Raw genomic sequence first — 242,748 nt, forward strand, 5'->3', positions numbered from 1 at the left:
CTAAAATTTTATACACTTTGATTAAAAGCCTGTGCCTGTAAAAGATTTTTTTTAAATCTCTGCATTCCTGTACTGAGGTGGCCATTTTAGACTGGACTGGCGTAATTTCCGCCCGAAGCTATCAAAATAATAGCTGTGGAGGATAAGAAACGGGGCTCTGTAGAAAAAAATTTTTAGAACTCAATTACTAATTGTTTGTATTAGAGCATTAATTGCTTAATTAGCCTTTATTAAAAAAACAACCAACAAACTCTGCTGGTGCTTTGTGAATAATTTTTCTAGTCAGTTGATTATTTTTCCTTGTTGCAAAACTATTCTCTGAGATCAGTAATTATGGAAATGAAGGCTAATTAAGGTGACTTTCAAAGTTATTTAACATGGAGGTGACTGGTAGCATTCTGATCTTTTTAAAAGGCAGTACTTCAATTAGAATGGGGACTGTTTACTTTTTCCTAATGAGAGCTTCTAACACAATTTGTATTTTGGTTGAAGAGACATACCAAAGTCCATCTTTACAAGTGATAAGGAATTCTTGTTTACAAGCACCTTGAATACAGTGATCAGGTGTAATCTATCCCAATACATAAGCTCTAACGATGTTAATCCTGGTTTACTCATGGAAAGTATTTAATTACACTTACTTACTGTATTATGCAAACACCGCATCAGTAAAATGGTTTGTAAAACTTTGCAACTGTAAAACTTGAATTTTCAAGCAGCCTGTTCAGCCAAAAGTAGTAATTCCCGATTGCTTACTGCAGGATCCTAACGGAGATTTTCAGTGGTGTTGGATATTCAGTCAGCTGTTAGGATCAACCCAAAACAAACGTGAGTTAAGACGACTGGAACAGACACAGATGGATAATTACACATTTTACCCAGGATATGGATTTCTGGAGATGTTAGTTGGTTAACGTGTGAAACCAAGACCACATCCCTTTGAGAACCTGTTTTTCTCCCTTTCCTCTTACTGGTCCAAGGTCAGGTTACAGCCCATCTTTTCTCCTGCTCAGCTCTTCGCAGATGTGTCACAGCAACAGAACCAAGTCCACAAATGGGTAGAAATGAACGCCTGACAGAGGAGGAACATGTAGGTAGTGGGGTGGCAGGGAACTGGATTTTGAGGAAAGAAAGAAACTGGAATTCCTCAGCAAAACAGAGGACAGAGATTTGCCAGGCAATCTATAAGCAAATTTCCACTACCACAGGTTTTCCCAGGACATCCGTGCTGGGGAGCTGCTGTTGTGGAGTGCTCGCTGTTGTGGTGAGAGCGCACACAAGGCTGCCCAGTGCGGGGCAGACAGAAGTAGGAAAGACTTGTGCTTTGTTACGCTAGCAGGATTTCTTTTACAAGATGCTTAACGCACAGTTTTGTTTAGGAAATGTTTCTTTTTTTGTCCTTCACAGCACTCTGCAAAGAAGACTTCTAGCCAACCAGACATTTCCCTGTGCTTCAGGCTTCAATTAAGGAAATGAACAACTTTCTTAATTTGTTGAGATTATCACTGGTTTAGGGATAAGTCTCACATACTTGAGGCTTTGGCTTGGCACTGTGGTGCAGAAATGGTTAATTGATAAAGCCTGATTTTTTTTTTTTTTTTTTGGTCAAAAAGTATTTTTAAATAACTATTCATGGTGTAAGTAAAGTAAATTCTAATTCTTACCTGTTAACTGGCAGCAGCAAGCAAATTGGTGTCTAACATCTTAAAACTACTAGCATTAATACAGATTTTAAGATTTTTTTTTTTCGTTTCCCTTTAGTTAGTATGGGTTTAAGATAATTCAGACATTAGTTCCTATGAGATATCTGGTTCACTTTTCTAAAGGTAGCTTCCTATTTTTTCATTTTCAGCAGGATATTAGACTTGAAGCATGTTAAAGCCTCTTCACCTGGTATCACTGCTCCCACCTAAGAGGAAAAGTCAAGCAAGGCACACAAGAGGCGTAACTTCTTCGTTTTAAAGTCTCTCTTGTCAAAAACAGTGGGTCTGGAGCCAAAACGTAAAGTGAGAGACTCTGCTGTACGAAACCATAAGCTGCTCTTTGGTTAGGCTGGTGCTTTGGTACTAAGCGTGGCAGCCAGGATGTCAGTGACTCCTCAGCAGTTTGAGTTCTTCCCAGCCGCTCCCTATTACTGCGCTCTCGCTGCGTATGCGTTCGTTAGAGGGACCCGTTTCCGGGAGAGAGCGCCGCTGACATGATAGCCTGTAAAATTAGGTCAAAGTTCAAAGCCCATTTTTCAACGAGAATTTAAACAACTTTTTTCTTGCTTGACACTTTGGCCCCTCCTGCACATATGACATGTACCAGAGGAAGGCAGCAGAGTTAGTTTCACAGCTGGGAGCTGTTTCTTTGTCCTGGTAACAATCTTAAACTATACTCTTTTAACAGCAAGCACAAAACCTGGCAAATTACAGCAGTAACTAGTTGTCTGTGTCCCAAATAATTTCTAAGCTTCACATCTACAATAGAAATGCTGTTATAAAAATATCACTTTTTTCCCCTGCCTTTGTGAACTTAAAAAACTACCACCTACCTTCCCCACACCTTTTTAAGCAATGACATTATGTTCCTTTTTTTTTTAACCTTTTTTTTTTTAAAAAAAAACTTACAGTGTCACAGCCAGTAACTGCATTACCGCAAACAAAACTGCAACTCTGTGAGTCCAAGCCGTCACATCAAAACCACAGAGCAGCTCTACAGAGCCAGGGCAGCATGGTCTAGCAGACAGACAGACCCTGACCACTTCCACTGAAGAAGGAGTAGCTTTTTTGGCTACTATTAACAACTCAACTCCTTCCTCCTGCATAAGCTGGCATGGCAGGAGCTACTGCCCCACCTACCCGAGCAGAGCTGAAGCTCCTGCCTTGCTGCTGTCAGCCAGTTACTCTGACTGGGTAAGGCCAGGGCTTTTTGATGTAAATCCCCCAAGTTTCCCATGCAGCTTGAGTTAAGCAGTATTTTCAAAGGCTTAGTCTTGCTTGGTTGTAGCTTTCCCTTTCCTCTTTCACAAACTGTGGCACAAGTGCTTACTGCAGCTCCTGTTTTAGTGTGTTTGCAGTCACTGGGTGTTCAGTCAGGGCACAAGTACAAAGGATTCAGGTTCACTGCAATCTGTTTACCACCAATGCAGAAATAAAGCAATTTATTTTTGATAAAATTGTCATTAGTGCAATACATCTTAGAAGAATGAAATGAAAGTATTTACACATAACTTAAACAACAAAACCAACTGTGGTCTGAGGTCATTTTAGTACTTTTTTTAAAGTAAAAATAAGGCAAATAAACCCCCCTTCAGTGTTCTTTATCCAAACTAATCAAACTTAAAAATTAACGATTGTCTACACATACTGTTAAAAAGTACATGAGTTTCCAGACAAGCTCAGACATTTCGCAGCAGAAAAAAAAGTTTCCAGAGTTACAGAATTGTTCCTTTCTTAAGTACCACGTAGGTATTTTCAGAAGGCTGACAGATTTCCATTTCTCCTGGCTGAGAGACTCTCAGTGGATTGTATTTCACCTAGACAGGCAGAACTTTCTTCATCATGATTAAAGCAGTCGTAGGTGCTCAGCAAAGTACCATTTGCTGCCCTATCATCTTTCCGCAAAGAGAGGGGCAGATTTGCTAGGGTGAAATTAACATCTTTGAAGGCATGCAATAAAAAGATCCCCACAATAATAGTCAGGAAGCCACTGAAGGTGCCAATGATGTCGTCAGCCGCCATGTGTTGCCATTCCTTGAAAAGGATGGCAGAACAAGTTAAAACAGATGTTGTGAAGATTACATAATATATAGGAGTCACTATCGAAGTGTTGAATATATCCAGAGCCCTGTTTAAATAGTTGATCTGCGTGCTCACACAGACAATAAGGCTTAGCAGCAGAATCCAAAACAAGGGATGTTTCAGCACTGGTTTTCCTGCAAAAAATTCCTTTATGGTGATGCCCAAACCTTTTACACAGGAGACTGATAACGCTCCAATTACAGAGCAAATTGTTATGTACACGAGAATGTTGGTCTGTCCATGGCGAGGTCCCACCACAAATATGAGAATTAAAGACACAATGACAACAAGAGTTGCAAAGACCACAAAACCTGTGGTTGGGGGGAAAAAAAAAAAAAAGAGAATCTTGTTATTTATGTACAGTATCAAAAACATCGTAGAGGTACTGCAAAAACGCTCAATAACATTGCAATCAGCTCAGCCTAAACAGAAGAGTTCAGGATGTTTCTCATTACTCCTCCAACATCAAAGTTAAAACCATTTTATAGTAAGCGAGCTAAAACAAAGAATGAAACTCGGGCACGCTGTATTCCCTTTACCAGTCTATAAGCAAGATGAGTACAGGATTAGATTGCTAGATTGCCTTACACACAGACTCACTGAAGTGTAGATGCCACTGGATACAGGCTTGTGTCCGAATGCTTTTTAGGGAGGTACGTTTTGGCAGGCTGCTACATTCATCAGCAGATTTCCAATAATCAGGTCATTCCTTAAGATCAGCTTTTTGATCTCTGTGCTGGCTACCTCCTCGTGTTTAAAATGGGAATTGTCTTTGCATATATAGTATTTTGCAGATGTGCATTTGCAAGTGCCTCATCTTCCACGTAAGCGTAGCAGCTAGTCTCCAGGATTACGCTTCTCGGCAGACACTTAGCACAGCACCTACTTTTTCATTCAAAGGCTAGCTCAAAGTTGGACTTAGAGACCAACGCCCTTCAATTAATATTTATAGAAGTTGTGTTTATCCAACTGTGTTGCTGCATTTGTTTAAACTGTCATCTCAGTCATTCGTATCAAGACACTTTGTTCAAGGCCAGACAAGTTCAAAGCTCCCTATGGAATTATGTCACAGAATTCAAATCTCTACTTCGCTTTGACAATGTGAAGCAGACACAGGCTGTCTTCCTGGAACTTGAAAGCAGCAGTAAGGAAACCATAATATAGAAATGATGGGCTGCGTACATATCGAGCCAATGTTTTTCTTACCTGGATCACCTAGTTTGTGGGACATTTCATTCAAAGTTTCTACTTCCTCCTCTTGCGGAGCGTGAATTACCATCACAGTTGATCCCAGTATACTTAGCAAACACCCTATTTTTCCATGTAGATTAAGTTTTTCATTTAAAAAGAAGGATGACAGAATGGCACTAAGAAGAAAAAAATGCACCAGCAAACATGGAATTAGTAACATCTCATTCATTTGCTCATCAACTTCCAGGCTTCTTTGATTGTACAGGTCACTTGCATACACAATGTGCAGCTTCAGAATAGCTACATAGTTATCTCCTATCTCAAGAGACTTGCTACGGACAGAACTACCTGTTGATATATGGCATCTCTCCCCAGAACCCCGTTTTTATGCTGCCTCCCAAAAACCTCTGTATCTAAGCACTTGTAAAAATAATTTTAAAAAGACAAAAATCTTAACTCTTAGGAATGAAAATACTACTCTGCTGTATACAACGTGCTTTTGAAATGTGAAGATGATGGCTTTTCACAGGTGGAGGCGTAGATGCATTGCTAGAACCCTTTTATAGCACAGTCACCTCATATTTGGAGAAACTTGAAGTTAATCCTGATGTTTACAAGCACTCTTTATTTATTAAGAACAAACCACATTTATTACAGCATATTTCAGTGACATATTTCTAAATAAATGTATTACTACTTCTCTCTCTCTCAAATCACACTGCTTTCTGTTAGTGTTTCTTACCTTACAAGAACACTGAGAGCTCCTAACGGAGTCACTAACGTAGCTGGTGCAAAAGCATAGGCAGCAAAGTTAGCTACTTCGCCAGCTCCCACTGCAGAGTAATAATAACAATTAAAAAAGGAGTTAGGCTGTCTTACACAACAAACCTGTGAATCAGTGCAAGTGTTCTTGTAGACACAAACATGCAGTAAGGGAACAATGGAAAATGCTAATTACAGCGTTCAGCTAACAGTACTAGCAGAACAACCCCCCCCTGCCCCGACCTTGCTATTATATTTTAAAAACAGGCTGGAGGACTACAACAGGTATTAAAATTAATGCAGCCAAATGAGAAGGTGTTTTATTTTGGTGTCTACGTCGTAGCTCCTCAGCCTGCCAACTTGAGTCATGAACTTCTGTATGGAGAAATCTGCAATAGCAGGATACAAGGCAATGCGTACATTAAGCTGTAGTTACCTGAACACAGCCTGTAAGTAGAGAGTTTAAGCAATGCAAAAAAAAAAAAAAGTTCAGAAAATAGACATCATCCCAAAATATGCTTCCCTCTAAAGAATCCTGTGTATCTAAGCACTTCTCTGCGAAGACAAAAAACCAGAATGCATGTGCTAGCAAAGAGATACAGGAAGACCAACGTCTGCCTACTTCCACTGCCCAAAGAGAGCAGTGGAATTAATGAACAAATTTCTGGTGTGAGGGAAGTTGTATTAAAATCATTAGAGCTGCACCCATCAAATCACCAGATAGCATTACCATACACTGTAGAATCCCCATCTCGCTCCTTTTCTGTAACCATTAAGTTATTTATTTAAATTACATAATGCAGATTATATTTTTGATACTTACTTGAATATATTTTTAATACTTACTGGAAAGAAGTCCAGCCCACCACAGCCACTCCTTAAGGTATGCATGACCGCCTTGACCTAAAATTGAAACAAGGTTTGCTACTCTACTAAAAACATGCACCAACAAACAGTAAGCCCCGTCAGTGATAGCATCACCAAAATAATTTTTGCAGCCCATGCCCTTAAAAACATGGGCGATCTTCTGATACTCAGGCTTTACAGTTAGAGGGGTTGAAATAAAATCTTCAAGTTTCTGATGTGCATATGCCTCCTACAGCCTACTTTGAAAACTAGTTATTTTCTTTCTTTTGTATTAGAAATGGCACTGATGACCATATCTGCGTTAGCCTGAAAAAGTTCTTTCAACTCACTGTTAATGACGTGAAAAGCCAAGTTTTTGTCTCTTATGAGAATGCTACTTTGTGGAAATCGTGTGTGGCTTATGTGGTTAATTACATGTACAAACATGTGAAATGCAGGCACACTTTCCCATTCCAAACCAGGGAGCATGAATTACCTATCTCATCTTTTAGAAGCAGAGATGACAGGTACCGAATTAAAAATATTCAGATTCAACCCTCTGAATCATCTGAGGATGCTGCGACCATCCTATCTAGATCTATCCTCTTTCAGTTTAAAATCATTGCCCCTTGTCCTGTCACTACAGGCCCCAGTAAAAAGTCTCTCTCTGTCTTTTTTTTAAGCCCCCTTTAAGTACTGAAAAGCCAAAATAAGGTGTCCCCAGAGTGGTGTTCCACCCCTCTGATCATTTTTGTGGCCCTCCTCTGGACCCGCTCCAGCAGGTCCATGTCCTTCTTGTGCTGAGGGCCCCAGAGCTGGACGCAGTGCTCCAGGTGAGGTCTCACCAGAGCAGAGCAGAGGGGCAGAATCACCTCCCTCGACCTGCTGGCCACGCTGCTTTTGATGCAGCCCAGAATAGAGTTGGCTTTCTGGGCTGCAAGCGCACATTGCCGGCTCATGTCCAGCTTTTCATCTACCAGTACCCCCAAGTCCTTCTCCGCAGGGCTGCTCTCACTCCCTTCATCCCCCAGCCTGTATTGATACCAGGGATTGCCCCATCCCAGGTGCAGGACCTTGCACTTGGCCTTGTTGAACCTCATGAGGCTCACATGGGTCCACTCCTCAAGCCTGTCAAAGTCCCTCTGGATGGCATCCCTTCCCTCAGGCATGTCAACTGCACCCTTCAGCTTGGTGTCACCTGCAAACTTGCTGAGGGTGCACTTGATCCCACTGTCCATGTCATTGGTGAAGATATTAAATAGTACTGGTTCCAGTATGAACCCTTGAGGGACACTATTAGTTACACATGATCATTATTTGTGATTTTTAAGTTTTCTAAAGCAATCTCCTGACACTCAAACACAGTTAATCTTCTAAATTCACTCATTCAGGAGCACAGATGTAGTTAAGAGTGCTGGTTCCAAGTTAAATTTGCAAGTACAATTCAGATTTAGCTGACATGCGAAGGAATCGTTCAACAAGTGTCCCTAGAGGGCATTACATGCAAATTAAGTAGTATGTATCACACACAGAGTTAGGCGTATCTGACACCAGAGAAAAACCGACATCAGCTGCACATTTTAGGTTTCATATACCTGTAACAAACAAAAAAAAGTCAAACCAATATCATAAATTTAGTAATCTTCCATTAAACAGCACAACTTAAATGTCAGCAAGTTTCTTCCACAGGTATTTACCTGCTCTCATGGAGCCTTTCCTAGCTAACCGGAGAAGGCCTTTCTTTTTCAGGATGAAACTTCCTCCAATGAAAATGCTGGAGCTCATAGCCAACACCAGACCAATACAGAAGTCATATCTCCCACGAGTTTGGCTCATCTCGTAAACTGCTAAAGACTGTCACATTGACCTAGGAACAGCAGAACGTCTGTTACTCAACACAAGGTGATGCAACAGTGAAACCTGAGCAAAACAAACGCATCAGAATTAAATCGGTAGAAATACATAGTGCATAGGAAAACCCTCAACAGCTCATCTGACTGGTTCTCCTGTGAATGATCTCTGCTATGAGTGGTTAAAAAAAAAAAAGGCAATCTTTGAAGCATGTGTAAGCTTGAACCACGGATGAGTGACTAACAAGTCTGACCACACGGAAGGGCTTCTGACCTAGCATATAAAAACCAAAACCCAATCAAATAAAAGTCCTTTGAAAAAAGTTAAGGAAAACTTAATGATGTGTGATTTATTTTTCTTTTCATGATGTCTGGCACACAATGTAACTGACAATACTGATCAAACAATTACTTACATTGAAATCAGTTTGTAAGAGAGTTTGAGAACAGCCACAGCATTTCTTCCATATAAACTCACTAGAAAAACAAAAGAGAAGATTAGAATGAGTGTTTAATCATATTGTCATTTCCCTAACACAAACAAGCTTGTTATGTATGCACATGCACTTTTCCTCTAACGAACTGGGAAATCTGGAACAAGAAATAAGGCATCTCTTTGTTGATACATTTTACAAAGAGTTTCCCATACCTATATGAAGTATCTATTCAGCTTAGCTACAGTAACTATTAAGAGTTTACAGCTTAAAAGCTTTTGCCTAGCCTGCTAAGACTCCAAATTTAGTTAGGTAAGACCTTCAACAACAGCTTAGGAAAATACAGCAATTTGTAGGCTAGAAATACAGATTTTACATATTTGACCTCCAGCTCAACAAGAAAATTTATTTCAGTCTATCTTTTCTCCTGTTACAAGCTGCAGTGAGGATATCCTGGACTCCATCTAACACAGGAGATTTTGAATTTAAGGTATCTTTATAAATAACTTTTAAACTGAAGGAAAAAAAAAAGCCTAAAGTACTTTCAAGATAATTAACCTCTCTATAGTATGAAGGGAAATGAAAACTGTTTTTAGGCTTTGATTTCAAGACAAATGATAATTATGACAATATAGAGAACTGTTCTAAAGGAAGAAAACACCTATAGATAAAACAATTTTTATTTCCTGGGAACACAAATCGCAGACGTGCCAAGACTAGCATTTAGTTCCCTAAGCAATTATTTTCCAGATACTCAGAAGCATGGCATATGACATAAGGTGCATTAACAAGCTTTTGATTTAAAAGTAAAAGGGGGGAAAGAAGAGGATGGAGAAACTGTTTCCATTTCAGTGCTTATTGGAATCTGAATTCCACAGCTTTAATGTTGAGATACAGCAGCAGCTTCCCCAAGCAGGGGGTACAATGCTGGTGTCAAGGCATTGCAATATCAAGCACGCTCTTCCATGCCCAGGGAGAGATGGATGATGCACCCACTGGGAGTCCAGGACTAGATAAAATCATATTCCAGTCTGCCATGCCAGTTCACAGTTCCGATTCCTGCACCTGTTTCTTCAAAACCTGTTTCTTCCAGAACTACCTTTCCCTGTACATTCTTGTTACCGACTGATTAATTTGCTACACCCCTAGGAAAAACCTAGCAGAGAGCTACAGGTAGGTTAACATTAAAAGTGAACACAGATCCTCTTATTTGCATCCAGTTAGGCTGTGAAAAAGTATAGAACAGTCCCATTTAGTAAGCAGTCAACATGGCACTATTCAAAATGCTGCAAGATCCACAGTTCAAAATTCTCAAATTCTCTTCCCTTAATCCCTTAAAATAGTAATTTTTAATATCTTATTTTGTAGGAAAAAATTAAATAAATGAACTGCAAGGGTCTGCTTTCATTTTCTAGCAACTTTTAAAAATAAACTTAAGTAGATTCTTGCATGACACAGAATCACCTATCAAACAAAAACAAAGACGACAAATCATTAGTTCAGGAGACAGACCAGAACAAGCCACCTCACTAACTGCATCAAATATTTCTCTGGTTTTCAATTCAAAGCAAGACTTTCAGTCTCCTGAAGAATAAAGGCATTTTTTAATGCAAGGAAAAGACATCAAGATTGCGACTGTTCTCTCTACCATCTTTTCTATCAGCCATAAGTCACACTGTTCAGGTAATCAAGCTGAGAGTGCTCTCCAGCTCCAGCTGGTATAAAATGTGATACTGGTACAGCATCACCTGGGGCATGGGAGCTTCTTTTGCTGAGCTTTTCTACTCTGCCAGTGTTTTCAACAGTTGCTACTCTAGTTATATTACTAATGGGAGTATTTTTACTAGTGTAGCTTTTTACTAAACCTGAGCTCACCATACTGGTAAAACCACTTCTTTTTTTTTTTCCCCCCTCTCCCTTGCCTGAATAGCTTCATTTACACAAAAACATTTCTGACAGAGGTAAAGAGCATCAGTTAGTCCCATCCTGACATCTTCCACCCACTGCATTTCAGAGATGCAGGAAGAAGCACAGGCTGCTTTTCTTTGGAGTAGAGGAAGAATGTGATTGCAGAAGAATGAGGACAACTTGCAAGCTAACAGGTAATTTTCTGAATTTAGACTTAAAAACACCCTAAGGATGCTACACTTCAAAACTAGTAGTTCTACTCTCCCCCACATCCCAAATACATTAAAGAGTTTTTGATTCCCTGTCAACCACTTTGTTAATCTTGTAAATGACTCAAATCTTAACCACTTCTTCACATAAATTACTGCTAGCTCTTCTTGCTAAGTTTATTTTGTCACAAGACATGGCCAGTCCCATTTCTGCTCAGGCTGGACTGCCATACTTCCATCTAAGATTTATACAGATGTCTACATTTGCTGACCATTTCTGCCGCACAGTCACAGCGAACCCAACTTCTCTCTGAAGAGGTTTGGTTCACGCTGCATGCAGCACAGATGTGATTCGCGTGTGTAGAACTGACACCTATAGATGCAAAGTCAAAGCAATAGCAGGCACAGAAAGTTTCATGCTTCAGGAAATCAGTAGTTTAATTCTAACCTTAAGACTTAGTAAAAGAAGAAGAACTAATGCGTCCTCATAAATATCATCAAGAAAAATTATTATCTTTGGGAATAAGAAAAAAACCCCACAAAATATAAGGGGAAAAAAAAGCCACAAAATGAGCAGTTTCTGGAATAAATACTCCTCTCACGTTTCAGCCTTGGGATATGCCAAAGCTGTCCCATTCCAGCAGCCAGGGCCACTACTAAGTTATAAACAGGAGAGAAGCCAGAAAACGTAGGAGTTAAAGCTGGCAGTGGTTTTATTTATATTTGGTGTAGTTCTGCAAAGGTTCTTTAACCAAATTCACAGCTGATTTTAACACAGAGTATTTCATCCATCCAAGACTAGCAGGTTCATGGAGGAATACTAGTTTTCTGCTCTGATTTCAGAGACGTAATGAGGGGATGAGACTTTCCTGTCCACAGGAGCTACAACATTTACAATGCCTCGAAGAACCACCCATTTATGAACTGCCCGTGGATCATCTAGTATCATGAGTCGGAACTCTCAATGTGCAACAGTACAACAGACAACACAGGGAATGTATACTGAGTTTGAAGGTTATCACACAGGGAGAGATGGAGAAAAAGCTTTCTGAAAAAAACCTGCAGGACATAAGCAAGTCCAGATTAGCCACAAAGTTTGTTTGCTTATTTTTAAGATGTAACTGAGAAGTATCACAAATGCTGACAAGATGCAGACTCTCTGGGCTAAAACACAAAGTAATACTTCTTTGTCTCTTTGTTCAAAAGTCCTTTTCTCCCAAAAGCAGCACATACACAGCACTCAAAAGATGTTATACATTTATTGTAACAAGTAAGTTCTCTAAATATTCAGAAACACTAAAAGTGGTGTCATGAGATGAAATAATATTTTACATTTAAAAGCAGATAAGCATAAGTAAGTACAAGGGAGTTATCAGCCAAAGAAAATTAGTGTCATTTCCACAAGCTGTACATTGTACGGAAGCAATAATTATAGTTGGTAAAAGTAAACATGGTGGATTGTTCCAACTTGCCTAGCTTGGCCACCAGCCCTCAAGAGTTCAGTAGGCAGTCTTTTCTCCTAGAAGTAATCTAAAAATATGCTAAAATATTTAAATGCTAGCATTCACAATTTTCTTGTCTAGAAACTAATCTTCTTAACTGTGAAAAGGATGATGTCACTAAACTAAAAAGGACCTTAACAGGCCATTTACTTCAACCCTTTGCCATGTACAGCATCATTCACTGCTGCTCCTCATTACAGATAATTCAGCCAAGCTTCTCCCAGGAAATACATATGAAGGAAACTTCACAAACACCACAGCCATGCTTTGATGCTGTTAGGAACTCTCATTATCTAATGATCTTCATCTAGATCTTCACTTCGACTACCAAAGCCCATTATGTTTGTCCGCTCTGGACTTGGACAAGATACAACTCCCTTTAACTTTGCACCCACATCTTAACATTACTTTGCAAGTTCGGTGCTTGGCACTTCCTGCTCTGCCACCCTCTGGGTGGCAACAGCACAGTTTGTTGTTTTTCTTTTTTTTTTCCCATGAAGTGCAACTCCCAAAGCCACATACAGTATTTTAGCTGAGTTACTATTACTTCCGCAATGCAGTGGAAGACTACGTTTCTTTTCATACCACCCCAAATGGGTGGCTTGCTTAGCCCTTCCTGAGCAGTCATTGTTGTGGTTTAACCCAGCAGGCAGCTAACCACCACCCAGCTGTTCGCTCACCCTCCCCCTCCCCAGGGGGATGGGGGAGAGAATTGGGGGGAAAAAAAAAGTAAAATTGAGTTGAGATAAAGACAGTTTAATAGGACAGAAAAGGAAGGGAAAATGATAAAAGAATATACAAAACAAGTGAGGCACAATGCAATTGCTCACCACCTGCTGACCAATGCCCAGCCAGTCCCCGAGCAGCAATGGCTGCCCCCCAGCCAAATCTCCCCCCAGTTTATATACTGAGCATGACATCATATGGTATGGAGTATCCCTTTGGCCAGTTTGGGTCAGCTGTCCTGGCTGTGCCCCCTCCCAGCTTCTTGTGCACCTGGCAGAGCATGGGAAGCTGAAAAGTCCTTGACTAATATAAGCAGTACTTAGCAACAACTAAAACACACTGATGTTTATCAACATCATTCCCATACTAAATCCAAAACACAGCACTATGCCCGCTAGTAGGAAGAAAATTAACTCTATTCCAGCTGAAACCAGGACAGTCATCTACTGTCAACTCATCTTCAACATCTCTATTAGTATAACCTCTAAATTCTTTTCTACAGAACTACTGTTCTCTGAACTGTACTTGTATAGCAAATTATTCCTGCCTGGGTGTAATAACTTTCATTTACTCCTATAATAAGCATCTCTCTTTCAGAAACATTTCCTGAAAACATTCATCTGACTTTATACACTGACAAGCCTTCCCTGCTCAATGCCATTAATTATTTCTTTGTCCTTTCAGCAAGATCACCAATACTGAACAGCACAGGATTCAGACATGACTCACATGGAAGGATTTTTAAACAAAGGTCTGTTTTGACAAGACATTAGTAATAGGTACTCCAGGTACAGCCATTCAGCATCTTTTCAACTGTTCCGTGTTTTCAATTCTGCTTATTTACAAGAGCTCTGTGAGAAGTTTCATGTTTCTAACATTGAAACAGAGCACCTATTTAACGCCCTCCTAGCCATAAAACTTTTAATGGAAGAAAAAGGGGTTGAATCAACAAGTTGCTTTTAACACACACACATTGACTATTATGTGTCACATTGACTGTTATGTGTTCCCTTCTTCCTTTCCACAGGCACAAAACCACAGGAAACAGAAACACTCCCTAACAACAAAAATCCAAGTGTTCAGTGATGAGCCTTTTGAAGGCTCATTACACATACCAATTTTGTTCCAAAATGCAGAGGCATTCACTTCTTAAATATTTCAATGTTAGGTTTCCAAAATATAAATTGCAAATAACATTATTTGGCAATTTAAGAATTCAGCTCAAAGAATTATGTCCCTCATTTCAAGTTAATTTCGTTTTCATGCATGACACACAAGACATTGTCTCATCTAGGCTTTAAAAAGGGACAGGATTTTTGTTTTAAAAACACTTGAATAACAAAGTAGTGTGATTTTAAATTTGATCTTCCTTAGGTATGTCTCACCCGAAGCGTTAGTTATTTCACCCCTTTGCTTTTCACTTTACTCATCAAAGAAACTAACTTGTGATCTAAGCTATTCTTTAGAAGGTAACATGCTAAAGTTGAACTGAAATACTATCCTAGTCCTTTCAGTTTTGTTTTGTAACTGAAGTGCTAAGGCACTTTTATTACAAAAGCTAATATAAAGTTTTAATTATTGGCTTTGGCATGGTGAGTTTTCAGAGGATGTTTATATACAGAACTCTGGAGCAGCAGGGAGTATGAACACAGAAATATTCTCAGTAAGGTTACTAAAATCCCCAAAATATACCTAACTCTTTAACCCAAGTCTTCCTCAGTTAGTTATGTTCTGTCCACTCACGAACATATCTTTTAAACACAGGCATAGAGAGAACATTGGAAGGACAGATATAACATATCATTAAGATAAAAGATCTGCTGGTTTGCAACTTAGTCATGTGCACCTTTAAAAGACCAAGATGCACGCATACAGTACCCAAAGATTCTGTACACATTATTTAGGAAAGAGTACCTTCAATTTTGCACTGTAAATCTGCCCCAATACAGACATAGTTTTGGAGCTTTGTCATAGTTAAATGAGTGTGCAAACTTATACGTATAATTATTTACTTATTACATAGGCAAGGTAAAAAAAAAAATGTTTATACAGATAATGTTATATATATGCATATCTACAATATAATGTTAGAGGCACTAGCACAAGTACTCAGAAAGCAAAACATAAGTTAACAGTTCTAAAGTTCCCTATTTTAAAAGTTTTAGTTAAACTGTGGGGAAACTTATCCCTTATAGCCGATTTCTATTAATAAAGCAAAAGCAACAAGCATCCCATTTTAAGAAACTGGGAGAAAAGAAGAAAAATGCCACACTAAAAATTTTTGTACATCCTATTCTTTGTATTTGCTATTTGTAGTTATTCTCTTCTATAAAAAGAATGACCTTCAATTAAAGCATTTTCACATAGAACTAAAAAGTATCTTCACTAAAACAGAGTGCTATTCATTAACTGAAGACAAACTACAGATGGTGGTTTATAGCTGCTACTGTATGGTCTGTATTTCCTAGAAGTCCATCAAAATAAACTCAGGATAAGAGCAGATGAGACGACTTGCTTCATCTTTGCCGTACCTAGTACACTACCTCCACTGCCAGTAGGATGAGTCACCAGTACAGTGAAGTTCCAACTTCAGTATTTAAGATGGGAAGTTTCAAATGCAAGCTAACTCAGTAAGTTAAAGTCGAATCTAGATATTAGTCACTGTTATTCCTTTGACATGACTGATAATCTGTTATATCCTGCTTTCTATTTTGCCGGGATTTTATCCTGAGAATGAATAACTTTAACAAAAGCAGAACCGGCGTGACACAATTCTAAATACAATGATACCGATGAAAACTTACGCAATAATTTCCTATCAACGAACTTGTTACCTTTCGGGGAAAAACCCTAACTGTATACAGTGAGGCACATAGAAAGCATTCAGCAAGAGCCATGATGACTCACATTTATTATGTTTTAATTAAAAATAATGTTAAAGATATTACCGGAAGATGGAGAAAGTTCACTGGTTGAAAAAGATCAGGAAAAAAAAAAAAAAAATCGGGGACTAAAGAGTCAGACCCAGCCTGTGTCTTCACAATACAAGAATGAATAGAAGTCATCATTCCGAACTGCAATGCAAATCTAAACCGCTTTCTTTTCCGCCCCAAAGGAAAGCACTGCCAGGACGCTGAAGTTCTGCTGAAGCCGATCCGGAACCGAGCTGCACAAGCCTCAGCCCAACGCAGCCCCGCACCAAGCCGAAGCGCTGCAGCTCCCTGACGAACACCACGCACCCCCCGTTAAGAAGTACAACAGCTCCGGAGCTCTGGCAGAGCCAGCGCACCGCGACCCGCCAACTCCGTCCAGTTAAAGCACCTAACAAACACCCCGATTTTTTTTTTTTTTTTTTTTTTTAAATCTTGGCCTTCTGAGCCCAAACCACGGCAAGTTTCCCGCTCCACAGCGACCAAGGCGGCGACGGTCTCCCTGGGCCCCTGCAGCCAGGTGCCTCCCCGCCCGGCCCGGCCCGGCCGCCCCTCACCCGCAGCGCCCAACGCCTCGGACCTTGCGCGGCTCAGGCCGAGGGCGCCGGGGCGGGCAGGGAGGCAGCCCGGCGCCGGCGCTCCCGAGGCGGCACGGGGAAGGCAGGCAGCAGCCGGGGACCCTGGGCGGCGGGGCCGACCCGGAGCCCGGAGGCGCCCGGAGGCGCCCGCAGGGACCGCCGCCCCCCCCCCACCGCCGCCGCCACCTCCCCTCCGCACCCCGCCCTCCGAGGGACCGGCCAGCCCGCGGCCGGCTCCCGGTTACCTGCGGTCACGGCCCCTCACATCCCCGCCAGGAGGGGCCCCGCGGCCGCCGCCGCGCGCGGACGAAGAGAAGGAGAGGGGGGAGGGGGAGGCCGGAGCGGGGGGCGGGAGGGGCCGGTGCCTGCGCGCTCCACCGCCATTGGGGGGGGGGGGGGGGGGGGGGGACACGGGAGGGGGACGGGGCCCGGCGGCGGGAGGCGCGGGCAGGCGGCGCGCTGGGCCCGACCGCCCCCTCCCCGCTGACTCCGGCAGCGCCCGCCGGAAGGGGCGCGGCCCGGCCCAGAGCGAGGCAGAGGCGGGGCCGGGCGCCCCGCCCACCCCGCGTCACGCGCTCCTTCCCGTGGCCCCGCCCTCTCCTCTACTGTGGGGGCGCGTGGGCGGCGGCACCGCCGCCGTTAACGGCCGGCGGCAGGCTTCCCGCGGCGCCCCCCAGCGGCTCGCCTGGGCCCCGCCGCCCTTCCCGTCACCGGTGCGCGGCCGGGGGGCGGCAGCCGCGGGGCAAGGGCGGCCGGTGCCTCCCCACGGGACGGAGGAAAAAAAACCTCGCCGTGGAAACGGCTCTGCCTTACCCAGCGGCGGCCTCGGTCCTTGGAGCAGCCTGAAACAGCCGCCGGGCCGGGCCGGGCCCGGCAGCGAGGCGGCAGCGGCGCCTCCTTCACCCCCGCGCCTTACCCCAGGCGCTCCCGCCGAAATCCGTGTTCCCCTTACACCCCCACAGAAAAATAAGCACCTGCCGCTTACAAACCGCGTGCAGCAAGGGCAAGAGACGTTTTACAGGGCTGGGTGAATGGCGTGGTGTATTAATCTCCTTAATTCAGGCCCCACGGTCTTGCCGCGTGCTTTGCAACCGAAAAATGCTTTAATCTCACACAATAATGAGAATCGATACATATGGCTAGACAAATCTTTCTCCCCAGCTTGCAGTGTAGAGCCTTCGAACCAATCGTAACAAGCTCCAGCCTGAGAGGGCCCTTCGATTTCTTCAAAACTATATAAACAGGCTTTACAAAGCTGCCTCACAGCATTGGGTCTCGACAACCGACGCTGGCAAAATACGTGCGATAGCCCCGCGTGGAAGATGTAGCTCTGCCTTTTCAAATCGGACGGGGCTGTTTTGTCGCGTCCCTTAGCGACAACAGTTTCTTCTTCTTCATCCTTCCTTCCTCGGGATTTGTGCTGACATTACCATAGTCGGCGCAAGCTGCTGCTTCATTTTTGCTGGACTTGGAAACAAAACTGGAGAAGTAACCTTGGCTTTCCCTCACAGGATGCCCATAACAAAGCTATTCCTCGTCACGTTACCTGCTGTGTTCTTACTAAAAATGGTCCCTCACTCTGTCACAAAAATAAAATTTCTACACCACTCAAAGCAAATGGATACATTTTAGGCCTATTTTATTCCCTAAGGCAACATTTCATTCCCCAATTTAAAAACCAGCCTAGTATCTATGACATGAACTTTGCACTTCTGAAGTAGTTTTTTATGTATATAAAAATATTTTTTTTATATATAAAACCCACTAAGCGATATGCAGTTAGTACCTATGTAATTACACAGTAGGAGGCTGGCTTTTCTGTGTTTTACAAGATACCAAAACTGTGAAGTCTTTGAAAAACTTCAACACTTAGTGAAAAGGATCCCTCAAATGGATTAAAAAAAAAAATTAGCAACTCTACCACCTAAACCAGTACCGTATAAATGGGACCATGTAAGTACCAATATCCAAGACAGTTTAAAGGAGCTAAAGAAATTAAGGTGCCTGTGATCATGCCAAATTTTTGAAACACATACACATACGTATTTCTGAGTTAAAAGCAAGTGAATTCTGTCTTCACCTTCCACTCTCCTCTGCTTCTACTCTCCTCTCTTGAAGACCACCTCTCAACCAACCTAAAACAATACTGAAGAGAATAAACACCTGAACATATTAACTGGACTCCTTTAGGCATTACAGACTCTTTGTGGGACTTCAGTCGTTATCTGTTAATCCTCCTCCTCGCGTTTCTTCAACTGCTAGTTCTGCTTAACATACTGTCATCTGTTCACACAAAACACAAATTTCTTTTTTAAGTGCTCTCAATTTGGCACAAATCATTAAGTCTTTACTTCAAAGCCAGGGGTTGCGCTCAAAGCATCTCTGAATAATTTACAACGGCGTGGCATGTTTGCAGAGTATCTGGAAAGAACTCCAAATATCCGAAGGGTGGTAACCTGCCTAACCGAACCCGTTCTTGTAGTGTAACTCAGCAGCCCAGTCCATCTTTGTACTCAATGGGCTTCACCAGGGCGGTCAGCTAGCGTAGGTACTTTTGCAAGGCTGTGGGCAGGATTTTTCAGGGCACCGTATCTACTATGTGTATGAACAACTCATAAGATTTTAAAAAGGACAAAGAGCAAAAATGCCACCCACGCGACCTCGGGAAACATTCCCGGGTTAGCAGGTAGCCTAGCTTGTGTTGCGTACCCACTGACCCTTGTGCAGTGATTTCCAACTGCGTGTATGCAGCGACGGGGCTGCGATGAAAGCCCCCGTGCGCCAGCTGCCCAGAGCTGCTCCCTGGTACGCGGTCCCCGGGCAGAACGGAGCCAGCTGGCAGAGATTTAAAGCGTCCCACCAGGCTGGCGAATTCAGCGAGGTCTGTACCTGGCAGAAAACTGATCAGGGAATCGGGCAGCTGTAACAGGGTCTCCGGTGGCCACGTCCCTGCTGCATTGAACGAAGACAGCTGAGCAGAACAAAGAAGCCACGTCTGCGAGTCTGCCTGTACAACAGCTGCGCTGTCGCATATAAGGGACTTAAGGGACTCTGCTTAACACTTAAGCTCTCAGAACAAACCTCAGAAAAACCAGTGGGACTTTTTTTTTTTTTTTTTTTCTTTTGGTGCTATCAGATTTTGGTCTTTAACACTCTTCCCATGTGAACTGTGTGGGCGAGATACATACGCTCAGGACCGGTTACGTGCCAGGCTTTCAACAGTAACAGTGGTGTAAATGGCCCACTTGCCTTTACCACAGTGCTGCCTTAGAGGCCTAACTCCAGAGATGTGCAAGAAGAGAACAGAGAGTTGAAATTTCCTGCTAAAAACGCTTCTCAAAATACATACTCCTTATCCTATTTACTCAAAAATCAGAGACGCTGCATGTAGAAAGGAAAGCCTTTCTAGTTTTCTGCTCTATCTTTGTACATTGCATTAATACCATCAACACCTTTAAAAATAAAATTGCAGTGACATACCCAGTAAAGAATCCATGCCAATCTTTTCCACCGCATACAACGTTTTATATTGGAGAGGAGCTAATTTCCTTGTTTAAAAATAACTTTTGGTATTGACCAGCAGTAATACTGATGCATCCCCTAAACACAAGCGCAAAGACCGAAAACAGTTCTTAATCATAAATCCCACCATCCAAAAAAAAAAAAAAAATCCCAAACCTGAAATGCAAACCCAAACAAAAAAGCCTCATCCCCAAAAGTCACGTATTTGCCAGTACCTGGTATGAGGAGCTAGGAATTTCAGATGAAGGACTAGATGGGCAGCCACCGTAATTCTCCAAGTGATTCTTTCTGCAGGAAGCTCTTGTGACAGTAAATTAGGCTGGTGACACAGACTTCCTTACAGCTGTTGCCACTCAATGCAGACCCAACTGCGGAGTAGTAGATCGCGAAATAAAAGCTCTAGCAAGTAGCCAACGTACAGGAACGCACAAACAGAGCACACGATAACCCTTAAGACACAGTTTGAAGTGACTCAGGCCCCAACAAGCTCTTCTGCCAGAGAAGTGTTCATTTTACCTGTGAGCAAACTTCAGTACAACGAAGACATGAAGACTTGGTAGACACCGCTACACGACAGCTGAGCCCTTCGTGTGGCAACTGATCTGTACACATGAAAGAATCTGTTACTCTCAGTAAAAGCAAGGCAGCTATTTTATTAAAGTGTAATGGAAATAGTTTGGGTTTGGGAATTGAGATTAGGCTGTACAGCAGCTAGATGTGTGGGAAACTGATTCCCCCCCTGCCCCATGTCATAAAGAGGAAGAGTCACAAAACAAGCATTGAGCTAGAAATAAATCATTTATTTTAAAACAATACAGGTTAATAAATAGATTAGTTATCAGAAAACTTAATAAATAGCCTTTTATAATTTACACAAGGCAAATACAACATGCCTATAACTATTTCTTAAAAAGCAAAGAGAGTAAGCTTGACTTGTAAGCCATTAACAAATCTATATACACATTATTTGGAAGCTAATAAAATAAACCATTTTTATGTAATTTGTAGTAACTATATTGCAACAGCGTTGAAGCAACCAAACCTGACACTGTATATTTGTTGCCATCTGCCTTTCTGCCTTTTCCCCATATCCCATTAGAACTATTTTTTTTTTTTTTTACATTCCAGGAAATAAAAATTTTTTTTTTTTAAAAAAAAGAGAAAGTTCCACAGTTGAAAAAGGATTTAACTTAAAAATACCCATTTTGTGTAATATTTTCCACTCTGTAGAGCAACTGTCTGGGGGGATAACCGCAACAAAAAAAAACCCCACTTAAAAACCGCAATTATTTGCAGCTTTTCAAAAAGATTTCTTAATCCGTAACATTTCAACACTGCTGTCTGAAACACTTGGGCACTAGTAATAATAACTGTTGACATCATTGGTGCCTAACATGGTACACGCTAAAATTCTGCATCACTTAAGTCCTTATTGAGTAGCACCAAAGAGTTATTACAAAAACTAATCTCTGTAAAGAAAAGCTAACAGGTAATAGATAAACATTTGACAACATTTGATTTAACAGTAAAATTTCAGCAGTTACACCATCTCAAGACAACTGAGGAAGATCCATAGAATCCTTGATGTTTTATATTTATGAAACAAGAAGGTGAGAGGGGTATAACGTGCAAACGATGGCCCATTTTAAGCACCCCATATTAAATAACCCCAAATCTTTCTTCAGATACAAACCCCTATTTTTTAAATAAAAAGGAAAGCTAAACCTCAGATGCTAGCATTTCAATGAATAAAATCCAGTGTTTTCATTTTTCAGTGCTAGTTACTTCAGAAAAATACGTATGTTCAATATAAACTGAGATTATTAATAGGAAGCCTCACTTGTCAAACTGTGATATGACAGGTTCTTACTAGTGTTAGTTGCAGCTCACTAATAATTAGGCTCTACTTACACACACAGAGTCCTGGAAAGTCAATACAGCAGATAACTTGTTTAGATATTTTTCTTTTTTATGTAAGTATTTAAGATGTAACAAATTTTTTTTTGTTGTATCAAAAAGGTTTCTATTCTCCTACTGAACATTTGAGGGATTTTTGTGTTTGACACCTAATAAAGATCGTGACTGACACATGTAAATCCTCCATACACTGAAGGGATAATGATCAAAGAGCTAGCTTCAAGTGAGTACCAAGTAAATATGTTTGACAAGTATAGTAGAAGCCAGGCATACGGAGTGAAACGCCTTTCATATGGATATGAATTGAATTCAGATGCATCTCACCACTGTAATGAGTCCACTTGTTGCATGTGTAGCCTCTCCCGCTTTTACTTTGGAATCAGAACTGAAGTCATCTGGCTTGTAGCTATTGATAGACGTAATGCAAAAAGAACGTGAAAAGGGCAGACCCCTAAGGGACACCAAAGCTCAGGAGAAAACTATGCACATTTGCCACATTTGCTCCCTGAGATGATGGAACTCTGATACCTGTCTTATTCGAAGTGCTTACTTGTCAAAGGGATGGGGGGTGGGGGGGGAGGAATGGCTAAAATTCAATTTCAGCAGTGCCTCCTTTTAAATCAGAAAAGCGACGGGACTAAAAATGGTAGGACACCTAGAATGAGGTGGGCGTGGAATGGAGGGGAGAAGAATCATGCCAACAATGACAACAGAAAATGCTAATACATCTCTAAAGTTAGAACTGAACCAGATCCAGGTACAGCAAAACTCAAAAGAACACTGCTGCATACTGAATAAAGTAGCAAAAATAAAGGTTTCCATCATTTAGCATTCATGGTGTAAAAGGCTGCAGATATAAATTACGGGCAAGGCCACGAGAATTTCTTTCACCTTATATGCTGGCTTTTGACATCTCTGTTTTAAACAAGGTTAACTAGACATTTCTAGAATGCTCATCACAGATGAGGAGCAGCTGGGAAGAAGAGAGGAAACCTATGCAGACATTTATCAGCTGTAAGGATGGTCACAGGACCACAGAACACGGCTGCTACTTTATTCTTACTCTGCATAGTGAGTGCTTATCAAGTAAACTTGTGTGTGTGGTGCAGAAAACGGCAAGGTTTACTCAGGGCAGTCAAGTTATTTTGGATCTAATATTTACTCGTAATTTGCATATGCACCTAACAAACTAGGATAGGCACTTTCTAAGTAAATAGGAATGAATTTTAAAACAAAACAAGACAAAAAAATATGGCCAAAGGAGGACTAAGATGAGACCACAATCATTTCCATTCTGACCTAAAGATTTTCACAGAAGTCTTCAGAGATTAAAGGCTAGTACAAAACCAACATGCAACTCATGAACTCTGAATTTGAATTTTGAAAAGGCAACTTGACTGCTTCAGAAAACAGCTAACATTGTTTTTAAAAGTAGGTCACTACAGGTCTCATGACCTATGTACAACTCTGGTTTCATTCAGAAAAAAGGGAATTAATGACAAAACATAACTGTCTGCTGAGGACCAAGATACCATCTTCCAATCAGTAATGGACAGAGGTTAGTTTTAAACAGCTTTTGTAGTCCAATTCCCCTCATCTACAATTCTCAAACTTTCTAGAAACCATACACAATATTTGAAAATCCATGAAGGTGGCCTTTTCTCTGCTAGCACTATTTTATTTCAACAGGATACCCAGTTTCCGTGCTGGCCTATAACTGTGTATATTTCTGCCAAGTCAGAGTCATTCCCCCCAGTTTGGCATTATAAAACAAGCTTCCAGATAACATATTGGGGCTCTTACTCCCTCAGAACAGTCCCTTCAGAATACTAAATCTTTAGGATTCACTGTTCACAATTATTGCTGCCATCACAAGGGCTCATAATGTTCCTTTTAAATGAAAATGGAGGCTGAGTTTTAAGGTAACATTAATTCAGGTCAACAAAAAACATCATGAGAGTGGACAATTCTTTGTTTGAAGAGACATTCTGAACTAGAGATGTTGAGTTCCACTGTACCCTTCCATTTTTGTACTTCAATGGAAACCAACATTCATTACTTTTCAAGCTTTCCTTACAAGTTTTTGACTCGTGATGTTTTAACTACCAAATACAAGTAGAACATGAAAATTAACTATTTCTTTCTTTGACATATCAATATTCTCTAAATGGTTTGAAAGGAACAGTTCAGAATCATTCCAATCATAGCTTAAGCTATCTGTACTACGTGTTAAAATATTATGGCTGAACTGTTCACACAGGTCTGTAAATTACTGGATCTGGATGTAGATCCCTGTCGGTCATCTGAAATTCAGCTCTCTGAATGCCTATGCTTTTTCAGTCTTTCACCTCCTTTTCCCACGTTACAAGAGGATCAGACCATCTTTTTTTGAGCTATGAGAAATCTCACGCTCTTCTCTCAAATTTCTTTTTTTGTGGTCCCTGCTTATTAGCTACTTCACAAAGTGGTTTCCTGTATTTAGTCACTTAACTAAAATAAAGGTATGCTGGACTGCTTTAAAAAGTCCTCCCGTAGATTACCTCTTCCCATTAAGACTGAGTTTTTCAGAAGCTGTCAAGGCATCTAAGGGTTTCAGTTCAGGTTTGTAAATTCTTCCAAAAATGTGTGGCTCCTTCTGGATGCTTTATGTGTTTAGAATTTGAATACAGTCCAATATTATAGACAGTGAAATTGAATTATTAAACCAGCATAGGCCATCTGAAAAAAATACATTCACATTTATGCAGTATTTTTGGATTACAAAGGCACTGAAATAGTTCTGAGCTGCTTACAAATAAGCCACCACATAGGCAATGAGTCTGTGCACCCTTTCCACATCCTTCACAGTCTTTCTGTCTCCTCCCAATTAAAAACTCTCAGATGAATGCAGTATGTCTTAATGCACGTAAGTTACAAAGAAAAATGCATACCTGGACACTACCATCAGCTGATAAGTAATTAGTGAAAGATTTTTAAGGGTCCACTGCTCTGTATAAAGAATCCAATTTAAAACTCCCCAGTGTCTTCACCGCATGGCAGACCAAGCTGCCGAGACAGTCACTACAAAGGACAAATCTGCAGTCCATGGTTCAACCAACATTTGTCTCAGAATTCACAGCCTTGACGGTGAACACATTGCTATATTGAGATTAACAAATTGTTCCACTCACTTTTTCCCCCCCCGTATTTTAAGGTATAGATCACTCATGAAAGGTGTCAGATTGAGCGCATTAGAAACTGATGTTCTCTGCCCACAGAAATGGTACCTCAGAAGCCACAATACAAGCTTTCACACACAGGTCTGTCAGAATATCCCCAGATCTTTTCTGATGGATTACCTTTTACAGTAAGGAAATACATCGGTCTCTATGCTCACTCAATCAGTGGTTCCAGTTAAGGTCATTTATTGTGTTGACTGGGGTACATGGACAACTGTTCCTTTGAAACTGGATGGAGGCCTCCAATTCATTTCATGTAGGCCACCAAATCGTCAGAGGGTAACTATCAACCTGAATCATATTTGAATCAGTGACCTAGAAATTAAAGGCTCTGCATCCTTCCCTGAGCCATCCAGTTTCCCCTCAAAAAATATTTTAATCTGTCTTCATGTTAGGTTTATTTAAATCCCCAATATTGAAGTTGAATTCCTTGAAGACTTGTATAAGAACAATTCCAATAGATACTGTGGTGAATCCACAAGCCATTCCCAAGAAATCTACCACCCCTACATTACTCCATTCCCTGAAAAGGATGGCTGAAGCCAGCAGGACTAGGGTGGTAAACACAACATAGTAGATGGCACCAAACACAGAGGAGTCGAAACATTCCAGTGCCTTATTGATGTACCTGAACTGAATGATAATGCTACATCCTAATACTGCCAGAAGTACCAGACAGAGGTACAGAGCCCTTTGACTCGAGGGGTTATTGTGAAAGATGTCTTGAGCAGCCAGCCCAATGCCTTTTGTGCTGGGAACAGTGAAACTGCCCAACAGAGAGCAAATACTGATGTAAACCATGATATTAGTAGGTCCATGAGCTGGAGCTATCCAGAAGATAAGCAGGAGAAGCATTAGCAGCACTATGCAGAGATAACCCACGAAAACTGGAAAACAAAAAGAAAACAAGATAATAGCAAGGTGAGAACTCTTGGTCTTCTAAAGATTTTAGCAGGCAAATCATGTCATACCAGTGAACTTTGGGTATACACCAGGATTAAAATTTGCTATTGAATATAGATCCAAATCACTGAGCTTTTAGAGATGTTATGAGCATCTGCGACTGATGATGTTATGTTCTTTGGGTGAAAGAAATCACCATGTAGTAAAATACACACTGTTGCACATCTGAACTGGATTTAAGATGGCTTTTTTTTTTTTTTCATTCTCTCTTCTATCAGGACTATACTCCTTAAAGCCCCCTATGACAGACAGCAGTGATAACACCTCATTAATAACCAGTTCAATGAAGCATGGTGTGTGGATCTAGCAAAGAGCTTAAACATAAAGTTAGATCCCATTAAGGTGAGTAGGGAGAGTTGGAAGAACTGGGAAGCCATATCATTTACATTATAACATCAGTATACAGATTAGACTGATGAAAAACATTTCATGCCTTACGGTTTTAAAGAAATATATTTCCAATTCATTTTGGTCAGATTGAAACAGTAAATTTAGACCAAGGTATTTGTTTTCTTTTCTTTCTTTGCAATTTTTTTGGATAGCTGATGTCATTAGGTTTGAGTTTCTCTCACCTAAAGCAATTAAAGGAAATAACAATAGTTGGCAGTTGAGCTCTTATGCAAGAAAAATAAAAGTGGGTCTGGCACATATTAGCACTAGTCTGTGTCCTCCAGGAGCAAGTGGGGCTTTACATTCTCTGTGAGAAAGAACAGGCATTTCAGCGTATGTCTCAACAGTGTATTTCTACACACCTTTATTACGCAAAGAAATCTGCTTGGAACATAACTGGTGTCTAGTATAAACTTTTAATTAAAAACAAATGCAGAATTAAAGAACAAAAGACAATCAGTATTTTTTGTTTTGTATAAAACAACTTAAATTGAGATTCTAGAATTATACCTTTCAACTCTAAGTAGCAAGATACACTTTTTCATCATTTTAGAAAATTACAAGTTCAAAAGGCCATTGTTCTGAACTTGCTGTGCAGGATAACGTTTTCAAAAGTATCGACATTTTCCTTTCTGCACATATGTATCAATAAATCTGACAAGTTCCAAGTACAGCAAGGCACAGTTTTCCCACACAAAAGCTGTACTGGTTTGCCTTTGTCACTTCATGGTTTCTTCAGAAGTCAATTTTCCTACCTGATGGAAGTGGTAAGCCTCTTTGTCCTGCGTGATCTTGATCAATCTCACAAAATCATTATGAGTTAATAAAAGAAAAAAGTACCTGGATTTGTAAGCTTCTCTTCAAGCTCAGCCTGAGTTGTTACACTCTCGGACTTTGGGGAATGGATGATGAGAACAACAGACCCAGCGCAGCTCAGCAAACATCCCAGCTTGCCAAGAATGTTCAGTTTTTCTTTCAGTAAGTAAGAGGCTAGAATGGACCTTTCACAAAGAGGAAGAAAATTAAAAGTTTGACTACATCCTCTTAATAGTGCTCCAGCAGTGATACCCCGCATGAATTTCCCTCTTAAAGGAATAATATCAAATGTTGGTGGATCCTCAAAATGCATTTCTGACTTATCTTAGGAAAGATTCGTCCAGTCTCAGTCTTACATCTGAGTGTTTCATCTCAGGGGGGGAGAAAAAAAAACACCCCAAAAAACCACCCAACCACAACACCCCCAAAACCAACACCACATCACCACCTCCAAAAAAACCCAACCCCCCCCAAACCATGCATCTGGCACCCGAGGCAGATAGCTACCCATTAACAATTTGGTGAGCTGTCATGAAGCCCCATTTTATAGGTGCTACACAGTCATGAGATAAAAGCAGCCTTTGCTTACAAAGATCACAGGGCTCAGCTCAGACATGTAGCTGACTGAAATACACAAAATTATGTGGCCTAGGATAAAATAAGAGGTGGTAAGTAGAGCACCAGTGTGCTTCATAGTATATAAAACTAAAGACAGCCACAAAGCCCATACAAAGCAATCTGCACTCTGAAGTAGATGACCAGTGCAGTCAGATACACAATTCAGCAGCCAACAGTAGGCAACAGAAAAATCTCAAGGCAATGCACAGCTTGTTTTTAAAGAGTTGTACTTTTTCACTACAGTAGGTTCACAACTGCGGTGTAGCTATTCACAAAACATTTATTTGCATATTAAACTCCTTTTAGGAACACTCACTGCCTTTTTTGTCCCCTCCCTTCACATGAACATAACATTCAAGAAGGTCCGGGCATGCATATGCAAGGGAATCCCACTTCAAGACACAGGGCCAAATCCAATTAAATGAAAATCGGCACCAATGAACACATGTGGGTTGTGGATAGCAGGGGAGAGAAAGAATGTGAGACAAAAGGACAGCTCTACATAGTAAAGGAACTGTGAAAAAAAGAATAAGTAGAGGAGTCCAGAACAACCACAGTGAAGTGGCGGGGTGGCGGACAGGGGAAGATGTTTATCTGTTCCAGGTCATAGTGATAGTTAAAGCAGAAGATACTCAGGAACCTTTTCTTCATCATTGCCTTCCCCCCGCTGCCACTTTGCAGGGGAAAACCGGAACGGGTGACACTCATAAGCCTGACATCTCAGTGGACTTCCAGTGATCACTGAGTCTATCTGGCATTTTATAAAGTAGCAACAACATTCAGATAAGAATAAGAAAAGCAAACTCTTACCCAAATGGAACGCCAAGAGCTCCCAAGGGCGTCACTAGCACAGTTGGGACTGCAGTGTAGGCCAAGAAATTCCCTATTTGACCCAGAGCCACTGTCAAGAGAAACAGAAATAGCCTTTAAATCCTTTTGTAAAAAGAAGTAATGAAAACTTACCCAATACTGTTTGGGAAAGACTGACCTAACTGGAAAACAGATGTTACAAGTTTGCTTAGCTCTGTTAATTTTGCACTTAAACAAAATGGCTATAATTTCTATATTTTAAAATTATTTTTTAATATAGGATTTATATTTGCCACCCAAGAAGATCCAAGAGGGCACAGTAAATAATCTCATTTGCAACTTCTCTTAGTTGAATATAAATAAGACTATGAATTAGAATCACTCAAATATATCAATATTACATTCAAATATTTATATGAGGAGGGTTGAAAGTATATATAACCCATGATTTCAGCTTTAGAACATGCATATGTGTAACATGAATGCACTTAGTTAGAGTGCCTAACAGCAGTGTTACCTTTTAGTGGAAAATAAACACAGTACTGAGGAAAGGAAGCTACTAATGAAATACTGAGCACATGCATAAGGGCTCTTCAATATACAGTAGACCACATCAAATTATCACAACACTATATAAGAAACCAGGCAAGGAAGGGAAGAGACCAGCATGGCTGAGTTGAGACCTGCTGGTCAAACTAAAGAGCAAGAGGGAACTGCACAGGCAATGGAAGCAGGAACAGGTGTCCTTGGAAGAGTACAGGGAAGCTGCCCAGTTGGGTAGGGATGGGGTCAGGAAGGCCACGGCACAGCTGGAGCTGATTTTGGCAAGGGATGTGAAGAATAACAAGAAGGGCTTCAACAGTTATGTCAACCAGAAAAGGAAGGTTAAAGAATGTGTACACCACCTGCCCCGCCCTGCCCTGAGAATGAACAAGAATGGCAACCTAGTATCAACAGATGAGGAGAAAGTGGAGGTACTCAACAACTTTTTTGCCTCAGTCTTCACCAGCGGCCTCAGTCCTCACTCCTCCTGAGTCGATGGACCAAAAGATGGGGACCAGGGCATTAAAGCCCCTCTCACTGTAAGGGAAGATCAGGTTCGAGACCACCTGAGGAACCTGAATGTACACAAGTCTATGGGACCTGATGAGATGCATCCCAGAGTCCTGAGGGAATTGGCTGATGTAGTTGCCAAGCCACTCTCCATGATATTTGAAAAGCCATGGCAGTCAGGTGAAGTCCCTACTGACTGGAAAAAGGGGAATGTTGTGCCCATTTTTAAAAAGTGAAGAAGGGATGACCCTGGGAACTACCACCCTGTCAGCCTCGCCTCTGTGCCTGGGAAGATCATGGAACAGATCCTCCTAGAAGCCATGCTAAAGCACATGGAGGACAGGGAGGTGATTTGAGACAGCCAGCATGGATTCACCAAGGGCAAGCCCTGCCTGACCAACCTAGTGGCTTTCTATGAAGGAGTGACTGCATCAGTGGACAGAGGAAAAGCAATGGATGTCATCTATTTGGACTTCTGTAAAGCCTTCGACACAGTCCCCCACAACATCCTTCTCTCTAAATTGGGGATATATGGATTTGATAGGTGGACTGTTCGGTGGATAAGGAATTGGTTGGATGGTTGCATCCAGAGGGTAGCGGTCAACGGCTCGATGCCCAAATGGAGACCAGTGACAAGTGGTGTCCCTCATGGGTCTGTACTGGGACCGGTGCTGTTTATCATCGTCAATGCCATAGACAGTGGGATTGAGTGCACCCTCAGCAAGTTTGCAGATGACACCAAGCTGAGTGGTGTGGTTGACACGCCAGAAGGACGAGATGTCATCATCCAAAGGGACCTGGACAAGCTGGAGAGGTGGGCCTGTGTGAACCTTATGGGGTTCAACAAGGCCAAGTGCAGGGTCCTGCTCTAGTGAGACCCCACCTGGAGTACTGCATCCAGCTCTGGGGCCCTCAGCACAAGAAGGACATGGACCTGTTGGAGCGGGTCCAGAGGAGGGCCACGAAAATGATCCAAGGGCTGGAGCACCTCTGCTATGAGGACAGGCTGAGAGAGTTGGGGTTGTTCAGCCTGGAGAAGGCTGCAACGAGACCTTATTGCGGCCTTTCAGTACTTAAAGAGGGCCTATAGGAAGGATGGGGGCAATCTTTTTAGCAAGGCCTGTTGTGACAGGACAAGGAGTAATGGTTTTAAACTAAAGGAGGATAGATATAGATTGGATATAATGAAGACATTTTTTACAATGAGGGTGGTGAAGCACTGGAACAGGTTGCCCAGAGAGGTAGTGGAGGCCCCATCCCTGGCAACATTCCAGGTCAGGTTGGACGGGGCTCTGAGCAACCTGATCTGGTTAAAGCTGTCCCTGCTCGCTGCAGGGGGGTTGGGCTGGATGACCTCTAAAGGTCCCTTCCAACCCAAAGCATTCTATGATTCTATATATCATCAAAAGTAATTCCTAACCACTGTAAAGAGAACAGATCCCTGACAAGTCACAATAACAGCCTCACAATCTTATTTTTTTCTTTCCCCCAATAAAGGCAAATTCCAAGATGCACCACACTATTGCACATCACAGCTGTAATAAGCAGTTCATGTGTTCACGTTTTCAGTTAAAAAAGAAAAGCTGGATGGTTTTGCAAGTGCTGGCAAGTTTATAATAGGTCAACATGACACTTGCATAGTTACAGGGTCTGTGGCAACTGGCAAGAACCTTGAGATTGAACACAAATTACATACTGCTCAAATTTCCAGTTGATGTTCAGAGTCATTATCAGCATTTAAAAACATTTCAAGAATCCAAGCTGTCTTTATGCTTAGGCTGGCATTGCCCTCGACTATCAAATATAGTTGCCATCACCCTGTTCTTTACACCTGCAAAACACTGTGCAAACATTAATGAATTTATCAAATTAGCTGCCATTATCAGTGGAGCTGAAGACCTGTGTAACCTACAGGAAATACGAAGGAGACAAACAAACTTATAAAATGGCAGAGTGTGGCAAAATTATACTAATTCAATTCACTGAGGCTTTCTCTACATGCAGGAGTGAGCCAGAGAAGTTAATGAGCAGCATTTCTAGAGCACAAGAGTCAGTGATGGTCTCCTGAATTCTCCCTGCCCCTGGGAACAGAGTAACTCCACTATCAGCCTCGGGCTTGTTTTTCAGCAGATGTACGTGGCAACTTCGGCATTATCTTCAAGGTATCTGAAGGCACTAGGGCAGATCTTGCATGGAGGACAGGACTCAGCTAGCATGCTGTGTTTCTGCAGATTACATCCATTTCCAAGTGACTCTGACAAAAGGCTGCTTTTTCTGGAGGTCAGCTGCCTTAACTTTCTGTTGGAAGAACCAACACCAGTCCATAAATTAGGTCTCTGAAGCTTCAGTCAAAGTGCACATATTGTAAGGCAACCGAACTTACCAGAAGTTTTCAGTATCACCACGAAGTAATACTAACAGTCTCTTACCACCACGAGTAACAGATCAGGACTAGTTAAGGCCAATTAAGAAAAAGAATCTCAGTAATTGTTACCATCTACCTGATGTTGAGGACATTTGCTGCCAACCTATCCAGTCCTCTCTGGATAGAAATTCCTCTCCAGATATATCAGTGCTGTAAGTCAATTCATGGCTTCAGTTCTTGAAGGTACACCAAGCTTTAAGCTTGCTAAAGGAGTAACAATATCCCTAAAGTTATTGCAACACAAAACTTGATGCACACTGACGTGTCTACCTTAGCAAGGGGACCAGGGGTAGGTCCGTACAGCAAAAGATGTCTGCTGTACACATCAGGGGTTTTATTTCAGACTAACTTCAGCCTGCTCCCGCAGACTGAAAGTCTATTTTATTTGCAGCTGGTGTGTGTTAGGCATGTTCCTAGAGTGCACCTTCCAGCCTAGTTTCATCTTAAAGTCCAGTTCAGGAGCTCCAACACTGCTCCACAACGTGAAAGCAAGCCCAATCCATGGAGGCAAACAGGAGATTCGCTTCACAAGTGCATTCCTCATCTGCAATAAAACACTAAAATAGATGTATCCACTATAAAAACCGACCACATCTATGCTGCTATCAACACCTGCACTGAAACTAATTAATTAGCCAATTAATTAGTTTAATGCTTATTGAAATACCTGTACACATGCTGCAATCACTCTTTTGACTTTAAAAAAAATCCCTTAGCAGAATCTGTAGCCTTTCCTTTGAAGTCTTCAGTAATCCAGTGGATCCCAAGGCCCCGAAATGGTTAGGCAGTGTTATGCTGAGTCAGCATGCCAAGACAGAAATGCTTGTTCACCATCTGAACAAATATTGTGAAAACATGTTGATAGAGTTTATGTGGGTTTTGTTAGTCATCCAAACTCCAAATTCCCTGCTTGAGAAAATGATGTCAGCTGTTATAATTTCGGCCAGATAACTGGGGATATTGCTAACTCCCCAAACATCGCCTTTCTCAGCATCACATAGGTGCCTACCTGGCCCTTGCTATTGCTGTTTGTGACTGTTGCAATTCTGAATCTATAATATCCTTAAGCAATTCTTCCCTTCGTTCCTTTGTAAACTTACTGAGAGGCTTTGTTTTGAAATACCTGCACCTAGTTACTGGACAAAAGCCAACTGATACCATTCCCTTCAGCTATTTTGCCTTCATTCAATTCTGTCAGCTCTTTTTAGCATGAAATTGCTTTCTCTGATTCACCAAGATAGACTCCTGCAATAAAACCTCTCTTATTTTAACTCCTTCTGCTCAGAGATTCAAGATGGGAGCCTCACAAGCGATAAACAGTAGCAATTAATGCACAGATTTATTGCTGCTTAGGCAGCAGTGATCCTGGCAGAGGAGGAAGCTGACAAAGTACTAAAACTTTCCTCTGAAGCTCTGTTAGCTTCTACACTTGCTGTGAACTTTGTCCTTCAAGGGATCTATCAGTTTCCATTCCTTTTGCATACCTTGAAGACAAAGAACAAAACCAGAGACTTACCTTGTTGCCACAAAACAAAGGGCACAACTGGATGCATATACTTCTCAGAAACAGCATCAGAATATTTCCAAATAATTCACAAAAGGTTTGGTTAGAGTCTAAAAGTGGGATATGATTTTAAGCTCATGGGTAGAACTAGGGCTGAACTGCAAGAGGAGAAAGCTAGCTGCTCCCCATGCTCTGGATTCACATCAGAGAGTGAACTTCGCCTGAGCAGAGTTTACGAAGACACTAAGAGTGAAATTACACTGATCTCATATCAGCACCACAGAAGGCTTCACATTAATCTTGTAGATTAAAAGCAAAACTGAAACTGTATCTGTCAAGCTAGAAATCAAAAAGGATTATTTTTTTTTTTTAGCTGAGGCTGGCTAAGTACTTTCTGATCTAAAAAAATAACATGTGCTCAATGAGCCCTTTTGTGCAGAGCAACAATTTCTTATTCAGCTTTGACGTTTATTAAAAACTGAGCGGACCAGTGCAAGGCTGCACCTCGAATACTGTGTTCAGTTTTGGATCCCTCACTACAAGAAAGTCATTGAGGTGCTGGAGCATGTCCAGAGAAGGGCAACAAAGCTGGTGAAGGGTCTGGAGCACAGGCCTTATGAGGAGCGGCTGAGGGAACTTGGATTGTTCAGCCTGGAGAAAAGAAGGCTCGGGGGAGACCTTACCGCACTCTACAACCACCTCAAAGGAGGTTCCAGTGTGGTGGGTATCGGTCTCTTTTCCCAAGTAACAAGCGATAGGACAAGAGTAAATGGCGTCAAGTTGCGCCAGAGGAGGTTTAGATTGGATATTAGGAAAACTTTCTTCACTGAAAGGGTTGTCAAGCATTGGAAGCATTGCCCAGGGAAGTGTTCGAGTTACCATCCCTGTAGGTATTTGAAAGACGTGTTGATGTGGTGCTTAGGGCCATGGTTTAGCGGTGGACTTGGCAGTGTTAAGTTAATGGTTGGACTTGATGATCTTAAAGGTCTTTTCCAACCTAAACGATTCTGTGATTCTATAGTCCAGAGACACAAATCATGCAGGAACCCGGAGTCAGAGCAGCAGGTGGCTGCCAAGGGCTGTGCCGTGGTTAGCCCCAGCCAGCAACTGAGCACCATGCAGCCACTTGCTCACTCCCCCTACCCCAATGGGATGGGGGAGAGAATTGGAGGAGTGAGAGTGAGAAACACTCCTGGGTTGAGATAAGAACAGTTTAATAACTGAAATAAAGTAAAATAGTAATGATAATAACAACAATATAGTAATAATAGTAATAATAATATACAAAGCAAGTGATGCACAATGCAATTGCTCACCACCCGCCAACAAATACCCAGACAGTTCCCGAGCAGCGGTGGCTGCCCCCCCCGGCCAACCCCCCCCCCCCCCCCCCCCCCCCCCCCCCCAGTTATATACTGAGCATGACGTCATATGGTATGGAATAGCCCTTTGGCCAGTTTGGATCCACTATTCTGGCTGTGCCCCCTCCCAGTTTCTTGTGCACCTGGCAGAGCATGGGAAGCTGAAAAGTCCTTGACTAGCATAAGCAGTACTTAGCAACAACTAAAACATCAGTGCGTTATCAACATTCTTCTCATCCTAAATCCAAACCACAGCACTATGCCTGCTACTAGGAAGAAAATTAACTCTATCCCAGCTGAAACGAGGACAGGCTGCAAATACCAAATGATTTGGAAATCTGGACGGATGTCTGACTTGGGATTGTCCCAGCTCTTTGCCTTCTCAAACACTGTCAGACACAGTAGTCAGAGTGAGAGTTTACTGAAGGTGGGATATTTCTGAGGGATGGGAATTTCATGACAAGTGAGCGTGAGATTCAAGACGAGAACCCAGATTTCCTGATGTCTCACTTCACCATCTAAGCACAACTTCTCCCTTCAAATAAAATCAAACCTTTTAAGATACTTACTTGCAATAGTGCCGGACCACCATACTATATCTGTTAAGTACGAAGTACCTGGAAGAGGAAGTATAGGAAGGCACATTAGAAAAATATGAAATTGCAATGATGGAACTACAAACCAGAATAATTTCAACAGTCTCAAATATTAAGGATGTTCGTCTTAAACCTTTTCTTCAAGGCAACTGAGTGGGAGGAAAACAAGAGAGAAGGTGCTTGGATTGGGCCTAAGTGTCCAAGTTGGACCTTCTTAAGACAACATACTAGTCAGATGTTCTGGTTTCTAGTGAAGCACCTACAGAACGCTAACGCAGTATTACTTAGAAGAGCATCCAAAATGTCACCAAATGCTTCTGAGGGTGCCATTTAAACATACATGTCAGAAATACTACTAGGAAAATGGGAAACCTATGGAAACAAAACATGATTTGGAACAATTAGTTTGGTAATATAGCCTCAATTAAATTGTATTGGAGAAATTGTAGCAGAGAAGTTGTTTTGGCACGCAGTTTTGGCACTACCGTAGCGTGGACCAATCCCCCTGTGTTTGAGCATTGGAAAATGCTACAGCTGAAGCCTCTGAATTCCTGACATATTGCCACATTTCAAAGAGAGGAGTAAAAAGTCTGGATTGTCCCTCAGTGTCTCCTAAGGTCAAGGATGATTATTTTCATCATCAGATTACAGGCTCTTGCCTTGGGATGTGCCAGGGGAACCTGTGCACTGCGTTTTATAAGTTCTGCTTCTGTAGAACATCAAGTCTAGTGACCGCTTACTAAACTAAAGCCTGGCCTCCACCAAGCACCGACCTTGGCATCACGCTATGCTCTTACATGCCGCTCCTCTTTCTAGCAATTCAGCTCTGCATTTATTTGGGAAGATGCTCTCTCAACAGCTGCTGGAGCAATAGGCAATATTGTACCTACCCTGAAATCCCAAATGAAAGAAAACCACAGTAATCTATAACTCTGGAGATGTATAAAATATTACGCGCTTGGAAATCACACTATATAATTGAAATGAGATGGAAAATGACTAATGAAAATGGCCAGCTTTAGAGTGGGTGTAATCATTTTTTAGACTTTTGTTATTGCATATAAAATAAAAACACTGTTGGGGGCACAAATTAGAGAAAATATTGACTCAAGTAAGATAACTTTGCAAAACATTTGTCACCTGCTGCTGTTTCTTACTAAGCAAGGATTACTAATTGCATTGATACTGTATTATTGATTCAACAGAGAAGACAGAAAAGACTTGAAGTGCCTCCTTGTTAATTATACAACACCTACTGAAGCCAATGGAAAAAAGACATCATCTGACACTGATGATCTTGGGCTCAACAGCTCCGACTGCTAGATTCAAGGCAGAACCGCACTGCTTCACAACATTAAATAGAGAGAAACCTAGGGTATTTGCCTGGATGTCTCCACACTGAGCATGGCAATAGGAAATACTATGAGTCGCTTGGCAAGAGACAGAAATAAACATCAATAGTATCTTCAAAACAGGATGTGTTACAGCTGCTAGCGCTGAGAAGGCACGCCCACACCCACCATCACCGGCTTAACCCAGTGCTCCACTGAGAGCTCTTCAAGAGTAATTAGACCCAACTATACTGCAAAATGGAAACTTTCCTCCAACTGCCTCGGGATGGAAAGTCATTCCTTTCTGTTGCGCTTTCTCATTGTTTCCCTTACAAAAAAAGATTTTGTATTTATGATGCAAACGTGATCTCTCTATGGACGATAAAAATGGATTACAGCCATCTCGGAGGGAAAGGGAGGCTGCGCTTGCAAAACGGTAGTTTGTCTGAGGCCATTAACCGTAAGGTCACTGCAGAAAAGGCAAGATAAACTTCTTCAGTCAGGCTGCCAGCTGGTAGTAACATAGTTGCAAGCTTGCTCTGCTCCACTGCATCCACCCTGAACACACTAGATGCAGCAGGCACTGGAAATGCACTCCTGCTCCAACGCTAACCACCTCAAATACATAGATGTGTATATATATATTTACATACACACACGTCCTGGTCACTGAAAAAGGATTTTTAATAAGAAAGAGTTCCCAGAACCTACGGACACATGCTCACACACACAGAGACACCATCACCTGCAAAACAAATTGACCACAGAAATACAATTAAAAGGTGTCACGCAACCTGTGTTTACAACTTTCCTCTCACCTAAAAGCGTGATACTAAGAACAAATATATATACTGCCTTTTCCTATATTCAAAGCATCAAGCTGCAACTAGCAAAATGCTATTCAGAGGCTTCATGTTTTGGGGAGCTCCAATTTCAGAATAAAATACAGAAAATCTTCATGCTCTGTGAATTCACAGCTTTGTTTTGGCTAAAGTGTCTGGATAGCAGAGTGAGGTCCTGAATATGTTCATCTCAGAAAACAATAAGGAGGTATGGGATTTCAATATGAAAAAAATAATTAGTGATTTCATGTAATTGGCGTGCCTTCTCTGCAAAAGGATGCAACCACATGACCGATGTAACTTGTGGTGTGCGTGCCCGCGGCAGAGCTAGAATAAACAAGGGACAAGACGCACCGGTGCTATTCGTGGCAAGAAACCCCCTGAGCCAGAGAAATGGGTAGAAAAGTCCCACAAGTACATGAAAATACCGCAGGAGAAACCTAGGTACGCACACGCGTGTACGCACGGGTCCCCAGCGTTGTATGACAGCGTGACGGAAGACCGGCGAGCAGGCCATACCTCGGGGAGCTGTTGCTGAGGGCTACCCTCCGTATCCCCTCGCTGCTCCCCACCTGCCGTCTCTCCGGTAATTTACCACATCCCTCACGCCGCGCTCCAGTCACCGACCTCTGATGTCAAACACCTCTGATGTCAAACACGCTTCAGGTGACAAACTAAGGCCGGCTCCCCCGCTCCGGCCGCCTGGAAGGTGTCCCCCGCTCCGGGCGACGCCGTGACACCCCCCCCCCCCCCCCGAGGCAGAGGGTCTGCCCAGCCCCGGGGGCGCCCGTCCTCCGCGCCCCCCCGGGCTGCGCCCCCGCGGGACGGGGCTGGGCCCCCCGGGCCGGCCGCTGCCGCAGCGCGGGGCAGCCGCGGCCCTTCCGCGGGGGCGAGCGGGGGGAGCGGCCCCGGGGGAGGCCGGGCTGCTGCCGGGGCGGCGGGACCCGTCCCGCGCGGCGCCGGGGGCGACGCTCCGGCCAGCGGGGAGGTTACCGGGGGGGTGGCGGCGCGGAGGGGCGAGGGAGGCTGGGAAGCCCCGGCGGGGGAGCGCTCCCGCCCGCCGGCACCGCAGCGCCGGGGCCCCTACCTCGCCCGCGGGCCCGCACGATGCCTTTCTTCTGCAGCACGAAGGTGGAGCCGTTCACCAGGCTGGAGACCACGGCCACGCTCAGGCCCAGCGACACGGCGGCGGGGCCGGGGCTCTGCGCTGCCCCCTCGCCCGCTGCCGCACCGACCGCCATCCGCATCGCCCCGCCGACAGCTGCAGGCACGGCGGCTGCCCGGGCCCAGCGCTCCCGGCAGCGGCTCTGCGCCGGGACCCGCCCTGCGCTGCGCCGCGCCGCGCCGCGCTGCGCGACCCGCCCCGCCGGGGGCGGCTCCGGGCCGGCAGCGGCGGCAGCCGCGGCTCCTGGCGCCCGTCCCGCGCGGGGACAGCAGCAGGATGACGTCATAACAATGGCATTTCTCTCCCCCCCGCCGCCGCCGCCGCCGCCGCTCTGACGTCACGGCCTTGTGCCGCCCTTCTCCGCGCCGGCACCGCGGGGGGCGAGGCGGCAGCGGGCAGAGAGCCGCCGTGCCGGCCCCAGTGCCGCCGCCTGCGGCTTAGCAGCGTTTTGGGGCGCGGGTTGCGGGGGTCCCCGGCGTGGGGGAATAGGGAGCAGAAGCTGCGGTCCCCGTCGGAGGGAGCTGCGAGCGTCCGTGGGCAGGGGGGCGCGGGAGGACGTGCAGGGGGCTGCGGGAGGACAGGGGCTGCGGGAGGATGTGCAGAGGGGTGCGGGACAGGGGGATGCGAGAGGACGTGCAGGGGGATGCAGGAGGACGTGCAGAGGGGTGCGGGACAGGGGGATGCGAGAGGACGTGCAGGGGGATGCAGGAGGACGTGCAGAGGGGTGCGGGACAGGGGGATGCGGGAGGATGTGCAGAGGGATGCCGGACAGGGGGATGCGAGAGGATGTGCAGAGGGATGCGGGACAGGGGGATGTGAGAGGACATGCAGGGGGATGCGGGAGGATGGGGGCTGCAGGAGGATGCGCAGAGGGGTGCGGGACAGGGGGATGCAAGAGGACATGCAGGGGGATGCGGGAGGACAGGGGCTGTGGGAGGATGTGCAGAGGGGTGCGGGACAGGGGGATGTGAGAGGACGTGCAGGGGGATGCAGGAGGACGTGCAGAGGGGTGCGGGACAGGGCGATGCGAGAGGACATGCAGGGGGATGCGGGAGGATGGGGGCTGCGGGAGGATGTGCAGAGGGGTGTGGGACAGGGGGATGCGAGAGGACGTGCAGAGGGATGCGGGAGGACGTGCAGAGGGGTGCGGGACAGGGGGATGCGGGAGGACGTGCAGAGGGGTGCGGGACAGGGGGCTGCGGGAGGGCATGCAGAGGGATGCCGGACAGGGGGATGCGAGAGGATGTGCAGAGGGATGCGGGACAGGGGGATGCGAGAGGACATGCAGGGGGATGCGGGAGAACATGCAGAGGGATGCGGGAGAACATGCAGGGGGATGTGAGAGGACGTGCAGAGGGATGCGGGACAGGGGGATGCAGGACAGGGGGATGCGAGAGGGCGTGCAGGGGTATGCGGGAGGACGTGCAGAGGGATGCGGGACAGGGGGATGTGGGAGGATGTGCAGAGGGATGTGGGACAGGGGGATGTGAGAGGACATGCAGGGGGATGCGAGAGGATGTGCAGAGGGATGCGGGACAGGGGGATGCGGGACAGGGGGATGCGAGAGGACGTGCAGGGGGATGCGGGAGCATGTCAGCTCCTCAAAATCATGAGTCTCCCAGCCCCTCTCAGCTATCATTGAACAACTTTCAGGCCCTGGGAGAGCAGAACACAAGTCATCCTGCCCTCACGGAGAAGGGCTGGAGGTCTCTGGTAGCAATACCCCTGGGCCATCACGGGGCCACGGGTCTGTCGTTGAGAGAACTCAGGCTCTCAAAGCATGAAGTGCTGAGCTGAAAGCAGTCTTCCTTGCTAGGCAGAAACATTTTCTAGCATGTATTTCATTGCAGTTCTCACCATTCCCAGATACATGTTGAAATAAATCAGTCCATAAATGGATTACTGTGGCGATACCCATCGAAGGAAATGGGATATGGTATCTTGGTTTGGTGTAAATGGAAGTGGACATTTTTGTCATTCCTAAGTATTGGGCATACTTCTTGGCGTAAATTTTAGATTCCAAGGAAATATGAGTTTAGAGAAGAGGCAAGCTCCTGAAAATGTTTCTCTTGCTAGCATGCTTCTCAGTTTGCCTACACTGCTTGAGGCAGCTGTCCTAGGAAGGCACAGGAAGGCTACAATATGCTTTTGTTTAGGTTTAACAGGAAGAAGATGTAATAGTTATTGCAGTATTGCCCATATTTTCACTGAGGTTGCTTCATTGGGTCACTGTATAAATATTTAATGCTATGGAAGAGAAGATTCATCCTTGTGAGACTCACAAGACCTGCAAAATGAGAACACAGGAGATAGAAGTAGTTAACCATAGCAACCCTTGGAAACAAAGATAGAGGTGAAGACAAATACAGGCTAATTATAAATATCCATTTCTGATCTATATACAGCCTAGTAACATGTACAGTGAAAATTATTACAGGAAATAATTTATGCTTGCACAGTGGAAAAATGATATATATTTAACAGCCTTTGCATCTAATTATCGGGCAAGTTTCTAAACAAATCTCAAACCTGAACGATTTTTATACGCAAAATCTTGCTCTGGTGCATTGAACCAAGACAAAAACAGGTACCAGAGATCTCAAGAAAACAGTTTATTTCTCTCTAGCTATGTCATTTTGATCTCCTAATTGTAAAACTTACATATGCCTTTCTAAAGTACATATTTGGACAGGTAATTCTAAATACACTTAATCTGCCTTATTCAGTTAGTTACTATTACACTTGCCATATAATAGTTGTAGTGTTCTTAAGGATTCGTCATAGACTAATAAGCACAGCACTGATAAATATTAAATTTGCAAATATCTTGAAAAACAGAGCCTGACTTCACTAATGTCTTATAAAATCACTTGATGCAAAAAAAATCTGCATTATCTAGTTTACAAACATTTTGGACCAAAACATAAAGGTACCTCAAAGATAACAGCTGTTCTCATTCCTTGAATGGAAATTAGATGATCTTCCTTAAACCATTACATATATACAGTATGTAAACTCCTAAGGCCCATCTAGTCTTCTGAGACTGAGTTTCATTGTGATAGCATCATTCCTGCTGCCAAAGCTGTGGCATCATGTTTGTAGTACTGCAAAACAACATGCTTTGGGTTAGTTTGGTTTGTACATTGCAGTACTGCAGTATTATTAATGTTACAGCGGCGTGATGTCTGATGAACACACAAATTGCATAGGAAGAACCTCAGATTTATGTGGCATTTCCTCCAACAAACTCTGCTCCTCTCCATCTGTCTTATCCAACTCCAGTCTAAGCACTCATAGTACTTCTAGTTCCACACGTGTTGGCCACTTATTGCTTAATTCAAGCGATATGTGAAAGCTGGTATAAAAAGTGTATGGGTTGCTTTATAGAAGTAGCTAACTCTACTCTGGTAGACTATGGGTGTTCAGGATCAGTCAAGAGGTATGGGCAGTATTTACTAGACTTATGTAGGACTCCTAACCAGAGGAAAGGATGAGTGATTGAGGTAGGTCTCTTGGAAGTGAGTGAGCAAGTTGGTAGAGGTTCCACCTTTTTTTTGTGGGGATGATGGGCTTTTTCTGGTTAGGATGACTTTTTCCCTGATCTGAAGGGGAAGAAAAATGATTGTAACTGATCTAAAGGAGTGTATTGTTTCCTCTGTAATGGCTTGGATTCCTCTGTTATGTTTGTTTTATGTAAGTAAAATAAAAATGATTTTTTTTTTTTAATTAAAGCAGTTCTTGGAGTGTTTCAGCTAGGCTAGAGGAAAATCAGATCAGTCTGTATCTGACACAGAATGAGAACACAGTATTATGCCCAGAAGATAATCTGAAGCTCCTCATAAAATAGCTGGGAGTGCAGGGTGGAAGTTTATTAACAGCTGTATCAGACCCTGAGGCAACAGCAGTAATTCTGCTTGGCAGAAGCACTATAGAGATCCACTCTGCCAGCAATTGAAGCAGTATGAACTGAGGCTGCAAAGAAAACAGCAAGAAGATAGTGGCAATCCTTGCTATGTTTTCCGGCTCTTGAGAACCAAAGACCACAGTAAAGGCAGTTATATGAAGACTTGTGTAATGGTCCACTGAACCTGGGCCTGAAGATGACCTAAAAATCCTTTCTAAGGAGTCTTGAGCAGTTGCCTGGAGTACAAACTTTGGAATAAGTGGCTCCTGCTTTGGAAAGGAAGTCACTTGAATCTTGGTTGCAATATAGCTGGATTATATGGGAGGTCGCACAAGCTTCTGTGGTCTCTCTGTCCTATGGGTTACAAGAAGAAAGGCAGCCCTTGGGCTATAGCGGCTCTCTTGCAGGGCAGAACAACAGGCTGTGAATCAGCATAATCCAGTGCGGTCTGAAACTGAGTGGAAAAGTGAGGGCAGGTTAAGTTTCCTTTGTTAAAGGGTCCAAGGTTCATGCACTGGAGCTTGTTATCGATGTGCAATTTTGAAGTCTGGGCTGAATGAGTAATAGAGGCTTGCTGTCACTTTTGCCCATGGAAGACAAACTCTGCTAAATGACAGTGGCTGCATATAATTCTGGAGTTTTGGAGAACTTCAGCATCCTTCCTGAAGAGATGGTGCAAGACTGATGTGAGGTTATTGAAACAGAAACATGGCAGGTGTACTGCAGACAGATCATACCATTTCAGCTGTCCTGCAAGGAAAAAAGATCTCTTCAGAGAGAATCTGTCCTTTGTGCAGCAGGCAGAAGCTAGACAGCTAGTTCTGATGTATGTTCATGATCACACCGCGGAGAATCCACGTTAATTAACATTGTGTCTGTTCACATGTGCTGTGCAGAAATCACTTCTAGATCCCCAGTGACTGTGGGAACACAGCAAAAAGCACAGATTTTGCAGTTAATTTTGTAGCAGATGATATAGTCCACCTACCTTAGTTGCAAACTCTGACCAGGGCATACTCTTCTATGCTCATTTCCAGAAGTTGAATACACCATCTTAATGTGATGAATATAGTATATGTATATCTATGTCTTTGTCTTCATATATTAGAAGGGTGGTGAAAGCCTAGCAGATGCTAGTATTTTAGCATGAACCTTTAGAACAAGTCTTCCAATGAAGGTACGGTCATCACAATTGTCTTAAAAAAAAGCAGGATCTATCACGACGTCGCACACGAAGAATTTGCCTGTCTTTCCCATACCTTGGCTGTTAATTAGCCACATTAATCTTCTGCTTGAGCTAAAGGGAGTTCTGGATCTTGTTTGTCTTATAGATGTTGTCGGTATGTTACTGTAAGCTTTGACATGGTGATTGACATCACTTCATAAGCTGCATACCAAACTACCGTGTAGTAATCACTGAGTCATCTGTGGTGGTAGTCTCTTCCCATTAAGCTGGTCAGCTGCTGAATTCAATGAGTGAAGACCAAGTTTTAGGGTATACCTTGCAGACTTGGACAATTCAAATTCTCTCAAGTGAAGAATATCGGAGGCACTCCTCCTACTAACCATGTAAAGTCTCTCATTAGATTTGCTGGGTAGTTCCAACTATATATATATATGGATTTTCTACTACATTGTTCCTCAGGAAATCATCATTTCTAGCAGACACCTCAGGGAATATAGCAGTCAGCTCCCTGCTCAGAGATCGATATTCGTAAGGTTGAGTGCATCCTGTGCAACTCAGTGCAAAACCTGAGTTTCACTGTAAAGTTTGTTTTTATATGGGTGCTTTTGAATGGGGTTTCAAGGCAATATTGTTGGAAGATGGTAAATGCATTGAGATGTATCCGAACTGGATTTTTTTGTCATCAAACTAAACAATAGGGTACCAATTTCATCATGAGAATGGTCCATATTCAACTGCTTGCCTCTTGAAGCTTCACTTTCAACTGACCATTCATTTGCAAACTTTGACCAAGCCATTGAGCTCCTGGGATCCAGTTATTCAATTCTAGGTGTTTACAATACACCATTGTCCTAGTAATATGTTTTGTCTACTAAATCTGTGCGTTCTCAGCATCTCCAACTTCACTCACCATTGCCCCAGAGGGCACAAAGAAGCAGCCTGTCTGCTCTGGGACAAGAGTACTTGTCAGCACTTGAGAAGCTGGGGCTCCAGCTAATCAGCTTAAACAGAGTCCTAGCAGGAGAAGTGGTGATGGGCTGATGCAAGGGTGATGGGCTGATGTAAACTGTTTCTAGGCAGAGTCTACCAGCCAGTGCATGGAGAAGGAGGCTTTCCATGAGGTGCCTCTCCTCCAAATCAGAGCAGCTGCAGAGCCAGCTACTTTAGTATTTAATATTTAAAACTGAGTTTAATATTTAAAACAGAGCTGGTTTGAGAGTTGTAATGAATGGCAGCTGTGGTAGTTACTTATCTAAGCTGGAAGGAAACCAACTGGCATGAGGTTTTTCTTGCTGTGTTTGGCAGATGTTCAGCATTATCACACAATCATCGCACATGCTGATCTGCACCTTTTAATAAGACAAAGCTGTATTTATATTAAGTGTAACTTTAAGATCTTAGGCAATGTCAGAAAGGCATTGTCACCTTCTAGGGAAATTTATTCATCTTCTATAAATCCTGGCAATGTCTACACATAAAAGTAATTTCTCTTAGTAGTCAAGGTGCCTATTATATGATAGGTCAATATTAATACCCTGTTGTATGTCATGGATCCTAATATAAAGTGGGTTTTAGTGATGACTAAAATGATTGGGTTGAATTTGGTCTGACTTCACACAAAGCAGCCAACAGGAATGCTAACTAACTTAGGTGAAACTGGAAGTAATGTTTCTGGTCCTTAGCAGAGGAGGTACCAGGGATGTGGGACAATTATTAGATTGAATTACTGAGTTTCTTCTTATTGCAGCTATTTCACTTATGCATTTGGGGTCTCTGTGACGTACATCTGTCTTAAAGATTTCTCTGACACTGTTTGCTCCTCAAATACTTACTCCAAAGGGGTCAGTCCCTCTTACAGTTCTACTGCTGTGTTTATCCTGGATATATGAAGATTGTGAGTACTGGTACCCTGACAACAATTGACTTGCACACAAAAGGTATTAGGGGTTGCTAAACTGTCAGAATGAGATATGAGAACAGGAAACCCTGTGCTTAGCTGTCACTAACTTTGAAGTGCCTGAAAACATTTACTGGCTATATGACATGTCCAGCAAATACTGTAGGTAGTGTCAACCTTCAGGGCAAGTCTTCCTGTGTATAGATAAAAAGAGAGGTAAAGTGGTCTTTAATGTACATCATACTATCTCTAGCATTAATGATAAAGAGTATTTTAATGATGGTTTTAATGATAACCATTGCTGAAATGAGATCTTTTGGTTGAGAGTCATGGACAACTGTAACAAATAATAATGTCTCAGGTCTAATGATCTAATCTTAAACTCAATGAAATGATGAGGTTCCTTTGTCAAATAAATGTGACTTTAAAAAAAAAAAGGAGGAGTTTCTTTCTTAAAAAAGAACAAAACAACACTTTTAAAAAGGAACTTGCAAACAAAAGAGTATTTTTAAATCTTTTGTCTCAGGACATTTTTCCTTCAAATGAGGCTGGCTGCATAATAGCACTGTGAAAGGCAGATAATTGCTACTTCAGCAACAGAACAGCAGGAATGTCTGAAGCTCTTTCCTCTCTGTGATTTAGCCAGTAGCTGAAACAGAATAATTTTCTACCTTAATGTTTCTTTTGGACTCTGTTTGGCTGACTTCAGTTTTGCCAACCCCCAAAATTAATATTTGGGAGACTTCCCTCTTTTGGCCCTTAAATAAATAATTGTTTTGTTTGGTTGGTTTTTTTTTTAAATTCTTTTTTTAACTTCTTCTGCCCCATTCTGAGTTCAGGGACAACGATAGGTGGATAGGTGTGGCAACACCTGCCAGGTTAGAGCAGGGAAGGCTTTAAACCAATGTTATCAGAATTCCCTCTCCTTAAAAAGCAAAAAGCCAGCTGGATTTTGAGAAGGGCATTGGCCAGATGTGTAGGGAGAAGGAAATATGCCAGCTGCAGTACCAAGTAGAAAAACAGAGATCTTAGCTCAGGAACCAGAAGTATACTTCACTAATGCTTTGCTGCACCCAGGACTACTGCCTGGATGGGGAGGAAGACACATTTTGGGTAGAGGCTGGTTCTTTCTGCAGGTTCCTATGCCCATGCCAATTCTTCCTGCTGTGGGAATGGCTGAGGAGCACTGCGCATATAAGTTATGCTGCACAAGTTATGGGGGGGCCACCAAGCATTATCCCATTCTTCCTTCTGCCTTTGTGATGAGAGTGTGGCCAAGTGGCTGCTGACAATATAGCGGGATGTAAAAGTGCTCTTCCATGTAGAGCCTGGGCACCTATATTGTAAAACACAAACTCTTAACAAATGATCTAAATAATGAGAAAAACAGTAGTAGCAGAATCAAAGCCATGGCTTGCCTTGCTGCTAGAAGGTAGGCTATGGACATGCAGTAACTTGAGGAAATGACCACCATGATGAGATGCTGAGACAAAGTGGATGGGAATTTTGTTTTCTATCAAGTAAGAAAACAGCTCGCTATTTGCAGTAGTGCTTAAAGCAAATACATGCAAACACTTCCTCATCTGAGCTGTGAAATGAATGCATTACAGTTAGCCTCTGAGATTCAGTACTGAGCTCTTCTCAGTATTTGAGATTAAGCACATGGATCTACTAACACCAGCGTGCTGAGCAGGCAGTGGCACACCTATATGCCACCTGAGTGTCTGGGTCACGATCCTTCCTTTCCACAGGTTCACTAATATTTGTCATCTTTTTCCATGCATAGGGCATTGCAAGCAAGTGTATACAGGTTTTTAAGTACACAGCAATTATTCGTGGTGAAAGCACGCAGAAGATAGCTAGGTCTAACATGCCTAGCATGCAAGCATTGCTACTCTCAGCACCCCAGTGCAGGGTGACATGTTCTCGTTGGCCACAGAGTTGTCAGTCACGTGGGAGAACACCAGGCTTTGTTATTCCTTGGAGCAAGCTAATCGTCTGTCTTGCTGAGTTGCTCTCTTATGACTACCATCTTCTTTTTTCTCAGTTTTGTAACTTTCACATTAGTAGTTTTCTCTTGAGGCCTTGAGTTAATAACCAATATGAGTCAACAATTTCACTTTTTTTTTTTTTTTTTTTTTTTTTGTGGTGCTTTTCTTACCTTGCCCGGCTCTCTCACTGCCTGAAAACAATTTTCTTCAGTAAAGCCACACATCTTAATTAATTAATTGGACCCTGGGCTGTGGGCTACTGTTTATGATCTTTGGAGAGGGCATGGCATTTTAGCATGGCTATTCTCAAACTGATAACAGTTGCTCCATTAGGGACCTGGGGAATACATCTTCTCGTGAGGGAAGGTGGCCTGTCCCTGGGGAGTTGCTGAGAGATGAGTAGGGGAGGGAGAAAAGCAAGAAGATGGCCTGGGAACAGAGCCAGGGGGTGAAGAAGTGCTTAAAAGGTTCCCTCTGGGTGAGGAGACAGGCAGCACCAAGAAGCGTGGCTGAGGCAATCCGGGGACTTTGAGAGCTGTTGGGAAAAGCCGCCTTCTTCTGTTGTCTCTGGTCCTGGTGACCCTGCTGAGGGGTACTGGCTTGGCTCTGTGGCTTGCAGCAGTCACAGACTTCTCCTGCTTCTCTTCTCAGCCTGGCTGTCAGGAGCTCCTTCTCCCCCTTTTTCCTCTGCCCTCTCCTTGCCATGTCCCCTGCAGCACTCTAGCCAGCACTCTCCCTGCACCCATCCAAACCAAAAGCAACTCTTACGTGGGAGAAGCACCCAAAATCTAGAAAGTACTTATGGTGAGGGGGATGCAGAAAAGCAATCTGAGGACTGCTGGCTCAGTGCATCTTCTCCCACACTGCCGAGGAGGAAGTGGCGCTTCTCTGCATCCCCAAATAGCATGACAACATTCAAATGACCAAATGGCACTGTGTGCATATATGACAGGGGTTTCTCCTTTGTCGGAGGAAATATCTCTGTAGGGGCCGTGTCATGCTAGTAGCTGGCTGGCTCCCCGAGGAAGAGCTAGGGAACCTGTGGGGATGGATGCTCACCCTGAAGAAATTTGCTGATAGCATCCATCCATCTTCTCTGGCCCTTCCAGGCAGTTGTCCAGGCTGTCAGCCATGCCTAGCAGTGACTTCGGTGTAGATGTTTCAGTGCATGGTTGGTAAGCTTCAGCCGTCCTTTGGGGTGGTGCTCAGAGGTGCTCCCTCCATCAGAGGGAGCCTTAGGTCTATCTCCTGTCATCACGTGACAAGAACTACAATCTGCATCATTCGTACAAAACCTAACAGCTGGGAAAACTGTCATTTTGGCTGCAGATTTTTACTTGTTATTTGAGCGTTGACACAGTCCCTCTTCTTCTCTGGAGTTCCCTCTCTGCTGTTTTTTTCGTGTGTTTTTGTTCTTGGATTTTTTTCAAACTTCAAACTCTTCTCCTGTTCTACTCTGCTAAGTATTTTCTGTTTGCTTACCTGTGTTCCAATGACTAATGTTTTTGAAGGGGTGAAACTTTGTACAGTCTATCTCCATTTTAGTCAGACACTTAACTGCAATAGGTCTCCTACACTGAAATGAAGTGTAGGAGAACTGGGAAATCAAGATAGTTTCTTGAACATTTATGCAACGGTAATCATTAACTTTGACCCCCTACCTATATGTTAGAATCAAATGAACAAAGTCCTTGCTGTGAAACTATTTTTCTTCAGTGTAACAAATACTTGCAAACTGAATCAGCAACTTCACTGTAGCATATGTATTTTTATAGTCATTTAGTTTGACAGTCTGACTAGTTTAGATGGCCCATGTGGGTTAAACACAAAATATGCTTAAAATTATGGTTCAGACAAGAAATGCCCAAATTCAGCCCTCCCATGCAATTGTAATATGGCCCTCTAGTGAAGGTATATGCTGATATAACAATATTGTACCATAAGCTGTGAATCACTGTACCCATACAAGATGGGTAGAAGTCAGGAAGAAGGCTACTATGAGGCGGAGGTGCTAAGCTTCTCAGAGAAGTTGCAACATGTCAGATGATGTAGGGGCCCACAGGGCGGAGACTCTCATTTTCTTCAACAACTGAATATCATGTGGGACAGCTGGACTGTATTGCTCTCAGTGCCACGAGGGCCGCTGTAGGTATGACGTGCCCTGACCAGCCTCAGCTCTGACCCCCACCCACACTCTCTGCCCATTGATACAGGAGCTCCGCTGAAGCTCAGGCCCAGGTGTAAGCGATGTCATAGCAGTGTGTGCTCCCGGTCAGGTCCCTGACATCCCTGAACGGTTGTTTCCATCTCCAAGACTCGCCTCAGACCTGACTTGTCATCTTGTCTTTGCCTGTCACCACCCTGCCCTGCTTGCCCAGCTCAGGGACTGTGCCATGTTGGTGAAGGCACTGCCTGTGCTCTGGTCACCCTCAGCCCCCGGCTTTCCCTCCCTTCTACAGTAGCTCTGCTCCTGCTGCTCCCTGGCAATTAGCTCAGGTCTTCCAGATCCTGTCCCCCAGGCTGTGCCAGGGTCTGTCCCCAACAGCTTGCCCACTGGCTCCCAGGCTGCACACAGGGCTTGGCCCCCATGGTTCCCCCTGCGGCTCCTGGCTGACCTCCAAAGCCTGCGGGAAGCTGCGGTCAGCATGCAGAGGCAGACAACAGCCTGTCGGCCTTCTTTCACATCCCTTGTACCCCGAGCAATCTCTGTCCCCTGGCTTCTTCAACTGGAGTTAGGCAAGGTGTAGTGGTCCTGACCAGTAGATCATTGTACAGTGAGGAGTTAGTGATGCACAAAACAGTCAACCTCTATAGGCCCAGGTCTCTGCTTTGCTGCACGTACAGGTTGGCCTTCAGGCTTGTACCGTGCTGCACATACCCCTGGGCTGCAGGACAGCCTTGGCCAGCTCACTGCAACAGCTCCCACTTGGTATCAGTGATGACACCACTGCTATGTCCTTGACCAGTGCAGCAAAAAGTCCTCATGTCAGCATCCTTTCTGTTTGACAGTAGAAATGATGAATAGTATTGTTTTCTTTTAAGAAAATCCCATAATAGCTTGAATGATCAAAATGGTATAACCTTTTCTGTGGACAAGATCTGCACAGCGTGCTGTGCATGGATCAGAGGCCCATTTGATGCTGCATGACTCGGGATTCCCATTATCTAAAGGGACATAAGATTATCTATACTATTCTCTCTTTCTTTGCAGTGTTCATCATGGACTTTATCGTATCATCACGGACTGGCATCTCCTGGTGCAAAACATAAGGGTACAGGAGTTTATTAATCAGATGCAGCTAATCTTCACTGCCTACTCAGGGACCCACTAAACAGATACCAGCTGCTCAGCAGTGGGAATCAGTGCACTAGAGAGGAGCATACCTGGACCCTTGGAGGAGCCCTGCCATATCATAAAATCATGGAATCATAGAATCATAGAATGGTTTGGGTTGGAAGGGACCTTAAAGATCATCTAGTTCCAACCCCCCTGTCATGGGCAGGGACACCTTCCATTAGACCAGGTTGCTCAAAGCTCCATCCAACCTGGCCTTGAACACTTGCAGGGATGGGGCATCCACAGCTTCTCTGGGCAACCTGTTCCAGTGCCTCACCACCCTCACAGTGAAGAATTTCTTTCTCATAGCTAATCTAAATCTACCTTCTTTCAGTTTAAAGCCATTACCCCTTGCCCTGTCACTACATGCCCTTGTAAAAAGTGCCTCTCCAGCTTTTCTGTAGGCACCCTTCAGGTACTGGGAGGCTGCCATAAGGTCTCCCCACAGCCTTCTCTTCTCCAGGCTGAACAACCCTGTCTCAGTCTGTCTTCACAGGAGAGGTGCTCCAGCCCTCGGATCATCTTCATGGCCCTCCTCTGGACCCACTCCAACAGGTCCATGTCTTTCTTATGTTGGGGGCCCCAGAGCTTGACGCAGTACTCCAGGTGGGGTCTCACAAGAGTGGAGTAGAGGGGAAGAATCACTTCCCTCGACCTCAAGGACAATCTGGCATGTGGGTTCATCCATCCCCCTGCCTCCCTTGCTGTGGCCCGTATGCTTTTTCTTGTCAAGAAGAAGGATGGGGTCTCCATCCCTCTGTAGATTGTTAGTCTGTAGTATTAGACTAAATTAAATAGCTGTGAAAGTCAACTGATTTGTGGATATTTTTAAAGGTATCAGTCTTTAAGAGTTTGGGGAGAAAACATAATATTTTATTGAATTTGTGGTTTGAGCAGCCTGACTAAGAGGCAAACCTTCCTCATATAAGCCTTTTCTTTCATTAAAGGTTCATCTTATTTGTAAGATGCTGCCTCAGTATCTGTTTTTCACCATCTAAGCACACTATGAAGTGACAAGGAGATGCGCCCAAGCTGCAGTGTCAGAGTGGGAAGGAGGGAGAGGTTTATTGCTCACTAAGTTTTGATGGAGTATAAACATGGAAGATTAAAGGGCAGTGAAAAAGATGATGGGTTACTTGCCAATGGTAAGGAAAGTATTGTGAGCAGGAAAAAGGTGCTTAGATTGGCAACTGCAAAAGAGGTGAGACTCAAAACCAGAGAGAAAATGGGTAAGTCAGCATATGATGGTGAGAGGGGGTGATTCTGAGACTAAAAATTGTGTGCCACTCAGAGGTAGCAGAATTTGGCCTCAAGAGAAAAGATGTCACAGGGCATAGGCTGGCCACTGTCACAGGATGGAAGAAATTAGGTTTGGGTATTTTTAATTGAAGTTTTTTCCAGGTACAAAATTGGCACAACAAAATGTCACCCCACCACCACACACGAACAAATTTCATGGTACTGAGCAACTTCATTTTTAAAGGTCATGGCATTCTGATTCTTATATCCTGCATTTCAGTTAACTAATAGACAATGCCTGCTTTATTACCTTTTCTTAAAAATAAGGGAGGTAAACATGTGCCTTAGAATAAGCCAGTTTAGTTTTTAATGTCTAAAATGGATGGAGGAACTAAACAGGTATGAAATGACAGCATAGAAAATTCTAGCACATGTACTTTCTAAATAAATCATCACTTCAGCAAGATGAAAACATTTACTAGCTTCAAATTTAGTTGTTTCTGGATGCTGATCTGTGCCTATGATTCCAAGACATCTAAACTTACCTTCAGCTTAGCTGGGTATGTATTTAAATAGCTGGTTGATTACTCTGCCTTTCCCCATTTCTGTGCTGTATCTTTCTCTAACAGTGTTGACATGCTTGGGAAGGGTAGAGTAAAACAGTGTTGCTATCATAAGTCTATCCCCTCTGAAAGAGAGATTAGAGTTTTTGTCTGACACTCCCCTCATGAAAAAGTCATTAGTGAAATAGCAGGGTAAATTTTGTGCAATGCTTTCTCTTTTCAGCATCCCTTATTTTTGTTGCTCACCGTGCATGATCCTCCCACAATGTGGAGCCCTCTCACCAGGGAAATGGGAGGATGGGCTGGTAAATCCTGAACTTGCACTGAAGAGCAGCACTATGCTAAATTCTTGGGCAGTAGGCCATCATTTTGGAGGGGAGGATGGTTAGTAAAGAGGGGAACATCAGTGCACCTTGTTCTAATGCCTTAAATGATTTTCTATTCACTCAGTGAAAGAAATCTAATGCTTAAGATAAGCAATCAGCTGCAAACCATCAGGTGAATACTTCCAGCTCTCAGGTTAGCTGCAGCACTTTGTTCCCAGGGTCTCCTTCCCTTCCTTGCCCAGCACTGAACTGGATTTTAATAAATTATGGTGCACTCAAGCACAAGATGTCAGAAAGCTCAGCAGCTCAAAGACACAGGCAGCTCCTGTGAAATATGCAAAGAATAGGTTCTTAAATTCGTATGTGAAAGGAGCACTTTATGTTTCTTTCAGAGAGATAACTCATTTAAAATCCTTCGGAGCTAAGAGCTGACCTCAAACCCTGACAAATTTCCTTTGTAAGCCATTTCAGAATAGCTTACTTAGGCCAGCGGCCATGTCTGTACTACATAGTTTACTGTACCTGTATAGACTGATTCCACCAGCGTGTAGGTTTCCTCCCCTCCTTTATGGTAAAGAAGGGGAAAGGTGTCCAAAAGATTTTCGCTGTCATACAAGTCTTGATATATTTTAATCTTATGCTACATGGCTACAAAAATGGAGAATGCCAGTATGAGTATGAAGTAGTATCCCCGTGACAGAATTATGTTTAACTCGCCTATGCTTCAACATGGGAATATTGCATGCTGTATATCTATGAAAAATTTGTGTCAGTGGGCATCAGGGAGAAAAGCTGCCTGTTTACCTCCTCCCCAGCTGCTGAGCTTCAGTCATGCTGGACCTTGTGGCAAGGAGGCAGGAGGGACCACCGCTCCTGTAGAAGGACTAGCAGAACAGACTCGCTGGCAAAGTGGGGAGGAAAGGAGTCAGCAAGAGGGGAGCAAGTATGAAGAGGGGAGAGAAACTCTGGTCGAAACAGGGAACCTGTCTCTGCAGAAGGCAGGCCCACAACCATGCTTCAAAGGTCATGGAAAAGAGAGTTTCCACATACTCTTCTCTCGGTCCCCCTGTACTTGGTTGGCACAAAACCTGACTGTGAGGTGCTTTTAGACTTCAGAGAAATAGGGGGGACCCCATGGTTCAAAGGACACATTTTCAAGTCTTTTTAATATGGCTCACCCAGCAGATTTGAGGCTGGGTGATCTTGTTCTGCTACAACACACAAGATTCACACCGAAGCCCTTTGGCATGTTTACTTCAGGAGAAAGGGAGGAAGGAGGGAAATCCAGCACCGCTCTTGGCTGACTCATGGTCCTCTGAGCCATGGAGAAAAGTGTGGCCTCCAGATGGACTGTGCATGGTCCTACAGCCATGACATTCAACGTTCCTAATCCTGTAAATCTCCATACCAAAACACAATGCTACTTGTACCTACCCTTTTATTTTAAGGGGTCCCATTTCTATGAAGATAGTGGAGCCTACAGCTTGTTATTTACATTGCATGCAGACTAAGGCCATCATAAGTCAGATATTTTATGTTCAGCTACCCTACTAATGCTTAAATCACTAAGATGTATTCAAAGGATTTCTCATTGACTGGAAGTTGTAACTGGTGAAACTATACTATTGCAAACATTGTTGAAGTTCAGACGGGACATAAACCCTTAGATGTATCTCTGAGAAGGGAAAGGTCTGGAGGAGAACAAAGGACTTGCTTGTTCCTCTACTAAAAGAGCTTCAGGGCTTTACAGTGCCTGCTACCTTCTGGGGCTTTTGCTCTGTTTCAAGGAGCAGCCGGGTAGGCTGTCACTCTTAACTGGTACTTTTTTGAGTAATCTTCATGAAAACAGACACACATGTTCCTAATTCTACCACTCACTGTGTGTAAGTGCTCACTAATGTGCAAGAGGCTTATGGTCTAGTCTGCACTAAAAAAAAAAAAATCAGCTATGCCATCTTTCATACAATTGTTAAGACGTGTGCTAGGCAAACACTTTTCACTTTCTTGTAACTTTGAATGATGCACTTCAGCTCAAACTTTTCATGCTTGGTCTCAACCCAAGGGAGACTGAGTTAAAGTTAGAGGATCATGTTTTTTGGTACAGATTCCTGTACTGAGAATTTAACTGTATGCAATACTACTGTGATGCCATTTCTGCCTTAAAGGAAACTTAACAGAAGACCTGTATTGTTACAGAGTTAAGGCTTAAAATATTAATGCATCAGACACTGAGGCAGAATCAAATATATATGCTTCCTTGTAGTATTAACCTATGTGCAAATATATGTGTAGCCTGTTATTCCTAAAGCCTAAGGGGAAAAGATTTAAGGAAAGGAAGTGTCAAATGGGAATCCCCATTTGTCTAGGTTCCCTTCAGGCCCTTCCCTGAAGCCCAGAGCATAGGTACAGGAAGGAGACCGGAGACTAAAGGCAGGCAGGGTTAGATGACAATTAATTATCCCTTCGTTGCTCAAGGACTCTTTGCTGCCTGTAAATGTTGAAGCTGAATTCTCTTCTGGAGCACTCACTCGCCTATTGAGGAGCAGGATTTGCAGGAGGTTTGCTTTTAGTAAACGAGCGGATGCTGCTGAGGAAAACGGATGTGCCTTTGAGCAGCAAGGTCTATCTATAGCAGAAGCTAAAAACAGCACAGGCAGGTGAGTCTCTGACAGCACTACGTGGGGGAACTGTGCTGCCTAGAAGGGCAGCCACTTACGGCCCTTGCTGCTTCTTACTGGAAGGTAGAGTCAGCACATGTCTCTAATAGCCCCTTCCTCCCCTGGAAAAAATAAAGCTTGAGGATAATCCCTGTTAGCACAGGCAAGAGTCCTTTCCCTGTTCCTCACAAATAGTCTTTCCCCCCCCTAAAATCCAGTTCCTGTGAAATTATTGTATGAGTAGATGACGTGGAAATGAGACATAGCTGGCTCTGAGGCATTAAGTAAAAAGGGAGAATGCTTGTTCCATTTATAGAACTCCTTATTTTTCCTTTTTCCCCCTCAAATTCCAAGTAAAAACAGAAATGGATCCCCCCCCCCCCTAGAATTAGTCTCTTCTTTTTGGACTGGAAGAGGAGCTGGTTGTCTCTGAGAGCACAGAGGTAAAAATGTACTCATCCAACAATTTTAGTAAGACTAATGCCGACAGAGGCACTGAATAATTTGTTTTCCTGCTCACAGTGGTATCCTACATACAAATCAATAATTACATTTCTTGGCTCAAAGTGTGATGAAGTAGGAGCAGTATCTAATGCTGCTGAAAACATGCTACATTACAGCAGCAACTGTAAAGTCAAAGAGCATGAACTGTGAGCGAGAGGTGCCCAGAGCAGCAGCTGGGCTGGGATTAACGCAGGCCACGTGCTGCTCTCTGCTCTGCCCCTTCATAAAAGGCAAGGATAAAGCCTGTTAGCTTCCTCAAGTCAGAGAATGAGGTGCCTTCCCTATCTGAGACCCCTTCTGGGAAAAAAGGTTGGCCAGTCAGCTCCAGAGTGGTTTTGGGGCAAACGTTTGCCAATTATTAGACATCTTACACTGCCAGCCAGCCAGATGAGCAGCAGGCAAGATCTCAAGCTTTTTTTGCCTTTCATACCAAAAGTGGATCCAGTCATCTCCCAGTTCAGAGGCTCAAGATAATTCTGACCGTAATTAAGAATACTTCATCTACTATAAAACATGATTTTAGGCTGAGGCTAACAAACATTAGGACAATGTTCAATGTGAATTTTGCAATTATAAATGGCTGTTCTTTTTTTATTAACTCTTGAAGGCTGTTACAAGAACAGCTGCAGTTATGAGACCGGGAAAAGATGACCAACAGCTAGATTTAAACTCAGAGAGCACTGAGCTATCAAAACAGTCCCAAACAAATACATATTTCTGAAAAGTGTGATAGAGAAATAAAAGCAGGAGGACAAGATGGGATATCACTTAAATTCATTTCCTTAGAGAGACAGCTGATGCTGGCATTGGTCCAGAAATGTAGTTTAAAGACGCTGAAAGAAATATTAAGAAATAAATCAGTCTGAAGCGTAAATGTGTGGGTGTTTTGAAAAAGTGGAAGGGATTCTGGAAGGATGATGGGTGGGGGAAGCAGGCTGAGCTTATGACATTATGAAGAAAAATTTAAACCTATTTTTCATTGTGATTAAGATTGCAAATCTAAGTCATATTGGGCAATAGGTGTGGGTAACTCTATTAGCCCTGTCTCTATCCAGTAGGTAAGGCACTTTCCTGCTATGCCACGGATGAGGGGCTTGTGCAGCAGCACCATTTCCATCTTCTCTGGCACGAAGAAGAAACTCTTATGAGTTACCCCGAGATCTCTTCACCATACTACACAAATGACTTCTCCTCCTGTAGTAAGTTCATAATGTAAGTAGGAAAGGGGGCACATTCTTTGGCAGTCTCCTACCTATAGCTTTTGAAGACTCTGTGCCCAAGCTCTGTGGTGTCAGCCTGTCAGTGGTGTGGACACGAGGTGCATAATGATTATCTGAAGTCATTGTCTTCCAGGCTTCGTACGTTCAGTTCTTTGGGGCTGAAGACTTAAACTCCAGTCCTTCAACTACCTAAGACCTATCTGAGCAGTTCCAGCCAACAGCAGCATGTGTCCCATCGTGCTCTATGCCCTCTCCAGCGCTCCTCTGGCCTCATGGCATCATTACAATCCCTGTTCTTCTCTTTCAGGAGCCAAAGGATGTGGAATTAGGCTGTCTTCGTGATCACCTTTCCATGGACACTTTGGAATCAGCAGGTCTAAGTAACTTCCCACAGAGATATTTGAGATGATTGCTGCATTGCTTATGCTAATACATCTGGGAATACTGTGGAAATTAAAGAAAATGGGTTGTTAATGGTGGTCCAGCCTTAGTACATCTCACCTACCCTTTTTGGATGATTAGGTTTGTTGGATTGACATTGATACTAGGCAAAATAACAGGGGAAAAACTGATATAGCATTACACTACAAAAGAGTAGGAAGGGATTGATGTAAGGAGATTTGGAAAGCTTCTTTATTAAACAAAACAGATCTTTGTCTTTGCTGAGATGACAAATTTGATAAAAGTAATTGTATATATTTAATAGATATAACTTTCTTAAGATGCTAGACTTTGTTTTGACCAGAAATTAGTTTTCTACAACATTAGACAAGTACATATGATATCAGATGAAATAGTTGGGGGGTAACTGAGTGACACCAACATCACGAATATACACTAGTATAGCTGTCATTGTAGAATCACTGAATAGACATGCTCCAGTGGGGCTCTGCACTATTCCCAACATGCAGAAAACAAAACTTGCAGATGACACAGGGACAGGAGGAATGCCCCACTCTCATCATACAGAGAAACCTGCACTGTCACATAATCTGGGTTTCATCAAATTCAGCCAAAGAACAAGGGAGGCAAATTACCACTTGCAGAAGGGGGCTGGGAGCTGAGGAAGAAGAGGAAGGGGAAGCATATCCTCAAAAGCAGTTTGCTGTGAATAGGATTAGGCACATTAGTGGACAAGCACGTGAACATGTAATCTTGATATGACAGAGCAAAGAGGACTTATGGAAGTAGGTAAGGAGAGACAGAATAGAATCTCTGTATGACGTACTGTATATAGCATACTGAAATAGGATGTGTAGCTCTGCTCATAATGTTTTAAAAGCATGTTGAAAAGCTAGTGATGTAGAAAAAGCTTGTAAATTATTTGAGAGAGAGAAGAAAATGTCTGAGAGTGAACAACTTCAAGAATTTGGTTTACATCTCAACAGGCAATCAAAGGGCAATTTGATTGAAACATATAATTCCTTCCTCCGTGGTGAGGGGTATTGATGTTCTTCAGTTCAGTGGGAAAAGCAGTAAGAATGAGTAGTTACTAGTTATAACGGGGTGTATTTCTTTGCTTTTGTTTAGCAGTGGTGATGACCTCCTAGACCAAACTCCCAAGGGAAGTAATGGAAGATCTAGCCAGGGAGCACCAACCATGAGCTGCCCTGAAAAGGAAGGGGAGCCAGGTGTGGCAGCAGGGGCAGTGACCTCACTGACAAGGGCTGCAATCCCATAGTAGGGTGAGTGTAACCAAGTTTGTTCAACAGTCCAGATCACTGGACAAGTCCAAAGTGGTGAATCAGGTCTGAGGTCAAGCCTGGAAGTCAAGACAGCAAGTCAAGGTCCGGATCATTGGTACATGCCAGGCACGGTGGAGCAGCCGTAGGCAGAGCCGAAGGGCAAGAGTGGCATCTTAAAGGCATTTCTTGAGAGAAGAGGGGTGACCCACCACCAAGGCTTCTTACAGTTCTGATTCAAGGCTGAACAGCTGCACTAGAGATCAGCCTGGCGCACAAGCAGCCAAACCCCCAGGAGCTGGGGGAGGTTACACTCGTCCCCTGACAGACCGTTGCCTCTTGATGGCTTCACATCTAGGCTGGGTACATATTTTATGCCATCTGTATTTGATCCCAAAAGCATAAATTTTTACAGCTTCTTCTATACTGAAAAATGGACTGGATGATGTAATAATTCTGAAATTAAGGTCTACAATTGTATGCATGAACAAGTTGTAGAAGTTACGTTCATTTAAGATGTGGAAGGTAATAATGCAACACTGTGGGAGCTGATTTTCTTCAACACATTCACAGTTAGTGAAGAAGAACCCTTGTATCTAGCCAGCTTTTCTTGTTCACCTATGCAAGCAGGTAGTACAGTAATTACAGCCACAGTTTCCTTTTCTTGGTCCTTAATTGCACTGAAGTATTTTAATTCATATCCTGTTGAAATCTGCAATGTTAGGCTTTTCTGGTTCTAAGACAAGTAGTTCATTGCCCTCTCTGGGTTTGTGTTATTCCTTCTTGCTCCACCATTTTCAGTAGCTTTGTTCTCAAGGACTACAGCACCCGAGTCACTTGATCCCACCTCCCAGGATTCTGGCTGCCTCATGGCTGCCCTGAAATGCTGGCAAGTGTCCCCCTTCTGCCTCTGCTGCAGAGAAGCCCACTGCCCCCAGAGCCTGTCCCACCGTGCGAATGAACGCCCACCCCCCCCAGAGCGTGTGTCTTCCAGGCTGCTCTCACGTGGCGTTTATTCAGCCTCTTGGCCGTACTCCAGGCCGTTGGGTCTTTGCTTTTGACAGACTCAGCTGCATCATGCAAGACGGTTTCTGAGCCAAGGCTTGGGCTAGTCCAGCATCCCTTAAATTATACAAATGGCCCTTGGACAGAGAGGCAAAAGTGGCCGTATTTGAATTCCAGGAAACTTATGGCTGCAATCCTTCCTAATAAAAACACACCGAGGTGAGCATTTCAGCTGCTCTTTGTGCATGGAGAGGCAGATGACCTCTTGTACAAGAAAGGCATTGGATGAACCATTTAAATGGGGTCTTCGTCACTATACCTCTTACCTGCTTGAAGCTAGGGAATGCCTTTGTGATTATAGTGGAAACATCCTGGTTTCATCGTGATGGGAGGTCTCTCAGGTATCCTAGAAATTAACAGACCTTTTGCAATGTATATTTATTTAGTGCATTTTTTTTTTAACTGCTGCAGTGTAATTCCACCTCTAAATATACAGGTAGAGTACTGGAAATAAGAATCTAATTATCTGTAAGGCACACAGCCAGTCCTGCAGCTCCTAAAATCTTTCTTCTGTCCAATAATGGTAGGGCAGGTAAAAATCACCCTCTCCTGTCCTTGATCTCCACAATGTCCTGGGTATGGTGAAGTGGACGAGTTCCAAAACACGCAAAGCTGTTAACCCTAATTGATGTACAGTTTTAAATGCAATGGTTGCATAAATCTCTGGCTCTTCTCCCAGGCATTGATCCTGTACTCCAATAAATCTGTTCTAGAACAGGAGAGGGTTTTTTCAAGTTCATTGAGATCATCTGAGATTTTTCTTGTAATATTTTTACACACTGAGATTACAGGGTTTGCTTAAAACTTTTAGCAGTCCAGATGTGGTCTCAGCTTTGGCCATCTGGTTGCTGCAACTCAGAAAGTTTTAACTGATTTTTGTCACAGTACTCTGGAGGTCATTCATCTGCTTATGTAGTGTACTGTAAATCCTGGTGAGTATTTTCAGCAACCTAAGTAATTTATGGGAGGTTTTGTTCAAAATATGCAACGATAAATTTTTTTGAGAGTTAGCCATGACACAGCAGTACAGTAGGACAGAAAATGTTTGCAGAGTTTGAATGGCGGGACTTGTGAAGGCAGAGTCTGTAACATCTCATCCAAGTGGACAGTGGTCAAACAGATGCATACCAACCTGCTTTTCCTTCAGAAGTTTTGGCCTGTGCTGTTTAGTTCTAATATTCAATTTTCCTTTCATGCTGTTCTGATGATCAGGGATGGCTCTTCTGTACTTTTTTTAACCTTGTTGGTGCTCTTTGGAACTACATTGGCTTTTGAATGTATTTCAAAATAGATGTTTACAGTAATGTTCATAACACAAACAGGAGAAGTCTGGGAATACAATTTTAGTTCAGAATCGCACCGAAAACAAAATTGAACAAAAATTGGCTGATATATTGTTATTGAAGTCCACAACAAATTACTATACATTATAGTGATGAAAATAGTAAAGCTTGTGTGGTCTGTATGGCATTTTAATAGTCTTGAGTGAAACAGAAAATCAGGACTACTCAAGAGTTGTAATCTTTAACTTCAAGGACGAGTTCTGTTAAGTACTTAAGATGGCTTTGCAAGATGCTTTCATTATAAACGACACTGATCAGTGAAAAAATGGATCATTTGTTACTTTATTTACCAGTTGGGTTGTTAGTGGAGAGTAACTGTACACCATTTGTCATTTCTCTTCATGTCCAGGATGGGTGTGCCAAGGAAACACATGGGATGCTGCTGAGAGCTAAATTTGAATGTAATATTTGCATAACAGGCAAAAATGTCTTACAGTGCAAAATCATATTTACTCTGTATCACCAGCACAGTTCTGAAACAAGACTCTGAAAAGCTAAACAGCAGAGTTGAGTTAATACATGCAAAGTAATTTTCATTGGCAGAATTACTTGTTTTGTACTTTTTCCATTATTATTATTCTTTATTTTGTCGTAGTAATATTTTGGACATACTAAAATTAGCAACGTGTTAATTTTTATTGCAGTCACATGATGGACACTTAATGCCTTAAGGGTCAAACTCTAACTTAATTTAGCCCAGTAGCAGTCCTTTCCAGCTAAACTAATCTAACAAGATTGTCATGTAGATTTAATATCAGGCACTATATGCCAGTGAAGTAAGGCAAAGCATCTCTTAGCGTCTATCCAAATTGTCTGTCTTTGTGATCACTGTAATCTAAAATACATTAAATGTACCAAAATGTAGTCTAGTAATACAGAAGCAGCTGTAAAAGACCTGGGACTAAAATGATTTCCTTTTTGTATTAGAGCAGTGAAATATTAAAGCTATATTGATGTCCTCATTGCTACTAAAATGCCACTTGACCAAGAGTCAGCAGTCACCAAGCCTTTGTTACATGAATCTGTGTCCTACCGTTACAGGAATCAGTGATGTGTTAGCTACTGAAATGATAGCTGTTTGTATAAACGCAAGTCTGCAGAACTTCTGCCCGTATGTGGTTTTGACCACTCAAAGTATTATCACCTGTAAAGCCACTCACAACAGTTATGTTAGTTGGAGGTCTGTTTGTTGCTGATCTTATAAGGAGCTAAGGGGTTGGCTAATTTTGGCTCCAGTGGCCTCTGTCAGGGAAGCCAACTTACAGCTAAGACAGCATGTGACTCTTCCACAGAACCGCAAAAGATGCTAAAATCAGACGTAAAATATGTTTCTGCAAAATGTTGAATATAATTAAAACTTAAACTAATTTCTGAGTATGTGAAAAATCTGCCAGAATACATACAGCCATGTATGTGCAGCATTTCCTACCTTACTACACTTACAGGTAGGGGGCTGACATAGTGGTGAGGTGTTACCTCAGCATTGTCTCTAATACTCTGGACAATCTGTAAAAAGTGAAAAATTAGGGCATGAGTTGGTTGATGTGCAGCAACATTTGCATGGGCAGCCCTTTTAGGTCTTCCCTTTTGTTTCCATTTAATTTGGCTTCACTCTGTGATAGTCAAGCTTTATCTCATCTACTCTGCTCTGTGGAGTGTTTCTTCTTCTAGTGACATCTCTGCATTAAAGGGTGGAGGAACTCCCTGAACTTTGCAAAAGGACCTAAAACGACCTAAAGGGCTTTTTGGACTATAGTCTGAATAACTCCTGTATTGGTACCCCGAAGGAAAGATAGAAGAAAATTACTATTAATTAACCTACTAATGAATAATAAAAATAGACATTGGACACTTCTGTCTGCAACCTCCTTTTGTAACCAAAGACTGAATGAAGCAACAAAGCAGGAAGATTCCAGAGAGCAATCTGCTCTAACACCCCAATCCAGCATGGTTTCACTCCTGGGTTAAAGTGAGAATGTGCTAATGTAACTTGTAAAATGGAGGTTTCTGGAGCTTCTCCCCAGTACTGGAGAATAAGTGTTAGAGAAGAATCTCACCGTAGAACAGTCTTCAGTAAAAGGTATCTCCTAGTGAAACTCATGTTGGCTGAAGGTCTGAGAAAATAGATGATCTGTAGCTATAGGCTTAAAGGATGGGTTTTTTCCCCAGCAGGTTCCCAAGTGGATTGCATAACCGTTTTGTTACATATATTGTCATCTTCTATTTTGGAATTATTTTTTTCTAACTTGTTTTTTATGTACATGTGAAACACTTTATCCTAGCTTGTTATTTTACTATTGAACAATGAAAACTGAATATGACAAGAAGCATTGCTTTTGTATTGCTATTTTTGCTGGGGTGGCTTAGGTTAATAAAATTTGTTTCAATTTGGGTAGCATAATTCTCTGCTGCAAAACTATTCTGATACTTCATGGAAGTTGTAGTGACAATTTTGAAGTAGCATTTTCTGAACAGAGAATTCTACTGTCAACACATAAAATGCTAACTGAATCCAGTTTGTAATTTCCTGGGAGTAAGCCAGCTCTAACATAACGTAACAGGAGTAACATAACTGGAGTGAGTGGAGTTTACTTATTATTAGAATTGATTTTAGAAATGAGATGGGAGTCCTGTGACCTTCCTTCTAATAAAAAAAAAGTATTGCATATTTTTCTTAAAGATCATTGAAAGAGCCAAGACAAGATTTTACTCTGAGCACCATCAGTGTAAGTCCATTCTTTCAGCCTTATTATCTTGCTGTAGAATTCACTTCACTGTCTGTCTGTCTTCTGTAGTGAGTGGAGAGATGCTTGTACTTCTGAGCGCAATTCCCCTATCCTGCTGTAGGGGACAATGAGTTGCATTTGAGGTACCTATCCCTTGTCACTGGCACTAGAAGTAGTCCAATGGACTAGCCAAAATGAATCCCACCTGTATTATACAGCAGTGTAAGTGGGAGGAGAACTGAGGGTTGCTGATTATAATAAAATTAGTAAGTTTCTAGAGGATTCTAGAGGATATCTGAAATCTAGAGATTTCTGATATTTTGGTATTTTATATGTATAATCCCTGTGACACCCCTCCAATCACATCTAGTTTATACTACTGTAAATCAGTCATATCTGATTTACGCTACATCAAACTTTGTGTCTGCAGTTGTATTTCCCAGGCAAGAAGTAAATACAACTGCAGATTTCAAATGGGATTGCAGCTGTTTGTCCTCAAAACAGGAAGGAAGCTTTTATGAGTTGAGTAACTCATAGAAGCAAAGGGTTCTTTTTACCTATGAAATGTTGTTCATTAATAACATATTAATAAACAACTTCACTAATATCAGCCTCAGAACTAGTTCATTATAAACATGACAGGCTGTAAAGCTAGACTTACCTTTTGGTTCTGCTTTCAAAGGTAGTATATTACCTTCAAAGCCACGTCAGATTTTCTCAGGTCCTCTTGAGGCTATCTTAATAACAATATCAGAGAGAAAACAGAATCAACAAGCAACTGAAAAGACTTTAAAATGCCATCAGTAATTCACAGGTCTGATGGTATGTGTGACAAAGACTAAAAACTTTAAAGAACATTGCTGTCTCAGATGTATTGTGTTGAAAGTTAGAGTCCATCTGGGACAGAAGTAGGAGCAGGAATCAGACTCTCCAGGTGGTGGTGGAGAAGACATGCCTTCAGTGTTTTGAAATGCCTGTGTGTACAGAGCCAAAAGTGCACACAATTACTAAGAGCCACTGTGTGAGTAGCAGGGATCCTGTAGAAGAAGGACCCTGAATTTCTGTGTGATAAAGCTGGAGTCTTACCGCCACAGCACAGACATCACAGCTTTCTGTCATAGTGGAGCAGTCAGTCAACGTTATAGCAAAGGTTTCACAAACGTTTTTTAAAATCTTCTATACTGTCTGTAAATGGAGCACTAATTTGAAATTGGTACGGAAGAGAAGGTTCATAGCAGCTTATCTCACAATGTTGCAATGTGCCAGGCTCTAATTTTCTTCAAAGGATTATGAACGAGATAAGATGAAAAAGACATTCAAGGTCTAATTTTTGAAACATACTGATGACTGGTATGTTGAAATGACATGGCAGAGAGGCAAATCTGTGATCTGGTTGAGAGGTGACACAAAACTATGGCTCTGAAGCCAGCATTAAAAGATGGGTCCAACTTCTATGTAGTATTTAGTGGTGTTAATACTGTGGAATGAAAGCAGAAAGGAATGCTGTTGGTTGCAACAGTTTATTGTGCTTACAGCAAACATACCGCAAAATCAACAGAAGACGAATGCTGGAACAAGCTGAAGCCCACATTGTCTTGGTAGATTGTTTTCCTTCCTGTTTGAACTAATTACTTCATTTTAGATCACTAACATTGTTGGCATCCCCTCCCCAAACTTTAAGGGTGCAATATACATTAGCATGTCTGAAATATCATGCGATTCTCCCTTGAGGATAAAACAGTTTCTGAAATTGTAGTAAGTGGGGTGGGGACTGGCAAAACAGAAGAGATGCAAAAAACTCCCTTTATAAGTGGGCATGTTGGAGAAACACAGCAGAGATTCTCCACAAGTATTTTTACACATCTGTGGAAAGGGAGCTGTGGACAGTTGCCTCATTCATAAGCCAAGTAGACTGATGGTGTTTTGGGCAGGTATTAATTTTACACATTAAGGACAGACCTAACAATTTGTCTTGATTCCCTTGCCTCCGCCCCCACCCCAGCCAATATCCCTGGGCTCATGCTTTGACCAACCTGTCCTTGACCTTTCTATTCCCCTGCTAATGCCTCTCCCAACACCCTGCAGCAAGGACAAAACATGGCATAAGTCCAACATGTTCTAACTTTTTTAAAGTAAGTTTTTTTTCCCTTATGAAGCGTTTTTGTATGAAAGGATACCATATGGCTCTAGGTTAACAAATCCTTTATAGAAATACTGCTTCCTTTCCTGCTTAAATGAGTAAAGATTCCTATCAGCATTCATAAAGTGTTTCCCTATATATTAAGCAATGTATAAAAGCTAAACTGTTTTAGGCCAGTGTTTTTGGCCACCTTCCAGGCATGAGAAGAAACTCAATACTTGGTAGCTTCTAAATGGAAAGAATTACAATTTTTCTTCATGCTTCCGTCTTATATATTAGGAGATTTTTCTCATGCTTTGATTATTGGCTAAAGGATACTGTTCCCATCTCTGTCTAGTAAGGTTTCATCCTACTGCATCCACCCACCCAAACTAAAGGGCATAGACTTTTTTATTTCAGAGATCTAACAGATTTAATGCTTTTCTCATTTTGCCAAAACATTTCCATTTTGTTCTAAGTCTTCTGCAATGAGCTATGCTTTGCATACTAATTTAGGAAAAAAATGCAACATTCTTGTTTATTTGCTTAAACTCAAAATTGGAAATGGTCTTGCTGCTCAAAGTGCCTACTGAACACCCCTCCATCATATGAAGTGATCATGAAGCACGCTGTGTTGCCCGTTGATGGGTTAATTTGTAAATATTAACTAGGCAAGTAGCCTTCTGTCAGATAGAATATATTCAAATACCGACAATCTATTTGCATGGTATTATGATAATATAGAATCATTCTGCCCTCAATATACAGGTTAGTATAAGAGTGAGGATATATTTCAATTTCCAGTGTAATACCATGTTGATTTTTACTACCCTTAGCATTGCCTTGATATTTGGGTGGATTCTTAAATTATATCTTAATCATTTTGCAAATCTAATATTTGTAGGTGAACGGTTTTATGAACATAGCTTAGTACTGTAATATATCTTTAGATGGCATTATTAGCAAATCTGATACAGAATATTCCTGTAATTGAAAAGGCCTTTTAAATGCAAACATTTTCTGCTTGGCTTTAAGTTAATAATTGTATATAATTTGAAAATGGGCTTATGGAGGTTGCTATTTTGTAGTATATAGAATATATTTTTTTTTCCATCTGAATTCATGATATGTCCCTTACTCTATACCAAATACTTCTAATTTCAACAGGTCTATAATGGATATCTGAATATTTATGTAGTGTTTATTTCCAAAGTCTCCTGTCTAGTGAGCATACTCAAGCTGGCATTTCCAAAGCTACTTTGCAAGTCAGAGAACAACCTCCATCTCAAATATTTTATGAAGTGATTATTTTGAATTGATAATTTAAAGAAATAACAGGAACAGCCACAGAGAATTCATTATCGTTGTTGAGTTCACAGATGTAGGATGAAATCAGATCAGACTGGTTTGGGCTGTAAAGCGAGAGACTCCCTGGATAGAAACACTGAGGCTGGCCTGGGGGAAGCAAAACAACCTTTCTTCTCTGTAGTGGAAGACATAACGTGGAAAGCTAGCTTTTGGGACTGTGTTTTTCTGGGAGACTAAAAACTAGCGTGGTTGGCATTGGACGAGTAAAATAAAGGATACATGAGGCTGAATTTCTGAGTTTAATGAAGTCCATGAAAATGTTTCTGCTTGCTTTAACAAGGACAGGATTCACTCTAATTTTAAAAATAATTAACTATGCAAAATGTAATTAACAATGGATTCTAATTAGCTACCTGTGCAAATTGTAGCTTTATTGTGACAGTTTTTAGTTGCTCCATCCTTCCTTTTTTTTCCGTTCTCTGTACTCTGAATTGCTTTTCCAACACCACCTCTGCAACTGAGCTGTGTCAGCTGTACAATATACTGTGATTCACACAAGACTGTTTTTGTAAAGAAAAATTGTCACAGGAGAAGAACTTGTTGAAATTTGGGGTGTAAGCGACATTTGTCATTTAAAATCAGGGTAAAAAAAGGCAGGGAGGGGTTAACCTATTTCCCTTTAATGGAGGAACAATACAGTTTCCAAACTAGAACAGGTATGTATCACTGCCCAGTACAGGTAGGAGTGAAATCATCTTGGAAGTGTGGATGAATGTGAAGGATATGGGTTGGAGTAGAGATATATTAGAGAAAAAGATGAGAAGTAGCAGGGCTGTTACCACTGAAGGTGAGAAAGGAGCAGAAAGCCATGCATGGAGACAGATCTTGTTTCATTGTGCTGAGAAGGCATGAGGAAAGAGGGTTAGGATATTGATTGCAAGAGGCTTGGGTTTTTGAACATGGAAGCTGCTTCCTTTGTTTGGTTGTTGTTCTGCTTACGTAAATAATATTTATTCAGTTATAAAAATGGCTAGTAGAAAGCGCCATTCTGACTATTTGGAAATACTGATGTGTGTGGGAAGGAGAAGAATCCTCTCCTGTCCTTACACAGTCCTGTTCTCCCCCTGTAGGAAGCACTGGTGAGGCGTAATAATATGTACTGACCAATTTGAACTGATGGCATTCTTTGCAAGTAATATAATAGAGGGAAATAATGGGCCTCATCATGAGCTTTTAATTGTATAAAACTGAAATTTTGGCCAACAGCTCAGTTCAGAGAGTATTAAAATAATAAAGGCTAATTGCAGGAGTTTCTCACTTTCTTTGGGAAAGCCTTCATCACTGAGAAGTAAGCCAGGAAATTCTTTGAAACTTGTTTTATGCCCTGAGAGGACTGGGTTTTGCATTTTGTGGACAACAATACACAAAGGCTTCCAAACTCAGTGGGAGAGCTCAACACAAATGGCTCTTGAAAAAAATTACAAACAAAAAAGGCATTGTCTTGCAGAGAACAGTTAGGCATTGCTCTTACAGAGATGGTTTTGTGTCCCATTCGCATGCATAACAATTCTTGATATTCACTAATGAGAGAAAAAAATTCCACTGTTATTATAAGTCGAACGGATTCCCTAGAGCTCACACATTAAAAATAATTATTAATTAGTAAAGATTTCATGCTTATACCTAGAAGGCCTGCAGGTGGGACTAGATACTATTTTTATGTAAACATATACTTGCTTATTTTTGGTATTTTTTTATTAAAAAAAAGGTTCATTCTCACCATTTGTTTGTTGGCTCTTAAGGTTTTTGGATTTAGTTACTTGAGAATGCAATTGCCTTAATTTTTGAGACTGATCTTGTCAATACTTAACAATCCCATTGTTGCAAATGAAATAAAAATATGGTGCTGCCCAGATTGTCGAAAGATACTTCTCTTCCTTCTGCCTGTTCTGCTTGAGATTACTGTGATAGTTTTATTTTATTCAATTAGTGTCTGTTCTTCCCCGTCTCCTTAGGCCTGCCTGACAGCGCTACAAATCGGCACTGCACAGGGGTGAGGGGAGGGCACCGTTCATGCTACCAACCCTACGTTCTTCAGCCTGTCGTGGTTTACACAGATCCCACGTGCAACACCATCCTCCTTTTCCTCTACGTCCTGCACCTCTACAGTGCCTCTTCTCTTGTAGAAACTGGTATGGCTTCTCTGCCACATTTACAACAGAAGAGAGGTCTCCTGCCCAGAGCCAGACATTTTTAGAGCACTTTGTATTGTTTGTAGGTGTTCCAAGAGGTGGACCGGAAAATGTGACCCCTTGGTTTTAGTATGCCTTTCATTCTGATGTATTTACTTTTTGCTTCAATCTATAATAACAGTGATTCGACCATATGCCCAGAAGCAGATTCATGTAAATGACTGACTGTGTCTGTCCACGGAAACTAGATTTTTCCACGTCCAGCCATTTCTCTGGAGGAAACAAGAATGAGGGTTTTGGCAGACTTGCAGTGAAAGCGGAGAGCTGAAGTTACTTCCACCTCACTAGCAGTCTGCCCTGCAGCTGCTGAGGATGTCGGTGTCTCTAAGGCAGGAACACCAGATCCACTTAATGATTTCCTTGGATGTAAGGTAGGTTATTTAGCAAGCTAGGGCACAAAGGATGATGGCTGCAGAACTGATCGCAAGATCATATAACCCTGCTTTAAGATGGAAATATGCATCAGAAGAGTGGAGCACAAGGCTTGGAGCGGTAACACTTCAACTGTTTGGCTGGAACTTGCCTTCCAAAGTCTGTCAGACCCATATATCACCTTTATTGCCTTGGTCAGTCTGAAGTGAAACAACAGGCCATTGTTATTTAAATAACATCAGTATAACAGTTACTGATGGACTTAATACTGCAAATACTGTGTATAGAGACAAACTTCAGGTTCCAGAGTCTTTGAATTTTCTGATTATTTGTAAAAATAAAATTATTTTTAATAATGTCATCAAAGTACTTATTCATGTTGTTCTACCAGACATACTCTTCTCTCTGGAAAATTTGGTGGGTACATAACGAGAATGCCATGTGAGATTGCACCATGCTATTACAGTGCATTTCAAATGCAGGCAAAAATTATTCATCAGAAGTGAAATCTAAATCTGGAAATACAAAATAATCCATAAATTCTTCATAAGTATCTCTAGCTTTGAATTTCCATGGTTACTGCACCCAAATATGTTTTGGTTTTTGTTGAAGCAAGAGCATACCTGCTAATTGGGCCAGTGATTCAAGTCTAACAAGTTAGCTAGTTATGCACTCTTCAAATTATTCACATCAAGAGTTCCAGCAAAAGGCTATTGCCATTTGTTATTTAATAAAAGTAAGAAAACCCTCTGAAATAAAGGCAGATTGTCTAAAGATACTCTTCTTGGAGAGCCAAACAAAAAATGGCAGTGAATGTTGCACATGCAAAGTATCTCATTTAGATCTGACTTGCAAATCACTTAAGCAAGCAGTAGACACAAGCAGTAGGCACTGTGGTTTCAACTGAGTTTTACTAATTTCTTCTGGTTTGGGCTCCGTACATTGCAAAGTGGTCTTTATTCCTACTCAGAATATGACAATATGACTATTTTAACGGAATCATGGAATCATGGAATGGTTTGGGTTGGAAGGGACCTTTAAAGATCATCTAGTTCAACCCCCCTGCAGTGGGCTTTCACTAGATGCTTTCACTAGATGAGGTTGCTCAAAGCCCTGTCCAACCTGACCTTCAACAGCTCCCATGATGGGGCATCCACAACTTCTCTAGGCAAACAGTTCCAATGTTATTTTCTTATATTTCCAGTCTACTAGGTAAGAATAGGCTCCTGGTGTGCTAGCTCTTGCTCAGCCATGGACTAGATAGAATAGACATAACCTGATACACATGACAAAACTTCTAGTCCCCTCATGTTAAAGCTTTTGACGTATAGGCATTTGGGCAGATTTTTCAAGGGAAACTACTTTCGATTTTCAAGGTTTGTATTTTAAAGTTTCAGGGCATAACGAGGAAATTGCGTATGTCTATCTTTTTATATAAATTTCCAGGCACTTCAGAAATTTTGTACAGTGTTTTACTTAAAGTGACTACTTTATCTTGATCCAAGAGAGAGGTCTGTGGCAAGCGATAGGCTAAGTGGTTAGGTCATGGTTGCGCTCGTTACTTTGAAAATGAATCCAGGAGAATCAAATTCACTGTGTTTTATTACAACCCTTCTTAAATAATAATAACTAAATGTTGTGTGCCTTTGCCTAAATGCCAGCAAATGGTCTCAGTTCTGTTAGAATTTCATTGACATTCAGTCTGTGGCTTCGTGTTGCCCAAAGCCAACCATGGTCCCGTCTGCCAAGCCTTGCTCCTACTTTCCTAACTCCTTAGCTGCTGGGGAACTGTAGTCCAAGTACTGCGAGAAACTTTACCTTTGGTTAACTTTGATTTCATAATAGCGGTATATTTCTTCATCCTCAACAAGCTTAGGCTAAAGCACGATTACTTGCTTCAGCGCAGTTTCTCACCTGGGCGCCCAGCTAGCCACAAGGGCCTCCAGGCTGCCCTCATGGCCTGCCGTTAGCCGGTGCCCCATTTCTTCCCCGGCATCCTCCTTCCCTTGCGGGTAGTGGCGTCCTTCTCCCGTTTCCAGCCTCAACCCTTTCAGGCTGTTTCTGCCATTTTGTTTGCCTCTACTCATTATTGCCCTTTCTGCCCTCAAAATATTTAAAAGCGTCTTTTTTCTTTTTTTGGAAATGGACTTAACAGTGTAGTTTGCAGACGGCCCCTAAAGTGACTTCAAAAAAGCCCAAACCCTCTTTTTTTTTTTTTTTTTTTAATCTCTGCATCCTGCCGAAAAGGAGACTTTGGCTTTTGCTGTTATCGGCTTGGTTTCGCACCCCTCTGCCGAGGGGGACCGAGCCCCCCGCCCGCCCCTCAGGCCGGCCGGCCCAGCCCCCGCCCCGCCACTCTCCGCTCCGGGACAGGATGTCCCGCCTCCCCCTCCCCTCCTGATTGGCCGAGAGCTTTGCTGGCGTACGGGGGGCCGAGCCGCGAATTGGCCGAGTTTCCCCTGCCTCCAGTACCGGGGGAGGGAGGGACCGGCGAGCGGCTCTGCCGCCGCAGGGGGGTGGGAGGGAGGGAAGGAAGGAGGGAGGGGCGAGGATTACCCGGGGCCGAGCGGGCGGCGGTAGACCGAGGCAAGGCAAAGGGGCGAGGAGCCGCCGCCGCCGCCGCTGTCACGGCCGCCCGGTGAGTGCGGGGGAGCCTGGCGCGCGCCCCGACCCCTCCATCTGGCTCGGCGGGGAGGGGGTGGGGAGGCCCCCCCCCCCCTCGCCCCGTGGAACTGGCCGCAGTGTTGGGGGGTGGGCGGGAGCGCGCTCGGCCTCGGTCTGGCGGCGCGGGGAGAGGGGCGGGGCGGGGCGGTGCAGCCCCCCGCGCCGTGTGCAGCGACCCCTGTCCGGGCGGGGCCTGCTGCCGCCCCTCCCGCCCGGGCCCTGTCCGCCGCCCGAGCTGCCGGCGGCCCCCGCCTCGCGGCCCGCTCTCCGGACTGGCCGAGGCGGGCTGAACCCGCGGCTGGTGGCCGGAACGGGCGGTGAGAGCGGGCCGTGAGGGCGGGGGGATGGTCCTGGGGGAGGGGGTCGTGCGGCGAGGGGGAGCCCCCCCTCCCTCCCCCCCCGGGCCTGTGCTGCTGCCGGGGGCGACAGGGAGGAGGGGGTGCGGGTGACCCTGATAATCGCTTTATGTTGGGCTGCGGCTTGCGTAATCTGCGATCAATTATTTATTTCATGCACCACTTATGGGTCTGAGGGGCAGCGTTAGGCCTCTGAGGTAGCTCAGTGCGGCAGAAGGGAGGCTTCCTTCCACGAATGTTGTAGGGAAGGAAAGTGGGGTTTTAGGGACTTCAGATAGTGTTCTTAATGTGTGTTCCTCCCCTTATGCAATTCGGGGGGATGTGAACGAGGGAGGTCCTTATTTACGATAGATTTTTAAAGATCGAGTGGAAGCCATCCTGGTCTGAGCAAAAATAACCTTGTGTGGTTTATTTCATGTGCTAGATTGCAATTTTTCTCATTCTGTGGCAGGTTGGGCTGCTCAGCCAGCCTGGAGAGAAGGCTGGAGAAGGAATCATGTCTTCTGAACCTTTTTGTCTGGCTGCTCAAGCTAGGTTTGACTCCAAATGGTTGAAGACAGACTTACAGGTAAGGAGTTAGTTGTGTTGCATCGTGACCTTTCAGGTGCAGATCAAGGATGCTTTTAGTCTTAATAGCTGACAAACAGAAGACTGCAGCATTGCTCTTGAGATAGATGCATAGGATTTTTTGAGCATGCTGATTTAAAACTGATCTTGAAGAAACACTAACCCATTTTGAGCTGCAAATAGACCTGTATTGTCAGTCCAGTCCCTTCTGCTTAGAAACAAGCTGGACTGCATATGCATGTTATCTTTGCAGAGTGTCAGAGCACATAGCTGAGTATGTAGCATTGCTGCTAGAACTATAAATTCTTCATTTAGGCTGTTGGTGAACTTCTTGCCTGCATACGAGCTAGCAGCTTTAATGCACAAGAGAACTGAAGCGAAAGGCGATGGAAATCTTATTTATGTTTTGAAGAATTCAGATTAGCTTTTGCTGTAGTTGTTTGTATAACAAGTGTAGGCTTCCTTTAAATTTTGTCCTTTTTGAAGGGGGTTAATTTTTTGTCAAAGATGTGAGGTTGAAATGGAACTGGTCTTTGGTGAAATGTGCTGGTGTTTGGTGAAAGTTTTCTTTTGTCTTAGAAGATGATCCGTTTATTTATCAAAGTTGTGTGATACAGGGATAAGGATACTATCGTGTTTTCCCAATTCACATTTGAAAATTAAGTGGGAAATACAGAGAAATAGAGTGCTTTGGGTCAGTTACGTTTGTTTCAGGTGAAATGGGTAACTAGAATAGTCCTTGTCTTGTTCGTCTTCTTCCTTCCCCCAGATGTTGCGTATAGATACCTTACTTTGAATAACCTTTTCAGGTTCCTGCTCAAAACTTTGAAATTCCTCTTGAGATGGGCCAGCCGGTGTTATTCCTTTGTTACAGATTAATATTAATAAAAAGTTTTTAAAATTGCATCCTGAGTGACTTTACCCAGCATTACATGCTGATCATCTGAATGGTTGAGTTCAGCTATTGTGGGTACGCAAGGGTTTTTCCCCATGCAGTTGTGATTCAAAAGCAGCTTTTCTCCAATATCTTACATCAAACAAGCTGAAGAGGCATCAGAAGTGACAGATATACACTTAGAGGTTACGTTATTTAGTAGGTCTTTTATGTAAATGCTATCAAATGACAGAACTTGCTCTTGATTTGGCTAGATTAGTTTTATTTTCATCTTTTTTTCTTACCAAAGTAAAAGTTGTGATCCAAAGTTAGAAGTTTTGGCTAATGTGGTAAATAAACATAGTAGAAAACATTTTGAAGGTAAGGATATTGAGAAATACAGAAATATTTTTGTGCTCCCTGGTATCTGGCCTCTAGATTACAAATACGTTGCTTCAATGAATGTGGAATAGAGGAAAATTTTAGCTGGAGAAGTGTCAATCTTTGTAATGGCTGCTGACTGTGCATTGCCTATTTTTCTTCTGTATTATATGGGGTGAAGAGTGTGACTGTTCATGTGATTTGTTAGATTTTTCCTCTCATTTGTAGTGCCTTTTTTTCTACATCCCTTTTTTCTGTTTTTGTAAACTTCTGACAAGAGGGTTTCAGTTGCCCTGCAAACTTTAAGGATTATTTTCAGCTGAGTGTGTATAAATGCAATGAAATATTTGTCTTTTATGAGACTGTTGTGTAGTTAATGTGTTGTAATAATTCCTTTTAATAATAAAAATCTTAATTTGTAACAAATTTCTGTGAATAAGCTCTCTGATAAATAAGAGTTCTTTATGAGTAATAGCAAGTTGGACTCTAATTGCCAGAGTACTCACCTTGTTTTCTTCCAGTCATGCTATAGTCAAAATGGAGATTAATGAAATAAGAGAACAGTAATCATTTGTGATCTGCTGGATGCAAACATCACTTCTCTGGAATCTGAAGACTAGCCAGGCCTCCTGGGTATAATATAATTTTCTTATTAACTGGTTTTGGTATTACACAGGTTCTCATCAGAGAACGCTGCCTGGATGTATGCGTTCAGTATTTTAAAAAACGTGTGTGTGAATCTTGAATTGCTCCTTTTTTATGTGTTAAATGGCAAATGTCTTCTGTCAAGTAAAGGGGTTTTGGGCTTTGGGGAATTTTTCTATTGCAAGGTTGACTATTTTAGCTACTGGTTGACTAGCATGATGTAGCTGTGTGTGAAATGTCTTTATAGATACAAATCCTATCTCTTAATCCTTTAAGTTCTATGCCTACTAAATATGCTGATTTCCTACTGTGTATGTTTTTACCAGCTAACTGTAGAAGGGCCTTATTGGTGTTCAAAAGACAGTCACCAGGAATTGAAAAGATGAGCTTAATACTTAGGAGGGATTTGAAGAAAGACACACTTATTTCAGTTAATTAAGCTGCCTACAAATTATTGTTTGGAATTAGACCCTGAAACTCTTCACTTTGCAGGTAGATTTTTAACTTTTCACTGTACAGCAGTCCAGGAGTGGGTGGGTGAAAGTCCTTGAAGAAACAGAATTATACCAGGGAATTCTTACCTTAAGAGACAGAGATTGCTTAGTCTTTAAAACTAACTTTTTTTGTTTTTAAATGAAGTTCTTAGCTGTTGCAAAATTTGGGGAGTACAGCTAGAATTGGAAGTGAAATGTGTCATTTGGTGGGCTAGTAGTCTCCAAAGTCTGACTTGCCTTTTTTTTTTTTTTTTTGGTCACTGTTGCTAGAGAGTTTGCTGTTTAGACTCGATGGCTGTGGCAGTTATTGTGGATTAAGCCACTGAAATCTCTCTGAAAATCACTGGATTTTTTTTTTGCTTTAGTTCAAGATGATGTTGCGTTAACGTAATATACGATATTGTAATACTATGTGCATTAATAAATCTATAATATAGTGGTATTAATGTAGTAAGAAAAGAATGACATGTGGATTTTAGCATGGATTCTGTTTAATCACCTGTGCACCTCACTGTTCCAGCTGGCATCTACGCCAAATTTAAATGTTCTTACTCAGTTTTGGGATGTTGCTGTTAAAGAGCCAAAGCCAGTGTGATGTAGCATATTATTACTGTTCTTAAGAGAGTATCAAAGACACAAGCCCTTTTGTAATAGCAGTGAGCCTCTAGTCTGCAGGATTAACTGGTGTGAAATGTTAATGGAACTATTATCTTGACAATATATTTTTTGCTTATATTAATTGATATGAAACTAATCAATATTATTATAGGAAGCCAAAATGCTCTACAAAGACCCAAATGCACCCCATAACTATTCCATGTCTTTTTACTAACTTTGTAATTATTGACCTATTATTGTATGATTTACAGCTGCTAGTATCACTTTGAACTGATTAAGAAACATTTGTTTTATTAAAAAAAATCTAAATTTCCCAGTGGAGCAAAATTAAGATACTATATTGTCTGAAAACACACAAACTGTTATAGCAGCTGAAAAACTAGGATAGTTCAGCTTAATATGAGGTAAAATCAGTAGTACAATATGTAATATGTTCTCATATTACATATATCAATAATGTGTGTATAACATCATCATTAATAAAATAATCCTACGAAGTTATAAAACAGGTGGATTTTAATACAGGCCACTTCTTCGTGGGTCATGTTTAAAGTAATTGCCAGAAAGGTTAGCGTATCACTTAAATTTTCAATTTATTTGTTTAGATTTGAACTAATACATTTAAAAACATGTACCTGTTTATTACTAGTAGAAACCATCACATTTACAGCAAATCTGTATTTAATGGGAGATCGTGTTTTGATGGCCATTTCTAAGGAAGACATCCTTTTTTTTTTTTTAAAAAAAAAAAGGAAAGTATAAAAAAATGGTGTTTAAATTAGTCTGCTTATTCTGGATCCTGCAGAGAACTGTTGTGCTTAATAGCAGGGGTTAGAGGTGAAAAACTTGTATTTTCCTGTAGTGTGGAAAAAACCTTTAGGCAACAGTCAAGGTTTAAGAGCTGTCTACAAGAGAAATATGATGCGTTTTCATCAGTTTTCATTGAGTTCATGGTTGGCAGGCTATTTCTGTCATCATCTTTTGCCACAGAGATGAGAGGGAGCTTTCTAAAATGAAAGAGCCACCTGTAAGAGTTGCATTAGTCTGAAATGTTTTTACCTTCCCTTCAAAATTACATTTGGTATTTTGATTTTCATGAAAATCCCAATCTTCTAGCATCTAGGTCAGTGTCTTTGCTTGTAAGAAGATAATGTAAATAAATGATGTCTTGACTATTAAAAGCAAGAACTTAGTGAAAGCTGCTTTCTCTGTTTCGTTGATTTCCTGTTAATTTTCTTCTTAGTTTTGGTTTTCTGATGACAAAATGAAAGGCTTATGTGGAAGTTACTACAGCAAATGGCAAATGAGAACTCCTACATTTTTAAAGGAAGTGAAGTTTACAGTAGGGTTTTTCTAATTATTTACAAAATGGAGTAATGCTGTCCCTCCAAAATAAGTGATTTCCAGAGGGAGGGGTGAGGGCCACATGTGGAGTGACAGGTTAGAGAAATTAAATTTAATGTTTATGCAAATATCTGGGCTCAAACAGAACTACTGTTCTGCAAATGGAGAAAGTTAGAGAATTTCTGTTCTAAGTTTGGGGGAATTGCATAGGTTTTCCTTGCATATGACCATTAACAGTTAATAAATGGAAGACCAGTAAGCTGTTATTATGGGGACATTTCTAGTTTAACCCCAAATCTGGTGAAATAATGTGGGGCTGCTGAACTTTTCTGTCTTTTTTATCAGAGCTCTAGAGCAGTATGTTTAGATCTAATGACGTTTCACTGTGCTTTGCATAGGTGTGATAAGCAGCTATGGTTTCAGGGCATGCTTCAGCAGGGAAGGAAGGAAGCTGGGACAAAATAAGAAGACAACAATGAAAAAGGAAGCACAAATTAAATGGATTCAAAAAAGCAAAACCAACAGAGAGACTTGGGAAAGGATTTACTCTTCTGTGATTTTCTTCACCATTACTGGGCTGAAAAAGTTTGTTTTTTTTTAAATCTATTTCTAAAGAAAAATGTTTATTAGTGTAGTCTTTAAAATACAGCCAATGGCTAATGCAGAAGTAACTGAATGGAAGAACAGATTCTTTTCCCTTCCCCCCTGCTGCCAATTTGGAGGTGAAGATATTTAAGTAGCTTATATTTTAAATCCATGTTGACATTTTGTGATTATGATGTCACTTGCTTGAATTTCCAGTGCAGTTATATAATCAGGAATCCTACCTGAATCAATCCTTGTCCTTTTGTGTCATTTTCTTTTCCTGGTTTCAGTTTTCTTGAGCTCGAGTTAACTTTTATGGAGGCTTCTATGCTTTCTGCAGGAAAGTTTATGAAACCACATCAAGAACATGATCTGCTGTGCCACATGGAGTAAGCTTTGTCTGACTTAAACCAGTTGACTTTAGAACAAAATCACAGCCACTGATTATTCTTAAAATAACTTATTAAAAGCAAAATTGTACTGGTGCTTTGAGAATTCTCAGAAGCTTATCTGGTTGCAAGATTAATTTTCTTGAAATGTAAGGAAATGTTAATGCCAGTGCTTTATTCTCTAGAGTTGATGGGGATGGATGGGAGTTTCACTGCCAGCCCTGTTGGAGGGTGGCAGCAGCATATGCCAGCAACCAAACTAGATATCCCTTTGACTTAATTAAATGTTGTACCGGACAGAATAAATTACAGTTTAACTGCAGAGATAAGCTTAGCAAAAGATTAGAGTGGGGGCTGCCCAGTTTACAGCACAGCAGAAGTTCACTTTGAAGTCTGCTTAGGCCCTTGCTTTTTTGGCTAAGTGAGCAGGGCTGAGACTTAGGTTTATGTGGGAAATACGAATTTGGTGAGATACATGTCTTACAAGTGCAGAGATCAAGACACAGTCTGGGGATGAGAATGTGTGGCAAATGGTGATAAGTGGCTTGGGGTTTGTTAAGGTGAGGTGTGTAAGAGATGAGGGATGTGGCTGTGGTCTTAGATCTGAGAGGAGGTCAGGAGATGCCATGGGAAGAACAAGGGAGATTTTGGGCACGGGGAATGGCACTTGATTTGGTGGAATGAGTAGGAGGATTAAGGACATGGGGCAAGGTTGTAAGGCAGTGGATAGTGGTGATGGAGCATGGAGCTGCTGTTGTCTCAGTCTTGGGAAGGCAATGTGTAGGTGGTGGGGCAAGCAGGGACTTGGGGTCCTTGTGGGGTTTTTACAGAGTGGATATCTCTGACACTGTTGCCAGTTGCAAAAGTTCAGTGAAAATTTAATTATTTGTAATTTGTTACCTTACTGAGTTTGTCAAGTTCATCCCTTTACACATTCACAATGAAGTTACTAAATTATTAGAGGGAAAGATGTCCACGTAAATCAAGCAATCTAGTGAGAGTGTTAGTCTTAACAAAACACAGGTAGGTACTCTTGTACTTGCAACCCCAGTATGTCAGAAACAATGAAGACACGAAATGTGTTTTTCTTCTCTTGCACTGCACCATCAGTTGCCTTGTGAACCTTCTTTAAAGAATTGAGTGGAAGCAGAGCTGTATTTTTGAAGAATGGTTTCTGTTTTCCAAAAAATATGACTCGAGAGATGTTTTCCAAATTTGTTCGGAACAAAAGTTCTGGTTCTCCTGTGTCAGCACTTGGATGTGTTGATAGACTCGTTGCAAATGACTGAATGCAAGAATTGGTGGGAGCAAAGAAGAAAGTAATATGTGCTTGTGCTGGCTAAGATGGTCTTAAAACACTGTAGAAAGAAAGAAAAGCAGGATTGTGTAGTCAAAGCAGATATCTGACTTTTCTACCATACAGTTGACTTACTGTTATCTTCAGCTGCTAGTTTCACAGGATCACAAATGGTTGAGGTTGGAAGGGACCTCTGGACATCATCTGGTCCAACTCCCCTGCTCAAGCAGGGCCACCTGGAGCCAGCTGCCCAGGACCATGTCCAGATGGCTTTCAAGTATCTGCAAGGTTAAAGACCCCACCGCCTCCCTGGGCAACCTGTGCCAGCGTGCTCGGTCACCCTCACACTGAAAAAGTGTTTCCTGATGTTCAGAGGGAACCTCCTGTGTTCCAGTTTGTGCCCATTGCCTCTGGTCCTGTCACTGGGCACCACTGAAAAGAGCCCGGCTCCCTCTTCTTTGCACCCTCCCTTCAGGTATGCAAAAATGTATGTTAATGAGATGCCCCTGGAGCTTTCTCTTCTCCAGGCCAAAGAGTCCCAGCTCTCTCAGCCTTTCCTCACAGGAGAGATGTTCCAGTCCCTTACTCATCTTTGTGGCCCTTTGCTGGACTCTCTCCAGTATGTCCGCATCTCTTGTACTGAGGAGCCCAGAACCTGACCCAGCACTCCAGGTGTGACCTCACCAGTGCTGAGTAGAGGGGAAGGATCACCTCCCTTGACCTGCTGGCAACACTACTCCTAATGCAGCTCACGATACGTGTCAGCCTTCTTTGTGGCAAGGGCACGTTGCTGGCTCATGTTCAACTTGGTGCCCACCAGGACCCCCAGGTTCTTTCCTGCCAAGCTGCTTTCCAGCTGGATTACTCCCAGCATGTACTGGTGCATGGGGCTGTTCCTCCCCAGGTGCAGGACTCTGCACTTCTCCTTGCTGAATTTCATGAGGTTCCTGTCAGCCTGTCAGACAGAAATGTCTCCAGCCTGTCCAGGTCCGTCTGGACAGCAGCATGACCCTCTGGTGTATCAGCCACTCCTTCCCATTTTTGTTGGTTAAGTGAAATATTTCTCTTAAGGGAGTTGTGAAGCTTCTATTATGGCTACAGAATTTTGGGATCATGAAAACAAAATTGCTTGAATAATTTATCTCTTAAAAACTCAGCCTTTTCTTTCACTTTTGGCTATCATAGTGACAGTTCACCATTTTAACGTGTCTGCTCAACGTCGAGTAGATTAATAGTGAACTTGTTACAGTCAAAACTGAGTTGCCCTCAGTTAGGATAGATGAACTGGTTGTAAATACTGTTTCTTAATTGTCCTTTGAGTTGGTTGCTTTGATTATTGCTACAAAAAAAAGGTTCAGTGTTCCCATACTTTCCAACATGTCTCCTTTTCCCCCTCCCCCAACACATATGCCACTGGCAAAATGTTAACTACAACTTGAAGAAAAGCAAAATTGTTTATCTGTAGTCTGCTTGTGGTGTAAGCGTCCGCATGAGGTATTTGGAGAAGGAGGGGGAACTCTCTCTGACCTACAATCTTGGTGGTTCCTCTATCTTTATGCAACACACCAAGAAATTGACTTTGATAAGAATTTGAACACCAAACCCAAGGCAGAAGAAATTTTGTTTACTTTTGCGGTTTTTAGTTGCTTGAAAGGCTTGGGTGAACTTTGTGGCATCTGAAAGGATTAGAGGTTAAAACAGAGAAAACAATTCTTGATTCTACTTAACAGTAATGCTTATAAAAGTAGTAAGTTTTCTGAAAGAAAACAGTACTACATCGTGAAGATCCTGGAATTCAAAGCCTGTAGGCCTTTTGATTGTAAGCTTAAGGGCTGTGAGAATCCTTTTCCATACCAAGGTGATCTGAGAATGTAAAATAAAATGTACAAAAAGACAGTTTACCAGACAAAAATTTTAACTTTGTGAAAACCATAATTTATTGTGCAACCCATCTGGAGGGTTGCCTCACTATTTTTCAAGCTTGTATTTTAGCATAGGTTAGCATTCAACAGGTCTTCTATCACATATGAGCTAAAAATAGTGGAACAGTTGTGTAGCTATTTTTGCAAGAAAAATGTGTGAAAAATAAATTCCTCAAGTGCCCCACTAAAGTATATGACCGTATCTGATGAAGGAGAAGGTGGATGCCATTTTTTTTGAAATATTTATAGACTGAGAACAATGCAAGAAATTCAGTCAATGGTGAATAGTTTGGGTTTTTTTTTTTTTTTTGCATTGGTGAAATGCAACTTTACTTCAGACTATTCCCATTTTTAAAAAAATAAGCCAATGTAAAGCTTTTAGCAAAACACAGAATCTTTGCAAAAGCTCTACATACTGTCTAGCTCTGAACAGGGACTGTACCTTTCAGTAAAGCATGGTCACTGTAATTCTGTTGCTGCACAACTGATAAATTGCAGATAAGTTGAATAATGTCTAGCTCATGCTGTGTGATTATTTTCCCTCTTATCCCCCTGAGATCAGGAAACAGCAAGTGACAAATACCTGCAATGTGTCAGCTCATATTTTGTGCTGAAAGAAAAACGATTGGAATCATTAATATGTGTTGGAGTGAATTTCTGAAGTGCGCAATATGAAGTCAAGAAACTAATATGGTAGTTTAGTGTGTTACAGTGGTGTCAAAACATGCAACTTGTCTTTAATTCTTCACATTAACTGAGATTAGCTAGATCAGCAAATGACTTCCCTGCTGGTGGTTGTGATTCTTAAAACCTGTAATCCTGAATCATTAAAATATCTTTAGGAAATAGATCAAAATAAAGTGCAAGTGGACTGCTGTATATAACGGTAAATATTTTACAGCAGTTGTGTAAGTAACATCTTTGTATTACTCCCCCGTTAAAGCACTTTGGATTTGAGTACTAGTTACGTAACATAAAGATGCTTCTGAATAAGCCTTCAGCAGGTGGTTGTTTCTTTTTTTTTTTTTTTTTTTTTTTAAAATGTCTCCACTGCACCACTTTGGTATGCTAAAGGTATTCTGTTTTTCAATTGCATGTACTCCCCTCCTCCCTTATGCTATATGGTTGCAAGTTATAGCCTGGTTATTAGGGAATTCACTTGGGATGTTGACACCTGTTCTGCAGTGGTTTATAAAGCAGAGAACAACATTAGTAGAAGACAAATTGTCCTGGTCATTAGGATTCTTCAAGGGAGACCCAAATTGATAAATCATTAGGAGACTTGTGTTACAGCCGGTGCTTTCCTGAGCCCTTCCAGCTAGCACAGTCCTCCCATTTGTTCTTTTGCGAGTCTTTGTCCTATTGCACACATAGCATATTGGGAACTGGCCTGGGCAGAGGCGGCCCCTCGCTCTTCCCCCCAGGCGCAGCTGGTTTTGGTCTCAATCAGTTCCATAATCTGGTTCGGCAGATGATCACGCATGTGCGCTAGCCCGCATGCGGGAGGAGGCACTGTAGCAGCTGGAAGGAAGAGGGAGCGCTGTGGGAGATGCTTTGCACAGCAGGACCAGTTTGAACTGGTTAAATACATCTATGAATCTGTGCCTTGATGTCGTGTGTTCTGGTTGAGTGCCCAGCGCTTCAGTTGCTGGTTTGGAGAGCGGGCTGTGTTGGCTTTCTTCATGCTTCCCTCTGCTGTGACTTCATGCGGCTTGACTCCGGATAGCTTTTCCTGAAGGGGTAAAGAACACCTCACCCCATGCCCCTTTCCCCCTCCACCCCCAGTTCTTGCATGATGTCATCTTGAATGTGTGGATGTTCTGAGGTGACCATATCCATACTTCTGATGAGAATTTTTCACCGAAAGAAAGTTCGTCTTGCTGTATTTGAACCTATCTAAAGTTACTGTTGTGCGCTTTTAGCCTGAAAATAGCATAGCTAGAGAATCGGAGATCCTGAAGATCATTTAATTCTCTATCATACACACACACACGCACTGAATATACTAGTGAGGTGATACATGTATGTTCTTTCTTCTGGGACAAAATACAAAATCTGATGTATTTTAGATGTTAGCTTGAGAGCAAATTTTTTTGTGTAACTATATATAATGTATTATTTTTAACAGCTCGCTTTTACACGAGATGGACTATGTGGCTTGTGGAATGAAATGGTAAAAGATGGGGAGATTGTATATCCTGGAACAGAGTTAACACAAAGTGGTGAACTACCTCCAAGAAAAGGTATGGATTTTTAAATTATTTTTTTCCTTTGTTCATTCTTTCTTTCATCGCGATGATTAAAATGGATTTCAAATTTCATACTGTCACGGAACTTTGATTTATTGTCACCTGTCTGTACAATTTGCAGGTGTTCATGTTTTGAATTAAATACAATTGAAACTGGTTTCTTAAAAGCGTACAGAAAGGTAATGTCTAAACCTTCAAATGAAGGCTTAAATCTGTTCCAGCCTTTTGAAATTGAGCTTCATAACTAGGCATGTTATTTTGAGAAAGGCTTGGCAGTATCCTTTTGTTTGGTATGCTTGGTGTGTTTACAGCTGAAGCCTTTGTTTAAAGGAAGTGGACTGAGGAATGGGGTAAAGCTGATACTGCTATTTCTGATTTTGTTTACAGTCTTCATAAAGTAACTAAAAGGTCAGCTAAAAAACTGTCCACAATCTGACTGAGAATGTAGTGCTTTTTTTTTTTTTTTTTTTGGTCTTGTAGTGTACTTGAGAGCAGTTCAAACACTGTGAATCTTGCAAATGGCAGAGTAATGCAGTAAAATCTATTTAGGGAGATTACTTTGGTGGAGGTGGATTTTGTTTCATGATGGGCTATGGTTCTGCTCTTGCCTTTTTTCCTTTTTCTGATTGTGGTGTTCTTCTGACTCCTTACTGAACAGAAAATTAAACTGGTCAGAAAAAGGAAGAGGTTTGTGTTTCCTAACGTGGCTGAAATGGGCTCACCAAATGGTCAGATAAGTTTTGTCAGTAATTTATGTGACCCCCAAATAAATGAGGCTCTGTTTTCTCAAAGGAAATACTGCCTTTTAGCAGTGAACTATTATTTCAGCTTCTGTTACTTCGTGAACTGTATTGTTGGATAGACATGATATTTCAAACCAGTAATGCTCAATTCTGTATGGAGAGAATTTTTTTTCTGTACCTATGGTTTGTTCTTTAAAAATGGGGGGGAGGAGGAAGTCTTTTTGACTAGAGGAAGTTATTTCTACAGGAAAGAAGCTATAATAAATACTTCATGAGTGGAGAGTGAATTATATGTTATTTTTATCAAGAGTATAAGCTTTGTAGGTTGTGAGTGGCTGTGTGCTGTAGTAAGGACTAGAATTATGCTCCTAACTGTTTCAGAGTTAGAAAACTTTTTTTTTTTGTCCTCCTCCTGCTTCTGGCCCTTTTGAATATTATTGTTGACACTGGACAAAAATACAGCTGATCTTATCAGAAAGGCTGCTACAACAGCTGCTCATTAAATCAGTGGAGGGTAATGTAATATTTTTTTCTTAGGATTGGCTGGTTTTATATATATTACTAAGAGGCGTAATAAACTTGATGCAATGAAGGGAAGGGTTATCCCCTAAATGAATTGTGGGAAATGCTTTCCCATTCTCTGACAGCTCATGATAGAGGTGTTGTGATGGTCGTGGTATTCAACACAGTCTGCTCTTAAGTAGCAAAATAATAAAGACAATATATTAAATTCGTGCTTTACAGATGAAATTGATGCAGTTTCCTCTTTTTGTGCCAGATACTTACACATTGTTTTTAGGGTTGTACCTGTGCTGGTCTTTGACAGAAAACTATTCTTCCAATATCTTTATACCTAAGTAGCCAGAGAGAACTGGGATTTTTGTTAGTTATGATGCTGTAGTGCTTTCAATGATTCTGCGAAGCTTATAGAAAGACTCATAGTATAATTTGGTTTTGTTTTCAGGGGAATCATTGAAATATCAACTAGGAAAATGTAAGCTGTCAGTTCTGATCCAAATTGTAGAGAGCAGTATAAAGTAAAAAAAACCAGAAGTGCTAAGCAAGTCAATCATCTGTGACGTCACATGTTCATCCATACTTGGGACACCTATTCTGGATAATGATGTGAAGTTTTTTTTTTTAAATGCTGGATGTATGTATGTACACATAACTTCAAAGGATCAAAAAGGTATAAAGTGTTAAAGGCTGTAGGATACTGTTACTTAAAAACACAGAAATTCTGATGGCGTACTGTAGGAATAAGGCATTACCTTAAAATGTCAGTGGTCCAAACTGAGATGAGGCTTTTGAAAGCCTTCTGATATCTGTGGTGGTTTTTTTTTTGTTTATTTGGTTGTTTTTTTGTGTGTGGGTTTTTTTTTGTTTCATTTTGGGTTTTTTGTTGTTTTTTGTTAAAGCAAGACTGCCACTTGTTGTTTCCAGTACTGTATTGTGGTGTGTTCACCTTAGCCAGCTGCCAGCTGCCCACCCAGCTTCTTGTTCGCTGTACCTCCTCAATAGGACAGAGGGAAAAAATAAAATGGAAAAGCTCATGGGTTGAGATGAAGCCAGGGAGATTACTTACCAGTTGCTGTCATGGGCAAAACAGACTTGACTTGGGGAAAATTAATTTAATTTATTGCCAATTAAGATCGAGTTGGATAAGATTGGTAGAATACAACCATCTTGCTTACTAGACTTGAGCTTTGAGAAGAAAAAGCTAATCAAGGCTATTTTTGTCAATGTTCATCAGATTGTATATTTGACTCCTTTATGCAGTAGTGAATCATGGAACCAGAAAAATTAGTGGTCAGTTTGTACCTCTGAACTTGCATCTCAAATATTAAAATCTAGAGTGTTTCAGTCTGCTTAGTTGGTAGTTACTTTTTTGCATAAATGATCTACAAAAGTAATTCAGGAGGAGAGGGAGAAGTACATATAAATAATGAGATTTATGTAAACCCCAGTGCTTTTATATAAAAACCAATATATTTTAATCTCAATATTCAGATTTTGCTGCTAAATTGACCAATTTGGAGATGAACAAGAGGGGTTTCTGTAAGTAGTCCCTTTTATTTAGTCTGTTTTAAGAAGTTTTGACTTACGCCCATCCATTGTAGCTCCTTTTCTTCACTAGTGTGATAGCTCTCTGTTGATGCTGACTGGGCTGCTCAGAAGAGGCACTTCGTTCTTTCAGTGGATATCTATCAGCAGTGGCAAGAGACAGGCAGAACATGTTATTGATAGCGAAAAGCATTCCTTTTCTCTCTAGGAAGAATATTCAAGCAGTGTATTTTTTTCCCCATGTTAGCAAGAACATTTGGTTAGGACTAGCCTCTTTATTTTTTCTATATGGCACTTTCAGAAGATTATGTTTGATAAATGCATTCAGCAGAATGTGTTTGCATGTTTCCAAGTATCATCTGAGGACACAGCTGTGACAGTAGTGATGTCCAAATACAGCTGCACTTGCAGCATGGCATGTACTTAAAAGATAATCAGGCTGCCCTCAGGAAATTTGGATGAGATTAATGTCTTGTATACTGGAAGCTATGTACTGAAAATAATAAAAAGTATTAAATAATGTTATTCTTACTACATTTTTAAATTAGAGAACCATTACCGTAAATTTTTAAGACTTATCAGTCAACTACACAGGTCTTTTTTCTTTGTTTCTTTTATTTTTGATTCCTCAAACTTCTGTATAGGTGTGAATTTCTGTGTCAATTGGCTATTGTAAGTTCCAGGGCAGAAATATAAAATCGTGAGCTTCCTACCTCTGTCCTGCCTTTGGTAAATACTGTGGGCTTCCTCTTCTGTTCTCCCTTTCCTGAAAGCTGGACCTTTGTCAGCCTAGTGCCTTTGAATTCACAAACCTCATTCATTCAGTGTTGCACCTGCAAGTAGATAATAAATTCCAAACGCCACAAGCGATTACAGAGAGGCTGACAGAAACCAAGTCTTTATGATAAGAATAGCAGTGTGTGTGAATTGGTTATGGTGGCTACTGTTCAGACCACATATGTATCAAACTGTAGTAGTGAGCAGGCATGTACGCTGGCTCCTGCTTTGAGCCTCCTTTCTTGTGTAAGAAAGAACTTGTTAAAAGTGAGAAGTGCCTCTTTTGTTTCCCTCTTTTCTGCTTCCCCCAGCCCAGCTATATTGGCTGTACCCAGTGGCTCAAGTGTTCAGTACTTAGCTGTGGATTATCACGCTCAGCAGGACAGAGGGAAGTCTGTAGTCACCCTGTTGGACAGTTTGACTTCATATGTGTAAAATGCTTTATTGCATATTCAACAGGTAATTTAAAGAATGCATTTTAAAAAATAGTATACAGGGAAGAAAAGAAACTTTATTTCTGATTAGGGGTAGGAGATGAGAATATTCTGTCATCTGGACTTCTCTATCTGGAAGGCTGGGTAAAACATGGTTTGCAAATGGTTAGGCATGCATCCTTCCTTCACAGATAACTATCAATTGAAGTTTGTATATGTATAAAATAAAAGCTTTTTGACGGAAAACAAATTATTATTTTGTATTGCAGCTGAAATACTTCCTGGATCTGGGACTATCAAATACTATTTTAGAGTGGTTGCAAAATACAGCCCTTGCCTAAAGCACACTGCGTAACTTTTTGCTTTGTGAATGGCAATGTCTGTTGGGGAGCAGTTGCAGGCTTTTTGTTTCTGCTGAGGGATTTCTAACTATATCAGTTCGTTGGCATTTAAGAACAGCACAAGATCATACTGTGACAGGTGCCGGTGGTGACTATGCAGTGTCAGTTATTTTCTTTATCGAATGTGAAATGTAAGTTCCATCTTTAGTTGCTTCCTTTTTATCCTCCATTTATACTGGATTAGGCTATTGCTGTGCAAGATAGAGCACACATGGTGAGCTACTGTGCTTCAATTTAGGAGCTGACTTCTAATTGAGGACAGCTAATTTCAGTTGCTCGGTTTTGACTGGCTAAGCATACCTACCTCAGCTTGGAGGCTTAATGTCGTAAACCAAAACATAGCTAAGAGAAAGTTCTTTCAGGGAAATGTTACCCAGTTGTTTTCCTCCACCACAATATTCACACTTCAGTCTGAGAAAAATGAAGTTAAAACAGGTTGTCACACTGCAGAATGTTTTTGCACGCATTGTTTGAAAACTGTCTTGTTACTTGTTATTTTGGCCTATGCTGGCTTCACTCAAGATTTCTTCCTCCCTGTCCCTCCTTCTGAAAAATCTTTGGGGCTTCCATTTTAAAAATCCCTTTCATTAAGCATAACTGAGCTTCCATAATTATGTCTGTGTTGCTGCTTTCAATCTAGACTGATAGCAACTTTGTCCCTTATGGGGCAAGTGGTTTTTTGCGAGTACAGTGAAAAGTCTTTGTGGAACAATTTTACATCGGCTTTTAATGTGATTTTTAGCTCAGCTCCTTCCCACTTCTTCTCTCATTGATCCCTTTTTCTGCTCATAAAGACAAAAAAAAATCCTCCTTGTGGATTTGCGTGTCAAGGTTGTTTTTACACAATACAAAGCTTAAGTTCCCACCTGGATTGGGACCTTCTCTATTTGCAGTGAGGAGTTGGGAAAAATGACTAAGTTCGTAGCCCTTTGTTGTCATCCTTTGGCAAGGATGTGTTAAAAAGTGTAACAAATTCCCTTACTGGTGAAACGTAGTGTCTTGGCACAACACCCTTCTACCTGCTAAAATCCTAGACCCTGCGGAGTGTGTCTTTAGATGTGTGGGTGAGTGGAGAAACAGTGAGATTATGGTGTTACCGTGGGAATATTCTGCACTACTGGGGCTAAACAGGGTCCTCAGTCACTGATTTAACTCTGTAATGGAATCTGTGCCTTTAATATTATTTGCTTATGCCTTGGAATAGAAACAGCTAGATTCAGTCACATTTTGGCCATGTGTTATCATGCTGCTGACTGCTGTACTACTGGCTATTCCTTGGTGTTTGAGAGAAATGGTTATACTCTCTGTGATTGCCACTTACAAGTGGGATATCCAAACTGCTTTTTCCTGTTCTCAAGTGACTTTGCTATCCCTTCCTTAGCCCACAATCTCGGCTGCAGCACACATGTTGCAGTTATGTTGCCCCCCCTGCCCCACCCCTTTTTTTTTCTTCTTTTTTGCCCTGTTCTCCTTCAGTCTTAATCTGCCACCTCCTGAGCACTAGTGTGTGTTATAGGTTAGGAAACATTGGCTTTAATTTAAAACCTGTGTAATCAAAGCACCTTAAAAAAAGTTTATTTTGGGAGGTGCTACTGTCTACAGTCTAACAAATTTTTAATGAAGAGGCAATCACAGATACACTTACAACCAAATTAGGCACTCATTTTTTTTTTTCAGCCAGATGGAAAGAATAGTTGAATGTTTTTGTACATTGTGATAGGTGTATTTTGTGTGTTCTGAGGTAGCGAGATCATCAAGTGGGGTCATGCTGAGTCTGAGTCAGGCTGCAATCGGATGTGCTGTGTCTGGCTACAGCTGTAAACCTCTTGCTTAATATTACTGTATTCTGAAACATGCTGGTACAAATGCATATGTTTTGGGTGTTGGGGGTGAGATAGGAAAAAAGACGAAATTCTAATGCTTGTCTAGTTTGTTGTGGCCAGAACAGACTAGATTGGCAGGTAGGAATGGAGGACCAGTCATTTTTAAGAGCCTGGTGAAAATGGCTGGAACTAAACTCTTTGTGGGTAAGTTGCTAATGCAGGACTTGAGAAATTTTGGGGGATATTTTTAGAAAAGAAGGTCAGGGTGAGGAAAGCAGTTGCCAGTGTGGCCCTTGCAAGGCAATCTTGTGCATTGAACTGGCTGGAGGTATGGATATGGAAATCCATATCCCCAACATGAATAAGGAGAGACTTCAGCTGTCTAGTTCTACTGTGTTTAGAAAATCGGGACTTTCATGCAGCCTTTGATTACAGAGATAAGTAACTAATGTCTTTGTTCTGTCTTTATGAAAGTAATCTCAAAAGGATTGCAAATGCTGTTTTGTTGCTTGGGCAGAAAGTTGTGGTATTATTTTCATTACTTGCTGGTAATTGCTAAGATGCTAGATAAGTTACAGATGTTGAAATACTGCTGCATGAAATTAGTGTAAATGCCAATAGATAGCTCTCCTTGATTTTGAAATTAAGGCAATTGCTATCTTTTTTCTGTGTTGGAAATGGAATATGAAAACAAGTAAATACTACGGAAATGCGGATAGTTGGGAGCAGAATCTGACTTAAAGTGCATCCTTTGCAAGTCTTACATGATCGTATTAATATTAAATGTCCATCCTCCCTAGGAGGTTACAGCAGTGATTTCTGGATTCTAAGGTCACTGTCTTACGAAATGTAACATGAGACCTAGCACCTGTGACAGTCAACATGGCAAACTTCCCCCCACCGTGTACTCTTAATGATAGACAATATTGCTGTAAACTTGTGGACTGGGCATTTCACCTTCACATTTCTAATCTAGAAGTGAATTCAAGGGGAAGTAGCTTAACTGTTTTTCTTTTCTCTCCCCCCCCCCCCCCCCCTTCTTTTTTTCTTTAGATGATAGCACTGAATGCCAAACTGCATCAAAGAAAGAAGAGCAAAATGACAAAGAAAAGAAAGATGAAGAAGAGACTCCGCCGCCCACTTACAGGGCCAAATCAATTGTTGAGAGTTGGGTGTGGGGCAAACAACCAGGTATTACAGCTGTTTTGGTCATTCTCACTGAAGCATTACGTATTCTATATTGATCACTACTTTTGTAGCATCAGGAAGTAATGTACTTGCTGACACATGCATCTGTTAGGTTAGTGGAATAAGTTGGATAAGTGGTTAACTGTGATTAAGTTAAACATTTACTATAATTACCTTCAGATTTAATTAGACTCATGACTTGAAGAGTCAATTTTCACCTTTCATGCTGCTTGAAGGAATGATAAACTGACATGGAACAAATGCAGGTATACAGTGAAATGTTACGATGTCTTCAGAATATTTCTTTTCAGTTGCAGACACTAAAAAGAAATTGCTTAGTTTCTGAAGACTGAATTTTCTGCAGGCAATAAAGGTTTAATAGGTGATTTTTCTTTTTGATTTCATGGTCTGGTAGATAAGTTTGAGTGAATCATGGGAGGAAGGTTGAAATGGTTAGTTCAATTAACTGTCTGTCCTGACCTTTGCTGACAGTAATATCACCTATGATAGCAGTGGAAAAATGGTTTGTGTGTTCACATCTTCATGTATGGCTCTGTAAAACACTGATTTTGTTACTGAAGCCAGTTGAAGTTCATGGCTGTTTATTACTGCAGAGCAGCAATTCATTGTCTAAAATTGTCCATGTTTAAAAATAGCAGATCAGAAGAAGCTTCACTTCAGTGGTTTGTTTTACAGTTCTGGTGCATGATATTGCCTGATTCAGATGTTGGCATGTATGAACTTTGGAGGCATCTGTTGTGCCCCTTTTCCTTTCCCCTCACCCAGAAGCACTTGAAGATCCCTGGGAAAAGCATTGTCTCTTCAGCACCAGAATCTGCATCTGTGTAGCCTTGCTTGCTGGGGAAGCTATTTGTCTCTGCTGAGCCGCAGGTCAGCTGCCAGTCTGCTGTCCTCTGCTCTGTGCCAGCCAGCTTGCTCCCTTTTCTTAAGGACGGGAGGACAGATGGACTTGCTGTCACTCTAGTAGCGTGACAGAATTTTGCAGTGTAGGAGGAATGAAAAGAATTGCCACTACAGTGGAAGGGGGAGTGAGAATTGAATGTGTTGAAGAGATGTAAGCTGAAGGACGCATTATTTTTGTTTTGTATTTTCATTTAGTGTTTGTTGCTGAACAATAAAATAACACTGTTTTACAAAATGGTAATCTAAATGCCAAGTATCTTACCAATACGTGGTAATTGGAGGCCGCACCTCGAATACTGTGTTCAGTGTTGGATCCCTCACTACAATAAAGTCATTGAGGTGCTGGAACATATCCAAAGAAGGGCAACGAAGCTGGTGAAGGATCTAGAGCACAGGCCTTATGAGGAGAGGCTGAGGGAACTTGGATTGTTTAGCCTGCAGAAAAGGAGGCTCGGGGGAGACCTTACTGCTCTCTATAGCTACCTGAAAGGAGGTTGCAGTGTGGTGGGTGTCAGTCTCTTTTCCCAAGTAACAAGCGATAGAACAATAGGAATTGGCCTCAAGTTGCACCAGGGGAGGTTTAGATTGGATATTAGGAAAACTTTCTTCACTGAAAGAGTTGTCAAGCATTGGAAACATTGCCCAGGGAAGTGTTTGAGTCACCATCCCTGTAGGTTTTTGAAAGATGTGTTGGCATGGTGCTTAGGGCCATGGTTTAGTGGTGGACTTGGCAGTGGTGCTAGGTTAATGGTTGGACTTGATGATCTTAAAGGTCTTTTCCAACCTAAACAATTCTGTGATTCTGTGATTCTGTAAATTTCTCCCAGTTGACCAAGGTGTTTGGGACAAGACATGGGCTTTAAGCTCACCCTTCAATTGTTTCTTAAAAGTTGAAAAAAAAAGTTGTTTAGAAAAAAAAGGATGTATGTGTGTTTGGAGTTTTCAGAAAGAAATAACTTACTCTCTTGTATTTACTTTTAGTGCTTATATATAGTATGGTTTATTGGTGCACATATAGATACTTATTCTAGAAATAACTTATGAAGACTTTATCTAATAAATTTGTGTTCCTTGGTCTCTGTTACTATTTGTGCTTGAAGTTTGCATCACCTAGCTGTGACATACAAGTCCTTAAGCAATACTACAAACATGCTTGCAGTTTATTTATAGAAGTGTTATGGGTGGCTTTTGTTCATGATTGTAGGTAACTTTTTGTTGTATTTGTCAGAAATGTAGCTAACAGCTGTGTTTTGAGCCATCCTAGTTTTTGTGGCTTGGTAATTAATTTTGAAAAAAAAAATACAGAGAATCACTTCAATTTTGACACTTTGTATAAGTGTCTCCTAAAATAAGGAAAACTGTTTGAAGCTTTTCTTCTGTCATCCTTCATAAAAATAAATGAACCGTTGAACATTTGCCTGTCAAAAGCATGAAGGAACTTTTGAAAAATAATTGTTTCTTTAATTCTTACTTGATCAACAACAATATATTTAAGACTTACTAGGTTTTCATTTATGTTTTATATTCCTTTACAACTAAGGTATAATTTGGAGATGTGAGCTTGGAGTTATTTTAGAAAAAGAACTGAAGAGGCATTTAAAGTCTGTGTTTCAGGTCAATACCCTGAATTATTTCTACTGAGTTTAATGATTTGCAGTCTTACATTATGAAAATAGTACCTGGACATTAGACAGTGTATGTCTGTGTTTTAGAAGTGCTGTAGTACAATCTTATTTTGCCAAGAAATGTGGAGGATCATGCTGTTGAACTTCAACAGGCTAATCCAGGTCGGTGGGTCTTGTGACATCCTTCCCCCATGAGGTCTGAGAGATTTTGAGAACACACAAAAAAACCTGTTCATAAAATGTGTTGAGAAGCAGTACTTTTTGTCGTCCCCCCCAGCCCCGTGCTTGTTTTGTCATTCTGGCACATGTTCAGAGAGGCAAAATGCTTTCCCTAGTTCTGATTTCTGCAGAGACTACTACTCTACCAGAACAGGGCAAAGAGGTCATAGCTTTTTTTTGGAATGGTCTTATTATGTCAAATACTGTAAAAATGCGTAAGATAGTAATAAATACATGGGTAAGTCATTATTTGAGTTTAAGGTGGTTTTCCTTCTCTCTTGCATCTTAGTGTTCATCCATTTCATATTCAGTTCTTAACTGATGTCAGTGTTGAAATATTCAGGCCTCATTTTTGACGTGAGTGCTTCTTTAAAGCATCTTCCCCCTATCCTGTTCCTACCAGGTTGTGTGTTCATTAGCCAGTTCTTCTGATTCTTCCTAAAAATCTTGGTTTACTACTTTAATCAGTTTTCTTTTCTGAAAATACTGTTTTTTAGTGTCTTAACGTGATCTGGAGAGAAGTCTAGGTGTTCAGCCCTGGATATGGGGAGAAAAAGAGGAAACCCTTTGAAGTGGTTGTTCAAAACCTACAGAAAATAGAGCAGTATTTCATTTTCTTGGGCTTCTTTTTCTTAGTCATGATACGCTTAAGGCTGGCTATATTGAGTCAAGCCAAAGGACAGTCTAGTCCAATGTCCTGACAGCAACAGCATAAATAGCAGTAGCCAACTGAATTATTAGGCCCCATGTTTATGATACGTTATCTGTAGCCTATAGACTTTGAACCAGAGGTGGTGGTATGGGGGGATGTGAATGTGTATTTGGATTGCCCATCCCCCTTTTATTTTGCTGGAGCATATATGTGCGTGGCGTAACTTAATAGGCTTTAATATTTTTGATGTTGATTTTTTCCCATTAATTTGTCTAGTCCCTTTTGAACATTCTGAACTTTTAGCATCCACAGCTATATGTAGCAAAGAGCTGTGTAATTCAGCTGTTTATCGCATGAATATTATCTCCTTCTAGTCCTTGACTTGATTTTGGCATTAGGTTTCCCCTAATGCCCTGTTGTTCTTATACTGGAAGAGGCAGTGTGTGGTTGTTCCTTACTTGTCTTCCCCAACACTGGTGGGGTGGGTTTTTTGTGCTTTAAAAATTTTGTCATAATCACCCCCCAGTTGTATCTTTCCCTCACTGAAGATTGTATCATGCAACTTCTTCGCATGCAGAAGCTATTCTAAACACTTATTTTTTTCCCTCTGTTCCACCACCCGCCCTCCCCATATTTTTACGCCAGGGAAGGTGGGTTGGGAACTGTATGTACTACTTCAGCTGTGGGTACCTCATGGGTTTCATGAAGTGACATCATGATCTCTGGTTTTCGTTCTGTCTGCCTTGATACCCTATTTTCCTAGCTGCTGTTGTACAATGGACCAATTTCTTCTTGGATCTACCTTGCTGTAGGGCTAAGATCTCATTCCTCAGTGGAAGCTTTTTTGGAGCCCCTGGGATTTTGTTTGCCTTTCTCATAACTGTACATCTACTGTTTTATGGCTCACTCACTTAATTGCCTCCATGTTTTTGCAATTGGCTGTCATCTTTACTAATGTAGTACCAACAGACTTAATGACCTAAATTTTTGTCTCAATTTCCACACAATTTATGCATGTATGGAATAGGAGAGGAATCTGCACAGGTTTCTGTGGGACTTGCTGCTGTTGTCGCTCCTAAGTATACACCAGCTATTTATTCATATTCCTTGATGCATTCCATATGTGTCTCTATCAGTGTTAAGGGTTCTAACCTTTAGCATTTTATACGTATCTCTATTGGGTGTTTAGAAATGTCTTCAGCGCACCATGTCTTTGTAGGTACAAAATGTGAGAGATTTGAATATTTTCAACTTCAATCCAAAAGTGCAGTTTTCCCTTGAAATGAATCCTTTTTCTGTTGTTGTATTTTGTTTTTTGTTGTTGTGGGTTTGGGGTTTTTTTTTTTGTGTCTTACGCTGGCTAAATCTTTCTCAAAGCTTAAAATTGTAGAGCCAGCTCACTTTGACTGTGGGTGTAATTAAGTATTTAATACCACTTGAGGTCAGGTAATTTTTATTTCTTGAAAAAAATAGACACAGCTCAACTGGTACAACAGCTATGTGTGTAAAAACTTAACTTGAAAAATGGTTAAATAGATTATGATTCAAATTCACTGTAATCTGATCTTATTTAGTATCTTAAACATACGAAATACTGCATACTTACAGACAAAGATAGTTTAAATTCACCATAATTGCTGTCTGGCAAATGCCGCTTTGTACTTGGAAGTTGCAGTAGGAATGCCACTGTCTGCTTCCCCTGTAGGACAAAAAAGTAAATGAGGAAATAATCTTAATGCAGACATCCTTAAATGAATAAGCAATGTACAGTTGAAGTGGGAATATGGTGTTCTTGAGTAGTCAGATCTGGTTTATATTAGCTGTGAATTAAACTATTATGCTGGTAAATCGGTGTCATGATGTAGCACTTCTGGGGTTTCCTCATGTAGGAGTGAGCGCTTGTTTACAGACAGCGCCGCATCTTGTTTTTCTGATATTGTTACTATAGCTGATTGCACTAAGAAATGCTTTAGAGGCAATACCTAAGGGGGCAGGTTAAAATTACCCATGTGAATTCAGTGAGATGCTGTTGAGATACATGCCACTATGAACAGCAGTCAAGTCTTTCTGTGTTTGCTTTGTGAGAGGAGACATACAGAACTTTCATCCTGTAAGAGCTGTTAGTTACACGATTAAATCTAAATTTGTACTGTGTTCAAAAGTAATTTAAAGCAGTCATGGCATTGAAAAAAACTGTTTTTAACCTCCTTTATAGTGACATTTTCTACTTTAATAGAATTTCTTGATCAGTACTTCTAAGTTTAGATTCAGAAATGCTGATAAAAGAATGGTTCATTCAAAGGATGAAATTTGACCTCCTCTGTTTTACATTACTCTTCTCAGAACTCCTTCATCCATGTTTTTCCTTTTACTTTCTTGCCACTTGGAACAGATTTTAACTCACACCCTTCCCCCCACCCCCCTTGAAAGCTGTTGTCCAGCTCCAAGTATCTGTTCAGTTGCTGTTTGTGCTCTTAAGTGGCATGTACGTGTGCGTGTATATTTTTATACACACACACGAGGCTCAGTTCTTGTTGTTTTTTTTCTGTGCATGAGTATTTGAGCATCAGTGTAAACAAGTTTTGCTCACAATATAAAGCTTTGAAAATTAAGCACCCAGCCACATAATGAGATGCATTCTACTGTTCATTATTTCTCCTGCTGAATACTAATAAGGTGAGGTCTACTGATGGTCATCTTTTGAATAGGGGAGCAGACAGAAGGAAGCTAAAAGCTAAACGCCATTTAGGAATTACATTTTTTTGTTGGTATAAAATAATTTTGGGAGCATATTTAGCTTTGTTTCTGAGGGAAATTATGTGTATGTGATTGCATTTTTGTCTTTCCAAGTCTTGAATCCACTCATTCTGTGGCGGTGGCTTGCAGGGCCATTAGATGCCTGTTAAGCCAAGCCGACTGCATCCTCAATCTGCTCTTTGTCCAGTGGAAATACTATGTAGTGAAAGGGGAAAGAGGAGACAAAATATAAAAACCTCTAGGAAATTAGAGCACATTAGTTCTGCTGCTGACAGGAATGCGTGCTCATTATAACAATAGATTCTTGCCAAATTCTGTTTGAAATGTGTTTTGATTTTTTAGGTCTGAAATCTCTCCACACCGTAACATCTCTATTTGCCTTTACTAAAGCTTGTGACTCAGCTGGAGTCTTTGAAACTTTTCAGTTTGGTATTTTTTATCAAATACCATTTTTATTGATATTGACCATTTTTAAGGTCCTTAATTTACCAGTTAGAAGCCTGTGGTGTTCCTTACAAGAGCTAATGAAATAAGTGTTAAGAAACCATTTAGTATGTTAAATTTTTTCTTTCAGCTGCTAAAACAGGAGCAAACATGCCTTTGGACATGGCTACCTGTCTTAGACTCATGTCAGGTTAGTGTTCTGGCTGTGGTTTAAGATGTTACTGTCTTCAGCTGTTTGTTTTGCCCCCCCCCCCCCCCCCCCCCCCAGTTTTGCTGGCATACCTAAATAGTGTGTCACTTCTTAACTCTGTTCTGTCAGATGATCTGGATTAAAACACTACCCTTATTTTTCCTTCTAATGCAGAGAACTTCTGGCAGGAGAAATTAAGTGAAGACATGTAGTTATACTAGTTGCTGAGGAGAGGGAGAGACGTGGTAAATTTTAATAGAAGACGGTAAAACCCTTACCTGTCTCCACTGCAGCCAGAAATGTATCTGACTGTAGTTGTCAGTTAACAAGTATTCTGCTAATGGTAGCTTGAGAATTTAAACTTGTATGGTATGTCTTCAACTCTTACGTTGTAGGTATGGATTAGGTAAATAATGTCTCCACCCTTCATAAAATAACTGACAAAGCAAAGCATTGCAAGGAATGGTTAGCATCAAGGGCTGGTGTAGTGGCAGATGAACAGTTTTGTTTAAAGAGTTTCCTGTAACCTTCTCAGATGAAATTTGAATTGTTACTATTAATAAACTATTTTCTAATTGGTCTGTTTAGTTCATTGGTAATGTGTTGTTCAGACTTGAGGGTTATTTTAAATCAGTTTCACTGGGTTGATTCCCAGACATATTTAAATCTTTCTAAAGATGAACTGAATTTTTGTAAAGATAAATTTACTTACGGTATAAGAGAAGATTTAAAGTGAGGAAGTGCATAGATATAGCTCACTTAAATAGTGTTACTTTTAATAAAACAACACAGTCTTTGGTTCAGTTTTGAGATGTCTGAGTTACAGGACTACTGTAACCTGTTCCAGCCTTTGCTATACTTTGCATATGAACTTTCTTTTGCATTCTTGAAATACTAAAGAAGTATGTGTAAAATATTGAAGAGTGGAATTATTTACTTTTGGTAGAAGGCCTTCCTAAAATTGTAGGCATTTGAGATGGTGAAGGCAAATTGAGAAGGGGGAAAGAAAGTAATTTTACTATAACTAAATTCAGTAAACTTAAGTTTTTGCTTCATGCAGTTTATTTTTATATGGTTTGAATCTTGGTGAGGCTAAATCATATTTACCATTAGAAAAAATCTCTTTGCATGCAATGTTTAAGTATTTGAAAATCGTATATTGTAACTGAACAGTTGTTCGTATTATTAGTTTCTGAATCTAAAGACTTTGTGATTTTTAGGGCTAATCACTTGAAAATTGAATTCTTCCCAGCCCTTTCTCTTCATAAAAAGTGAAGACAGAATTTTGGTTGATTCCTTTTCTAGCTTTTATATTGTTTAAATTTGACTGTTTTATTTGTTGATTTCATCGACAGGAGAGCAAAAGAACTTGCTTTTAAAATCCTTTTAGAAAGCACTATTGTGAGGTTTTGTTTTGTGAAACACTGCATAGTCCACGGAACTATGGACTGTTTTTGTATTACAACAGAATTGAACCTTTAAATACCTGAGGTATTAAAAATCTATAGTAATGTTAATTTTTTTTGGTCATACGAGCCAGTTGTCCTATCAGATCATTGACTAGGATGTGAAGTATCTTACAGGTTACCCTCAGTATGTACTGCTGAGCCCTTAGGAATTAATTTTGTAGGTGCTGCTATGAAACTTTTTTTTTCCTGCACAGACACAATATTGTGTGCGTATACAATGGTCAGCTTTAAAACTGGTACCGCCTGACGTGCATAAATTGTATGTGCTTCCGTAGGATTCTGGGTTTTGTGCATTCAGAGTTCGTACAGTAGTCTGTGTCACCTGTTGCACTGGAGTGGCTGGGATGCTGGTAACAGCAGTACTATGGTTGATTGAAAGTGGTTTGAAAGGTACGCAGTTGTAGACTTTTAGGGAAACTTCCTTGTAAAGTAGTTGCTGGAGGATTGTAGGTGGTCTCTGCCTGTCCGAAGTGTTTCTTTCCATTACTCCCCATGACCTATGTTTAATAAGTGTGTTATTTTGAAATGAAGGGCTTTCTAGTCTAATTCTTCAACTCTCAGGAATAATTTTAGAGGGTGTCCACATTTAGATAACTTGCCAGCTAGGAAGGAATGGTGAATGCCATTGCTCTGTATTACTTTATAGACTCTGCTGAGTCTGGCACCTAGTGCTTGATTTCTGTAGCACCAAACATAGACTCTCTCTTCCCCAAACATAAGCATTAATTGAAGTGCCTTGTTTTTTCTTCATTGACTATTTCTTCACTTCTCCTATAGATATAGATACATGAGATCATAATGTGGGGAATGAATCTGCAAAATGAAATCAGTTGCCAAAAAGAACAATGTGAAGAAAAGCCTCTTTGTGAAGCGGAGGCTGTGGTCATTTCTTACTTCACTGTTGTATCCTGGTGGTATTTAGAGGTTGATAGGGCTTTAGTTTTCAGGAAAGGAAGAAAAAAACTGTGATTTTTAGCTCTTCTGATTGTTTGTTTTAGAGGGCTAGTGAAACTGGCGTGTCAGTATTGACCATGTTCTGTTATGATACTCTGAAGTGCAGCAGCCATGTGCTGCAAGATGGTTTTTTGTATTTTTACTTACAAAATAAAGTTAAGGCACATCTAAGATAACAGCAGCAGCCTCAGAACTTTATATTTTGTAGAAGTTTTTACTTTGGTGTTCTGAGTAATGCTGACCCTTCACAACTGAGATTCTTCCCTCAAAATTGTGGTATTTAGAAACAAAATTTTAGTTGGGTCAACCTGGAGGTATACTGGAGCTTCAGACTGGGTACCGATACAGTCATCGATTAAACCTTCTGAATAAACTTCTATATGGCCATGATGTTAAGGGACATTATAAAAGCCAAACAAAACAAATCAAACATGCAGGCATCTGTTTTATTTATGTGTTACTTTACATTGTGATCTGAAGTAGCTGTATGTATGTAACTTGTTGATACTTGACTGTGCTATAGAGTTCTTTGGGGAATTTTGTAGGGCTATTATTAAGGACACTGTGGCTTTTTTGTCATATTTCTTGTTGTTTGAGTCAAGGTATGAATGTGTATAATAGCTGCTATTGCTTTTGTCTAATTTTTTTAAGGTCTAGACTACAAGGAACACTTTTTAATCTATTCTTACTTGTTGAAAAAATAAGTTATTCCTCGTAGTCATGTGGAAAGATGTAAATTGCCTCAGGGTAAGGAATCTAACATGTTGTGAAATGGTGAAACGTGAGTAGCAATGTTGAAAACAGGCTGAGGTGATGGCTGACAACAAACCAGAAGTGACTGTGCAATGCGATTAGTGGCAGAGAAGGCAACTTGAATTCTCTGCTGGGTATGTGTTGCAGAATGGGGACAAAACTTTGAAAAACTTGATACAGTTACAGTTGCAAAAAAAGTTATGCCTCACTAGATAAAATTTTCAACTCTAGAGACTACTGTAAGTGTGTCTAAATTTCTATAGCTTGGAGGCAGCTGTTCCAAAAAAGTGTTGGTTTTGTTGTTTTGTTTGTTTGTTTCTAAGGTTGTATTCATCTTCTCACAAACACTGTTACATATATGCACACATATGTTTTCTTTGTATACCTTAGTCAGGTGTCAGTTAAAACAAAGGTACTTCTGTGTAGCAGCCAGGCAAGAAATGTGGTTGGCTTAGGGACAAGTACAGTAATTCAGTGCAAAGCAAGAGTGGGGTGGCCTGGTGATCAGGCTGTTAATAAAGAGACAGAGAAGAACCCTTCTAAGAATGCACTTCATTGATGTTTGTCGTATGAACTAAAGCTACAGAGAATGTAAAAATACACAATTTCCAAATTTTTATTTTAAAGTGTTCTGTGTGTGGTTTTGTTTTTTTGTTGTTGTTGACACTGTTTTTGTTACCATCTGTTATTCGATTACTGGGACTTTGGGCTGTTGACTGCTTTTTCTGGTTAGTGAAGAATTAATTCTCTAGTGTTGGTACATAAGTCAGATCTTTTTTTGCTAATAGTACTTGCAAGCATCTTAAATTTCTGACATTATTTGTTTCAGAAGCTTAGCAGCTCTTGGCAGTGATCCTAGAGCTTCTGAGAGTAGATTTTTAAGTTCTGAGAAACTTAAGATAATGTGTATCAGTGCAAAATGAAAGTATATCCTTGTGAGGACTTGCAAGGTTATTGCCTGCACTTAAGAGAAGTCTGACTCTGAGGTCTGATGATGATAGTTTGCTGTCTGACTTTTTTGAAATGCATAAATATTTCCTATGACGTTTTAATTTCAGACATGAAATACAGAGGTTCAGATGTGTTCACACAAAACCACTTTTGATGATTACCTTTGTCTAAACACCTTAGAAATGTGCACATTAAATATGGAAACAGGGAGGTTCACTGGGTGTTGAGGTTCAGACTTCTGGTCAGTTCACAGTTCTCAATTTGTCTTCATTTTTCTTGATACTGTACATAAAATGATGAACACCCATTAAACGGTATCTTTTTCTGATTCTTAGACGTGAATGAATTGAAGGAGTGCCTTCATGTGCTAGTGAAGGAACAGCAGAGTCTGGCCACACAAACTGCTACAACAGCTCTTTCAGCTATGAGGCTAAAGCAGAGGCTAGTTATCCTGGAACGATATTTTATTGCATTGAACAGAACAGTTCTTCAGGAGAATGTCAAAGTTAAGTGGAAAAGCAGTAGTATTCCTCTGCCTGCTGTGGATAAGAAAAGGTAATGACACGTGCATAAGCAAGTTAATACATTAGGAAAGTCATCGAAAGGTTGTCAACCTGTATATGAGAGTTTAATGTGATTTCTTCCTCCTTGTCAAGCATTAGCAGTAAAGAAACTCTTTTTATTCCTTAAAATGGTTTTATGTGGTGTTATCTGCCATGCAGCTTTTAGCTCCTTGGCTGATGCTTATAGTGTCTCTGTTCATACTGGTGCGTTTTTATTGTAATACATTGCTGTAGATATTATTTTTTGACCTGTAAGTGTACTTCTTTTGAGGTATTCCTTTTGTTCTACTCAGCTAGAAAGTATGGAGAAGCCCGTTTCAGAAATGATGCTGATGGAGGTTACATAGTTCTAATAACACTAATGTGTTTTTTTGTTGGTATTTGCTCAGTTAAGGCACATAACAAATTTATAAATACAAATACATGAAAGTTGAACATAGTTTTCCTTAGCTTGAGTGATAAATGCTGTAGTAGTAAATTTTATATGAAACCGTTTCTAGAAAACTAACTGAATCAGAAATCATCTGATTACTTTCCATGTCTAGATAGCTTATTGACCTAAAAATAGAAAAATCTATCAGATGAGGCATTAAAGAAGCTATTCAGTAGTTGAACAAGGTTCCTGTCTGACAGAACAAGCAATTCAACCGGGGAAATTTTTATATTAGATTATCTCTAGTTTCACAAATGAAAGGAGACAGTAAGTTGATATCATGACTAGTTATTATGAGATTGGAGTTCTGACAGTGATATCTTTCTCTGAATAGTCTATTCTCTGAAATTTTTTTTCAGTTCTGATTAAAAAGAGCATTGGTATATTTAAGTTATCAGACTGCTAAAAATACCAGTTTACATTGTTCTCTCTTGAAAAAGTCCTAAGTAGTTCACATTCTTTTGATGTCAGATGAAAAAGAAAACAGAATTGTTGGTGTCTTTCTGAGTGGAAAGAGTAGGGAATCTCCAGTTGCTAAGTACAAAGGAAAGCTTACTTAAATTGATGTGCTTGTTTGCGTAAAAAGGTTAACAGAAGTGGATGCGAATCCAGTGGGTATTAACAAAAGTTCAAGATATCTCTCTGTCTTACACACACACACCAATACAGAAGCTGCAAAGAGAGATCTGTAACATTGATACTTGAATGGAAAGATAAGAAGTGGATGGAATTAATTATCAGTAACTGAACATTCATTAAAAAAATAGCCTATAAGCATAGTTTATGCAGTCCAAATTAATGAGAAGTATAAACTTCCTGAGTAAATAATGAGTACATGAAGTATCTTACATCTGGGTAGTTTGAATACACCATCATAATTTCACTCTGAGTTAACTATAGGCACCTTTCTGATGGCAGTCAATTATGCCAGTCTAGCTAACTTTTTCTCTGTGAAGCTTTTTGATGTTGGGGGTTGAATTGGTTGTTCTTTGAAGCAGATGAAGTTGAATTTTGGTTTTTGACATTTTGTTGTTGATCACCTTCAATTCTTAAGAGACATTTACAATTCTTTGCAAATAAAAAATGTGTAATTATATATGCATGCGTATAGCTAAATTATAAAATCGCTGAATATACAAATTACACAAATAATTACTAATATAAATATATATTATTATTCTATAAATTATATCGAGACAATGCATATATAATTTTATTTAGCCCAAGACCTGTAGGCAAAGGTGTAGAAGGACTTGCACGAGTTGGATCCCGAGCAGCACTTTCATTTGCATTTGCGTTCCTTCGTAGAGCCTGGAGGTCAGGTAGGTCTACTCTGTAGCGTATTGCATATATTTTTCATTAGAAGACTGATGATTCATTAAAACGTGTGTGTATTAAATATTTGCATAGAACTATACATTTATAAATGTTAGATTTGCATAGTTGTGTTTTATGTTTATGTGGTATTATGCCCAACAATACTGTTGCTGATTGAAGCCATTCAAGCCATCCTTTTATGTTTAGGAAGGCAAATTGGGATTTCATGAAGAGAAAGTATTTTTAATGCCAGGTTTCAGAAAAGTTGGATTTATTCTTCAGACAGGGTTGATCCACTATATTACTACACGATAGTAGCAGCTTAGAAAAGGAGTTTGGAGCAGTAGTGTGAAACTTGCATTTAGTTTGTGTACTTGTCAGCAATTGTCAAATTGTAGAGGTTGGCAGAATTGTCATCTGTGCCACCTTAGCCTACCTGTTTGTCTCAGTCTGCGCTGTTTGTTCAGATGGCAGCTGAGCAGTTTGGCTCGCTCTTTGTCCAGCCAGCCCTAGTTCTTCATCTGATTTCCTTAGTGGATGCATAGTGGGACGAGCTGGTTTAAGAGTTGTCACCTTTCTGAGTGTATATTTTTTGAAGCAGATAGTTCTTCAGAAGTCTTGCAGTCAAAAATGTTCGTGCGAAAATTGAGAAATTTGTACACATTGTTAAGTAACTTGCAAGTTTGAGGTTTAAAAAAAAAAATCCGCAAAACATTGTATACAAAAATTTGGATATATCGTTTCTGTAAAGATGGGAGTGTAACTAGTATTACTGTGTTCCTTAGGTGAAGATGCAGACCTGTGCAGTGAATTATTACAGGAATCACTTGATGCACTACGAGCTTTACCAGAGGCGTCCCTTTTTGATGAAGGGACTGTATCTTCTGTATGGCTGGAAGTGGTGGAAAGAGCTACTAAATTCCTAAGGTCTGTTGTGACTGGGTAAGTTTCTTTTTCTGAGCATTGCTGAAGTAAATGGCAAACTTGTATCTCTTAGCAGCTGACGGTATAAACATAATAGTTTATGGAAAATTAAAAAGATTGCTTTCCTTTTCTAATGTTGTTATACAAGCAAGGAAAAAATGCATGAACTGTTGAAATGATGCTCTTTAATATGATGGAATTCCTTTAACTGTTTAAGAAAAATCTGAATTTGAGTATTTGGAATCACTGCATGTAGAATTAACTGAAAAATAGTGTTTCACTAACGTAAACTGTATCCACATGAAGAGTGCTTTGGTAATGCAATATATGTGTACACTTAATTGTGCCTTTCTAGTATAGTAAAATAATGCAGACTTCTGTGCATATAAGGGAAAATACACTCATATTGGACTTCGAGCACTCCCCTGCTTTTCCCTGTTATTTAAGAAAGCTTAAAGTTACCCTTTTACAATAGTTACCAGAAATTAATTGTCTTTTGAATACTGGAACTACGTTCTTATAGTGAATATTGTAAAGAATATTTGCATTTCACTTGTGAAAAATCTTTTCCATGTTCTTAGTATATTTAATAGAGCTATAGAGTAGATAGTGAAGCTTTGGGCAATTTTAAAGCCTAGCTGCCACTGTAAAAATTGGATCTTGTGTGGAACGTGTCCGCTTTTCTTCTCAGCTGCTTTTCTCACCAATTTTATATTTTTCTGTAAGTTTAGTGGTTCTTGGTGTGTTGTAGATGCTTTTGGTAAGCAAATATGTATTGTTTCTAATTACTTCTTAGTTAATGTATATTGTTTGACTTTTAAATAGAGATGTGCATGGAGCTCCCAGTACCAAAGGGCCAGGAAACATTCCGTTACAAGACCAGCACTTGGCACTTGCCATATTGCTAGAACTGGCAGTGCAAAGGGGTACACTAAGGTGAGAAGCGTGAGCGCTCTGATTTTTAACCATCACTGTCTGTTGGAATGGCCTGAGCAGTGCCTGTCTGCAGTTTTCATGGGTTTGGGTTTTATGTAGTAATTGTGGTTCAAAGCATGTGAACCTTTTCTGTAATGCAGTGGCGATCAAGATCTTGTGTTAGCTAGTGGAAAACCCATTTTTGATATTTTGGTAATCTGTTTAAAACGGAAAGCTGTGACATTGCGAAACTTCAAAATGTAGAAAGTGAACTGTATGGATAACCTAAAAGAATGTTTTTAGGAATGCTTATTAATAGAGATGTAAACTTCCTCTTTCAGCCAAATGTTGTCTGCAGTTATGTTGTTGCTTCAACTTTGGGATAATGGAACAAGGGAAACAGACAACGAGCGATCTGCACAGGGAACAAGTGCACCCCTTCTACCTTTGCTCCAAAGATTTCAGAGTATAATATGTAATAAAGATGTGCCCAATACTGAGGAAGAGATTCAGGTACTTACCCTTAGATTATTTGAAAGGGGCATGATGTTGGTATCAAATTTCATTTGGCTGGCTAAAATAATTACAAAATTATCCAAACAAAATTGGCGGTAGTGTTTTCCATGGAAGATGTATCCACTGCTGTTATTTGGTTTTCATGTGTACATTTGAGTTTCTTAAGGTAGGAGGAGGAATGTCATAGTATGGTTAGAGGTAAGCATTGTGTTTCAGAGATAATGCTTTTATGATAATTAACTTAGAGATGTGACCGGTTAACTTTTCTGCATATTTGGATTGTTTTTATTTAGATGTGTTTGAAGTTAATTGAACTATGACTCTTTGGATATTATTGAGGTTGATAAAACATAATAAACCAGTTTTATTATGCTTGTAACTTTCTATTATATTCACAATCTGACTATATTTTCTCAACACGTGTGTTTGGAATTTTCCTCTGCTGTAAGAAAAAGGATGTGTGGAGTTAATTTGGTTTCTCTTAAACTTGTGCAGATACTCAGTATGTCTAAAATATGTTGTGTATCTGTATGTGTAGTGGCATAGAAATACCTTGAATATTCTTCTGACTGCTCTTTTTTCTTTTCTAGCTCCTGACTTACCCTCTGAGTCCAAATGAAAGTTTTCTAAGGTATCTGACTTTACCACAGGACAATGAGCTAGCGATTGATCTGAGACAAACAGCTGTAGTGATCATGGCCCATTTAGATCGTCTAGCCACCCCATGTATGCCTCCGCAGTGTAGCTCTCCTACATCTCATAAGGTAACTGTTTGCAATGTCAAATTTAGTAAGATATTTTTCCTAAAAGCATTTTCAGTTTGGAAGGAAAACGACTCTGAGATTCTTCAAATTTCCTTTTGATTTTCACAAGGTAACGTTGAGTTGCCTAAAGTTGTCTTACTTGGGGCCTAAAGTTGTCTTACTTGGGTATCTTTTATTACATCAGTGCTCTTTCAGTCAGCCTTGGAGTACAATTCTATGGTTTGTGAACCACTCTTTCTTATCACAGCACTGTGGCTAATTCTGCCATATTGTGAGCTGTTGCTGTGTTTATTAGAGTAAATGTTCAAGACCAGACTTTAAATGTTGGTGGTCTGACATATAAACAAAAAAAAAAAAGGAAGAAAGAAAAAAGTAAATGTTAAACTTCCCAACTTGAAAAATCTCTGAACACTTAGTGTAGATACTTATAGCTTATTTAGTACCAGACTAAACTGAATATGGTGCATGGAAGTCTTTATTTTTGATATCTTCTACTAGGTAAGCTTTATTGACTACTGGCAGTAATGACTGTCATAGATTCGAGTATAATTGGCACATAAAGGTTTAAAAAATAATCTGCTCTATGCATTTTATTAAGTTGCGTGTTTCAAAATTAGTACTTACAGAATTTCTTATTTTCTAGGGATCTCTGCAAGAGGTCATTGCTTGGGGTTTAATAGGTTGGAAGTATTACGCTAATGTGAGTGGTCCAATTCAATGTGAAGGACTTGCCAATCTTGGCGTTGTGCAGGTTGCCTGTGCAGAGAAGCGTTTTCTAATATTATCTAGGAACGGACGAGTTTATACACAAGCATATAACAGTGATACTCTGGTAAGAGTTTTTTTACATACTTTAAAAATGTGTTCTCTTTGTATTACTTCATAGCATAAGTCTGCTCCTTTAACTATTTACAGTGCCTTGGAAGAGTAGATGGAGACATGCTGATTTTTGTGAGCTTCTATGTTGTTTCTGAACTTTCAGAAACAGTGGGCTTGATATCTTGTATCGATTTGAGGAAATGCATCTGGCTTCTGTAATTCCTATTCAGGCTAGAGGTTATGAGTACAACGATAATTGCTTTTGTTGGTATGCTGGCCTCAGTAACAGCTGTAGAAATTGACAGATATGAAATGGGTTTTACTTCAGTCCTGTAACACCGTGCCCAAACTGTGTAGTTTCTCAAACAGAACTATACTGTAACAGAAACATTTGTCACTAAGGTTGCCTGTAAGGTTAAGATAAACACCATTTTCATATATACTGAAGACCTCATGAGGATGGGAACAAAATAACTTCGAAACATTGTTTTTGTCAGACTTGAATAGTTGATTTGACCTTTTTTTTTTTTTTAATTTATACCTTCACCTCATTAATTAGAGTGCACCGGTTTCATAAAGCCCAAAATACCACAAAATTCCACCACAAAACCATACCTAGTTATTCTGTATGTAGGCAAGTGATGGAAAGTATAAGCAGTTTTTGTAAGTGTATTGCTTTTTGTTTTGGTTCACAGGGACCACAGCTGGTGCAGAGTCTAGCTTCCAGAAATATTGTGAAGATAGCAGCACATTCAGATGGGCATCACTATCTCGCTTTGTCAGCAAATGGTGAAGTTTTCTCTTGGGGCTGTGGAGATGGTGGAAGACTAGGCCATGGGGATACAGTGTATGTAATAAAAATAATCATAACATTTATTTGCTAGTGTTCTGAATTCATGGTAAGAACTATTTAGTTGTGTAAATAAGCACATTCTGCATTTGACATTGGTCTCTCTACTGAACAGAAATTGCATTGTCCCACATGTTTTCTCTGCCTGTTATATTCCCAGTTCTGTATTAATGGTACTTTCTGAAATATTTGTAGATAGAGGGTGTGGTAGTGGTTGCACTGTTATTAGGTCTTTTATTCATGGTTTTACGAATCCACAACACATTTTCTCTAGAAACACTGACTCAAATGTTAGAGCAGGGTCATAGTTTCCTATGTAGTCATGTTGCATATTATTCCTTTTTTCCCCTGTGTTAAACAATAACGTTGTTTCTACAGAAAAGCAGGGCAGTAGTCTTCTACAGGGGTATTATGTAGGGGGTGTACATCAATATATTTTAGAGGTTTTAAGAGTCTTCCCCCAGTGCTGAATTCCATGTAAACCAAGGGAGTTACTACACAAACGTTAGCAGTGTCATGAAATTAATTGTTCAGATACGGTAATTAAAGATAATCTTTTTTGTAGTAGACAAATATTTTTTAAAAACACTGCATTAATTTAATTGGAAACAGAAATCACAGTTGTCAGACATTCCTTCAGTGGTTTGTATGTTGCTGAACAATCTGAACTTAATTTTTGGCCTATAGCTCTACTTATATCTTGATATTTCAGACAAGTACTAAGGTTTGCAGGTAGAATTGCAGCAATTGTTTTCTGACGAGTATGTCATGCCTTTTATTATCTACTCATCAGATCACCTTTTGTGAAATATGTCACCTTCTCTTTAAATAGCCCTCTGGAGGAACCGAAGATGATATCTGCTTTATCTGGAAAGCAAGCTGGGAAACATGTTGTTCATATTGCATGTGGAAGCACCTATAGTGCAGCCATTACTGCTGAAGGAGAGCTATATACATGGGGACGAGGAAACTATGGCAGGCTTGGTCATGGTATGTTACTTGATACCTTAAAGTTGTTTGTCAAAGAATTGTCTACTGCCTGTCTCACGTTGTCTTTTACCTAACTTACCTAAAGCTGATTTGAGAACCATATGTGGTTTCACATGAATTGAAATAATTATGGGAGGGATTGTCTTAAAACCACGACATTTCTGAGTTATGTGAAAATAAGCAGTTGGATGGAGAAGAAAAGTCTACACTGTTCTCTGTTCCCTTCCTTGTGAAGCAAAGACTATTTCATGGGTTAAACCCATATTACATACCTAAGAAACCATATGGGAGCTTAGTCATGATGCTCAAATCTGAAAACAAAATCAACACCGCCCCCTCCCCCCTGCCCCCCCCAACACCCAAAAGCACCCACCCCCCAAAAAAAACCCAGATGACCTTCTTGGTTTTGCTTCTCACAGAACTACTTTGTTTTGAAGGTTCCAGTGAAGATCAGACCATCCCAATGCTGGTCACGGGGCTGAAAGGACTCAAAGTTATTGATGTGTCCTGTGGGAGTGGAGATGCTCAGACTCTTGCAGTTACTGAAAATGGTTAGTAGCAAAACGTAACTTAACACTTCAAGTAAGCTTACCTTTTCTTCCTTTCATTCTGAAGATATGTTTATTTCTAGTGGCTTGAATTCTGTAGGAATTTGAAGCTGAAATTCCTTTTGGGGAATATGTGCATTTATACATCTTGTGTATAATGTATGCAGATATATTTCCATGTGTAGATACACAATATATTTGTTATGAATATGCAGATATATATTTCAATTTATGGTATATGTATTTAAATTACCCATGTAAATGTATAATATACACACAAAATATTATAGGCATGTACATACGTGTCTAAATTTTATGCATTATTATGTAAGTGCAAATAACTCACGTTGTCACAACAGGCAGAATTTTGAGTAGGAGAGTTGTCTGTGTTAACCCATGGGAAGTGCCAAAGAGAAGCTGTATTGAAATTCTGCTTCCCAGCATCCCCAGGCGAGGTGCCTAGGGTGAGACAGATTCAAAACCTGAATTTCACTGCATGAGGTTAAGCCCTGAAGTCATCCCTTAGAATGTAGATAGTTCCTGAAAGCTAGTTGTTCTTTTGAAACATAGTTGGTTATGGTGATGTGCAGTATTTAAAAGCAGAAAGATTTGCTCACCCAGGAAATGGAAACCCAGATTTTAATTTTTTTTTTTTTTTTTCTCTCTCGGTCTCCTTGCATGCTTCCATTGCTTATCAGAGTACCTTAGAGACTAGCTTATGCAAGTAGGGAACATAATTGCATCAGAGTGTAAAACAAGACTTTCTTTTTGGACATGCATGGATTTACAATTCTTGAACCATAGTTTTTTTTTAATGCAGATGTGAAATGACTTGACTCTAAGTTCCTACATCAGGGCTTAGATTTAGTAGTGTATTTCAGAAGAACATGATAGACAATGGCAGTTTTAATTTCATTTTGTGAAATGGTTGAATGACAACTGAAAATTAAGAAAACAGGTTTCACAGACAATTTGGCCATTTGGTGCAGAAAAAGATTTTACAAGTTCTTATACGTAATGCCTTATGATAAAAGAAGGCAGTTTTTAACTAAAGATCATACTACAGGCTCGATTTGCAATAAATGCTATACTTCATATGTTTTTAAGAGGGACTTTCTGTACACTGATGAATTTTCCGTGCATGTTGTGTGTTACACTTTTTATGTTTACTTTTATCAACATAAACTCTTCAAGTCTTTTTCTTCCTTCTTATTGTGGTGAACAGTTGGAAGTTAATTCATAACTGCTATTGTTAAATTGCAATTTGAAAATTGTACTTATTACAGAATCTCAGATTTTTAAGAATTTTCTTGTCAAAACAGATAGCTATCATCACATGAAAAAGGAATGCAACAGTTTTTGGTTTTTTTTCTCTTGATTTAAAGGCCAAGTGTGGTCCTGGGGTGATGGAGATTATGGAAAACTGGGAAGAGGAGGCAGTGATGGCTGCAAGACTCCCAAGTTGATAGAAAAACTTCAAGATCTGGACATTGTGAAAGTACGCTGCGGGAGTCAGTTTTCTATTGCTTTAACCAAAGATGGCCAGGTCTACACCTGGGGAAAAGGTGACAATCAGAGACTCGGGCATGGAACGGAAGAGCATGTTCGATATCCCAAACTGCTGGAAGGCTTGAAAGGTAATTATCAGAGCTGGAAATACTCCACAAAGTTCTTTTTGCTGTTGGAATCTTTTACTGGACACTAATGATCTCAACTTTAAGAATGATGGTACCATGTACTCTGTCATATTTTATGCTGGTTGCATTGAAAAAGGTAATAGCGCACATTTTCCATCACTTCTGCATTTATACCTTTAGAATTCTAGCAGACTGAGAGCCGCTATGACTACTTTAAATGCTGCTTGTCTTCTGTTCTCTTTACTCTTACTGCTTTTCTTTTATTAGATTCACAGAAATGCTTGTTTAAAACATGTATTTTTGCATTGTTATGCAAATAAATGTATATAATACATATATGCTTAGATTAAGGCATGTGAATGGAATAAATGAAAACCACAGGCAACACGAAATGTTGTTTAAAGTTGTGTTCGTGCCAGTACTTTTGACTAGTTTGTAACAGAGTGAATATTATTTCTTGCATTTGTGAGAAACCTGAGGTTTTGTAGGGGAAGATGAGGAAGAAACCTCTTTTATTGCTGTCTTTCCTAACATTGTTGTTCATCTATGATGTATGATCTGATTGAAAGTAACTTCTGAACTAACGACTACAATGTAACTTTACAGTCTCTGTTCATAGATGGGGAGATCTTTTAATAAACCTTCCCTGAGAAAGTATATAAGAAGAAGGAGTACAAAATAGAAGATTGTTCTTAAACTTGTAAACTTTTGTACTTATGCTGTCTCTTAAGAATCTTTACATATTTCCTTGGTTTTTCTTTTGCTGTACTCTTCCAATCCACTACTAAAGGCAAAGGTGAGACTCTTGACATCGATAATGTGTTCATAGTTAAGTATGGTTGTAATTAGCAGTTTTCCTTGCCTCTGGTATTTTTCTGTTAATGATTGCAATCTTTAAGTTGTATTTTCAATATTTGACTTTCCTATCAGGAAAAAAAGTGATAGATGTAGCAGCTGGATCTACCCATTGTTTAGCACTGACTGAAGATAGTGAAGTGCATAGCTGGGGAAGCAATGATCAGTGTCAACATTTTGATACTTTGCGGATCACCAAGCCAGAGCCCGCAGCTCTCCCAGGATTAGACACAAAGCATATTGTTGGAATTGCTTGTGGGCCTGCTCAGGTAAGTTTTATTTTTGAACTGTTAATTGCGATTTGTCTTTGTCTCTCACTGAGACTGGTTCGGTACACTAATCCCAGTCCCTCCTTCTGTGCTTGCATGTCTTTTCTTATCCTTATTTCTTATTCTGAATAAATGAAGGCTTGGAAAAAACAAATCTTGTGCAGTTCCCCTGCCAAAAAGGGAACTTTCCCTCTGTTCGGTGTTCTGAGAAGTAGCTCTTTGCCTGTTTTGTCTTTTGTCTGGTACAGCAACTGAAGAGTTGTCAAGCAGAATGTTTCCTGCAGCAAAGATAGTGCGGGGTCTGGACTGGCATAACACCACTTTGGAAAATGTGCTAAGACAGTTCTTCTCTGGGATTGGTAGGGTTCTGTGTATGTTTATGAGGATGCAAGTGGAGGGTTCTCTTCAACAGATGTGCTGATGTTATTTCTGCATCTTCTATTACTGTTTGAAGGCAGATGTTAGCTTTACACTCCTGTCTCTAATCAGTGTCGTCTTATATTTGGGAAATAACTGTGTAACTTTGTATATTATTTCTGTTTATAGAGTTTTGCTTGGTCATCGTGTTCAGAATGGTCAATAGGCTTGCGGGTGCCTTTTGTGGTGGATGTTTGCCCCATGACATTTGAGCAGCTAGATCTTTTACTAAGACAAGTGACAGAGGGAATGGATGGCTCCTCTGACTGGCCCCCTCCTCAGGAAAAGGAGTGTATGGCTGTGGCAACACTAAACCTTCTAAGGCTTCAGGTACCTTCAATTTATTATGCATTGAGCGGTCATTGAACTAAATGTTTCAGTAAATTGCTTGGATGAAAATAGTGGACTTAATGTGCTTTAAAACATTTTTATTGATTTAAAAAGTGAAATAAGTACAGTATCACTTTCTGCTTTGTGAAATTTGGCAGCTAGTGGTTGTTTGTTTTTTTTTCTTCTTGACAGCTTTTGGATCTCATTAAAAATGAACTATAAAAATAAAATGTAAATTGATTAAACCTTGTATACTCGCTCACTAAGCCCATACACTCAGAGATTTTTAGCATTTCTAAGAATTTTAAATAGCATTTCTAAGAGTGAATTTCCTCTTTAGAAGGTATCTGATATTCACTGAAGATGTGCTACTTTTCCTAGCATACTGTAGCAAAGTAGAAACAGTTGAGGTTATTCTTCAGGTTATTATTGTTCAGATTTTTAAATATAATTGTTAAATATTAGATAATATAGTAAATATATAATTAGATTATATAATAAATAATATATAGATTGTTAAATATAGTTCATAATGTTTGAGTATTAGTTTAAATTCAGTATGCGTTTGGTCAAGCCAGTTTTTCCCTTTAATTTTACAAATTTACTGTCGTGGTTTAGCCCCAGCCAGCAACTAAGCACCACGCAGCCGCTCGCTCACTCCCCCTACCCCGATGGGATGGGGGAGAGAATCGGAGGAGTAAGAGTGAGAAACACTCCTGGGTTGAGATAAGAACAGTTTAATAATTGAAATAAAGTAAAATAGTAATGCTAATAGTAACAGTATAATAATGATAATAATAATAATGATACACGAAGCAAGTGATGCACAATGCAATTGCTCACCACCCGCCGACCGATACCCAGACAGTTCCCGAGCAGCGATCGCTGCTCCCTGGCCGCCACCCTCCCCCCCCCCCCCCCCCAGTTTATATACTGAGCATGACGTCATATGGTATGGAATAGCCCTTTGGTCAGTTTGGATCCACTATTCTGGCTGTGCCCCCTCCCAGTTTCTTGTGCGCCTGGCAGAGCATGGGAAGCTGAAAAAGTCCTTGACCAGCATAAGCAGTACTCAGCAACAACTAAAAACATCAGCATGTTATCAACATTCTTCTCCTACTAAATCCAAAACACAGCACTATGCCTGCTGTTAGGAAGAAAATTAACTCTATCCCAGCCGAAACCAGGACAGTATCCACCCCTTATTCTATACCATCTACGTCATGCACAGGCCCTCCCCTTTCCAATGTGTTCTAATTAATCACCACCCCTTTCCCTATCTTGATATACACACAGATATCATTCCCTTCGTCTATGGCCCATCCCTCTAAAATGTCCATTGAGTTCATTTAGCCCATGACTTTGGGTTCCATCTGTCATCACAGTCTTTCAGAGCAGGACAGGTGGTGTGCAGTGTTGGACTGTTGCATGCTGAAGTCAGTTCTCATTCCAACATGGTTTCATCAAAGTTCATTTTCATTAAGCTGGGCAATTCTTACTGCAATACCATTGATGTGGCATATAGCAATCATAATATATAGCATTATATACTTAATATTAACCTACTATATTATTATATTAACATGCAGTTAAGAGATAACATATAGTTAAGAGATAACATACAGTATTATAAAGCAATTAATATTATACAATTCAGTTCATTGGCTATTTTCACCCAAAATCAAATTCCCTTGAGGTACACATTGGGCTTCCCCATCCTTTCGCATCACCCACCAAGTGCACCCAGGTCCTTGAGCAAAAGCAATCCCACGAATGGGTTTGCCTTTGCCAGAGGGGGAAGTAACCCAGACTGTCTTCCCCAGCATATTTTTCATGTGCACTACAGGAACTTTATCTCCTTCTACAGTACGTAGAAGTTTTGATTGGGCAGGGCCAGCTCGATTGGCAGATCCCCTGGTGTTGACTAACCAGGTGGCTTTTGCTAAATGCGTATCCCAATGTTTAAACGTCCCACCACCCATTGCTCTCAGGGTAGTCTTTAACAATCCATTGTATCGCTCAATTTTCCCGGAGGCTGGTGCATGGTAAGGGATGTGATATACCCACTCAATGCCGTGCTCTTTGGCCCAGGTGTCTATGAGGCTGTTTCGGAAATGAGTCCCGTTGTCTGACTCAATTCTTTCTGGGGTGCCATGTCGCCACAGGACTTGCTTTTCAAGGCCCAGGATGGTGTTCCGGGCGGTGGCATGGGGCACGGGATATGTTTCCAGCCATCCAGTGGTTGCTTCCACCATGGTGAGCATGTAGCGCTTGCCTTGGCGGGTCTGTGGGAGCGTGATGTAATCAATCTGCCAGGCCTCCCCATATTTATATTTCAGCCATCGTTCACTATACCCAAGGGGCTTGAACTGCTTGGCTTGTTTGATTGCAGCGCATGTTTCACACCCATGAATAACCTGTGCAATACTGTCCATAGTTAAGTCCACCCCTCGATCATGAGCCCATTTATACGTTGCATCCCTTCCTTGATGGCCTGAGGCGTCATGGGCCCACTGAGCTATAAATAATTCACCCTTATGTTGCCAGTCCAAATCCACCTGAGCCACTTCAATCTTAGCAGCCTGATCTACTTGCTGGTTGTTTTGATGTTCTTCAGTGGCCCGACTCCTGGCTACGTGAGCATCTACATGATGTACTTTTACAACCAGGTTCTCTACCCAGGGAGCAATATCTTGCCACAATGCGGCAGCCCGGATGGGTTTGCCTCTGCGCTGCCCGTTGCTTTGCTTCCATTGCCACAACCACCCCCACAGGTCATTTGCCACCATCCATGAGTCAGTACAGAGATAAAGGACTGGCCACTTTTCTCTTTCAGCAATATCTAAAGCCAGCTGGATGGCTTTCACCTCTGCAAGCTGACTCGACTCCCCTTCTCCTTCAGCAGTTTCTGTGACTTGTTGTATAGGACTCCATACAGCAGCTTTCCACCTCCGATGCTTTCCCACAAGACGACAGGACCCATCAGTGAACAGGGCATATTGCTTTTCATTTTCTGGCAATTTATTATACAGTGGGGCCTCTTCAGCACGTGTCACCTCCTCCTCTGGTGATATTCTAATGTTTTTTCCTTCTGGCCAGTCCATGATCACTTCCAAGATTCCTGGGCGACTGGGGTTTCCTATTCGAGCCCGTTGTGTGATCAATGCAACCCACTTACTCCATGTAGCATCAGTGGCATGATGTGTAGAGGGGACCCTCCCTTTGAACATCCAGCCCAACACCGGCAGTCGGGGTGCCAGCAGGAGCTGTGCTTCAGTAACAACCACTTCTGAAGCAGCTCGAACCCCTTCATATGCTGCCAGTATCTCTTTCTCAGTTGGAGTATAGCGGGCTTCGGATCCTCTGTATCCCCGACTCCAAAACCCTAGGGGTCGACCTCGAGTCTCCCCCGGTGCTTTCTGCCAGAGGCTCCAGGTAGGGCCATTCTCCCCAGCTGCGGTGTAGAGCACATTTTTAATATCCTGCCCTGCCCGGACTGGCCCAAGGGCTACTGCATGAACTATCTCCCCTTTAATTTGTTCAAAGGCTTGTTGTTGCTCAGGGCCCCATTTGAATTCGTTCTTCTTCCGGGTCACTTGATAGAGAGGGCTTACGATCTGGCTGTAATTTGGAATATGCATTCTCCAAAAACCCACAACGCCTAAAAAAGCTTGTGTTTCCTTTTTGCTAGTTGGTGGGGACATAGCTGTTATTTTGTTGATCACATCCATTGGGATCTGATGACGTCCATCTTGCCATTTTATTCCTAAAAACTGGATCTCCTGTGCAGGCCCCTTGACCTTACTCTGTTTTATGGCAAAACCAGCCTTCAGAAGGATTTGGACTATTTTCTTTCCCTTCTCAAAAACTTCTTCTGCTGTGTTGCCCCACACAATGATGTCATCAATGTACTGCAGATGTTCTGGAGCTTCACCCTGTTCCAGTGCTGTCTGGATCAGTCCATGGCAAATGGTGGGGCTGTGCTTCCACCCTGGGGCAGTCGGTTCCAGGTGTACTGAACACCCCTCCAGGTAAAAGCAAACTGGGGCCTGCACTCTGCTGCCAAAGGGATGGAGAAAAATGCATTAGCAATATCCATTGTGGCATACCACTTAGCTGCCTTTGACTCCAGTTCATATTGAAGCTCTAGCACGTCTGGCACGGCAGCACTCAGCGGCGGTGTAACTTCGTTCAGTCCACGATAGTCCACTGTTAGTCTCCACTCCCCATTAGACTTTCGCACTGGCCATATGGGACTGTTAAAGGGTGAGCGAGTCTTGCTGATCACTCCCTGGCTCTCCAGTCGACGAATCAGGTTATGGATGGGAATCAGGGAGTCTCGGTTGGTGCGATATTGCCGCCTGTGCACAGTTGTGGTAGCAATCGGCACCTGTTGTTCCTCAACCTTCAGCAACCCTACAATCGAAGGGTCCTCTGAGAGACCGGGCAAGGTGGACAACTGTTTAATTTCCTCTGTCTCCAAAGCAGCTATACCAAAAGCCCACCGGTACCCTTTTGGGTCCTTGAAATACCCTCTCCTGAGGTAGTCTATGCCAAGGATGCACGGAGCGTCTGGGCCAGTCACAATGGGGTGCTTTTGCCACTCATTCCCAGTTAGGCTCACTTCAGCTTCCAGTACAGTTAGCTGTTGGGATCCCCCTGTCACTCCAGAAATACAAATGGGTTCTGCCCCTCTATAGTTTGATGGCATTAGCGTGCACTGTGCACCAGTGTCCACTAGAGCCTTATACTCCTGTGGGTCTGACGTTCCAGGCCATCGAATCCACACAGTCCAGTAAACCCGGTTGTCCCTTTCCTCCACCTGGCTGGAGGCAGGGCCCCTCTAACACTGGTCACAGTATTCGCTGTTCACTTCCTGTAAATGTGAATCAAAAGTTCCCTGATCAAGGTCGGAAGTAAAATTAGCCCTCTTACTCTGTCTGGGGAACTGCTCACTGGAGACTGGAGCTGCAATTTTCCTGGGAAAACCGCCTTTTCTAATAGTTTTTCCTTGCAACTCACGCACCTGTGCCTCTAAGGTTGAGGTGGGTTTTCCATCCCACTTTCTCATGTCCTCTCCATAATCACGCAGGTAAAACCACAGGGTGCCCCGTGGTGTGTATCCTCTATATCCTCTCTCTTGAGCATAGGGACGTTGACTCCTAATGGCTGAGACACTGGTCCGTGCAGGTGGGGAGTAGGACAGATCCTCTCTGAGTTGTTGGAACTCTTGGCACAGTTTTTCCACAGCCGAGACACAGGCCCGTAGGGAGGAAGAGAGCTTTTTCTTCGTAGTCCCGGAGTTGTCTAGCCACTTCATCCACCGTTGGTGCCTCGTCGTCTTTCCAGGCTAGTATTGCCAACGAGTTGGAATACGATGCTGGTGCGCTCCGTACCACCTTCCACCACATGGATTGTGTGCACCTGACTTCATCTGGGTCTTTGGGTAACTGCTCATCATTCAGGTCACTGTAAATCACCTCCAGCACGCCTAATTCCCTCAGGTACTGGATACCTTTTTCTACGGTGGTCCATTTGCTTGGGCAGTATAAAACATCCTCCTTGAAGGGATACCTTTCCTTCACGCTTGACAGAAGTCGCCTCCAGAGGCTGAGCGGTTTTGCCCCTTTTCCAATTGCTTTGTCAATGCCCCCTTCCCTGGAAAGGGATCCCAGCTGCTTGGCTTCCCTACCCTCTAAATCCAGGCTACTGGCCCCGTTATCCCAGCATCGGAGCAGCCAGGTGATGATGTGCTCGCCTGGATGACGACCAAAATCTTTTCGCATATCTCGCAGCTCACTCAGGGATAGGGATCGGGTGGTCACCATCTCATTTATGGGTTCTTCCTCCTCTGGTTCTCGTGATGGCCCTGGTTCATCTTCATCCCTTACTAAACGAACTGATTTCCTCGTGTATTTTTTCTTCTGTATAGGGGCAACTGATACCGGTGCAGGTTGGTTCTCTGGTTTAGCCGCAGTGCCCATGGCTGTGGTTTGAGTAGCCGCAGTGCTCATGGCTGTGGCTGGAGTAGCCACAGTGCCTGGGGCAGGGGTTTGAGTAGCTGCAAGGCCTGTAGTGGGGGTTGGAGTAGCCGCAGGGCCTGTAGTGGGGGTTTGAGTAGCCACAGTGCTTGTTGTTTTGTCATCAGATCCAGAGACCTTCTCTTTCTTTTGAGGGTACTGATTAGCGTTGACCACGGCTCGATAGGCATGGGCCAGTCCCCAGCATGTTGCAATGATTTGTGTCTCTCTGGAGCTACCAGGGTGACAACATACTTCTTCCAAATACTTTACTAATTCTTCAGGATTCTGCACTTGTTCAGGGGTGAAGTTCCAAAACACTGGAGGTCCCCACTGCCCTAGGTACTTGCGCATACGATCCCACACACCCTGCCACTCATAACTATCCAGCCTTGGGGTAGATCTCTGGATGATATTTTTAAACTGCTTATTGACCTTTATCAAAACGGAAACAACATTCCCAAGAAGTATCAATAGAAGTATCTTAACTGCCCAGGGGTGTTCAAGATACTGGAAAGTTGTTGTAATGAAGGAGGAAACATCATAGAAGAAAGCAGCAAAGGTGCCATTCTGTATTTCCTCCACAACAAGCCTCTCAGAGTAAGAAGTATAATTGCTAACTCTCTCTATGAGGTAGTACCCGAAGTACAGTAGTGACTTCTGTATGAAACCCAAATACCAAAGAATGCTCAAGGTCAGGGTTTTGATAAGGAGCCTCCCAAGCAAAAGATCATGAATCACTGCAGAGCATAGCCTGCTGCTAGGAAGAAAATTAACTCTATCCCAGCCGAAACCAGGACATTTACTTATGAAAGTTTGTATCTTGGTCAGTGAATTTACTCAATTGCTCCAGGATGGGCTTCCTCCCACCCCTTAAGTTCATATCTCCTCTTAATTAAAATTTGTCTTTTTTTTCTTTCTTTGTTTCAGCTTCATGCTGCCATTAGTCATCAGGTGGATCCAGAATGCCTTGGCTTAGGTTTGGGCAGTATACTGCTCAATAGCCTGAAGCAGGCAGTGGTAACATTAGCAAGCAATGCTGGTGTTCTTAATACTGTGCAATCAGCTGCTCAAGCAGTGCTGCAGAGTGGATGGTCTGTGTTACTACCAACAGCAGAAGAGCGGGCTCGGGCTCTCTCGGCGCTCTTACCCAGTGCAGGTTGGTCCTAGGATTTAAACCTATTTGTTTTGTGCTTGCATTTCTAGTTTATTAATGGCTTCTTCCATTCTTAGTTTCAGGAAATGAAATGAATGTAAGTCCAGGCCGTAGATTTATGATTGACCTCTTGGTAGGCAGCTTGATGGCTGATGGAGGCTTAGAGTCTGCACTAAATGCTGCTATTACTGCAGAAATTCAGGTATGTTTCAGCAGCTTTGCAGTTCTGTATAAACAGAATAAGATGATGTATCAAGTATTTTCTGAAGTTTGTGGATTGATATTATCCTCTTTAGACCTGAAACTTGAGCCAGTGTTTGTATGGAAGCATGAATCACATTCACCTTTTTAGTGGAGTGTTTCTTTTTGTTGCGTAGCGTGATGACTTTAACAATGGTAACAAACTTTTTCATAAAGCTCTGTAAGAGGAGCATAAATTTACAAAGCGCTTTGTACCTTTCTGTGGGATTCTTGAGTTCTTCAGTTCCTCGATGTCACCCATATCTCTCCAGAAGAAATTTCAGCCTTATTACTTACGAATTCAGGATGAATGAAATCTTTGCAGCATCCCAAATTTCCATAGGTTTCATTTCAGACTGTTTCGAATGTTTAACAGATGCTGACTAGTTATACAAAGGATGAAAGAAACATTTTGTATGTACCGTTTTCTCCATGAGCCTCTCGGAGATGGGATATCCTCTGCACAGACTGCTTTAAATTGCCATATTTGTGTTTTGAAAACAAAAATGTGCTTTTTCCTTGCCTATTCATTTGTTTAATTCTTCCTAGTATGTTTTCTTCTTGGTTTCTCTCCACTGTTGGTAAATGGGGAGGTTTATGATGCAGAGGAAATGCATGTATTAAGTTTTGCTTTAATGTGTAGGCTAGCATTAACGTTTTCTGTTGTACTGAAAGACATGCAGGACCTCTTGTTTCTTAACCAAGTCTCCTAGGGCACATTTACATTATAGCATAAGTCAGAGATGCCTGAGCCAACTTCAGATATATGCTGAAGGTTATCTAGGTAGCAGCATACAGCACTGCACAGGTTAATTTACGTTGTCTAAAACCTGGGTGAATTCATTTCCATAGAGTTCTGTATGACTATAGCTCAGCAGCAAATCTAACCCAGGTTCTTCTGCAGTGGACTGGATTTGTTACTTTAAAAAAAACAGAGTAAACATGCCTTCAGTTGTGAACTGTGCAGCAGCTACTGGCATGTTTAAACATACTTAGAACAGAAATAAATTGTTAACTTGGTTTGGTGGAAATTGAATTTGGACTTTGTCTACTCTTGTTTACCTTCAGTTCCCCCCTTTCTTTTTATATTATAATTGTTTAAAAAAAGCGTGCCCATGTGTTTGTTATGGAATATACAACACATATTTGTCGGGTAGGAATTGTTTAATTTCTATCATAGCTAAAAGTAACTTGATCTTGTTATCATGAATAGTTAGTAAAATGTTTCATAATCACAGTGGCAGTTTGTGCATTTTCTTTAACTTGATTTATTTTTTTAGGACATTGAAGCAAAAAAAGAAGCACAGAAAGAAAAAGAAATTGATGAACAAGAAGCAAATGCATCAACGCTTCATAGGAGCAGGACTCCATTGGACAAAGACCTTATTAATACTGGAATCTATGAATCTGCAGGAAAACAAAGTTTACCATTAGTTCAGTTAATTCAGCAGTTACTAAGGTAATTGCTTTGAATTTGTCTTTTATTTTTGTACAGAAGTTCTGCTTAGACGTTTTATGAACTAGACAACTAAAGGATGACTAATTTTGGTTAGCAAATAAGTAGCATCCTGCTAGCATTTTAGCTCCTCAGAATTCAAAATATTGAACATTCTCCTAGCTTGTCTATAGTTTTGCTATTTTATGTTTGCTAAGTAGCAAAGTTCTATACTTAATTACCTGATTTTAGAAAGTTCTATTGCCTTACTTTTATGGATTTTGATACTTCTTCCTGTACTCTGGAAGTCTGTAACAAATCTAGGACAAATGTTCAAAAGCCTGTCCTTACAAAGTATGAGAATCAGCACAGATTTATTTAGAACGGAATGTTTTGCCCTGTTCATTTAGAACTGAATGTTTTGCCTCAAGGAGAATGTAGCTGGGGCTGTAAGTAGGGAAGAAACCTGAATTTTAAATTCTTGACACTGAGGAAGAATTGTGAATGCATGGTCAATAGGGTGCTGAGGACAAAGCTTCTTTGTCAGCTACAGCAGTATTTAATATGTAGCATATATAACAGGAAGTAATTATGAGATTACTAAGAAATGTATTGTGCTTTTTCACTTAATTGTGACAGTAACCATGTAATTTAATCAGTACTGACACTGTTTTGAACTACATAGTGTCATGACTTTCATTGCAGACTTTCAGTTAAAATTGTCAGATTATGTTTTTTGTAGTGGGTGATGATAAGAAATACAAAATTGATGTATTTGACGAATCCTGTTAAACAAAATGCCTCCACAAAAACCGTTGACTTCTTGGGTACTGCGGTGCAAACAAGGGAACATTCTACAAAGAAACTTTACACAGGTTTCTTACATATTTGTGTGAAATTCTAGCAAAAGCTTAACCTCTGTTTCTGTGGACTGTCTTCACTGTCAGCTCCCTTTAAGTACTTTACAATACTTTTATACCAATTAGGAACATCGCTTCACAGACGATAGCCAAACTAAAAGATGTCGCTCGTCGCATTTCTTCCTGCATGGACCATGAGCATTATAGCAAAGAAAGATCGGCTTCCCTGGACCTGTTGCTCCGTTTTCAGCGTCTACTTGTTAGTAAACTTTACCCAGGAGATTGTGTTGGGCAGGTCCCTAATGCATACAGTAAGTTATTATAAAAAGAATAAGCCCAACCTCCCCCAAGCATTTCTGCATTACCTCTTCTACAGGATAGCAGTTTCTTATTTTAATTTATCCTCTTGTCTCATTTATTAGCCTAGTTGCTGAGACTGCCTGGAAAGTGTTTGAAAGTAGTTTCTTTAACTTGTTTCCTGTAAAGGAAAATTTCTCTTTGGAAAGCAACAGGATCTAGATAATAAATTTTTTATAAACTTTTAAAAAGTTTTAAAAAGATGTGTTTTCTTAATTCAGTGCTAATACTGAGTGGCTGCATTTCAGAAGAGTTTGTCAGCTTTTGAAATCTGTTTCTTAAATATGACTATGTGATGGTTTTCTGTGCTCTTCCTCCTTTTTATGCAGGTCCTGACCTTTTAGGCGTTGGCTCTTTACTGAAGAAATACACTGCTCTTCTGTGCACGCACATTGGTGATATACTTCCTGTGGCAACCAGCATTGCTTCTACTAGTCATAGGCATTTTGCAGAAGTATCTCGTGTTGTGGATGGAGATTTAACAGGTAGGTTTTTCTCTGCTGTCCTCCTTTCCTCCTCTTCCATGAAATTACAAAGTTATGTTGTAGATGTTCTTGAAAGTTCTAAATGACTAAAAAAGAGTCAATTTAATCTTTTGATTGGTGGGAGAGAAGGAGAGCAAATTTGATGGGGAAGGAAAGAGCTTTGTACTAAAGCAGCAATGGAAGGCAGAACGTACCGCTTGGTGATTTACTTCTGTGATGCTATAAACATAGGTCTTGAATTAAATCTGGGTATCTTCTGTGTTTCTGTGTTTTAGGCATTCTTCTTCCAGAATTGGTGGTTTCTATAGTGCTACTCCTGAGTAAAAATGCTGGATTAATGCAGGAAGCTGGTGCTATCCCTCTGTTGGCTGGCTTGCTAGAACATCTGGATAGATTTAACCATTTAGCCCCTGGAAAAGAAAGGGATGACAGTGAGGATTTAGCATGGCCAGGAATAATGGGTATGTACTAGTAGCATCTGGACTATTTATTTATGTTTTCATAAAGTAGCTATATAAAATGGTGATTGTTCATGAACTACTCTCAGGAAGGGAATTCTACTTTACAGTACAAATTTTTATTAACCAATTCATATGGCAGTCATATGGCAGTATTTATTTCTGTCAATAAATTCTTAAAGAAGTTATGTATAGAGGTAGGATTAAGCAGAGTACAAATGCAACTTTTTAAGGAAGTAGTTCACATCATTTTGCAGTTTGGGTGTGAAAAGTTGAGTGAGAACGAGTAGTGTATCTGCACATTTTGTTACTAAATTCCAGCCATAACATGAAGGGAGAGTAATGTGAAAGCTTTGAAATAAGGAAGTTTTCTTTTCCCAGAGCACTTGATGATATGAGCCATGTCTGGGGTGAAAAGAGAAGCAGAACACGTGCATTTCTGACTGAGCATTTTACTGGTGGAGGGAGGAATGAAACATGGTTGGCATAACCCAAGAGCTAAAAGTCACGCTGCTAGGCAGTAGTGTGTTGGGGAGAGCAAAAATTACGTGAAAATTCAGTCTAATAGAGCAAACTGAGATGAAGGTGTATGTGTGCAAACATTATTCTGATGTTTCTTGCCGAATGAAATTACCTTTAGTTTGAAATAGTTTAGTGACATGTAGATTGGAAGAGTTCTAATGTGTATGTAACCTTCCTTCTTTTATTTTAAAGAAATCTGGATTTAGACTGAAATTAAATACGCAGCCAATGCCTTGCAGGCAAGCATATAATAAAACTGAAGTAATTTTGAGGGAGAACTGACTAGAGTAGTGATTTGCCAGAACACCAGTTTTTCTGCTCCACCTCCAAACAAAACAGCTGTATGGTTGGGCAGTGCTAGGTCTTTGACAGTACGACATTGGAGATTAGTACATAAAAGAATACAGCATACAGACAATTTAATTGCATAATACGTAGACAAGAACATATTAATAGCCATTTTCAGTTTTGAGCATATCAAAAGACAAGCAGCCTTTAAGTGAAGAATTTGGTTAGGCAACTGTTAAGAATTTTCAGAAAAAAAGTTACTTTCTGTTTCTCTGTTGATAAATTCTTTATTCTATTTTATACCTGTAGGTTCATTTTTTACTGGCCAGAGTTGCAGAAATAACGAGGAGGTGACACTTATACGTAAAGCTGATCTAGAGAACCACAACAAAGATGGAGGATTTTGGACAGTGATTGATGGGAAAGTGTATGATATAAAGGACTTCCAAACCCAGTCTTTAACAGGCAGTAGCATACTTGGTGAGAATCAGCATCTGAGTTAAAGACACAAATTACTTCCTGTTTCAAAACTGGATGGCATAAACGGGTTTTTGGATATTATACTGACTACCTCATTCTTTCATTAGCTCAGTTTGCAGGTGAGGACCCAGTTGTTGCTTTGGAAGCTGCTTTGCAATTTGAGGACACACGGGAGTCAATGCATGCCTTCTGTGTTGGCCAGTATATGGAGGTAAAGATGTTAAATACTAGTGGATACGCACTTTCTGAAGTAAAGTATTGCTTTGCTTTCAAAATTCTTGTTGAAGCTCAGTTCTAGCTTTTCAACTTTTTTTTTTTTTTTTTTTTTTTTTTTTAAATTAGCCTGACCAGGAAGTGATTACAACACCAGATCTCAGTACTTTGTCATCACCTCTAATAGACACAGAAAGGAATTTGGGTCTTCTCCTTGGACTGCACGCTTCCTACCTGGCAATGAGCACACCACTTTCTCCTCTGGAAATTGAATGTGCCAGTAAGCAGAACTTCATTTTGAGCTTACATAAGTGATAAATACTTGTCAAAGCATGCAAGAAAAAGACACAGGCCAAATAAATTAACTGGAAGTCTAGCACCTCGTTAGTTTTGCTGTCTTCTGAAGAAGTTCTTTATTCTTACCATTAATTGCCACACTCGTCAAGGTCCAATAATTTAGCAAGATTTAAATGGGGATTAGATAATTTTGAACAGTTAATTATGCAAAATTTGTAATATACAAGATAGAATATTGGAAGAGAAAGGAGACTCTGTATAGCACAGTTATCTCACTAATTTGTGTTGAATTAAGAGTGCCTGAAGCATCTGGTGTTGCATTCTATCTTGTTGGGTATATGAATTTGGTGAATAGAGGGTATAATTCAATATTAATCACAGAAAAATAGCTAAGGCCCTATTATCTCTTAAAGAGGTGATGGCTGCCCTGTTACTTATTCTTAGTTGCAGAACCCTTTTTTTTTTTCCCCTGCGAAAAAGTTTCAGCAAATGGAAGAGCTGCTAAACCATGTTTGAAGCTGTGTATGCATTTTATTTGAGGGAATTGTTGAATTATTGATAGCTTAATCTTTCATCAGAATATAAATTGTGTTTTCTTTTTCTTTCTTTTAGAATGGTTGAAGTCATCTATCTTTTCTGGAGGCTTGCAAACTAGTCAGATTCATTACAGTTACAATGAGGAAAAAGATGAAGACCATTGCAGTTCACCTGGTAACACTACCCCAAATAAATCGAAGCTATATACACATCGATTAACTTTGAGTGACCATTCACAACCTTTTCTCCAAGCTATTGCAGATAATAATATTCAGGATCACACTGTGAAGGTAAGCCCTCAGTAGTTCTGTTAACAAAAAATGTCGCTGAAGGGTGACAGTGGTGGCATGAAACAGTTTTGTTGGTGAAAATTCTTCAAAAGTTGTAACAAAACAATGGAAGAAGTTACTTCAGAATTACTTTTTGTGAAGGGAGTGCTTGAGTACTACTAATGGATAAAATTTGCATATTTCACTTAATATCATAACAATACAGGTTTTTCTTTTCAATTTTTGAGTGGGCGAAATAAAAATTTTAAATGTATTCCTACAAAAAAAATTAATAATGCATGACTTTCCATGTCAAGTTTTCGTAGTATAGACAGACCCTGCTCACCTCCAGTTGAACTAAGGTGGAGTTTTCTTTGTCAAAGTGCAAATGTATTCTGTGTGTCAGGTGCATGTATATCTTTGTCTTAAAGTCCCTTTGTGCCTTGGGTTCAGGTTTCACCTAGTTGGAATCGTGGATATTATGAAGGCCCCTAAGATTTACATTGATCACTGTCTTCAGTAATACTTTCAGATTTTCTAACCCTTTGAGTTCAACTCCTTTATCAAAAAACCCGAAATAAGTCCTTGAGGATAGGATAGCAATAATGATGAGTCAGGAGAAGACAATTAAAAATCTTGTTAGGTGACCTGGTTGTCTCAGGAAGAGATAAAAGCAGTGGTAGCTTTGTTCCTTGAGCCATGTTGCTCTTTACAGAAGAAGAATGATACAGGGTATTCTTTCTAGTATTGGGCTGTAATTGCTGTGTATTAAATAGTGCGTACTGTGGTGTATCTCACTTCTGAACGTTAGTTTGGATTGTGGAGGTTATTCAGTGTTCTTAAATGCTGGCTGCAGTATTTTGGGTCCTTTCATTGTATTTAAAAACAAAGTTAAATAGAAGCTGTTGTGTGGTGTTTTTGGTTTTTTTTTTGTAGGACTTCCTGTGTCAAATAGAGAGATACTGCAAACAGTGTCACTTAACAACACCAATCACATTCCCTCCTGAGCATCCTGTGGAAGAAGTAGGACGTTTGTTATTATGTTGTCTTCTGAAGCATGAAGATTTGGGTAGGTAGGCTTGTGGTATAGCTGTCCCAGAATACATTTTGGACCAGTTTAAACTCTGCTATGGATGATTTTGGAAATGTATATTCAGAGATTGTCTTTTCCCATTAAGGTCACGTAGCATTGTCTCTTGTTCATCCTGGTACCCTTGGAGTTGACCAGGTAAAGCACAAAACCTTACCAAAATCTGTAGTGGATGTGTGTCGTGTTGTCTACCAAGCAAAATGCTCACTGATTAAGGTAAGCCTCTTACCTGCTGAAGTTTAGATTATTTTTCATTTGAAGTGTTTTATTAAAAAATTATATATTGTTCATTTTATTGTATATTAAACAGTAACCTAATCTTTCAATGTCTTTTCTAGACGCATCAAGAACAAGGACGTTCTTACAAGGAAGTTTGTGCTCCTGTCATTGAACGTTTGAGATTCTTATTCAATGAACTACGTCCTGCAGTTTGCAATGATCTCTCTATAATGTCTAAATTTAAACTTCTGAGTTCCTTGCCCCGATGGCGGAGAGTAGCTCAGAAAATAATCAGAGAAAAAAGGAAAAAGAGAGGTAAGGCAACATTAAAGTTGTATTTTCTTTGAAACAACAAAAGTCAATCTCATTCCAAGGTTTTCTGCTCTATACTTGAGACTCTTTTCAGCTAAAGCATCAAAGCCATTTACTTTCTGCTGCATTTTCATGATCTTTTCTAAATCAATGGTTGTACATCATTTCCTGCAGCAAAAAGGCAGACAAGAGAGTCAAGTTTAGGTGAGGCATGCTTCTTTGTGTTCCAGCATATTAAAAATGATCCATCAGTATCCATCCCTCTGAACTGGTTTTAGTAAAGTTTAACTACAAGTGGCATCTTACTAAAAATCATGTTTTATTAAAGCAGTGTAGTCAAAGAACTGGAAATAATTTAATGTGGTGAACAAACACCGAAGTGCTTTTGAAGTTGGTCTTTAAAGATAAAAGCATACTGCAGATATTACCAGAGCTAATTTGATAATGGTTGGACATAGAGTTCACGAAGAGTACATTTCCATTTTATTACAGGCAGATCTTAAGCATTCTGTATGCTTAGGTTATACAAACTGAAAAATGTGACATTTCAAAATGTTATCAGTTTACATAAAAGAATTTTTTTTTTTTTTTTTTTTATTTCTAGTGCCAAAAAAATCTGAATCTGCTGATGTGGAAGAATCCAAAATTGGAAACGAAGAGAGTGATTTAGAGGAATCCTGTGTGGTACCTCACAGTCCTGTACCTATAGACAAAAGGCCCATACCAATCAAATCACCCAAGGTAGGATACCAGGTTTTGAATCAACCTTGTGAATAAAAATAACGAGGAAAAAATACTACCTAAGCATGATTGCTATAACTTGATATTTAATATTCTCATAATGGTGTTTGGGATATATAATTAAGCATGGCGCATTGTTTTAGTGAAACCTGGAATAATTCTTAAAAATAAGCTTATGTACTGCATATTTAGAATACATAAAGATACCTTCTGTAACTTCTAGATTATTGATAATCTTAGAAGTGTTCAGATAAAGCTTAATTTCAAAATGAAAGCTTGTGATGGGTTACTTCCTCCTTTTTGGATATTGAGGCATTTGAAATTTTATGTAGGAAGTAAACAAGATGAGTTACAAATAATACTAAGCTCTTTCCTGGCTTTGAAGAAGTTTCCTTTTTTTTTTTCCCCCTCCTAGTATTTTAAATTTGGACATGGTTTTACATGAAAACTTACATTTTCAGTAATTGAAAATTTGTTTTAACATGGTACCTGTATTTTTTGCAGGATAAGTGGCAGCCACTTTTGACTACAGTTACAGGTGTCCACAAATACAAATGGCTGAAGCAAAATGTCCAAGGCTTGTATCCACAGTCTGCCCTCCTTAACACCATTGTTGAATTTGCACTTAAGGAAGAGCCAGTGGATGTAGAAAAAATGAGAAAGTGTTTATTAAAACAGGTAAAATGGATGAAAATGGGCTTGCATGTATTAGCGGTTTACATAAGTATGACTTTTTTTTTTTTTTTCTTCTCTTTTGCAGTTGGAAAGAGCAGAAGTTCGTCTGGAGGGAATAGATACTATTCTGAAATTGGCAGCAAAAAATTTTTTGCTCCCGTCTGTGCAGTATGCTATGTTCTGTGGATGGCAGAGGCTTATTCCAGAAGGAGCCAATATAGGGTAAAACTTTTTGTTGTTTTTGCTTTCACAGTTCTTCAGTAAGGAAAAAAAAAAAACTTATTTTTGTTGTTGTTTTTCTGTGAAGGGAACCTCTTACCGACTGTTTGAAGGATGTTGATCTGATCCCGCCGTTTAATAGAATGCTGCTAGAAGTAACTTTTGGAAAGCTGTATGCTTGGGCTATTCAGAATGTCCGGAACATCTTGATAGATGCTAATGCAAAATTTAAAGAACTAGGTGAGTCTCATTTTGTTGCTGTTGGCTTGGGAGAAAACTGGTTTATATGAATATAGTTGCATTTTTTTTAAAGCTCCCAGTAATTGACATCCTAAAACCAGTTCCCTTGGTTTGTGCTGAGAAATGCTTTGACTTTCTGTCCATCCATGTGTCATTCCACTCCCCCTTCTTTCCCCCAACACACTTCTCAGTGTTCAAGAGAATGTTGCTGGGACACCAGCAACAGGTCATTGATTACTCATTAGTAACATTTTACCATTAAAATCTAAATTTAAGCAAGTTTCTTGGAACTTCAGCTTGTAAGTTCTTAAAGCGAAGCAGGGAATAAAAAATATTTTAAACCATTAAACAGATTTATAACTTATTTTATTGCAGCTCTCAAATGCCAACTGACTTTGTTATTTGTATGACTTTTGAATTAGGTGTGCAGCCTGTTCCTCTACAAACAATTACTAATGAGAATCCAGCAGGACCAAGTCTTGGGACTATTCCACAAGCACGTTTTCTGTTGGTCATGCTCAATATGTTGACGCTGCAGCATGGTGCTAATACCTTGAGCCTCCTCCTTAATTCTGGCATGCTAGCATTGACGCAAACAACACTGCGGCTGATAGGTATGAGATCTTCTGGTTTCTTGTTTGGAAGAAAGCACGTTATATAAATCTCCTGTATGCTTTACCCTTTGATGTACCCCAACTACGGAATGACTTTGCTGCTTAAAGATGCTATTCACCTTTACCCCTGATACAAAAACCACGTCTGTAAGCATGATTGAAAAGGAAGTTAGTTTGACTGTAGCTGTTATTCATTCATGATTTTTTCCCCTAAACCTTTGCTTTGGCCACCCTTTACTAGACTTTACAAGTGATACTGTATTTTTAGTGGAAACATTACAAATAAATTAAAAATGGAAAATTTAAAATGAAAACATTAAAACTTCCTTACTCATTCAGTTTCATTTGTTCTACCTATTAAAACTGTTCCCAGTCATACTTAAGCTGGAAGCTTCCTTTGTTTGTTTTAAGAAGTTCTGTGGTGGTTTTTGCCATGAGTCAAGTTCTGTTTTTTCTTTCTTGGTTTTCTTAGATAATAGCAAATATTTGTTGTTGTAATATGTACTTAACTGGAGTGCTCGTAAGAAGTTTTTCCAAAAAAATTCTGTTAGTAGAACCATTTAGCTACTGGACTTGTCCTTATAATGTCTCTGTTATTTGTCACTTATTTTTGTTCAAAATTAAGTATTTAAAGCCCTGTGCATTCAAACCCATTATGTCCTAGTTTTCTAAAAGCTTATCTGACTGTATCACCTGTTTAGTCAGCTTTCCTGTTTGTTACTGCTTTTATATTGCAAACCTTATGTGCCTTAAAGCTTAAGTGTGACAAAGGTACGTATAAAAACTGTAGCGGGTTTTAAATTTTTTTTCATGTTTTTTCCTCTTTAGGACCTAGTTCTGACAACATCGAAGAAGATATGATTGCCTCTTCTCATGGAGCTTCTGCCACAGTCCTAGAAGAGTCAAGAAAGGAAACAACACCTGTTCAGCTCCCTGCTTCTGGACCAGAGCTGGCAGCCATGATGAAAATTGGTACCAGAGTGGTGAGAGGGGTGGACTGGAAATGGGGTGATCAGGTACAACTTCTTTCATACAGGTTTGGGTGTGTTGAAGTCTAAAGTGTCTGTTCAGTGGATCTATGAATTTTACGTTCAAACTTTAAAGGTCATTTTACATTTCAAAGACTTGGAGAATTAACATAAAATATATTAATTATTTGTTTAACTTCATTTGTGGAGATGAAAATTCTTTTTTAGTGAGACTGTTCTGATTCACGATTTAACGGGAAATGGGGTCACTTGTTTGCTACAACATTATATACTTCCAGCTAGGTGTGTATGGCACTTATACATAGTAGTACATAGTAAAATAGATCTAAACATGAGTGTTGCTTCAGTTTACTGGGGTCATTTCTTTTGAACATTGTGAAATGCTTTCCAGCTTTATGCTGGCTTTTGAAAGATCATTGAATGTTTACTACCTAACCATTAGGTTGGCAGCAAAAAAGAGCAATTGCATTACTATTTTACGAACTTTGGATAGGAATTAGTGTTGTTGATTGTATAAGTTGAGCCTTTCTCTTCTGTCAGGATGGACCCCCTCCAGGTTTGGGTCGTGTGATTGGAGAATTGGGAGAAGATGGCTGGATTAGAGTGCAGTGGGACACTGGAAGTACAAATTCTTACAGAATGGGCAAGGAGGGAAAATACGATCTCAAACTAGCTGAGCCACCACCAGCAACACAGCCCACAACAGAGGATTCAGACACTGAGGATGATTCTGGTAAAAAAGCAATTTATTTATAAAAGTGGGGGCAGAGGGTTAGTTGAAATCTAAAATTGATGTCTTAGAATATGAAAAAAGCTTCTTTCACAGGAGAAGGTGCTTCATCAAAGAAGATTAATTAAATAGGTGTACATTCCTGACCAGAATCTTAAAGATAGCTTTACCGTGAGAAAGGAGGGATAGAAAGGATGGTATCACATTTGTTTTGTTGCATATTCATGGGCCAAAGAAAACAATATTATCCAACTGAAATAGTTTAAGTTACAGATACCAGGAGGTAGGCATTTTAACAGATGTTAATGCCATTCTAAAGTGTGTTTGTTATATGGCCTAATTATACATCTAGTCACACTGCTTCCTTATTCTTGGCACTTCATTTGAAATTTCTTTGAAGTTGTGTATTGCTAGAGAATAACTTGAAAATACCTGCACAAAATATCTGGTTTATATTTTGCTCTTCCAGTTGGAAGTAAGGAATCTTCTTCATGTCAAATCATCTTAGAGAAAATATTTACAAAAAATTTCTCACAGCATGTTTGTTCCAGAACTCTTTGTGAACTAGATTAACTCAATATTAATATATTCTTTTGCCTTTTGTGTCTCCTTTCAGAAGGAGAACAAGTTGAAAGGAATCTCCACCCTACTTCCATGATGCTGACAAGTACTGTGAACCTGTTGCAGACACTGTGTCTCTCTGCTGGCATCCATGCTGAAGTCATGCAAAGTGATGCTACTAGGACTTTGTGTGGTCTACTCCGTATGCTTGTGGAGAGTGGAACAATAGATAAATCAGGTATATTATATAGAAACAGTCTGATTCAGCTATGTACTGCTGTTTTGTGCTTTGTTGTCTTGTAACTTTGTAAATCTTTTGTTACTAGTTTTTAATCCTTTAAGGCCAACAGCTAGAAAATGCATTTGCCGAGTTTTTAAAATCTTAATTGTTAGCAAAAGCAACATAAGTGATCTTGCGTATTCTTAGAACATAAGCAGTAAAACCAGGAGAAATGCATGAGATGTGGAGCGTCAGGATGTGTATGGTTGGCTTAGGCAATGAATTTCTTAGCAGTCTTTTTGGGGAGAACAGTATGACTGGGTATGTTACGTTCATTTCCATAGCTGCTTTGTAATTTCAGAAGTAATGCTGTTAACTACTTTGAAATGAGGAAACAGTATAGGGATAAGAATTGTTTTAAAGGCATATTTAATAAAACTAATTACAGGCTTTAAAATAAAGTTAATAGTTCATGTAAAGGCAGTGGAATAGCTCAGTGTTATGATTTGTCCAAAAAAGCCCATGTAGTATATAGAGAATTACGTAGCTGGCAGAAAAGTCAACTGTTATATGTATATATCTTTTTGTTTTTAGCTTCCTTGCCAAATAAATTAGTTTATAAAGAACAGCATAGGAGTTGGTGCACGCTGGGATTCATTCGAAGTATAGCGCTCATGCCTCAGATGTGCAGCACTCTTAGTACATCTCAGTGGATAACTTTGCTAATGAAAATTGTTGAGGGGCATGAATCTTTCACTGCTGCTTCACTACAGAGACAGGTAATGTGTGTATTTCAAAATTACCTTGGTAGGCAATGAATTTATTAGACTTTAGTTTTCTTAAAGTGTACTTTAAAAAACAGATGGGCAATGTCCTTAAATCAGTTGTTAATTAATTGGAAAAAGGATATCATGTCGTCTTATATTTAGGATTCATTGTTTTAAATATACATCTGTAAGTTTTTGAGCCTTCAGGGCACTACAAGCTCCCTTGTTCTGTGGAAAGCCTGAAAGTTTTGTACAGATGAGAGGCCAACACTGAGAGTGTTCCGAAAATGTATTTCAGAAACTCTCACGTAATGTTTCCTATAAGTTGAATAAAGAAAAGAATAACAAAAAGATGGTTAGGAAAAATGTGCAATTTCAGTTTAAGTTACGAAATCATGTATTATCTACTGTCCCTCCTTCCATAGTAAACTGTTATTACTCTTAATTACAGTCTTTCTTAAGAAACTGCATCTTTGCATCTTATTTTGGTATTGTATTTCCTTTGTCTTCTTTCCCCTCTTCTCTTTTTCTTCTTTTTTTTTTTTAATCTTTTTTCTTTTTCTTTTTTTTTTTCTTTTTCCTTTCCTTAGCATCTTGTAGTACCTTTTTCATGAGACTGAAAAGCAACCTTATTATGGAATAACTCTTCCAAGTTTTAAGGCTTGGGGTCAAAATATCTTCTTAATCTTTTCCTTGATAAGGCATCAGCATGTTTTAACTAAAGCCTTGTATCGTAAAGGCCTGTGCATTTTTGTGTGATCTTCCAGCAAATTCTTGCTAGTATTTTTAATATGATGAGACTTCTGTCATCATCCAGGTCTTAGTGTATTAGAGTCAGTCATCTGTGCTGTTCAGGCAATACTCGAGAGAAATAAACATTCCTCATGTACCAGCATCTAACTTAATAACAAAAAAAAAGACGAGACCTTGAAGTTTTAGAAAGACCTGTTGTTGACAGAGGTTTACAAGAAGAGAGATCTCTTCAGTCTTACTGGTCACTTGTATTGTATTGGTCTTCTGGGTAGCAGATGAGGAAGCTCAAAACCTGAAATACTCCTGTTCAGAACGTGCAACCCCATCTGCTCTTTGATACTGCAGCGCTGCACCTTCCTGTGTTCCTCGTCAGTCCTGCAATGTCTCAGTTTAGAGATGCCAGCCTGTTCTTCTGTACTGTGTCAGACGCCCTAGTTTCACAGTAACTACTTTTGGGTGTCACTGTGGTTGCTTTTTGCCTTCTTGTATCATTCAGCCTTATATCTCATGATTTTTAATTGTCATACCTTCATTGCAGAAAACTTGGGAACTTTCATTCTGAAATACATCTTAGTACTAAGTTCTGGGTCTGGAATCTGAACAAATCTTCTCATTCTGTATTCCTATTTTTTCTATGTGTTTTAGTCATTTACATTGTTTCCCAGTGTGTGTTTGTCTTTGTGTCCTGAGTATTGAAGAGGTTGGATTCACTACTGTAATGTGCCAATAAAATTGTTACTGCCTTTGAACTGGCACAACTTCTTTTAAAATATTCCTTAGCAAACTGAACTCTGTAATTTCCACAGCTGGAAAGAAACCAGCATTATAGAAAGAACTACAACGGAAAGCTAACTTTTAAAATGTCTTTCTTCTGTACTTAATATATTTGAGAATTTCTTTAGTCTTTGGTGACTTAGAATGGAATAACACTAGTTTTGTTCTCCTTTTAGATCCTTGCTGTACATTTATTGAAAGCAGTACTTCCATCCTGGGATAAAAATGAAAGGTCAAGAGACATGAAATTTCTTGTGGAAAAACTGTTTGGATTTTTAGGCAGCCTGCTTAGTACTTGTTCTTCAGATATCCCGCTACTCAGAGGTAGAGGAATTTTCCCTCAGTGGCTTATTTTTATGTATTGAAAACGTGTACTTTAAATTTATAATGGTTGTGCAATTGCTTTGTCTTTCCAGAATCTACTCTGAGAAGGAGAAAGGCCAGGCCCCAAGCATCTCTAACTGCCACTCACAGTAGTACGTTAGCAGAAGAGATAGTGGCACTGCTGAGGACGCTCCATTCGCTCAGCCAGTGGAATGGACTCATAAACAAGTACATCAACTCTCAGCTAACCTCCATCACCCACATCTTTGCAGGAAAACAGTCAGAAGGGGTAGTTTCCACGTTTTAAAATAAGCTCATTTTTATAGCAATATTTATTTTGAAATTATAAGTATTAAATGTTTGTAAACAATGTTAAGCTTAATTTTGAAACCATTTTTCTATTTTTATATATATATGTATTTATGTGTTGTAATTTTTAAATTGAAATATGTGTGATTAACTTTGTATTTTAAAGCAGATAGAGGTATATGTTTTCTCCCTACAGTTAATTTTATTGTTCTTGGTTAGGCTCTGTTAGATGACTACTTTCCTGACACTGAGAATCCAGAGGTGGGAGGCCTAATGGCAGTGTTAGCGGTGATTGGTGGCATAGACAGTCGCTTGAGACTGGGTGGACAAGTAGTTCATGATGAATTTGGAGAAGGCACAGTGACACGCATCACCCCAAAAGGGAAAATCACTGTACAATTCTATGACATGCGAACATGTAGAGTGTGCCCTCTGAATCAACTAAAACCAGTAAGTTCATTTTATTGAGGCTTTAATACAGGGAAGGGTATGGTTAAAGACTCTGATATGGTGCAAAAAAAAATTTGTTCTTCATTGGGGGAATATGTTGACATTCAACACATACAATGCTCTGAATGCAAATCTAAGATGGTGCTCATGCGAACCTCTGTAGGGCCTTTAATTCCCATCCTCATTTGTGGAGGAGGTGAAGGAGAAGGGATTTGAGCTGAAGATTTTACTTGAGGTAAAATCCCAAAGTCATGACAATGTGACTCATAGCTCTTACATGAGAGGAGCTTATTTATTTGTATTTAACTTGATTTGCTAAATAATGTAGAAACTCTTCAGTGTTTTCATTTGAATCTTAATCTTAAGTTGGATAATATGGCTTTAGTGAAAGTAGTCAAAATGCCTGGTCTGCTTCAGGGGCTGCAGTTCTTCTTGCTCTGACTCTGTCTTGCTTTTTCACCAAGTACACTTGCAATTGTGGGGTACAAATAGAAATTTAGGAGCTGTGTAGGGAACAGAAATCCTCTCCAGTTGCTCCTGGTCAAGAGCAATAAGACGAATACTACTTTTTCTCCCGTTAATAACCATGGAAACTTTTGAATGTTTTTTGCAAAATTTTGGAAAACGCTTATCCGTATTTTTTTTTTGTTTTGTCTGGTTCTTCTCCCACTGTCCAGCTTCCAGTTGTGGCTTTTAATGTGAACAACTTGCCTTTCACTGAACCTATGCTATCCATTTGGGCTCAACTAGTAAATCTGGCTGGAAGTAAAATAGAAAAACAAAGAATGAAGTCTCCCAACCAGGGTCTTTCAGGTACAGCTGGGCTTTTTTTGTTGTGGGGTTTTTTTTATATTGTTTTTAAATAGCTGGGTATACTGTGGGAAGAATACTGGTAACAGCAAACGTACATAAGAAAAAAGGTTTTCTGGAACCTTACCTCTTTTCTTAGTCAACATTGAATAGTATGCATTTATGAGACAAGTTTAGCTAGGATGAAGTGCTCTGCACTGTAAGTGGAATACCGTTTTTACTTTGGCAAGAAAATACAAATAAGGTTTGGGTGTGGACTTTTGTATTGAGTTGGATGTATATAATGTCTTAACTGCACTTACTGTGCTATGTATCAGCTGTATGATTGTCTGGGGTATGAAAAGTAGGAAGGTGGTGTTTTTAATATCATGGGTCATAGAATGTGTGCAGACTTTTGATCCAGATGCTCTACAAACTACCTCATACCATCAGTATTTCACAAGCTTTTATGCAGTGAGTTAAGATGTAAAATGATTTTTGGACTGTATGAATGCCTGCCTTCTCTAATACAAGAGTTTCCTAGCGCTAATGGCTGCTTAATATTTCTGATAGGTCAAGTGGATTTGGACCTACTGCGATGCCAGCAATTAAAGCTGTACATACTGAAAGCAGGCCGAGCTCTGCTTTCTCACCAGGATACGCTGAGGCAGATCTTATCTCAGCCAGCTGTTCAGGAGAGTGCATTAAATCCTGCAGGTATTCTGAAATGCAACCTGAGTGTGCTGCTCTTTGTATAGATGGTAGAGTATGTGATTATAACCCTTGCTAATGGCAGTTGGAGGCCAGAAATTAGGTTTGCCCTCTAAATATTAAAAATTAAAATTCAGGAATATTTTAACCTTATATATTAAAAGCATTTTGACTTTTTAATTTAGGTTTCAAAAACTAAGTGGATCAAGTCTTTTGAAGCTTGAAATATTGGAGTTAGCTAAATTTGTAAGTCTTCTAGTTAGTAAACTTTGTGTACTTTTAAAAAACTTGTGGGTTTTTTGCAGTGGTTTATTTTTCTGCTTCAAAGCTTAAAGTATGAGTTCTCAACTAGCTACTCCTTTTACTTCAAATGTTTTGCAGTTTCCAGTAAAACAAGTGCCAGGATACAGTGTCTTAAGCATAATCTTAAAAGGAGTTTAAGGAATTGTAGTTTTAATAATTTGAATTTATTCTTTATTCTTATATGCAGAATGATATAGAGAAAATGGCTCTGTCAGCTTTCAGGATAGCTATTGATGCCCTTATAGTTTATATTAATTTGTTGGGTGTTTGTGAAGTGTGTAATGTCTTTAAATATATTAATGTATTCAGTTTATTTGTATATTTCTGGGGGATTTTGCCAGTTGCCAGGCTTTAAGTCAACAGGATCACCAGTTTTTTCCCCAGGAATGGAACATGGGTTTACTTCTACCATCAGTTTTTAAGGGCAAAAAAACTCCCACCCAACTTTTTTTTTTTTTTTTAAACCAGAACAGCATAAGTACATGAGGACTATTAACTGTTCTGTTATTGTTTCAAATGTGAGAATTTCCTTTTGTTAAATTTAAATAAAGAGTGATAACACTTTCCTGAGATAGTGACAATAAAGATCTAGGAAACATGAATGTTTATGCCAAAAAGAATACAAAATCAAGTAGAAAAGTTGCAGAATTGTGAGCCAGTTAATTCAAGAAAGGTGTACTCTTTTGAAGGGGCATTGAATACCTATAGGGAGCTCTTCCCAAGAGGTGTATTAGAGGGGGAAATGACTCAATCCAGAAAGTATGCACCATGCTTTTGGGAATCAGTGAGATCATTTGTTGTCTATGAAGTGGTTTATCCTGGAAGGACCTCTGTATAATAATCTTATTGTAAAAAGGTGAACTCAGAAGATAATTGTGCAAATTCACTGTCCACTGAGCAGTTTCTGCTAGACATGTTCTAGGTATATTTTAGTAAAACTATTGTTTATCTACAAATTTCTCATTTGCTTTTTTGTACGGAGATTGTGACACACATGATTTAATCTTAAACACATGATTCCTGTGGAGAAGAATTATGGGAGAAATAACAATATCTTTGATCAACCAGTAGGCCCCAGAATAAGTCTCATGATTGACTTACGTTACATGGTTTTGGTTAAAATAATGTTTTTGTTTCAAGAGGATGGAGCAGTTGCCTCTCCCGACATAGGAGATATGTCTCCTGAAGGACCTCAGCCTCCCATGATTCTTTTACAGCAACTTTTGACAGCTGCTACGCAACCATCACCTGTGAAAGCAATATTTGACAAACAAGAGCTTGAGGTAGAGTCTGTGTTTTCTCCTAATAAGTAACCTAATAATAAGTCTTTTTAATTCACATTCCAGTTGAAACTTGTTAAGCTATAGGTTTTAAAAAAAAAAAGTGACACCGAACCCTTTTTGGCAAATAACCTTTAATGTCAGGCACACACACTGAAAAAATATACTAAATATGCTTGTTTTACTTGGACTGATTTATTTGTTCTCGTTTAGGCTGCTGCTTTGGCAGTATGCCAGTATCTGGCTGTAGAGTCTACACATCCCTCAACTCCAGTGTTTGAAGACTGCAGCTCTAGTGAAGCTACCACACCCATCACAGTGCAACATATCCGACCCACAAAAGCAAAGAAACGCAAGCAGTCTCCAATTCCACCCCTCCCCATTGTAGTTCAGCTTATGGAAATGGGATTTCCTAGGAAGAACATAGAATTTGCACTAAAATCTCTGTCTGGAACCTCTGGAAGTGCTTCTGGATTACCAGGTATTTCATTTAGTTACATTAATGGTGTTAAAAGGAGAAGGAAAGTTGCAAGCAGATTAAAATGCTACTTACAAGGGAGCAGTTGTTACTTCTCCTTTTGGATACTATCTTAAGAATGTCAGAGAATCCCTTAGAGACAGACTGAGTTTCTTTTCTGTATCAGGAGTGGAAGCCTTGGTTGGCTGGTTGTTGGATCACCCTGATGTTCAAATTACGGATCTCTCTGATGCCGATACTATTTCTGATGAATATTCAGATGAGGAAATAGCAGAGGATGTGGAAGAAGCTGAAGCTGCTTGCCCTGTGGTAAGTATCAACTTACTAAAACCTAAGTCATGCTAGCTGGCTGCGAATTTTGTGATTCTTTCCTTCTATGAATTTGGTTAGAGAATAAGGACATTCTGCTGTCCCAAGCTTTCAAGACTGTAACAAGGACCACATTTGCCATATGTTTCTAAGGCATGTCATAAAAGAACTCAAGAGTAATCTATAAATATTTATGTATGAGTAGCAGAGGAGAAGAATGGAATGCAGGTAGATGTTTCACTAGTGGTAGCTATAAGTATCCCTGATACATGGTTTCAGTTTCATCTAAAATAGTCAATGTTATAGTGTAATATTTGTAAAGGACACCTTTTTAATTTTTTTTTTTTTTTTGGTAATTCCTGCCCCCTCCCCCCCCCCCCCCCCCCCCCCCGCCTTTGTCTGAAAACCAAACATATGTTAGCTACAAGGAATGACTGAGGAATTAGTGAATAAATGGCAAAAGATGTCAGTGAAATAATTTAGCTTTTTCCTTATAAAAACTATTTTCACTTGATGGTGATAAAATGACCTTTACAGTATCTATTGAGTGTGATGGCTTTAATGTGAATTTATGTTAGTCTTCTGTTGACTTTCAGGAACTGTTTCAGTAAGGATTTGTCAATAAAATTAAATGAGTTCCCTATTTCTATTTATTTTTTAAAGAGTTACGTTTGAGTTTTCTGGCACATGTAGGATTTTGTAATTGAAATAAATATTATATTTTGAAGGAAATTAACTTGACATTGAGTTCTGATATCTTTATCAATATTGCAGTGAGAAGCTGTGCTATATATTGCCTCAAATGAAAAAACACTTGATGCTCAAAATGGAACAAAGTTTTCTGAAAATTCTCATTACTGCTGGAATGCAATAGTTCTCTTAAAATTTTTAAGTTAATCAAATCTTGAAAGGAATGATTTCTGATAACTACAATCTTATCTTTTTTGTCAGTTTGTTTTTCTAAGGGAATACTTTAAATCCCATTGTATTATACAACAAAAAAAATCAGTAGTGTACTTCAGGTAGGAGATTACTATTCACCACTGGCTTTTTACTTTCAAACAAATAGCCTAAGAAGTGGAATGTGAATGTGTATTTGCAAGGCTGAGTAGATTACTCACAAATCCTCTATTATCATTTCCTTTGGCAAGCAGATTTCATAATAGCAACTTGCAGCTTGTTTCATACATTTTGAAAATTTGCAGCTACAGTCCTTGGCAAATCATTTTGAAAACTAAACTTTAGTTTAAAGTAGATGATAAAATGTTAGCCCTATAGTGAGTTGATCTGTTGAAGATTTTCCCATTTTGGCATGCAACTTGCATATTATATTTGTGTGGTTTTGTTGGGTTTTCTGCAGTCTTTGCTAACAATTTTATTTATCTGAATGGAAACCAAATTTTGTAACCGTTATATGTTTATTTTGGATTTTTTTCTAGTCAAGTGGTGCTGTTGTAACAGAGAGCCAGACCTATAAGAAACGAGCTGATTTCTTAAGTAATGATGACTATGCTGTGTATGTGAGGGAGAATATTCAGGTAAGCATGGTGATGAAAAGCTATGTTGAAACTACATTCCTTCTGGTACAAAAAAGTCTTTACATAGCTATGGCATTCTGTTGTCCTTTTTCCCTAGGTTGGGATGATGGTTAGGTGCTGCAGAACCTATGAGGAGGTTTGTGAAGGAGACGTAGGCAAAGTTATTAAATTGGATCGAGATGGATTGCATGACCTGAACGTACAGTGTGATTGGCAACAAAAGGGTGGTACTTACTGGGTCAGATATATCCATGTTGAGCTTTTAGGTAAGTTCACTGCTAACTGCTTTTCACTAGAAAACTGAATGATGCACTAAGGGAGATTTATTTTTTTTGTGGAAAAACCCATTCACCATGCATTTATTCTTGCAACTGCTAGGATTCCCACCACAGAGTTCTGCCTCTCATATCAAGATAGGTGACAAAGTGCGTGTGAAAAGCTCTGTTACCACACCCAAATACAAATGGGGATCAGTTACTCACCGAAGTGTGGGAGTTGTCAAAGGTAACGTATATTCAAAATGGGGCATGGGGAGGTAATAAAACTGGAAACCACACAGACTTTCTGCAAGTGTTTAGGGAGAGAATCTTCCAGATATGCTTATGTTTTGTGGAATACTGCATGACGATAAGACAGTATAGAATGCATTTGGTGTCTGTGACCAATTTATAGACACATACTCTGTGGCAGCCCATTTTGTTAGTGTGTTCATCTGCTTTTTGAGCCAATCCGTTCACATACAGTAGAGGTCTTTAAGAATCTGTGCATCTTCCTGTTGTAGTTCTGATTTATACTTTGGATGACCCACAAATGGTTTTCCTTTAAGAAGTAAATCTAACTTGAAGACTTCATATGAAAGTGAGGAGGAAGTGGGGTGCACTAGTGTCAAGCTGTAAGGGATGTTATAGAGATAATGTGTGGGGCATAGATTCTTTGAAGAGGTACAGATTTTGGTCATACTGTATTTGTGCTTAGAAGTAATCTCTCCCTTTGGGAACTGTTTTTTAAAAAAAAAAAAAAGAAAAATTTGGAGTCAAGGAATTTAAATAGAATAATATATATCTTTAAAAAATCTTTAGAACTCTGTTTCCCTCTGCCCCTTTCCAGGGGATCTGATTAGGTTAATACATGGTTCCATTAAAATAAAAGATTACTTTTGAAAGCTACTTTTATTATGTGTTTCTGCTCTGATGTTGCACTGGATGCTTTCTGCTTCATTTTATAGAGATTTGTAATGCCTTGTATTTTCTGCATGCTTTTGTAACAGCTTTTAGTGCCAATGGAAAAGATGTCATTGTAGACTTTCCTCAGCAGTCTCATTGGACTGGCTTATTGTCAGAAATGGAACTGGTCCCCAGCATTCATCCTGGAGTCACGTAAGTGATGATTTACATTTTTCTTAACGTATATGGATTATCCTTTAGCCTTATTGTCTTGATTCCATTATTTTGACTGGTGTTAGAATTAACTTGTAGCGTGAAAACTGCTAGAAATATGCTTACTCATTGTTCTTTTGTGAAATCAGGTGTGATGGCTGTCAGATGTTTCCTATCAATGGGCCTAGATTCAAATGCAGAAACTGTGATGATTTTGACTTTTGTGAAACCTGTTTTAAAACCAGGAAGCATAACACCCGACATACTTTTGGCAGAATAAATGAACCAGGTAAGTTTCAGAATCTTAAGTGTTTCTTAGATTAATTTAAATGCACTGAATTTGTTTTTAAAAAAAACAGTTTTAAATTTTGGCTTCTCAACATAATGAAAAATTAGTGTTCATACTGACCCTCTAGACAGCAAAACATTTTTAGCAGATCATAGCGCTGCTACAGTTGCATGTAGTGGACTACACCAAAACATCAACCCTTAAGCTTTCTTTGTAGTGTTAAAATTTTAAGTTTAAAAAGATACAGCTACTTGACAGTAACTCTTCATGTCAGAACTGAATTTTCAGCTACACCAAGAGTAAAACATATAATTCTTTAATCCTCCTGCCTTTTGCTATCAGCCTAAATGTAGGTGGATGGAATCCTCATGACCTGGGTGCAGCTTGAAATACCTGATACTTTCTTACACCTGAGTTTCTCTTCAACACTTTTGCCTGTCAGTGTGTGATGGCTGTTGCCTCATTTTTCCTCCATGATGTGGAGACTCCAGAGAGGTGTGGTAGGAAAGGGAAGCCTTTTGAAAGACTTATAGTCAGAATTTTTTGTTTCTAGGGCAAGAACAGTTGCAGCCATTTTAACTCCAAAACTTCTGGGTTTTGCATTATTATGCAAAACTTACCTGACGCTAGCTTTTATTTCTTTTCTCTCCACCTGTTTAAAAATCAGTCTGATCCCTAGCATTTGCAAGGTGATGCTGGCTTCTGGACTAAACCTCTTCATATTTACAGGTAGCCAGTCTAATTGGTTTGGAAAATGAATAAAACTGATTCCCTGCTAGAAATCATGAACATGCGTTGCATGTGTATGATGCAAATGTCTGAAGGGCAAGGAAGAATTTCCATTAAGAAATTAGTTAATACGGTTGTACAGCTAGTATAGTGTGAATCTGTAGTTCTTCCCCTTGGCCTGGATAGGGTAGAGGAGTTAGAATATTCTTTTAGTCAGGCTTTCTAGAAGCTACAAAGATCAGTGAAGGAAAGTACAAGTGGGTGTTTGCAGGGAGGAAATCAACAACTCAGTAAACTACCTCATTCTTGAACAAGATTTGGAGTTTTTGAGTGTTGTAACTTAGCTATGTCTATTTTCCTGTAAGGGATTTCTGTTGAAGGTTGGTTGCATATTTTTCATATGCTATGGTGTACAAAATTCATGTGCTGTGGGCCTGTATTTTGAAGTATGTATCATCATAAATTTTGATTTGTATTTCAAAAGGAAGGACCCTTTCTAGTGGCTATTTAGTCAAGAATGTTAGTCTTTTAAGGATTCTGTCAGTTTAAAGATTGCACGTCCCTGTCATGTTGTATCATTCAATTTTTAGGAATTACTCTCAGTGTCTTACATTCCTGAAGAGAGTAATTTTCCTTAATTTTTTTAATGATTATTTTTACTAAATTATGCTTGGTTTCTTGGTACAAATCAATCATAAGTCTAAGAACAGAAAGTGTGACTATCCCAAATGACAGGCATGAAAACTTGTAGTCAGGTGAAGTGCTTGAAACTCCTTTTAAAAAAAAAAAAACCCAAACAAACCTTGAGCTATGCCCTTTAAGTGTGAGTAGTATTGCCATACCTATGTGACATTCTTCTGTATTCTACTTCTAAACCATGTACATGAAATCTTTGAATTGTTATCTTTCCTCTCGCATTGCTTATGGGCTTAATAAAAGCAATTTTCTTTGAGAGGTATGTGCTTAATGTTTCACTTAACCGTGCAGGTCAGTCTCCGGTGTTTTGTGGGCGTTCTGGAAAGCAGTTGAAGAGACGGCATAGTAGCCAGCGGGGAATGTTGCTGGATGATTGGTCAAGAATAGTTAAGAATTTGAATGTCTCATCCTCTGTGAATCAGGCTTCACGTCTTATTGATGGTAGTGAGCAGTGCTGGCAGTCTTCTGGCTCACAAGGAAAGGTAACTTTAAGCCATAACTGGTTTATTCTGGCATACTTTCTTCTTAAGAGGGTAAGTATTTACCTTAGTGAAATATATTTGTTTGTTACCTTCGTGTAAGGTAGAAGACTAATAAAAACAGCCATCTGAAGAACAAAACTATGTTTCTTCATAGTAAATGTGCCTATTTTTTTTAAAGGTGTGCTTCCTCTTTCTAATTATTTCACATGAGTTATAAGGAACGTTTGTGATTTTTTTTGAAATGCGGAGTAATGGTTCTGTAGTTGGTTATATGGTTACAATTGCCTTTTCAGTATAATAACTGATGACAATTGTTCTTAACAATCACATTGATTATATTTTACTTAAGTTTGCAATGTGAAAAGCACCTATGCTCTCACTGGCTAAAACTGTCTCCAAACACTCCCTCATTTGCATAGAATCATAGAATATCTCAAGTTGGAAGGGACCCATAAGGATCCTCGAGTCCAGCTCCCTGCTCCTTGCAGGACTACCTAAAACTAAACCATGTGACTTGTCCGTCCAGACGCTCCTTGAACTCTGACAGGCTTGGTGCTGTGACCGCTTCCCTGGGAGCCTGTTCCAGTGACTGACCACTCTCTCAGTGAAGAACCTTTTCCTAATGTCCAGCTGAACTTCCCCTAATGCAGCTTCACTCCATTTCCTCGTGTCCCATCGCTGGTCACCAGAGAGAGGACCAGATCAGCACCTCCTCCTCTGCTGCCCCCCTTGAGGAAGCTGTAGGCTGTGATGAGGTCACCCCTCAGCCTTCTCTTCTCCAGGCTGAACACACCAAGTGACCTCAGCTGCTCCTCTTAAGTCTTGCCCTTGAGGCCTCTCACCATCTTGGTCGCTCTCCTCTGGACACACTCTCATAGTTTGATGTCCTTATATCGAGGCACCCAAAACTGCACACAGTACTCGAGGTGGGGCCGCACCAGTGCGGTGTAGGGTGGGACAGTCACGTCCCTTGACCGGCTAGCTATGCTGTGCTTGATGTACCCCAGGACATGGTTGGCCCTTTTGACTGCCAGGGCACACTGTTGGCTCATATTCAATTTGCTGTCAACTCACACACACAGATCTCTTTCCGTGGGGCTGCTCTCCAGCCTGTCATCCCCCAGTTTGTGTGTATAAGCAGGATTACCCTGTCCCAGGTGGAGAATCTGGCACTTGCTCTTAAATTTCATATTGTTGGTGATTGCCCAGCTCTCTAGTCTATCCAGATCTCTCTGTAAGGCCTCTCTACCCTTGAGGGAGTCCACAACTCCTTCTAATTCAGTGTTACTGGCAAACTTGCTTAATGTACATTCGACTCCTGTGTCCAGATCATTTATAAAAACATATAAGCGTTGTTCCTTAGGTTATGGTTTACCAGTTTTATTGGCCTGCAGCACTGCTGTGTGGCCAGCCTAGGCACTGGGATTTGTGGCTGGGCTTCTGTCCAGTGCGTTTTGATGCTCGGTTGATGGCCATGCTGAGAATATTGCCTAGTACCCTTCCTTCGGGTTCTCTACAGACTGTAACCAGTCAAAGATTTATATTATGTCCCATTTCTTGATCTCCAATGGTATTGTGCTTTCTCAGTCCTCACAATGGTGTTGCTCTTGGGTGAAATAAATAATTTGCTGCATCTGTTTCTCTTGTATTTGGAGGTTGGACAGGCGAGAAGTTCACAAGGTCATTTTCCTTTGGCCAGTTCCCGTGCATTGCAGCTGTTGTGTACCGCTCACAAATGTTTTTCACGCTTTCTTCAAAAACAGCACACGTTTATTCTTGTTAACCATACGGTGAGCCTAACAATAATATCTGAAAATGAAATTCTTTGTGTTTCCCCTAGCACTGGATTCGCTTGGAGATTTTTCCAGATGTTCTTGTTCACAGACTAAAGATGATAGTGGACCCTGCAGACAGCAGTTACATGCCCTCTTTAGTTGTAGTTTCAGGTATGTGTATGTTCTCTGAGAAGTCTGAAAAATATTTTTTTTTTTGTACATTCAACAACAGGTATTTATCTGGTTTCAGTTAACCTAGTCATCCGTTTAACATGCATGGTGCCTGTTTATGAAACAAAAACTGTATCTTAAAACGTTTTTCTTTCCATGTTTTGTTTTCTAGGGGGGAATTCCTTAAATAACCTTATAGAGCTAAAGACAATCAATATAAATCCTACAGACACCACAGTGCCTCTTCTCAGTGATTGTACAGAAGTAAGTGAAGTTTGTGTGAGGATTACTCTTGTATGCACCAGAAAAATATTTTGCTGCAAGACAGGGATGAAAAGCACTGTTGTGATTATTAAAGCATGATATTTTATTTTTCCTCTAAATTGGCACTATTTCTGGCAGTTTAGTAAAGTTAATTATCCTGATAAGTTTTACCGTAATCACAGTGCAACTCTTTTATAGCCTTAGTAGTAAAGATATTTTAGGTTTTCTTATGTAAATTAATACACCTATGAACCAAGAAGACATCCCAGTAAACTTAAATTTGGGGATAATTTTGGTGGGTGATAAAGCTTATTTTGGATAGTAGTTCTGATCTTTTTCAGTAACAGCAAGGAGGAATGCATAATGAATTTTTAAAAGATTGGAAGTGAAATCATTCTCAGATTAATGAGGCCATATGTTTATCTTAAGGTATGAGTTATGTAGGGCTGAAAACCAAATATTTGAAGTTACAGATTCATTTTGTTAAGGTGACGAAGTCAAGCAAAAGTTCTAATTCTTTCCTGTGTTTTATAAAGTTATGCAGGACCCAAAAGATGGCAATTCAGTTTTTTCTTCTCAGTACCACAGGTATATTGAGATTGCAATCAAGCAGTGCAGAAGCTCTGGGATTGATTGCAAAATCCATGGCCTCAGCATACTGGGACGTATACGTGCAGAGGATGAAGATTTGGCTGCAGTCCCTTTCCTTGCTTCTGATAATGAGGAAGAGGATGATGATAAAGCTAATACTGGGAGGTAGGTAACTGCAGGGGTCAGGGGGAAATGATAAAGAACCTTAGTGTCTATATATTCCAATCAGGAGATTATTGTAAGAAGAGCAACTTAATTAGGTTGAGTGGTTGAAGAGAAATCAGTATCTTAGTTTGTCAGAATTGTGAGTAGGTCACTTGTTGATAAATAACTTCTTTAAGATTATCGCTCTGGTAAGGTGGTAGCATTTTGTACAACTCTTCTGCTTCTGCAGTATACTTGAGTTGAAAACCTAGCTAAAAACTGGATGTGCTTATATTTGGTATGTGGCATGTGTATATTTACCACTGCTCAGCAAGGTGTTCTGGGTTTTTATTTGTTATAGCCACCACTTAACTGTGGTGGTGTAGTTTGAGTACTCAAACTGTTCCAAACTGTGAAATCGGTAAATACAGTAAAAAGGTGGCTATGCTATAGCATGCAGGTTGGTAAACTGACTTTGTTGGGTTTGTTTTTTTTTTTCCTCAATATGTTCAGTCTTGTTAGAAAGAAGGCAGCTGGGCTTGAATCAGCAGCTACAATAAGAACCAAAGTTTTTGTTTGGGGACTGAATGACAAAGACCAGCTGGGAGGGCTGAAAGGTTCCAAGGTATGTTTCTTGATTTCATACTCTAGTACAAAATGGACACATCTGAAAATAAAATGTGCAGGTCTCACGCAACTCAAAATTACTTCAAATTTAATCAGAATTTTAAAGTTTATTACCAAAAGCTACAAAGAGTAGGTTTTAATGGCTTTTTACTGTTATGACATGTAATGTCTGCTGGGTGGAAAATTGGAGAAAATTTGCATTTTGGTTGTTAGTCTGAAAACCAGTTTGATTTTTAGCAGCCACTTAATCATTTGTTTTAGATGACAGTGAACTAACTGTTCTAAAAATGTGTAGCGCTCTATATACTGCTCCTTTTGAGTTTGTGTGCATGAAATGAAGATACTGGTGAACTCTTCTATGTATTACTTGTACCTGGAGCTGGTGCAGTAATCAGAAAAAAAAAAGTTGAATTCTAATCTTTTGATTGGTGTAACTTGGTTACAGTAAGTTCAGTGTAATTCAAGAGGAATTTCAGCTCTGTGGGCAGCCATTTATACGTAATTTTAATACAGCACAAGATGGGAGATACACGGTGAATGTTTAATCAATTTAAGGTATCATTAATCTGAAAAGTAAGAGAGCAGTTTTTAAATTTATGTTGTAAATAAAACGTATACTGTTGTATCTGTAGAGTGCCTTTCAACAAACAAAAAGTTAACTGATACTGTATTCTCCATCCTGTATTTTATTGAGGCATAAAGCCATCAAGGCTTCAGTGCAGATTTCAGTTCATTCTTGCTCCAAACATGTTGAAGGCAGAATTATGGCTCTGTTTGACTGAAGTGCTTCCGCCGTACCTAGAAAAGGGGAGAACTATAGGACACTTGAATGGAAGAAATGAGGGGATTAATAAAAAATAAATAAATAAAATCAGATATCTCTATAAATATGAACTAATTCTGTAAAGACTAAACTTTTTTGAGTAGAAAAAACATGCTAACATGAACTTACACACTTTATCTTTGAGGTCTTGACAGGTATTAATATTATTAAATGCATAAATTGATTAATTAGGATAGTAATTTAAAAACTATTTTAAGGCTTTTCAAATGTCCCTCAAACTCTTTTTCCCAACTAGAAACTCTGTCTCTTTAGCTGCATAAAAATAAATAAACAATCACATGTATTATATATTATTATGTAATAATACAATAAACCTGGGTTATGCCAAGTTTAAGTGTGTTGATTTAAAACACTTGAAATAGATTGTGGGTGTCTATTTACATGTATACAGCTTGATCAAAGACTTCTTTGTAGTAATGGAGAAAATAGGTTTTCTGGTCTGTTTTGTGTGCCGCCCCACCCCGAGTTGATCTCTAATCCAGATTGCTAAAGCATTTTGCTACTGAAAAACTCAGTTGTGGTTTTGTGTTCCCGTGTGCTGATTTGAAGTGTGTTGGTTAACACTTTTAACTAGGTTTATTTTGCTGTTGTGCCTTTCTTCAACACTGAGTTCTCAAGAAAACTTTACTAAAAGGAAAATCCTTGTTTATATCACATTTTGTTTTTTCTCACATTTTGTATTTATCATGGTTTCAGTATTAAATGCTTTTTCTTGCTTTTTGTCTTTTGTCTGGTGTCTATTAACTGGTATATGTGAAGTGTCTGAATAATACAGGGAGTTTCATGTATTTTTAAAAAAAAGTACCTGTTAAATTAACTGTTTTATCACTTCAGAATAGCTCTTCTTTTTAAAGTATAAACCTTTAAAGTGTATTGTAATGAACTTTATTTCCTGTCTGCTCTAGATAAAGGTCCCTTCCTTTTCTGAAACCCTATCTGCCTTGAATGTTGTACAAGTAGCTGGAGGATCGAAAAGCCTTTTTGCAGGTAATATAAATTTAAAATAAATGTAATTATTTGAGGGCAGAAACAGATTTCCAGTTGTGAAATATTAATGTTGTTTCAAACTTTTTTCCCTCCATTTTAGTGACTGTAGAGGGTAAAGTATATGCCTGCGGAGAAGCCACAAATGGAAGGCTGGGTTTAGGAATATCTAGTGGAACTGTGCCTATTCCCCGCCAGATTACAGCTCTTAGTAACTATGTGGTAAAGAAGGTGGCTGTTCACTCAGGTACTGACTATTGCTATTCTTATATACATAAACAAACACATGAAGCCTGACAATAGTTGCTTTGCAATTTTCTTGGTTGCTGTGGTGTCCCAGCATATCTGATATTTTTAGATTTTTTAAAAAATAAATACAGGTTATTAAATTCTGTCTGTTTGCATAAAATGCCAGATTAAATCTAATGGTTCTGTTGTTTAAAATCCACAAATTTAGACCATACACAGCTTTTTACTTGCTGGAAGTTAAATTTGGTAATTTCTGAAGAGTTTTTCAGTCTGATCCAAAGAAAGTGTTTTCATTTTTGACTATTGCTAAGTGGTGGGTTTGGTTTTGTTTTCTCTTGCAGCATTGAAAATAGCAAATTGAATGATTCTTTCTTTTTTTAATGTGCCAGGAAACCTACTTTTAACAAAAGTTTTGTATTTTAAATTAAATCACACAAAAACTCCAAAGAAAATAAGTAATGTGTATTGGGTTGAAAGGCTCGTACAATTACATTGTACAAGTACAGCAGTGTCTGTCAGATTTCTGAGATTTTTGCTAGACCTGCTGCCTGCTTGAAAGCTTGAAACTTTAAATTTATGTTTACACTTTTAGGTGGCCGGCATGCTATGGCATTAACTGTTGATGGAAAGGTATTTTCATGGGGTGAAGGAGATGATGGAAAACTTGGTCACTTCAGTCGAATGTAAGGATACCAAATTTGTCTATATTTCAGTAAGAGAACATTTGTGTTGTATGTTAGAAACAGCTGACCACTGCTATTGACAATGACAGGATTTTTAATACAATGGGAATAAAAAATTGTGTTGTGAAAAGATCTTTTTCAGCAGTGTATGTCAATTTATGGTGCAGCATTCGTATCAGTCTTCAGTCATGTAACAAGGAGGCATTCAATTAATATAATAATTGGAAACATACTTAGTGGATAAAGTCTTTAATAATATTTTTGAATGTCACTGATGAAATGGCACACTTTTGGACATAGAGTTTTTGGTTACTTTTATAAGTTAAGGTGCCTTGAGGAGTAAAACCATAGCAGTTTTACATTCCTGAGCTGTAACAGTTCATAATGCAAGCCTGACAGAGTATTTTGTAGCCCTTTTATTCAGACTTCTGTTCACAAACTTGTTAGCCAGAAATAAATTTCATACACTTTTGAGTAATACATAGTTTAATCCTCCACAGGACAGCTTTGAGGAAAATGTTAATTGTCTTGGGATTTTTCTTTGTAGGCACCACAGAACAATGTTTTGAAAGGAACAAAAAAACCCCCGAACAATAAACAGCCCATGGGGAAATCTTTATCATTCTGATATATTTTGAATGCATGCTCAGAATACATAAGAAGTTACAGTGTTCAACTCATATGGTTAATATATGACAACAAATAAATCTTCATTGGGGTATGTGTGTCAGATCAGTGAAAAGGAAAGTCCAGATTAGAGCAGTATTGTTGTTTATTGTTCAGCTGCCTCATGTTTTCTGTAATTTTATCAGATGTGAGACTTGGAACTCTTGGGCGTTTCATGGGAGCAAATTTTCCAGAGGCTACGCGTAATTTTGTAAACCTGAATAGTGGCTGTGATACACAGTCAATATTAGAAAACCTTGAGTTGAAACTCTTCCCTGAATTTAGAGAATATTGTAACCTTATGAATAGTAGAAGTTTCCAGTTCTGTCACAGAAGCCTAACAGTAAATTCCAGTTCTAATTTCTCTCTCATAAGAGCAAAGTTGAGATAGGAGTGTCGTCTCTTAATCTTACTATCTGGCTCTGTGTGCACAGGGTGGAGAAGACATTCTAACAAATCGCTCAACTTTGGGCAATGACAGGGTATCAGTTTTCACATTGTACTATACAGTTTTTAACAGAGACATCATTTTGTTATTTTGGCTTTGTCACCTAAGTTTTGCAGCGTATATGTAAAACACTTCTTCAAATAAACTTTGAAGTACATTAAAATAGTGTAAACTTCTAGATTTGTGGTGCTACTAAAGAGTATGTCTTGGAATTATAATGTTGCATCTTATTTTATCTTTAGGTTACTGTTATTACACAATTTTTTTTTTTGATTATGAAGGTTGGAGTATATTGTGCAACTCTTTCATAATTAACGCAGTTAATTCTTTACTCATTTTCTCTAGGAACTGTGATAAACCCAGATTGATAGAAGCATTGAAAACCAAACGCATCCGTGATATTGCTTGTGGCAGTTCCCACAGTGCTGCCATTACCTCTAGTGGTGAACTGTATACATGGGGTCTTGGAGAATATGGAAGGCTAGGACATGGAGATAATACCACACAGCTGAAGCCTAAGATGGTAAAATAAATGTTTCTTGTCTCTGATGAAATGTGAATGTGTTTGTTTAATAAATGATAAAATAAAGCTAAAGTAAAGCCAAAAACTAGGAAAGCAGTATGAAGACATCATTTTGGAGTGATCTAAATTAGGTTTTGGTACACATACCTCTAACAACAGGCAAGCTATTTCAGAAAGGCCAAAAAGATCTCTTTCTTTTTCTTGGGAAGTGACGTGCAATGTCTAGCGCTGTTTTGAACATTCATGCCTTGCATCTACTTTGATACATAGCTGGAAGCTATTACTGTCATTGAGTGATGTTGGATCCTGAGTGAGCGAGACTTGATAGTCCTTTGCTAAATGGCATGCTCAGGCTGGGCACAGTGAACAAGATCAGTCATAAGAGCTTGAAAATGTCTGTAAGGTTTTAAAACATAATTCTTTGAAACATTGTGCTTACTTTTTCTGTTTTGTAGGTTAAAGTGCTCCTTGGCCACAGGGTCATTCAGGTTGCTTGTGGAAGTAGAGATGCTCAGACTCTTGCTTTGACAGATGAAGGTAGGAATATCTTCCAGAACCTTTCTAGTGCATGGGAATACTGCGATCATTGTTTGACCTGCAGTTTGGTGTTTGTTAGGTTTGGTGTTTTCTTGGGGTGATGGTGATTTTGGAAAACTGGGCCGAGGAGGAAGTGAAGGATGCAACATTCCTCAGAACATCGAAAGACTGAACGGCCAAGGCGTTTGTCAGATTGAGTGTGGTGCACAGTTCTCATTGGCACTGACCAAGTCAGGAGTGGTATGGACATGGTATGTTACATTTGCCAGAAAATACTAACAAAGCAATTGCTAAGTATGTGTTGTATTTGTTGCTATTTGACTGTCTTAACTCCATCTGTGCCTTATCTGTGTGCTTTGTCTTTTAAATTGGCAGCTCTTCAAGACAAGTTGTGATCTGTTCAATTACTCTAACACTGTGTCTTGTAGCATGCTCAGTTGTGTATTGTACTCTGTTAGGATGCCTGGGTCTCACTGAACTATTGGAGGAAGGGGAAGATCATTCCCTCTCTTGAGAGCAAGGAGTAAAAGAATGTTGATTCAAGACTTTGGAGTGGGAAAAAGAGAACCTGAGAATTGTAGTTTGGAGCATGTAGCCTACAGCTAAACCAGAGACTTATGAGAGTAAGGATGTAGTAGAGCAAGGAAGTAAGCTAAAGTTCAGAGGAAATGGGAACAACTTCCTTGGAAACACAGGGTCTCTGCAGAGCTCATTGCTGCTCAGAAGGCCACTGAGTTGTCAGTAATGATGCCTTGAAGCAAGAACTGGTATGACCTGATCACTGAGGGTTATTCAGAAACCCTTTTTATTTTTCTTCTATTTGCTTGCTTCTGCTTTGTCTTGGAGGCAGACCTGGCTTTTTGAGTTTATAAACCTTCCTGTAAAATTTGAGAGCTTACTGTATGGCAGATCAACTTCAGAGCTGTAACCAGATCAAGGTCTTACCCCATCATTGTGTAGTAAGACTATGACATGTTTGATGTATATCAAAGCTAAGAAGACTTAAAATGGTCATTTTTGTGTTATTGTTTGTCAGCAATGGATGAATGATATGAAGAGAAATCCACAAAACTTCTGTTTTTATGTAACTTCTATTTTTAAAAGGGAGAAAAGCTTTTAGCAGAGGTGTTTCTCAGAGTGGCCACTGGAAACTGTATTTGTCTCTCTCACTTTACCCCCTCTTTAAAATTTTCTTCTTTGTAGTGATGAAAGGAGTAAGAGGAGAGGGAATTTGGCAGTCTTTAAGAACTCTTTGCAAAATTCTTGTCCATTCCTTCCTTCCCCCAGTTTGTCTTAACACTGTTACATCTAGTCATAAAATCTATAGCTATTTCATGTCATTACAGGCCAACAAGGAGATTTTTTTTGGTCTGTGTCAGCAATGCATGCCTGCACTTTAGGATGGCTGAGTTGCTTCTAAACTTTTATTCTTACCTTCTTGAATTTGTACTGATTTGAGGGAAAAATAACAACTTCTGTGTTATAACTTTAGGTAGGCAATAGTACTATATATCACAAGCACCTCCAGCATAACATAACCTTTCTTGAGAAAAATTGGCGGTGGTGGTGGTGAGCAGCAAAACTGAGTGAATGGTTACTGAAAACACAGTGGAAGAAATCTCAGGGTTTTTTTCTTCTTTACTGATGTTCTTAAAGTCATTTTAAGGTGTTTGCATTACATTTGCATATGGTATATTTTTAGTGCAGTTTGTGTATAACAGTTTTAGAGGAATTTAAATTATGGAGGCTTGAGAACCTATATTGAGTCTTGCAACAGGGTGAAAAAACTCGGTTCTGAAAACATGTTAGTTCCTGTATGTTTTTTCACGTGAGTATACTTGTCAAAGGGTCTGTTATTGTTAGGTTTATCCTCAATAGTATAAATCTGTCCAAGTCTATCGAAACACATCAATTTTGTAGGTATTTGTAATTGCAATGTTTCTGCAAGAGGAAATTCAGTGTGATCACAGTTGCACTATGTACAAAAAATAGTCATAAATGATGTCTGTTCTATACTGAGGTGAAAAGTTATGGACTCACAGAACTGCACTTATCCTCATTTTTAGGCCTTTGTAATTCAGGTTTGAAGATCTTGCTTGCTGGTGCTTGTGTTTAATCCTAGTGATAAATGCAGTATTTTGCTTCAGGAAGCTGCGTTGACAAAGGAATGTGTAAACAATATAATTGTCTTGAATTTTACGTTTACTCTGTTGCAGGGGTAAGGGCGACTACTTCAGGCTAGGCCATGGCACAGATGTACATGTACGAAAGCCACAAGTTGTGGAAGGATTGAGGGGTAAAAAGATCGTACACGTGGCTGTAGGCGCACTCCATTGTCTAGCGGTTACTGACACTGGGCAGGTACATTGTGCATCATCCTCCTTTCCCCTTTTTCCTTGATCCAGAAAGTAATAAACTAAACTGTTGAGGAAGAATAGCGTAATAGCATCGATGCTAATTAAATTGAATGAAAATTTCTAATGGTATTTATTTGCTTTTTAAAGTCTTGAATAAGTAAAAGCATGATTGTAATTTAAAACTTATTAGCTTTCATATTACTATTGGACTTTAAATGTTGTTGTCATAGTAGCTTTTGTAATATTTTCCTAGTTTATATATATCTGCATGATCAGTTTCCTGCTTCTTGCTCTTGAAATGCAGAAGCAGGCATAGTATTCTGGACAGATTTTTCTCCTGTGATCCAGCATTGTCATTATCATAGTATTGATTCAGATCCCCAGTGTAATTACTATGCAACTAATTTTTCTAACTTACTATTCACTGTGAACAATGAATAATTTATGAATCAACTGCTGATTTATGAATAGGCAATAATTTATGAATCATCTGATAAAGTGCTGCTTTTTTTTTTTCTTTAATGTATGATAATGCCTGCATTATTTAATGGGGGCAAAAAAAGTCACAGCAGTAGGTTCTCTGAAGTGTCCTAGATTAATAGTACTAATCACTAATATTCCTATGTAGAAATTTTTAAGAAAACAGTTAAATGAGGCAACCAGTGAAACAAAGTAATATGTGGAAATGTTTACTGGCAGGTTTATGCTTGGGGTGACAATGACCATGGGCAACAAGGCAATGGAACTACTACTGTCAATAGAAAGCCCACTCTTGTCCAGGGCTTGGAAGGCCAGAAAATCACCCGGGTTGCCTGTGGGTCTTCCCACAGTGTAGCGTGGACAACAGTGGATGTAGCTACACCATCTGTTCATGAACCAGTACTTTTCCAGACAGCGAGGGACCCTTTAGGTGCTTCTTATCTTGGTTGGTATTTATTGCCTTACGTTGATGGGGTTTTTCTGTGCGATTGGAGAGTTAGTTGTGTGTGTGGTTTACTAGGTGATAGAAGACTGCAAAAAGAAAACTGTCTTTTAAAACACCACAAAACAACAACAAAAAGCATACACACCTCTTAAAAATCCCCAACAAAACCTGTTCCTGAAAGTGGAGGTTGTAAAGGACTTGTTCAGAAGTAGCATTAGTTTGAACTTTTGTTGTTCTTCAGGAAATTAAAATGCAACGTGCTTTATCAAATGCCCCAAAGACTTTTTCTTTAATATGGGATAGAGCTTTATGGAGGTAATGGTAGATGGATGCTACTGTAATATTGGTTGTCTTACATGTTATCTCTTATTATAATTCTTGATGCTACTGTTACCTTTTGTTCCTAAAGTAGGTGACTTAAGCATTAGGGAGGCAAAACAGCAGTGTTTCCTGTTGAATGTAAAAGCACCAAACATTTTGATAATTAAGCTTTTTCATAAACAAGGTAATGTATTTAAAAAAGAGCAAGAACTACATATATAGAATATTTGATTAGTATTTTGCAGAGTACCTAATAAATATTCTTGCTACTTGAGAAATTTCTGTGTAAGTAAAACTTGTTTTAGATGCTGATCACCAAAATATTTGTATCTGTATTACATTAACCTTAATGAGCAACTAACTAGGTGGAACACTATTTTATGAAAGACCTTGCTGCAAAGCTTCAGTATTGACTTCAGTGTAACTGTAGGCACTGCAGTTTAAGAATCTACTGTTGAGTTAGTTTTACAGTCATCTTTCTGACTTAACAAGAAATTAGATAAATCAGTTCCAGTTATGTAGTACACCATTAGAAAATGCCCGTCTTCTCTTTTTTTTTTCCCCCTTGCTCCAGGTGTTCCTTCAGATGCAGATTCTTCTGCTGCCAGTAACAAAATTAGTGGGGCAAACAGTTCCAAGCCGAATCGCCCTTCTCTCGCTAAGATTCTCCTATCGCTTGATGGGAATGTTGCCAAACAGCAGGCGTTATCTCATATACTGATGGCATTACAAATCATGTATGCCAGGTAGGCACACAAACATTCTTGTCTTTTGCAGAGCAAAAGATGACATAGCTTACCATCTATTAGGGTCTCTTGAGTCAGGTGTAAATTGTTTCACAAGGTTGGACTCCTCAGGATAGGCCTAAGCTTCATTTAAATTTTCTTTTGATGTTGATGTTAGCTTTATGCTGTTATGTTTTCTTTACAGAAGCTCCCATTGCCTGGGGAAAAAATTGTTTATTTAGGAATACTCATGTAAAAGGAGTGTAAGTAAATCATGATAGATGATGTGGAGGAAGCAGTAGAGGACAGGGTGGAAGTAAAAATAAAACTTTACAGTGCCCTTGTTGTTGGTAGGGAACAGAGTATTTGTGCTAAAATTTATGAAGAGGAAGTCATGTAAAATAGTTGCCTTAAAACACAGTATTTAAGCATCAGGCTGAAAGGAGAATGGAGATAAACTAGTGTCTAAATTCCAGAGCTTGGAAACCTTTCCCTATTTTAGTAACGCAAGCTAATACAACTCTTTTTCTAAGTTGAACAAGAGAGTTTAATTAGGTTTATGTTAATCTGTCCTAAATGGTTTCAGGGATGCAGTTGTTGGAGCATTGATGCCTGCAAGTATGATTGCACCAGTAGAATGTCCCTCTTCGTCACCAGCCCCCCCATCAGATGCTACTTCTACAGGAAGCACTGCAAATGGAGATGAATGCATGCTTGTAGGAGATATAGAAGAGAGGCTGAGCCCAAACCCATGGCAGGACAGGAGAGGGGAGGTAAAGTGTGAAATGAATTTTTCCAACAGTGTTTAACAGTAAAGCTGAAAAATATTGTCCCACTTAGTTTGATAATAGCAGAGATTAAACAGTTCTTTTATGCTCTAATTTCAGCAGTGGATACTCTGCGTATGTGAGATTTGGAAAAACAAAAATTTTAGTGTGAAAACAGTTTTGAACTTTCGGAATGCACTGTGTCATTTAAATGCAATTGTGATGATTTCTAGTAGTATTTTAGAGTTAACATGAAAATATTAACCATTTGACCAGATATTAAATTGATTTCACAGGAGTGATCTTTAAAAAAAAAAAAGTCAAGGCTAAGGGAATATTTGACAATTACTTAATGAAATGTAATTGTAAAATTATATCAACTAATGTAGACAGGAGGGCCTGAATGGAATTCTACTCTGTTGATTCCCAACTGCTAAAAGAAGCAGAAAAAAGAAAAGGCTTGCTACTGAAGAGATCTTTTCCTTTAAGAAACTATTAATTTGACATGTATTGTTAGAGCTTGTCTTCTACATTGTATCCTTTTCTGCAGGCACTGATGTTTTATTGTATGTTTTTGTAGCAGCTGGCATTGAGAGGGGTGTTGGCTGGTTTGCCATGCTAGGAACTTACAATAGAAGCTAAAAATACAGGGAGAGAATCCGTTGGCTTTGTATTTATGGCTGTTTTTAAATTGCTGCTGTCTTTGAATGTAAGCCCTTCTAATAAATAATTACTCTTGAAGGTTTTATAGTATCTTGTTGCAGCTTTTGTTAATTGTTATTTGTTTTGGCTAGGTTGTTTCTTCAGAAGATGCTGTGACACCGTCTGCTGTAACTCCTTCAGCTGCTGCTGCCTCTTCCCGTCCTTTCATTCCAGTCACAGATGATCCTGGAGCTGCCAGTATCATTGCAGAAACCATGACAAAAACCAAAGAAGTAATGTTGTCAATACCTTCCTTAAAACTTAAGTCCTTACCATGCTTTTATCAAGCAGTTTTGCTTTTTTTTGTGCTTTTCAAGTTACTCTGTAAATGACTGCTTTTGGGTTTTTTTATCTATCCAAAGACAGAGGGATTTTTTTCTTTTTTTTTCTTTTTGGTCTGAAGTTAAAGGAAATTAGTTGTAGGAAAGCTTTTTCACTTGAGAAACGGGGTTAACAGTAGTTTAATTTTGGGGCCATAAAATCCCAGATTTATGAATTGCGTTTTAAACTACCTTTAAATTTCTTCAGACAAGTTAGCTTGTTTGGATTCAGTGAAATACTTCTTTGATCTTCAATGTCTAAATATTTCTGCAATTTGTTTTGTAGGATGTAGAAAGTCAAAGTAAAGTGTCTGGCCCAGAACCGCAGTACTTGGATGAGTTTACTAGTCTCTTAGTACCAGATGACACGCGAGTCATGGTTGACCTGCTAAAGCTTGCTGTGTCCAACCGAGCAGGTGAAAAGGGAAGAGATGTTCTTTCAGCTGTCCTGTCTGGTATGGGCACAGCTTACCCACAGGTCAGGTTTTGTTTGTGTTGCATTTTTAACTGTGTCCTTTTCATTAGTAGCTTACTAGGATATTTGCTTGTATTTGAAGTGCAGTTCAACACACTGAGAATAAACATGAAAATTGGAGCTGAACTTAAATGCATGTGAACCTTAATGATTTTAATGGAAATAATACATGAAAATATGCTTGTGCTACACATGTCAGTAAACGTCTATTTCCTTGATTAGTCATGCTGCAATTAGACATTAAAATAGAAGTTCAATGAACATGTATCTATGTATTGGACAAGTGACTGTGGTTATTGGAATTAAGCTGAATTAAACCAAGTGCTGTTTCCTGGGTCTGTACAGTGTTAGTTTAAAAGCTTCCATGTTGGTTTTGTTTTGCATCTGAATTTATTTCTCAAATTGATGCAGTCATTATTGCTAGCTAAAAATGCTGTTAGTATATTGTTAACAATATAGTAATTCTTCTTAATTTTTAAGATTTACATTTGATGCATTGAAGTTTCTAACTATTTACAAAGTTTCCATGGGTGTGGAGTTTTCTGGAACAACTGACAAACAGAATTAATAAATGATGTAATATTGGCTACCAGCAGCTGTATGAAAGACTGTTAAAAATCATAAATTATTTATAGAATATCTGCTTACAGTAATGAACTGAAATTTGTTTAATGTTTCTTGTAGCTTTATGTTGTGGTTTAACCCCAGTCAGCAACTAAGTACCGCACAGCTGCTCACTCCCCCTCCTCACTCCCCACCGCAGTGGGATGGGGAGAGAACTGCAGGGGAAAAAAAACACTTAAAACCCTTGGGTTAAGATATAGACAGTTTAATAGGACAGCAAAGGAAGAGAAAATAATAATAATAATAATAACAACAACAACAACAATGATGGTAAAAGAATATACAAAACAAGTGATGCACAATGCAAATGCTTACCACCTGCTGACCAATGCCCAGCCAGTTCCCGAGCAGCGATCGCTGCCCCCCAGCCAACTCCCCCCAGTTTATATACTGGGCATGATGTCGTATGGTATGGAATAGCCCTTTGGCCAGTTTGGATCAGTTGTCCTGGCTGTGCCCCCTCCCAGTTTCTTGTGCACCTGGCAGAGCATGGGAAGCTGAAAAGTCCTTGCCTAGCATAAGCCGTACTTAGCAACAACTAAAACATCAGTGTGTTATCAGCATTATTCTAGTACTAAATCCAAAGCACAGCACCATACGAGCTACTAGGAAGAAAATTAACCCTATACCAGTTGAAGCCAGGACACTTTACCCTTCAAATTTTTTTTTTCCTGATGAGTAACAATGCATTTCTTTTAAGATGCTCGTATGACATAGTTAATTTATGGCTTTGCACTGCTTAAAGACTGGTTTGAAACATCAGAAGTGATTATGCAAAGCTCATTTTTGTATTCTTTTATTAAACTTGGCTTTTCTAACTAAAAAGATGAATAATGACTTTGCTAAGGTGTGTGCATTGAATTGAGAGAAATTTTATTTATTTATTAATTATATAAATGACAAGACAACTTCAGTTTTAAACAATGAAATCTTATGGTATCTCTGTCCGAGTAAACTAGGATTGTGGGAGAGTCTAACTGATGTTATTCATGCAGAGGCAATTGAGTGGTATTTCTCAAATGGTTACTTTTATTTTACACCCCTCCCACCCCACCCCCCCACTCCCCACCCATATTTTCAATGATCAGGTATGTATACCCATGTTCTGGGTTTGAGATGTAGTTGTCCCCCTCCCACCCCTATTAGATGCACGTTATATATGCACTTACACATTAATTCTGGGTTTTTTGCTTCTAGCATTAATAGTGAGTAGCTGAAGAACTTTGTGGGTGTTTTTTGTGGTTTGGGGTTTTTTTTTGGTGTGGGTTTTTTTTTTTTTTTAAACCTGGAGAGTCAGAATTTTTATTTGAAACTGCTCTTCAAAAATGAGTACTATTGGAATTTTCTCTCTAAACAGTGTTTTGCAATATTACATAATACTTAAATATTTACACCTTTCATTAATCTCTTGGCTTATGCTTTACAATTTAGATTCTACAGTTTGTTTTTCTGTAAGGGAAAACAATTACTTGTGTTGTCATTTACTTACTGGAAACTTACATTGTTCAGCTTTTAGTTTTAGGAGTTTTTCCAGATTTAACACCACCAAAAAGAGTATTTTTGAATGAATTTGGTTTATGAATCAGAATTCAGAAAACAAGTGATTTATTTATTTTAGATTTGAGAAGAGTGGTAGTTAGCTTAGATTTCTTGGACTAATCAAACATACTTTTCATAAAGTGTATGTTTTTCTCTTCTTAGGTTGCTGATATGTTGTTGGAGCTGTGTGTTACTGAACTAGAAGATGTAGCAACTGATTCACAAAGTGGTCGCCTCTCTTCACAACCAGTTGTGGTGGAAAGCAGCCATCCATATACTGATGATACATCTTCTAGTGGCACTGTTAAAATACCAGGTATAGAATTCTTAAGGGTTACATTACTAAAATTCAGTTAATTTCAAACCTGTGTGCATAAAATTTTTCCTTAGCTTGCAAAAATGTGTATTGAACTTTTAAAGCCATGTTATATATCCTGTTGCTATAATAAAGCATTTCTTAAAACACTTACATACTGCATGAACGTCTCAATCCTGTGAAGCAGCATTTTTGGGTTCACTGGCCATGACTGCAGCTGTATATCATTGCTGTTTCCTGTTCAATTATGAAGCTGAGAAAGACTGAGTCTTTTTCAGGGTCAGTAATTGAACACCTATCTTCTAGTCTTGAGCATTAGGGAAATACTTTTTTGTTTTAGCGCTGTCTTTTCATTTAGTGCTTCCTTCAGTATGTTACCTAGTTCTTATCAAAAGGTACAGGCAACAAAGAGCTATTTGCCTTAACTGTAAATAGACATTTTTTGTCTGTTGCAACTTCAGTTTGGAATGTTCTGAATATAGTCTTCTGTCTGCTAGCCCCTACTTACATGAGCTTGCTATGATGTAAGCCTTTGAAAGAGAAGAAATTACAGACAAATAATGTCCTTAAACCAAAGGAAATTGTTTTTATTAACGAGCGCTATGGATTCCTAAGAACTGTGTTTGATTTCATGTGGATTTCTAAAATACTGCATTTGTTCGTGGTATTGATTGCTCTGTAGAAATGTGTAAACTCTTTGTTGCTGTTTAGGTGCTGAGGGACTGAGGGTAGAATTTGATCGCCAGTGTTCTACAGAGCGGCGTCATGATCCACTTACCATAATGGATGGCGTCAACAGAATTGTTTCCGTCCGATCAGGTTATGAGAACTAGTGCTTTTCAAAAATACCTTCTGTGATTTACTGTTAAACACTGAATGAAATGTAACACAGTCTGTGACTGACTCACTGTGAGGGATATGTCAATAAAAAAAGAGGACAAACTATGTAAATTGGTATTCCATTTTAAACTAAAGAAGATGTAGGATCTAGACACAGACATGTAAGAGTGATCTTTGAATACAGAGAACGTCTCAGAAGAGCATGTTGTCATGCTCTTCCAAAGAGCAGTTAGTGTAAAAAAAGTCAGTGTTTAGCGCTCCTGCCAAATTGTGTGAATTTCTGTATAGTCAAAATATATTTTAACAAATTGGACCACAATTGGAAAAGGATACTTCTTTTTTTTTTAGCTTTTTTTTCTTTTTCAAGTAGTACTTACAGGAATTTGAGCTTTCATACAGTCAAGACAAATGCTCTTCTGCTGTCGAATGCCCAAAATAATAGCTAGGCTCTCTCTTTCTGTTTTCTGCTCTGGCCTATGTACGTGACACTATATGATATCTTCACATCTTTTATCCTGTTATCTCTGATTTCATTTTTAAGCACTATTAATTTGCAGTAGATATTAGAGGAATATTTTTAATCTCATAAAATTTTACATTGAACTTACCCATACATTACATCATGTGCAAGCGTCTCGGTAGTTACTGTCTGTGCTTAACATTTCTAAGCAGTAATGATGTGGGCTTTTGCTGTTGACCCATTTTCCCCCAGACTGTTTCAGATGCACATGTGTTTCATTATTGAGACATTTCTGACTGGCTTCCTGGTTGGGAAGAGCTATAAAGCTTTATTTAATGTATACATTGTTATATATTTTTGTAATATGAAAAGATAATTTGAAAATAGGACAATGGGTTTTAGTCAGATCTCATAATTGTCTTTTGAATGTGGTATTAAAAGTACTGAGGGTATCCGTTAATAGTGCTAATTGAACTGTTGAAGACTTAAGTTCCGTTAATGTAACATCTTTATAGTTATGTTCATGTGCTTTACATAGCTTTTTTTCCTTGAATGCATTTATGTGATGTTTATAATATATAACCATGGAGGCAAGTTGCTATTGATGAGTGGCTTGCATATTGGCTCAGACAGTATAGATGAATATGTTCATATTACCTACTGTAACAGGTCGTGAGTGGTCAGATTGGTCTAGTGAGTTGCGAATTCCGGGGGATGAATTAAAGTGGAAGTTCATCAGTGATGGCTCTGTGAATGGATGGGGATGGCGATTCACTGTTTACCCTATCATGCCAGCTGCAGGTAAGGTATCATATATGACATTTGCAGAAGGGCAAGAGAGTAGGTGTACTTGTTAGTTTTTTACAGTTGCATTTATTGCATGATATTTATGTGCCAAAGTTCAATAGTTCATTTACATTCATTCTAAGAAAACATTTTCATTCATACTTAGGAAACATTTTCAACAAAGTCCTGAGAGGTGCACTTGTACATAGGGAGGAGATAAAAATACTTTGTAATCACTCTAGTTTGCCTCTTCCGTCAGTGAAGAGGGGATACTTTTGAGGCACAATTAATCTGAAATTCTTTTATTTTTTTCATGCACCTGTTTTGGAATTGGGTGAATTATGTCATGAAAGTGCTTCTTTCTTCCAGTCCCTTCAAAGGGAGGTGGAATGGACCAACTCAGGTGCAGGCTGGCACTCTAGGCTGCTGTGTTTTGTCAGCTAAATCCCGCCTATGTTCTGCTCTTATTTCAGTCTGAGGACAAATCTTCCCCACTTTTTTTTTTCTTTTTTTGTTATTTTTGCTTTTTGTTTCTTGCAGGCCCTAAAGACCTTCTCTCAGATCGTTGCATTCTTTCATGTCCCTCAATGGATTTGGTTACGTGTTTGTTGGATTTTCGCTTAAATTTTGCTTCCAACAGGAGTATAGTTCCTCGCTTGGCAGCTTCTCTTGCAGCTTGTGCTCAACTGAGTGCCTTGGGTAGGTGCAATCTTAAAATTAAGTCTATTTTTTTTTAAGTTAAAATTATTGTTTTAAGTAATTACATTCTTAATGTGCTTATGTTTCTTTAGCTGCTGGCCACAGAATGTGGGCCTTGCAGAGACTACGGAAACTACTCACAACTGAGTTTGGCCAGTCTATTAACATCAACCGGATTCTAGGGGATAATGATGGAGAAACACGAGCTTTGGTAAGAGGGCAGTGATGCTCTCCTCTTCACGTTTTTCACATTAAGATATATGTGAAGCATTAAAACGCTAGCCCTGATGTAGAACATTTTTGTTGTTAATGGCAAAATAGGAAATGTGCAAACGAATAGCCTTTTTTACACAGCTGTACAAGTCTAGGTAAGTAGTAAAGGTACTCCTTTTTAAGTAAAGTAAAAGTAAAGGTACTCCATTTTAGAAAAAAATGGCTAATTCCAATACTGTATAGGTGTGGCTTTGGAATTGCCAAAAAAGTGACAGAAATACTTTTGTATTAAGAAATGGATGGAAATGATACTTCACATAGCTAAGTGTATTTTGGGAAGTTATTAATGTTTTGTCATGGTCATCTAAAGAATTTACTTTTTGTAATACATCAGTAAGACTAACTTTCTAGTTCTGCGGTTTCTCTAGAGTTTCACAGGGAGTGCTTTAGCTGCTTTGGTTAAAGGTCTTCCAGAAGCTTTGCAGCGACAGTTTGACTATGAAGACCCCATTGTGAGAGGTGGCAAACAATTGCTCCACAGCCCTTTCTTTAAGGTAATGGGGTACAATCCATAAAGAATTCATGAGTATAGTTCTGGATTTTGTTGTGAGATGTTGTAAGCTCACCTATCCTATATCAGAAACATTTTCTGACAAAATCAGAATACTGCTTCTAAAAGGAGAATCAAATGTACAATAAAGAATAAGGAGCACCCAGCTAGGTAGAGGTAGGTAGGTCAGAAAAACATCTTGGAAGTACAGTAGAGTACACTTTTTGATAAGTGATTTCTGAGTTGTCCTAACAGGAGTGTAGTTTATTTTTATTTATTTATTTAAATACTGTGAAGGTTTTATTTACATCTAGTTGGAACAAATATGAATGTCTTAAAAGGAAGGTTATTCAATTTTGGACCCTGTACTTGAAATTAGACTCTCTCAGCTTGCTTATTTTTAGAGAAGAGCAACAAGAATAAAAGGCTGAAAAAGCTTCCCATGTAGTGAAAGTTAACTAAGAGGACTTACCTATCTTAAGGAACAGAAATTCTTAAAATATGCAAAACTTTATACAGGGAAGAAGTAAATCCATTGTTCACAATCTTCATCAGTAACATTGATTTGAAATTGAATGAAATTGAAAATCAATTGAAAATTGTTTTAATTGTAGGAAGGAGACTTAGGTGAGAAATGGAAGGTAAAAAGTTCACCGTGTGGTATTTGATATAGAAAAGTTAATTAATCTAGGAGTGTTTTTTTTCATGGGAGGGGCTGTGAAAATTTCTGGATTGGAAGAGGGAATTAGATACGTAACTATGTGAGATAGTATGGGTACACTTGATGCTGCCCCATCAATGAGGGTAATGAAGATGGCTCTTAATGTCCCTTGCACTTTACATGTCTTTGGGACTGTGTGCAGGCCCTGCTGGTCTGTGAGCTGTTCAACTACATCAAATACATACTACTTTTTTTTACACATTTTAGATAGATCTCTGAAATGTTTTCTGATTGTCTGCAGGTGCTTGTGGCTCTTGCTTGTGATCTGGAGTTGGACACTCTCCCTTGCTGTGCAGAGACACACAAATGGGCCTGGTTCAGGAGATACTGTATGGCATCTAGGGTTGCTGTGGCTCTTGATAAAAGGACACCATTACCTCGCCTTTTCCTCGATGAGGTACTGCAGGAATATTTTAAATGATTATGGAACATACGAAAATGTTTCATTTAAAAAGATACTGAGTTTGAAGTGTTTTATGCCAACTGTGATAGGAGTAACTGATAGTTTGAATAATGTTGTTTAATCCAAAATTTTTTACAGGTGGCAAAGAAAATCCGAGAATTAATGGCAGATAATGAAAATATGGATGTTCTTCATGAGTGCCATGATGTCTTTAAGAGAGAACAGGATGAGCAGCTTGTCCAGTGGATGAATAGGTTATTTCTTTTCAACTGTCATTGGTTTGGTCTTGTGATGCTTCATTGTTGTACAATGATAAACTGCATTTTTTGTGACTTTATAAAAGCTCTCTTAAAACTTTGTTTGCTTTGTATTTTCTGCAGGCGACCTGATGATTGGACACTTTCAGCTGGAGGCAGCGGGACTATTTATGGTTGGGGACATAATCACAGAGGACAACTCGGTGGGATTGAAGGGGCAAAAGTCAAAGTCCCAACTCCCTGTGAAGCTCTTGCTACCCTTAGACCAGTCCAGTTAATTGGTGGTGAACAGACTCTGTTTGCAGTGACTGCTGATGGGAAAGTAAGGATACAACAAACGAATGTGTGTTAGACTCCCTTGAAACATTTCATCCTCAGTCAGAATGGGTTTGGCTAAATAAAAAATAATGTGCATAGGACAGATTTATTACTATTATTATTAGTAGTAGTAGTTTTGTTTTATTTTATTTTTTTAAAGAAACTGAACTGTACCAACTCCACCAGTGCAGTCTAGGAGTTCAGTGTACTATATGCATGAAACAAGACATGTATTTTAGTTCTCAGTTGAAAACTCTTATCAGGTTTTGGAAAACAAAGCTGAATACAAGTAATGGGCTCACAGAGTCCCATAAAACAGGAGAGACAGTGAAATGTCCTGGTGATTATGTCTTTCTGACAGGGGAGAGGTGCAATTGGAATCTGAGATTGTTCACAGTTGGCTAAATGCCTGTAAGTTAGATACTGCAGGATCTAATTTGCAGATGCTTAAACCCTGAGTGAAAAGGAGCACCATGCAGAGGTATAGAAGAGAAAAATAAGTTCATGAATATGAAGAAGTCTTTATTTTCATGCAGATGGCAGCTTTGTATTAAGGATGTGACTGAGAATTTTAGCTAGAGCTTTTCGTAACAGTTACATTCATCTAGTGAGATACTGTAATGCTTCCTCAGCAGTCAGTATCATCCTTGTTAATGATGCACAGAAGGGTAAGGCACAGATTGCTTGACGTCATTCTGTTGAGAGAGATTACTTTCAGATAGTCAGAGGGAAAAGCAGTACTTAAAACTGTATTTATGGGATGGAAGGGGAAGAAGCAACTGTGTTTAGATGTGTGTATTCCACACAAGAAAGAAAACTAGTACAGTGCTGCTTGAGAGAGATCTACAGGTGATAGGTGATTTTGTAATGTTATCATGCAAAGCTATGGTTTCTTGATACTTCTACAAAATCAGCCTTAGGATTTAAAATGAAATCCATTATGTCAGTGAATCCATTATGTCAGTGACAGTTCATGTGGACTTGAATGTGGACTTGAATGTAGCCATATTTTCACAATTTTTGTGAAATATTTCAAAATATTTCTTACTTTCCAGAAGAGGGTATAGAGGCATGTAAAAAACTGTTTTTTCAGGCTTTCCTCTAACTGTATTCTAGTATACATTCATTAAGAATTCTTCTCTGCAGCTCTAGTGAATGTTCTTCAAGAGGCAAACAAAATTAAATTTTATTCTTCACTTTAAAGCTTTATGCCACTGGATATGGAGCAGGTGGTAGGCTTGGAATTGGAGGAACAGAGTCAGTTTCTACTCCAACTTTACTGGAATCCATTCAGCATGTATTTATAAAGAAGGTTGCAGTGAACTCAGGAGGAAAGCACTGTTTGGCATTGTCTTCTGAGGGAGAAGTTTATTCTTGGGGTGAAGCAGAAGATGGTAAACTTGGTCATGGAAACCGAAGGTAAGTAACACTTTGAAATGTTATTTTTAAAAACTATTAATGGATCCTTATTATAGTTGCTATGTATTTGAAGTGTTGTATGAGTACTGCCTATATGTAGAAGTCAGTGTTAAGTAGTGATGTGGAAATGTACATTTTTAATTGGAGAACCACAAAATATTTTTCAGATAAACAGTTACTGTGATTTCTGTAATCAGATATCCGATATTCAGCATCTGTGGATGCTGAAGTCTGGTGGCTTTCCTTTGGGATCTGTCTCATAGCTATGTGGAACTTCAAGGCACTTTAGGGAGCAAAACTGCCATTCTGCTTCTGATCTCCACATGCATTGTTGCCCACATTAAAGGAGAAGTTCTGTTGTGTTAGAGATAACGGTGTTCTGATCCAAAAAGAAGGAATGCTGAAGTCCGGGGGGCAACAATACATTTTATGCTCGAAATTTTTATAATGTATCTTAAATTGGACTGATTTTCCCGGGTAAATGCTTAGCTTTGACTAGATTTTAATGGAAGTGTTTTGCAGTTTCAGCTTGCCTGTAATGCTGTAGTATAGCATATGGTAAAGTACTTCTAGCTTTATAGGCCTCCAAAAATATTTCTGAATGACTAATTAGACATAAATCTTTAGGTTATTAAACTGAAGCAAAAGCAAATACTCAGTTATTTTAGGTGTCTTCATAGTCATTTTAAAAACCTCTCTCCATACATTGGTGAACATGAATGGTCTATTCGAAAAGTTTTGTTGAGACAAATATTTTCATTTCAGCCCTTGTGATCGTCCTCGTGTAATTGAATCTCTGAGGGGTATAGAAGTGGTTGATATTGCTGCTGGGGGAGCACACAGCGCATGTATTACAGCTGCAGGAGACCTTTTTACATGGGGAAAGGGGAGATATGGACGCCTTGGGCATGGAGATAGTGAGGACCAACTAAAACCTAAGCTGGTAAGAAACCTTTGGAGTTCTATACAGTCTTAGTCCAGTTCTTACCTTCTGATTTGTACCTTTTTGCATTTCTGCATATAAGGAATGAAAGGGCAAAACGGTGGCATGTATTTGTAAGAAATGAACAGTTGCTTTAGAAAACAGGAATGGATTGGGAGAATAAAATGAAAGTGGAACTGCAAAGCTTTGCTAGAGGTCACTAAACAGCTTATAAGGAATTTGTTTTAGAGAAGACTTAAAAAAATAGTTGGTTAATGGTTGGACTGGATGATCTTAAAGGTCTTTTCCAACCTAAACGATTCTATGATTCTGTGAAAACCCCCAAATCAAACACCCCACCCCCAGTAAGTAAATTCCACCCCTTCAACAGGAGTAGTTTGTACTGAAAGTTAACAAGTGAGCTCCTTGTCTACTGGGTCCTCTCATTGTTTACTTCCTGGAAAATACAACAGTGATTACAGTGATAGCCACTTAATCACTTGCAAACTGCTTTTTTTCCTGACATAATTATTATACTCTTTTAATTCTCATGGTTCAATACTGAGCTGTTACTGAAGTATATACCAAGTTAGCAAGAATTTAACCGAAGTAATGATGAAGTATTTAATTGCTGTTTACTAAAGAAATTTGAGTTAAGCAGTTATTGATGAAGATGATAGCTGTTTCCATGTGATCCTTAAGTAGTAAATGTGAGAACTTGGACGGTATGGAATGTAGGAAGAATGACTATACTGATCAGCTGACGAGTTGTAATTCGGACCATTGTACTCCTGTGAACTAGACTGTAAGAGCTTTAAGTTAGAACAGTGGTATTAAGAAGACTGCCCTGCCTTTGAAATGAGAGTTCATTTTGCTACCTGTGTTCTCTTGCTGAAAATACAGCAAAGGATAAGATTACATTAGTTGAATCAACCTGATTGTTAGTTTGTTACTTTTATTCATAGCCCTGTGCATATGTTTCTATTCACGCAAGTGTTAACTTTTTTCAGTGCTTAAATTCGTGCGACGAGATACCATACATTCTTAGTCCACTTTGAGACCTTATCACATGCGTCCAGATGTTCTCGTTCCCCTGCCCCCCAAAAAACAAGGTCTACCCACCTTTCCTGTACATCTTTATACATCTTTTCCCCCCCTCCATGTTCTTGGTTAGTATGAAAATAGATAATCTGTAGGTGAGTTGAAGTATGTGAAGTCCAGTGCTGCTTTGGATGATGGATTGTGCTACCTATAGTCTATTGCAAGTAGGGGTGAGGATGGGGAGGATATGATATATGTGGGTCACCATCCTTTTACTTTGTGAATCCAAATCCCATACTTCATCACTAGATGGCAGCATTTCAAAAGATGTTGATTAAATTCAGCTTATGATGCAAGTGCTAGAAAATTGTCAACTAGTAAAAGAGTATTTGAAAATAAGGCTTTTTTTTTTTTCTTACTGTAGACAATACTCACCCAGACAGCCTGAAATTATTTCAACAGAGTATAGTGTTTGAAAACCTTAGGTGTTTTGTATGAATTGTTTTCCCTGACTGTTTAGGTCAAAAAATTTAACTAGTTCACCAATTAAAAAGAATAATTCAGTATTTAAAATACATAGTTTTCATTTTGCTATTTCGAAAAGAGCAAAGCCCTTTGAGTTGCCTTTATTTGCTTGTTACTTTGGTGTTTCAGATTTGCAGTTTAAGTGAAGCACTTCTCCAAGTTGGGTTTTTTGTCTTTTTTGAAACTAGATGACGGTGTCTTCTATTGTGAACAAAAACGGGTGATTTCTTTACAGGTGGAAGCTCTCCAGGGCTACCGTGTGATTGACATAGCCTGTGGCAGTGGAGATGCACAGACATTGTGCCTGACCGATGATGATACTGTCTGGTCCTGGGGTGATGGAGATTATGGAAAACTTGGGAGAGGAGGCAGTGATGGCTGTAAAGTACCAATGAAGGTATTTGAATGTAATTTTCTCATTGTTTTAGAAACCATGAGGTTGTTGGAGAACGCTGAAGACAGATTTGCCAATATGTGCAAACTTCCACCCATCCTGAGACATCAGGATTCTTCTGATTGTAGTTAAGAACAAACTTGTAGGCTACAATTAAATTTTGTGCTGACTGTTAAAGTTGCACTTGAAGGTTTTTTCTTTGGAGAACATTGCTGATTCCGGCAATATTTCTTATTTTAATTTTGGTTCCTGTCAAAACGTTAGATTTTGCCAAGAAATCTTCATATTGCCTTGTGTTAATAAATTTCCATAATACTGCTGAAGTTGTAACTTCATTCCAGAAAAGGGTTATCAATTGATTAAAAAGTAACCTTACTTCATATTAAGCCTCTCATGTGAAGGCATGATTGACTTGGAATTTCTTCATATATTACAAATGAAGTCCATGTAGCCATCTAATTTGAATTCCAGCACTTGTTATGAAGATGAACATTGTTTGTGTTTGAGAAATATATGTGAGTATCACTGTGTATACCTATGCATAGTGGATTTTAGATTCTTAGTCCAGAATCACACTTTATTACATGGAAATAGGTGTCCCCATTCTGTTTCCAAATGGACAAAGTCTACCAGCCTGTCCCAAACAACAGTTTCTTATTGTGAAGTAACACAGTATGACAATAGCTTGTTTATGTTTCATCAGTCATCAGTCCCATAGGAGTGATGGTGAAGTGGCATAAGGACCTACACAGAGTAAATAGGAAGAGTGTACGGGAGGTTTAAGTATTTTTACTATGTTGGCAGAATCGCATCCATTTCATAGAAGCTAGGGATAATTAATGTTGAGTGTTTAGAGGCAGAGCCTTACTGTTTCTGCTAAGGGGCAATTGCTGAGTAACTCTTGGCAAAACATGCTAGAGATGATCTTCAATGGTTTGTCAAATCTGAGCTTCTTTTTAATGTTTTAGTAGTAAATCATAGAAAGATGAAAGGAGTAGAATTCTACTCAATGATCTACATACACATTTTAATTTATAAAAAAAATACATATAGACACTTACACACTTGCACATCATATTCTACTTAAGACAGTGCAGTCTATGAAACTATAGCCTCCTTAATTAACTTCGATTTCATTTGATACTGTTTTCCTAGATTGATTCCCTTACAGGCCTTGGAGTAGTTAAAGTAGAATGTGGATCACAATTTTCTGTGGCTCTTACCAAATCTGGAGCAGTATATACATGGTAAGTATTTTGCATTAGTTATTTTGACAGTGTTACATGTAACCTTGTCTGCAACAGGTATTAGTCTTACACTGCCTTCACTGTTTTGATTCCACCCCCCCCCCCCCCCCCCCCCATCAGAAACTTTTTTGAGTTCCTGTGTCTTGATTAGTAATAAAATCTACCACTTTGAGGAACGTTTTTTAGTGCTATTTGAATGAAAAATCAAAGTATTTTGTCTTTGAGGCCTAAGCACAGAGTTGTCATCCTGGGCTTTGACCACTGCAAGATGCAGAAGTTCAAGGAGGTCATTAGAAGTATAAGCCTGAAGTGTCATGCAGGGTGGAAGATGATGATAGCATAAATAACATTCTTGTATATTATCAAAATTGTGTCTAGCTTGTGGTGGCTGTAGTTTGAGAATTTGATTTCAGTTCGTTGTTTTAATCTTCTTACAGCATTACAAATTTTGTAGTTTAAAATACTAGACTTAAGTGTTTAAAAAGACTAACCAAATACCTTCCCAACATCCTTCTGCCCTCTTGTTCGTATGGCATTAGAGATATCCTGAAACTGTACAAAGTTCCAGTCTCTGAGGTCAGTAAATGTGCTGGTTTTGCAGATGAATGCCTCTACTACTTGACCCTTTTAAGAGGAAAAAACCAAACAACCCCCTGCAAAAATGGTAAAAGGACCTACGCAGAATAAGTAGGAACAACATATTATATGTTTAAGAATTTTTACTATATCAGCAGAATCACATCCATGTCATACGAGCTAGGGATGATTAATGTGGAATATTTGGAGAATATTTTGGTATTGGACTGTTTATAAATACATCTACAGATCAAATATCAGACACAGTCTGTTGTTCTGTTTTTTCCACAATTAAAACACAGTTTTGAAATGTTTTACCCTTTCTGTGCAGGGGCAAAGGAGATTATCACCGGTTAGGCCATGGATCTGACGACCATGTTAGAAGACCACGACAAGTGCAGGGACTGCAAGGAAAGAAAGTCATTGCAATTGCTACTGGGTCTTTGCACTGTGTTTGCTGCACTGAAGATGGTATAAAAATAAAATAATTTACTTAGTTCTCAGTACTGAATTTATAAAAAATGAAACTTCATTTTTTAGTCAGCTGTTGGTAGGTTGTCCTTGCTAAAAATGCTGGTCCTCTATGTGCATGGACATATTTTGTGTTTGCAGATGTTGCGTATTTCTTGAGCAGCAAGCACGTCATCGATTTAAAACGATCGCATAAAACCAACCAAAGGTTTTTAATTAATAAAACCCAAAGAGTTTAAGTTTCATAAACGCTGATGGTTGAAGAAAAAAAAAGTAATTACAGATTGGTCAAGCAGTAGAATGAATGGATTTGGCTTATTTTTTTACAGGGTCTTCCCAGCCTGCTGAGGTGTTTAACTTGCTAAATGATGCACTGCATAAACAATATTCCATCTTACAGAGCAGGTTGAGATACTGAATATTCTTTATAGCAGACTCACTCCCACATTTAATTAACAAGTCTGCACTATAACTGAGTGTTTTATAGGTGCTAGTGAAAGAGGATATAGCTGCAGAAAATGAATGCTCAGAAACATGGTTGCTATTTTAAAAGTATTTTCCAATTACCTTGCAACAGCAAGAACCCATTTGATTGTCCTCTCTAGTAATACAACCTATTATAGGATCTTTTCTTTCGTCTCATACAAAATGTTAAGCCTTTTCTAATTCATTTTTTAGTATCAGCTTTTTTTGCTATGAAACTATCAAATACAGGCTGTTTCTGGTGTATCTGTTGTTACTCTTCTGCTCCATCATTTCCTCCTGTTCTGGAACAGAACTTTCAAGTTATATGAACTATGAGGAAATAAATGCATCTTATACTATCTGCTCTATATAGACCATGGGCCTAACCTCGTGCAGATAAACCTTGAATGACATGATAGTGGATTTCAGGATGGCCATCAGTCCTAGCAATCTTGATTACGTTCAGTTAAATGAGGCCAAAACGGACTGTTGTGGTTTAGCCGCAGCCAGCAACTAAGCACCACGCAGCCGCTTGCTCACTCCCCCTACCCCGATGGGATGGGGGAGAGAATTGGAGGAGTAAGAGTGAGAAACACTCCTGGGTTGAGATAAGAACAGTTTAATAATGGAAATAAAGTAAAATGGTAATGATAATCATAACAATATAATAATGATAATATACAAAGCAAATGATGCACAATGCAATGCAATTGCTCACCACCCGCTGACCGATACCCAGACAGTTCCTGAGCAGTGATCGCTGCTGCCTGGCCAACTCCCCCCAGTTTATATACTGAGCATGATGTCACATGGTATGGAATAGTCCTTTGGTCAGTTTGGATCAACTATTCTGGCTGTGCCCCCTCCCAGTTTCTTGTGAATCTGGCAGAGCATGGGAAGCTGAAAAGTCCTTGCCTAGCATAAGCCGTACTTAGCAACAACTAAAACATCAGTGTGTTATCAACATTCTTCTCCTGCTAAATCCAAAACACAGCACTATGGCTGCTACTAGGAAGAAAATTAACTCTATCCCAGCTGAAACCAGGATATTTATAAATGCTAATTTAAAAAAAAAATAGAAGGCAAAAAGCTTCTATTGTAGTTTCAGAACAATTAATTATTTTTATTGGTTTAGGGGAGGTATATACATGGGGAGATAATGATGAAGGGCAGCTTGGAGATGGAACGACTAACGCCATCCAAAGACCGCGCTTGGTTGCAGCACTTCAGGGTAAAAAGATCAACAGAGTAGCCTGTGGCTCAGCACATACTTTAGCTTGGTCAACCAGTAAACCTGCTAATGCTGGCAAGCTCCCTACACAGGTAATACTTTTGGCTTATTGCATTCAGATTTGAAACATACTTGGTATGCTTATTGCTGATCTTTCAGTAGACATTTCCTTTCTAAATCCTTGCATAAGCTCAGTGTGCTTTGATTTGGCTTTGAGTTTGAGCCAGTTACTTTGTTTTACTTCCATATTTCCAAAGAAGGATTCTGGTTTTCTGAGGTGAGAAAGCCTCTTCATTCAGTTGTTAATCCAATGCAGAACAGTAACTCAGTTTGCAAATTGGCAGGAATTTTAATTCTGTGTTCCAGCTATGAAAATCTTATGCTTTCCAAGGGAGTTCTTCATTGCTTGCTTTATGTTAAGATTGTTTTTTGAATATTCTGTCTTTCAGCTATAATGCCTGGGTGTAGTGATGACAGGATGTAAAATGTGTCTGTTTATGGATAAAGAGAATTGTAAAATATGTAATAGCAAGAAAAGTCTTAACTCTCATGTTTCTAATACTTGTTTCAGTTTAGATGGATACTATTAGTATCTTTTATAAACAACTGAACTCTGTGTATTAAGTTTTGACAGTGTGAATAAGCAAAAAGCTGAATTTCTAATAGAAATTTACCAACAAATCTTATAAATTGTTCTGTTTAATAAAATAAATTATATAATAATTCTAACTTACATTCGGATATCATTGCCTTATCATAGGTTCCTATGGAGTACAATCATCTGCAGGAAATTCCCATCATTTCACTGAGAAACAGGCTTCTGCTGTTGCATCACATTTCTGAACTCTTCTGTCCTTGCATTCCAATGTTTGATCTTGAAGGAAGACTTGATGAAACTGGCCAAGGACCCTCAGTTGGGTTTGACACATTACGGGGAATACTGATATCACAGGGAAAGGTATTTATCAGAATGTTTTTAAGAGAGTGATTTGTAACTGTAAGTGAAATGTACTGTTCAAACTGTTTCTGAAGAAAATAGAACTATATATCTCAATTTGTTCTGTAAGCTGTATTTCAAATATTTGCATTGTGATTGTGCAAACTTCTTTCTTTGTGAATGTGTTCTTTTTATTATGTTTTCCTCAGTTCATCATAGCGCTTTTGTGTGTTGATCTTGAAAGTAACTTTACATTGTAAATCTTCAGTCTGTAGTATAGCCAGATTCTTCTAGAGTATTGAGTAGATGCTATCCTGGAAAAAAATGTAAGATAAGTGTGAAATGGTCATTGTCTGCTTTGGTATTTCAGCTGTCATGATCAGGTATACTAGCTGATCGAAAGCTCTATGCAGGTACAAACTTGTTTTAGACTGGGCTAAAAGTGAAGACAGGATACCTAGGAGTTCAGTCTCGAATTGGTAAAGGAAGTGGATTTTTATAGTTGTAAGTAAAGTCAGTCATGAGAAAATCTAGGTAATTATAATGCTTCAAGGCTACAACACTTATTCAAAACTTCAGATATGGAAAGCCTTTAAAAACATGACTTGCCTTCAGTATGATCATCAGTTTTGGATCTGAATTTTCTCACTGTCATAGTAACTTGTCTAACAAAAGACGATAACCTTATATAAACAGACAAAATCTGCTGGGAGACATATTTAAAAAGAGAAGCAGTTAAGCTTCCCTCTGCGGTGCTGTTCTATGTCCTTAAATAAGACACATGGCCTGTAACTAGACTCCTTAAGCATGTATTGTCTGAAGGTCTCTTTCTCTAGACTCCCAATAAAATTGTGTAGTAGAGCAATCCAGCAGAATACATGCTTCACAGACCAGGAGAAGACCACACATTTTTCATCAAAACCTACATTGGAAAAAAGGGAAGGGAAATCCTAGCTATTCTGTTCATGAGACTTACTTATATGTTAGTGCTATTAATAGGAAGTCTTTAGGTATATGATGTTAAGTATAGGAATGGGTGTGCAGGAGGCATGTTCAACATAATTTACTTTAAGAGTCTACAGAACAGTTAGAGAAAGGCTTCAGATATAAGATAAAATGTGATATCAGGCATATTTTATATCAAAAGCATTCAACAGAGACACTGGAAGCTGCAATGCAAGCAAATGCCTATTTATATCTAGGCATTTAAGTCAGACTTACCTTCAGGAGATTCTAAAGACTTAAAAATCTTTTTAAAGCTTGCTTGAAACTGATAATGTACAATTAGATCCAAATATTTAGTGAGAGACCCCTTAGATACTTGAATTTGCATGAAAAGGGTTTTTTTATTGTTATTTGTACTTTATTTCTTGCCTTTCATAGTGAGATGATCTCATCTTTTGGCTTTTTAGATTGTTTTTTTTCTGACATTAGTTATTCTCCATATACATATATTATTCTGGTATAAATTAATTTATACCTGTACTTGGTGGCATGTTGGTTGCTTAGTAATAACTGAATCTGGGAGCAGTACAATCCTTCAAGCCATGGTTTTGAGTGATACAGGAGAGACTTTCTATTTTACATTTTTAGTATCCCAACTATTTCAGACTTGAATTGTATTAGCACAAATAACAATCTTTAACTAACATCTCACAGCTTTATCTTCTGTTGCTTTTGTTTGTTTTTAGTATTTCAAAAATATCTGATGCTTGTTTCCATTTCTTCTAAAAAAATACTCAGAGGTGTTACACCTTTTCTAGTGTTTTGTGACATACTCGGAAGGAAATTGCTGAAGGATAGTATTGCAGGATCAGTTTCTCTATTCTGCTGAAGAGTCTTTTTTTCCTGAGTTGAACTAAGTATGTGTTTATCTGTGAAATATATGCAGCTTTCTTATTTGATTGCAGTTTTGCCACTATTCTAATTTTTTGTATTTTCCTTTTTTAGGAGGCAGCTTTCAGAAAAGTTGTGCAAGCAACTATGGTGAGAGATCGTCAACATGGGCCAGTCGTAGAGCTCAACAGAATACAGGTATCTTAAGATGAAATTTTGATTTTAGTATCTCTATGTTTAGCCCACAGTGCTACACATTTGTCAAGTTCCTTTTTTTCACCTCTTTGGTATCTGAATACTGAAGAGTTGAATTTTTATCAGAGAATCAAACAATGAAGAAGTGAATGCAGCAAGTCTGCTCATTTTCTTTTCAGTATGTTTTCATCAAACTGTAATTGTTTGGGGGGAGGGGAACACTTGTTGAAATATTAAGTGAATGATGTAACATGAACATGAAGGAGAAAAAAAAAAAGGGTAAGGAAAAAAAACCCCTTGAATATAATTAAAAATCAGGGTGATAAACTCTTGTCCTTTGCTGGTCATCACATGTGGTCATATTGATTGCAGAACCCTTTTGATACAAAAGGGCTTTTTTCCTTATCATTGACGTTAGAAAATGTAATGTTGTGCCTTAGGCCAGATATGTCTTTTTCCATAGACATTTCTGCAACGTAGAATAGTAAAACATTGTTTTCGTTTAAATTGGTTGAAGCCTGGTCTTACAGAATCCTCATGCATTTCTTTCCTTTAGTGGTGTAGGTTTTGTTTTTTTTTTTTTATATATATTGTAAAAAGTAAGAAAACCTACTCTTTGTAAGCCTAGAATGGAGTAATTGTGAAAATTTTGATGAACTAGTTTTTCTCTTAGTTTTCTCCTAGTGAACAGAAGTACATCCTGTTGTGGCTGGACCCTGTTTCTGTTTCTTTGCCATTTTCTATGGGCACTTAAAATTTCTTGTGGTAATATTATATGATTAAAATGTGTTGTTTCAGTTTATTATTTGGGAAGTTGAAGCTGAAGAGAATGCCAGAGATTTTCTCATTACTTTTTGTGTGTGTGTGTGTGTGAATTCAGAAAGTATGATAAAGCAGTGCAAGTATTTAAGCGGTAAACCAGTGAGTAGGTTTTGGGCTCATTTCCTACTGTCCTCCTTCTTGAGTTAATTAATTAAGATAGGCTTTCTCTATAGTTCATTACTTGAATCTGTCTTGAACTCTAGAAAAGAACTGGTAGCTGCAGGGCTTCCCTTCTTAATAGCTTCTGGGGGAAATGAAATATTGCTGTAACACAAGTCTGTCCTAGACGTAGCCAAGTGAATTCTACAAAAGACCATGTTTGTAATCTGGCCTGATTACACGGTACTAAGTACAGGTCACAATTTCTAGAGTTAGCTTTTGCAGAGAATGAAAGTGTGGATTCTTAAACTGTTTGATCCTTTATAATATTTAACTGAAGATTCAAAGCTGCTTTACATAATCTCAGACAGCTAATTGTCAATGTTAAGAATTTTCATCTTACTTGCAGTTGTGAGTTTAACTGCAGCTAGGCTTTAAGATCCCTTTGCTTTCAGAAGATTCTTCTTACAGTTTATGTATTCTGTGGTGCAGTCACTTCAGTTCATCATCATCCTTTGTATAAAATAAACAGATGGGTTTTTAATTTAAAGTTGTTTTCCAGGTACTGATGTTTTTTTTTTTTTTAATATTTCCTCAGCTTACCTAGTTGTTCAGTGGTTTCTTTGGAAGTACCTGAACTGGACATAACAGCTGTCTAATTTGCGGCATAAAAGCAAGCCAAACACCACTCCCTTGTCCTGAGTTCACGTTTTACATGGACCAGATTCCTTTAGAGTAGGTTACATTCACCTTACATACTACTTGGCCCTGGATCTTTTCTGTTGGGAGCCTTGTGATAGTAGGACACAATAGTTTTATGTAGTTTTCTTGCTCAAGGTGTGTGAAATACAATGTGATGGTTGTACTGCAACTCACCCAAGTACCAACCTGGTATTTCTATAGCATAAAATTGAGGGTAGATGCTTTATGCTTTGAGGTGTAGCATGAGGGCAAGCCTGAATGCACAAAGTTTGGAACACTGTTGGAGGACTGTGTATGGTGGCAGAAACCAAACTTGACGCGGTTTTATCTGTATTACTTTTTGGGAACGGTCGTTAAGTGGAATGTTCCAAACCAGCACCTGGGCCTTATTCTAGAAAGGTGTAACAGAAGTAGTTGAAGACTGAGCCAGAAAAGTGAACATGTTACATGTCTAGAGAGGGCTCCAGTGCTCAAGTTTACTTACTGACCCTCTTACTAGCAGATCAGATTTACCTAGTATTTAAGGACCAGTGTAGCTCATGTGGTGTCAAATGGACAGTGTGTTATGACCTGTAGGCAGACACATTCATAATGCTGTTAAATCATATCTTTGCCTTTAGATGGAAGAGATTATTGCAGCAGTTGAAAGGAATTTTCCTCCTTTTAAAAGGAAAACAAATTTCAGTTATTAACGAGGATGTCTACTTTCAGGAATGTAATATTGCAAAGGATCTCCTGGTTCAATGTTCTCTACTGTCATGGGAGGAATGTCACACATATGGATATATGAAATCCCACTTTAAGATTAGTTACTTCCTCCTCATTAGGGCTCCTTATTAAATGTGGGTTACAGAAATCTCACTAGCATGATAATTAAAAATGATCTCATCTTAAAGTAGGTACAGCATATCAATTAATGAATTATTTGTTCTTTTGTGAGTGTTATACTTCAGTTTAAATAACATTCCTCCTTCATGGTTATTGTCTTCTCCCTTATCAAATGTGCTTTTAAAGAACCCTCATGTCATGACAGCCTTCATTTTCCTACACTGGTCAGGCTAAGCTTTTTTGTCTGCTTGTGTAGAATAGTCTTTCTCTACTTGCTGTCTTTTCATACTGTATTTTTTCTATAGCATTTCAGTTTGAGCATAGATAACTGAAATCTCAAGGTACAGGTGAGAATGTGTCTGTGGTCTTGTAATTATTACACTGATACTGGTCTACCTCTTCTGGAGATTGATTTCATGACATATCCTTGAATTGTGTTTGTTTCCTTCATAGATCTGCCTTCTGTGTTAACAGTACATATTTGTCTTCCATAGCTGATTCCAACTAATAAGCTGTCATCTTTTGGTAAACTTTCTTATTAGTGTCTGAGTGCATGGCTTTATGTACTACTTCTCTCCCAAGTTCTGGTGGGTTGGAGAGAGTCCCACAGGATGGCCAGTATTTCAGTGGGTGCTCTCAAACTGCTTGACACAAATACAAGGTTTTGTTCTTCAGATTCAGAGAAAGAACTTAAAATTTTGGTCTTCATCACTTCAGAATGCTTTAACCAGATAAGGGATTGACTTGAGTGCCTCTCTCCCTTTGTTACAATGGTTCTGCTCACAATAAGTGATTATTCACTGAGGCAAGTTCTTGAACTTGATTCTTCCACACTTCACTGTATGCTGCTTTTGAGCTGCTGCATTTCTCTCTGGTCCAAGAAAAGTTGGTTTTCCACAAGCTGATATCTTCTGGTGGCAGACTGTTTTATGAAAATCCTTCTTGGGCTCTAATCAACATATTAACTTGTTTTATGCTAAAAAGTTACCTCATCAGCAAGAAGGCTGGAACTGTATTCTAAAAACTTGAGATGCTGCATAATCTGTGTTTAATAAGGCATGTATTTAATGAGGGTTATCTCTGACCCTATTCAGCCTATTCAGTAAAACAGATTTCACAGGATACTACGTCTCTAAAGGGGATGATTTGGAAACATAAGCAAGATGCTGTGCTCCAGACCTCAACAATAAAAAACTAGAACACCAGTGGTGTATTGTGGCCTAACTGTATTTGTATGAATTTTTGCCATTTTTCAGTGAAGTGTTTTACTCTGCTAATAACCTAATAAATTTTAATATGGGCACCTGTCTTTGTCAGCAAGCAGTATGCTAGGGTGCTGGCAGAAATGCCAATAATACTTCATGGCGTTTTTACATTGCTTTGTTAAAAGTCAATTTGTAACCATTCCTGCATCTAAATGATCAGATTAAATGAAAATTCTGTGTTACTAGCAAATAAACACTAAATTAAATGTGTAATAGCAAATGTGCATGCCATCCTATTTGGTTCAGGCAGGATTGCTTGCTTTTTTATTGTCACTTGATTAATTTGTATTTTAGGTCTGAGGTTTGAAAAAACAGTGAATTAACTACTGCTTTCATAGACCTTCTACTCATACTTGCCTCTTTTTAAGAGAAGACTCAGTGATTTCTCAACTTAAAACTTCTTGGGTGTCCAAATTGCTTAGAAATACATTGGATTAAAACCAGCTTGTGGTGTTGATACAGAACATCTTAATACATGAGGAGGACTTGAGTGTATCAGCCTTTCAGTAAAGCCTGAAAGAAATCTGGTGGATGTTTTATCCAAAGCATCAGAAGTATGCAGCATCAGGACAACTGGATTTTGAGATGTGCTGTAGCTTGGAGTGGGACCAAATACAGAGTAGTGGGATGAGTCTGGGTTATTCTGAATGAACAGTCTCATGGATATTGGTGAACTATGTTCACTGTAGGAGTTCCTTTGCAGTCAGGGCAGGTTGAGAATATAAACTGCAGAACACCAAGGGGAAAAAAAATATCTTGCGTTTCTCCGGCCTTCTGTTTGCTTTTCATTTCTTTCCTCTCTGTACTGGTGAAATGCTTTTTGTATTCTTATGCACTTTGTGTGTATCTCTTGCAGCAAAATACATGTGATTTTCCTTGCATGCCACTTCTTATGGATCTTAAAATACATTTTTTCTGTAAAAACCATGTTACACTCTGTGTGTGTATACGTACGCATTTTAGTAGTGCTTGCTCATTTTTAGAGGCTCATAGTCAGTATCATAGATGCATATTTAAATATTATCATTAATGATTATAAGAATAATATGTATGCAGTTTTCTGGCCAACAACACAGCCTCTGGTCTGTCTTATGTACTAAAAACTTACCCAAATTTGACAATCAAATGTATGAGTAGAGATAGGATGCATTAACTAAGTGGATTGTAATCCAGAAAAAATGACTTTACTAAGGCATTGGTTGCTTCTCCAGAAATAGGGGAAGAAAACTTCATCAACAAATTTTATCATTGATACCCCTCTGTCCTTCCATTTTCCTTTAAAGATGAATAGATACAGTGCTGAGTAGACACAGATGAACAGTGAACTCTTTGAAATTAAAGAAAAGTAAGGTCTTGGTGGTTGGGGAAATGTAAAAGTCCTTATCTAGGGAAGAAAGCCCACAGGATTTTCAGCTGAATTGCTAAGAGTCATTCTGACTAGCTGCAATGAATACACCTATTGTTTTTGCATGTTTCCAACTCTAACAGTAAAATTACTAAGGCCTAATCAACCTCCCAAATTTTTAGTTCATTTTGAAAAAAAAAAAAATCATCATCATTGTGGTCAGGTGTGTTTGAACTAAGATTGTCTCAAGTAGTTATAACTATGTCAGGTCCTAGAAATTACCTAGATCAATCATTCAGCATTGTCAGGTCAAGTTATGGACATGTAAAGGAAATGTCTAGATAACCAGATACTGTTTTTCATGTCTGTGCAAAGCCAAACATTAGTTGAAAAATTTCTTCTCTTACAGAGGTGCTAGAATTTGCAGTGCTTATAAGTGGTGATAATCGTAGTAATCACTGACAGTTAAACAGCTGTGTCACAGAGATAGGACCTATTGCAGAAGTTGCAGTGCAGCCTATCCAGGAACCAGTAACTCTTTCTCCTTAACGTTTAGGTATGTCCTATTTTTATGTCACAAACAAACAGACAAAGTATGGGGAGGATGAGCAGACAGTGAGGTGGGCTGAAAACTGGCTGAATTGCTGGGTCCAGAGGGTGGTGATCAGTGGCATGAAATCTAGTTGGAGGCCAGTAACTAGCGGTGTACCCCAGGGGCCAATACTGGGTCCAGTCCTGGTCAACATCTTCATTAATGATCTACATGATGCAGTAGAGCATACCCTTGGCAAGTTTGCTGATGATACAAAACCAGGAGGAGTGGTTGATGCACCAGAGAGTCATGCTGCTGTCCAGACGGACCTGGACAGGCTGGAGAAATGGGCTGACACAAACCTCATGAAATTCAGCAAGGAGAAGTGCAGAGTCCTGCACCTGGGGAGGAACAGCCCCATGCACCAGTACATGCTGGGAGTAATCCAGCTGGAAAGCAGCTTGGCAGGAAAGAACCTGGGGGTCCTGGTGGGCACCGAGTTGAACATGAGCCAGCAACGTGCCCTTGCCACAAAGAAGGCTGACACGTATCGTGAGCTGCATTAGGAGTAGTGTTGCCAGCAGGTCAAGGGAGGTGATCCTTCCCCTCTACTCAGCACTGGTGAGGTCACACCTGGAGTGCTGGGTCAGGTTCTGGGCTCCTCAGTACAAGAGATGCGGACATACTGGAGAGAGTCCAGCAAAGGGCCACAAAGATGAGTAAGGGACTGGAACATCTCTCCTGTGAGGAAAGGCTGAGAGAGCTGGGACTCTTTGGCCTGGAGAAGAGAAAGCTCCGGAGGCATCTCATTAACATACATTTTTGCATACCTGAAGGGAGGGTGCAAAGAAGAAGGAGCCGGGCTCTTTTCAGTGGTGCCCAGTGACAGGACCAGAGGCAATGGGCACAAACTGGAACACAGGAGGTTCCCTCTGAACATCAGGAAACACTTTTTCAGTGTGAGGGTGACCGAGCACACTGGCACAGGTTGCCCGGGGAGGCGGTGGGGTCTTTATCCTTGCAGATACTTGAAAGCCATCTGGACATGGTCCTGGGCAGCTGGCTTCAGGTGGCCCTGCTTGAGCAGGGGAGTTGGACCAGATGATGTCCAGAGGTCCCTTCCAAACCTCAACCATCATGTGATTCTGAAATAGTTCTGGTTTCCTAATAGTCTGAGATTTTAAGTGCTTTCATCTTCCTGGAGAGGATCAGGATATGTAATAGGAGTCTGTGATACCCATATCTAGGGATGGATATTAGATGGTACTGAAAAATACTGTAGTGCTGTAATTTGAAATTTGGTTGTTCTTCTGTATATGTCGCATATATACAAGATACACTGTGGACCTCTGCAGATGTTTCACTGAACACATTAATATTTTATAAACATTAATGTTATGGTCTGATCTGCACAGCGATGCCAGCTGAAATATGTTCTTACAGTGGCTTCTATAATGTGCTTACTCAACAGGTAAAACGTTCTAGAAGCAAAGGAGGACTGGCTGGGCCTGATGGTACAAAGTCAGTGTTTGGGCAGATGTGTGCTAAAATGAGTTCCTTTAGCCCTGATAGCCTTCTGCTTCCTCATCGTGTTTGGAAAGTCAAGTTTGTTGGTAAGAGGATTCTCCATCCCCAACCCCCCCCCCCATATTTTGCACTTAACTTTACAGTTTTCTTCAGATCTACTTTTTTGGAGGACCTGAAGGAAGGGAGGCATATAGGAAAACAATGTATGTGTGTAGGTAGAGGAAGGTGCTTAAAATGTTAGGAAGCAAGAAACTTTTTTAAATGATTTTGTAAAAAAAATCTCAGGATTAATGGGAATGTGTCTGTAATTGTCCTCAAATTCTGGGAGCAACTCTTCTGCTTACAACAAATGTTCTGCGAAACGTAAACCTGTTTTTCAGCTTTCCGAACTGGTAAATAATCCTGGCTAGCTGGTTTTACTGGTAGGGTTGTTTTTATAGTTCACATATCACTTTGAGCTTTTTGATGAAAAATACTTGAGATTGAAGGGTCATTCTATCTAAGATACGTAAAATATATCTACTTTAAAATTTTACTTAGAAATTGCGTTGCTTTGACTTTCTTTTTCTGCCTCTGCTATTTTATTTTGATTAGCGTATAACACAAAAATGTTAGTTACACTCTGGCAAAATAGTATTTTCAACACTGTGATATATTGTATAATCTTCTAAATAATATGATTTACAATGAACTGGAAATATCCAAATACAAAGCAAAACATAAAGGGTTTTCATATGAACAGATATGACAGTGTAGCTTCTGGTGAACTTTTGTTTACTGAGTCATCCCTGTGGAAGGAAGTACAGTTTATTTCAATACTTCATTTATTTTTAAAAGAACATTTAATTTTGAGCCTTTTTTCTTCTCCAAGGTGAATCTGTGGATGATTGCGGTGGAGGTTATAGTGAATCAATAGCAGAAATGTGCGAGGAGCTTCAGAATGGGCTGACCCCTCTGTTAATTGTGACACCAAATGGAAGAGATGAATCTGGAGCAAACAGAGATTGTTTCCTATTAAATCCTGCTGCCAAGTCCCTCTTGCATATGAACATGTTTCGTTTTCTTGGTAATTTTGTAGCAATGTTGTGACATTCTACTTGCATTACATGATCAGAATATTGGGAATCTAACAAAAAAAAATTTAAAATATTATGTTTAAACTTACAGGTGTACTTCTGGGCATTGCTATCCGGACTGGCAGCCCTCTGAGCCTCAACCTAGCTGAGCCAGTGTGGAAACAGCTTGCAGGAATGAATCTAACAATTGCTGATCTCAGTGAGGTAAGTATGAAGTTTCTGAGTAGGATATAACTTACAGAAGACAAGCAGACTCTAGCATAAATTTTTCTCCAGTGATTGGTTTCCCTGGTTTCTATATATTTGTATTTTGATTGGTATTTGACATTTTGAGCCACTATATAAGGATGACTTGTACTCATTGTTAAAACTGTAAATTTACAAGTCATTCAAAAATAGTTAAATAAGCTATTTGAATTCTAGAGCATTCTCAAATGTTCTCATGGGTTTGACTAGACAAATGTTTGTGGTTGAACTCCTGCTTTCCAGTAGACCTTTCTGTAGCTGTTACTGTCTGTTTTGACAAGATGCAGTAACTGATTTGGTGCACAAGCCTAAACTGTTTTGAAGTAAAAGAAAATCAGTTCAAACTACTACTGAAAACAGTTTGTGCCCGCATACTGAACATCACAAACTTTCAACTTCTGTTTACTGAGTTCAGTAAATGTGGGGTAAGAGTTAGGTCTTCGTTACAAAGAAGAGTTCCTTCTCAAATACTGTCATGTAGAAACGTACTTAGTGTAAAAGCATTGAGTCATTGCTTGTCAGTAAGGTGATTCCTTTTGTACCAAAACCAGCATTGGACTTTGTAGACATGATTATGTTTTTAAGCTTTAAATCCATTTTTTTAATATAATACAGTTTCTTGGCAAATGCTCCCCAAAAGGACTAAAATCTAGAACACATGCACACACACACACACACACACACACCCCCATCCCAGCATAATGAGATTTTGTGAGAAACACTAAGGCATTTTATGGCTTTGAAATTCAGTTAGATGGTCAGACGTTTGACAATGCTTTTGGTAGATGACACACGATGTGCTGCTTTTGGTATGCAAGAGATGCTGTTGTATAGTTCTAGTAAACTGACTTTAACTCGGGATTGTTATTTTCAAAAGGTTGATAAAGATTTTATTCCTGGGCTTATGTACATTCGAGACAACGAAGCTACTTCAGAAGAGTTTGAAGCTATGAGCTTGCCATTCACTGTGCCTAATGCAAGTGGTCAAGATATTCAGCTGAGTTCCAAGTACACCCATATTACATTGGATAATAGAGCTGAATATGTGAGGCTGGCAATAAACTACAGGTTTGTTGAATAAGTCATTCAAACTATTGACATGTATAAGGATTTTGTTTTAAAAGATATGTAAAAGCTTTTAAACAATATACTACTTCAGCCTCTTATGTACAAGTATTTTAATATTTTCATGTGATCACAGTGTTGATTTTCTGATTTCTTTTAATCTCTCCAAGGAGAGAAGACGAAACTTAATTTTTAGGAAACAAAATAAACTAGCAGGTATGGCTCTAGATTTTAATAGCTGTCCTGACAGAGCAGTTTTGGCAGCCAGTTTTACAGGTGAAGAGATGCCCCATCCATCTAGTTCTTCCTGTGGGATAAAGTAGTAGGCTTGATCATTAAGTTCTTTGTGAAGAGAGCTTAGATGTAGTACTACTGCTCCCACAGTCTTTAGTATCATCAGTTGTAGTCAAGAGCAGTCCCAGATGAATTCTTATTATATTCTTATCTTAGCTGGAATACACAAATCAAAATGTTCATTCCATGGACATCATAAAGTAAGTCTGACACCTATGTGCAGACAAGTAAATTCACCCACAGGTGCCAAAAGCTGGACATTGCACTGAAATCAGTGGGAAATAATTGTTCGTTTTTTGAGAAGACAGACCTTTAGTTACTTAAATACCTAGATAGCTGATCTACACAAGTACATCTATCTAAGAAGCAACTGTAGTCATCTTGTTATGTGAAGCAGTGGGCCTAGTGCCTATTGAACTATGGAAATTTAGGTAATTTGGATGAGGAACTGACTATAATTGTTTTATTCTCTCCACCATAGTTAACTGTTTTAGAGAGTGCTTGAGCAAGACTGTGTCATCACTATATACTTGCTTATTAGTTTGTAGTTACAGTGTCTGCCAACAACTACTTGAATTACAGTCTTTGTGTGGTGGTGGGTTTTTTTTTCCTATAAATGGTTATGAACCAATATTTAGACCTATTTTTGGCAGCAGAGGGAAATTTCATTTGGAATGGATAAATGATATGTCTATATAAAATGTTACATTCCTTTGAAGAAAAGGGTTTGTTCTCTTGCCAATTCTGGCTATCCTCAAAGGACATGAGCAATTCTAAAGCATTTTGCAGTTACAAGGCCTTTGGGAGAAACATTTATATGTTTAGATTAAGTACCAAATTTTTTAATTATGTGAAGCCCTTGAGAGAAAAGCTAGCACCTGAATAGAATCCATGTGAAAAAGTGGATGCATAAGACCATATTTGTCCTGACGTCTTTGTTTATTTCAGTGATAACAAGCCTGAGGACAGGACTTGTCAATGATGCAAATCTCTGCTCTGGAGAGCTCTGTAAAACATCTCAGAAATTATTTGACAGGAAAAATAATGTAAAACACAAATCATGGGTGGCAGCAGAAGCAGCAGAGTGTTAGACTTATCTGTGTCTGTCTTGAAATACAGCAACTCCTGTCCTCAGACATCATGATTTAGTTCAGACCCATTTTTCTTTTACCGTAATGTCTCTCTAGTGTTGGGAATGTTTGAGGGCAGAGTTTCAAAGCACAGCTGTTCTTTTCCCAAGAGCATGTTTTTTCCAAATGGGGTATTGGTCTGTTCTTGCCAGGCACAGAACATGAATAATACTGGAAATAAAATTTCCTAAACATTGGGAGGAATCTCTCCATACTGAGCTTGCTGTGCAGTACGAATTGGTGTAGAAACTGGTATAAGTCAAGTATCTTGTGTGATAAATGTTTATTAGTGTTCCTTGGCATATAGCTGGAGACTTGAGGAGAATGGTTAAAGTTTCCTTGATATTACAATAATTGCTAGAAATAATTGCTAGAAATGGCATTCATAGAAACTCTGAAAATGTGTCTCTGCAGACTTCATGAATTTGACGAACAAGTTGCAGCAGTTCGTGAGGGGATGGCCCGTGTTGTTCCAGTTCCTCTACTTTCACTATTTACAGGATACGAACTGGAAACTATGGTATCAATTTCTGTTTTGCTATGTCTGTCAGACTAACTTGGAGTGAGATTCTTCACTTACAGTGAGATTCTTCACTTACATCTTTGTAACCCAAAACCCATATTTAATATATTATTTACAATGCTTGCTCTGTGATTGCAAACATTTTGTCCATAGAAAATGTTTAATTGCCCTCTTGGTGTTAATAAGGTTATTTTGATGTAGCTGAGCAGTGATGTAATGAATTATTTCTGGAAGAAACAAACAAAGCCAAAAATCCCACAAAACAGGGATCTGGGAGGTGAGTTGGAGATATTAATCCCAAGTAAAGTGTTTAATTCTTCATGTGATTCAGGAATATGAAAGAAGGTTCATTATTGTCCCCTGATGGGAAAATGTGTATTTAGTATTATTGTAATAAGAGACTATGCACAGCACTTCACATATTTGAATGTTCATTTTGTCAGTATAAAAGCTGATTAAATATTTTAAAAGAATGGAGGGAACAAATGGCCTGTAATTGATTTGATCAGACTTTCGTAGCCTATCACTGTATTTTATTTTTCAGGTATGTGGAAGCCCAGATATTCCACTTCATCTTCTGAAATCTGTAGCAACATATAAAGGCATTGAACCAACTGCTTCCTTGATACAGTGGTTCTGGGAAGTGATGGAATCCTTCTCCAATACAGAGCGATCTCTCTTCCTGCGTTTTGTGTGGGGCAGAACAAGGCTGCCCAGGACTATTGCAGACTTCAGAGGGAGGGACTTTGTTATTCAGGTAAGGTGTGTGGGATGGGGTGTGAGATTTTTGTTTTACAAAGCTGGTAGTGGAGTAGTAGTAGCATGACATAACAAGAGAACAGGCTGATTTCATTAAACTGTTTATGCAACATTACATTGTAGATTTGACAGTGCAGCAGAGACCTATAATGTGTATAAATATTTTTCTCTCTTGACTTGGGCAAGTGGGTATTTGCTTCATTTCCCAGCCATGTGCTTCTCTGGATTTTGATAGTTTTCCACTATCAGTCATCAGCTGGTTTTGCTGGCATTTATTTAGCATTTCATTCAGCTCAGTAATCATTTCAACTAAATTAAAACTCCACAATCTTCAAATCATATTTTGGTATTTGCTGAAGTAATATAATCTTTTTTTAGATTGTTCCCAACCACATATTCGTAATCAAAGAAGCTCACATATGTCTGGCTTTATTTACTTAGTGTAGGGAAAATGGATTTGGTCTTTTAATTGTTCTTTTAAGAAACTACAGCATCAGAATCAGAAATCTAACCACGCTCTAACCAACTGAACTAACATACTGTTAAAAAAAATTCTCAAGTATTACGCTGATATTTATTTGTGTTTTGGACAGTGAATCAAAAATACTATGCTTTTTGTTTTCAACAGGTTTTGGATAAGTACAATCCTCCAGACCACTTCCTTCCTGAGTCATACACTTGCTTCTTTCTCCTGAAGCTGCCCAGGTATTCCTGTAAGCAAGTACTAGAGGAAAAACTGAAGTATGCCATTCACTTCTGCAAGTCTATAGACACTGACGATTATGCCCGGATAGCGCTGACAGGAGAGCCAGCAGCTGATGACAGTAGTGATGATTCTGATAATGAAGATGCAGATTCTTTTGCTTCAGATTCTACGCAGGACTACTTAACAGGACATTGAAAAAACAATATAAGGGATAGTTGTTACAAGCACTGAGGCAAAATGCCAAAATGACAATGAAGCCAAGGACAGTTTAGGTCTCAGAATATAGAGTAATTAGAGGGATGGTAATCTTCTGAACATGGGGAAAGTGTGTTTGCTACTCACAGTAGGAATTAAGGGTTACAGCTTAAACCATCAGCTTAGAATAAATGGCACAGTATATGGGCATTTAACATTTATTTTGAGAGCTGAAAGTGGTCCCCCATAATGCTGCACTACATTTAGAACCTTTGTGTTTACTGAAGTGTTGTAAATGTTTCTATAAATATGGTAGTGCAGCATCCAAAAGGCAGTGAAACCTTTAAATTGTGGGTGCAATAGGTTTTTTTCATATTAAGTGTTGTGTTCTGTGCATCTTCTTGATTGTATATTGGAAATACTGTGCAACAACTGAATAGTATTATAAATATTTCAACTAACTTTAGTAGAAGTTTGTTAAAAATTTTTGAACATTGAATTAACATTATTCCTTGAAATTCTTCTATAGATAATAAAAATGGCCAATAGTTTCACCTCCACCCCTGGTTTGTATATTTTAGCTTATGCATTATTTATCTCAAATTTGATACCTTTCTGTGAACAGCATCATAATTCTTATCATGGAAAGTGTACTGTATATAATTTGTGCCATGTAAATGCAAAAGTTATAATTTCCCTCCAAATAAAAGTTCTGCCACAGAAAAAAATAATATGTATTTTTTAATGGTAATGCAGCTATTACATGGGATGAACTTTGCAACGGCTCTGCTAAGAAATGTTTCTGCAATTTATAGCTGTTGACCAAACACTCCTGGTGCAGCTCCACCAATATGTGGCTATAGTAGGTGCATTGCCATAGGTAGAACGTGATCTGTAGTAAACTCAGAGCAAGTCTACACAACATGTTAATGGTGGCGGTTAAGCACACTTTGTTTATGTAGTTGTTCCTAATGCTACTGTTGTCAGTAATGGTAAATTTGTTCTTGGACACCTGGGGAAAAAAATTGCTTTTGAGGAAGTGGAAGGGACAGATGTCTTCAAGTACCTGAATGTGAGTAGAAGAGAATGATGAGACTCATGTAATATATTGTCTCTGAGAAAATTAGGTCATTTTACAAGGCTTGATCACGAAACACTGTGCCTCCAGAGTAGCCTGTTTGAATAACTTGTTGAAGTCAAGTGGCGTTCAGGCAGGTATTATGTGTTTTCTACACAGTGTATGCACTAGTTTTTCAAAGTAAGAAAATAAGATTTAGTTGTGCCAAAGCACTAATATTTTTACTTTAAAATCCAGTGGAAGGTGATGTCACACCATCTCTTCACTAATTTTTAGGATAGGTATATGTGAATATTTAACATTTTACAATTCAGAGTTGATTCATTTTTGGTTTTAGTGTGTACATTTGACTTCTATTCCCACTTCTGTAAATTTAACTGGGGTCATGAAATCAGTTTTCATACTTGAAACATACTTAATATTTCAAAGTAGTGGTGAAACTACCTCTTTGTTGTTACAATGTTGGAGTTTTGAAATCCATGAGCTTTAAAGGCCTCTATTTTGTGCTGAAGATCTCGTGTGATAAATGCTCCTGTCCTGATCCTGTGTCTCACTGGAGATTCCAGAAGTCAGGCCTGTGCCCTGTCCTCCAGATTTTCTCTGTCTGCTTATGAAAAAAGCCAAGTCTTTTTTGAGTCTTAAAAAAGATGCAAAACCCAAAACCCTTAAGCAACCTCTTTTATCTTTGCTGCTGAATTGAATTCTTCTGAGGTAGAGAGTGGAGAATCTGGTACAGAAGTGCTCATGTGGTCGTCTGCTGTCCTTCGCCATGGTAACACCGGAGCCCTGTAGGCATCCAGCTTGATCAAAGACGTTCTGTAGTCAGCTTTTCAGGAGATGTGATGGAGGAGTCATGCCCAAATGCCACAAGCCCAAGGACTGAGACAGAGTTCAGTTGCCGTTCTTGAATTTCAAACCCCATTTCAGGAGCATGTGAACTATTATAACATGGAGAAGTTTTATAACTGGCTTAGGAAATAAAAAGAATGTCAGAGTTTTTCTTACAAGAAAAGCAAAAAGGAAGTATCCTTTACGTAAGGAAGCAGTTTAAGTTGTTAATTAGTGAACCACATAAAAGAAGTTTTTTAAGCCTCCTTCTTTGCTTTCTCATCCTAACAGAAGAGTCTCGGACACCCTTTTACAGTGTGAAATGCTTGTCACCTATGGGCTGACTTACAGCATTTCCAAGTAGCCAGTTGTCATTCTTGGAAAAACATTGTTTCAAGTGGTCAAAAAATGGGTTTTGCTCTTAATTGGCTTTTAGATGCAAAGTCCTAGTCTGAGAAGGAAAAGGACTCAACCTTGCAAATGAGGAGTGGATTGCTAGTGCTCCTTTCCCTTCTTCATATATTACTTCTGTGTAAAACCAAAGATGATGGTTTGATTTATTATAAAGCTTTACCATTATGAAATTGCGGAAGACAGACAAAAATCCCTTCCATTGTTCAAAATTACTCTTTGTTGCCTGGGTAAATTCCTGATACCACCTAATAGCTGCTAAACAACCTGTGAATAAGGAGAGAGGGTTGTTGAGTCCCATCAGGGAGTTTAGGGGACATGTGCCATTTATCAAATCATAGAATCATTTAGGTTGGAAAAGACCTTTAAGATGATCCAGTCCAGCCATTAACCTAACATTACCAAGTCCACCACTAAACCAATTAAGGGTAGAGTAGCAATTTCATGTTTCCTGGCTTGGTGGCTGGATTATTTTTAATGAAAGTAAAAACTAGGAATCATTAAGATTGGAAAGGATCTCTAAGATCTTCAGTCCAATGATCAACCCAACACCACCATGCCCACTAAACCATGTCCCAGAGTGCCACGTCTGCCCGTTTTTTGAACAATTCCAGGGTAGTGACTCCACCATTATAATCATGGCATTTGTTCCTGAACATCATGTTAGTCAAAGAAGTCTTCAGGTCACCATATATAGGGTGCTTGCCTCCCCTGCAAGCATTTTTATCAGCAGACTATGTGCAAAACTAAACTATGCAGCACTCTTCTAGAAAAAAGGGAAGCAGTGGCTTCCAAAGATCACCTTGATAAAATATTTTCACTTTTTAGTTTGAAGAAAATTTACAGATATGTAGTTTCCTGTAGATCTTGCCTTTCAAGGTTAATCTCCTGACGAATCTTATAGTTAAAAACGGTATTAACTAAAACATGCCGACATGGTCTTTTATTCAACTGGGGTTCAAGGATGTGAGATTGGTGGAAAAGTTAGTCTATCGTGGAGTCATGTCCTTACCTTAAGTGAAAACTGCGGCAAAGCAACACAGCTGTGAATGTGACACGCTATTTGTGAATTGATGCTCCTTGAACTTGGAAAAGATTCTGCTGTTTCACGTGTTTGTCTCAAATGTGAATGTGGATGGTATATCTGCAAGGCACTGTTCTTCAGCTTTGCATTTAGTCATCTGATGGCTGGCGAGTGAGATTGTGCAAAGATCTCACAGAAACACAGAGCAGAATTGTCTTGGTTGGTTCCTTACTGTGGTCATCCTTGATCAGCTCTCTCCAGTGAGTTTGGGTGTTGTGCACTGGCATCATGACCTGAAAAAGGTTTCAGAAGACGCATTTTGAAAAGTTTGTTGGAGGATGTAGAGTCAATCACATGATATAATACAAAATCCTCTAGGATTCTCTCCCTCTAGGGTCGGTGTTAAGTGAAGAGTAACTTAATCCTCATTGGGCACTTGCATATACTCACTACCAATGATAAGCCTTAGTAAGGACAGGGTACAGCACTTCTGAAAATAAAGTCCAAGATAGGAGTACACCTTCTTGCTTCATTGTGACAATTTTATCAGTGTGCGGAGGCAAAATGTGCCAATGTAGTTCAGTCTCAGCGGTCAACTGAGCTTTGTTACCCTGTTCAGCAGCAACTTGTAGGAAAAGAAAATGCAAGAAAGCACAAAATCAAAATGCATGAAAATAGGACACTTGCAGCCGTAGGAGGCTGCTCTTCCTTCTCGCTCTTTATGAAAAGTTTGACCTGTGGCCAAGACACAATTAATGTTTCTTCCCAAACCAGCGTGCTGTTTCAAAGGTCCAAAAAAAAGAGAAATCAAAGGATGACCAAGTAGATGAAGCTGTGTTTTCTTTTCCTAGAAGACAGACTTAATTCTTCTGTGTGAAGTTTTTCACCACTATATTGAAGAAAAGATGCCCTTTAGCTTCATGAACTGCTAAGTTTTGAACAAGTTCTTTCTATAATTTCCAAGTAGTAATTTTCCTGATTTTTTTTTCTGATATGTTTGACATTTGTGGGACAAATGTGATTTGCCAACCACAAATGATGAAACCATTCTAATGCTTTGACCTAGTAATTAACGGATGAGGCAGGTTTGCTTTAGTACAGCTTTTGATGCTGTCCCTTCCTTTGTAATGTTCTTTTATAAGTAAACTAAGATGACCTCTTAAAGGAGGTGAAGGTAAAGCTGTGTGCAAAGTGTGAAGGTCCCTCCTAAACTGGAGAAACTTTTTGAGTAAGACTCTTGCACGTGTCCTTCCTGGTTCTGCTGCTTCTCAAGTTTTTCATCAGTTTCATCACATTGACTTAGAAGCACCCGTAAAAGTAAACTAGAGAAGAGGGTCCATGTCCAAAGTGAAGCTGATAGGAGAAGGGCTGACTGACCTGAGCAATGCAAGAGTCAATGGATTATGAAGTGCTGTGCATAGAAGGAAGAAATCAAATGCATGAAATACTTGTGTATGGGGGCCAGGTGGGATTTGGGTTGGCCTGAATGAGTTGCTCTTCCTCTATGCTCCTGCAGAGGACAGGGGATTCCTGGGGGAGAACTGGCTGGACAAAAACTGGAAGGAAACGGAGTTTTTGTAGTGCAAATCAGGCACCTTCCTTCCTGTGATACTGGGGGCTGCTGCTTCCTTGCAGAGTCACTGACCAGGCTCCAGTCTGTGGCACTCAGGTGACTGGAGTTACCCAAGTGGTGAAGCACTGGAACAGGTTGCCCAGAGAGGTGGTAGAGGCCCCATCCCTGGAAACATTCAAGGTCAGGTTGGACGGGGCTCTGAGCAACCTGATCTGGTTAAAGCTGTCCCTGCTCACTGCAGGGGGGTTGGGCTGGATGACCTCTAAAGGTCCCTTCCAGCCCAAAGCATTCTATGATTCTAAGTGGGGTAGAGCCTATCTGCCTTTGGAATGTTTTGTTTTGGAACAAAGGAGGCCATTTCAGTTGCAGATGTGGATCTACAGTACAATGAGTCACCAACACCAATAGGAGAGATTAGGGATTTAGGCTGATGGTACCCAGGGAACAGTCATGTTGCCTCTGTCACTGCAATAAAGTGACTTAATTTAATAGCACAGACCTGCTGTATGATGGACCATATTACAGGTGCTAATAACGCCAAGTTCACAGGTTCAATCCCTGCTTACTGCAGGGGGGTTGGGCTCGATGATCTCTCAAGGTCCCTTCCAACCCAAAGCATTCTATGATTCTGTGATTCTACTAGAGGATGAAAATACACTGCAAAATGGCTGATACGGGAGCATGGCCAGCTACCTGGGAGCCTGTTGGTCCCCTTGCTTGCATATGACCTTAGCAGAGTGAAAGGAAAGTGGTGGGATATTTTATGGCTGTTAACGGTATCATTAAAGGATGTTAAGAGTATGGCCAACTCCTGAGGCCACCCTGGCCTAGGACCTTGCTGCCCAGACACTGGAGCCTGCCCCAGGGACCCAGGAACAGTGATGTGGCTGCCTCTTTCCCCTTTGCAGGTTCAACCAGTGGCAAAGCTGCACACGTGTCCCAGAGACACACACATGGACATGGACAGACAGAGGACAGTGACACGGCCAGTCCCACACACCGTTCCCACCCCAGTGGCTAGGGGCTAAAGACCCCCACCTGCTCCAGTAGCTGATGCTGAGACCCTACTTGTGCCAGTAAGCTGGCACCAATTTTCACTCACACCCACACAGATCTCACCGGTAGCTGGCACTCAGTCCTTGAGGCACACATGCATATGGGATAGAGAGTGCGATCATGCAGAGAGATAGTAAGTTGTAAGAAGACAGGACAGACTACAGTGAACAGGTGCAGGGCTCAGCCAGACAAGCATGCTGACTAGCCCCGTTTTACACGTGACCAGCCCTGTTTATGCCCTTTTGTGTCTGCCCCCACTGTCCCTCCCTGCTCCCCTTCCCCTGTGTGTCCCTCATCACAGTCCCACCCACCTCCTCCAACACCCTGGACCCTCAGGTTTGCATCCCTATCGGTTGCAAAGTCCTGATTTGCCTTCAGGTTCTTGCTAGCCCATCAGTTACTGTGACTGAGCAGCTTTATTTCTGGTTATTGTGTTTGTTAACGCTAGTTCCTCAGGTTTCAGGGCTCTGTGTGTTTGTATCCCTCCTTTCCTTTATCCTCCTATCTAGTAAAATAAGCATTCCCACGCTCCACACATCCTTACCAATTAGTGTGACTGACCAGGTTTGTTCTCATCCTGATCTCCCCCATCATGTGTTGGTCAGGTTTGTCTGTGTTCCTGTTTATGGATCCTTTGATCACATACTCTCAAAGGAGTGGACACTCTTCTTCCACATACCCTTGCAAGTATGGTCAGACATGATTTATTCGTTGGCTGTGCAGCTGAGGAATTAGCTGTATGGTGCCCTATCTGGAGATGGTCACTGAGGTGTGAAGAAATGGACACTCAAATGTAGGTATTGATGGCGGGCATGCAGAGAAGCAGATTTATACCGAGCAGGGTAAAATGTTCTCTTCAAGAGCAGTTTCATAGTGCTGATGTCTGTCTGACAAGGACTGGGTAGGGTAGGCCCTCACTGACAGGATTTGAGTGCGGTCTGGCAGACTTTGAGCTTTTTCCAAAGGTCTCCACTTGCAGGCGCAGTGGACAAAATCTTCTGTATGGGGAGTGGGCTATACTGGCAATTCACACACAGATACTGTATACTGTCTTTTCTAGACACCGTGATGTACGTAAATGAAGCTGTGACCTGCAGCTTCATGAAGAAGTCAAGGGTGTGTGTAGCCCCTTTATCTGTAGTGAGGGCCAAACAACATTGCAAGAATTTCTTGATTAGGCAATGCTAGTGGACCAAAGGACGGGAGGACTGCAGACCAAACAATTCAGCAATGATGAGCAGTTACAAAAGGAGCAAGTATTCTTCCAGCAGAGTCTCATTGGCATTAAGTGGCAGAAAGTCCATTTTAACCTGACAATGAATAAAGCCTTGGCTGGAGTACTCCTGGATATTCCCTAAGACACAAGCAATGCTCCTGGAGAAAGTACAAAGGGAAGCACATCTCTGGCAGCGTTAGAAAACAGAGATGAAGAAGAGGGGGAAAAGAAAAAGAGTGGGAACATCTGATGTAGAAATGCTGGATAAAAACGCCATAGTAAATCTTGCAATATGTAAAACATTGGGATAAAAAAGGGAATGATCAGTTGTCCACAATTATCCAAAGCAGGTCGAGAAGAAATAGTATCCTTACAGCAGAGATACTTGACACCCCACCCCACCCACTTTCTAACTTTAGAGACATTTAAGCACCAGAATGCCCAGTCTAAGCAGGTTATGAATTTTGGTCAATAAGTTTTTAAAACCTTGTTAGTCATCTCTTGGTGATGATCTGATGATACTTGATCTACCTTCATTCAGAGCTCTGCACAAACTGATTTCTCGAGTCCTCTCAGCTTATTTGTTAATCCTGCAATGCTCTATTCATTATTAGCTTCTCTAAAAATGAATTTCTAGTAAGTAGAATAGACTCTGCAGTGGTACCCTGTCCATCGTGTTCTAACCAAGGTGCCTTGAGACATTCAAACTTACTGTAGACAAGACCCTTGAAATCTTTATCAGTTACTACAAGTGAAGACACTGAAGTTTTTCTGCTGCCTGCTTTTCCAGTGTGGACCTGCACTGGCTCAACAGGATCTTTTCTTTTTCAGTAATGGCTTCCTTAACCAGATGCCAACTCCTCTGCATGAACAGTTCTCCCTGACCCCATCAGGGCCTGCTGATCATTTAGGATAGAGACAGGCTGCCATTCTGAGCTGCAAGAGTCCTCTAGCACCTTCCTGCAGCTCCAGCCAGAGCCGCGTGTCTGCTGGGGGAATGCCACAGCTCTGGCTGAGCCTGGTGTGGTGGGACGAGCGGTCTCCTCTGCCCCAGGTGAGCCTAGCTCTCACTGCACGCCAGCGCAGTAGTGTTTCTGGTTCATGGCCTTACAGCGTGACTGCTCACAGCTACATTAGGCTGAGGTTGGTGCTGACCCTCTGTTGCCAGTGCTCAGTTTCATACAGTAGTGCAGATATGCCTGTCGGCCTGGGGGAAGAAACCAAGCGGTGAAGCAACGAAACAGCAAATGGCAGTCATAGAATCATCATAGAATCGTTTAGGTTGGAAAAGACCTTTAAGATCATCCAGTCCAACCATTAACCTACACTACCAAATCCACACTAAACCAATCAAGGGTAGGCTAGACTAAACCATGTCCCAAAGTGCCACATCTACCCCTTTTTTGAACACTTCCAGGGATGGGGACTCCACCACCTCTCTGGGCAGCCTGTTCCAATTCTTGACCACCCTTTCCATAAAGAAATTTTTCCTTATTTCCAACCTAAACCTCCCCTGGCACAGCTTAAGCCCATTTCCTCTCCTCCTATCGCTAACTACTTGGGAGAAGAGACCAACACCCACCCCACTACAGCCTCCTTTCAGTCCTTCAGGCAGCTCTGGAAGCAACGGGTGAGTTAAGCTGTCGCACTGGCATTTTGGTTTTTCAAGGACCACGTCTGTACTAAAACACTAGTGAAAGCTATACAAGGGGGCTTCCCCTCCACCTGCCCTCTGCCCTGGCTGGGCTGTGTTGCTGCTGTCTTGGGGCAAGGAAGACCCGTATGCTGGATTGATGAAGTGACTTCTTCCTCATTCCGTGCCCGAAAGCTGTTGGTGGCTGTTTTGCAATGGGATCATTTCCTTTCTGTGGTTTATTAGGTGGCTCCACAACCAATTGCACCGGGCCAGTAAGATGGGTATGGGAGAGCAAGCACCACTAAGCCAGCCCTGCTCTTAAGTCATAGAATCATAGAATCATTTAGTTTGGAAAAGACCTTTAAGATCATTGAGCCCAACTGTAAACCTAACACTGCCAGGTCCACCACTAAACCTAAGCCCTTATCATTCCTCTTTAGCAGTCCCCTGAGGCTGAAAATAGCTGCCAAAATGTCTGCTCTCCTCCTGGATGCAGGGGCTGTATGCTGGCCACGGCCATTTCTTTTACTGCTGCAAGGAGGGAAGCCCTGCTGAGCTGTGAGCATACTTCTTGTCGGCAAAGCACAACCTCACAGACAGCCACCGCTTTGGCCGCTGGAGAACAGGATGTGTTGAGGTCAGCGGCTGGCTGGAGGTTGAAAATGATGGGAGCATGTGGCTGCGTGCAGGGAAGGGTGAGGGGGCAAGACTGCCTCCGTCATCTGCAGCAGCAGGATCCTCCCGGTGCCCCCCGAGAGGCGGGGAGGCCATGGGCAGTGGAGACCCCGAGTCCATCAGGTAAAATGGGTGGTTGTGGGGGAGCCCCTGCAACACAGGGGTCCCTGGGTGCCTCTAGCATTTTGGAACTGCCTCATTTTGTTGTTTCCAATCAATTTTTTTTTCTCCTTAGTATTTCTGGCTTGTGGAAGCCTTTCATCTTGATCCTGTTTGCAGACTCAATGTTTGCATCTTAGTCGGCTCCTTTGCTGGGATAACACGGCACTGTTGGGTTGTGGGGCTGGAAGTCCAGATTCAAGGCTTTCACTGTTGGATCAAAAGTGCCATGGCCCCATGGCATGGATAGCTAAATGTTGTGTAGACTCATTTTACCAATTCAAACTTGCTCAAATCATTACAGTGGTGGGTAAAGTAGATGTTATCAATCTCAGTGTAGGCTTAGTTACCATCTGTCCTGGAGCCAGTATGAAGCTCACCCAAATTTTGTATTGTGGGCCTTGGCTACTTCAGTGGGAATGCCATCCTGTGGCCATGTAATTTGTCTTTCTAGTTTGTTAGGTGCAAATCCAAATTGTTTGCTGTGAAAATGGCAACTATTTTGAATGGCAGTAGTCTATTTAACCATTTTTGTGCACTGTCAGAAGACAAATATTGTGCATTATATGTGTGAGGGGAGGAAAGCCCCTGGGAGTAAGAAACGTGTTTGCTATAAAAATTCTTCATAAAAACAGGCAAGTACGACTCCAGGTGACATTTGGCTTGGCTCCAGGTGAAACCACTTTTGGCTTCAGTCCCTGGGTTTGCCCTTCAGTCTTGGTTCAACAAATAAAACTGCCTGCATGCTGCAGGATGTCAATACCTTTTTGATGTTTGCTTCCAAGATGGTCTTGCTTGGTCCCAGGCAGTTAGTCTGCAGTGGTGTTAAGATACCCATACATAGGCATGACCAGGGGAGGAGAAGCCTGTGGGAGATTTTCAAGCTTCCTCTGTGGTTAACATGCAGGACTGGGAGTTAAGAGAACAACGTTCTGCGTTGTACAGAAAAGCTGTTTCAACATGTAGACTGCATTGAGAGAAGTGATCTCGTAGGAGTGCTACACTCATTTCTTTGATGGAGCCAAGGCTTCGTTCTTGCCAGGCAGTGCACTGCAGAGAATTGGCGCATCCCACCTAGAAAAGGCTGCCATCCTGAAAACGGAGCAAGGACAAAGAGCACCGGTGCTCACCAGTCTGATAAAATGTACGTTGTCCATGAAAGTAGCCTCAAAGTGGTGAGCACTGAGTGGGAAGAGGAAAGAAAAGGCAAAAGGTGACTGTGCTTAACTGCATCACGTTGTGTCACAAGAGTTGGGAAGGATGTGGTCAGCATAACCACGGCCAAGAAATGCAAGTAGAATTGACCTTATATATTTGTAAACAAATTAATGTTGATCTGGGTATTGTTTTCCAAAGGTGTGAGAGTTAGAGAATGCAGAGACAACTAATGGAAAACAGTTTGAGCAAATATTTCTTTACAGTAGCTGGCCACAGAAACAGCCCATATGCTCAAAGCATGCTTTTGGGATATCCGTTTATGCAAGGCTTTGAAGGGAGAAGTGGGAAGGACAAAATCCCTAGCTAGAACTTGCTTACAGGCTGTTTAATTTGAAAGATAGCTATACAAGCTGTTTCTCTCCATTTGGAAGTGGTACAAACTGTCTTACCACCTTCTCATCTCTCACAGAGTGGTGACAATTGCTGCTAAGGCCTTATGGGAGATGGTAAAACAATTGCTCTGTGGCATCTCTGGGAGATTCAGGTTACTTTATGGTCTCAAAACTACTCTGAGACAGTAGTGTTTGCAGGAGTAGTCAGTGCCTCCTCTACCCATCAGAGCCTAGATCCAGCTTTCCTGCTGCTTTTAGGAAAGAGGTGAATTGCACCTACTGAGCACTCATTTACTGATGTGGCTGGTCTTGGGGTCATTTCATGAGTTTTCAGTACCTTGTCTGTTGCCTGAAGAAGACAGCAGCTCCTAATAATAACATCATAACCATGCTACTGCTGTGTTGGGAGGGGTTGCAAGGTATCTGCTCTGCGTTAAACATCAACTGGCCTGAAAAGCCACCTTAGTGATGACAGACTGCTCTGACAAGGGACTATACTATGTAGGGATGGGATTTTGGAATGACGGAGGTCTTTCATTTGGTGGGTTATGAATTGTCATGAAGTGAAACAATGCTTTCCTACCACCGAGATGGATTTTGGGTTGCCAACGTTTAGCAGCCCTCAGCACCCTGTGTGATGAGATTCACCCTTCAGAGATGAGCATTCTGTAACTCAGAAATGTAAGGTTGGCTACCGTCCCTGGAGGATGCCCCTGGTGATGGTCCAGACCTGGTTTCGTTTTGGTATGGCTTCTGGTCTGATGGAGTTACATCAGTGGATAGAGTTTTTAGTAAATTGCTATTCAGTCATTATAATCCTGCAGTTTTCTGTTATACCATACCGGACCCTTAAAGAAGTGAAAGGCCCAGGTTACCCATGATGAGTTATCTCTTGAAGAGGCCTGGTAAAGTCTGTGGCTGGCACAAAAAACCAATACAGCAGACAGAAAAGGAGAAGCCAAAAAAAGGCACTGGGCTTTACTGGATCTGGACCTTCTAACAGCCCTGTTGTTGTTAATGTGAGACATCTCTGCCATTCCCAAAGATATGAATGTTCTTTTCCCACGGAGAGTAAAAGGTCAGAAACAAAAACTGTGAAGTGAGATGAAAGAGTGCCTTATGAAATACACCTCTCCTCCTCAGTCTGATGTGGAGACGAGGATTTATGGTGAGATGTTCTTATAGGTGAGCTTATGGGAGCCAGCTATGCTTTAAAGAGCTGGAAAGAAATTTTTTTTCACCAGTTTGGCAAACTTAAACCCTGCAGAGGTGGAGATGTTCCTGCTCAACCAGACTAACATGATGGATTCTGTGAAATGGGTCTGGGACATGTTAGATAATATGTAATTATGCTATAACTTTCCTAGCAGAATCATATATGAAGTATGTGTGTATCATTAATTATCATTATGTATTCTTATTCCTTCTATGACCTGGTGACCCGCCTGGTAGATGACGGAAAGGCTGTGGATGTCATCTACCTCGACTTTAGCAAAGCTTTTGACACCGTCTCGCATAATATCCTCCTCGGGAAGCTGGCAGCTCACGGCTTAGACAGGCATACTCTTCGCTGGGTAAAGAACTGGTTGGGTGGCCGAGCCCAGAGAGTAGTGATAAATGGTGTTAAGTCCAGTTGGCGGCCGGTCACGAGCGGTGTTCCCCAGGGCTCTGTTTTAGGGCCAGTCTTGTTCAATATCTTTATCAATGATCTGGATGAGGGGATCGAGTGCACCCTCAGTAAGTTTGCAGACGACACCAAATTGGGTGGGAGTGTCGATCTGCTGGAGGGTAGGATGGCCCTGCAGAGGGACCTGGACAGACTGGATCGATGGGCCGTGGCCAACTGTATGAGGTTCAACAAGGCCAAGTGCCGGGTCCTGCACTTCGGTCACAACAACCCCATGCAACGCTACAGGCTTGGGGAAGAGTGGCTGGAAAGCTGCCTGGCTGAAAAGGACCTGGGGGTGTTAGTAGATAGCCGGCTGAACATGAGCCAGCAGTGTGCCCAGGTGGCCAAGAAGGCCAACAGCATCCTGGCTTGTATCAGGAATGCTGTGGCCAGCAGGAGCAGGGAGGTGATTGTGCCCCTGTACTCGGCGCTGGTGAGGCCGCACCTGTAATACTGTGTCCAGTTTTGGGCCCCTCACTACAAGAAAGACATTGAGGTGCTGGAGCGTGTTCAGAGGTGGGCAACGAAGCTGGTGAAGGGTCTGGAGAACAAGTCTTATGAGGAGCGGCTGAGGGAACTGGGGTTGTTTAGCCTGGAAAAGAGGAGGCTGAGGGGAGACCTTATCGCTCTCTACAACTACCTGAAAGGAGGCTGTAGTGAGGTGGGTGTTGGTCTCTTCTCCCAAGTAGCTAGCGATAGGACAAGAGGAAATGGGCTTAAGCTGCGCCAGGGGAGGTTTAGACTGGAAATTAGGAAAAATTTCTTTACGGAAAGGGTGGTCAGGCATTGGAACAGGCTGCCCAGAGAGGTGGTGGAGTCACCATCCCTGGAGGCGTTTAAAAAACGGGTAGATGTGGCACTTCGGGATATGGTTTAGTCTGGTCTACCCTTGATTAGTCTAGAGTGGGCTTGGTAGTGTAGGTTAATGGTTGGACTGGATGATCTTAAAGGTCTTTTCCAACCTAGATGATTCTATGATTCTATGATTCTATTCTATGATTATTAATTACACACATATATGGCAAAAAAATGGGAGAGAAATATGTAACCTGATGGGAAGAAAAAATCTTGTGAACCACTATTAAACTTTACTGAAAAATCATAGCAGTCAAATACCTTCTTTTACGAAAAATTCAGAAAACTTCCCAGTTTAAGCAAATTAGTTTCACGTCTGCTAGAGACATATTCTCTGCTCTGCCTCACACACAGAAATAATGCTCCATAACCCTATTTAAGACTGAGGTTTGCCTCTGCATGGACACTAGTGTAACTATTCTGGAGTAATTCTTTTTCTCACTCTACTCCAGACCAGTGCAGGATGGGGAAGTGGAGAGGGAACTTATGCAGTTACTCTGGAATAGATGTGGTGACCAGCATAGGTACAGAGAGATGTAGGATTTGGAGCCAGTCAGTATTTCTTTCTCTATGTAGATGAGATAGCTGCACAGATAAAGATTTATCTTTGTAATTGCCTCAGCTGAGTTATGATTAATCCCAAGGATATGGGATGACTTCAGAACATGAAGGTCCTCTTGTGTAATGAGTAGTGTCTCATGCTTGTCTTGACGTATGTGCTTATACATAAAAGGGTGTTTGCTCTTGTAATTTCATCTTCTTATACAGAGAGTCACATAATGGTCCTAGTAGCCCCCTGTGTATCACCTGGATGCTGCTCTCCTGTCCTTGGGCCCCTGAAGCAAGGTATAGATGTCCAGCAGCTCCCTGACCTGCGAAGACAGGCAGCGTTTGGTGTGAGGAGCAGCTGCGTCGGCCAGGGACTATGGCCGGGAGCGGGAGCAGTGTCGGGTAGGCAGTGCATGCCACCTTTCAGGGCCCAGAGCTGGAAGGGTACCAGTGTTATCTGCATCCCTCCCCAACGGCAGCCCATGACCTGGTGTGTGTAGCCTTTCACAGTGGATTCAGGCACAAACAACAGGGCTGGGATGTGTACCCGTCTCCTTGCCACCAGCGTGCTGTGAGCAAGGATCAAAAGTTCATGAGTGCTCTGCTATTCCTTTCAGACCCCCTGCTGCTGGCGAGGGACACTCGGTGCTGGGCTGACCAGTGTGACGAAAACTTGTGGTGGGTTGACCCTGGCTGGATGCCAAGTGCCCACCAAAGCTGCTCTATCACTCCCCTTCTCAACTGGACAGGGGAGAGAAAATAAAATGAAAAAGCTCATAGGTCAAGATAAGGACAAGGAGATCACTCAGCAATTACTGTCACGGGCAAAACAGACTCAACTTGGGGAAAATCAGTTTAATTTCTTGCCAATCAAAACTGAGCAGGGTGATGAGACATAAAACCAAACCTTAAAACACATTCCCCCATCCCTCCCTTCTTCCCGGACTCATCTTCACTCCCGATTTCCTCTACCTCTCCCCCCTGAGTGGCACAGGGGGATGGAGAATAGGGGTTGTGCTCAGTTCATCACACGTTGTCTCTGCCGCTCATTCCTCCTCAGGGGGGGACTCCTCACATTCTTCCCCTGCTCCAGCGTGGGGTCCCTCCCACAGGAGACAGTTCTCCATGAACTTCTCCAACGTGGGTCCTTCCCACGGGCTGCAGTTCTTCACAAACTGCTCCAGCGTGGGTCCCTTCCACGGGGTGCAGTCCTTCAGGAGCAGACTGCTCCAGCATGGGTCCCCCACGGGGTCACAAGTCCTGCCAGCAAACCTGCTCCAGCGTGGACTCCTCTCTCCATGGGTCCACAGGTCCTGCCAGGAGCCTGCTCCAGCGTGGGCTTCCCATGGGGTCACAGCCTCCTTTGGGCACATCCACCTGCTCTGGTGCAGGGTCCTCCCCGGGCTGCAGGTGGATATCTGCTCCACCATGGACCTCCATGGGCTGCAGGGGCACAGCCTGCCTCACCGTGGTCTTCACCAGGAGCTGCAGGGGAATCTCTGCTCTGGTGCCTGGAGCACCTCCTCCCCCTCCTTCACTGACCTTGGTGTCTGCAGGGTTGTTCCTCTCACATATTCTCATTCCTCACTTCAGCTGCAGTTTGTGTCCCTGGTTGGTGGGGTTTTGTTTTTTGTTTCCCCTTCTTAAATACATTATCCCAGGGGCACTACCACTGTTGCTGATGGGCTCGGCCTTGGCCAGTGGTGGGTCCGTCTTGGAGCCAGCTGGCATTGGCTCTATTGGACACAGGGGAAACTTCTAGCAGCTTCTCACAGAAGCCATCCCTGTAGCCCCCCTGCTACCAAAACCTTTCCACACCAACTGAATACAAAACTGTAGCTTGATATAAAACACTCACAGACTTCCAATAGTAAAGTCCATATAGAGTGCAAGGTAGATTTGTTTAATATCACTGGGGACTGAATGACAGGACCACCAGTACTGTCTTAGCCTCACCCTGAAAGAAAAAGATCATGGGGTTGTCTGCCAGAGATGGATTTCCTCTGGTTTTCCTTGCTGCAGCTCTGCCTGGAACAACTGCTGGTTCCTGTGTGCTCCAGAAGGTGAACCTTTCATTTAAGTTCACTGGTTGAGTTTGTTTTCTTCAGCTCTGGCACATGTCAGCACAGGCTTCTTGGATGGTCAGTTCAAGACGGCAAATCAACATCCAGCTATTAACTTGCCACTGACTGGGCAGTGTTGCTAGAAAACTGTACTGTTTCTGTTCAGTAATTGCAGAGGAAACCAGCCAGTTGTCACACTCATTACAGCTAGATGGTTTGCAGGTATAAACCATAGACTAGATTTCCCCCCCCGCCATGTCTTTTACTTTTCTACTTTCCCTTCTAGAAAAATTTATGCTATTTCAGGTTGTTGTTGAGCAAATGGACTTTTCTTCCCCTGTGTTTTCACCAGTTCTGCTCACTTCCACTCTTCTCACCATCCTTCTCCCTTCCAGATCTCATGTCTATTGCAGACAGGCCCTCACAGGGGTAGGAAACAAGAGGAAGAGCCAGGAGCATACAAGTAGGAAAATGATAACTAGAGGAGAAAGGAACAGATGAGGCAGATGAGGAAAGAGCCCAGACACAAGTGGAGGTGGGCTTGTCTGAGCCTGGCATGCATTTGCTCAGTGCGGCTCCAGGGAACACGGGGGAACAGCAGTGTGGCTACCATGTGGTGCATGTGGACACCTGCCTTAGGGGGATCAAATTGTTCCTGGTTAGAAAGATCCCCTTTCCTGTTCATTGTGCAGGGGATGTAGGCATCTCCCTCTGGGGAACTGTCACCTAAGGCTTCATTCCTCCTAAATCTAGGTGTCTAAGGCAAAAGTGCCCACATGTGAACTCAGTGTCTCTTCTTCCCGTTTTGGGATGTGGAGGTTTAATCAATACAGTTGATACACTCTGGAGAGTTTTTAATCTCAACCTGCAGTGGACACTTGGCTGTGGCCAGGGTGTCCCTTTCTTAGACTCTGCTGACTGCAATGATCCTGCATCTCCAGGAAATACAAGTGGGAGTTTAGGCCTGCAACTTTCGTGTAGACACCTAAAATTTGCCTACTTTAGGCTGGGATGGTTCGGTTTTGGGACATGGTTTAGTGTGCATGGTGGTGTTGGGTTGATGGTTGGACTGATGATCTTAGAGGTCCTTTCCAACCTTAATGATTCCTAGTTTTTACTTTCACTAAAAAATAATCCAGCCACCAAGCCAGGAAACATGAAATTATTACCCTACCCTTAATTGGTTTAGTGGTAGACTTGGTAGTGTTATGTTAATGGCTGGACTGGATGATCTTAAAGGTCTTTTCCAACATAAATGATTCTATGATTCTATGATTTGTCCATTAGAGGTGTCCGTATCTTTATCTGAAACGTAGGAGAGTGGTTAGGCTAGACACCCAGCGTTCATGCAGTGATGGCAGCACAGTGGGAGGGGATGAGACGGTGGGTGGAGGAGTCGCCCCTTCCATGGATGGACAGCACCACCAGCAGGCTTCCCTGCCGCCCCCCTCCGCCCCCAGCCCCCGGGGTTGAGCAGGCAGTGCTTTCCAGCCTGGAAAGTCTGTCAGGAATGTGAAAGTCCCTCTCTGTTGGTTTGAGCTACGCAAGTTTCACAGAACTGCTGGCCTGTTTGCAGGTTATTCCCTACTGAGAAACAAGTGTTTGTCCACGGCTACAGTAGGGACTTGTTTAGCATACATGGGCTATGATCTTATTTATGTATCTAGTTATTTATTTATCTTAACTTGAAAAGCAGAAGCACATGGTAATAGTCTCCATGAAGACATTTATAGGAGGTGTTGGAAAACATGATTTCTCTCAGAAAAAAACAGATAATGAAACTAAAACTAAACCTGGTTTGCCACCTAGCTCTGGTTAGTATTAATTTTTGGAAGCTGAGAAGTTTCAAAACTCAGTATTAGAAAAATGATCAGTTTGAGTCCAGACCCCAGTTAGCGCCTGTTTTGCTGTACAGCCTTATGGACGTGGAATCCTAAGTCAGACTGAGCAACATCACAGCTTTCTCTCTGCAGTTTTTTCTAGATGTGATTTCATAATTTACTAGTATTTTATGCTTATGTTTTTGTTCCCATCGCAGATTATTCTGCAAGCACAAGGTATGATCTTCCATGTAGTTCATCAGTAGCATGTTGAAATGCATTGTTTTCAGACACTTGAGGTATATGCTAAGCACCACTTTCTCTAGTGCAATTATATGAGTTATGATGCTGTTTTGTCCTAAATTTACTAATAGAATTATGGAAGCAAAATAATTGTGTGACCTTCAGTGTCCTGTTCACCCCTAACAGCCTGAGCCTCCTCCAGCCTTTCAGTATTCATCTGGATCTTTTCATTGACACCTCCTTCCTCTCTGCTTTCCAATGTTAACTTGTAAGCGTGTCTACCCCGGCTGTCCACTGGTTGTATTCGCCCCTCTGCCTCTTCCCCTCAGCCAGCCTTTAATTGTCTGAACAGGAATAAACTTTTTAAAAAACTGACTGCAATCGTGTCCTGGTTTCGGCTGGGATAGAGCTAATTTTCTTCATAGTAACTAGTATGGGGCTGTGTTTTGGATTTGTGCTGGAAACAGTGTTGATAATACAAGGATGTTTCCATTATTGCTGAGCAGTGCTTGCACAGAGTCAAGGCCTTTTCTGCTCCTCACCCCACCCCACCACTGAGGAGGCTGGGGGTGCACAAGAAGTTGGGAGGGGACACAGCTGGGACAGCTGACCCCAAGTGACCATAGGGATATTCCATACCACAAGATGTCATGCTCAGCATATAAAGCTGGGGGAAGAAGGAAGGGGGGGACATTCAGAGTGATGGCGTTTGTCTTCCCAAGTAACTGTTACACGTGAAGGAGCCCTGCTTTCCTGGAGATGGCTGAACACCTGCCTGCTGATGGGAATTAGTGAATTGATTCCTTGTTTTGCTCTGTTTTCATGCACGGCTTTTGCTTTACGTATTAAACTGTCTTTATCTCAACCCACGAGTTTTCTCACTTTTACCCTTCTGATTCTCTCCCCCATCCCATCGGGGGGAGTAAGCGAGTGGCTGCGTGGTGCTTAGTTGCTGGCTGCAGTTAAACCATGACAACTCATGGTTTTTTGATTCAGCCTTTTCAGACCTCTACCTGCTTTATACTCCAGCCTCTGCATTGATACCTGCATCTCTATAAGCCACAAAGGCATTCCCATACTTTGTGTTTCTGTTGTGCCACAGGTTTGGTCAAGACCTGTCTGGATGCTGGCCCTACATCTCCTGGTCTGCACGGCTCTGGGAGGTGAGCGCTGCCTGGTTTTGTACATTTTTGCTGAAGTTCCTATTGGTCTTGCTTCATGGATCTAGGAAAGTAATAATAAACCCTAGATGCATTTCCCTTCCATATATCATCTCGCTTAGACATCAGCCTCAGTTTCTCAGGACATTACTCAGTGTACTGAAGTGCTTCTGGTGTCTTCTTCTGAACCATGGAATCTTTCAGGTCTGCTCAGCTGCCGTTTACACCGGATCTGCAGCTAACCTACTTCTGAAACTCTTTCTACCATAAGGTGCTCACCTGCTTCCCATTTTTGTTTTGTCCCATGCATCCTGAGTGTCTTGATTTTGCCTTCATCTGTTTTCCCTAAGGATACCTTAGCTCCTATTTTTGATGCTGGGCAACTTTCTTCTGCTGCTGCAGACTGGTGAGAATCACTTCAGTTAATCTCTTCAGTACGCTCGTTGGGGTAGACTTGACTCTTCTAGGCTTTTTATAACCTGGGAGGGAAATACTGTAGCTCCTTCCAACCCAGTCCTGTATGCAGCTTCAGAAAGCCTGGAAGAGCATAGTGAGTCCATGGCAACAGCAGGAACTTGCAGTTTCTGAGTGCACAGCAACTTCCAAATTATCACAAATTTATATGCAGATTTTAGGTTATTTCTACATTTACCAGGAGATGCCCTCACTTCTATGGCTAGGTCTCCAGCTAAAGGTTTATAGGAAACAGATGCAAAAGCATGACTTTAATTTCCCATTTCACTAGAATGCATGAAGTTGCTTATTTAACATATAAACTTGACAAGAAACATTTCTTTTGACTTCTCAGAGTTTCTGCCTGGCCTTCCACTGTTAATATGGCTATCCCAGTGGTGTAGCACAAATCTTAATGGCAATGTAGGTTAAATGAGGTGATAGGTGTTTGATGAGCTGTTATGGCAAACAGAATAGCCTGCATCTCTTTGACATGTGCCCTCTTGAAATACTACAATTACTATGCAGATCAATGATGTCTTACTTGCTCTTTATTCTGTTTGTCTTCTGTGTTGTATATCATCTGTATAGAGGGAAACTTCATCTTTTTCTGTGTTTTTACAGCACCTCCTGCTTTGGGGTCCTCAGCTATGGGTGAAGCATCTAAGCAATAGAAACACAAAAAAATTATTATAGAATTGGAAGTGAATAATTTATCTTACTAAAGGGATTCTTTTTTGTATCAGAATAATCTTCAAAAGGAGAACTGGATTCACTTGTCTCCATAAAATTGGATGGGAGGGCACCTGTATGCTTATAATCTATGTGTAAATTAATATTTTCATGGAAATTATGTTTTTTGTGATTAAAAAGGTCTCTCACTCTGGCAGGTCTATTGCCGCACTAGAGCTGTCAGGGAGTAGCTGTCCTGTGATACTGGGGATAGGTATAAGTAGATTTGCATTCACAAAACAGGACCAGGCACTTCCTGAGTTACAGGGGCGTAAATAACTTCCCAGAGCCTAAGCTATTGTCACCTTGGTGTTTGTAGACAATCAGATTATAATGGAACCTGTTTTACAATAAAAGAGCATCCATTACATGTGCTCTACAACCTTAAAATAAAGCCACAAACCAATACGGGAAAACACACTTTTGGACAACTAAGTACTTCCAGCAAAAGCACAAATTGAACATTTTAATAGAAACTGCATGATGGTCCACCTTATCACATTTCCTCACCAGACTTGTGTAGTAAGCGCATCTCCTCAGCAGCAAGAGAGAAGAGACAGGCCGTGGATGTATGTCCATGATGCACATCAAATGGGAACATTGGAGATAACTATTGATGACCTTATGGATAATCCTGAGGGAGCTGGAAGTGTTCATCTCTGCCTTGAATCTTAGAAGGCAAAAAATGGTTACTCACCTTCCAAGAATAATTGCTTCTTTAGGAAGGCTCAGCTAGTAGAAACCATCATTACTACTTAATAACACGCAGTTCTTCAAGGCAAAATGTCAATAGCATCATTCTCTTTGTGGAGAATGACATTTATATTATTTTCCTTTGTGTTATTCTCCTTGTAGCTATCATATTAATGTAGCATCTGTTTCTCCAGTTGGCATATACTGTATAGGGACTGTAGATTTTATTATCTTTTATCAGTTTTTTGTCTGATACAGACAAAAAGAGTTTGGCTGGTGTGGTGCTTAATTAACATTGCATTGAGTACTGCAGTGTAATTTGTAAATCTTTGAAATTCCAGTGTAAAGAATGAGAATAAGTATTTGCCAGGATAATCTTTTTAGCACCTTCTGATGACAGAAAATGTGAATTTATTCCCCCCCCCGCCCCGCTTTCAAATACAACCAGGTTTTCATAGCGTGAACTGTTAAATCTGCTCTTTTGTAACTTCTGTGACAGTTTAACAATGGTACTTTTGCTCTGTTCTCCTCCTGCTTCCTGCCCAAACTCAGGGCAGCGTGTGATGTGTCTGCTCGGTGAAGCTAATCATGATCTGTGTACTCTTTCTCTCTTTGCCACTTGTTACAACCATCTTAGGCTTCACAAGAGCCGTGTTTAGGCAGAGAGTAATGGGTGCTGGGAGTAAGCCGAGTGCTGGTTCCTCACTGAAATCACATGATGGCAAATCTGGGAATTCCTGCTTCATTTATGAGTGGGCACAGGATGCAATGTCACTCTCTCCTCATCCAGAGATGCTTACTACAAAGAACTGAGCTGAATTCCACAGCGTCAAAGTCATTTACCCAAATAAACTCTCTATTCAGAAAACACCAGGCATCTTGCAGCTCCCTCAGCTGAACGAAGTCTTTTATTTTTACCTTCTGTGCCTTTTTTTTTTTTTTTTTTTTCATTTTGGAGGTTTTTATTTTCAAACAAAAGAACCACTTCAAGAATTCTTCAAAAAAGCAGGTAAATGCAATCTTTCTACAAGAAATGTTTTCTAGAATAGTTTAATGCAATTCTCTTATTTGAGAGAAGGAGTTTTAATATGTGCAATAAAATAATACATGTTAAAAGTTAGTCAAACTTTGCAAATATTGCAGGGTCTCTGGACAACATTTATATGTACCTGAGCATTCAGCATTTTAAAATGTCAGTGAGACACATCAAGTATACGTTATAATATTCAATGGTTCTTTTAGTTACATTTCCTTTTACCTTTACATTGTCTCAAACATTAACCTTTCCCAGAATATTAAATGTTTAGAAGATTGTTGTAACTTACTTTAGATTGTAGATTCTTTAGGGACTCAAACTTACTGCAATTTTTAATGTGTTTTTTTCCCCCCCTCCTACTTATGTGCAAGAGAAGTAGTTCAGGCTTACTTTTTGGGCTAGATGTTCTGCAAAACATGAATCTTCATGTTTAAAAAGTATGTTTAGGTCTGCGTGTTGAGATAACATTGATGTTGCAGAGTGAATACATCTCTAAAGTAAAATGAATTAATGAAAACTGAATGAAGCAGGTATATACTCCCATTACTTTTCTGAAGCACTCCTTTTCATGGATTTTACTCATGTTGGCTGTATTTGTAACAAGCTCTTGTGATTTTTCCAGTCATCTTGCTGGAGTAGTCTGGCAGCAAGAGAGAGGTCTGCAGATCAACAATGGGCTGGTCTGTTCTGCTCAGCACTGCTTTTGCTACAGGAGGAAAAGGGTGAAACTATAATTTCGTGACAGCTTGAGACTTTACAAATTAACTGTGAACATTTGGTTTTCAATGAAATTTAAGGCAAGGGGTCACGGATTAGTCACATAAATGTAGCTACAGAATTTTTATGGGGAATATTAATATAAGGGTTTTTTTTTTAGAATAAAATATATTACTCATATAAAACAGATGTTGAAGAGCTGCAACTTTCAAGAAATGATGTCCAGCAGATGTGTAGGAATCTTTTTGTATTTCTTAATATGGTCATAGATGGAAACCACTTATTTTGCACTCTCTCAAAAGATGTTGGTCTTATCATATGCTACCATGAGAATTGGTGGTAGCTTCATGAAGGCAGCTCTTGAATTGCTGCTGAAAGCTTAGCTTTCAATGCAGACTTTGATCTGTCAGTAGGAGGCTAATTTGGACCTCATCAGTTCTCTCTTGAAGCGTCCATATGCTTTCTTCCGGGTTAAGCAGGTCACCGTGGGTTAGTCTTAAACATCACTGGAACAGAGAATGGAAACCATGGATGTCAGAACTGCCGGCATTTAGGGCTGAACTGATCCTGGTGAGTTAATGAGAAGATTTGTCTGGGTTAAGTGCTTTTCCTACAGCTGAATCTAGGAGGAGAAATTGTTCCTCACCTCAAGCTTTTGGGAATACTGTTTGAGTAGAAACAGAGGAAATATTTAGGCTTGTGGACATGTGAAACTGCTGTTGAGGGACAAAAAGGGAAGAGCAGAGTATTAGTCTAAAGGATTAGCCTATGATTTTCCTTTCAGAAGGTGTGTTAAATAAAGCTAAAGCCTACTAAGAGTACCGAGAAATTTAAACTTTTGCCCTCTTTTTTATTGGTAGAGAAATAAACTACAAAAGGGATAAAATGTATCAAGTAAGAAGAGCCTTGTGAGTCTGAGACAATGCAACAATTATTTCTATAATGTTTGCCAATAACAATAGCTGCAGAAAAACTGAGAAAAAACCCCACAGTCTAATGATTTTTTTTTCTTTCTGTGACTGGGTGCTTTTGCCAGATCACATTTTCCCCTGAGGATTAACTTTGAACTGCCAATTAAAAGTTATTGCTAAATCCTGTTACAGCAGAAAGCCTTCAGGTTCTTACTGTTAAAATTTGGCTATTGTCTCTCTCACAGAATAAATTAAACTGCTGTGGTGTTGGTAAATTACTTTGCAGAATAGCCACATAGCCAATCTGTTTTTCAGGGGAAGGGTAGTGACTGTATTCAGTTCAGGTTATTTCATTTGATTAAAAACAAAGGGGAAAAAAAATCTGAAATTGAGACAAGAGCAAATATTACCACATTGTGTTAACAGTGCAATAAAGTTTGCCTATGATACAGTGATGACTTGGTTTCTTCTTCAACCCCGTCAGCCTGTCCTACTTACAAAAGAAAATTACTGAAATCTGTGTACCAAAGGTTGTATGACCTTTCCTACAATTTTTGGGCAAAGGAGCTAGAATACTGCAATAATCCTACTATTTTCCAACATGCACGTGCTGTGTGTGTCACTGCTCTGTGCAGGGACAAATGGAGCATTATCTCAGAAACCGCTGTGTGGTAATGGTTGGCAGATGTTTGCTTTTTTAATGTGGTCACTGTAGCATCACCATCTGCTCTAAAATCTCTGTGTCCAGCTAGGAAAAAGATTGAACGGGAAAGAGGAATGAACCCACTGATATTTTAATTTGCCTGAGAGAAGAAAGAAAACATACTACATTCATTAGAAGAACTACATAGTGCTGCCAAACCCATCCATTCACTCTAAGATGTGTGGAACATAAACACTGTATTCAGCCATAAATCAGCATTCTGGCTTTCATGTTCCTCGCATTCCCATGCTTTAGCCCTGATACTAGGCCTGTGATCTTGTGAAAATATTGAAATTCTTGATCTCTGCAGGAATATAACCACATACAGCATCTTCCTATCAAAAAGAGCAGAAAAAGGGGTGTCTTTTTAAAGGAAAAATGATAGCCTAGAATGAAATAAAACTTGCCTTCCTGTTCAGCAAATGAATGGATGAACCTGCTTCTATGCAGGGTACAGCATCTTCTGGTTGATTGATGACTTCTTCTTCCATTCATTACCTTCTTTTGAAGCCATCTTCATGACACCCATTGAGAGAAGACTTAGGCTGGCAGCAATCCTTCTGCAGCATTGAATGGGTTTAGGTACCAGGTCTGCAGTATTTCAGGAGCCTATAAAAAAAGAGTAAAACAAGTATCGAAGAGAGGACTTTGATATTTGGTAGCATCAGCTACAGCAGGGATTTCTGGAGCTCTGGACTTCTCTCTCAGAGAAGCTGGCTTTTAAAATGGAGCCTCAGTAAGTGCAAAAGGTACCTGGTCCAGGGGCTCCTGAAGCCTCATAAAATACTCTCATTAGCTATGTGACACAGGACAAGGGTATGGAGGCATCTGTCCTCCACAGGTTTTTTAGTCCGCTTACCATTTGCCAGTGTCCTGGTTTCAACTGGGATAGAGTTAATTTTCCTCCTAGTAGCTGGTATAGTGCTGTGTTTTGGATTAAGCATGAGAATAATGTGATAATGCACTGATGTTTTAGTTGTTGCTAAGCAGTGCTTACAGTAAGTCAAGGACTTTTCAGCTTCTCATGCTCTGCCAGGTGCACAAGAAGCTGGGAGGGGGAAGAGCCAGGACAGCTGACCCAAACTGCCCAAAGGGCTATTCCATACCATATGACGTCATGCTCAGTATGTAATCTGCAGGGGAGTTGGCTGGGGGGGCAGCGATCGCTGCTCGGGAACTGGTTGGGCGTTGGTTTGTGGGTGGTGAGCGGTAGTGGTTGCATCACTTATTTTTCTTGGGTTTTGTTTCTCTCTCTTTTTTTGTTGTTATTGTTTTCCTTACAATTTTTATTATTATTATTATTATTATAACTTTTTTTTTTTCAATCATTAAACTGTTTTCATCTCAGTCCATGAGTTTTTTTACTTTTACCCTTCTGATTCTCTCCTGCATCCCGCCGCAGAAGGAGGGTGAGCAAGCGGCTGTGTGGTGCTTGATTGCTGGCTGGGGTTAAACCACAACAGCCAGACTCCCCCCCACATCGAGAACAGGTACCCTTATCTTCTTCCATGGTCATATGTCACTTCAGAGGCTTGCAGTGTCAGCTGGCTCAACACTGTAGAGGTCTCATTGAATGCTCATTGTCTTTTACTAGTTTGTATAAACACATGACATCTTATACTCTCTTGGGAAGGCTAATTCTTGTTGCCTTTATTTGATCTGTGAAACTACCAGCACAGCCTGTGGATGCTATGCTTGAGGTCTCCTCTAACCACCTCTCTTCTCTGACATGAACTGCTTGTAGCAGAGAACTTCACCTTTTTCACATGTATCATTACAATTATTAGTTTCATTTAACATAGAAAATCGATCTGCTACACTTCTGTTTTAATTAAATAAAGCATCTCAGCATGATGAGCCTTATAACTTGTAATTTCAAAATTGACAACAACATTGATTATTCTTTTTCAATAGACTGGGCTATGATCTCTCTGGTTGCTTCACACAAAGGGACAGCGGGGGGGGGGGGTTGTTTGTTTTGTTGTTGTTGGGTTTTTTTTCCCCACTAGTTCCCAGCTATTGAATTCTGCTCAGCCCCAACAAAACTGCTTTCTGCTAATATTGCTGTGGTGTTGCAGCTTGTGGCTCAGCCACCAGAGGTTTGGATTTGGGGAATGAGGTAGTGCCTCATTCAGCTGCTGCCACAGCTGGGCTGTAGCTCTCAGCAGCCTCCCAGAGACTGCTCTTCTCCACGGAGCTCTTCTCCAGAAGGATTAAAGTTGGTGCCATCACTTTTCTCTGAGTGAGATAATGACCCCTGAGAAACGTTTAGTCAAATATAATGGAGAGATACTTGCTCATGCAAGTGCTCTGGATTTGCCCCAAAGCCAGAGGCTTGCTTTGGTCTCAGGTCTTGCATTGGGCTGTGTAGTATTTTCTTTTCCATTGTTCATGGGATCATTCATTAAAATCTCATTTTTTTACCTGTCATCTGACCAGGAGGACTTGAAACATACGTTTTCCTCCCAGTCCAGTGGCAGAAAGCCACTACGGTTACATGACTTCTTTTGGATTTATGCATCTGTGATTAGCATGGATTTGTTAATTACTGTGCAGGGAAGTGGCTCTCCCACGAAGCACAAGGCACAGCTGGGGTGTATTTTGTGCTCTGTGAGGAGCAGCTGGGCAAGCTCAGTGAAGTGGCTATTCCAGCTGTCCAGTGCAGGAGCTGCTTCACTGGGGATTCTGGGAAGTTTGCTGGGAGTTTGAAACAACCTCAAAGCAGAAGTATAAGTGTGACATTTGGCACCACTCCCTGTTCCTTGAATGTCCATTTTCCCTCTGAAAGAGGTTCTCTTTCAGAGAAGTAATGGAATGTAGCACTTTGTAATTGCTTGTCCTAGAATCAAATTTTTGTTATGGCTTTGTAGGTTTATAAGTTTGTAATTTGGTTTTTGAGCAGAACAGCTGGCTTGGTTAAAATGCTTCATGAAAACTATATTTAAGTCATAATACAAGCACTACAAGTATTTAAGATGTTTTCCTTTTTCTTGGGAACGGGGCAGTGTTCAAGGTGAAAAATGCCAAAAGATATACTAAGTACAAATTGGAGAGATGTTGCAACTGTTCAGGATCTAGCACTACAAACTACTCTTAAACTACAGCCTCTCCTATGTCAGACATTAATCATAGCCTACAGGCATATGCATAGTTAAGGCAATATCTCTTCATCTGTAGAGACATTATCCAATAATTGTATGATTACGAAGGAGCCATTTCAGTGTTTGCACATCTCTCCCTAGCAATTGATCTTTACAAATGGTATCTGTTAATTTTGGTTATTGTGGGTCTTTGCAAGGACACTTAATTTTAGCTCCTAGTAGAATTCATGCTATAGAAGCCGCTGCAAATTTCACAACACTGTGGAGATCTCATAATAGATAGGTAATTTGGAAATTTGTTTTAATCGAGCTACCCAAAGTTCTGCAGGCAGAAATATTTGTCAAAGTGGTATCATTTATCATCAGTAATGTTCATACCATAAAGCACTTTTGAATATTTGCCGTTTGTATTTAGGAACGTACGCAGGAAGATTTCTGGTTAAGAGGGCTGTTTAAAGCAAGAATAGTTTCTACCTGTTTGGTAGCTCTGGCAATATGTTTTCCTTTACCTTTTCAAAGACACAATGCACCTTCATAGATTGCTGTTAGTTATCTTCTAATTTCCTGATTAGGCAATTAAACTTTCTTCCTCTGTCTCATCAGTAGCAGGGAGAATTTTACCTGGCAATTGTGAAGGACAGTGGGCTAATTACAGGGCCTTGAGTACAAATATCCCTGGAAAAATTGGAAAAAACCCAAAGTAAGTCTTGGGAGATACATGGATGAGACAGCTGTGTGCCTCAAAGCTAAAGCTCCTGGAAATTGGTGAGGGAGGGAGAGGAAGAGATACTTCAGCAGCGCTTCTGTAGGAAATGAGGCAGCTGAACACACTCACTCACTATTAGGCACAAGAAAACTTATCTGGAGAGCCTTAAATACCCTGAAACATGGCTCAAGCTTCAGTCAAGGACCTGACTTTTTCAACAATAAACTGAATCTGTTACAATCCATTGAATGCAAGAGCCCGTTAGCTTTTTGTGCTGGTGTTTTATACTTCCTTTTGTAGCTGCTAATATGTTTTTTTCAAAATTGACAGTCTATTGCTTGTATGTCCTTGCTTGATTTACTTTAAAATATCATAGTGCATCAAATGGGGCTAATTTAACTTATAAACCGGTGTTTCACCCTGCAGGTACAATTTCCCATTGAAATTAATTTTCCTAGTGTATTACACTAAGAAGCTCAGAAGCACAGGAGAAAAAGTGGTTAACTATAGCCAGTAGTGGACAGTTATCTTTTATCTGAGCTGGAGCTCGATGAACTTACCACCCATGGCTGACCCTTCATGTGACAGCTTGAGGGAGGCTCTGGCAGGGCAGGGAATCAGGGTGGGTTTCTGTAAGTGTGCGTGGAAATGCAGGGTCTGTTCATAAATCCCTGCCTCCTCCCGCAGAGGGTTTTGCATCCAGCTGCTCCTCAGACCGTCTGTGTCTAACTGGGAATGCCTCATTGCCATCTGAGGAATTTTACATAATGGTCAGGCCGGTCAGCTGAGAGGCTAGCATCAGCCAAACGCTCTCGCTGCTGTCATGTGGGCCGGGGTCTGGCCCTCGCCTGGTACGGTTTGCTACAGGCATCACTGACTTGTTTGAAGCAAACATCCCTCTGGGTGTAGTTTCAGGTGGTGGCTTGTGGGGATGGGGTGGAGGATAAACTTTTCAGAAGTGCCTTGGTAAAATAAGGACCTATATTAGCTTTGAAAACTGACCTTATGGATTGATAGGGAGTTACCCAGTTCTGCTAAACCCTTCCAGACAGGTAATTAGGCTTCTGTTCCTCAGAAACTATGACACTTCAAAACATTTACCATTGGTGTTTAGATGAAATAAAGAATAAGATACGGATGAAGACTCCCCGAAGGACAGCCTAGTGGATGCACTGGCGAGCTTGCCCATGGGAGACACAAACTCCATGCCTGTGTCCCCCGGGAGCCATAACCTACTGGCTACTGGGAGCCCGTTCCCTTCTTACGTTGGGTTCATGTACTCAGGGAGCGCCTGACCCAAACGCTGGGCTGTTTTGGGTACCCCAGCTGATAGTACATTTTTCTACTGTCTGCCTTACCTAGCTTCGAACCCAGGCCTGGTTTGAGCAGGAGCTGGACTAGGCAATATCCAGAGGTCCCTCCCAACCCGGACAGTTTTTGATTCTGTGTCCTCCTTTTCAGTGGGTCTTCCAGGGAAGAAAGAATCCTCAAGCTGCATCTTACCCACAGGAAATGAATGCCCTGACCACAGGCTGCCAAGTCTCCTTTTTCCCGACCCAAGAGAAATGCAGAAACTGGCATGGTTGACCAGTTTGAGAAACAGATATAGCTCCAACAACTTGTACTAGTAGATATCAGCAGCAGCATACCCAACGTCAGGTCAGATGCTGGAGTGGTGGGACATTCAGAAGCAAATCTAATTTTGGATCAGAGATTTTAATCCAGCTCCCCTGTATTCCAAATGAGCCCTTGGTCTTTTTGATGCTTTAGGGTCCCTCTTTAAGTCTGGTTTTAAACAGAATGTCTGCAGTTGTCCAGGAAAATCCTTCTTCTAATAAAATATCACCTATAGTGTCACGGGCCAGGAGCTCTTTGCACCAGGAATTTGTGAATACTTGACGTTTCCATGGGTCCAAAAGGTGGCTGGACAAATTCATGCCATGGAAGTCCAGCAAGGGCTGTGGGGAACAAAGCTACCATCATCTGCTCAGGAGCTGCAAATCCTTGGAGACAGGGTAAAGCAGGACATGGGACTCGGGGTGAGGGAGAGTAGCCCTGAGCTACCCTGGGATGGCTGGCCTGTAAGCATGGAATTGGCTGTCTATGAATGGATTCTCTGAGCTGTGCCTTAACCTTAATCTTGCCGCATTTCAGCAGCAGCGCCGTGGTTCTTGCTCCGCAGACCACACCCTAACATGATCATGTATCCTAATGATAGTCTGACAACCCAATGTACATGTTTTGCAGAAGAAATGTTTTTGCAAACATTTCTTCTATATCCCTGACTTCAACCGAGGACGGGAATGAAAGGAAAGTTTCTTGTGTCATTGCGTATCTACCGTTTTATTAGGCTGCAGACTTTTCATTGCATATGTAAGTTTGAGCAGCAGCTACTGCATTGTGCTTGTACCTGCCTCTGAGCAAATTTCCTAGCTGATTAAAACTGTAAAACAGGAAACGAAAGGAGTTTAAAACAAGTAAGTGTGAATTTAGACTGAAAGAAGCATCTTTGAAAAGTCAATATAAGAGGCACAGGCACATAACCACTTACAATTAGACCTTTTATTTGCTCCAAGAATTTAAGGGCTGTTGCTCCATGGCTCTGTCCTTGGTGACCCCTGATGTGTTAGCATTTAATAGATAGGGACTGTCAAGCAGTTAGGAAACACTCCTTCCCTCACAAGCATCATACAGTGCTGTAAAGTTTTTGTCTGGAATAGGGAAACTGAGTAATTTCAGTGAACAGTATGGTCTTTTATATCAATGAATAATGTAATGGTTTTTTTTAAGCACTGTGTGGTCATGAATTTTCTTTTTTTTTCCTTCTTGACTTTTCAGTGCATCATCTTTGTTAGCTCCCAAAACCCACTAAGCAGTGAACTTTTTCATGTCATCCGTGACAGTTTTATCTGGATCTGCCTTGGTGGAGAGGATGCCTTGCCTCAGTCCATCCTTGAAGACAGTTGTTCAGGTGTTCTTAACAAATGGTGGCTACAGCTGTAAGTTTGTCTTTGTAGTTTTTCTCTTTGGGATGTGGCTGCTCACTTTTGTGCACATTTACCTTTCCTCCATTTTATATGACTACCTGTGGATGCCTGTTCCAGTCTTACTGGGGGCATTTTAATGTGGATCAGTAGTTCATGTCTGAATGGAATCTCCCCATCATCTCTGTGTGCTGTGCTTCGGTTCGTGTGGTGGAGCGGTCTCAGGGTGCACAAACTGTATTACTTTTGGCTGAAATTAAACCAAGGGATGCACTCTCTCCGCTGATGGGCATTCAGTCCACAGGACCAGGCTAGGGCTAGCCCACACTAAAAATTTCTGGGATGTGTATAGTGTGGACTTTAGGTCCTCAGCACCAATCCTTTGCCCTACAGATTCATTCCTATTGTGCCACACTACTTAGTAACACAGATGTAGCCACAGACAACCTGGGGAGTACTTTTGTCTTCTTTTATTACTATTTGGGGCAACAGAATCAGTGCAGGGCGATATATGAGATACTGTAATGTGCTTCTGTTTCTGCCTTCTCCTGGTATTTTTCTAGACCAGGACAAACATTGTGCTTCTCTCTTTATTAGGTCAGTTCTCTAATATCTCTCTTTGGCCATATTGATAGCTGCTTTTGCTTCCCTTTTAGACTTGCTGTGTGTGATGCACTCAAATGCAGTTGATGTTTCAGCTCCTAATAGAAAAGCAAAGTCTCTAAAACTCCTCACCAGGCAAACTATGCTTTTCAGGAGCACTGAATGCTTTAACTATAGGCCAGAAAATCTCTTTCTCAATAATCTAAATGGTAACCAGCCATCAAAAAACTGGAGTAACTTTACCTACAATCACACCTAACTTGGGCCCGCGTTGAGCAGGGACCTGATGTATCAGGAGACATTCCTCATACACTCCCTTTTCTGTTTTCAAGGAATTCCTCAACAGGTAAGTACTAATTTATGCAGTGTGTCACTTAATCACTTGTCTTTGGCTGGCCTGGGACATCTTTGATGTTGTGTACACACACTCTAGCACCCGTATGTACCAAATATATGAAGGTTACAACTTCAGTGTGTATCTTTATAAAGGCTGCGTGGTCATAATGCCCTGAGAATACAATTTTCTGCTAATGTTTTCTGTGCATCACATTTCATTACATGGTCCTTTTCTTGCCTTGGACATACAGGCTGTTCGAGTGCTACAACTCAATGTATTTGGGTAAGTCTCTGTAAGGAAATCATCCTAGGCAACGTGTCCAAGATTGTGATAAAAGTCCTGCATATACTTAAGATCTTATGACTGAGGATGTCAGCAGCCACTCTGTTTTGTCCATTCCCTCCCACTGTTCCTCATAGAATTTTTTTTCATCTCCTTCTAATCTTATTGTTTATGGCTTAAGTGGGCTTAAGTCCCAACTCTGTCACAACACATGTGTGCTTCAGCTTCACTAACTGAAATGCTCCAAATTAAAGAATAGTAAACCAGTTCATCTGCATGCATGTAGGAACCACAATGAAGCAAAGTCATTGCAGCCTGGCTGAAACTATGAAGCCACAGACAGCTTCATCTTGCTTTCAGAAGTGTATATATTTCTGTTTTGCCAGAGGTACAAAGAAGGAAATATTTGCCACTGACTTCAATAAGGACAAATGTCTTCTCATTTCAAGGAAACAAAGGTTTCATCCAAAGCATTTTCCTAAAGCAGCTTTGGGGTATGAATACCCGAAGAAGTTATCAGAGGAAGAGCTACCATGTGACACTGAATGTGCCTGGTGCTTTGCGGTAGGTGCCCCTGTTGTTACCAGTCTCTGGGTCTGACGCAGAGGTCCCAGTGAGGATGGTCAGAAGGGCAGTGCTGTGGGGAGAGCCAGTGCACCGTGACCATGCTCGCAGGTTCACAGTGATAATGTGCTTGTATGTTCCCATCCAAAGACTGTCATCACACAGCTTGGGATTTCTCCTTTGCTAGCTTCAGGTGCTAGCTGGTCAGGAGGCAGCTCTTACCTGGTAGTTCCTGTGATGGCAGTGATTTTGTGCTCCAATTCTTAAGCAAAAGTTTCTGGAGAGGCTTCATTTCTCATGGATAATGTCACAGGGAGTCTGATACTGCCCCCAGTAAGCCATTTTCCTGTAGCTTCTTTCTCTGATCAGCTGCAAAAAAAGGTCTGAGTCCTACAAAAACCCTCTGACAGCATGAAGTCCTTGGGCTTTGAAGCCATTTACCTTGTACAAAATCCCTTGGGCTTAGAGCAGGCAGGAATGGGGCTACTGCAGGACTGGCAGTCCTGTCTTTCTACTTTATGTGCTTGGTGCAAACGGGAGTGAGTGTACCGGGGATGCGTTTTCAATTTGCAACAGAATATTTTATTCTTTGCCTGGCTGACCACAATGTTGCTGCTGATAGACTTGCAATACTGCTGTTCCTTAAGACTGTTTTAATCTCAAATGACTACAAATTTCAAATGTCTGATGAGCTAAATGTATTGATGCAATGTTTACATGTAGGATATCTGAGACAGAGGTTTTAAAAGGTTTTCTTGGGGCTACCCAAGATGTTAGTGGTGCTGACCAAAGGTGACATGTTCTGGCTGGTAGGGCTCCATTTTATCGCCCTGCCCTTGCTTCCTCAGGCTGCACGTGCCAGTCGACACTCACTTCTCACACAGGTATCAGGGTACGAAACGTGTGATGTGCAGGCTTTCCAGTTTGTGCTCTCTCTCTCCTTTGAGAGAGCCTAGCAAAGAGAAGGCTTTGAGGGCATCTTATTGTTGTCTTCAGCAAAGGCAGTTATACAGGAGCTGGAGCTGGGGTCTTCTCAGAGGTGCATGGTAAAAGGCAAGAGGCGACAGACACAAACTACAATAAGAAAAATTCTGGTTGCATTTAGGGAATTTTTTCTCACACTGGGAGTGGATTAGCACTGCAACAGGCAGAGGGAGGCTGAGGAATCTCCACCCTGGGAAATATTCAAAACCAGGCTGGACAAGGCCCTGAGCAACCTGGACTCAGTTTGGCATTAACCTTGGTTAGGCAGGGTTTGGACTAGAAGACCTCCACAGGTCTTTTCCAACGTGAATTATTTTATGTTGTGTATCACATAGTTATGTGAGAAAGCAGCCTGTTGTGAGCTTTTTACCTGTATTCTGAGTGTTAAAAGGAAGCAAAGCTGCTATATGTTCATTGTCCAGAATCCCTTATTATGCCACGCAGTGAATTAAAACAACAGCATGAGTCAGTGACATGCTCTGCAAGGCTGTTGGACAGACCCTGTTTGTGCTTGTCCTGGTTTCGGCTGGGATAGAGTTAATTTTCTTCCTAACAGCAGGCATAGTGCTGTGTTTTGGATTTAGTAGGAGAAGAATGTTGATAACAGGCTGATGTTTTTAGTTGTTGCTGAGTACTGCTTATGCTAGTCAAGGACTTTTTCAGCTTCCCATGCTCTGCCAGGCGCACAAGAAACTGGGAGGGGGCACAGCCAGAATAGTGGATCCAAACTGACCAAAGGGCTATTCCATACCATATGACGTCATGCTCAGTATATAAACTGGGGGGGGTTGGCCGGGGAGCAGCGATCGCTGCTCGGGAACTGTCTGGGTATCGGTCGGCGGGTGGTGAGCAATTGCATTGTGCATCACTTGCTTCGTGTATCATTATTATTATTATCATTATTATACTGTTACTATTCGCATTACTATTTTACTTTATTTCAATTATTAAACTGTTCTTATCTCAGCCCAGGAGTGTTTCTCACACTTACTCCTCCAATTCTCTCCCCCATCCCATCGGGGTAGGGGGAGTGAGCGAGCGGCTGCGTGGTGCTTAGTTGCTGGCTGGGGCTAAACCACGACAGTCCTTTTTGGCGCCCAACGTGGGGCACGAGATAACAACAGATTAATCAGAGTGTATTAAGGAGTCTGTTAACAGTTGCCGGTCACGATATTAGTTCTTCTGATCTGCACCATGTTCTTTTTTTTGCAGCACGCGTTAAAGCTTGCTGTCAGTTTGTGTAGTGTGCTATGCTCTGCAGTGATTCATGATCTTTTGCTTGGGAGGCTCCTTATCAAAGCCCTGACCTTGAGCATTCTTTGGTATTTGGGTTTCATACAGAAGTCACTACTGTACTTCGGGTACTACCTCATAGAGAGAGTTAGCAATTATACTTCTTACTCTGAGAGGCTTGTTGTGGAGGAAATACAGAATGGCACCTTTGCTGCTTTCTTCTATGATGTTTCCTCCTTCATTACAACAACTTTCCTGTATCTTGAACACCCCTGGGCAGTTAAGATACTTCTATTGATACTTCTTGGGAATGTTGTTTCCGTTTTGATAAAGGTCAGTAAGCAGTTTAAAAATACCATCCAAAGATCTACCCCAAGGCTGGATAGTTATGAGTGGCAGGGTGTGTGGGATCGTATGCGCAAGTACCTAGGGCAGTGGGGACCTCCAGTGTTTTGGAACTTCACCCCTGAACAAGTGCAGAATCCTGAAGAATTAGTAAAGTATTTGGAAGAAGTATGTTGTCACCCTGGTAGCTCCAGAGAGACACAAATCATTGCAACATGCTGGGGACTGGCCCATGCCTATCGAGCCGTGGTCAACGCTAATCAGTACCCTCAAAAGAAAGAGAAGGTCTCTGGATCTGATGACAAAACAACAAGCACTGTGGCTACTCAAACCCCCACTACAGGCCCTGCGGCTACTCCAACCCCCACTACAGGCCTTGCAGCTACTCAAACCCCTGCCCCAGGCACTGTGGCTACTCCAGCCACAGCCATGAGCACTGCGGCTACTCAAACCACAGCCATGGGCACTGCGGCTACTCAAACCACAGCCATGGGCACTGCGGCTACTCAAACCCCAGTGACAGACACTGTGGCTAAACCAGAGAACCAACCTGCGCCGGTATCAGTTGCCCCTATACAGAAGAAAAAATACACAAGGAAATCAGTTCGTTTAGTAAGGGATGAAGATGAACCAGGGCCATCACGAGAACCAGAGGAGGAAGAACCCATAAATGAGATGGTGACCACCCGATCCCTATCCCTGAGTGAGCTGCGAGATATGCGAAAAGATTTTGGTCGTCATCCAGGCGAGCACATCATCACCTGGCTGCTCCGATGCTGGGATAACGGGGCCAGTAGCCTGGATTTAGAGGGTAGGGAAGCCAAGCAGCTGGGATCCCTTTCCAGGGAAGGGGGCATTGACAAAGCAATTGGAAAAGGGGCAAAACCGCTCAGCCTCTGGAGGCGACTTCTGTCAAGCGTGAAGGAAAGGTATCCCTTCAAGGAGGATGTTTTATACCGCCCAAGCAAATGGACCACCGTAGAGAAAGGTATCCAGTACCTGAGGGAATTAGGCGTGCTGGAGGTGATTTACAGTGACCTGAATGATGAGCGGTTACCCAAAGACCCAGATGAAGTCAGGTGCACACAATCCATGTGGCGGAAGGTGGTACGGAGCGCACCAGCATCGTATTCCAACTCGTTGGCAATACTAGCCTGGAAAGACGACGAGGCACCAACGGTGGATGAAGTGGCTAGACAACTCCGGGACTACGAAGAAAAGCTCTCTTCCTCCCTACGGGCCTGTGTCTCGGCTGTGGAAAAACTGTCTGAAAAAATATGCCAAGAGTTCCAACAACTCAGAGAGGATCTGTCCTACTCCCCACCTGCACGGACCAGTGTCTCAGCCATTAGGAGTCAACGCCCCTATGCTCAAGAGAGAGGATATAGAGGATACACACCACGGGGCACCCTGTGGTTTTACCTGCGTGATTATGGAGAGGACATGAGAAAGTGGGATGGAAAACCCACCTCAACCTTAGAGGCACGGGTGCGTGAATTGCAAGGAAAAACTATTAGAAAAGGCGGTTCTCCCAGGAAAATTGCAGCTCCAGTTTCCAGTGAACAGTTCCCGAGACAGAGTAAGAGGGCTAATTTTACTTCCGACCTTGATCAGGGAACTTTTGATTCACATTTACAGGAAGTGAACAACGAATACTGTGACCAGTGTTAGAGGGGCCCTGCCTCCAGCCAGGTGGAGGAAAGGGACAACCGGGTTTACTGGACTGTGTGGATTCGATGGCCTGGAACGTCAGACCCACAGGAGTATAAGGCTCTAGTGGACACTGGTGCACAGTGCACGCTAATGCCATCAAACTATAGAGGGGCAGAACCCATTTGTATTTCTGGAGTGACAGGGGGATCCCAACAGCTAACTGTACTGGAAGCTGAAGTGAGCCTAACTGGGAATGAGTGGCAAAAGCACCCCATTGTGACTGGCCCAGATGCTCCGTGCATCCTTGGCATAGACTACCTCAGGAGAGGGTATTTCAAGGACCCAAAAGGGTACCGGTGGGCTTTTGGTATAGCTGCTTTGGAGACAGAGGAAATTAAACAGTTGTCCACCTTGCCCGGTCTCTCAGAGGACCCTTCAATTGTAGGGTTGCTGAAGGTTGAGGAACAACAGGTGCCGATTGCTACCACAACTGTGCACAGGCGGCAATATCGCACCAACCGAGACTCCCTGATTCCCATCCATAACCTGATTCGTCGACTGGAGAGCCAGGGAGTGATCAGCAAGACTCGCTCACCCTTTAACAGTCCCATATGGCCAGTGCGAAAGTCTAATGGGGAGTGGAGACTAACAGTGGACTATCGTGGCCTGAACGAAGTTACACCGCCGCTGAGTGCTGCCGTGCCAGACATGCTAGAACTTCAATATGAACTGGAGTCAAAGGCAGCTAAGTGGTATGCCACAATTGATATTGCTAATGCATTTTTCTCCATCCCTTTGGCAGCAGAGTGCAGACCCCAGTTTGCTTTTACCTGGAGGGGTGTTCAGTACACCTGGAACCGACTGCCCCAGGGGTGGAAGCACAGCCCCACCATTTGCCATGGACTGATCCAGACGGCACTGGAACAGGGTGAAGCTCCAGAACATCTGCAGTACATTGATGACATCATTGTGTGGGGCAATACAGCAGAAGAAGTTTTTGAGAAGGGAAAGAAAATAGTCCAAATCCTTCTGAAGGCTGGTTTTGCCATAAAACAGAGTAAGGTCAAGGGGCCTGCACAGGAGATCCAGTTTTTAGGAATAAAATGGCAAGATGGACGTCGTCAGATCCCAATGGATGTGATCAACAAAATAACAGCTATGTCCCCACCAACTAGCAAAAAGGAAACACAAGCTTTCTTAGGCGTTGTGGGGTTTTGGAGAATGCATATTCCAAATTACAGCCAGATCGTAAGCCCTCTCTATCAAGTGACCCGGAAGAAGAACGAATTCAAATGGTGCCCTGAGCAACAACAAGCCTTTGAACAAATTAAAGGGGAGATAGTTCATGCAGTAGCCCTTGGGCCAGTCCGGGCAGGGCAGGATATTAAAAATGTGCTCTACACCGCAGCCGGGGAGAATGGCCCTACCTGGAGCCTCTGGCAGAAAGCACCAGGGGAGACTCGAGGTCGACCCCTAGGGTTTTGGAGTCGGGGATACAGAGGATCCGAAGCCCGCTACACTCCAACTGAGAAAGAGATACTGGCAGCATATGAAGGGGTTCGAGCTGCTTCAGAAGTGGTTGGTACTGAAGCACAGCTCCTGCTGGCACCCCGACTGCCGGTGTTGGGCTGGATGTTCAAAGGGAGGGTCCCCTCTACACATCATGCAACTGATGCTACATGGAGTAAGTGGGTTGCATTGATCACACAACGGGCTCGAATAGGAAACCCCAGTCGCCCAGGAATCTTGGAAGTGATCATGGACTGGCCAGAAGGAAAAAACATTAGAATATCACCAGAGGAGGAGGTGACACGTGCTGAAGAGGCCCCACTGTATAATAAATTGCCAGAAAATGAAAAGCAATATGCCCTGTTCACTGATGGGTCCTGTCGTCTCGTGGGAAAGCATCGGAGGTGGAAAGCTGCTGTATGGAGTCCTATACGACAAGTCGCAGAAACTGCTGAAGGAGAAGGGGAGTCGAGTCAGCTTGCAGAGGTGAAAGCCATCCAGCTGGCTTTAGATATTGCTGAAAGAGAAAAGTGGCCAGTCCTTTATCTCTATACTGACTCATGGATGGTGGCAAATGCCCTGTGGGGGTGGCTGCAGCAATGGAAGCAGAGCAACTGGCAGCGCAGAGGCAAACCAATCTGGGCTGCCGCATTGTGGCAAGATATTGCTGCCCGGGTAGAGAACCTGGTTGTAAAAGTTCGTCATGTAGATGCTCATGTACCTAAGAGTCGGGCCACTGAAGAACATCAAAACAACCAGCAAGTAGATCAGGCTGCTAAGATTGAAGTGGCTCAGGTGGATTTGGACTGGCAACATAAGGGTGAATTATTTATAGCTCGGTGGGCCCATGATGCCTCAGGCCATCAAGGAAGGGATGCAACGTATAAATGGGCTCGTGATCGAGGGGTGGACTTAACTATGGACAGTATTGCACAGGTTATTCATGAGTGTGAAACATGCGCTGCAATCAAGCAAGCCAAGCAGTTCAAGCCCCTTGGGTATAGTGAACGATGGCTGAAATATAAATATGGGGAGGCCTGGCAGATTGATTACATCACGCTCCCACAAACCCGCCAGGGCAAGCGCTATGTGCTCACCATGGTGGAAGCAACCACTGGATGGCTGGAAACATATCCCGTGCCCCATGCCACCGCCCGGAACACCATCCTGGGCCTTGAAAAGCAAGTCCTGTGGCGACATGGCACCCCAGAAAGAATTGAGTCAGACAACGGGACTCATTTCCGAAACAACCTCATAGACACCTGGGCCAAAGAGCACGGCATTGAGTGGGTATATCACATCCCTTACCATGCACCAGCCTCCGGGAAAATTGAGCGATACAATGGATTGTTAAAGACTACCCTGAGAGCAATGGGTGGTGGGACGTTTAAACATTGGGATACGCATTTAGCAAAAGCCACCTGGTTAGTCAACACCAGGGGATCTGCCAATCGAGCTGGCCCTGCCCAATCAAAACTTTTACGTACTGTAGAAGGAGATAAAGTTCCTGTAGTGCACATGAAAAATATGCTGGGGAAGACAGTCTGGGTTACTTCCCCCTCTGGCAAAGGCAAACCCATTCGTGGGATTGCTTTTGCTCAAGGACCTGGGTGCACTTGGTGGGTGATGCGAAAGGATGGGGAAGCCCAATGTGTACCTCAAGGGAATTTGATTTTGGGTGAAAATAGCCAATGAACTGAATTGTATAATATTAATTGCTTTATAATACTGTATGTTATCTCTTAACTATATGTTATCTCTTAACTGCATGTTAATATAATAATATAGTAGGTTAATATTAAGTATATAATACTATATATTATGATTGCTATATGCCGCATCAATGGTATTGCAGTAAGAATTGCCCAGCCTAAGGAAAATGAACTTTGATGAAACCATGTTGGAATGAGAACTGACTTCAGCATGCAACAGTCCAACACTGCACACCACCTGTCCTGCTCTGAAAGACTGTGATGACAGATGGAACCCAAAGTCATGGGCTAAATGAACTCAATGGACATTTTAGAGGGATGGGCCATAGACGAAGGGAATGATATCTGTGTGTATATCAAGATAGGGAAAGGGGTGGTGATTAATTGGAACACATTGGAAAGGGGAGGGCCTGTGCATGACGTAGATGGTATAGAATAAGGGGTGGATAGTGTCCTGGTTTCGGCTGGGATAGAGTTAATTTTCTTCCTAACAGCAGGCATAGTGCTGTGTTTTGGATTTAGTAGGAGAAGAATGTTGATAACAGGCTGATGTTTTTAGTTGTTGCTGAGTACTGCTTATGCTAGTCAAGGACTTTTTCAGCTTCCCATGCTCTGCCAGGCGCACAAGAAACTGGGAGGGGGCACAGCCAGAATAGTGGATCCAAACTGACCAAAGGGCTATTCCATACCATATGACGTCATGCTCAGTATATAAACTGGGGGGGGTTGGCCGGGGAGCAGCGATCGCTGCTCGGGAACTGTCTGGGTATCGGTCGGCGGGTGGTGAGCAATTGCATTGTGCATCACTTGCTTCGTGTATCATTATTATTATTATCATTATTATACTGTTACTATTCGCATTACTATTTTACTTTATTTCAATTATTAAACTGTTCTTATCTCAGCCCAGGAGTGTTTCTCACTCTTACTCCTCCAATTCTCTCCCCCATCCCATCGGGGTAGGGGGAGTGAGCGAGCGGCTGCGTGGTGCTTAGTTGCTGGCTGGGGCTAAACCACGACAGTGCTGCAGGAGAGCACGTGTGCAAGAGTGGGCGCTGAGGGGCAGGAGCCCACGCGGACAAGCGGGGCTGCCCTCCTGCCAGTGCAGCTGCCCAAGGCTAGTGCCTGTGTCCCCCCCCCCCCCCCGAGCTCCCCTTGGGTGCAAGGATCTGTTTTAGCAGCTTCCCAAGGAGAAGCAGGGGCCAAGGTGTTTCAGGTTTGAAACAAGACATGGGCTGACAAGAGGAGCACATAAATAAGCTCCTCTCTGGCATGGCCTGTTGGAAGGCATTTCTGCAGGTTCAGCAGCTTGGGGCTGGGAGGGGAGGCTGCAGGCACCAGCACTCATCATCGGCAGCTTCCTCCTCTGCAGGGTGGGTGAGCGGTCTGCTCCGCTGGGGCTGGAGTCACGAGGAGCAAAGACCTGCAGATGTCCTGTTGGCTACAGGGGCTCAAAGGGAAAGCAGAGTCACTCCTTCTCCTCCCTCGGAAGGTTCGTTTTGAGTCTTCTGCTCTTACTGCTGGAAAATCCAATTAAAATACAATGTCTGGCTAAACTTGGTATCTTTGTCACAAAACCATAATGAGCTCTTTGCATTTTGTGTGTCTCTCAACTAACGATTTGTCCCCTTTTATAAGGAAGTTCTGAAGGCAGATTTTTTTATTATTATTATTATTATTATTACGAAAGGAAAAAAGATAGTCTGAATACAGTACCTCTCAGACATCCAGCCCATGTGAAGGGCTGCCAAAGCATGTACAGTGTGATTACAGCTTCCTATTTCATGGCTGAAGTGGCTCTATAAATAACAGTGTTCAATGAAAATTGCTGGCAGAAGCATTGCTTTTTAAGCATGAAAATGTACAAAAAAACTCAGTAACTAGATGCTTTCTCCCCCTCCTAAGCCTTCTAAAGGTTTTATAGGTCCAAAAGGAACAGAATACTGTAAGGATTTTTGAAACAACTTTTTCTACTGTGATAACCATTTCTATTTTCCCTGATTGTTATCAAAGATCTGCAAAGCCAAGATCTAAACCACAAATTTCTGTTGATACTGACACTGATTTATTTCCTCAGCTGGAAAATTAAGCCCAAATGATTTTGAGATCATGGACTGACAGGAAATTTGTACAGCCAGACTTTCATAGCATTTGTGGCTTGAGGGGGGGCTCTTGACTCCAACTCTTACACTTTATCGCACATTTGCACATCTCGGCCAGTTTTCCAAGCATTGGACTGAGCATTGTGCCTCATCTAAGCAGATGTCCCAGTGATAACTGTAGTTGAGAAGACATTGCCAGGCTGCTGTCCTCTTGTTTTGGTAGTTAATCAATGTGACAACTTAAAAAAAAAGAAGTCATAAAAATTGTCCTGTATTTAGGACGAGAGGAAATGGGCTTAAGCTGCGCCAGGGGAGGTTTAGGTTGGAAATAAGGAAAAATTTCTTTATGGAAAGGGTGGTCAAGAATTGGAACAGGCTGCCCAGAGAGGTGGTGGAGTCCCCATCCCTGGAAGTGTTCAAAGAAGGGGTAGATGTGGCACTTCAGGACATGTTTTAGTCTAGTCTACCCTTGATTGGTTTAGAGTGGACTTGGTAGTGTAGGTTAATGGTTGGACTGGATGATCTTAAAGGTCTTTTCCAACCTAAACGATTCTATGATTCTATGATTCTATGATTCTATTTCCTGTTTGAATTTATCTAGCTTCAGTTTTCAGCCATCAGTTCGTGTCATGCCTTGCTCACTAAGTTCAAGAGCCTTTTAACAATGGATATTTTCCCTCTGTGAAGGTGGCCTAGTAATGAGTCATTGCTCCATCTTTTTTTTGAAAAAGGGGACAGATTGAATACCTTTGGTCTCTCTTGCAGTAAGGCATTTCTCCAGCCCTTGAATTATTTTCATTGTGTTTTTTCCTGCACTGCCTCCCTTCTTCCAAGTTCCTTTCCAAAAGTGGAGCCCCAGCACTGTACCCAGCACTTGGTTGGTAACAAATTCTTACATGGAGGGAAAGCAACAATCTCAATTCCTACCCATTATTTGGACTTACACCTTCAAGGATTACATTTGTCCTTTTTGCTACATGGTGCAGGAGATTGAAGGCTTTCTCTGTTAGATGCTGGAGCATTTTGCAGGGCCACGGCTCCTTGCTATATAGCTTCATTTTCTGTAAATAGGCTGCATTTGTTGTTCCTAAACCTACTATTTGCATACATCTGTTTGCAGAGACGCTTGCTCTGAATGGGCCCAGATGACTGCCTTAAAAATGGTTTATAATCACAAAAAATTCACATGGCAATGCTGTCCATAAAGCAAAAGGTATCTCAATAATTTTGGGGCATATAACCTAAGCTCAAGTTGTCTGTATTTTCAAAGGGAAACTTCTCACACCAGTTCCAGCAATACTTGGAATAAGCAGCTGTTACTGTTTTTCCTTACATTGAAAGGAACAAAGTTATGCATTCTTTTACAAATGCTTTACATATGTTTACCAGTCATTCACAGATTATAGACCTTTTCCCCTCTTCATGTGAACTGGTTTTGTTTAACCACCTATTCTCTGCTCTAGAAATCAGCCCAGAGGTCCAACTTTTTGGCTTTAATGAAACAGAGGAGAAACTAATTTTTTTTTTAAACAGATTATTTTGCCTCTATCCACAGACTGATTTAAAGTCCCATAAATCAGAAAAAAATGCAACACATTTCATGAACACTTTCAAAAAAGTTGAATGGAATAAACATAACTCTTTTTGGACTTTACTAAGCAATAAATTAGTTGAGCTACAACTCTGAGCATCAGAGAGACTTGATTTACTTTCAAATAACTGATATTTAGCTTTAAAATGCAGACTACTTGGATGTCAGAGAAAGTTAATAATTTAGAATTTTTTTGTTGCTCTGTTAACTCAGAACTATTTCTGCTGTGCAGTAACTTTTGTGAACTTTGAATGAAAATGAAAAGAAGACTATTTTATCTAACAATTATCCATAATCTAGCAATTATCTTGTATGAAGCAAAAGAAACAAATGTCTGCAGTTTGATGTGAAATTCATACATATCTTTGAATAATATGTCTCCTGAAGTATGATCCATGATTAAATTAAAGACTTTGGGATGCACAAAATTATCTAGTCATTGTCTTCCACTTTTTTATTACTGCCAGACTGAGATTTCCAAATTGTACCGGGGTAAAGAAAATTCTGTATTCCAGCAAATTGCTGCAAAGTTTAGATAGATCAAATTGTCTCTTTGAAGATAATAGTTCTTATTCCCACCAAATCTAGCATTCATTTACAGTGCTTTGACTGTGAAAAGAGGATTAAAGTAAGTGCAAATGTATCTTGCTCTAGCTCTATGGTAGGGAGAAGGGTCATTAGTGTGAGTGTCAGGCCCAACTGTTTTGTCTCCTTTCACCATCTTATTTGTACCTGTGTCCCATGAGGGGTATAGGATGTCATCTCCACAATATAAGGGTAGGGATCAAGAGCAGAGTGGAGCCAAATATCACACAACAAGGTGATAGTTTCTTCCAGCCTTCTGCTGAGCTCTGTGTGACCTGCAAATTATATTTTTCAGGGGCTATTTTTCAACAGGGATTTCTAAAGAGATAGTATGGTGATGGAGGGCTAGAGCTAGAGTTGAAACTAACTCATCCAAACTTTTTGAAAGCTCAGGGTTGGCTGTGCCCATGGGTCTGCCTTGACACAAGGTGAGCACGATGCTCACGGCAACTTGCTCGCAGCCAGTGTGCTGCCTGGCATGACAGCCAGAGTCAATGTGGGAAGTTTTCACTTCCATCTGAGCTGTTAGAGGCTAAAAAACTTTGAATGAGAATAAATAAAGAAAGAAAGGTGCATGTCTCCCTCCCCCCCTCTGTTTAACCGTTATGGTGTTGCATTGCGCTGTCAGTCAATGGTGAGTTTTTGATTTTATAAGACTGTCATGTCATGTTGGACTTAGTGTTTGAAAGCCAAAAATACTCGAGGGACTGGAGGATCATGTGGCTATTCTTCCAGCCAAGTTTCCCTCAGATCTTTAAGCAGCTGCCTCAGAAATACATTCTTGCTGCAGACCTTCTGGAGACTTGAAGGGATTCACAGAAGGGCTTGCTAATGACTCTTCTGTGCAGTGAACTTTCTGCCCAGGAAGGCACCATCTTCTGCGAGTGCCAACGAATGTAATCACTCATCGGGGGTGTTTGCTTAAGATAATCTGAACAAAGAGGCCACCCTCAGTCCCACTTTCAGGGAAACATACTCAGGTGTACTCTCAGGCATAGTCAAAACATTCTGATGAGCAAAGGTGGTTACTGTTACTACTATAATGTGCTTCCTCAAAATCTCTAATTTACAGCTTTGTTGAATCGAACCTAGTGGACAAATGTTATTTAGCAGACAAGACACACCTTAGCCTGAGAGCAGCTTAAACAGGTAGGGGAACAGAATCAGGGAACAGAAATCTTATGTGTTGTTGGCAGCCGCTAGGCTGTGGCTTCATCCCCTCCTCTTAAATGCTTAAAGAAATCCCCAGTTGCTGGAACATTTACATTGCTTAATCACTTCAGATATTTTCTTGCTCTTCCTTTTTGTTGTGGTAGGAAAGCTCTGTTTCTGTGCTATACTTGAAATATCTTCTTCCCAGGGACACCTAAATAAAATTATTCCTAATCACATTCCCACCAACATGAAAAGAGTGTCTGCCATGGGTGAGGGAGGAGGAAACAGTGTGGTCTCCGGAGAGCAGTGCTAGAAAATGGAAATGCATCAGCCGCAGTATTGCTATTCATAGACCTTCTCTTCTGCAGCTGATCAGGGCTGGCCTGGTGTCCTTCCCTTCCCACCTTTCCTCTACCCTTGCCCATGGGGCTGACTGGCCAGCATGACAGTTGCAGTCTCTCTGTGTAAGTGTTCTGGCCCTGAGGTTGTACAGTTTAGCCTTCCCCTTGGAGTCACAGATTTGGGCAACCTCTATTTGTAACCAAATCTCTCTCACAAGCTAAACATTTCAAGCTTGTTACATGTCTTTGAAGGGCTTCGTCCAAAGCTGAGTGAAGTCAATGGAAGGACTCTCACTAACCTCAGAGCATTTTGGACAAAGCCCTGGGGCAAGGCTTGCATTCCATACATTTTAGCTTGGATTTGGATTTTCATAAGCTTTAACACTGCAGAAAGCTGCCAGCTTCACAAGTCTACATCCCATAGTGTGTGCTTTCAGCCTCTTGGTTTTGTAAGAATGCTTTAAAACTGAGAGAGAAGTTAATGAATTTGTCAGGACTATGGCAGGAACCAGTGGCATCACCAGCAT

General features: G+C 40.6%; 3 protein-coding genes across 6 annotated transcripts; 1 reads left to right on the forward strand and 2 right to left on the reverse strand.

Annotated features, from left to right (window-relative positions):
* Positions 1–3,128: 3,128 nt before the first annotated feature.
* NIPA2 (NIPA magnesium transporter 2) lies at positions 3,129–17,015 on the reverse strand. Its single transcript, XM_075728114.1, has 7 exons — positions 16,967–17,015; positions 8,851–8,911; positions 8,282–8,451; positions 6,585–6,641; positions 5,719–5,809; positions 4,992–5,152; positions 3,129–4,096 (listed from the first exon to the last, which is right to left on the reverse strand). The coding sequence occupies exons 3-7, from the start codon at positions 8,418–8,420 to the stop codon at positions 3,459–3,461; spliced, it is 1,086 nt and encodes a 361-aa protein (XP_075584229.1). The 5' UTR covers positions 8,421–8,451; positions 8,851–8,911; positions 16,967–17,015; the 3' UTR covers positions 3,129–3,458.
* An 8,738-nt stretch (positions 17,016–25,753) lies between these two features.
* Positions 25,754–39,538, reverse strand: NIPA1 (NIPA magnesium transporter 1). Its single transcript, XM_075727679.1, has 5 exons — positions 39,175–39,538; positions 35,888–35,935; positions 28,976–29,066; positions 27,572–27,732; positions 25,754–26,265 (listed from the first exon to the last, which is right to left on the reverse strand). Exons 1-5 carry the CDS (start codon positions 39,536–39,538, stop codon positions 25,754–25,756), a joined length of 1,176 nt encoding a protein of 391 aa, XP_075583794.1.
* A 34,015-nt stretch (positions 39,539–73,553) lies between these two features.
* On the forward strand, positions 73,554–196,346 carry HERC2 (HECT and RLD domain containing E3 ubiquitin protein ligase 2). 4 transcript variants are annotated; one of them, XM_075727855.1, is made up of 93 exons: positions 73,554–73,581; positions 74,415–74,531; positions 85,208–85,322; positions 92,624–92,761; positions 104,032–104,251; positions 105,914–106,014; positions 106,795–106,951; positions 107,759–107,869; positions 108,190–108,361; positions 108,955–109,128; positions 109,772–109,960; positions 110,643–110,794; positions 111,630–111,787; positions 112,225–112,338; positions 113,721–113,972; positions 114,903–115,096; positions 115,643–115,843; positions 122,794–123,022; positions 123,097–123,221; positions 124,540–124,718; positions 125,681–125,865; positions 126,241–126,396; positions 126,672–126,857; positions 127,974–128,144; positions 128,252–128,355; positions 128,487–128,637; positions 129,267–129,481; positions 130,397–130,529; positions 130,639–130,766; positions 130,889–131,084; positions 131,686–131,822; positions 132,327–132,500; positions 132,583–132,719; positions 132,805–132,956; positions 133,379–133,570; positions 134,399–134,586; positions 135,100–135,292; positions 135,906–136,088; positions 136,665–136,849; positions 138,541–138,688; positions 138,781–138,977; positions 139,217–139,447; positions 140,125–140,260; positions 140,810–140,953; positions 142,391–142,533; positions 142,744–143,011; positions 143,175–143,317; positions 144,757–144,855; positions 144,953–145,121; positions 145,234–145,359; positions 146,123–146,231; positions 146,381–146,520; positions 148,237–148,427; positions 150,268–150,373; positions 150,546–150,637; positions 151,218–151,393; positions 151,886–151,997; positions 153,749–153,830; positions 153,931–154,074; positions 154,669–154,759; positions 156,219–156,396; positions 156,852–156,933; positions 157,013–157,184; positions 159,150–159,294; positions 159,990–160,215; positions 161,111–161,282; positions 161,848–162,034; positions 162,823–162,963; positions 163,337–163,528; positions 165,851–166,004; positions 166,716–166,823; positions 167,974–168,105; positions 168,631–168,789; positions 168,882–169,000; positions 169,431–169,556; positions 170,515–170,670; positions 170,815–170,930; positions 171,057–171,255; positions 172,456–172,670; positions 173,436–173,613; positions 175,394–175,555; positions 176,708–176,799; positions 177,707–177,846; positions 179,447–179,634; positions 180,303–180,500; positions 182,430–182,513; positions 189,575–189,716; positions 190,502–190,696; positions 190,798–190,910; positions 191,830–192,020; positions 193,856–193,961; positions 194,509–194,721; positions 195,352–196,346. In XM_075727855.1, exons 2-93 carry the CDS (start codon positions 74,460–74,462, stop codon positions 195,622–195,624), a joined length of 14,520 nt encoding a protein of 4,839 aa, XP_075583970.1. In that variant the 5' UTR covers positions 73,554–73,581; positions 74,415–74,459; the 3' UTR covers positions 195,625–196,346. The 4 variants fall into 4 exon arrangements, with proteins under 4 accessions (XP_075583970.1, XP_075583967.1, XP_075583968.1 ...); XM_075727852.1 differs by lacking the exon at positions 73,554–73,581 and adding an exon at positions 73,890–73,924; XM_075727853.1 differs by lacking the exon at positions 73,554–73,581 and adding an exon at positions 73,890–73,924 and having other exon boundaries at positions 106,795–106,936.
* Positions 196,347–242,748: the final 46,402 nt, after the last annotated feature.

This window comes from Pelecanus crispus, chromosome 1, assembly GCF_030463565.1.
Source record: "Pelecanus crispus isolate bPelCri1 chromosome 1, bPelCri1.pri, whole genome shotgun sequence".
NCBI classification, from domain to species: Eukaryota; Metazoa; Chordata; class Aves; order Pelecaniformes; family Pelecanidae; genus Pelecanus; species Pelecanus crispus.

What these genes read in the sequence shown, in the direction of transcription:
- HERC2 (XM_075727855.1), top strand. Translation starts at nt 74,460, where the DNA reads ATGTCTTCTGAACCTTTTTGTCTGGCTGCTCAAGCTAGGTTTGACTCC. An exon ending in AACAACACTGCGGCTGATAG is followed by an intron (nt 133,571 to 134,398) that starts GTATGAGATCTT and finishes TTTCCTCTTTAG; the next exon opens with GACCTAGTTCTGACAACATC. An exon ending in GAAGGTGGCTGTTCACTCAG is followed by an intron (nt 154,075 to 154,668) that starts GTACTGACTATT and finishes TTACACTTTTAG; the next exon opens with GTGGCCGGCATGCTATGGCA.
- NIPA1 (XM_075727679.1), bottom strand. Translation starts at nt 39,538, where the DNA reads ATGACGTCATCCTGCTGCTGTCCCCGCGCGGGACGGGCGCCAGGAGCC. An exon ending in CGTGCGGGCCCGCGGGCGAG is followed by an intron (nt 35,936 to 39,174) that starts GTAGGGGCCCCG and finishes TTCCTCTTCCAG; the next exon opens with GTACTTCGTACTTAACAGAT. An exon ending in GTGGTCCGGCACTATTGCAA is followed by an intron (nt 29,067 to 35,887) that starts GTAAGTATCTTA and finishes TTCTCTTGACAG; the next exon opens with TGGCTCTGGGTCAAATAGGG.
- NIPA2 (XM_075728114.1), bottom strand. Translation starts at nt 8,420, where the DNA reads ATGAGCCAAACTCGTGGGAGATATGACTTCTGTATTGGTCTGGTGTTG. An exon ending in GAAAGGCTCCATGAGAGCAG is followed by an intron (nt 6,642 to 8,281) that starts GTAAATACCTGT and finishes TTTCAATTTTAG; the next exon opens with GTCAAGGCGGTCATGCATAC. An exon ending in GTGGGCTGGACTTCTTTCCA is followed by an intron (nt 5,810 to 6,584) that starts GTAAGTATTAAA and finishes ATTACTCTGCAG; the next exon opens with TGGGAGCTGGCGAAGTAGCT.